The following is a 288,358-nucleotide window of genomic DNA, read 5'->3' as shown; positions in this document are numbered from 1 at the left end:
GCTGGTGCGTTCCATTGCTTCTTTTTATCTCCCTATGCATCCTCATTAGCTCCCTTCTAAATTGAGTTTCAGAGAGGTTGTCTAGTGCTTCATTACTATTGGGGTGTTCTGGGTTAGACTCTTCACAAAGTAAGCTTGGTAGGCTTCTGCATTGCTTTACCATTATGAATTGTATGGTTTAGACCTTCATCCACCCTTTTAAGTTTTCGGTTTGGGTGTAGTCTTAAGTGAGGTGGGGCTAATGACTTATTGGCTTAATGTGTTTCTGGTGCTTAAGCTGCCTTAGTGAAAGTTCCTCCTAAGAGGATAATTTATGGTTCTAACAGGATATAGAGGGGGAGAATAATTCGCTGCCGAATTAGTGCACGGAGCTCCAGTAAAGAACCCATCTGCCCGGGGGTACCTGGGTGGATGCGGAAAGAAGTTCCCCGGAACTTGGAGCTATAGATGCACATTCTGTTCCTTGGTTCCCATCCCCCACAGTTCCAGGTGAAAAACCGGCCGGGAGGGGCTGCTTGGACACACGCAACCACAGCTCTGGGGAAACTGACACTTTTTAAAATTCTATTACCTATGTTATAACTAACTTTAAAAAATTTGTTAGAAAAAAATGTTAGAAATGCCATAAAGTCTGCACATAGATCTTGTTTACAAGTATTGGCACTGTGCAAGCGTTGCCACAGAACAGTGTACTGGTCACTCACCCCAGGAGCTTTCTGTTGTCCCGGTAATTCCTCTTTCCCACCCTACCCAGCCTCCTACACGCTGCCAGACCATGCATTCAGGTTAGAAGCGTCAGATAGACATTGATTCATTGCTGAGGAGTGATCCACTGTATCAGCATATTGAATTTGTTTCTCCACACATGAATGTGCATCTGGAATTTGCTCAGTGCCTGGCTGTTATAAAGATATTTAGTCATACTCTGTAGATTTAGGAGAAGACAGGTTGATAGCATTATAAAAAAAATGATAGAATAAAGTTAGGAAGCAGCAAAAGAACAAATATCTCTCACTTCTCAGAGAACTGAAGTCATGGTGCCAAACACAAAGTAGAGATGGGAAAACTCAGACCCTCTTTTAATTTAACACTATAATGTCAAAGACTTCGGTGCTTTTTCCTCTGTCCCTCCAGGGTCAGTCTCAAAAGGTGAGACAGACTCTGTGTCATGTCCTGGTTGCAAGTTATCCTCAAAAGCCTTGACCAAGGAAATAGCCTGAAAGGTTTTTAATTGATTTTTTAAAAAATATGCGACAGCGAGGGGAGGTCAGAGGTGATGGGTCACTCCTGGTGGTGCTCAGGCCTTATTCCTGACTCTGTTCACAGAGATTCAGTCCTGTGGGGATCAAGGTTTGTGTGTTGGAGGGACAGAAATCATATCAGGTTGCAGAGGCCAAATGCAAGGCAAGGCCCTGCCCACTGTGCCATCTCTCTGGCCCCAGTTTGACCATTTATTGAACACAAAATCTGCTCCACTACCCAAGCACCTTAGCTCCAAACATACGAACCACTGTTTCCCTTAATATGTTTAAGAGTTAGATAGCTTAAGAGCAGGATTGGGATATTCATAAAGCTGTGGCCATAGGGTGATCACAAAATCAGCAATCACATTTAAAGCATGACACAGTGATGGTAATTTCCTACTCTATTCTTGTATGGAGCACAGCCCTGAGAGTTTTCTAATCTTGCCTGCCTTGAATCCCACTAGAGAGTCCCAGAATACTCAGGGGACCACCCCCAACTTTGGGCACATTATTAAGGGGACAGTGTCCACTGGACGCGTGGAGGTGTTGGAGTTCTCCTTGGCACAGCCCCTTGGCCACTAGAGGACATTGGACCTTAGAGAGTTTCCCAAACTGCATCTTCTCTGTTAATAGTCGATTGCCTCGAGTAGGCCCCAGTAACGTCTCTTTCATCCTAGCCCTAAGATTATATTCACGGCTCTTTAGGAGAATGAGACCCATCATTGTTACTGGTATTTGGCATATTTGGTACGCCACGGGGAGTTTGCCAGACTCTGCCCTGTGGGCAGGCTACATTCGATAGCCTGCAAGTTTGTCCAAAGTAGGAATGAGATAATAAGATGTCATAAAGAAAAGTTATGATAAGATGTCACGTGGCCGCATTCGCGGCCGCGTGGTTCCGGGATCTGGATTTTATAGTCTCTGAGTCTTGGCCGCTGATGGGATTACACGGCGCCAGGGGGCCAGGTGGTGGGTGTGACCCCCGCCTACTGGAATTTGGAGGATCTGGGTGGAAGATGCTCGACTCCAATTCGAGTAGGCTTGGAGGTCTCGGCCCCGGAACCCGCGTGGCTTTGTCCCTCTGCCAGTACCTTCATGTGTGCGGAGAGTGGTCTCAGCATGGTGGTGGCTGGTCCTGGAGGTCTTCGGCTGCCGGAGCCCTGGTCGGGGCGGGGAGGAAAGCTCAACCCGCTCCCCTCCAAGGGGTCCCGGCGAGGGACACCCAGGCGCGGGGCCAAGACTCAGAGACTATAAAATCCAGATCCCGGACGATAACAGTGCAGTCTTTTGCCCCCGCGCCTGAGTGTCCCTCGCCGGGACCCCATGGAGGGGAGCAGGTCGAGCTTTCCTCCCCGCCCCGACCGGGGCTCCGGCAGCCGAAGACCTCCAGAACCAGCCAACACCATGCTGAGACCACTCTCCACACACATGAAGGTACTGGCAGAGGGACAAAGCCACGCAGGTTCCGGGACCGAGACCTCCAAGCCTACTCGAATTGGAGTCGAGCATCTTCCACCCAGATCCTCCAAATTCCAGTAGGCGGGGGTCACACCCACCACCTGGCCCCCTGGCGCCGTGTAATCTTCTCTGACTTTTCTAATAATAATGTAGATAATGGAACTTGATTTTCTGATGACCAGTGGGAAAGAGACATCTCTAGTGTCAGCAATACTTCAACCTTGCCTCTGCCTTGTAGCATCAAGGCCAGTGCTCCAGCAGCTTCTTCAAGGCATAACAATCCCCTGTTTCTCTCTGCGACCTGCTTCTTAGTGCACACAGGCATTCTCCCTCAGCCTCTATGGACCCACTGATCTCCTAATAAACTGTCATATGACTAAGGGTCAATGACCCATGTGGGTGACTATGTCTCCGCCAAGCTGCACTCATAAACCTTTGAGCGTCTATTGCCTAAGACAGACGACCATCTCCTTGTTCCCAGAGTCCCTGTACTCATGAGATAACTACGTGCAGGGAGATGGGGATCCAAGCATTTGAGCAATGTCCTCTGCAAGGGGGACGTTTCCCTAGTCCCACGGAGAATCTCCTCACTTCATGATGAAACCTCATCAGGGAAGACAGGGCATGGATAGGACTATCTGGGATTTTTGAACTCACACCTTTGAGAGGAGAGGATTTTACTGAGACTCTAGAAAGGGCAGAAAACGTGCCCCCAGTGTCAGTCAAAACATTTCCTTTCTTCCTGTCATTTAGAATGTGACCTGAGTGTCCCCTTTAGAGATGTTGAACACAGGAGCCTGTGTGCCTTGAGCCTCCCCAAAACAGGAAACTGAAAGTCTCCTCCAGGGACTGAGTGAGGGGAACTGAGGTTCCTGTTTGTCCCAGGACACAGAAAGATGGTTAGACCTGAGTCAGGCTGGGAGACTCCCCCACACCTCTGCTCACCAAGGAGCACTTCCTGTCCCAGTGCCCTGTCTGTGTGCAGGTGGGAAAACCATTCTGAGCCCCTGGGACTTGGTGAAGGGCCTGAGAGATTGAAACAGGTTCAAGTCTTGGAATTCAGGGAATCAGATATTGTGATGATTCAGAGATCGAAGTCAGGTTTAAAGCTCTTTCCCCCAAAACTCAACTGTGTGGATCAGTTCTCCTGTTGCACTGTTCTTAGCCTTTGTTGCTACCTCACAGTGTATCCTTTAAGCCCATATTATGAGACAGATGATTCTTTATCTCTCCCTTTTCTGCTGACTGGTTCACTCAGCATGATATCCTCTAGTTTTTACTATGTTTCAGAAAGTTGAGTGATTTTCAACTCAGTAAGGAGGGTAAGGCCCACAGAGGGTAGACAGGATTAGGACTCTTTCCAGGTGTTCCTCATGTATGTAAAATTTATGAGTAAAATGTCTTCAGAGCAATGCCCCAGACTTTCTGGATTCAGTTGGAAGTGTGTAGCACTAGGAGAGTTGTAAAAAATCTCCGAGGGCGGCCCGGGAATTGCCCCGACGACTCTTCCCCGAGCCGCCCAGGATCCTGGGGGGCCCGGGACACTCTCCCAACCCCTGGCCATGGGAAAGACGGTGCATGAAGCGAGGGCCAAGCCGGATGATTTATCAGATGCTTTTTATTCCATTCTCATCCCCCTTCACTCCTGTCTCTCTCTCTCTCCTTCTCTCTAGGGCCCCAATCTGGAACTCCTGGTCCTTCTCACTCTGTCTCTGGTCCTTATCCCCCAGCCCACTCTTACAGTCTAGTTATATCCCAAAACCATGAGCGGCTGGGCTCACACATGGGTGTGGTCACACTAGATAGGGTTAAAATTGTCTCCCTCAAGGGATGCTTCTTCTAGGACAGAGTCTCTTTCCGCAGGAATCCCATAGGTGTGTTTCTCCTCTCCTTGTCCAACAAACATATAAGCAATCATAATATTATTCATTTTGTATAAACACAGAGATGCATTAAGCTTATAGAATTGCTCTCCTGGGGTCATGTCGATCATAGCCTACAGTGCTCAGGCCAGATTAGTCTTTCCTATCCCTAGCAGGGTCCTAGTATCATTGTTACTTTTGGATCATGGGAGCATTTGTTCGTGATCAAACTCTTAACTTATAGTTAAGAATTGTGGCACTTTGGCCAGGTCCATCTTGATGCCAGAGTAGCACATAACTTACCGTTTGCCTTTTTCCACCCATTCCCTCATTGGGACCCTGCTTTTGGGGGCACTAGGAAGTGAGGGTAACTGAGGCTTAAGTTGAGAAAGCCGATACCTGGGAATGAATAATATTCTAAGTCAATTAAATCCCATGTTACAAAAGCATAATATTAATTATCTTCTTGTGTCTATACCAAAGGACATTGCTTTAAAGTAATTTATCTAAGAGAAAATGATTTCTTACAGAGACAGAATTTCAAAAAATGTGGAGCAATGGGGTTCTGCCATGAGTAGACCTAACGTTCAGAAACCTCCAACGACCCCAGCTCAAACTTCCACATGGTTCTTCCTGTACCATCTGGGGTGCTCCACACAAAATCCTAGAAGAAAATATGAATAACACCGCGTGTTCTAGAGAGAGGCCATCTCCCTCCTGGCTATTGCTGAAAGACAGAGAGATCCTGAGCCTTTCCCTCAAATGAAGCCTGGCCCTGTGAACCCCATTCTGTGTCTCAGACCCTGACACTCTGAAGGGGAAGTCAGGAGGGTCAGCGTCCCTGTCATCCCCTCACCCGGCACAGCTGCCTCCCCTTCAGTTTTCTGACACATTCAGGATGTGGTTGTCACACTGTGTTTCTTGCACAGTAATACACGGCTGTGTCCTCGGTGCTCAGCCTGCTCAGTTCCATGTAGGCTGTGTCCTTGGACTTGTCTGCAGTGAGTGTGAGTCTGCCCTGGAACTTCGTTGCGTACTTTGTTTCACTATCTTCAGGGTCTATCCTTCCCATCCACTCAAGCCCTTGTCCTGGGGTCTGCCGCACCCAGTGCATATAGTAGCTGGTGAAGGTGTATCCGGACGCCTTGCAGGAGATCTTCACTGATGTCCCAGGTTTTCCAACCTCAGCCCCCGACTGCACCAGCTGCACTTGGGAGTTCACACCTGTGGACAGCAGACAGAATTGGGTGGACTCCACTTGACTGACCCCGTTCCTTCAGCCCAAGGCACGGGGACGCTTACCTGCAGCCACTGCCACCAGGAAGAGAATTCTCCAGGTCCAGTCCATGGTGGGGACCGTGCACTCAGGGGCTTCTGAAGGTGTGGGTGTGCCTGCTGTATGAGGTTGTCAGGACACAGACACATCTGTATTTAACTCAGTATCCCTTGCATAATTTGCATATTCATGAGGAGGGAGAACTCATAGCTGAAGGCCTGGTCCAACCTGTGAAGGGGCTGGTGGAAGTCACCGGGTCCATCTACAAGGGGAGTGAAGAGGTCCACATTCTGACCCTTGTTTGAGGAAATGAGTCCCTGTCCTGTCCCAGGACTCTGTGCACACAGAGCTCCCCCTCTGGAGCGCCAACCCTTTCAGGACCTTCCCGTCCGGGCCCTCCACATATCTGTGGCCTGGACACATCTTGACACACCGGGGCCCTAAGGTTATTTCTGAGATCCTGTAACTCCCCAAGGCATGCTACAATGAGATTACAAAACAATCCTAGTGCCCCAGAGGTTTCCACTGGGGATATTAAGAAGTCCAGAAACACCCCCTGCATAAAGATTTTACTGCCTTATCAATACGATAAATGTTCCTCCTAAAACAGTTAAGTTAGCACAATTTAACCTTCTGTGTCCTATACTTATTTTTGTTTTGGTTTTCTCAACAAAGCAAAATTTAGTTTTCTGGGTTTTTGAAAATGTTTTTATTTATTATTTTTATTAAATCTCTGCGAGATAGACCCTTAAAAAGCTGTTCGTGATTTGATTTCAGTCACAGAGTATTCCTGGTTTTGAAGAGAAATCCTTTACATCTCTGCACCCCTTCAGGCCTGCAACTCTGGTCTTGAGTCTTGGCGCCCCCTGCAGCCCGGTCCCCACCCTGCAGGGAGATTCTCTGCGCTCCCAGGGTCTTTAGCCTCTTGGTGTCTCTAACACAGGATTGAATCCTGGGACTTCAGTTCAGAAGGCTTGTTCACTAGTCATATTCTTTTCTGGGCATCTTGTTTTGGTTTTGAGCCACACCTGGCAGTTCTGAGGACTTACTCTTGGCTCTGTGCTCTGGAATTTCTAGGTAGATGCATCCTAAGAAAATATTTGCAAATCAAATAGTTATATATCTAACAATTGAAAGGTGACACCGAGTATTCTTTGCTGAAATTATGTAAAAGTAATACAATAAATACTTAATTCACTCAAATAAAAACCATCAAAATAAAAGGACTTAAGTCTTTAAGTAAAAACTTTAATATAAACAAATATATATTAAATTGGTTAAATTTAAGAAGACTGTTTCAAAACCCAGGCATGAGTCGAACACAGCTGCCAAAAAGTTTATTTTATAACTGTATTAATAGTATAAATATAAGTAAATTAATGAATAGCACTGTAGCAGTTTCCTCCCATTGTTTGCTGGAGTGGGCCCAGTAACGTCTGCATTGTGACACTTGTTGTGATTATATTTGGCATATCAAATGCGGCATGGGGAGCTTGCCAGGCTCTGCCATGCAGGCGGGATACTCTCGGTAGCTTGCTGGGCTCTCCAAGAGGGGTGCAGGAAATTGGATCGGCTGGTGAGCCTTGTGTAAGGCAAACGTCCAATCCCTGTGCTATCCCTCCAACCAACTCTCCTAACCACCCACTCACTTTTATCCGGTAATGCGCATGATCCAAGGTCTTGGGGCAAAACTATGTCAACCGATTTGCCCAAGTAAGAATGAAACTCATGGGAAAGCCACGCTTAGGGTCTGTAATCATAGCAGGGGTCATCATGGTGCAGCTTCCCCTCTGACTTCTCCAGTATTTACTCACTGGCCAGGCCACGCGTAGCAGTGCCCAGGTCAGACACCCACTGGGGGTCGGGCAGTATCTGCTGAGTATGGGACTAGAGTCCCCGGGTCTGATCTCTTGCTCTGGGTCCCAGCTTCTGGCGTCCTGTCCTCGGCCGTGGTGGGGCAGGTTGCACGCCTCAAGACACGTGGGTGGTCCCCATGCGCCCCCAGCTGGGGGGCTCCCTTCGGCTGGGTGAAGGGGGAGACTTGTCTGGCGCAGGCTGCTGCCCCCAGCCTTCGAGTTGGTCGTGGTGGCCTTGGCTCCCCAGGGACAGTGGGCCCAGCACGAGTCCCGGGCCTGGCCACCACAGCACTCATGGCGAGCTGAGTGCGGAAGGGCACGGGCAGGACACGCAGCATCCCACGTGCCCGATGTGCCCCAGGCACCCCTGGCCAGGCCGCTACCTGCTGTCGGCCAGCGCTGTGGCCACACTGCGGGTCATGCCCTTGTGACCCGGCGGATGGGAGGCCCACGCCCAGCCGCCGGCCACGCCAGCCTCCCTACCAGTCTTTGCCACTGCGCGTCTCCCCACCCTGCAGCAGTTCCAGCCCTGCTTGGCCCAGAGTTACCTGCGGATCATCCAGTCCCACCTCGTCCTTCCCACCCGCCCGCATCAAACGCCTGGGCCTGGGGCGTAGGAATGAATATGATAAAATAGTTAAGTTTTATTGGACACATGACTTGAACCCTGACATTTTGACTTAATCACTTAACTTCCCGTTAGTCGTCGATTTGCTCGAGCGGGCGCCAGTAACATCTCCATTTGTCCCTGTCGCATGCTAGTGTAGCCCAATGGCGTCTGTTTGCTCTGGGAACATGAAGGGCCTCAAACCTATCGTTCATGATCTTGATGAAGAAGTCTGACCATCTGGTAGGTGGGCGGCCACGTGGTCTTTTGACATCCCGTGGAATCCAGTCGGTAACAGCTCTAGTCCAGCGGTCGTCTTTAAATCTCATTACGTGACCAGCCCATCTGATTTTCGACACCTTGGCAAATGAGACAGCGTCCCTGATTCTTGATCGTCGATGGTTGTCAGAACTCCGGATTCTTTCTCTCATTTGAGTGAAACGTGATATTCCAAGCATAGCTCTTTCTATTCTTCTTTGGGAGACCTGAATAGTGTTCTCATCTTGTTTGCGTACGGCCCAGGTCTCTGAGGCATATGTTAATGCAGGAAGAACAGTGGAATCAAAGAGCTGTGCCCGGAGCCGGAGGTTCTTCGTCCTCTTAGCTATATCTTCGACGTTCTTGAAGGCGTTCCAAGCCGCTCTCTTCCTCCTGCACAGCTCGGGTGCCAGGTCATTTGTCATGTTGACCTCTCGACCTAGGTACACATAGCTGTTGCATTCGGAGATGGTCATTCCATTGAGAGCGAATGGGGCATCAGGAACAAGGCTGTTTCTCATAAACATTGTCTTCGTAAGATTCAGCTGTAGTCCTACCTTTCCACACTCAGGGTCAAAGTCGGCCAGCATTTGTGCCGCTTGGCTGATGTTTGGTGTTATTAAAACAATGTCATCAGCAAAGCGGAGGTGGTGTAGTTGCCGACCATCTATCTTCACTCCCATTCCTTCCCATTCCAGTCGTCGCATGATGTTCTTGAGGGTGGCACTGAAGAGTTTCGGTGAAATGGTTTCACCCTGCCGAACCCCTCTCTTGACATCAATGATTACTTCTTTGTAGAATGGTGAGATCCTGGTAGTGAATCCGCAATATAGCTCATGGAGGATCTTGATGTATTGGACTTGAATGCCCTGATTGGCTTGACTTCAATGACCGCTTCCGTCTCAACAGAATCAAAGGCCTTCTTTCAATCAATGAACGTTAAACAGAGCGGCATCTTGAACTCCCGAGAAACCTCAAAGAGCTTGGTTATCGTGTGAATATGGTGGATGGTGCTGAATTCTTTGCGGAACCTGGCTTGCTTGCATGGTTGTCCTTCATCTAGTGTTCTGCCAATCCTATTTAGGATGACTCGAGTGAACAACTTGTAGATGGCATACAATAGGCAGATCAGGCGATAGTTGCCAATGTTATGGATGTCTCCCTTCTTGAACAGTAGTACGGTCCTGCTGGTTTTCCACTGGAACCTTGCATTCAGACAGGTAGCATGTGAAAAGCCGAGCCAGTGTATTGATGAGTACTGACAGCAGGTTCTTCAGGTGTTCAGGTCTGACATTTTCTGGGCCGAGTGCTGTTCGTTTCTTTACTGATGAAATGGCGTGTCGGATTTCAGAAGGGAGAATGTTGGGAACGACATATCCATCCTGTGGAATTTGGTATGTCAGGAAGTGGACATGGCTATCGAAGAGATTTGAGTAGAAGTCATGGATAATCTTCTCCATTGCGGTTCTGGAGGATATGATGGATCCATCAGGATGTCGGAGGGCAGTCATCTTGTTCTTGTAGTTGGCGAAGGACAGACAGGCATTACGAATACTTTTCCCGGCTTCTGCTGCAACTACCAGCACTTCTGCTCTTCTCTCTTTGAGGTCTTCCTTGATCGCATCTCTGCACTGCTTTGCGAGCTCGGACATCAGCTTGCGGTTGCCTGAGGCATATGCCAAAACACGCTGGCGAATTAGCTCAGGAGTTTTCGAAGACAGGCATTTTTTAGTGGCTATCTCTCTCTTGGCCTTCCTCGCACATTCATGGATGTGCTGTACCAGTCGATCGTGTTCCTCATCACTGTTGTCAACAATGGCATCTTCCCATGTTGCCGCAATAGTGTCAAAAAGCTCCCAGTTGGTGGTCGTTCTGGGAGTTCTCTTTGTAAACTTTGCAGCCCTTTCTCCCCGCTGTGTCAAGTAGAATTTTTCACGAAGGAGACGGTGGTCCGATCCCATCCGGAATTTTGGAACAACAGCGTCATCGGTCAGGCAAAACCGTCGATTGAATATGATGTGGTCTATTTCATTGTGGAATCGTCCACCAGGAGACTCCCATGTCCAACGTCATTACAACTGGTCTCATTCACCTGACCCTGAAGGCTTCACCAACATGGCAGCACTGAGAAGGATGAGAAAGGAGAGGCTGACAAAGTCTCTAGGCTGCCACAACGAAGGAAAACAAAAATGATCGTCTGTACTTTCAATGCACGTATACTAGCATCAGATGCATCCATCAAGGACCTGATGGTACAAGCGCGAATGAACAAGTATGACATCATTGGTCTGACCGAGACAAGAAGGCACGAATCTCACCATGCCGTTTTCGACACTGGAGAAGAATTGTTCCTCGGAACATGCGACTAAAGAGGTGTCAGAGGCATCGGTGTCCTTGTCAACACAAACTTGGCCATGATCATTGATTCATTCGAATGCCTAACAACCCAAATCGGACGTCTACATTTGAATAGATGTGGCTCACTACCGGCAGTTTCTATCTTCTTTGTCTATGCACCAACATCTCATTATGATGAAAGAGAAATCGAGACGTTCTACATGGAGCTGGAGAAGTTCTATAAAGAAGACCACACCTTCTACAAGATCATTGTGGGTGATTTTAATGCCAAGATAGGATCCAGAAGATCAGCTGAAGACCTTCACATCGGGACCCATGGCTTAGAATGGAACGAACAGGGTGAGAGACTGTCTGAGTTCATCATGTCGACCAAGACCATCCATGGTAACTCACAGTTCCAGAAGGCAGAATCTAAACGTTGGACATTTTCAGTGATGCATAGTAATATTCTTTAAAGAGATTTACTTAGAGAAATGCAAGGAAAGAGAGTGAGAGAGAGAGAGAGAGAGAGAGAGAGAGAGAGAGGTGGTGGGAGGGTAGAAGGGCGGGAGCAGTCAGTACCTGACGCAGGAGTCTCTGCTCCTGCTACCGGCCTTCAGGAGCTATTTCCGGGTCAGGTGTAAAGGCCGGCCAGCCCCGTCTTGCCCTTCCAGCTCCTTTCGACTGACTCTCTGGGCCCCGGTGCTCCCTACAGCCCGAGTCCAGTGCGGCCGCTGGACGTGTCTGAGGGAGCCGTTGTCCTCTCGGACCTGTCCCGGGGCTCTCTGTGTCCATGCGGGGCTGTGGGGCTGCTTCGGCAGTGCTGCCAGTGGCCTCCTCCCTGTCCGGATGAGCAGGACTCAGAACCGCGTCTGGACCATGCTCATTCCCGAGGTGCTCCCAGGGGCCCTGACACTCTGAGTCCTTCTCCCTAATGGTCACCCGAGCCCGCGTCCTTCGAACCCGACGTAACTGTCTTCGGGGTTGTCCAGCGGTCACTTTCCCGCCTCCCACCAGGTGTCCCGTGCGTGGGGGTCTCCCTGTCCCATCCGAGACCCCAGACGCTCAGCTGAGACGTGTACAGTCAGGGGGACCCTGCCCGGCCACTGCTGTGCTAGCCGGGTCTCTGCCAACAAGGGAGTCTGTCCCGTCCCCAAGCCCGGTATGAGCTGAGTCCACACGCACACAGAGATGCTGGCGAAGGGACCAGGGTGCCTCAGAGACGCTCTCAGACGCCCAGAGTCCTCCTCAGCCCACAGGGCACCTGCTGCGCCTGGGGGTGCTCCCCTGTGAGGGGACACGGGGCTTGGGCATCCCCTAAAAGGCCTGGTCCTCTCAGCCAGGACAGGAGACCTTCAATGAGAGCCATTGTCAGTGGGAGACGATTATTATAGGCCTGTCCCAGGTGCAGGTTCATGTAGGAGGTTTGTGGGTAGGGTCTCTGGGTTAGGCAGGAGGGTCGTACTTTTGGAACCTGTTCTCAGGGAACACATTTGTCTGTATTAACTCAGTTTACCTTGGTTGATGCCGATATTCATGTGGAGGAATCAGAGCTGAAGACCTGTCCCAATCTGAGGGCGATCAGGTGGGTGATACAGGATCCAGTGCTCACTGAGTGAGGAGTGTTCAAATCCTTGACGGTGTTTATTTGTGAGCCTGGCCCCTGCCCTGTCCCTGAACTCTGAACATACAGAGCTCCTTCCCTGAGGGACAGTCCCACCAGGGCACTCCCCTCAGGTGACCCACCTCTGAGGAGCACAGTAACCACGAGTCCTGACCAAGGGTTTATATCAGAGTTTGGATACCTCTATGACCCATGTTTGAGAGTTAGATTTTTCCTAATAGGAATCATTTCTATCAATAAATTAATCACATCACCAAGCTCTGTAAGCTTGTAGAGCCCCAAGCAGTATTAGAAATTGTCTTTGAATTATTGTCATTATCTTGTTTGTTGTTGCTGTTTAATTCTCCCAATGAAATCAGTTATTTATGAACAGTTCAGCTGCCATTCACAAAGTCCTTCCCTGGTATAATTTCATTTGTTTTAATTGAATCAGGGAAAACCAACACCTGAGGTAACACCCACTCACCCCGCTGTGCCTGCTGCTGGACTGCAGGCTTTATGAGGACCTGAGCGCCCCCTGCTGCTCAGTCTCCTTCCGTTATTTCAGTGACCAATTTCCTTGGAATACTGAATTTATGGTGGCTCCTGAAGGGCTACCAGGAGATCACTGACTCCACCTCCATTCCTCTGTTGGTCCCGCAGCTCACCTCTGCTCTGATCACTCAGAAATCATGTCCATCGCTGCTCTGGGGCTGAACCCCTGTGTAGTCATTAGTTGGAGCGACCCCTCCTAGGGACTCTGGGAACTGTAGTGTTGCACACGCTCCCCACACTGCCTCCATCTGCCTCCATTGCGCTCTAACAGGAAATAGGGTCCCACTGTCCAGGGAGAATAATCCGGACGCGAATATAATGCACTGCCAGGACCAAGTCCAGGTCAGGTCCAGACACAGTCTGTCTTTAGGCTTGTACAAGTCGGGCTCCGCAGGAAATCGTTTCTGCCCAGTCCTCACTCACGATCCAGATAAGGGCTGTCCCAGAGGAAACTGCATCTAACACAGAATTTGCACACCCACAAGAATGACATCAGGAACCATGAATAGTTAGTGGGTTTCAAATGGTTTAATATGAAAGTAAACACCAAATAGTTCATCCATGAAAGAATTTCATCTGTTTTTTTTTTTTTAATGCTTCTACCGGGGCTAGAGGTATAGCACAGTGGTAGGGTGTTTGCCTTGCACGCAGCTGGCCCGGCTGAGCCAGGTTTTATTCCTCCGTCCCTCTCGGAGAACCCAGCAATCTACCGAGAGTATCTTGCCGGTATGGCCAAGCCTGGCAACCTACCCGTGACGTATTCAATATGCCAAACATAGTAACAACAAGTCTCACGTTGGAGATGTTACTGGGCCCACTCGAGCAAATCGATGAACAATGGGAGGACAGTGCTACAGTGCAGTGCTACTTGCATGGTAAAATTTTCCCTGTCATGTCCCATATGATTTTGAACCTGTAAAAATCCTGAATGTAGGTATCCAGCAGATACATTGGCTGATTGTACAAAAAACTATCATAATCTCTGACAAGGAAGTTTCTTTGATATATTATGCAGAGGAGAATTAACTTTGATCCATGACTTTGTGTAGTATTATCAACACTGTCATTGGAGTAATTAAGGTAGAATTGTCCATTGTTTGCTTGAGCGGGCCCAGTAACGTCTCCATTGGAGACTTTGTTGTTACTGTGTCTGGCATATCGAATACTCTCGGTAGCTTGCCAGGCTCTCCGAGAGGGGCGGAGGAATCGAACTTGGGTCGGCCATGTTGGCCGCTTGTAAGGCGAACGCCCTACCCGCTGTGCTATCGCTCCAGTTAGCAATGTGAAACCTGTATATCAGGACAATAATAATTCTTCAATATTTTCTCAACTTTACAGAGAAGTCTGCTAGCTGATGTCCGTGGCATAAGTATGAGAGAGATTTCATTCATGGTCATCACTACTCGGCATTCCTCTTTGTTATTGGCTGGAGGTGGGTTCTCACTATGCATAATTATGGAAATTTCCACCCTGTCGTTTAGTTGCTCTAGACCAGCATTACATAATTGACAAAATGCCTCCTAGGGAAATGTGTTCTGTGTTCAGGAATAAGTAAGAACTTTAGGATAATGAGGCAAGTGGTTATTGTGGTTGTTGAACTTGGGAATTCTCAGGTGACATATGAGATTAGCACGATGTAGAGAGGAATGATGGTAGAACTGAGGCACTGCACTTTGGTAAGCAGCAGCGTAATACCCAGGGACACACATAGGAGTCTGTTCTTGGACACAGACAAGAAAAATGCATCAGGCACTACCACAGAAGCTTCATTTCTGGACTTGACCCCCTGAGAATGTGCCTCTGGCTATCATAGATTTGTTTTGGCACATATGTTCTCGAAGCTGGCCCTCAGTTAGGATCTTTGCCTTCTCGATCCTCCTTGGCCTCTGTTGGAGAAGATTTGTGCCCATATTTGAAACAAAATTCCAATGGGGTTATCTAAGCATCAGTGGGGCTTTGAGTGGGCAATTTTCTCCCTTTGGGGAGGAAAACAAGGGTGATATTGGGTGGGCTCTGGGCACACTCCCTGATTCATAAATTCTTAATTCAACCCTACTAGTGTAATTTGGGGGTATTTTAAAGGAAAAATTGAGCCGTTGGGACTGCATAATAAGAAAAACTTAAACTACTTCTTCTACTTCCCCCAGATTATACTACTTCTTATACTACTTCTTCTACTGCCCCCCGGGAAGACTGTGGGTAAACACTATGTGGCAGGCATCCCATGGTCTCTATCATGTCTGCATGAAACCATCATGGACAGTAATGGGAGATGCGCTTAGTTCTCCAAGTACCAATTCTCTAGTTTTTAATTCATGGGTTTTGTTAAATTCTTTTTCTCTAGGATCTTAAAACTACACTCATTGTTAATGGTAAGTGTCCAAGTATTTCTCCCTTGGTGTTTGTCCTCTCTGCCTACAAATACCAAGTAGAGTTGTTTGGTTATCCCTTTTGCATCTCAAAAATACTTCCAAACCTGTCACAGTAAATGACATTTGTTTCCTAGGAATTTTATGGCAGATGAATTAAGGAGCCACACCCCTTCAGCTGGAGTGCTGAGTCATGGCATTGTCAACAGGACACCCTGAACCTTGCTCACGAACGCTGCTGCTGTCGTTTAGGGATCAGCCCCTCTGAACCCATTCACCTGGTGTCTCTGCAAACTCTGAGTGAAGAATCTCCTCGGCAAAGGCATGACGTCTCCAAGGTCAGGGAGCACAGAGACAGAGGGAGACGCACACTCAGTTCAATCTACTGCATCATGGTCACAGAGGAAAGTCACATCGAGGTTGGAACAGGACACGGACACACTCTCATTACCCAACACCACGTGATCCTGGACTTCTGACCTTGGCCACTATCCTAATGTCACCTTCTCCACTCCCAGTATCTAGTGGCGAGATTCCAGCTCAGGGGTACAGAGATGCAAATACGCACATGGGGCCTCACCCACAGCCTCTCAGAAAAGGTTTCCCAACACCTGGATTCCATCTTAGAGAAAAGATTTTCTGCTGGCCCATAGCAGATGAATATATGCATATTTAGATGCTCGGATTACTTCTATTTTACACATTAGTCCCAGGAATGTCCCTATCTTTTCAGGCACAAACCACAGAAAGGAGGTCAGGAAATGAGGGGTAGACAGGCACAGGTGCTGATGTACCTGGGTCACTCCTCTCCACAGCTGGTGTCTGTGTCCCATGTCCCACGGAGTGCCACGCCTGTGATGCTGAGATGTGGAAATGAAGTTCAACACAGAATTCTATTTAGATTTTCCAAATAACAATTTTTTTTGGTCCTAAAATGTAGAATGATCAAAGATTTTCCTGGAGCCGGATCCATGGTCCCAAATCTGCAGTGTTCCCAGCACACACTGACATGTGTTAACTACTGTGACAAGTGTGAAACACAAGGAGCTCAGCCACACATGAAATAGGAGTGAATGTTGCCGCAATCGTGCCAAAGAGCTCCCAAAACTTCACAGAACGACCACTAAGCCATCATGGGTGACCCCTAATACTCCTGAGGAAATGATAATCCCTCCTGAGAAACCCTTTCTCTGGGCTGTGGTGTAGACAAGGCTCAATGTGTGGTGGGGAGGACAGCACAGGACCACAAACAATTCCATGTCCAAGTTCCACCTGTGAAGCATGGGGTTGAGGTGAGAAGACTTGGTGCGCAGAGAAGGTCTTGTAAGTCTCTAATAACTGAGCAGACTACAAGGCTCAGACAAGACAGAGGACACAGGGACAAGGACTCCAGCCCAGGACATGAGAAACTCGGACTCTAGAGACAGGCATGGAGTCGGGAGGCTTGGGTCGGGAGCAGCATCCTCTCCAGGAGCTAGAGAAGCTCTTGCAGAGAGAGGGGAAGTCTGCTCGTGGCCACGAACTTCTTCACCACTCATAACTTGTCGCAAACATACAAAGACATCCTCATGTAGGCTTCTAACCACAGAGTGACACGCAAGAAACAGTTCCAAAATGCCAAGGACACAATGGTAAAGCAACACAGAAAACCACCAGGCTTATGAGTGAAGACACTAGGCCAGTTGCTCAACGAGCAATACTGAGCTGTGTAAACTCTCTGAGGAGGAATTTATAACAGAACTGTTAAGGATGCACGAGGAGCGCAAAGAAATGATGGAGATTCTCCCAGTGTCTGCAACTCCCTGTATCCCTGAGAGGCATCATGAAGCCCCCTCTGAGCACAGTTTACAGAGCACTGAGCAACCTGAGGTCAGAGCTCATGGACCTGCTTGGCTGTTGGAGACAGTCTCTCTCTCTTTCTCTTTCTCCCTCCCCCACCCCATCTCTCCAGGTTAAGGCTTCAATGATTATATACTGTTAATTGAGATCGGATGCCTTTCACATTACATCCCATCCAATGTCCAACCTGCTGTGCTACTCCTGTTTGATCGAGTTGTAGTGTCTGAGATGTCGCTCGACGAAATCCAGAATTTTTAATGGGCTAATTTAGCTGAAACGGCAAAGCCTGGCAAGCTACCCCTGACATATTCGATATGCCAAAAACAGTAACACAAAGTCTCACAATGGAGATGTTACTGGTGCCCACTCGAGCAAAACGATGAAGAACAGGAGGACAGTACAGTGCTACAATGCTAATATAGCTGAAGTTAAATCTTTAACTGGTAGCAGCTTCGAGGCATGTGCCTGACTGACAGGGCTTCCTGAAGTACAGAAAGATTGCAGGAATTTAAAGGAAATATAAATCAGAGGGACAATTAGAGATATCACGAGAAAGACCTATATCAGTAAAAGACTCAAAACAACAAGAGTTGGGATGTTGTCAAAAGCAAATCTGTTTCAGCATTAGCTTGCAATATTGTCTGATTTAATGTCTATGAAAAACAGTAGGAGATTTCTCCAAAAAGTGAAAATAGAGTTTCCATCTAACAAACTGATTTAAGCTAGATACTTTCACCTGAAGGGGAAAATATAAAATTAAGAAGTTATAAGAAAACATACACTGAAGCATTTGATATATTGGCTAGGAAATGAAAATGATCCTAATGCTTGAAGACAGTTTCATGGGCAAGAAGTTGTGGTGTGTATACACAATGGGATACTGTGCAGTTATAAGAAAAGACAAAATACTAGTGCTTTCTGCACTATGCATGGAACTAGAGAATATCAGATTAAGTGAAGTATGTCAGAGGGAGAAGGACAAATTCAGACAATCTCATTCGCCTGTGGTACTCAGAGAACAGAGAGTCAGGATGGACAGGATCCAATTATAATGGTCCCTGCATCCTAACCACACTCTGGGGTTCCCGAGAGGAGTCGGGTGGGGGATAAGATCACTGGGAAGAAGAGGCCAAGCACAGGGTCCACAGAAGAGTGTGGGGGTCTGTGGGGATTTGGTGCTGGGAAAAGCGCTGGGAGTTTGAGACCCACAAGAATCAACACTCAGATTACTGTTACCGTGTTCCCTCAGTGACAAAAAAAAGGTAACGGGAGAAATCTCTTCTTTCTGTGAAGAGGACTGATCTTTATTGGAAGAAACATCAACCTCACCTGACCTAGCAGGACAGACAGTCTCTAGTGGACTCTGAGACAGGAAGAGGAAAACACTAATTTGTACTAGAAGAGGAAGTAATAACTAAAATGCATGTACTTGTTTTTTTTTAAGTTGCTATACTGTATCACTGTTATCCTGTTGTTCATCGATTTGCTCGAGCGGGCACCAGTAAAGTCTCCATTGTGAGACTTGTTTTAACTGTGTTTGGCATATGGAATACGCCACTGGTATCTTGCCAGGCTCTGCCGTGTGGATGGTATCTCTCGGTAGCTTGCCGGGTTCTCCCACAGCAAGAATTAGATAACAAGAAGTCTCACAGCCACGAATCAAGTTGGCATAAATATTATAATACAGAGGAAAATGATACCGCCCAGAAGAAGAAAAATATGTGAAAACAATTGGAAAAAAAAAAAGAAAAGAAAGTGACTTCTAACAGGCCCTTCTTCCCCTGCCCCTGACACAGCCCTGGATCACCAGGAGCAGAGTGCCCTCTGGTGGTCACACGCACCCCTGCAGCTCCCGTGTCTCCCTCAGCAGGTTTGTGTCTGAGCTCACAGGGACTTGCCCTCACTGTGTATTTCTTGCACAATAATACACGGCTGTGTCCTCAGTTACCGAGTTGCTCAGTTTTAGGTAAACTTGGTTCTTGGAGGTGTCCCTGGTGATGCTGACTTGGGACTTAAGGTTTGGGTTATAGTATGTGCTTCCACCAGTCCATATAACACCAACCCAATCCAGACCCTTTCCAGGGGCCTGTCGGACCCAGTTCATATCATTGCTGGTTATAGAGAATCCAGAGACGGAGCAGGTGAGGGACAGCGTCTGCGAGGGCGTCACCAAGCTTGGTCCCAACTCCTGTAGCTGTATCTGGGACAGGACACCTGGGGACAGAGACCCAGAGTGAGTCATGGGCTCAGAGGTCCCATTCCCACCTTGGAGCCTCTGTCCAGGGAACACTCACATCTGGGAGCTGCAACCAGAAAGAGAAGGAACCAGCGCTGATGCACGTTCCTGCCCACGAGGTCCATCATCTCAGACACCGTGTCAGGGGAGAGGAAGCCCGAGTTGGGGTGAGTGTGAACGTGGTTTTAACCCTGGGTCCCGAGTGCAGATTTGCATGGGGGAGCCTCTGTAGAGAAAGGAGGGGACCCCAGGGAGGCTGGTGTGTGGGCTCCCTGGGAGGAAGTGCTGACTGTGGCTCAGAGCACTCAGGCCTGTCCCTAGGTCCCTGTCAGAGCTGGGCCTCTTCATCCAGCACAGGAAACATGCTGAGGAGCTCTCAAGAAACAGAATTTGAAAGGCAGCTATGATGTCCCTGCCACAGAGGCAGGGTGGGATGGGGGGGGTGTAGGAGGGATACTGGGATCTATAGTAGTGGGAAATGGGCACTGGTGGAGGGATGGTTATTTGATCATTGTATAATTGAAACCCAAGCACAAAAATTTGTAAGTCTACAACTGTACCTCATGGTATCTCACTAATAAAAATTTTAAAAAAAGAAAAGAAATAGAATTTGCTCAGTGGGAAACGGCAGCTGGGGAGGAGAGTCCCCGTGTCTCAGGTCCCTGATTACCAAACCTAGCCCCCAAGGGCGTCTACCCTGTGGACAGGCTCCTGCCCCTCCGTGTCCCTTGGTGGTGGCTTCTATTCTCCCACTGCACATGGAAAGCCTGGGACCAAATGGGCAGTGTAACTGTCACAGGAAATTCTGAGTTGGCTCCGTCCAATCCATGGTTAATCAATTTTCACTCCATTTACTCTCTCTCTCTCTCATCTTCCATGAACATTCCTTGTTTCCCAAAACCAACTTTGACCGTAGATTTTATAATATATTTAAAATTTACTTTCAGCATATTAAAAAAGATGCATTTTTATTTTTAATGCTTCTTAACACATTTTGTAGAGGTTTCACTCTTACAGAGGTATACTAAACATCCTTGTTTTTCATTTGGAATTTATTAGAAAGATGGTAAGAAGTTAATTAGAAATGAATGAAAGCCTAGATTATCATTTTTTGTTTTCTCATTGTTAGACAGTTCTGGATGAAAGAGGTAACTTTTAATTTTGTTCATAATAGCAATTTGGACAGGTTCAATGAAATGCTCTCCGCGTAAGTGTCCCAAGATCATTTTCCAGGACCACTAATTGATAACTGAGCACTACAGGGGGAACCAGGACACAGATAGGAAGTAAACACATAGTACTTCAGGTGTGTTCCCCAAGTCAAAGAAAAATAAAGATTGTCCATATTTGGATAATATCATTTTACATAATGACTAGATATCCATCATTTTTAAGAAAATTATACTTATATATTTTGAATTAAAGCACAGTGACATACACAATTACAAAGTTGTTTATGACTGGGTTTCCAACATATAATATTCCAACACCCATCCCTTCACCAGGGTACATTTACCACCACCAATGTGCCCAGTTACGCTCTTGCCCTTTCTCACCCCAGCTGCCTCTATGGCAGGCACTAGTCTTCTCTCCCCTCATATCTTTTCCTCTCTCTTTCTCTCTCTCTGTCTGTCTCTCTGTGTCTGGATATTTTTCATTGTGGAATTATGGTTTGCAAGAAAAATACTGAGAGGTTATCAGGTATATCCCTTTATCTACGTTCAATACTCAGTTCGTGCCCAAAGTGATCAATTTCAACTATTATTGTTCTACTGGTCCCTTCTCTATCCTAACTGCCCTTCGCCCCACACACACTTTTGGCTGGCTTCAAACCATGCACCAGTCCTTCTGGCTCCTGGTTTTAGGGCCTTGGATATTAGCTCGTACTATTTTTTTAATATTGCAAAAATGAATGCAGTCATTCTATATCTGTCCCTCTCCTTCTGAAACTTTCACACAGCAAGATATTTTCCATGTCCATCCATTTACAAGCAAATTTCCTCACGTCAGTTTTCCTAGTGGCTGCATAGTATTCCACTGTGTAAATGTACCATAGTTTCCAGAACCAGTCATCTGTTCTCGGCACTTGGGTTGTTTCCAGATTCTGGCTATTGTGAATAGTTATTCAATGAGCAAAGAAATGCAGATGGCATTTCTGCTCTGTGTTTTGGACCCCCATGGTGGTATTGCTGGATCATATCTAGTTTTCTGAGGAAAGTGCATATTTGTTTTCCAAAAAGACTCAACCAGATGGCATTCCCACAATGAATGAGAACCCTTTTCTCCCCTCTCCCCACATCTGAGCCATCACTGGTTGCTCTTGTTCTTTTGGGTGTGTTCCAGACTCTGGTGTGAGATTATATCTCCTTGTTGCTTGATTTGCCTCTCCCTGATGATTAGTTGTGTAGACTGCTATTTCATGTGCCATTTGGCCATTTGAGTTTCTTCTTGGAGAATGTTTTCTGCTCATCTTTTTGCTCCCCATTTTTAATCAGGTTGGATGTCTTTTGTTGTAGTGCCCTACAGTGCATTATATTCACTGTAGCACTGTAGCACTGTCTTCCCATTCATGGATTTGCTCGAGAGTGCACCAGTAACATCTCCGTTGTGAGACTTGTTGTTACTGTTTTTGGCATATCGAATACGACACGGGTAGCTTGCCAGGATCTGCTATGTGGGAGGGGGGGGTATTCTCGGTAGCTTCCTGGGCTCTCCAAGAGGGATGGCATAATCGAGCCCGGATCAGCCATGTGCAAGGCAAACACCCTACTCACTGTGCTATCACTTCAGCCCAGTGCATTGTATATCTTTGATATTAATCTGTTTTCAGATGGGTAAACCATAAATACTTTTCTAATTATGTGGTCTGTCTATGTAGCTTGGGCATAATTTCTTTTTATGTGCCAGAAACTTCTTAGTTTTTTTTTTTTTGCATTTACACTTTCTAAGTCTTTATTTTAGGCTCCGTGGTCTGCAATACGGCTGACGCTGGGTTTCCACACCCACCGGCAGAGGTCATCGCCCTCCACCATTGCCCCAGTGTCCGCTGCCCTGACCCAGAGTTAATTTTGATGGGAATTTCTCTTTATATTTTCACATGATATGATATGTATAGGGCTGGAGCGATAGCACAGCGGTACGGTGTTTGCCTTGCACGCAGCCAACACGGCCGACCCGAGTTCGATTCCTCCGACCCTCTCGGAGACCCTGGCAAGCTACCGAGAGTATCTCGCCCGCGTGACAGAGCCTGGCAAGCTCCCCGTGACGTATTCGATATGCCAGACACAGTAACAACAAAGTCTCCAATGGAGATGTTACTGGGCCCGCTCGAGCTATTCATGATATTTTTATTGTAATATAGTTTACAGGGCTGGAGAGATAGCACAGTGGGTAGGGCATTTGTCTTGCATGCAGCCAACCTGGCTGACCCGAGTTCGATTCCTCCACCCCTCTCGGAGAGCCCGGCAAGCCACCGAGAGTCTCTCGCCCACAAGGCAGAGCCTGGCAAGCTCCCCGTGACATACTCGACATGCCAGACACAGTAACAACAAAGTCTCCAATGGAGACGCTACTGGGCCCGCTCGAGCAAATTGACGATCAATGGGAGGACAGTCCTTGTGCTTCTGGGGCCATGGCCGTGCTGGAGAGCCGCTCGCGGGGGGCGACTGGTGACCTCGGTAGGGCGTGAAGGACGGACTGGAACGCCCCCCTTCCCATGAGGTTTTAGTCGCCCCCACACCCCCGGCTCATACCTGCTGTCCACAAGGCTCCCATGTGGCCGCCATCTTTCTTTCCAGAGGGAGGAGGGCGGAAGGGAGCAACACCCTTTCCCCTCTGGGCAGAAATGATTGCCTGGATCAACGCATAGACCTTTCACTTTGCTGCTCCAAGCTGCTGGGTTCTGCATTAAGCCCTTGTGCTTCTGGGGCTGTGGCCGTGCTGGAGAACCGCTCATGGGGGGCAACTGGTGACCTCGGTAGGGCGTGAAGGACGGACCGGAACGCCCCCATTCCCATGAGGTTTTAGTCGCCCCCCCACCCCCGGCTCATACCTGCTGTCCACAAGGCTCCCATGCGGCCGCCATCCTTCTTTCCAGAGAAGAGAGGGCGAATGGGGCAACACCCTTTCCCCTCTGGGCAGAGATGATGGCCTGGGTTAACTCATCGTCTGTTCGCTTTTCTGCTCTAAGCTGCTGGTTTCTGCATTAAGTCCTTGTGTTTCTGGGGCTGTGGCCGTGCTCGAAACTTAACTCTGACATTCAGGAAGAAAGATTGGGTGGTTTACTTCTCATTGATCACTTTGTATACAGAGAGATGTCGCGTGGCCGCGTAAGCGGCCGCGCGGTTTTGAGAAAAAGTTCTCGTTCCCGCCTACACGAGCTGTGTTTGTAGAGGCTTCTGGTCACCGGGGTTCCACCTGGGGGAGGCGGGATGCGGCGCCTACTCCATCTGGAACTTTCCGGTGCTCTCGGCTCTTTTTGGAACCTGTTTTTTCTTTTTTCTTTTCCTCCGGGATCCCGCACCCTCCATGTGTTCCTTCTCTTATGCTGAACGCTTCAAAGATGGCGCTGGGGGGCGGGCTGTGGGCGTGACTTCCAGAATCAGAGGTTACCTGGGAGGTGTAGTCCGGCAGATTTGAGAAAAAGTCCTCGTTCCCGCCTACTCGAGCTGTGTTTGTAGAGGCTTCTGGTCACCGGGGTTCCACCTGGGGGAGGCGGGATGCGGCGCCTACTCCATCTGGAACTTTCCGGTGCTCTCGGCTCTTTTTGGAACCTGTTTTTTCTTTTTTCTTTGCCTCCGGGATCCCGCACCCTCCATGTGTTCCTTCTCTTATGCTGAACGCTTCAAAGATGGCGCTGGGGGGCGGGCTGTGGGCGTGACTTCCAGAATCAGAGGTTACCTGGGAGGTGTAGTCCGGCAGATTTGAGAAAAAGTCCTCGTTCCCGCCTACTCGAGCTGTGTTTGTAGAGGCTTCTGGTCACCGGGGTTCCACCTGGGGGAGGCGGGATGCGGCGCCTACTCCATCTGGAACTTTCCGGTGCTCTCGGCTCTTTTTGGAACCTGTTTTTTCTTTTTTCTTTTCCTCCGGGATCCCGCACCCTCCATGTGTTCCTTCTCTTATGCTGAACGCTTCAAAGATGGCGCTGGGGGGCGGGCTGTGGGCGTGACTTCCGGAATCAGAGGTACCTGGGAGGTGTAGTCCGGCAGATTTGAGAAAAAGTCCTCGTTCACAACTACTCGAGCTGTGTTTGTAGAGGCTTCTGGTCACCGGGGTTCCATCTGGGGGAGGCGGGATGCGGCGCCTACTTCATCTGGAACTTGCCGGTGCTCACGGCTCTTTTTGGAACCTGTTTTTTCTTTTTTCTTTTCCTCCGGGATCCCGCACCCTCCATGTGTTCCTTCTCTTATGCTGAACGCTTCAAAGATGGCGCTGGGGGGCGGGCTGTGGGCGTGACTTCCGGAATCAGAGGTTACCTGGGAGGTGTAGTCCGGCAGATTTGAGAAAAAGTCCTCGTTCCCGCCTACTCGAGCTGTGTTTGTAGAGGCTTCTGGTCACCGGGGTTCCATCTGGGGGAGGCGGGATGCGGCGCCTACTCCATCTGGAACTTGCCGGTGCTCTCGGCTCTTTTTGGAACCTGTTTTTTCTTTTTTCTTTTCCTCCGGGATCCCGCACCCTCCATGTGTTCCTTCTCTTATGCTGAACGCTTCAAAGATGGCGCTGGGGGGGCGGGCTGTGGGCGTGACTTCCGGAATCAGAGGTTACCTGGGAGGTGTAGTCCGGCAGATTTGAGAAAAAGTCCTCGTTCCCGCCTACTCGAGCTGTGTTTGTAGAGGCTTCTGGTCACCGGGGTTCCATCTGGGGGAGGCGGGATGCGGCGCCTACTTCATCTGGAACTTGCCGGTGCTCTCGGCTCTTTTTGGAACCTGTTTTATCTTTTTTCTTTTCCTCCGGGATCCCGCACCCTCCATGTGTTCCTTCTCTTATGCTGAACGCTTCAAAGATGGCGCTGGGGGGCGGGCTGTGGGCGTGACTTCCGGAATCAGAGGTTACCTGGGAGGTGTAGTCCGGCAGATTTGAGAAAAAGTCCTCGTTCCCGCCTACTCGAGCTGTGTTTGTAGAGGCTTCTGGTCACCGGGGTTCCATCTGGGGGAGGCGGGATGAGGCGCCTACTACATCTGGAACTTGCCGGTAATCTCGGCTCTTTTTGGAACCTGTTTTTTCTTTTTTCTTTTCCTCCGGGATCCCGCACCCTCCATGTGTTCCTTCTCTTAAGCTGAACGCTTCAAAGATGGCGCTGGGGGGCGGGCAGTGGCGTGACTTCCGGAATCAGAGGTTACCTGGGAGGTGTAGTCCGGCAGATTTGAGAAAAAGTCCTCGTTCCCGCCTACTCGAGCTGTGTTTGTAGAGGCTTCAGGTCACCGGGGTTCCACCTGGGGGAGGCAGGATGCGGCGCCTACTCCATCTGGAACTTTCCGGTGCTCTCGGCTCTTTTTGGAACCTGTTTTTTCTTTTTTCTTTTCCTCCGGGATCCCGCACCCTCCATGTGTTCCTTCTCTTATGCTGAACGCTTCAAAGATGGCGCTGGGGGGCAGGCTGTGGGCGTGACTTCCGGAATCAGAGGTTAGCTGGGAGGTGTAGTCCGGCAGATTTGAGAAAAAGTCCTCGTTCCTGCCTACTCGAGCTGTGTTTGTAGAGGATTCTGGTCACCGGGGTTCCATCTGGGGAAGGCGGGATGCAGCGCCTACTACATCTGGAACTTGCCGGTGATCTCGACTCTTTTTGGAACCCGTTTTTTCTTTTTTCTTTTCCTCCGGGATCCCGCACCCTCCATGTGTTCCTTCTCTTATGCTGAACGCTTCAAAGATGGCGCTGGGGGGCAGGCTGTGGGCGTGACTTCCGGAATCAGAGGTTACCTGGGAGGTGTAGTCCGGCAGATTAGAGAAAAAGTCCTCGTTCCCGCCTACTCGAGCTGTGTGTGTGTAGAGGCTTCTGGTCACCGGTGTTCCATCTGGGGGAGGCGGGATGCGGCGCCTACTCCATCTGGAACTTGCCGGTGATCTCGGCTCTTTTTGGAACCTGTTTTTTCTTTTTTCTTTTCCTCCGGGATCCCGCACCCTGCATGTGTTCCTTCTCTTATGCTGAACGCTTCAATGATGGCGCGGGGGGGCGGGCTGTGGGCGTGACTTCCGGAATCAGAGGTTACCTGGGAGGTGTAGTCCGGCAGATTTGAGAAAAAGTCCTCGTTCCCGCCTACTCGAGCTGTGTTTGTAGAGGCTTCTGGTCACCGGGGTTCCATCTGGGGGAGGCGGGATGCGGCGCCTACTCCATCTGGAACCTCCCGGTGCTCTCGGCTCTTTTTGGAACCTGTTTTTTCTTTTTTCTTTTCCTCCGGGATCCCGCACCCTCCATGTGTTCCTTCTCTTATGCTGAACGCTTCAAAGATGGCGCTGGGGGGCGGGCTGTGGGCGTGACTTCCGGAATCAGAGGTTACCTGGGAGGTGTAGTCCGGCAGATTTGAGAAAAAGTCCTCGTTCCCGCCTACTCGAGCTGTGTGTGTAGAGGCTTCTGGTCACCGGTGTTCCATCTGGGGGAGGCGGGATGCGGCGCCTACTCCATCTGGAACTTGCCGGTGATCTCGGCTCTTTTTGGAACCTGTTTTTTCTTTTTTCTTTTCCTCCGGGATCCCGCTCCCTCCATGTGTTCCTTCTCTTATGCTGAACGCTTCAATGATGGCGCGGGGGGGCGGGCTGTGGGCGTGACTTCCGGAATCAGAGGTTACCTGGGAGGTGTAGTCCGGCAGATTTGAGAAAAAGTCCTCGTTCCCGCCTACTCGAGCTGTGTTTGTAGAGGCTTCTGGTCACCGGGGTTCCATCTGGGGGAGGCGGGATGCGGCGCCTACTCCATCTGGAACCTCCCGGTGCTCTCGGCTCTTTTTGGAACCTGTTTTTTCTTTTTTCTTTTCCTCCAGGATCCCGCACCCTCCATGTGTTCCTTGTCTTATGCTGAACGCTTCAAAGATTGCTCTGGGGGGCGGGCTGTGGGCGTGACTTCCGGAATCAGAGGTTACCTGGGAGGTGTAGTCCGGCAGATTTGAGAAAAAGTCCTCGTTCCCGCCTACTCGAGCTGTGTTTGTAGAGGCTTCTGGTCACCGGGGTTCCATCTGGGGGAGGCGGGATGCGGCGCCTACTCCATCTGGAACTTGCCGGTGCTCTCGGCTCTTTTTGGAACCTGTTTTTTCTTTTTTCTTTTCCTCCGTGATCCCGCACCCTCCATGTGTTCCTTCTCTTATGCTGAACGCTTCAGAAACTTCTTAGTTTAATGAAGTCCCATATGTTTATCTCTGCTTCCACTTGCTTAGTCTTTGTGTTTGAAGGTACCTTTAGCTTCAAGATCGTGTAGGCTTTTGCCTATGTTTTCTTCTATGTGACTTATGAATTCAAGCCTGAGGTTGAGGTCTTTAATTCACTTTGACCTGACTTTTGTGCATGGTGTTAGAGAAAGTTCTGAGTTCTTTTTTTTTAACACGTAGATGCCCAGTGTACCCAAACCACTTCTTTAAGCAGATTTCTTTGCTCCAGTTCATATTTCTTACTCCTTACTCAAAGATTAAATGATCGTATATGTCAGGGTCTCTGTCTGGATATTCATCTCTATATCTTGGATCTGGGGTTTGCCTTTTTTCAATATGATGCTCTTTTAATTCCTACCATTTTGTGCTACAGTGTGAAGTTGGGGAAGGTAATGCCTCACATCTTTTCCTCCAGAATTGCTGTAATTAGTCATGGGGGTGTATTGTTCCACATGAATTTCAGAAGTGTCAGACTTATTTCTTGGTTATGGGTTCAGCTCCCTGCTAGGTCCCAACTGTCCTTATAACCAATCGGACCTGGGGTAGCCCAGAATATTGACCTGGTTAACACCCATGTGTTACCTCAGAAACAATGGCAAAGCCACCTTACCCCAACCTGCACAACCAAAATGAATTTTAATTATATTTTAAATTATTTTTGTATTTATATTTAGTTTCATTTTTATAAATTTGTTCATAATAATTTATTACATTTAATATTCCACTACCATTACACCTTCCTACTACCATATTTTGAATGTTTCCATGCTGATCCCGAAAACCTGCCCCTAAAGGAGGACTTAAATCATTTATTTTGTATTGCTTGTTATGAATAATCCACTAAAAGTCATCCACAAAAGTTTTCCTAGAGAACATGTGTAAAGATTTTTGTATTTTCCCCTGTGCCATTATGCCCTTATATAAGAGGTATGAGAGATCCGTAACATGTTGTTTAAGGATAAGACTTGTCTACATGTGTGTGTGTGTGTGTACTTTTTCTCCACGAGAAAGATTACCTTCTCTTTGCACTCCATCCAATGTAGTGTACTACTCTTGGTACATCAGTGCTGTAGAGTATGATGTCTCACATAGCCATAAATGTGGCCTGTATATCCCGTGTGTCCTCCACGAGCACAATAAGGAAAATCATTATTTCATTAATAATCATCTTTTTCCCCTGTGTAACTTAGATCACTGCCCTGTTTACCAATATTAATCATCATTGCTACACGAACAATATCTCTGTTTATAGAATTTCCAATTTTTATTATATCCCTAGAATTTATTTTAATATCTAGGATGAGTGTTTGTTAACTGATCTGTTTTTAGCAGAGAAATTTAAGATGAAACTGAACGGACTGAGAGACGTGAGTGACGGCAATTCTGAAGAAGCCCAAAGACATGCTGGTGATGTTAATGGCAGATGTATTTGGAAGACCAGAGTAGACATCGTGGAGGGGTTAAAGGAGAGACGGAGGGAGAGAGGCAGAGTCACACTGAGGGATTGGCTAATTATATGTGAAGAGTGAGAGCGAGACAGATGGGGTGACCTCTGCTGTGTGTCAATAGGTAACACATGAAGACAGAGAGTGTGTGCTTTAGAACTGAGACTGTGGAACACCAGGGGATTAGTAGATCTCAAAATGAGTCATATGAATGGAGGAAAATGAGATGAGAAATTGTGGTTCATGAAAACCTTGCTGCTATGTTCAGTGTTCACTGTGGGAATGACTCTATTAGTATGTGAGCTATTCACTGTTTCACTGTCATCCCATTATTTGTCGATTTACTCGAGTGGGCGCCAGTAACATCTCTATTTGTCCCAGCCCTGAGATTATAGCAGCCTCTCCTTACTCGTCCTTCTTAACAATTTGAGGCTCTTTCGGGGTCAGGGGAATGAGATCTGTTATAGTTACTGGTTTTGGCATATTGAATACGCCACGGGGAGCTTGCCAGGCTTTGCCCGGATGGGCGGGGGGATATATATATATATACATATATATATATTTCTCTATGATTAGTTGCATACTGTCTAAACCCCATCAAACATGGTGTGGTAATTATGGAAAATGGGTAGGAAGTATATTATAAAAGCAGTCGGAATGCGACCTGAAGAGTGGCAGTGGTTAGTAGTTGAGGTCAACTGCCAGGGCTGAGTCCCCTGGGGCGAGGAGGCCCTCGCTGGCCCTCTCTGGGGTACACAGAGTGAAAACAGGCTGGCGTGGAGTCCCGTTAGTTATTCATTCACATCAAATGGTGGATATTTTAGCTTGCTACCTAGTACTTTTATTTTCTGTTTAATGCTGGTCTTTCTTCAAACCTGCGAAGTTAATGAAGGTAACTATGCACTTTTATGGTGACTCTTCCTTTCCCTGCATGCACACACATTCACACATAAGCATGTAGGAATTGAGATGCTGCTATTCCCAGCATGTGTCTGGGGTCTGCTAGCACCACAGTAGGAAGCTGAAACGCTCCATCAACATTGGCACGGGCAATGCCTGGTCCCCACCCAGGAACAGTGAGTTCAGATCCTGCTCCCCGGGGAATCTGGGGACCCTTTTCTGATATGAAATCTCAGGTCCAGGACTGAGGAGCTCCAGGGGCCCCTTATCAAGGATAAACCGCGTTCGTCTGAAATTAAGGACAAGGACTGTTACTTGTGATGGGTTGTGACCTAACTGGGTTTGATGCTCTTACTCAGGTCACTCAGGGAGAAACTGCTCCCTGTGCAAGGATGTCCCTGTGGGTCGCTTGTGTGCAGAAGAGAGTGTCAGTGGGAAAATTCATCATCATTGAAGACTGATAACTGGGTCCACACTCTAATGGAACGTCTCTCTCACACCCTGTGCATGCATGGGATACTATTGCCATGCATATCACATGACTGGGCATCACTCACCTGACCTATCTGTGGGATGGACCATGGGATCATCATCTGTTGTGATGTGAACTCTATCCACAGGAAGAACCTCTTTTGTGATTTCTGGTGGAAAATATTTCAGACAAAAGGAGGCTGCAGAGAAATCCTGTGGTGGGTACACAGTGCTGAAGTGATGAAGAGAAGTATGTGGATGAATATGGCGAATATGGCCCGGTGCTCTAACCATCATAAGTCTCATTTCTCAGCATAAAGAACAGGTGCCCCGAGCACCCTGGGGACATCATGTCTTAATCCATCTGTTGTCCTCTGGATCCCAGGTGACTGACTTATGGCTCATTGAAAGGATAAACATGTAAGCACATGTGATATAGAGAGAACCCATCCAGGAAAGCAAAAAAGCAAGGAATTAAAAAAATACTTAACAAACAGAATCTCCTGCCTCCGTGCCTGGCTGTCCTCACTGGGGCCCCTTGGATGGGGGCAGGTTGAGTTTGCCTCCCCGCCCCAAGCAGAGCCACGGCAGCTGAAGACCTCTAGAACCAGCCACAGCCATGCTTGGACCACTGTCCACATGTCCGGACAAGCCTCATGCATGAAGGAACCGGCAGAGGAACCCAGGCATGCGGGTCTGGGGGCTGAGATCTCCAAGCCTGCTCAGATCAGGACTGGGCCTTCTCCACCCAGATCCCCCATCTTCCAGTAGGTAGGCATTACACCCACCAGCTGCTGCCAGCGCCAGGTGGTCCCATCAATGGCTAAGACCCAGAGACTATAAAACCCAGCTCCCAGAAGCAAATGTGGCCACTCAACATCCTATTATCTCGTTTTTACTTTGGAGAACCCGGCAGGCTGCCGAAAGTATCCTGCCCGCATGGCAGAGTCTGACAACTTCCCGTGTCGTACTCAATATGCCAAATACCAGTAACAATGATAGGTTTCATTCTCCTAGCCCTGAAAGAGCATTGAATATGGCTCTTTTAAAACCTCAGGGCTAGGAAGACGGAGACGGTACTGGTGCCTGCTCGAGGCAATCGATGTACAACAGGATGATCGTGATCGTGACTTAACAAACATGTTTATCTAGTGATTCCTAAGTTACAAGCTTTCTTTGATATAGTCATGTCAAGTAAAAGTGCCTTGTCAAATTTGGAGACATCAGTGAAAGGTGTAGAGACAGGAACCTAAAAACCTTCCTTGGAGAGGCAGAAAACCAGTCACCCATCAGCTCCTGCTCCTCTGAGATGTCTCCTCTAGGTAGGAGCCATAGTGCCCGCTGCTGAGCATGGCCTCTTGCAGTCCACACTCTCCCAGCAGGGAGGTTTGTGTCTGGGCTCACTCTGACTTCCACTCACTGTGCCTCTCGCATAGTGAAGCACGGCTGTGTCCTGAGGGGTCACAGAGCTCAGCTGCAGGGAGAACTGGTTCTTGTTCGTGTCTCTGGTGATGGAGATGCGGCTCTTGAGGGAAGGGCTATAGTTGGTGACTCCATTCCTACATATACTCCCCAACAAGAGCAGGTCCTTCCCTGGGGGCTGGTGGATCCAGTTCCAGCAGTAACAGGAGGAGATGGAGGATCCGGAGACTGAGAAGGTAAGGGAGAGGGTCTGGGAGAGGGTCACCAGGTCTGGGCCCGATTCCTGAAGGGTCAGAGCAGACACAGCACCTGGGGACAAGGGGAATCAGTCACTGTCAGTCCCTGCAGTAACTCCCTCCCCTAGACCCTGTCAATTCTGGGACACTCACCCAGGGGGAGTGTCACCAGGCAGAAGAGAAGACCTCACAGAATCATCTTCTTCTTGACCACAGCTATGCCTTCCCTAGAGACTCAGCCCTGAGTGAGGAGACAGCTGTGTGATCCTCAACCTAGAGAGCATTTGACCCCAGAGTCTGAGAGGGATTTGCATTAGATGACCCAGCCTGTTACGAGGGGAAACTTTCTTACCTTGGACCTCCTTGTCCCATTGGGGCGTTGAATTCACACACCCTGTCTTGTGGATTGAGCAGTTGGCAATGAAGCACATTGAAACAGGTCATAGAAGGCTCCTCACTTATTTTAATAATCTGTATTAGACAAGTTAAAATTATCACAATTATTTTAATTTCAAGTTGCTAATGAAAATAGTTTTCATTATTTGTTTCAAAAATATTTTTAATATAACCACCATTTACAATGTTTATAATCATAATCGTACCTAACTGTGTTTCATATCTGTGTCTCTATAAAACCAAAAAAACTTCCCTTCCCAGTACTCATTACTTTCCATAAAGAAATTATGATTTAGTGGGGTATGGTGCCACCAGCAGGTCAATCTGTACCTGTGAGGCGAGTTTATAAGCAGCCTGATGGCACCTTCAGACTTCCAGATACCCCAAAATTGCTGCTGTGCCTTTGGCCAGACCTCAACAACCTGGAGCCAAGTTTAACAAGAAAGTAAACAGCCAAAAGTTAGGTATGTGGAAGACACACCCACAAATCACCTCTAGCTCAGTTATATAATTGGAGGCAAGGACTCTCTGGTTCCTAATAGAACTGCTTAACAGCCATGATCCCAGAGACTCAGAGACAAATCTCAGAACCCAGCAACTGTTGGCAGAGATGTGTCCAGTCCCGCAGTAGGTTACCAGTGCCAGGCCATCCCAGGTGTAAAAGGGTGCTGTCCCTCTCCTTGCTCCCCCATGGCATCTCAGTGGCCACCATCTTCCAGAGGCCATTGTACCGTCAGGTTTGGGCCCGCAGTGACAAGACGTGGGGCCTCACAGGATAGGGGTGGAATGGGCCCTTTATCCCTTCCCCAACGAGACCCCAGGTTGCTGCCCACAAGTAGCCTCTCTGGCTCCTGACCGAGCTGCTTAATGTCCATGATCCCAGAGATTCAGGAAAAAAATCTCAGAACCCAGCTGGTTTTGGAAGAAATCCCTCCAGATTTAATTGTTAAAATTTTGGAATTCCAAAATCACATAGCCACTACTGTGGCTGTGTGATCTCATATGTTTTTCATAATCAGCAATAGAAAACAAATTGTCTAATGTTGCCTTTTCGGCAGATCTGAGTGTTGGGGTAAAATCCCAAATAATAATGGTGGGTCTGGTGTACAAATATTGAATGTGATCAAAGTAGAGAGAGAGAGTTATGTGGAAATCATCTGCCACACAGGTAGGGGGAGGGTGTGGGATGGGGTGTATACTGGGGTTTTGGGTGGTGGAAAATGGGCACTAGTGAAGGGACGGGTGTTTCATCATTTTATGACCGAGACTTAAACCCGAAGCTTTGTAACTGCTCTCACGGTGATTCAATAAATACATTTATAAAAGAAAAAGAAAAGTAAGGTGAAGTTCATGCCCAATTCAATCAGCCTAATGGCTGGGCTGGAGCGATAGCACAGCGGGTAGGGCGTTTGCCTTACAAGTGGCCAACATGGCCGACCCGAGTTCGATTCCTCCCCCCCTCTCGGAGAGCCCGGCAAGCTACCGAGAGTATGTGGCCCGCACGGCAGAGCCTGGCAAGATACCCGTGATGAATTTGATATGCCAAACACAGTAACAACAAAGTCTCCAATGGAGATGTTACTGGGCCCGCTCGAGCAAATCGACGATCAACGGGAGGGCCTTTACCTTTATCATTTAATGAATGGCTGAATAAATAGAAATTCTCCTACATAAAAAAAAACCGAAATTATGATATGGTTGCATTTGATAACTGTTTATAAAATACATAGTTAATTCGAAAATTCCTGTTTGAGTTTTATTTTTGTATTTTTGTTTTAGGGCCACAGTCAGTAATGCTTGGTGGTAACTCCTAGCTTTGCACTCAAGAATTACTCCTGGCAACAGCTGTTTCATTCGGGACAACCCAGAGTGGGGTGGGTGAGGTCCCAACGGAGCCAGCCCAAGCAGCCGAAAACCTCTAGAATTCAACAGCTTTCATGCTCAAGGCCACTCCTCACTTCATGCTGAAACCTCTTCAGGGAAGACAGGGCATGGATCAGACTATCAGGGAATTTTAACTCAAATTTTAACTCTTTGAGAGGTGAGAGAGAAAGAGAGAAAGAATCAAATGAGAGAAAGAATCCAGAGTTCTGATATCCGTCGACGATCAAGAATCAGGGACGCTGTCTCATTTGCCAAGGTGTCGAAAATCAGATGGGCTGGTCACGTAATGAGATTTAAAGATGACCGCTGGACTAGAGCTGTTACCGACTGGATTCCATGGGATGTCAAAAGACCGCGTGGCCGCCCACCTACCAGATGGTCAGACTTCTTCCTCAAGATCATGAACGATCAGTTTGAGGCACTTCATGTTCCCGGAGCGAACAGATGCCATTGGGCTACACTAGCACGTGACAGGGACAAATGGAGACGTTACTGGCATCCGCTTGAGCAAATCGACTAACAGGAAGTTAAGTGATTAAGTGAGAGGTGAGAATTTTCCTGAGAAAATAGAAAGGGCAGAAAACATGCCCCCAGTGTCAGCCATAGCATTTCCTTTCTTAATTTCATTTTGAATGTGACCTGAGGGTCCCCTGAGGACATGTTGAACACAGGAAACTGTGAACCTTGAGCCTCCCCAGAACAGGAAACTGAAACTGAAAGTCTCCTTCAGGCACTGAGTGAGTGGAACTGAGGTTCCTGTTTGCCCCAGGACACAGGTGGATGTTTAGACCTGTGTCAGTGCTAGGAGACCCCCACACTTCTTCTCATAAAGGAGCAATTCCTGTCGCAGTGCCCTGTCTGTGTGCAGCTAAGACAAACATTCTGAGCCTCTGGCACTTGGTGTGGGGTGTGGGAGGTTGAAACAGGTTCAAGTCTTGAAGTTCGGGGAATAGGATGTTGTGAAGATTCTGAGACTGAAGTCAGGGTTAAAACTATTTCCCCAAAATACTCAATTATGAGGATCAGTTCTCCTATTTCGCTGCTCTTAGCCCTTGTTGCTACCTTGGTGTCTATCCTTTAAGCCCCATGTTATGAGACAGATCATTCTGTGTCTCTCCCTTTCCTGCTGATGGATTCACTCAGAATTACATCCTCTAGTTTTTTCGATATTGCAGAAAGTTGAGTGATTTTCAATTCAGGAAGCATAGTAAGGCCCACAGAGATTAGACAGGATTAGGGCACTTTCCAGGTGTTCCTCATGGATGTGAAATTTACGAGTAAAATGTCTTCAAGGCAATGCCCCAGACTTTCTGGATTCAGTTGGAAGTGTGTAGCACTAGGAGAGTGGTTGGTGATCTGAGAACGTGGCCTTCCCAGGTGTCACTTGGAGTTGTCACTATACAAGGAGGACAGTGGGGAGACTGAGAGCAGGCTGACACTCCATAACTGTAAGTAGCAGTTCAATCACCAAGGAGTCCCATCCAGATGCCTGCTCTGTGCAGAGGCAGGAAGGGTGCATTGAGAACAATCCTTGAGGTCTGATTTCTATACTGCCCTGTCTCAGGGAATCTGTCTAAACTTTTCTGCTCTTCCACATTGACAATCCAGGCTGGTCTTCAGGCCAGGCTCCCTTCTTCAGTGCTCTTTATTGACCTCGGTTGGAACTTTTCCCAATATTGTACTTATTGTTCCTTCAGGAATTGAAGGGTCATCCTCCAGGAATGTTCTCCTAGAGGAAGGAATGGAAATACTTTCACATCAGATATGGGCATTTTCCTTGTCATTGGGAAGAGTTTTGCTCACTTTTTGTAAATTGACATTTTTGATAAATTTGGTAACATTTTTGAAAGTGCAGGTATGAGTCTTGGATTCTGCATATGAAATAAAGGTTTTAGTCCAACTATGAAAGCACGTATATTCCCAGTAATACTGTGATCTGCATGACTGATAGCCAATCACAGAGTCATGCTGTCCGAGGCTTCCCAGTGGAATGAATAGGCGACATATATATGTATATGTATATATAACATATACACATATATGTTTATATATGTATATGTTGCTCTTTTCCACTCATCTAGTCTATGCATTTGCACATAGATATACATCCACGGATGTATGTCCTGGATATAAATTGAGAGAATGTGATTATGTTGAATATTTCCATATTGAATGGCTACACAAAATTAATGTCTCACTCCATACCATATATTTCCCAGGATTATCTATCAATTGGTGACATCAGACCCTATGTAAACTCAGCTCAAGTGCATGATTCCTGGGGCAGAGGGAGCTGCAACTGAGGCCTCGCTCTAGATCCTGCCTGCTGGTCCATGCTACTGCCAGCCCTCCTGGGCATATCCCAGACTGTGTGTCTGTGCTTGGGTAATAACCTTCCCCTGAGCTTGGCTGAGATGCCCCCAACATCAGAGGTTCACAGACAACTGATCCAACCATTTCCTTACCACCATGTGATCGTAGAAATGTGACCATCGTCCCTATCAAGTAGGGTCATCTTCTCCACTGTCTCTTCTCCAATGGCAGGATTCTAGCTCAGAAATAAAGAGATATGAAGATGTACAAAGGGGCAGGTTTCCACAGAAACTCAGGAAGGGAGTCTGGCCAACACCAGGATTTCTTCTAAGAGAAAAGGATTTCTTGCAGAGACAGAATTTCAAAGCAAATATGGAACATTGGGAGTCTGCCATGGGTAGACCTACAGTTCAGTAACCTGCAATGACACCAGCCCAAACTTCCAAGTGGTTCTTCCAGTGCCATGTAGGGCGCTGCACTACACAATCCTAGAAGAAAACATGAATAACACCAGGTGTTCCAGAGAGAAGATATCTTCTTCGCTGTTGCTGAAGGACAGAGAGATCCTGAGCCTTTCCCTCAAATGAATCCTGGCCCTGTGAGCCCCATTCTGTGTCTCAGACTGTAACTCTCTGAGGAGAAAGTCAGGAGGATCAGCATCCCTGTAATGTCCTCACTCGGTACAGCTGCCTCCCCATCAGTTTTCTGACACATTCAGGATGTGGTTGTCACACTGTGTTTCTTGCACAGTAATACACAGCCGTGTCCTCAGTGCTCAGCCTGCTCAGTTCCATGTAGGCTGTGTCCTTGGACTTGTCTACAGTGATTGTGAGTCTGCCCTGGAACTTCTGTGCGTATCTTGTATAACTATCACTTGGGTCTATCCATCCCATACACTCGAACCCTTGTCCAGGGGCCTGCCGCACCCAGCTCATCCATCTGCTGGTGAAGGTGTATCCGGACGCCTTGCAGGAAATCTTCACTGATGTCCCAGGTTTTCCCACCTCAGCCCCCGACTGCACCAGCTGTACCTGGGAGTTCACACCTGTGGACAGCAGACAGGAGTGGGTGGACTCCACTTGACTGGTCCCGTTTCCTCAGCCCAAAGCATGGGGAAGCTTACCTGCAGCCACTACCACCAGGAAGAGAATTCTCCAGGTCCAGTCCATGGTGGCGACCATACCCTCAGGAGCTTCTGAAGGTGTGGATGTGCCTGCTGTGTGAAGTTGTCAGGATGCAGACACATCTGGATTTAACTCAGTGTCCCTCATGTAATTTGTATATTCATGAGGAAGTAGAATTCATAGCTGAAGGCCTGGTCCAAGCTGAGAAGGGCCTGGTGGAAGCCATTGGGTCCATCCTCAAGGGGAGGGAAGAGTTCCATGTTCTGGCCCTTGTTTGAGGAGATGAGACCTTGCCCTGTCACATCCGGGGGGCCAAGACCTGTTAGGACATTCCCCTCAGTGCACCCACATTTGTATGGCCTGGACACATCTGGACACACGTGGGCTTTGAGGTTATTTCTGGGATCCTGGAACTCCCCAAGGGATACTACAATGAGACTACAGAACCATCCCAATGCTCCAGAGGTTTCCATTGGAGATATTAAGATTTCAGAAATACCACCTGCATACAGGTTTTTACTGCCTTATTAATATCATAAATGGTCCTCCCCAAACGATAAGTATGCACAATTTGACCTTCTGTCTCCTATACTTACTTTAGTTTTGGTATTTTTAAGAAAACAAACTTTAGTTTTATTGAAAAAGGAAATTCTGTTTCTGAGGAGATTCCTGCATCTCTGCACCCATTTCTGCCACCTTTGTACCCCTTCAAACTTGTAACTCTGTGTTCTTGGGATTTGGCGCCCCCTGCAGTCTGGTCTCCACCCTGCAGTTAGAGCCTTTGGATTTCTCAGAGGCATTAACCTCTTGGTGTCTCTTTTGTAGGATTGAATACTGGGACTTCATTTCAGAAGTCTTGTTCACATATCACATTCTCTTATGAGACTTTTCTTTTGGTTTTGAGTCACACTTGGCAGTTGTGAGGGCTTACTCCTGGCTCTGTGCTCAGGAATCCCTCAGGTAGATGGATCCTAATGAAATATTGGTAAATCAAATAGTTATATTTATATATATATGTATATATATGTTAAAATTGACAACGAGTGTTCTTTGCTGAAATCATGTAAAAGTGCCACTTTAAATAATTCACTCAAATAAAAATACTATAAACCATCAAAATAAAAGAGGATTTAATATTTAAGTAAAGACTTTAAACAAAAATTTTATATTAAATTTGCTAAGTTAACGAAGACTTCAAAAACCAGGCATGAGTGTAACATAGCTGCCAACAAGTTTATTACATAGCATTATTAGTGGAACAAATATAAGTAAACACAAAAATGGATACAATAAAATCAATTTTATGGCACATATGACTTCTACTCTGACCTTTTAGCGATACAGAATAGTATTATTTAATGAAATATACTTAGAGAAACGGAAAGGTAGAGAAAGAGAGAACCATGTTCATGAGAACACATGGGCTTCCTCAAAAGGGAAAAAATTCTCGAGTTCTGATTTCTGATCCAGAAATACCACCTGCATACAAGTTTTACTGCCTTATCAATATGATAAAAGGATAAGTATGCACAGTTTAGGCTTCTGTGTTCTATAGTTATATTCATTTTGGTTTTATTGAGAAAGCAAAATTTAGTTATATTGACGAATGAAATCCCGTTTCTGAGGAATTTCTGCATCTCTGCAACCATTTCTCCCATCTCTGCACCCCTTCTAACCGGCAACTCTGTGCTCTTGGGATTTGACGCCTCCTGCAGCCCAGTCCCCACCCAGGGGCTCTCAGTGGTTTCAACCTCTTGGGGTCTCTAACCAGGATGGAATCCTGAGACTTCACTTCAGAAGTCTTGTTCACGAGTCATATTCTGTTTTTTGTTTGTTTGTTTGCTTTTTGGGTCACACCCAGCGATACACAGGGATTACTCCTGGTTCTGCACTCAAGAATCACTTCTGGAAGTTCTCAGGGGACTATATGGGATGCTGGGAATCGAGCCCAGGTCAGCTGCAAGCATGGCTAACCCCCTACCCACTGTGCTATCACTCCAGTCCCAGTCATATTCTTTTAAGGGCCTTTTTGTTTGTGTTTTGAGCCACAACTGGAAATTCTGAGCCTGAGAGCTTATTCCTGGATCTGTTCTCAGGATTCGCTGAGGCCGATGCATCCTAGGAAAATATTGGCAAATCAAGTAGTGTTATATATATGGGGCTGGAGCGATAGCACAGCGGTAGGGCATTCGCCTTACAAGCGGCCAACATGGCCGACCAGAGTTCGATTCCTCCGCCCCTCTCGGAGAGCCCGGCAAGCTACCAAGAGTATTCGATATGCCAAACACAGTAACAACAAAGTCTCCAATGGAGACGTTACTGGGCCCGCTCGAGCAAATCGATGATCAACGGGAGGGCCTTTACCTTTACCATCGCTTAATCACTTAACTTCCCCTTAGTCGTCGATTTGCTCGAGCGGGCGCCAGTAACGTCTCCATTTGTCCCTGTCGCGTGCTAGTGTAGCCCAATGGCATCTCTTCGCTCCGGGAACATGGAGGGCCTCAAACCGATCGTTCATGACCTTGACAAAGAAGTCTGACCATCTGGTAGGTGGGCGGCCACGCGGTCTCTTGACATCCCATGGAATCCAATCAGTAACAGCTCTAGTCCAACGGTCGGCTTTAAATCTCATTACATGACCAGCCCATCTGATTTTCGACACCTTGGCAAATGAGACAGCGTCCCTGATCCTTGATCGTCGACGGATGTCAGAACTCTGGATTCGTTCTCTCATTTGAGTGAAACGTGATATTCCAAGCATAGCTCTTTCTATTCTTCTTTGGGAGACCTGAATGGCGTTCTCATCTTGTTTGCGTAGGGCCCAGGTCTCTGAGGCATATGTTAATGCAATATACCTTTACTATATATATATATATATGTATATATATATATATATATAATACATAACTTAAAACGTGACACAGTGTTCTTTGCTGAGATCATGTAAAAGTGATACAATAAATACTCAATTAACTCAAATAAAAATAGATAAAACCATCAAACTAAAAGAGGATTTAAGTCTTTAAGTAAAGACTTTAATATAAACACAAAATTATATTAAATTCGATGAATTAATGAAAAATATTTAAAAACCAGGCATGAGTCTAACACAGCTGTCAACAACTGTATTACGTAGCAGTATTTTTGGAACAAATATAAGTAAACAAACAAAACACTATTCTCCCATTGTTTATCGATTTGCTCGAGCGGGCCCAGTAACGTCTCCATTTTTTTTGAGACTTGTTGTTACTGTGTTTGGCATATTGAATATGACACAGGTAGCTTGCCAGGCTTTACCGTGTGGGTGAGATACTCTCGGTACCTTGCCGGGCTCTCCGAGAGGGGTGGAGGAATCGAACCTGGCTCGGCCAGGCTGGTTGCACTCAAGGCAAACACCCTACAGCTGTGCTATTGCTCCAGCCCAAATATAAGTAAATAAGGATAAAATTAATAAAGTTTTATGCACATATGACTTGAACTGACTTTTTCAGTGATATAGTATAGTATTATATAAAGAAATTTACGTAGAAAAAACGCAAAGGGAGAGAAAGAGAGAGCCATGTTCAGGAGAGCACATGGGCTTCTCCAAATGGGAAATTGAGTTCTGATTTCCGGTCAGACATGTTAGAAGTCTGGGAAACATCTTCCCACCCAGAACAAGTGAAAACGTGAACAAGTGAAACTCAGAGATTCCCTTTCTGTCTCTCTGTGAATAGTAGGAAAAGGGAGATGGAGAGAGAAGTAAAATAGTATTATCTAAAGAAATTTACTTAGATAAATGAAAGAAGAAAGAGAGAGAGGAAGAGAGAGAGAGAGGCCACAGGATAGACAAAGACAACACACACATGATTGTTGTCCTCATCATGTGAGCCATCCTCCTTTATTGATCCCTAGGATACTATACAGGCTCTCTCTCTCTCTCTCTCTCTCTCTGTCTCACTCTCTCTCATACACACACTCTCTGAGGTCTATTAATTCCAATACAGAAACTGAAAAATTATCATTCATATCTGCTTTCCTACTTTCAACACTCAGTTCTTGTTCAGAGTGGCCATATATAACTATTCCTTTTATACTGTTCCTTCTCTGTTCCTTCTCACCCCACTCTTTGGTAGCAAGCTTCCAACCATTGACCAGTTCTTCTGGTCCCTGTGTTTCTTGGCACAGAATATTAATCTCTATAAAAGTTTAAATCCCACAGAAAAGTCAATTATTCTATAACTGTCCCTTTCCTTTTGACTCATTTAACTCCGCCTGATACTTTCCATGTCCCTCCATTTATAAGTGGATTTCATGATTTCATTTTTCCTGGTGGCTGCATATTATTTCATCGTGTAGATGTTTCATCGAGTTGATATTCCCACCAGCAGAGAATGAGGGTTGCATTTCCCCTACATCTGTGCTAACACAGAATGTTTTGATTCTTTGAGATTTGTGTCCTTGTCCCTGGTATCAGGTGATATCTCATAATTGTTTTAATATGCATTTCTCTGGTAAGTGACAGGGAGAATTTATTAATACAGTTTTCTGCACCAAAGTCTACTTTAAGAATGTACTTGTTTAATACCGCCGTTTTACATGGGGTTTATTTTTTGTTGTTAAGTTCTACAAATGCTTTATATATGTTTATTAATCCTACATCAGATTAGGTGGGCAGATATTTTCCGAGGTTTTTGGTTGATTTTGATTCTGGTCATTATTTCATTGTCATTGATTTGGCCAGTTGAAACAGATAGATTGACAACTCAAAGCATGAAATGGGTGAAGACATTGGCTTCACATTGGTTCCCAAATAATTGGTTTATGGAGGGGGGGATTAAAACAAGAAGACAGAGAACCATGTGTTTGAACTCAGCCAAGAGTATCTGCTTGTTGGCAACAATAAACGTTTGAACCGGAATGACCACAATCACAAACACAAAGTCACCTTCAGTGTTGGGTGCACAAACAGCCTAGAGAGTTGGTGAGCCCCCCGGCGGAATAGTGATCAATGTGGGCAGGGTCAGAGTCAGGACACACCCCATGTGTCTTCACAGTGCAGGGCTTCACTCAGCCTCTGTGCACACATGGTCCTAGATGTGGTTCCTCCTTCCACAAGCACAAGGTGAAACAAAATTGACTCTGCACTCTCTCCCCACTGCCTTCTCAGAGAGTCACTAGGGCTCAGTACTTCCTCTTCAGACCAAGATGAGCCTTGGTTACTTTATGTGTCTCCTGGAAACCCAAAAGCATTAACTAGTGGAGATGATCATAGTCGTGTTCACACAGTACCAATTACAGTAGCCAAGATGCACACACAATACACAACTGCAGAATTCAGTTTTGAGTCTCTTCATTCAGCCATGGAGTCCATTCTCTCTCTCCTTCAGTTATGTTTCAAGGACAGCGACATTGTTTCCTTCCTCCTATCACTGAGATTCCTCAGTTTTGTTGTCAGTGTTTGACTCTGCCAGAGAGCACTGAAAGGATTGTTTCTCTCTGCACACCCACAGAGCATCGGATGTTCTGATGTTCTTACCTGGATTAAGTCCACTTTCATTGAAACAATAGAATTATGTTTTCATTGTTCCTGGTGCTCTATATGGGAGCGGAGCGTGTAAGTGCCCGGTGGTCTGGGCATGGATTGGGTGAAGTTTCTCACTCTATTCAGCTAAGGCTGTGACTCTAGTAACTTCTGGCAGCCACAAAGACTGTGGTGTTTTCTCAGTGGGCCTGGTAGGGCCAGAGCTTAGGTGCCAGGAATAACTGTGGGTTCTGGTGCTAATGGGGCCTCAGTGAGGACTGTAACATTCCTGGGAAACAATATAATGAAGTTATAGAAATTAAACCCATGAATTTCAGGAATATAAACTCTAAGTCCAAGTATATAGAATTGACAGCCCAGAATAAATCCTTAGATCTTTTATGGTGAAATTTCTCTTTACTGTCTTTTTTTTGTGCCACACCTAGTGATAAATATAATTTACTCATGGTGGTGCTCAGGAAACATATGGAATGCCAGGGACTGAACCTGTATTGGTGTGTGCAAGGTAAGTGTCCTACCCGCTAAACTATCTCTCAACCCTATACTGTGTTTTTATTTTTTTTTTAACTTTTTAAAAAAACTTTATTAGTGAAACACCATGAGGTACAGTTGTAGACTTACAAATTTTTGTGCTTGGGTCTCAGTTATACAATGATAAAGTACCGTCCCTTCACCAGTGCCCATTTTCCGCCACCACGGGTCCCAGTATCCCTCCCACCTCCCATCCCCCCCCCATTTCACCCTGCCTCTGTGGCAGGGAATTCCCTTTTCTTCTCTCTCTCCTTTTGGGTATTGTGGTTAGCAAAAGAGGCATTGAGTGGCAATCATGTTTGGTATATAGTTTATGGTGAAATTTTTGGAAAGGATTCCACCCCATGTTGTGAAGCAAGGAAAATCTATTCAACAAATGGTGCTGGGAAAACAACACCACATACAAAAACAACCATAGAAGACAGAATTGAATCCATCACTTACACCAGATACAGAATTTAATTGAAAGTGGATTTATGGTTCAGCTTTGACAGCAGAATGCTTAAAATACACAGAGGAAAACCTCAGAAGTTCTCTCCATGAAACCAATCTTAGAAGGCTCATTTCACTCTATTGCAAAGATAAAATCACTTATCACTTAACTTCCCGTTAGTCGTCGATTTGCTCGAGCGGGCGCCAGTAACGTCTCCATTTGTCCCTGTCGCGTGCTAGTGTAGCCCAATGGCATCTGTTCGCTCCAGGAACATGAAGGGCCTCAAACCAATCGTTCATGATCTTGACAAAGAAGTTTGACCATCTGGTAGGTGGGCGGCCACGCGGTCTTTTGACATCCCGTGGAATCCAATCGGTAACAGCTCTAGTCCAACGGTCGTCTTTATTTTTTTATTATTTTTTTTTTATTTCTTTATTGAATCACCGTGGGAAAGGTTACAAAGCTTTCAGGTTTAGGTCTCAGTCATGCAAATATCAAACACATTTCCCTTTACCAAAACTTATTTTTTACCATGAAGAACCCCAATAAAACCCCACACCCCGCCCCTCCCAGTCCCTGTGGGGCAGATGAATTCTAGTTAACACTCTATCTGCTTTGATTAGATTCATTGTTTCAATAAAAGATTCACCACTATTATTTAGAGTTTACCGCCCCCCCCCCCCCCAAATCAGACATGCTGAAAAAGTATTGTGAAGTGATTTGCTTTCTACAGCTGGGTTCAAGAATTAAATGTTGGTTTTGGAGTTCTGCTATTTTACTTATTGACCCTGGAAGTATTTCTACTGAAAGTCAGATAGTTAAGAAATTGGTTTCTGTGCACTGGAGACGTGGCCGTGCTGGAGAGCCGCTAGTGGGGGACAACTGGTGGCCTCGGTAGGGCGTGAAGGGTGGACCGAAATGCCCCCCTTCCCATGAGGTTTTAGTCGCCCCTACTCCCACGGCTCATACCTGCTATCCACAAGGCTCCCATGCGGCCGCCATCTTTCTTTCCAGAGAGAAGAAGGCGACTGGGGCAACACCCTTTCACCTCCAGACAGACCTGATGGCCTGGATCAATGCATAGTCCGTTCACTTTTCTGCTCAAAGCTGCCGGGTTCTGCATTAAGTCCTTGTGCTTCTGGGGCTGTGGCTGTGCTGGAGAGCCGCTCATGGGGGGGGGGGGGCAACTGGTGACCTCGGTAGGGCGTGAAGGGCGGAACGAAACGCCCCCCTTCCCATGAGGTTTTAGTCGCCCCCACACCCCCGCCTCATACCTGCTGTCCACAAGGCTCCCATGTGGCCGCCATCTTTCTTTCCAGAGGGAGGAGCAACGGTCGTCTTTAAATTTCATTACGTGACCAACCCATCTGATTTTCGACACCTTGGCAAATGAGACAGCGTCCCTGATCCTTGATCGTCGACGGAAGTCAGAACTCTGGATTTGTTCTCTCATTTGAGTGAAAAGTGATATTCCAAGCATAGCTCTTTCTATTCTTCTTTGGGAGACCTGAATAGCGTTCTCATCTTGTTTGCGTAGGGCTCAGGTCTCTGAGGCATATGTTAATGCAGGAAGAACAGTGGAATCAAAGAGATGTGCCCGGAGCCGGAGGTTCTTCGTCCTCTTAGCTATTTCTTCGACGTTCTTGAAGGTGTTCCAAGTCGCTCTCTTCCTCCTGCGCAGCTCGTGCGCCAGGTCATTTGTCATGTTGACCTCTCGACCGAGGTACACATAGCTGTTGCATTCGGAGATGGTTGTTCCATTGAGAGCAAATGGGGCGTCAGGAACAAGGCTGTTTCTCATAAACATTGTCTTCGTGATATTCAGCTGTAGTCCTACCTTTCCACACTCACGGTCAAAGTCGGCCAGCATTTGTGCCGCTTGGCTGATGTTTGGTGTTATTACAACAATGTCATCAGCAAAGCAGAGGTGGTGTAGTTGCCGACCATCTATTTTCACTCCCATTCCTTCCCATTCCAGTCATCGCATGATGTTCTCGAGGGTGGCACTGAAGAGTTTCGGTGAAATGGTATCACCCTGCCGCACCCTTCTCTTGACATCAACGATCATTTCTTTGTAGAATGGTGAGATCCTGGTAGTGAATCTGCAATACAGCTCAGGGAGGATCCTGATGTATTGGGCTTGAATGCCCTGATTGGCTAGGGCTTCAATGACCGCTTTCATCTCAACAGAATCAAAGGCCTTCTTTAAATCAATGAACGTTAAACAGAGCGGCATCTTGAACTCCCGAGAAACCTCAATGAGCTTGGTTATCGTGTGGATATGGTCGATGGTGCTGAATCCTTTGCGGAACCCTGCTTGCTCACATGGTTGTCCTTCATCTATTGTTCTGCCCATACTATTTAGGATGACTCGAGTGAACAACTTGTAGATGACAGACAATAGGCAGATCGGGCAATAGTTGCCAATGTCATGGATGTCTCCCATCTTGAACAGTAGTATGGTCCTGCTGGTTTTCCATTGGGACGGAACCTTGCATTCAGACAGGTAGCGAGTGAAGAGCCGAGCCAGTGTATTGATGAGTACTGAGTGAAGGTTCTTCAGGTGTTCAGGTCTGACCTTGTCTGGGCCGGGTGCTGTTTGTTTCTTTACCGACGAAATGGCGTGTCGGATTTTGGAAGGGAGAACGTTGCGAATGACATATCCATCCTGTGGAATTTGGTATGTCGGCAAGTGGACATGGCTATCGAAGAGATTTGAGTAGAATTCATAGATAATCTTCTCCATTGCCGTTCTGGAGGATGTGATGGATCCATCAGGACATCGGAGGGCAGTCATCTTGGTCTTGTAGATGGCGAAGGACAGGCGGGCGTTACGAATACTTTTCCCAGCTTCTGCCGCATCTACCAGTACTTCTGCTCTTCTCTCTTTGAGGTCTTCCTTGATCGCATCTCTGCACTGCTTTGCGAGCTCAGACGTTAGCTTGCGGTTGCCTGAGGCATGCGCCAAACCACGCTGGTGAATTAGCTCAAGAGTTTTCGAAGATAGGCGATTTTTTGTGGCTATCTCTCTCTTGGAGTTCCTCGCACATTCATGGAGGTGCTGAACAAGTTGATCGTATTCCTCATCAATGTTGTCAATAATGGCATCTTCCCATGGTGCCGCAATAGTACCAAAAAGTTCCCAGTTGGTGATCATTCTGGGAGTTCTCTTTTTGAACTTTGCAGCCCTTTCTCCCCGCTCTGTGAAGTAGAATTTTGCACGAAGGAGACAGTGGTCCAATCCCGTTCGAAATTTTGGGACAACAGCGACATCGGTCAGGCAAAACCGTCGATTGAATATGATATGGTCTATTTCGTTGTGAAATCGTCCACCGGGAGACTCCCATGTCCATCGTTTAGATTCTGCCTTCTGGAACTGTGAGTTATCATGAATGTTCTTGGTCGACATGATGAACTCTGACAGTCTCTCACCCTGTTCGTTCCATTCTAGGCCATGGGTCCCCATTTGAAGTTCTTCAGCTGATCTTCTAGGTCCTATCTTGGCATTAAAATCACCCACAATGATCTTGTAGAAGGTGTGGTCTTCTTTATAGAACTTCTCTAGCTCCATGTAGAACCTCTCAATTTCTCTTTCATCATAATGAGATGTTGGTGCGTAGACAACGAAGATAGAAACTGCAGGCAGTGAGCCACATCTATTCAAATGTAAACGTCCGATTCAGGTTGTTAGGCATTCGAATGAATCAATGCTCTTGGCCAAGTTTGTGTTGACAAGGACACCGACACCTCCAACACCTCTTTTATCGCATGTTCCAAGGAACAATTCTTCTCCAGTGTCGAAAACGGCATGGTGAGATTCGTGCCTTCTTGTCTCGGTCAGACCAATGATGTCATACTTGATCATTCGCGCTTGTACCATCAGGTCCCTGATGGATGCATCTGATGCTAGCGTACGTGCATTGAAAGTACAGACGATCATTTTTGTCTTCCTTCGTTGTGGCAGCCTAGGTCGGCCTTGAGATTTTGTCGGCCTCTCCTTTCTCATCCTTCTCAGTGCTGCCATGTCGGTGAAGCCTTCAGGGTCAGGTGAATGAGACCAGTTGTAGTTACTGGTTTTGGCTTATCGAATACACAACGGATAGCTTGCCAGGCTCTTCCGTGCGGGCGGAATACTTTCGGTAACTTGCCAGTCTTTCCGAGAGGGATAGAGGCTTTTGGGGTGACCTCTAATCACCCTTGTAGGTGTTACTATATTTGAACCCTATCAAATATGGTACGACAATTCCAGAAGATGGGTACTTCGTGCCTTATAATGTGTCGCGCGGCCGCAAGTGGACGCGCGGGTCCAGAGACCATCCTGGAGTGTGGCGACAGCTGGGTAGTGGAAGTAGTGTCGAGAGTGGAAGTCTGCCAGTGGGGTATTTATCTGGGTAGGGTGGGTCTCCTACATATGAAATTTATGAGTAAAATGTCTTCAGGCCAATGCCCCAGACTTTCTGGATTCAGTTGGAAGAGTGTAGCACTAGGAGAGTGCTTGATGATTTGAGAACTTGACCTTCCCAGTGTAACTTGGAGTTGTCCCTACACACAGAGGACAGTGGGGAGACTGAGAACAGTCTGACACTCCAGAACTGTAGGTAGCAGTTCAGTCACCAAGGAGCCCCATCTAGGCGCGTGCTCTGTGCAGAGGCAGAAAGGGTGCATTGAGAACAATCCTCGAGGTCTGATTCCTGGACTTCCCTGTCCCAGGTATCTGTCTGCGCCTTTCTGCTCTACCACAATGACAATCCAGGCAGGTTTTCAGATCGGGCCCCTGCTTCTGTGCTCTGCATTGACCTCGGTCGGAACTTTTGCCCATATTGTGCTTATTGTGCCTTCAGAAACTGAAGGGTCATCCTGATTCATGTATGTTAAATGTTCTCCTCGGGGAGGTATGAAATTACTTTCACATCTGATATGGGCATTTTCTCTGTCATTGGGAAGGGTTTTGTTCACTTTTTGTAAATTGATCATTTTGCAAAATTTGGTAACATTTTTCAAAATTCATGGAAGAATCTTGTAATCTGCCTAAGAAGTAAAGGTCATAGTCCAATTATGGAAGCACATATATTCCCAGTAATATTGTGGTTTGCATGACTGATAACCTATCACATACTCATGTTGTCTGAGCCTTCCCGGTGGACACAAAGAGGCTATATCACTTGTCACTTGTCATCACTTGTCATCTGTTGATCATCGATTTGCTCGTGTGGGTACTAGTAATGTCTCCATTTGTCCCTGTCGCGTACTAATGTAGCTCAATGGCATCCGCTCGCTCTAGGAAGAGCCTCGAACTGATTGTTCAGGGTTTCGACAAAGAAGTCTGATCATCTTGTAGGTGGGCGGCCACGCATCCTTTTGATGACCCGTGGAATCCAGTCAGTAATGGCTCTAGTTTACCTGTTGTCTCCAAATCACATTACATGTCTAGCTCGTCTGATTTCCAATGCCTTGGCAAACAAGACAGCGTCCCTAATTCTCGATCGTGGATGGAGGTCGGAACTCCAGATTCCTGCTCTGAAGAGCGAAACGTGATATTCCAAACATAGCCCTTTGGATTTCTCTTTGGGATAAAAGAAGGGGCAGGGTGGCGCCAGCTACTGCAGACAAGGGAGGAGTAGGAAGGAAGGAGGGGTAGGGCGCGGGTCAGCTACTGTAGATAAGTGGGGAGTAGGAAGGTCCACCAACCTCGATGGTTCACCGTCTCATCGCAGCAAGAGGGCAGCAATAGTGCCAACAGGAGAGGAGCGAACCAACACAGATCATTACAACTTGCCACCTGCACAGCAGAGCCTAGCAATCTACCCGTGGCGTATTCGGTATGTCAAAAACAGTAACAAAACATGGGCCTCATTCCCCTGACCCTGGAAGAGCCCCCAATACGGCAGCTTTGAGAAGGACGAACAAGGAGAGGCTGCTAAAATCTCAGGGCCAACTTAGGCTGCCCAAAAGAAGAAAGACTAAAATGACTATCTGCACTTTTTAAAAAAATTTTATTAGTGAAACACCATGAGGTAAAGTTGTAGATTTACAATTTTTTGTGCTTGGGTTTCGGTTATACAATGATCAAATACCCATCCCTCCACCAGTGCCCATTTTCCACCACCATGGATCCCAGTATCCCTCCCACACCCATCCCCTCATTCCACCCAGCCTCTGTGGCAGGGCATTCCCTTTTGTTCTCTCTCTCCTTTTGGGTGCTGTGGTCTGAAAAAGAGGCATTGAGTGGCAAACATGTTCAGTCCATAGTCTACATTCAACATGCATCTCCCCTCCTGGGAGGATCCTGAAACACCATTTATTTGGTGCTCCCTTCTCTGTCTGAGCTGCCCTTTCCCCTAGAATGCCCGGATGGCCTATAAGCTATGGAGTAATCCTCCTGGTGCTGATCTCAGCTATTCTTGGATATTAATCTCATATTTTGTTACTTTATATCCCACAGATGAATGCAATCTTTCTATGTCTATCCCTCTCTTTCCGACTCATTTCGCTTAGCATGATACTTTCCATGTTGTACCACTTGTATGTAAATTTCATGACTTCATCTTTTCTAACAGCTACATAATATTCCATTGTTGTAGATGAACCAAAGTTTCTTTAACCAGTCATCTGTTCTTGGGCACTCAGTTTTCTTCCAGTTTCTGGCTATTGTAAAGAGTGCTGCAATGAACAAACAAGTGCAGATGTCACTTCGACTATACATTTTTGCCTCTCTGGGATATATTCCCAGGAGTGGTATTGCTGGGTCAAATGGGAGCTCAATTTCTAATTTTTTGAGAATCGTCCATACTGTTTTCCAGAAGGGCTGAACCAGTCGGCATTCCCACCAACAGTGAAAGAGTGTCCCTTTCTCGCCACATCCGCGCCAGCATCTGTTGCTTTTGTTCTTTTGAATGTGGGCCAGTCTCTGAGGTAGGAAATGGTATCTCATTGTGGTTTTGATCTGCATCTCCCTGATGATTAATGATGTAGAGCATTTTCTCATGTGCTTTTTTGCCGTTCGGATTTCTTCTTTGAGAAAGTTTCTGTTCATTTCATTGCCCCATTTTTTGATGGGGTTGGAGTTCAACCAGTACTTTGTATATCCTTGATACCAACCTCTTGTCAGATGTGTATTCGGCTAATATCCTTTACCATTCTGTAAACTGTCTTTGTATTTTGGTCACTGTTTCTTTTGAGGTGCAGAAACTTCTTAGTTTAAGATAGTCCCATTTATCTATCTCTGTTTTCACTTGCTCGGTCATTGGCGTGGCATCTTTGAAGATACCATTAGCTTCAATGTCATGGCTATCTGCACTTTTTTTTAATTTTTTTTTTATTAGTGAAGCACCATGGGGTACAATTGTAGATTTACAAATCTTTGTGCTTGGGTATCGGTCATACAATGATCAAATACCCATCCCTCCACCAGTGCCCATTTTCCACCACCATGGATAATATCCTCCCCATCGCCCCCACCCCACCCTGCCTCTGTGGCAGGGCATTCCCTTTTGTTCTCTCTCTCATTTTGGGTGTTGTGGTCTGCAAAAGAGGCATTGAGTGGCAAACATGTTTAGTCCATAGTCTACTTTCTACCTGCATCTCCCCTCCTGGGAGGATCCTCCAAACACCCTTTATTTGGTGCTCCCTTCTCTATCTGAACTGCCCTTTCCCCTAGAATACCCGGTTGGTCTCTAAGCTATGGAGTAATCCTCCTGGTGTTGATCTCATCTATTCTTGGGTATCAATCTCATATTTTGTTACTTTATATCCCCCAGATGAATGCAATCTTTCTATGTCTATCCCTCTCTTTCTGACTCATTTCGCTTAGCATGATACTTTTCATATTGTACCACTTGTATGTAAATTTCATGACTTCATCTTGTCTAAGAGCTACATAGTACTCCATTGTGTAGATGTACCAAAGTTTCTTTAACAAGTCGTCTGTTCTTGGGCACTCAGGTTTCTTCCAGTTTCTGGCTATTGTAAAGAGTGCTGCAATGAACAAACAAGTGCAGATGTCGCTTCAACTACACATTTTTGCCTCTCTGGGATATAATCCAAGGAGTGGTATCGCTGGGTCAAATGGGAGCTCAATTTCTAATTTTTTCCCTTTATTTTATTTTATTTTTTTTAAAGTTGTAGATTTACAATTTTTTGTGCTTTGGTTTCAATCATACAATGATCAGATACCCATCTGCACTTTTAACACACTACGCTGGCATAGATATCAACTGAAAGTGATAAATATTTCCAGATAGTAAGGCATGCACAAAATTAATGTTTCACGCAGTAACATATATTTCTCAGGGATATCTGTCAATTGGTAAGATCAGACCCCAGGTAAACTCAGCTGGGATGCATGACCCTGGCATGGAGGGAGCAGCCCCTGAGGCCTCGCTCTAGATCCTGTCTGCTGGTCCATGCTACTGCCAGCCCTCCTGGGCATACCCCAGACAGTGTGTCTGTGATTGGGTCACAAACTTCCCCTGAGCTGGGCTGAGATGCCCAGGACTTCAGGACTTCACAGACCCTGACTCTGACCATTTCCTAACCACCATGTGATAGGAGAAATGTGACTATAACCCTTTCATGTAGGATCATGTCCTTAACTGTTCTTGACAAATTGTAGGATTACAGCTCAGTAATATGAAGATACAAGCCTGCACAGAGGGGCAGGGCTACACAGAAACTCCAGAGGGGGATCTGTCCAATACTAGGATTTCACCTGAGAGAATAGAATTTTTTTTGCTGAGACCACTCTCCGCACACATGAAGGTACTGGCAGAGGGACAAAGCCACGCGGGTTCCGGAGCCGAGACCTCCAAGCCTACTCGAATTGGAGTCGAGCATCTTCCACCCAGATCCTCCAAATTCCAGTAGGCGGGGGTCACACCCACCACCTGGCCCCCTGGCGCCGTGTAATCCCATCAGCGACCAAGACTCAGAGACTATAAAATCCAGATCCCGGAACCGCGCGGCCGCAAATGCGGCCGCGCGACATCTTATCATAACTTTTTTTTATGACATCTTATTGTCTCATTACTACTTTGGACAAACTTGCAGGCTATCGAATGTAGCCTGCCCACAGGGCAGAGTCTGGCAAACTCCCTGTGGCGTACCAAATATGCCAGATACCAGTAACCATGATGGGTCTCATTCTCCTAAAATAGCTTTGAATATAATCTCAGGGCTAGGATGAAAGAGACGTTACTGGGGCCTGCTCGAGGCAATCGACGAATAACAGGATGATGAAATGAATGAAATGAATGAAAGGAGACACAGAAATTAACATTAAATATGTGAAAGTGGAAGTCTGCCATTGGAAGATCTGCAGTCCAGGAACCTGCAGTGACACCAGCCCAAACTTCCATGTGGTTCTTCCTGTACCATCTGAGATGCTCCAATGTACAATCCCACAAGAAAATATGAGTGACACCAGGTGTTCTCGAGAAAAGCCATCTTTCTCTTGGCTGTTGCTGAAGGACAGAGACAGATCTTGAGCCTTTCCCTCAGATGAAGCCTGACTCTGTGAGCCCCATTCTGTGTCTGAGACCCTGACTCTCTGGGGAGGAACTCAGGTGGGTCAGCGTCCCTGTCATCCCCTTACCCAGCACAGCTGCCTACCTCTCGGTTTTCTGACACACTCAGGATGTGGTTGTCACACTGTGTCTCTTGCACAGTAATACATGGCCGTGTCCTCAGTGCTCAGCCTGCTCTGTTCCATGTAGGCTGTGTTCTTGGACTTGTCTGCAGTGATAGTGACTCTTCCCTGGAACTTTTGTGCGTAGCTTGTATCACCATCACCAGGGTATATCCTTCCCATCCACTCAAGCCCTTGTCTCGGTCGGGGCCTGCCGCACCCAGTACATCCAGTAGCTGGTGAAGGTGTATCCGGATGCCTTGCAGGAGATCTTCACTGATGTCCCAGGCTTTCCCACCTCAGCCCCTGACTGCACCAGCTGTATCTGGGAGTTCACACCTGTGGACAGCAGACAGGAGTGGGTGGACTCCACTTGACTGGCCCCTTTCCCTCAGCCCAAGGCATGGGGACACTTACCTGAAGCCACTGCCACCGGGAAGAGAATTCTCCAGGTCCAGTCCATGATGGGGACTGTGCACTCAGGGGCTTTTGAAGGTGTGGGTGTGCCTGCTGTGTGATGTTTTTGGGTCACAGACACATCTCTATTTAACTTAGTGTCCCTAGTGTAATTTGCATATGCATGAGGAGGGAGAACTCATAGCTGAAGCCTGGTCCAACCTGAGAAGGGGCTGGTGGAATCCACTGGGTCCATCCTCAATGGGAGTGAATAGGTCCACGTTCTGATCCTTGTTTGAGGAGATGAGACCCTGCCCTGTCCCAGGACTCTGCTCACACAGAGCTCCTCCTCCGGAGGGCCAAGCACTTCCAGGACCTTCCCCTCAGTGCCCCCCACATCTGTATGCCTGGACACATCTGGGCACACCTGGGCTTTGAGGTTATTTCTGGGATCCCGGAACTCCCCAAGGGATACTACAATGAGACTAGAAAACCATCCCAATGCTCAAGAGGTTTCCATTGGAGATATAAAGATTTCCAGAAGCACCCCCTGCATACATGTTTTACTGCCTTGTCAATATCATAAATGTTCCTCCCCAAACGATAAGTATTCACAATTTGACCTTCTGTCTCCTATACTTACTTTAGTTTTGCTATTTTTGTGAAAACAAACTTTAGTTTTATTGAAAAAGGAAATTCTGTTTCTGAGGAGATTCCTGCATCTCTGCACTCATTTCTGCCACCTTTGCAGCCCTCAAGCTTGTAACTCTGTGTTCTTGGGATTTGGTGCCCCCTGTAGTCTGGTCCCCACCTGCACTTAGAACCTTTGTGCTCTCAGAAGCATTAACAGTTTGGTGTCTCTTCTGTAGGATTGAATACTGGGACTTCATTTCAGAAGTCTTGTTCACATACCATATTCTCTTATGAGCCTTTTGTTTTGGTTTTGAGTCACACTTTGCAGGTTTGAGGGCTTACTCCTGGCTCTGTGCTCAGGAATCCCTCAGGTAGTTGGATCCTAGTAAAATAATGGTAAATCAAATAGTTATATATATACGGTAAAGGTAAAGGTAAAGGCCCTCCCGTTGATCGTCGATTTGCTCGAGCGGGCCCAGTAACGTCTCCATTGGAGACTTTGTTGTTACTCTGTTTGGCATATCAAATACTCTTGGTAGCTTGCCGGGCTCTCCGAGAGGGGCGGAGGAATCGAACTCGGGTCGGCCATGTTGGCCGCTTGTAAGGCAAACGCCCTTCCGCTGTGCTATCGCTCCAATAATAATAAATAATTTACTCAAATAAAAATAGATAAAACCATCAAACTAGAAGAGGATTTAAGTCTTTAAGTAAAGACTTTAATATAAATACAAAATTATATTAAATTTGCTAAATTAATGAAAAATATTTAAAAACCAGGCATGAGTCTAACACAGCTGCCAACAACTTTATTACATAGCAGTATCTTTGGCACAAATATAAGTAAATTAGGATAAAATTAATAAAGCTTTATGCACATATGACTTGAACTCTGACTTTTTCAGTGATATAGAATAGTATTATTTAAAGAAATTTACGTAGAGAAACGCACGGGGAGAGAAAGAGAGAGCCGAGTTCATGAGATCACATGGACTTGTCCAAATGCGAAAAATCCTTGAGTTCTTATTTCTGGTCAAACATGATAGAAGTCTGGAAAACATCTTTCCACCAAGCACACGTGAAAACCTGAACAAGAGAAAATCAGAGATTCACTTTCTGTCTCTCTGTGAATGCAAGGTAGAAAGAGATGGAGAGAGAAGTAAAATAGTATCATCTAAAGAAATTTACTTAGGGAACTTTAAGGAGGGTGAGAGAGAGAGAGGGAGGGAGGGAGGGAGGGAGGGAGGGAGAGACAGAGAGAGAGAGACAGAGAGAGAGAGAGAGAGAAAGAGAGAGCACAGGATTGTGACAGAAAGGACAGTCCAAACACAGAATCTGGTCATCATCACCTGAGCCATCTTTCTCCTTTGTTGATCCCTAGGATTCTATATCCCTCCATCTATGTGTTGCAATACAGACACTGAAAAGTTATCATGTATATCCTTTTTCATACTTTCAAAACTCAGTTCTTGTTCAGAGTGATCACATCTAACTATCACTGTCATACTCCCCCTCATACACTTGTAGCAAGCTTAAAATTATTGACCTGTCTTTCCAGCCCCTGTGTTTCCTGGCATTGAATATTAATCTCATACAAAAGTTTAAATCCCACAGAACGATGAAATTATTCTATATCTATCCCTCTCCTTCTGACACATTTCACTCACCCAGATACTCTCCATTTCCCTCCATTTATAAGAAAATTTCATGATATCATTTTTCCTGGTAGCTGAGTAGTATTCCACTGTGTAGATGTACTATATTCCATCCAGTCATCTATTCTCAGATACTCTGGTTGTGTAAGATTTGGGTATTGTGAATACAATATTGTGATACAGTAAACATGGACTTGTCTTGTCTTGTCCTCCCTTTGTTCATCAATTTGCTCGAGCAGGCCCAGTAATGTCTCCATTGTGAGACTTCTTCTTACTGTGTTTGGCATATTGAATACTCTCAGTAGCTTGCCAGGCTCTCCAAGAGGGTCGGAGGAAATGAACCCAGCTCAGCCAGGCTGGCTTATGTGCAAGGCAAATGCCCTACCGCTGTGCTATCACTCTAGCCCATAATTTACCAAAAAAAAAAAAAGCCATCTCTGAATCCTCAAGAATTTCCAGCATGGTACCACACAGTAGATACTGTAGGTATTTTAGTATCATTAGCAGCAGCACACAGTTGGCGCTTTATTACTGGGTCGGGGGGAGGCGCATGGCACTTGCACAGAGATGTGTGTATGCGTGTGAGATTTTGGGGTATATGCCTGGTAGTGCTCAGGGGGGGCTCACTCCTGGCTCAGCTTGGGGAACCATATGGGTGCCGGTGATCGAGGCTCCAGCTAAGCGGGTTTGTTTTACAGGGTTAGTGGGAGATGAGAGAAGCTACAGCAGTGATGGTGGGAAATATTTAGGCTTTGGCCTAGGAGCTGTGAACCACAGGGGTCGTCCTCCAAAGCAAGTGAAGAGATCTCCAAGGAACACATCCCGGGCGGGTGCCCAGGGGCACAGGAAACAAACCCGGTGGCGTTTCAGACTCCACCCCTCGACGTGGATGTGCGAATATATTTCTAAATTAGTGTTTTGGGTCCATTGGGGTCAAGAGTGAAAATTTTGTGTCATATGGAAGATCAGTTCTTAGTATATTGATTAGTACCCACGTTGCTTTGAAAGAGGTCAACCCTTTGATATTCCCAACTGCAGAGGATGAGGATTGCATTTCCTCTACATCTTTGCTAATATAGAATATTTTGGTTCTTTGTGATATTTGCCCTCCGACCTGGGTGAGGTGATATCTCATAATTGTTTTAATTTTCTTTTCTCTGACAAGTGATGAGGAGAATTTGTTCCTACAGTTCTCTGCCTCAAAGTCTCCTTTAAGGATGTATCTATTTCAAACCCCCATTTTAGGTGGGGTTTATTTTTTTGTTAATTAATATAAGTGCTTTGTATATGTTTTATTAATTCTACATCATATGAGAGGTGGACAAATATTTTCCCCAGTTTTTTACTTCTCTTTTGATTCTGTTCATCATTTCACTTGCATTGATTGTGTCATTTAAGACAAATAAATACTGGCAACTCAAAGCATGAAATGGGTGAAAACTTTGGCTCTACCTTGAACCCAGAATTATTAGTTTATGGGAGGGAAATTGAAAAAAGAAGGCAAAGAACTATGTATTTGAACATAGCTGAAAGTAACTGCTTGTTTGCAACACAAAAGTTTGTCATGGGCTGACCACAATCACAAACACAAAGTCAACTTCAATGTTGAGTGCAGAAATAGCCGAGAGAGTCAGTGAGTCCTCAGGTGGAATTATGATCAATGTGACTGAATCATTGCAGGTTCAGAGTCGGGACACACCTCACTTGTCTTCACAGCTCAGGGCCTCACTCAGCCTCTGTGCACACAGCAGGTCCTAGGATGTGGGTCCTCCTTCCACAAGCACCAGGTGAAACATAATCTACTCTGGACTCACTCCCCACTAACTACTCATTGAGACACCATGGTACAGAACTTCCTCCTCAGACTAAGATGAGCCTCAGGTACCTTATGTGTCTTCTGGAAACCCAAAATAATTAACGAATGGAGATGATCATAGTCGTGTTCACGGCAGCACCAAATACAGTAGCCAAAATACACACAAAAAACACAGCCAAAGCATTCAGTTCTGTCTGTGTCTCCTCATTCAGTCATTGATTCTGTTATTTCTCTCCTTCAGTTCTGTTTGGAGGACAGTAATCATTGTTCCCTTCCTTCTATCCCTGAGATTCCTGAGTCTCCCTGTCAGTGTTTTCCTCAGGTCAGAGAGCACTGAGAGGATTGTTGCTCTCGGCGCACCCACAGAGCAATCAGATGTTCTGATGCCCTTACCTGGATTCAGTCCACATCCCTTAAACAATCACTTGGTCACTTGACATCCTATTGCTCATCAATTTGCTAGAGTTGGTGCCAGTAATGTCTTCATTCGTACCTATCACGTGCTAGGGATGTCTGCTTGTTCTAGGAACACGAAGAGCCTCAAACCGATCTTTCAGGGTCTTGACAAGGAAATCTGACCATCTCATAGGTGAGTGGCCACGCGATCATTTGATATCCCGTGGAATCCAGTCGGTAACAGCTCTAGTCCAGTGGTCATCTCCAAATCTCATTACGTGTACAGCCCATCTGATTTTGGACACCTTGGCAAACGAGACAGTGTCCCTGATTCTTGACCGTCAATGGACATTGGAACTCAGGATTCTTTCTCTCATTTGAGTGAAGCGTGATACTCCAAGCATAGCTCTTTCGATTCCTCTTTGGGAGACCCGAATAGCATTCTCATTCTGTTTTAAATTTGTCTTTCTTTGTTTTGGCAGCCTAGTTTGGCCTTGAGATTTTATCAGCCTCTCCTTCCTCATCCTTCTTAATGCTGCCGTATTGGTGGCTCCAGGGTGAGGGGAATGAGACCCATTGTATTTCCTGGTTTTGGCATATTGAATATGCCACGGATAGCTTGCCAGGCTCTGCCGTGTGGGAGGGATACTCTCAGTAGCTTGCCATGCTCTCGGAGAAGAATAGAGGCTTTTAGGGCGGCCTCTAATCGCCCTTGTAAGTGTTCCCATGGTTCAAACCATATTTGAACCCTATCAAATATGGTGTGGAAATCCTGGAAGATGGGTATTAAGTGTCTTATGATGTGATTGTTATTCCAATAAAGAATAGAATCATATTTTCATTGTCCCGGTGCTCTGTGGGAGCTAAGGGTGTAAGTGCCTGGTGGTCTACGCATGGACTGGGTGAAGTTCCTCACTCTATTCAGCTAGCGCTGTGACTCTAATGACTTCTGGCAGCCACAAAGCCTGCGGTGTTTTCTTAGTGGGCCTGGGAGGGCAGAGGCCGGTTTGCAAGAATAACTGTGGGTTCTGGTACTGACGGGACCTCACTGAGAACTCTTGACATCCCCTGGAGAACAGACTTCCAATAATATCATGAAGCTATAGAAATGAACCCCGAGTTTCAGGAATATAAACTCTCAGTCCAGCTTCATAGAATTGAGAGCCCAGAATAAATCCTTAGATCTATTACAGTGAATCTTTTGGAAAAGATTCCATCCTATGGAGTGAAGCAAGGAAAATCTCTTCAACAAATGGTGTTGGGAAAACAACACCACATATTAAAACAATAATATAAGATAGAATTGAATTCATATCTCACACTAGATACAGAATTTAGTTAAAAGAGGACTTATTGTCCAGCTTTGACAGCAGAATCCTTAAAACACAGAGAGTAAAATAAAAACCTCTATGCTCTCTCTATGACACTGATCTTAGAGAGCTCATCTATAGTTTTACTTAAATAGCAGAGAGAAAAGAAACTAAAATAAATAACTGGGACTAAATCAATTAAAAGATTTTAAAGGCCATGTAAATGACATTAAAATTAAGGTACCCTACTGACTGGGAGTAACATGTACCCACCAAACATCAGAGCCAACCTAATACCTCAGATATTCATAGCACCAAGCTCAACATCCGAAAAAATCACCCCCCATAAAAGGGTTTGGAAAATAAACAAATACTTTCCAAAGCAACATTTCTATGCCCTGTAGGCATCTGAGAAAGTGTTGATGAACACTTAGTATCAGTGACATATTAATACAAAGGATAAAGAAGATCATCTCTTCTCAGTGAGAGTGGCTTATATCAAATATACTGGAAACAACCATTGTTGGAACATTGTCAAAGGGAATACTGTTTCTGTGTTTGTGAAAATTTATCGATGGAAAACACTATGAGATTTATCTAAAAAGTGAAAATAGAATTTTCACATTAAAAGTGATCCTATTTTTGATACCTTCACGCAAGCTTGAAAACATTAATTTGAGAAGATCTATGTCAACATATGTTCATTGCAACATTTAGTATAGTGGCCAGGGCAGGAAATAATCTTAATGCTTAATAAGAGTTTCATGGATAAAAAAGAGTTTTATGCATAAGAAGTTGTGGTGTATATACACAATGGGATACTGTGCAGTTATAATTAACGACAAAATATCATTGTTTTCTGCACAATGGATGGAAGTAGAGAATATCAGATTAAATTAAGTCAAAGTAAGAAGAACAAACTCAGAAAATCTTGTTTAATTATGGTACACAGAGAACAGAGTGTCAGGATGAACAGGATACAATGATAACATCTAATATTTAAGATGCATCCTAAACATCCTATGGGGTTCTTGAAAGGAAGCAGGTGGGGACTCAAATCACTGGGAAGAAGAGGCTGAGAACAAGGACCATGGCAAAGTGTGGGGGTCCGTGGGAATTTGGTGCTGGGAGAAGCTCAGGGAGTTTGGGACCCACCAGCATCAACGCTCAGACTATTTCCTCACTAAAAATAACAAAACTAAAAGGGGGAAAACACTCATTTGTTTAAAGGTATTTATTTAAGAAGGAAAATCAAACATACCTCATAAAAACACATGAGTCTCCAGTAGACAATGAGATAGAGAATAAACAATTTTGAACTAGAAGAGAAAGTAGTGAATAAAACTTATATATGTGGATAATGTATTTTTTTCTTTTGGGGGGGCTGGAGCAATAATACAGAGGTAGGGTGTTTGCCTTACACTTGGACAACATGGCGGACCTGAGTTCAATTCCTCCACCCCTCTCCGAGACCCCAGCAAGCTACCGAGAGTATCTCGCCCACATGGCAAAGCCTGGCAAGTTACCCGTGACTTATTCGATATGCAAAACACAGTAACAATAAGTCTCACAATGGAGACGTGACTGGGCATGCTCGAGCAAATTGATGAGCAACGGGAGTACAGTGCTACAGTGCTTTTTGGGTCACACTGTGTGATGCACCAAGGAATTACATCCGGAAGGGCTCAGGAGACCATTTGGGATGCTGGGTAGGGCGTTTGCTTTGCACAGAGGCGACCTGGGTTTGATTCCTCTGGCCCTCTCGAAGAGCATGGCAAGATACCAAGAGTATCTTGCCCGCACCACAAAGCCTGGCAAGCTACCCGCGATGTATTCAATATGCCAAAACAGTAACAACAAGTCTCACAATTTGTTGTGAGATGTTACTGGTGCCCGCTTGAGCAACACGATGAACAACAGGACGACAGTGTTACAGAGCTATTGTATTCTTTAAATATATTTCAATGAAAAAGAAAAAAAGTGACCCCTTAAAACCCCTCTCCTTCTGCCAGGAGTTCCGGGAGAGAGAGACTCCTGGTGGTCAAATGCACCCCTGCATATCCCTATCTCCCTCAGCAGGTTTGTGTCTGGGCTCACAGGGACTTGCCCTCACTGTATGTCTTGCATAATAAAACACGACTGTGTCCTCAGTTATTGAGTTTCTCACTTTCAGGAAAACTTGGTTCTTGGAGATGTCCCTGGAGATGCTGAGTCGGGACTGAAGACTTGGCTTATAGTATGTGTTTCCACTAGTCCATATAGCACTAATCCAATCCAGCCCCTTTCCAGGGGCCTGGCGAATCCAGCTTACATCATAGATAGTTAGAGAGAATCCAGAGACCAAGCATGTGAGGGACAATGCCTGCAAGGGCGTCACTAGCTTGGTCCTGACTCCTGCAGCTATACCTGGGAGAGGACACCTGGGAACAGAGACCTACAGTGAGTCACGGGCCCAGACGTCCCAGGCCCACCTTGGAGCCATTGTGCAGAGGATACTCACATCTGGGAGCTGCCACCAGAAAGAGGAGGAAAAGGCACTAATGTACGTTCCTGCCCATGAGGGCCATGATCTCAGACACTGTGTCTGGGGGAGAGAGAGCCCGAGTTAAGCTGAGTGTGAACGTGGTTTTAGTCTTGGGTCCCAAGTACAATTTGCATGCGAGAGCCTCTGCAGAGAAAGGGGGAACCGGGGAAGGCTGGCGTGTGAGCTCCCTGGTTGGAGGTGCTGACTGTGGCTCAGAGCACTCAGGCCTATCCCTGGGGCCGTGTGAGAGCCGGGCCTCTTCCTCCAGCACAGGAAACGTACTGAGGAGCTCTCAGGAAACAGAAATTGCTCAGGAGGAATGTGTAGCTGGGGAGGAGAGTTCCTGTGTCTCAGGTCCTTGATGACCAAACCCAGCTCCCCCAGGGACTCTACCCTGTAGACAGGTCACTGTCCCTCCAAATCCCTGTGAAGTGGCTCCTGTTCTACTGTATATGGAAGTCCTGGCATGTGTACACAGTATAATTGTCACAGTAAATTCTGACTTGTACTGTTCCAATTTATGATTAATTAATTTTCAGTCTACTTACTCTCTCAACTTGCATAAATATTTCTTCACGAGGGGCAGCTTCACTCATTATCTACAATGGTTTTTAGAGTGGATTCATTGGGACAATGATTCGTTGTATATGCATCAACATCCAATTATGATGAAGGAGAAATTGACAAGTTCTACATGGAGCTGGAGAAGTTCTATAAAGAAGATCGCACCTTCTATAAGATCATTGTCTTGTGCATAAAGATGATTTTAATGCTAAGATAAGACAGAGAAAATCAGTCGAAGAACTCCACATAGGGACCCATGGCCTAGAATGGAACGAACAGGGTGAGAAACTGTCTGCTTTCATCATGTCGACCAAGACCATCCATGGTAACTCACAATTCCAGAAGGCCGAATCTAAACGTTGGACATGGGAGTCTCCCAGTGGACGGTTCCACAACGAAATTGACCACATCATATTCAATCAACGGTTTTGCCTGACTGATGCCACTGTTGTCCCAAAATTCCAAAGTGGATCAGACCACCGTCTCCTTCATGCAAAATCAGAAATTTTTTATTTGCTCTTCACAGAGCGGGGAGAGAGGGATGCAAAGTTTAAAAAGAGAATGATCACCAACTGGGAGCTCTTTGGCACTATTGTGGCAACATGGGAAGATGCTATCCTAGACAACATTGATGAGGAATACAATCGACTGGTTCAGCACCTCAATGATTGTGCGAAGAACTCTGAGAAATAGATAGTCAGAAAAAGACGACTGTCTTTGAAAACTCTCGAGCTCATTCGCCAACGTGGTTTGGTGCAAGCCCCAGGCAATCGCAAGCGAACATCTGAGTTCGCAAAACAGTGCAGAGAAGCGATAATGAAAGACCTCAAAGAGAGAAGAGCAGCAGTGCTCGCAGATGTGGGAGAAGCCTGGAAAAGCATTCGCAACGCCCACCTGTCCTTTGCCAACTACAAGACCAAGATGACTGCCCTCCTACATCCTGATGGATCTATCACATCTTCCAGAAGGGCAAAGGAGAAGATTATTCATGACTTCTACTCAGATCTCTTCGATAGCCAAACACACGAACCACTGTTTCCCTTAATATGTTTAAGATTTAGATAGATTAAGAGCAGGATTGGGATATTCATACAGCTGTGGCCATAGGGTGATCACACAATCAGCAATCACATTTAAAGCATGACACAGTGATGGTAATTTCCTACTCTATTCTTGCATGGAGCACAGCCCTGAGATTTTTCTAATCTTGCCTGCCTTAGAATCCCTTTAGAGAGTCCCAGAATACTCAGGGGACCACCATCAACTTTGGGCTCATTATTAAGGGGACAGTGTCCACTGGATGTGTGGAGGTGTTGGAGTTCTCCTTGGCACAGCCCCTTGGCCACTAGAGGACATTGGACCTTAGAGAGTTTCTCAAACCTCATCTTCTTTGACATTTCTAATAATAATAATGTAGATTAATGGGTCTTGATTTGCTTATAAACCAGTGGGAAAGAGACATCTCTGGTGTCCGCAAAACTTCAAACTTGCCTCTGCCTTGGAGCATCAAGGCCAGTGCTCCAGAAGCTTCTTCAAGGCATAACAATCCCCTGCTTCTCTCTGCCACCTGCTTCTTAGTGCACACAGGCATTCTTCCTCAGCCTCTATGGACCCACAGCTCTCCTAATAATCTGTCATATGACTGAGGGTCAATGACCCATGTGGGCGACTATGTCTCAGCCAAGCTGCACTCATAAACCTTTGAGCATCTACTGATCAAGACAGACGGACCAACTCCTTGTTCCCAGATTCCGTGTACTTATGAGATAACTACGTGCAGGGAGATGGGGGTCCAAGCATTTGAGCAATGTCCTCTGCAAGGGGGATGTTTCCCCAGTCCCACGGAGACTTCAAACTTCATGATGAAACCTCATCAGGGAAGACAGGACATGGATCAGACTATCTGGGATTTTTGAACTCAACACCTTTAAGAGGAGAGGATTTTCCTGAGACTCTAGAAAGGGCAGAAAACGTGCCCACACTGTCAGCCAAAACATTTCCTTTCTTTCTGTCATTTCGCATGCTAGCTCAGGGTCCCCTGCCTAGATGTTGAACACAGGAGCCTGTGTGCCTTGGGCTTCCCCAAAACAGGAAACTGAATGTCTTCTCCAGGGACTGAGTGAGGGGAACTGGAGGTTCCTGTTTGTCCCAGGACACAGAAAGATGACTACACATTGGTCAGGCGAGGAGACTCCCCCACACCTCTGCTCACCAGGGAGCACTTCCTGTCCCAGTGCCCTGTCTGTGTGCAGGTTGGAAAACCATTCTGAGCCCCTGGCACTTGGTGCAGGGCCTGAGAGATTGAAACAAGTTCAAATCTTGGAGTTCAGGGAATAAGATGTTGTGAGGATTCAGAAATTGAAGTCAGGGTTAAAGCTCCTTCCCCCAAAACTCAACTGTGTGGATCAGTTCTCCTATTGTGCTGCTCTTAGCCATTGTTGCTACCTTGTTGTGTATCTTTTAAGCCCATATTATGAGACAGATGATTCTTTATCTCTCCCTTTCCTGCTGTCTGGTTCACTCAGTATGATATCCTCTAGTTTTTTCTATGTTTCAGAAAGTTGAGTGATTTTTCAACTTAGTAAGCACGGTAAGGCCCACAGAGGGTAGACAGGATTAGGACTCTTTCTAGGTGTTTCTCATGTATGTAAATTTATGAGTAAAATGTCTTCAGAGAAATGCCACAGACTTTCTGGATTCAGTTGGAGGTGTGTAATACTAGGAGAGTTGTAAAAAATCTCCGAGGGTGGCAAGGGGGGGGGCGACCATCTTCCCATGGCCGTCCAGGATTCTGGGGGGCCTTGGCCCCTCTCCCAGCCCAGGCCATGGGGCAGACCGTGGATGAAGCGAGGGCCAAGCTGATTGATTGATCAGATGTTGTGTATTCCATTCTCTTCCCCGTTCACTCCTGTCTCTCTCCATCTCTCCTGGGCCCCAATCTGGAACCCCCATTCCTTCTCGCTCTGCTCTGTCTCTGATCGCCCAGCCCACTCTTACAGTCTAGTTAAATCCCCAAACCATGCGGGGTTGGACTTCCACATAGGTGTGGTCACACTCAATAGGGTTAAAGTTCTCTCCCTCAGGGGATGCTGCTTCTAGGACAGGGTCTCTTTCAGCAGGAATCCCAAGGGTGTGTTTCTTCTCTCGATGGCAAACAAACATAGAAGCATTCATAATGTTAATCATTTTGTATGGACACAGTAAGAGATGCATTAAGCTTATAGAATTGCTCTCCTGGAGTCATCCCAATCTCAAACTACAGTGCTCAGACCAGATTAGTCTTTCAAATCCCTAGCAGGGTTCTAGATTCATCATTACTTTTGGATCATGACAGCATTTGTCCATGATTAAACTCTTAACTTATAGTTAAGAATTATGGCACTGGGGCTGGAGCAATAGCACAGCAGGTATGGCGTTTACCTTGCACACGGCTGACCCAGGTTTGATTCCCAGCATCCCATATGGTCCTCCGAGCACTGTCAGTAGTGATTCCTGAGTGCAGAGCCAGGAGTAACCCCTGAGCATCGACTGAGTATGACCCAAAAAGGAAAAAAAAAAGAATTATGGCACTTTGGCCAGGCCCATCTCGATGCCAGGTTAGCACATAGCTTACCACTTGTCCTGATTCCATCCAGTTCCTTGTTGGGACCCTGCTTTTGGGGGTGCTAGTAAGTGAGTGTAACTGAGGCCTAAGGTGAGAAAGCAGATGCTCGGGAATGAATGATATTCGAAGCCAATTAAATCCAATGTTAGAAAAGTGTCAAATTAATTGTCTTCTTCTGTCTATACAAAAGGAGATTGCTTTAAAGTAAACTATTCAAAAGACATAACGAGGGGAGAAAGGCATTATTAACTTAAAATACAGGTTCAGTGTCCTAGAAGGATCTGACCTTACAAATTAACAGAGTCTGATTAGTGGGAAAAGATGATTAACTGATTGGAGAAGAGAGCATAGAGAAATGATTACAGATAAACAAAGAAATGGGAGTGACTCTTGAGCATTATGATGGGTGTGTCCCAATAAACCTAAGCACCTTGTGGCAAGGGAGAAAGGGCAAAGCAATGTTATCATACAGAGAGTGGTTGATGATTGGAGAACGTGGCATTCCCAGTGTCACTTGGAGTTGTCACTACCCACAGAGGACAGTGGGGAGACTGAGTGTAGTCTGACACTCCAGAATTGTAGGTGGCAGTTCAGTCACCAAGAAGCCCCATCTAGGCACCTGCTCTGTTCAGAGGTCTGAAGGGTACATTGAGAACAATCCTGGAGGTCTGATTTCTGGACTGCCCTGTCCCCATAAACTGTCTGCAGCTTTCTGCTCTACCACACTGACAATCCAGGCTGACCCTCAGTTCGGGCCCCTGCTTCTGTGCTCTGCATTGACCTCGGTCGGAACTTTCGCCCATATTGTGCTCTTTGTGTCTTAAGGAATTGAAGGCCATCCTGATTTGTATGTGTTCAATGTTCTTCTACGGGAGGGAATAAAAATACTCTCATATCAGATATGAGCATTTTTTCTTGTCATTGGGAAGGGTTTGCTCATTTTTTGTATATTGACCATTTTGATAAATTTGTAAGTTTTTAAAGTACAGGTATGAATTTTGAATTCTGCATAAGAAGTAAAGGTCATAATCCAATTATGGAATTATGGAAGCACGTATATTTCCAGTAATACTATGGTCTACATGAATCATAGCCTCTCACATTGTCAAGTTTTCTGAGGCTTCCCTGTGGACACTGATAGGATATATATATATATATATATGCATATATACATATTTCTATTTTACACTCATATAGTCTATACATTTGTGCATGGATATATGATCATGTATATTATGTTCTCAATATCAAGTAAGAGAAAGTGATACATTGTATTACTTTTTCCCAGATTGCAAGGCATGCACAAAATTAATGCCTCAATCTATCACTGTCACGGTATCACTGGTATCCCATTGTTCATCTGTTTGCTCGAGCGGGGGCCAGTAACGTCTCCATTTGTTCCAGCCCTGAGATTTTAGCAGTATCTCCTTACGTGTCCTTCCCATATTGGAGGCTCTTTCAGGGTCAGGGGAATAAGACCCATTATTGTTACTGTTTTTGGCATATCGAATACACCACGGGGAGCTTGCCGGGATCTGCCATGCTATGTCTCACTCGATACCATATATTACCCAGGAATATTGGTCATTTGGTGAGGTTACACGCCAGGTAAGCTCAGCTGGGATGCATGACCCTGTGGTGGAGGGAGCAGCTCCTGAGGCCTCGCTCTAGATCCTGTCTGCTGGTCCATGCTACTGCCAGTTCTCCTGGACACACCCCAGACAGTGTGTCTGTGCTTGGGTCATGACCATCCCCTGAGCTGGACTGAGATGCACCCAACATCAGGCCTTCACAGACCCGGAAACTGACCATTTCCTTACCACCACGTGATAGAAGAAATGTGGCCCTGATCCCTTTCATAGAGGGTCATCTCCTCCACTGTCTCTTGTCCAATGGCAGGAGTGCAGCACAGGAGTATAGAGATATGAAGATGTACAAAGGGGCAGGGCTGCACAGAAACTCCAGAATGGGGTCTGGCCACCACAAGGAATTCATCTCAGAGAAAAGGATTTCTTGCAGAGAAAGAATTTCAAACAAAATGTGAAACATTGGGGTTCTGCCATGGATAAACCTAAAGTTCAGAAACCTGAACCCAGCCCAAAGTTCCATGTGGTACTTCATGTATCATCTGGGGTGCTCCACACAAAATCCTAGACAAAAATATGAATAACACCGGGTGTTCTAGAGAGAGGCCATCTTCCTCTTGGCTGTTGCTGAAAGACAGAGAGACCCTAAGCCTTTCCCTCAGATGAAACCTGGCCCTGTGAGCCCCATTCTGTGTCTCTGACCCTGACTCCATTGGGAGGAAGTCAGGAGGATCAGCGTCCCTGTCATCTCCTCACCCGGCACAGCTGCCTCCCCCTCAGTTTTCTGACACATTCAGGATGTGGTTGTCACACTGTGTCTCTCGCACAGTAATACACAGCCGTGTCCTCAGTGCTCAGCCTGCTCAGTTCCATGTAGGCTGTGTCCTTGGACTTGTCTGCAGTGAAGGTGAGTCTGCCCTGGAACTTCTGTGCATACTTTATATCACCATTACCAGGGTATATCCATCCCATCCACTCGAGCCCTTGTCCTGGGGTCTGCCGCACCCAGTGCATATAGTTGCTGGTGAAGGTGTATCCAGATGCCTTGCAGGAGATCTTCACTGATGTCCCAGGTTTTCCCACCTCAGCCCCAGACTGCAACAGCTGCACCTGGGAATTCACACCTGTGGACAGCAGACAGGAATGGGTGGACTGCACTTGACTGGCCCCATACCCTCAGCCCATGGCATGGGGACACTTACCTGAAGCCACTGCCACCAGGAAGAGAATTCTCCAGGTCCAGTCCATGGTGGGGACCGTGCACTCAGGGGCTTCTGAAGGTGTGGGTGTGCCTGCTGTGTGAGGTTGTCAGGACACAGACACATCTGTATTTAACTCATTGTCTCTCGCATAATTTGCATATTCATGATGAGGGAGAACTCATAGCTGAAGGCCTGGTCCAACTTGAGAAGGGGCTGGTGGAAGACACTCGTTCCATTCCCAAGGGGAGTGAAGAGGTCCACGTTCTGACCCTTGTTTGAGGAGATGAGACCCTGTCTAGTCCCAGGACTCTGCACACAGAGCTCCCCCTCTGGAGGGCCAAGCCCTTTCAGGACCTTCCTCTCAGGGGTCCACATATGTATGGCCAGGACACATCTGGGCACTCTGGGGCTCTGAGGTTATTTCTGGGATCCTGTAACTCCCCAAGGCATACTACAGTGAGACTACAAAACCATTTTAATGCCCCAGAGATTTCCATTGGGAATATTAAGAAGTCCAGAAATGCCCCCTGCATACAGGTTTTACTGCTGTTGGCCAGCGCTGTGGTCTTGCTGTGGGTACTGCTCTTGCGACCCTGCGGGCGGGCGGTCCAGGCCCAGTCCCGGCCACCCTCACCTCAGTCCTCTCCATGGCCTCTGCGCATCTCCCCGCCCGGAGGATGTTCCGGCCCTGCTTGACCCAGAGGTACCGGCGGCCCATTCAGCTCCGCCGCGTCCTTCCCACCCACCCGCACCAACCGCCTGGGCCTGGGGCTTACAAATGATGAATACGCTAAAATAGTTAAGTTTTATTGGACACATGACTTGAACTTTGACTTTTTCAGTGATGCATAAGAATATTCTTTAACGAGATTTACTTAGAGAAATGCAAGGGGGGGGAGAGAGAGAGAGAGAGGGAGGGAGAGAGAGAGAGAGAGAGAGAGAGAGAGAGAGAGAGATGTAGGGGAAAGAGTAGTAGCGGGGAGCAGCCAGTACCTGGCGCAGGAGCCCTGGACGGTTCTGGAACCACAGTTCCTGCTTCCTGCCCTCGGAGCTGTTTCCAGGTCAGGTGGCAAAGGTCGGGCAGCCCCCTCTGACCGATCCTGTCTGGGCCCTACGACCCCCGACAGCCTGAGTCAGGCGCAGCCGGGGGACGTGTCAGCAGGAGCCGGTGTCCTCTTGGGCCTGTCCCGGGGCTCCCTGTGTCCACCCCAGACTGCGGGGGCCGCGTGGGCAGCGCTGCTCATGGCCTCCCCCCTGCCGAGCTGGACCCAGATCCTCGTCTGATTCAGGCTCAACCCGAGGTGCTCCTCGGGGCCCCGACGCTCTGGGTCCTTCTCCCTGTCACCCCAATACTGTGTCCCTCCGACCCGATGGGAATGTCCTCAGGGGTGTCCGGAGGTCACTGTCCCACCTCCGCGCAGGTATCCCGCGCATGGGGGGTCCCCCTGGTCAGCCCCAAGACCCCAGACGCTCAGCGGCGCGTGGGCTGTGCTGAGATGTGTCCAGTCAGGGGGATGCTGCCCGGCCACTGCTGTGCTTCCTCATCAGGGTGGTCTGTCCTCTCCCCGAACTGGATCAGGGCTGAGTCCTCAAGTGCACAGAGACACCGGTGGAGGGGACTAGGATGCCTCAGAGACCCTCTCAGACGCCCAGAGTCCTCCTCAGCTCACAGGGCGCCTGCTGCGCCTGGGGATGCTTCCCTGTGAGGGGAAAAGGGGCGTGGGCTCCCCCTGAGAGCCCTGGTCCCCTCAGTCCGGGACAGGAGACCTTCACCGAGGGCCATTCTCAGTGGAAGACAAACATATAAGCCTGTACCAGTGTGGGTTCATGTAGGAGGTTTGTGGGGAGGGTCTTTGGGGTAGGTAGGAGGGTGGTAATTTTGTGACCTGTTCTCAGGGAACACATTTGTCTGTATTAACTCAGTGTACCTGTTTGATGTGGATATTCATGAGGAGGAATCAGAGCTGAAGACCTGTCCCAAGCTGAGGGAGATCAGGTGGGTGACGCAGGGTTCAGTGCTCACCGAGTGAGGAGTGTCCAAGTCCATGACGGTGCTTATTTGTGAGCCTGGCCCCTGCCTTGTCCCTGAACTCTGAGCAGACAGAGCTCCTCCCCTGAGGGACAGACCTGCCAGGCCACTCCCCTCAGGTGACCCACCTCTGAGGAGCAGAGAAACCACGAGTCCTGACCTAGGGGTTATATCAGAGTTTGGATACCGCCATGCCCCGTGTGTGAGAGTTAGAACTGCCCCAATAGGAATCATTTCTATCAGTAAATTAATCGTGTCACCAAGCTCTGTAAGCTTGTAGAGCCCCAAGCAGTACTTGAAATTGTCTTTGAATTATTGTCATAATTTTTGTTGTTGTTTTTGTTTCATTTTCCCAATATCAGGTATTTATGAAGACTTGAGCCTGCCATGCACAAAGTCCCTGGGATAATTTCATTTTTTTAAATTGAATCAGGGAAACCCAGGACCTGAGGTAACACCCACCCACCCTACTGTGCCTGCTGCTGGGCTGCAGCCTTTGTGGGGACCTGAGCATACCCTGCTGCTGTCTCCTTCCATTATTTCAGTGACGAATTGCCTTGGAATATCTGGATCTGGAGGCTCCTTGAAGGGACAGTGAACCAGGTCACTGTTTACACCTCATTCCTCTGTGGGTCCCTCAGCGCGCCTCTGCTCTTAGCACCCAGAAATCATATCCCTTCCTGCTCCTGGGGCTGAACGCGTGTGTAGTCCTCAATTGGGGCGACCCCTACTGGGGACTCTCTGGGACCTGTAGGACTGCACATATTCCCAACACTGCCTCCATCTGCCTCTATTGCGCCCTAAGAGGGAAACAGACTCCCACTGTCCATCAACTGTCCGTCAGGGAGCTTAGCTGGTCCAAGGTCTGAAACACAGTCACCATGATCTGGGAGAATGCTGCAGATGCAAATATGATGCACTGCCAGGATCGAGTCCAGGTCAGGCCCAGACACAGTCTGTCTAAGGCTTGAGCAAGTCAGGCTCCGCAGGAAACCGTTTCTGCCCAGTCTTCACTCACAATTGAGGACTGTCCCAGAGGAAACTATGCATCTCACACAGAATTTGCACATCCACAAGAAGAGGACATCAGAAATCCATGAATAGTTTGTGGGATTCAAATGATTTAATATGAAAGTAAACACCAAATAATTCATCCATGAAAGAATTTCATCTGTTTTTTAATGTTCCTACTGACATGATAAAATTTTCCCAGTCATGTCCCATATGATTTTGAACCTGAAAAAATCCTGACTGTAGGTATCCAACGGATATATTAGCTGATTATACACAAAAACTATCATAATCCCTGAAAAGAAGTTTCTTTGATATATTATGCAGAAGAGAATTAACTTTGATCCATGGCTTTGTTTACTATTATCAACATTGTCATTGAAATAATTAAGGTAGAATTATCCATTGTTAGCAATGGGAAACCTGTATACCAGGACAATAATAATTCTGCAATATTTTCCCAGCTTTGCAGAGACATTTGCTAGCTGATGTCTCTGGCATAAGTCACTTGATCCCTTGACTTCCCATTAATCATCTATTTGCTTGAGCGTGTGCCAGTAACATCTCCACTCGTCCCTGTCATGTGCTAGTGTAGCCCAATGGTGTATGTTAATTCTAGGAACACTAAGAGCCTCAAACCGATAGTTCAAGGTCTTGACAAAGTCTGACCATCTTGTTGGTGGGTGGTCACGTGGTCTTTTGACATCCCGTGGAATCCAGTTGGTAACAGCTCTAGTCCAGCGGTTGTCTCCAAATCTTATTACGTGTCCAGCCCATCTGATTTTCAACACCTTGGCAAACGAGACAGCATCCATGATTCTTGACCATCGACAGAGGTTGGAACTCCGGATTCTTTCTCTTATTTGAATGAAGCATGATACTCCAAGCATAGGTCTTTTGATTCCTCTTTGGGAGACCCGAATAGCATTCACAACCTGTTTTCCTAAGGCCCAGGTCTCTGAGGCATATGTTAATGCAGGTAGAAGAGTGGAATCGAAGAGATGTGCCCGGAGCTGGAGGTTCTTCATCCTATTAACTATTTCTTCGACGCTCTTGAAGGCGATCCAAGCTGCTCTCTTCCTCCTGCGCAACTCAGGTGTTAGGTCATTTGTCATGTTGACTTCTTGACCTAGGTACACATAACTGTTGCACTTGGAGATGGTCGTTCCATTGAGAGAGAATGGAACATCAGAAACGTTCCTGGCATAAGTAAGAGAGAGATTTTCTTCACAGTAGTCACCGCTCAGCATTCCTCTCTGCCAATGGCTGGAGGTGGGTTTCCACTATGTGTAATTAGGGAAATTTCCACCCTGTTGTTTAATTGCTCTAGACCAGCATTGTGTTATTGAAAAAATGCTTCCCAGGGAAATGTGTTCTGTGTTCAGGAATAAGTAAGAACTTTAGGATAACGAGGCCAGTGTTTGTTGCCTTGAAAACTTGGGAATTTTTGGGTGACATCTGAGAGTGGCACCATGTAGAAAGAAATGAGGGTAGAACTGAGACACTGCACTATGATAAGCAGCAGCGTAATACCCAGGGACCCACATACGAGTCTGTTCTTGGGCACAGACAAGAAAAATGCATCAGGCACTATCACAGAAGCTTCATTTCTGGACTTGAGCCCCCTGAGAATGTGCCTCTGCCCATCATAGATTCGTGTTGGCACACATGTTCTCGAAGCTGGCCCTCAGTTAGGGTCTTTGCCTTCTTTATCCTCCTTGGTCTCTGTTGGAGCAGATTTGTGCCCATATTTGGAACAAAATTCCTACGGGTTATCTAAGCATCAGTGGGGCTTTGGGCGGGCAATGTTCCCTTTGTTGAGGAAACCAAGGGTGACATAGTGTGGGTTCTGAGCTTACTCCCTGATTCATAAATTCTTAAGTCCTGCCCCCGCGCCTGGCTGTCATCTCTGGGGCCCCTTGGAGGGGGGCGGGTTGAGTTTCCCTCCCCGCCCCGAGCAGAGCCCCGGCAACCAAAGACCTCCAGAACCAGGCACAACCATGCTGAGACCATGCTCCACAAGCATGAAGGTACCAGCAGAGGAACAAAGGCATGCGGGTCCCTGGGCTGAGATCTCCAAGCCTGCTTGGATCGGGGCTGAGCATCCTCCACCCAGATTCTCCATCTTTCAGTAGGCAGGGTTCACACCCACCAACTGGCCCCTGGCGCTGCATAATCCCATCAACGGCCAAGACCCAGAGACTAAAAAACCCAGCTCCTGAAAGAGAATAGCGCAGAGTCTCCTGCCCCCGCACCTGGATGTTCTCGCCGGGGCTCCTTGGAGGGGGCGGGTTGAGTTTCCCTCTCCACCCCCAGCAGAGTTCCAGCAGCTGAAGACCTCCAGAACCAGCCACCACCATGCTGTGACAACTCTCCACACGCATGAAGGTACCAGCAGAGGAACAAAGGCATGCAGATCCTGGCACTGAGATCTCCAAGCCTGCTTGGATCGGGGCTGAGCATCCTCCACCCAGATCCTCCATCTTCCATTAGGCAGGGGTCACACCCACCAACTGGCCCCCCAGCTCCGTGTAATCCTATCAACTGCCAAAACCCAGAGACTATAATACTCATCTCCCAGAAGCATCTTATTATCTCATTCTTACTTTGCACATCCTGGCAGGCTACCGAATGTAACTTGCCCACACTGCAGAGTCTGGCAAATTGCCTGTGGTGTACTCAATATGTGAAATACCAGTAACAATGATAGGTCTCATTCTCCTAACCATTAAAGAGCCTTGAATATGGCACTTTTTAAAATCTCAGGGCTAGGGCGAAGGAGACGTTACTAGTGCCTGCTTGAGGCAATCGACGAACAACAGCTACTCTAATTTGCGGGTATTTTAAAGAAAAAATTGACTTGTTGGGACTGCATAATAAGAAAAACTTATACTACTTCTTCTACTGCCCCCAGATGTCAGGGAAGACTGTGGGCAAACACGCATGTGGCAGGCATCTCATGGCCTCTATTATGTCTGCATGGACACATCATGAACACTAATGGAAGATGTGTTTATTTCTCCAAGTAGCAATTCTCTAGTTTTTAATTCATGGGTTTTGTCAAACTCTTTTCTCTAGGTTCTTAAAACTACGCTCAATGTTAACTGTAAGTGTTCATGTGTTTCTCCCTGGGTGTCTGTCCTCTCTGCCTACAGATACCAAGTAGAGTTGTTTGGCTATTCCTTTTAAATCTCAAAATACTTCCAAAATGGTCTCAGTAAATGGCATTTATTTCCTAGGAATTTTATGGCAGGTGAATTAAGGTGCCACACCCTTTAAGTTGGAAGTGTTGAATTCTGGCATTGCCAACAGGATCCCCTGAACCTTGCTCAGGAACATCTGCTGCTGTCACTTAGGGATCAGCCCTTCCGCACACATCCCCCTGGTGCCCCTGCACTCTCCGAGTGAAGCATCTCCTCAGCATGACCATGACGCCTCCAAGGTCAGGGGTCAAAGGGGCAGAGGGAGAGGCATGCATGTTTCACTCTACTGCATAATGGTCACAGAGAAAAGTCACAGTGAAGTTGGGACAGGACACGGACACGCTCTCATTACCCAACACCACGTGATCCTGGGCTTCTGACTGTGACCACGACCATGATTTCACCTTCTACATTCCCCGTGTTTATAGTGGCGGGATTCTAGCTCAGGGATACAGAGATGCAAATACCCACATGGGGCAGGGCCCACAGCCTCTCAGAAGGGGTCTCCCAAGACCTGGATTCCATCTCAGAGAGAAGTATTTCCTGCTGGCCCACAACTGGTGAATATGCGAATATTTAGATGCTGAAGTGTTTTCTAGTTTTACACATTAGTCCCAGGAATGTCCATATCTTCACGGCATTTGCCTTGCACACGGACGACTCAGGTTCTATCCCTAATATTCCACGAGGACTCTTTGCACCTTAGGTAATTACTCTTAAGTAATTCTCAAATACAGAACTAGGATGAACCTCTGAGGATCACCGGGTCTGGCCCTAAAACTAAAACCAAATGAACAATAAACCCAAACCAGTAACATAATAAAATATGGGCTTGATAACTGTCAAGAACTTTTTCCCTGTAATAAGAATAAGATGTCTTTATTGTGTGCTTACCTGGAGTATGTTAGAGACTAGGGTGCATGAAGATGGATGGAGTGTGACTTCACATCAATTTTGGCTCTGTCTCTCCTTCTTACCATGTAAGCATTTGATTAGCAATAAAATTCATAACAGGCCATGACCTAAACAGAATACAAATTATAGATCAGTAATGTTTAATGAGCACTGAGATATATGTACACCCATACAGCGATCATCACACCCAAAACAGTGGTTGAACCCCTCACCTCAGTGCTTCCCCTTGGCCCATGCTATTCCTCCCCCCATGCCTCATCCCTTCCTCATGCTTTCTGCAGTACTTCCTATTTGTGTAAGTGTGTGTAGGGTGTGATGACGGAGACTCACTCTCAATAGCCTCCCACTATAGGGATATATAATGGCTTCTTCTCATGACTAAAGGCGTCTTGGATTACTATCAATCCTGGATCTTTAAAATAGGTCACACGTGCTTTCTAGAAGGAGGGAGAAAATGAGGAAAAGCTGTTCTCATCTTACATGAATATCAAAGAGAAAGCTATACAAATAATAACAAACAGGAAAGTACCGATTAATTCTCACCCTGCCAGTGGAGTATGGAGTCCTAGAAGCCTGGTGGGGTGAGTGTGGGGGGCAGGGAGGACATATCACAGGGAGGGGGTTGGGAGTGTGAGGATATCACTGAGAGTGGAGCTGCTCTGGGAGCGACGGGGAAAGGTCCTAGGAAAGACGCTGGAAGTGGGTATGAGCGGGAGTGGGGGGGTTGATGGGGACTGAGTGTCTTTGTGCTGTGACAGAATATTGGCCTGTGTGGGCTTCTAGCACATGGTGACCCTCTTTGCCCCTGGTGGGGCTGAGACCTTTTCCCAGGTGGCTCTCAAGTGCCCTCTGGTGGTCGGCAGCGCCCTTGCAGGCCCTTCCCCAAGGAGAAGGGAATCCTTCCTGCGTCCACGTGGGGGTCACTCTGCCTGAACCACATTACAGCTCACAGAGACCTTAGAGTAAGTCTGGGTTACAGAGAAAGGCCTGGATAGGGGGAGTCCTGCAAAGGGTCACGGTATAGAGGTGGAAATTCTAAGAAATAAATAACTTGTAAAAATCAATGTCACTGTCAGTAGTTTACATGGATGTTTGATTCATTGACCAGTAGAATTTCCAAGTCTCAATAAGGAGATTTGGAATATAAGCTGGGAATTTGACATCTTGTGAAAATTTGAATAACAAATATCTGTGATCAGAAATACTTCTTGTAGTGTCTTTGAATTCAGTGTTTTGAATATTATCTGAACATTTTTCTCAAGAAAATAGATTTTCTCTATAAAGTGTGACACCAACCAGGCCATTTAGGTTCCAATCGTCTAAAATCAGATGCAGGAGGAATAAGTGTTATTCCTGCCTCATTCTGGGCATCTCAACTTATCTGCCCCCTGTCTGGGGAAAACACTGAGGGGTCTGGATCTCAGGGTGTAGAATGAGAAGAAATTGATCACTTGATTTCCAGGTTTCCCACGTGCACAGGGCAAAAGATGTGAATAATTAATCATCATTGATGTCTCTTATTCAGACATACATATCATGGCAATCAATGAGCTTTCTAGCTACAGGATCAGTGTTTTACTTTTATCCAGTGCAGTTGTGATGCCCACAGCATTTTCCTGACCATAGTCACCAGTGAGTGACAGGGAACCTTCCTGAAAGCCCCTGCAGGCGAGTTCCCAGGAGTGAGCTGAGGGGTGTAGGCTGGAGCTTCACAACGAGTCTTCCTGCAGCCCCTCCCTTAGCCCCGCACAGAGGGACACAGCAGAGTGAGGAAGAAGAGGAGGCTCAGGGGTCACAGGTGGTTCTTCAGGTGACCAGGCACCCTGTCATGCGACTCAGCTGAACCCATCTCTGGGGCTCCCTGAGCACGGAAGTGAGACTCTCTGGGGAGCAGATAGGAGGGGAATGCGCGGGGTCACTGCAGGGAGAGTCAGAGACCATAAACTCCAAATGGCTGGGTGGAAACAGGGGCTGCAGGAAGTGTGAGATCCTGGAGGAAGTTGGTACAGAGATCCTTGCGGGAGATTTGAGAATGGGCCTGGCCTGAGAATGAATTATTGCAAGGCAGGCATCCCTGTGTGACCCCGTGGACACGCTGCGTCCAGTGTGGGTTAGTTTCTGTGCTGTTGGGATTCCCTTTGTGGGCCTGAACACTCCTGGTCCTTGTGCCCCTCTCTGTCCTGAGCGCCCTCTGGCGGCCCTGGAGAGTCCTGTAGCCCAGCCTGTCTCAGCAGGTTTGTGTCTGGGCTACCCCTGACTTCCCCTCACTGTGTATCTTGCACAATAATACATGGCTGTGTCCTCGGGGGTCACTGAGCTCAGTTGCAGGGAGAACTGGTTCTTGTTCGTGTCTCTGGCGATGGAGATGCGGCTCTTGAAGGACGGGCTGTAGTAGGTGTTTCCATCATAACATATTGCCCCCAACCAGAGCAGGTCCTTCCCTGGGGGCTGGCGGATCCAGTACCAGCAGTAACCACTGGTTGTGATGGAGAATCCAGAGACAGCGCAGGTGAGGGAGAGAGTCTGGGCGGGGGCCACCAGTGCTGGGCCTGACTCCTGCAAGGTCAGACCAGACACAGCACCTGGGGACAAGGAGATTCAGTCACTGTCAGTCCCTGCAGTCACTCCCTCCCCTACACCCTGCCACATATGGGACACTCATCCAGGGGGGCTGTCCCCAGGCAGAGGAGAAGACCCCACAGAATCATCGTCTTGACCACAGCTCTGCCTTCCACAGAGACTCAGTCCTGAGTGAGGAGACAGCTGTGAGCTCCACAGCCCAGAGGGCATTTGACCCTGGAGCCTGAGAGGGATTTGCATGAGGTTACTCAGTCTGTTATAAGGGGAAACTTACTTACCTTGGATCTCCTTGTCCCACTGGGTACTGAACTCATACACCCTGTCTGGTGGATTGAGCACTGGGGCACATTAAAACAGTCATTGGGGCACATTATAACAGTCATAGGGAGATCATGACTTCTCATCTTCATAATCAGAGAAGATGAAAGGATCAAAATTTCCTAATTAGTTCACCTTTTCTCTTTTCTATCTCTCAGCAACTCTAAAATTAAGCTTTGTTTCCCTTATTTAAACACCGAGGTTTTCAAGTTGTTCCTAACACAGATGTAATAAGTTTTTTATATTCCACTACCAATCCCACATTCTAGTGACCTTCTTTCCTCAGTGTCCCCATTTCCCCAACCAACACAACAAGCTTGACCTTTCAGCAGGCACATAATCATTTATTCTATGTTACTTATTACAATCAGAAGACTAAGGGAATGATCAAATTACTTCAGTAAAAGAATATTTGTGCAATTGTTCTATCTCACCTCAGGGTTGTGGAGCCTTTGTCTGAGAATTTACTAAGCTGTTGGTCACTGGTTGAGCCTTTTACATTACTGTTTTATTGTTAAGTTTAGTTGGCTTCTATGTTATTTTCTCATCTAGTTTAGTGGCTGCAACTGGAACTTCAGTTCTGAAGAATCAGGAGGTGTCACTGAGTCCAGAAAGTTTAGGATGTGTAGGACTGGGATGAGTCTGAGAAGACTCTCAGTGAAGCCCTGGAGTTAGACCTTGGGCAGTAGGTGTGGTGGGTCAGTGGGGGTGGGTGCGGCTAATGGGCCCTCCGCAGGGTGGGGACAGGGCCCGTGCCCTGTAGAGCGCCCTCTAGTGCTCAGTCGGGGTCGGTGTGTCCGGGAATTCCAGCTGCTGGGCGGCCCTTCCTGGGAGAGTTCTGGTGGGTGAGCGGGCATGAGGCAGTTGTGGGCGTGGGTGCGGCTGCCTAATATTTATATCTAAGATTTGATTAAAACTCTCTTTCTGTCTGAGATGCCAAGACAAACCCAAAGGACAGACGTGTTCCTCTCAGACCCCACTGCTTTCTAGGACAGTACTACAGTGGTTACTGACGAGCCACGAGACAGAGTGTATGGAGGGTTCGAACCCTGACTCTAGGATTGATGGTTTAGAGTTGGGGCCTGCTGGGCTATTCCCTGGAGCAGACAACTCTTATAGATTATATTTCAACAAATTCCAACACATATTTTAAAATTGTTCTTCAGTCTCTAGTTTTCTTTAATCTTCTTAATCACACAAAGAATGTCAGACCTCCCAACTTTGACTGGAAATCGGTATGTTTCTGTTCATTCTGTCTGTCGTGTTACCCTGAATTATCCGTGCCTGAGTTTCTTTCTGTGCTTACCTTGTTACCCTCCATAACGCCGCAGTCTATTGCTGTTCCTCCATCAACTGCCTCTGACAAAGTGTCAAATTCTTTGTGGCATCTGAGGGGTATTGAAGAAGTATCAAGTAGGAATTCTATGGCCTGTAATGGCCCCTGTCCCTACCCAAACCCAGAGTCAGAGCAAACCCTCCCCTGAGCGTGTCCATTTTCCTTAGGACAGTACTGCATTCCTCTAAATGGCTGATCCTCAGGCAGGACACAGGAACTGTGAGCTAGAAATCAGGGTGGGGGGACTCAGCGTACCCCCCTCATCCTGTGGGGACCCGAGTGGGAAGGGGGCAGTTCCCACAGCCCTGAGCTTTCCCCTAGGGTGAGAGGGGTCAGTCACTCTCAGGAAGCCCTAACCTTTGGCTTCTTGTAGGATAATATTGGTTTGTCATTTCTCCCTGGCCACAGGGAGCTTAGGGTTGTTGGGTTACACCATTCACAGTGCTCCCAAGGCACTCTCGTTCGTGTATGTTTATCTTTAACCTCTTTTATGTGCTTTCTTCCCCCAACCAATTAATCAACATTTTCTCCTAAGCAGTACCTGTGACTCATGAAGTCAAATTCCTCAGAAATCACTGATTTCTGATTTGCAAGTGAAATATTCAGTTATCCTTCTCTTATGTCCTTTTGCATAGTTTGTGTCAGAGCAATGTCCTTTTTGTATAGGCACAAGAAGTCAGTTAATGTTATGCTTTTGTAAATTGGTAGTTAATTGACTTTGAATGATATTCACTCCTGGGCATCTGTTCTCTCAACTTAAGCCTCAGTTCCCCCTTCTTTATAGCACCCCAAAAGCAGGGTCCAACAAGGAACTGGATGGACCCAGGGCAAGCTGTGAGACACCCTGGCATTGAAATGAGCCAGACCAAACGCCATACTTAAATGCTAATTAAGAGCAGGTCATGGACAAATTCTACCATGATCCAAAGAGTAACAAAGGATAAGCACCCTGCTTAGGGTTTAAAAAGACTAATCTGACCTGAGCCTCCGACCAGGGCTCCGGCAGCTGAAGACCTCCAGGACCAGCCACCACCATACTGAGACCACTCTCCGCACACATGAAGGTACTGGCAGAGGGACAAAGCCACGCGGGTTCCGGGCCGAGATCTCCAAGCCTACTCAGATCGGGGTTGAGCATCCTCCACCCAGATCCTCCAAATTCCAGTAGGTGGGGGTCACACCCACCAACTGGCCCCCTGGTGCCGTGTAATCGCATCAGCGGCCAAGATTCAAAGACTATAAAAACCAGCTCCCGGAAGAGAACAGTGCAGTCTCCTGCACCCGCACCTGACTGTCCTCGCCGGGGCCCCTTGGAGGGGAGCGGGTTGAGCTTTCCTCCCCTCCCCGACCAGGGCTCTGGCAGCTGAAGACCTCCAGGACCAGCCACCACCATGGTGAGACCACTCTCTGCACACACTTGTACTGGCAGAGGGACAAAGCCACACGGGTTCCGGGGCCGAGATCTCCAAGACTACTCGGATCGGGGCCGAGCATCCTACACCCAGATCCTCCAAATTCCAGTAGGCGGGGGTCACACCCACCAACTGGCCCCCTGGCACCGTGTAATCCCATCAGCGGCCAAGACTCAGAGACTATAAAAACCAGCTCCCAGAACCGCGCAGCCGCATTTGTGGCCACGTGACATCTTATTATGACATCTCATTATCTCATTCCTACTTTAGACAAATTGGCAGGCTACTGAATGTAGCCTGCCCACATGGCAGAGTCTGGCAAACTCCCCGTGGCGTACCAAATATGCCAAATACCAGTAACAATGATGGGTCTCATTCTCCTAAAGAGCCTTGAAAATAATCTCAGGGCTAGGATGAAGGAGACGTTACTGGGGCCTCTCGAGGCAATCAACGTATTACAGGATGATTTGTGATTTGTGATTGTGAATCTGGCCTGAGCACTGGAGTCTGAGATCTGTATGTCTTACAGTGTCCATAAAAATGACTAATATTAAGAAATAGATTTCAGATAAATGTTTCAATGGTTATTGGACTAAGGAAAGGAGAAACACACCCCTAGGTGGTATTCAGCCATTGAGCAGATCTCACTGCAGGAGATCAGGAAGGGCTTTCATATGGTGATTGTGCTACCTAGACCTAGGTATGGTTGCTTCCCCCAATGCTCCGAGGTTGGATGCTAGATCTGAGCTGCAATACAGGAATGAGGGGCAGCATGAGACTGGAATGTGGAGCTTGGTGAGACTGGAACAGGTGCGTGGGGAAAAGGGAATAAATGGGAAATGATCACCAACGGGCTTGGCCCTCTTTCCTCCCTTGTCCGCCCGTTGCTATTGGCCATCCCAGGAAGGGTAAGTAGGTAAGTGGGCGAGACCACCAAATGCAGGTGAGAGAGAGCCACGGGCTTAGTTTTTTTTTTTTTTGATTGCACAACTTCTGACCAGGTCAAGAGCCCCTAAATATTCTGCCTTTTAAACCCAAATAGGACCCACCCCCATATTCCAGGGGGCCAAGGAGAATGGTCAGAGAATCTTGGATCTAAATAGTCCCTGAGGAACTCTATACAAGAAGCCCTTTAACCTCCTTCTGCACCTGTTGCTGTGTTGACCCAGAGTGCAAAGTGAGGTAAGTCCCAGGAACCTGCATATCCACCCTCTGTCCCCCTGAGGAAGGCATATGTCTGGTATCCCACCCACTTCCCACCCTGGGTCCCACACACATAACTCTGTGTCCTTGTGACCGCTGGGCTCAGGGCACAGAGGACGGTGCCCTTGGCTGTGTCCCTGGGATGGGTCACCGTGGGGGTTGTGTGTAGTCTGAGCTTGAGCAGGACCAAAGGTACCATCCACTCCAGCCCTTCCCTGGAGGTTGGTGATCTGGCCATGCCACAAGCAGAGGGTTTGCTGGGAGCCCAGAGACAGGACAGTGAGGCTGAGTGTCTGTGTGGGCTTTTCTCTTCCTGATCCATCTCTTCCATAGCCGGGATCAGATTCTGAAGATTCCTGTGGTCAGGGGGAACAGTGGACACCCCTGTCAGACTGTCCCCCATGTGAAAACTTCCCAAAGATGCTCACAGGTGTAGCTGTCATCAAGAGAAGTTACAGAGAAATTCAGCGTCTGTGGGGCTGAGATTTGACTCTCAGAGACTCTCCCTGAGGGGCCCTGCCCTGAGAGCAGAGGGACTGCGTTTCCCAGGAGTCCAGGGGTGAGCAGCAGTGGACAAACTGTGCAGGGAGGGGCAGGAGTCCACGGCTGGTCCCTCCCCTCTGGGCTCTGCTGAGAGGAGGCACTGGGTGGGTCCTGGTGGACGTGAGATCTGAGTTTCCTCCCCAGGGGTCTTTCTTCTAGAGCAGGAGTGGCCGTGACAGGGCGTCCGAGGACACGGGGCTGTGGTCGTCAGCACAGAAAGACTCGTGCTCTCCAGGGCGCTCTGTGAGCACTCTGCAGACACGGATGCGAGCTCACCCTGCAGCGGGGCAGCCTCTCCCTCTCTCCTCCCGGCCCGAGTCCCAGCCCCTCCTGGGCCCCTGATCAGCTTTTCTCTCTCCCGTCAGCCCTGGGCACTCTGGGCTGAGCCCGGGCCTGCTGTTTCTCTTTGTCCTGGGATCAGAGTCCACCTCACTCACCAGAACTGACCAGTCCACCCGCAGGAGCTCTCCCACCCTCAGTCACGACTGTGCTCAGAATTCGAGCTCCCTGCATGGGAAATTGCCTTCTTCTGTAGATGGTTTCACTGTTCATGTATCAGTTGTCAAATTCCAACAGAATTTGCCGTGAATGTGTTTCTCAGCCTTTCAGTTCTTTCCAATGAACTTCCTCCTATTGTGTAATGGCATGAATGTGTGGATGAGGTTTCCCTTACAATTATGAAACCTACAATAATTTTTATCAACTACATTTAGTCTAGTATCAAGTACCATGCTGCTCGCAAGAACTCTAAGTTTCTGTATTTCTCTTATCCCACATTCAATAACCAAAAGGAAAATCCTATCCACAATATAAAGCACAGGTCAAATTAAAAATATTTAGTTTTACAAAAATTACACTTTTTGTTTACCAGGAGGAAGAAGAAGCTGACTACAAATGACACAGAAGGTGTGGATGGTCCTTGGCAATGAGTTGTTTGTAGAAAGCACGGTAACTCTGTAAACCACAGATGGACAGTAAGACAAATGTAACTACATGTATACCAATTACAAAAGACTGAGAATGGAAAAACAAAATTTATTTCTCTGAAGGGCTGGAGTGATAGCACAGCGAGTAAGTCGTTTGCCTTGCATGCAGTCGACATGGGTTTGATTCCTCCACCCATCTTGGAGAGCCCAGCAAGCTACCGAGTGTATCTCGCCCACACAACAAAACCTGGAAAGCTCCTCATGATGTATACGATATGACAAAAACAGTAACAACGAGTCTCACAATTTGTTGACACGTTTCTGGTACCCACTCGAGCAAATCGATGAACAACGGGAGAACAGTGCTATTCCTCTGTAAAGAATATCTGTTCAGAAACACAGCATACAACAGAGAGTATTTAGTAGTCTTGCAAAAAATGGCATTAAAATTTATACTAGAGGATAAAAGACATATTGATATATGCTTACTTAAGTTGATTAAATATCCTTTATATGTTTAAACTTTAAAATAAAAATGGAGTTCTTTACAACTTACCCCCAGAGCCCAGTCTTTGTAGATCGCGAGTAGACCGCCTCCTGGTGGTCACACGCACCCCTGCAGCTCCCCTGTCTCTCTCAGCAGGTTTGTGCCTGGGCTCACAGGGACTTGTCCTCGCTGTGTGTCTTTTGCACAATAATACACGGCTGTGTCCTCAGTTACTGAGTTGCTCAATTTTAGGTAAACTTGGTTCTTGGAGGTGTCCCGGGAGATGCTGACTCGGGACTTAAGACTTGGGTTATAATCTAAGCTTTCATCACGCCGTATAACACCAACCCAATCCAGCCCCTTTCCAGGGGCCTGGCAGACCCAGGTTATACCATAGCTAGTTACAGAGAATCCATAGACGGAGCAGGTAAGGGACAGAGTCTACGAGGGCATCACCAGGCTTGGGCCTGACTCTGCAGCTGTGCCTGGGACAAGATACCTGGGGACAGAGACCCACAGTGAGTCACGGGCTCAGAAGCCCCATTCCCACCTTTGAGTCTCTGTCCAGGGATATTCACATCCAGGAGCTGCCACCAGAAAGAGGAGGAACCAGCGCTGATGCACGTTCTTGCCCACAATGTCCATGATCTCAGTCACCATATCAGGGAGAGAGGGAGCCCGAGTTGGGATGAGTATGAATTTGGTTTTAACCCTGGGTCCCGAGTGAAGATTTGCATGGGGGGGGGCTCTGTAGAGAAAGGAGTAGCCCAGGGGAGGCTGGTGTGTGGGCTCCCTGGGAGGAGGTACTGACTGTGGCTCAGAGCACTCAGACATGTCCTTGGGAATTGTCAGATCCGGGCCTCTTCCTGCAGCACAGGAAACATGCTGAGGATCTCTCAGGAAAAAGGAATTGCTGAGGGGAAACAGCAGGTGGAGAGCAGAGTCCCCGAGTCTCAGGTTCCTGATGACCAAACCCAGCTGTCCTGTAAACAGGCCCCTTCCCCTTCGTGTCCCTCAGTGGTGGCTCCTGTTCTCTCTCTGTCTGTGAAATATTTGTGGTAAAAATATGGTTGTAGCCAGGTTTATTCTTACAGTGAATTCTGACAGAACTTGGTTCAATTCAACGTCAGTGAAATATTACAGTCATTTCTTCTCACACTTACCTTGGATGAAAATTCCTTTTCCTGGAGCATATTTACCCAGAATTATTTATTCAGTATCGTTGTTAGAATACTTATTCTCCCTGATGATGGGTGACTTGCCTGGTGTGGTTGGCCTGGTAATAGCACCTGATCCTGCTCTGTCTGTCTATAACTTATAGACCAGCATGAACCTCAGGAGCCTGTACTGGGTCATCACTGAGGAATCCTGACCCTGTCAGGAGCATAGAAAGATCTTGTGGAGGACCATCAGCACACAATCTATTGGACCTGGAAACTGGTCTTAATGCTGAGACTCACATATTATACAAGGGCACAAGTGTGCTAGCCCTGAGCAGCGCCAGGCATGACCCTCCACCCCTCCCAAATGCACAGAACCTAGACATAGGCTGTGTCACATACGTGGGCCCCCTAATTCTATGAAGGACCAGAAGGTTGAGTTCATTCTAAGGGGCCAGAAAATATGCTCTAAAATTTGATGTTTAAAAAAGTCAGCATTAAGAATCAGAAGCAGTCTACACACTCATTAGGGTCTACAAAATTCTGCCTAAGATAGACACACAGACACAAACCCCAACTCAGGCAACGTGAGGATTGAGATGGATGACTTCAAACCTCATGTACCAGTGGCCATAGGATTCATATCCACACTCGTGTATAAGCACGTGACTCATGGTGTCTGTCCCCAGGTGTCCTGTGTCAGAGCTCCTGCAAGGGCAAGACAGCGAATCCTCACAGACCTGACCCACCTGCGCTGTCTCTGTACCTCCACAGTCAGCAGTTTCCAGGGGAGCTGGGCCCTTAGACCTCAGCAATTACGCTGGGGTGCCTGGGGAATGTTGGAATTATTTCCTCAAGCTGTTGCACCAAAACCAACAGGACACTTTCTTAAAAACTGCTTAAAAATTTGTTAGAAATGCCATAAAGTCTGCACATAGACATTGTTTACAGTACTGGCTCTATGCAACCCTTGCCACAGAACAATGTACTGATCACTCACCCCAGGTGCTTTCTGTTGTCTCAGTAATTCCTCTTTCCCACCTTACCCAGCCTCTCACATTCTGCCAGACAATGCATACAGGTTAAACGGGTCATATAGAGACTGCTTCATTGCTGAGGAGTGATGCACTGTATCAACATATTGAGCTTGTTCATACACACATGAATGTGCACCTGGAATTTGCTCAGTGCCTGGCTGTTATAAAGACACTCAGTCTCTCTTTATCTTTATAGGAGAGGTGAAGACGTGTTGATAGCATTATGGAAAAAACATAACAGAAGAAAATTATGGAGCAGCTAAGGAACTGGTATCTCTCACTTATCAGAGAACTGAAGTAATGTTGCCAAATTCAATGTAGAAATGGGACAACTCAGATGCTGCTTTAATTTACTACTATAAAGCCAAAGACTTTGGTGACTTTGTCTTCTGTCCCTCGTGGTTAGTCTTAAAAGCTTAGACAGTCTCTGTAGCATGTCCTGTTTGCAAGTTATCCTCAACATCCTTGACCAAGGAAATAGCCTGTAAAGTTTTTTAATTGATGTTTTCAAAAACATATAGGGGGAGGAGGTGGAACACACTTGGTGGTAATCAGGGGTTCTTCTTGACTCTGTTCTCAGAGAATCACTGTTTTGGGGCTCAGAGTTTGTGTGTCTGGTGGGGAGAGTGAGGGGTGGCAAATGATATCAATACTGATCAGGTCAAATGCAAGGCAAGGCCCTGCCCACTGTAACATCTCTCTGTCCCCTGTTAGGCCATTTATTGAACACAAAATCTGCTACACTACCCCATTACCTTGGCTCCAGACACTTGGACCATTGTTTGTTTTAACAAGTGGAAGAGATTGATAGCTTAAGAGCAGGACTGGGATATTCACTTAGCTATGGCCTTAGGGTGATTACACATCCAGCGATTATATTTAAAGCATGACACTATGATGGTAATTTCCTACTCTATTCTTTCCTGGAGCACAGCCCTGAGAGTTTTCTAATCTTGCCTGATTTAGAATCCCTTTAGATAGTCCCAGAATACTCTAGGGACTATGCCAACAATAGAATTGTTATTAATGAGAAAGTGTCCCACCAGTTGCCTGGAGATTAGAAGTTCTCCTTGGTAGAGCCCCTTGGCCACTAGAGGACTCTACCTGTAGAGAGTTTCCCAGGCCCCAACTTCTCTGGCATTTCTAAATATAATGTAGATTATTTGGCCTTTATTTGTTGGTGCTCAATGGCTCGAGACTTGGGAAAGAGGAACTCTGGTGTCAGCAATAATTCAACTTTGCCTCTGCCTTACAGCATCAAGGCCAGCGCTCCAGTTTCTCCAGGCATAACAATCCCCTGCTCTCTCTGCCACCTGCTTTTTAGTGCACACAGGCATTCTCCATCAGCTCCTATGGATCCTAATAAAATGTATGACTAAGGGTCTAGTGCCCATGTGGGCGGCTATGTCTCAGCAATGCTGCACTCAAATCTTTGAGCATCTACTGCCCAAGACAGATGGACCATATCCTCGTTCCCAGAGTACCTGTAGTAAGGTGGTAACTGCATTCAGGACGGGGTCCAATTTTTTGATCAAGGGGGACGTTTCCTGTTCCCAGGGAGATGCTTCTCACTTCATGTTAAGGCCTCATCAGGGAAGACAGGGGATGGACGAATTATCTGGGATTTTTGAACTCAACACATTTGAGAGGAGAAGATTTTCCTGAGACTCTAGAGAGGAAATAAAACATGCCCCCAGTGTCAGCCAAAACATTTCCTTTCTTCCTCTCATTTAGAATGTGAGCTAAGTGTCCCTGGAGGAGATGTTGAAGACAGGAACCTGTGTGTTTTGGGCCTCCCCAGAACAGGAAACTGAAAGTCTCCTCCAGGGACTGAGTGAGGGGAACTAAGGTTCTTGTCTGTCCCAAGACACAGGTGGATGGTTAGACCTGGGTCAGGCTAGGAGACTCCCCCACACATTTGCTCACTAGGGAGCATTTCCTGTCCCAGTGCCTTGTCTGTGTACAGCTGGGATAACCATTCTGAGCCCCTGGCACTTGGTGCGGGACCAGGGAGATTGAAGCAGGTTGAAATCTTGGAGTTCAGCGAATAGGATGCTGTAAGGATTCAGAGATTGAAGTCAGGGTTAAAGCCCCTTCCCAAAAAACACTCATGTGTGGATCAGCTGCTCTTAGCCCTTGTTGCTACCTTGCTGTGGATCCTTTAAGCCCCATATTTCATGACAGCTCCCTCTGCTCATGAAAGCCAACAGATTCAACCCCAGGGAGGGATTTGGATGCAATTCTGCTGACTAAAAGGAGCCAGGTTTGGGGGGAGCTGGGGGGGCTCCCAAGAATTTCCGAGGCACCCGCTGCCTGTCCTTCTTGGCCAGCACGTCGAGGTTGTTCAGTGACCCGGCCCAGCCCCTAACCCAGGGCTCACACAGGCCACACAGAGCAGCCCAGGTTTTTTTGTTTGTTTGTTTTTTGCCTTTTGGTCATACCCGACGATGCTTAGGGTTACTCCTGGCTCTGCACTCAGGAATTACTCCTAGTGGTGCTCGGGGGACCATATGGAATGTGAGGAATCAAACCTGGGTCGACTACATGCAAGACAGCCACCCTACCAACTGTGCTATCGCTCCAGCTGGTAGGGTGTTTGACTTGCATGCGACCAACCCGGGTTCGATTCCTCTGTCACTCTCGGAGAGTCCAGCAAGCTATAGAGAGTATCCTGCCCACATGGAAGAGCTGGGCAAGCTACCCATGGTGTATTTGATATGCCAAAAACAGTAACAACAAGTTCATAATGGAGATGTTACCGGTGTCTGCTCTAGCAAATTGATGAACAACGGGATGACAGTGCTACAGTGCTACTATGAAACAGATCATTCTGTATCTCTCCCTTTCCTGATGATTGATTCATTCAGCATGATATCCTCTAATTTTTTTCCATACTGCAGAAAGTTGGATTTTCAACTCAGTAAGCATGGTTAGGCCTGTAGAGTGTAGACAGGATCAGGACTCTTTCCACTTGTTCCTCATGGATGTGAATTTTATGAGTAAAATGTCTTCAGGGCAATGTCCCAGACTTTCTTCATTCAGCTGGAAGTATGTACACTAGAGAGTGGTTGGTCATTTGAGAACGTGGCATTCCCAGTGTCACTTGGACTTGTCCCTACACACAGAGGACAGTGGGGAGACTGAGAATAGTCTGACACTTCAGAACTGTTGGTAGCAGTTCAGTCATGAAGGAGACCCATCCAGGTGCCTGCTCTGTGCAGAGGCAGGAAGGGTTCATTGACAACAATCCTCGAAGTCTGATTTCTGGACTTCCCTGTCCCAGGAATCTGTCTGTGCCTTTCTGCTCTATAACATAGACAATCCAGGCTGACCTTCAGGTCGGGCCCCTGCTTCTGTGCTCTGCACTGACCTCGGTAGGAAATTTCGCACATATTGTGCTCATTGTGCCTTCAGGAATTGAAGGGTTGTCCTGATTCATGTATGTTTAATGTTTTCCTAGGGGAGAGAATGAAAATATTCTCACATCAGATATGAGCATTCTCTCTGTCATTGTGAAGGAACGGTTTTTCTCATTATTTGTAAATTGGCCATTTTGAAAAATTTGGGAACATTTTTCAAAGTGCAGGTATGAATCTTGGTTTCAACGTAAGAAGCAAACCTCATAGTCCAACTACAGAAGCACGAATATTTCCAGTAATACTCTGGTCTGCATGACAGATAGCCCATCATGTAGTCATGCTGTCTGAGACTTCCCAGTGGACACTAATAGGAGACATATATATGTATATATATATATATATACACACACATATGCGCATATATACATACATTTCTGATTTACACTCACCTAGTCTTTGCATATGTGCATGGATATACATCTATATATATATATATATATATATATATATATATGTCCTCGATATCAATTGAGAGAAAGTGATAAATTGCAATTATTTTTCCCAGATTGCAAACCATGCACGAAATTAATGTTCACTCAATACCAAATATTTCCCAGGAATATTGATCAATTGGTGACGTCAGACCCCAGGTATACTCAGCTGGGATGCATGACCCTGGGGTGGAGGGAGCAGTCCCTGAGACCTCGCTCTAGATCCTCTCTGCTGGTCCATGCTACTGCCAGCCATCCTGGGTACACCCTAGACCTTGTGTCTCTCCTTTGATAATGAACTTCCCCTGAGCTATACTGAGACGCCCCCCACATCAGGACTTCACAGACCCTGACCCTGACCATTTCCTTACCACCACGTGATAGGAGAAATGTGACCTTGGTCTCTTTCATATGGGGTCATCTCCTCCACTGGCTCTTGTGCAATGGCAGGTTTCCAGCTCAGGAATAAAGAGATATAAAGATGTACAAAGGGGCAGGGCTGCACAAAAATTCCAGAAGGGGCTCTGACCAACATCAGGATTTCATCTCAGAGAAAAGGATTTCTTGCAGCTCACTTGATCATTTGACATCCTGTTACTCATCGATTTGCTCGAGCGGGCATAAGTAACGTCTCCATTCGTCCCTGTCACGTGCTAGTGTAGCCCAATGGCATCTGCCTGTTCTAGGAACACAAAGAGCCAAAAGCAATCATTCGGGGTCTTAACGAAGAAGTCTGACCATCTTATAGGTGGGCTGCCAAGCAGTCTTTTGATGTCCCAGAGAAACCAGTCAGTAATGGCTCTGGTTCAGCGGTCGTCTCCAAATCTCATTACATGTCCAGCCCATCTGATTTTCGATGCTTTCACAAACGAGACAGCATCCCTGATTCTTGACCATCAATGGAGATCAGAACTCCGGATTCTTTCTCTTATTTGAGTGAAACGTGATACTCCAAGCACAGATCTTTTGATTCCTCTTTGGGAGACCAGAATCGCATTCTCATCCTCTTTTTGTAGGGTCCAGGTCTCTGAGGTATATGTTAATGCAGGAAGAACAGTGGAATAGAAGAGATGTGCCCAGAGCCAGAGGTTCTTTGTCCTCTTAGCTATTTCATCGATGCTCTTGAAGGTGTTTCAAGCCTCTCTCTTCCTCCTGCGCAACTCAGGTTGCCAGGTCATTTGTCATGTTGACTTCTTGACCTAGGTACACATAACTGGTGCCTCCATTTGGAGAGGTCGTTTTGTTGATAGTAAATGGAACTTCAGGAACATGACTGTTTCTCATAAAAATTTGTCTTCATGAGATTCAGCTGTAATCCGATCATCCCACACTCATGGTCGAAGTTGGCTAGCATTTGTGCTGCTTGGCTAATGTTTGGTGTCATTAGAACGATGTCATCAGGGAAGTGGAGGTGGTGTAGTTGTCGACCGTCTATCTTCACTCCCATTCCTTCACATTTCAGTCATCGTATGACGTTCTCAAGGGTGGTACGAAAGAGTTTCGGTGAAATGATATCACCCTGCCAAACCCCTCTCGTGACATCGATGATCACTTCTTTGTAGAATGGTGAGATTCTGGAAGTGAATTCGTAATACAGCTGACGGAGGATCCTGATGAGTTTGAACACCCTGTTTGGCTAGGGCTTCAATTACTGCTTCTGTCTCAATAGAATCAAAGGCCTTCCTTAAATCAATGAACGTCAGACCGAGCGGCATCTTGAACTCCCGAGAAACCACAATGAGCTTGGTTATTGTGTGGTTATGGTCGATGGTGCTGAATCCTTTGCGGAACCCTGCTTGCTCGCATGGTTGTCCTTCACCTAGTGTTCTGCCAATCCTATTCAGGATGACTCGAGCGAACAGCTTGTAGATGACAGACAATAGGCAGATTGGGCGATAGTTACCAATGTCGTGGATGTCTCCCTTCTTGAACAGAAGTACACTCCTGCTGGTTTTCCAGGGGTACAAAACCTTGCATTCAGACAGGTAGCGTGTGAAGAGTCAAGCCAGTGTATAGATGAGTACTGAGTGAAGGTTCTTCAGGTGTTCAGGTCTGACCTTGACTGGGACAGGTGCTGTTCATTTCTTCACTGACGAAATAGCATGTCAGATTTTGGAAGGGAGAACATTAGGAAGGACATATTTATCCTGTGAAATTTGGTATGTGGGCAGGTGGATGTGGCTGTCAAAGAGATCTGAGAAGAAGTCATGGATAATATCCTTTGCTTTTCTGGAAGAAGTAATGGATCCATTAGGACGTCGGAGGGCAGTCATCTTGGTCTTGTAGTTGGAGAAGGACAGGCGGGCATTGTTTATGCTTTTCCCGGCTTGTGCTGCATCTACCAGCACTGCTGTTCTCTCTTTGAGGTCTTCCTTTATCGCTTCTCTCCACTGCTTTGCTAGCTCAGACATTTGCTTGTGGTTGCCTGAGGCATGCACCAAGCCACATTGGCGAATAAGCTCAAGAGTTTTCGAAAACAGGCATTTTTTGTGGTTATCTCACTCTTGGCATTCTTCGCAAAATCATGGAGGTGCTGAACCAGTCAATCATATTCCTTGTCAGTGTTGTCAACGACGGCATCTTCCCATGTTGCCGAAATAGTGGCAAAGAGCTCCCAGTTGGTGGTCGTTCTGGGAGTTCTCTTCTTAAACTTTGCAGCCCTTTCTCCCCGCTCTGTGAAGTTGAATTTTGCACGAAGGAGACGGTGGTCCGATCCCGTTTGGAATTTTGGGACAACAGCGACATTGGTCAGGCAAAAATCCATTGAATATAATGTGTTCAATTTCGTTTTGGAACAGTCCACCGGGAGACTCCCTTTGTCCAACATTTCGATTCGGCCTTTCTGAACTGTGAGTGACCACTTATGGTCTTGGTTGACATGATGAACTCAGACAGTCTCTCACCCTGTTTGTCCCATTGTAGACCATGGGTCCTGATGTGGCAGTCCTATCTTGGCATTAAATTCACCAACAATGATCTTTAGAAGGTGTGGTCTTCTTTATAGAACTTCTCCAGCTCCATGTAGAACTTCTCAATTTCTCCTTCATCATAATTGAATGTTGGTGTGTAGACAACAAAGATAGAAACTGCAGGCAGTGAGCCAAATCTATTCAAGTGTAATCGTCTGATTCAGGTTGTTAGGCATTTGAATGAAGCAATGCTTATGGCCAAGTTCGTGTTCACATTGACACTGATACCAATGATGCCTCTTTTATCTCATGTTCTGAGGAAAAGTTCTTCTCCAGTGTCGAAAACGGCATGATGTGATTGATGCCTTCTCATCTAGGTCAGACCAATGATCTAGTACTTGATCATTTGCGCTTGTAACATCAGGTTCTCGGTGGATGCATCTGATGTCACCGTACGTGCATTGAAGGTACAGACAGTTATTTTAGTCTTTCTTTGTTTTGGCATTCTAGTTCGGCCTTGAGATTTTATCAGCCTCTCCTTGCACATCCTTCTCAATGCTGCCGTATTAGTGGCTCGTTCAGGGTCAGGGGAATGAGACCCATTGTATTTACTGATCTTGGCATATAGAATACTCCACGGATAGCATGCCAGGCTCTGCCGTGCAGGCGGGATACTCTCAGCAGCTTGCCAGGCTCTCTGAGAGGGATAGAGGCTTTTGGGGTGGCCTCAATTCACCCTTGTAGGTGTTCCCATAGTTCCAACCATATTTGAATCCCATTGTATATGGTGTGGCAATACTGGGAGATGGGTATTAAGTGTCTTATGATGTGTCACGCGGCCACTTTGTGGCCTGGAGCGTGGAGGTGGCTGGGTAGTGGAGGTTGTGGAAGTCCTTGCAGATACAGAATTTAAAACAAAATGTGAAAAATTGGGAGTCTGCCATGTGTAGACCTACAGTTAAGGAACCTGCAATAACCCCAGCTCAAACTTCCATGTGGTTCTTCCTGTGCCATCTGGGGCGCTCCACACAAAATTCTAGACGAAAATATGAGTGACGCCAGGTGTTCTCGAGAGAAGGCATCTTCCTCTTGGCTGTTGCTGAAGGACAGAGACATAATCTGAGCCTTTCCCTCAGATGACGCCTGGCCCTGTGAGCCCCATTCTGTGTCTCAGACGCTGACTCTGAGGAGGAAGTCAGGAGGATCAGCGTTCCTTTCGTCTCCTCACCCGGTACAGCTGCCTTCCCATCAGGTTTCTGACACATTCAGGATGTGGTTGTCACACTGTGTCACTCACACAGTAATACATGGTCATGTCCTCAGTGATCAGCCTGCTCAGTTCCGTGTAGGCTATGTCCTTGAACATTTCTGCAGTGAGTGTGGGTCTGCCCTGGAACTTCGGTGCATAGCTTGTTCCACCATCGTAAGGGAGTATGTATCCCATCCACTCGAGCCCTTGTCCTGGGGCCTGCCACACCCAGTGAATATAGTCTTGGATGAAGGTGTATCCAGACGCCTTGCAGGAGATCTTCACTGATGTCCCAGGTTTTGCCACCTCAGCCCCTGACTGCTCCAGCTGTACCTGGGAGTTCACACCTGTGGACAGCAGACAGGAGTGGATGGACTCCACTTGACTGGCCCTGTTCCCTCAGCCCAAGGCATGGGGACACATACCTGGAGCCATTGCCACCAGGAAGAGAATTTTCCAGGTCCGGGCCATGGTTGGGACTGTGCACTCTGGGGCTTCTGAAGGTGTGGGTTTGCCTGCTGTGTGAGGTTGTTAGGCCACAGATACATCTCTATTTAACTCAGTGTCCTTCGTCTAATTTGCATATTCATGAGGATGTAGAATTCATAGCTGAAGACCTGGTCCAACCTGAGAATGGGTCTGGTAGAGGCCACCAGGTCCATCCTCAAGGATAGTGAAGAGGTCCACGTTCTGATCCTTGAGTGAGAAGATGAAACTTTGTCCTGTCACAGGACTCTGTGCAAACAGAGCTCCCCCTCAGGAGGGCCAAGCCCTGTCAGGACCTTCTCCTCAAGGTCCCCCACATCTTTATGACCTGGACACATCTGGCCAAACCTGGGCTCTGAGGTTATTTCTGGAATCCTGTAACTCCCCAAGGTATACTACAATGAGACTACAAAACCACCATAATCTCCAGTGGTTTCCATTGGAGATATTAAGAAGTCCAGACATACCACCTGCATACAGGTTTTACTGCCTTCACAAATCACAAATCATCCTGCTATTCGTCGATTGCCTCGAGCAGGCCCCAGTAACGTCTCTTTCATCCTAGCCCTGAGATTATATTCAAGGCTCTTTAGGAGAATGAGACCCATCATTGTTACTGGTATTTGGCATATTTGGTACGCCACGGGGAGTTTGCCAGACTCTGCTGTGTGGGCAGGCTACATTCGATAGCCTGCCAGTTTGTACGAAGTAGAAATGAGATAATAAGATGTCATAATAAGATGTCGCGTGGCCGCGAATGTGGCCGCGCAGTTTCGGGAGCTGGTTTTTATAGTCTCTGGGTCTTGGCCATTGATGGGATTACATGGGGCCAGGGGGCCAGTTGGTGGGTGTGACCCTCGCCTATTGGAATTTGGAGGATCTGGGTGTAGGATGCTCGGCCCCAATCTGAGTAGGCTTGGAGATCTTGGCCCCGGAACCCGTGTGGCTTTGTTCCTCTGCCAGTACCTTCATGTGTGCGGAGAGTGGTCTCAGCATGGTGGTGGCTGGTCCTGGAGGTCTTCAGCTGCCGAAGCCCTGATCGGGGTGGGGAGGAAAGCTCAACCCGCTCCCCTCCAAGGGGCCGTGGCGAGAACAGCCAGGCACGGGGCCAGGAGACTCGGATTGGGGCCGAGCATCCTTACTGCCTTATCAATATGATAAATGTTTCTCCCAAAATGGTTAAGTATGCACAATTTAACCTTCTGTGTCCTATACATATTTTTATTTTGGTTTTCTCAACAAAGCAAAATTTAGTTTCCTGGGTTTTTGAATTATTTTTAGTTATTTTTTTCTATTAAATCACTGAGTTAGACCCTTACAGAGCTATTCGTGATTTGATTTCAGTCACACAGTATGCCTGTTTCTGAAGAGAAACCTTTTCCATCTCTGTACCCACTTCAGGCCTACAACTGTGTGCTCTTGGGACTTGGAACCCCTGCAGTCTGGTCCCCATCCTGCAGGGAGAGTCTCTGGGCTCTCAGGGGCATTAACCTCTTGGCATCTCTAATATAGGACTGAATCCTGGGACTTCATTTCAGAAGCCTTGTTCACGAATCACATTCTTTTTGAGCATTTTATTTTGGTTTTGAGCCTCACCTGGAGGTTCTGAGGGCATATTCTGGCTCTGTGATCTGGAATTGCTCAGGCAGATGAATCCTAGGAAAATGTTGGCAAAAAAGTAGTTAACTTGATCATCGCGTTGCTCAAACGGGTGCCAGTAACTTCTCCATTCATTCCTGTTGCATGCTAGTGTAGCCCAATGCATCTGCTCGTTCTAGGAACACAAAGATCCTCAAACCAATCGTTCAGGGTCTTGACAAAGAAGTCTGCACATCTCGTAGGTGGGCGGCCATGCGGTCTTTTGACATCCTGTGGAATCCAGTTGGTAATGGCTCTAGTCCAGCGGTGGTCTCGGAATCTCATTAAGTGTCCAGCCCATCTGATTTTCGACACCTTGGCATCGAGACAGCGCCCCTGATTAAACAGTCAAGAATGAAGTAGTTGTATATCTAAAAATTAAAAGGTGACACTGAGTGTTCTTTGCTGAGATTATGTAAAAATAATTCAATAAACATTTAATTCATTCACTCACAATAGTAAAAACCATCAAAATAAAAGAGGATTTAAGTCTTTAAACAGTTTAATATAAACAAAAATATATTAAATTTGTTTAATTCTTGAAAACTTTTTTAAAAACCCAGGCATGAGTCGAACACAGCTGCAAACAAGTTTATTATATAACTGAATCAGTAAGACATATTTAAGTAATAAATGAATACTATAAAATTAATAAAGTTTTATTGATCATATGACTTGAATAGTGACTTTTTCAGTGATACACAATAGTATTCTTTAAAGAAATTTACTTAGAGGAATGCAAGGAGAGAGTGAGAGAGAGACATGGCACAGGATTGACAAAGACAACTCCCATACAGAGTGTTGTCATCATCATATGAGTCATCCTCCTCCTTTATTTATCCCTTGAATCATATACAGGTTCTCTCTCTTCCCCCCCTCCTTTCTCCCTCTCTCCTCTTTCTCTCACACTCTCTGGGGTCTATGGATTGCAATACGGAGCGATAGCACAGCAGGTAGGGTGTTCGCCTTACAAGCGGCCAACATGGCCGACCCGAGTTCGATTCCTCCGCCCCTCTCAGAGAGCCCGGCAAGCTACCGAGAGTATTTGATATGCCAGACACAGTAACAACAAAGTCTCCAATGGAGACGTTACTGGGCCCGCTCGAGCAAATTGCAATACAGATACTGAAATATTATCATGCATAGCCCTTTTTCTACTTTCAACACTCAATTCTTGTCCAGAGTGACCACATTTAACTTTTCTTGTCATACTGGTCCTTCTCTGTCCTTCGCCTCCCACACACTTGGAGCAAGCTTCCAACCATTGACTAGTCCTTCTGGCCCCTGTGTTTCCTGGCACAGAATATTAATCTCATACAAAAGTTTAAGTCCCACAGAAGAATACAATTATTCCATATCTGTGCCTCTCCTTCTGACTCATTTCACTCAGCCTGCTACTCTCCATGTCCATCCATTTATAAGTGAATTTCATGATTTAACTTTTTCTGGTAGCTGCATAGTATTCTATTCTGTAGATGTACTATATTTCATTGAGTTAACTATTCTCAGACATTCGGGTTGTTTCAGATTCGACTATTGTGTATACAATATTGTGATGCAATAAACATGGGCTTGAAAATATATTTCCAGATTATTGTCTTGGAGCCTTTGTGGTCAATGTCAAGAAGGAATTTCTGGGTCAAATGGAAGCTCAATTCTTAGTCTATTGAGCAGTATCCAAGTTTTTTCCAACCAGGTCAATTTCATTGCTATTCTCACGAGCAGAGTATGATGATTGTATTTTTACCATATCTATGCTAACACAGAACGTTTTGATTCTTTGAGATTTGTGCCCTTCTCCCTTGGTATGAGGTGATATTTCATAATTATTTTAATTTACATTTCTCTGAATAGTGTCAGGGAGAATTTATTTATACAGTTCTCTGAATCAAAGTCTACTTTAAGGATGTATTTCTTTAAAATCCCTATTTTAGAGGGAGTTTATTTTTTGGTGTAAGACCTACAAGTGCTTAATATATGTTTTATTTGTCTGCCATCCGAGATCAGACGAGATCGGGTATGGCCGTAGACGAGGTAAAGGCCCTCCCGTTGATTGTCGATTTGCTCGAGCGGGCCCAGTAACGTCTCCATTGGAGACTTTGTTGTTACTGTGTCTGGCATATCGAATACTCTCGGTAGCTTGCCGGGCTCTCCGAGAGGGGCGGAGGAATCGAACTCGGGTCGGCCATGTTGGCCGCTTGTAAGGCAAACGCCCTACCCACTGTGCTATCGCTCCAGCAGATGAGGTGAGCAGATATTTTCTGTGTTTTTTTGTTGTTGTCTTATGATTCTGGCCATATTTTCATTTACAATGATTGGGCCATTAAAAACAGAAAGACTAAAAACTAAAAGCATGAAATGGGTGAAAACTTTGACTTCACATTGATCCCCAAATAATTAGTTTACAGGAGGGAAATTGAATCAAGAAGACATAGACCATGTGTTTGAACTCAGCTGAGAGTAACTGTGTGTTGTTGACATGAAATATGTGTCACAGGATAACCACAATCACAAACACAAAGTCACCTTTAATGTTGGGTGCACCAACAGCCAAGAGAGTTGGTGAGTCCTCAGGTGGAATTGTGATCAATGTGGGTGGGTCATTGCAGGTTAAGAGTCGGGACACAATGTATTTGCACAGCTCAGGGCCTCACTTAGTCTCTGTGCACACAGCTAGGTACTAGGATGTGGACCTTCCTTCCACAAGCATAAGCTGAAACTCAATCGTCTCTGAACACACTCTCCACTGCCTTCTCAGAGTGTCACCAGGTCTCAGAACCTCCTCTTGAGACTAAGCTGAGCCTTGGGTACTTTATGTGTCTCCTGGAAACCCAAAAGCATTAACTAGTGGAGATTATCATAGTCATGTTCACGGCAGCACCAAGTACAGTAGCCAAGATGCACACAAAACACACAACCGCAGTGTTCAGTTCTGTCTGTGACTCATTCAGCCATAGAGTCCGTTCTTTCTCTCCTTCAGTTCTGTTTGAAGGAAAGTGATTTTTGTTCCCTTCCTTCTCTCACAGAGATTCCTGAGTCTCCTGTCAGTGTTTTCCTCAGATCAAAGAGCACTGAGAGAATTGTTGCTCTCCGCACACCCACAGAGCATCGGATATTCTGATGTTCTTATCTGGATTCCGTCTACGTTCATTAAAACAATAGAATTATGTTTTCATTGTTCCCAATGTTCTGTGGGAGCTGAGTGTATAAGTGCCCGGTGGTCTGGTCATGGGCTGGGTGAAGTTTCCTGCTCTATTCAGGTAGGGCTGTCACTCTAGTAACTTCTGGCAGCCATAAAGCATGTAGTGTTTTCTCAGTGGGACTGGGAGGGCCAGAGGTTGGGTGGTGCTGACGGGGCCTCACTGAGACTTGTGACATCTCCTGGGGAACAGGCTTTCAATAATATCATGAAGCTATAGAAATTAACCCCTAGTTTCAGGAATATAAACTCTCAGTCCAACTGTATAGAATTGAGAGCCCAGAATAAATTCTTAGAACTTTTACTGTGATTCTTTAGTAAAGAATTCCATCCCATGGAGTAAAGAAAGGAACTCTCTTCAAGAAATGACGTTGGGAAGACAAAACCACATATGAAAACAGCAGATACAGAATTTAATTAAAAAAAAACTTATGTTCCAGTTTTGACAGCAGAATCCTTAAAACACACAGAGTTTTGAAAGAGCTGGTCTCTCCATGACACTGATTTTAGAGGGTTCATCTATAGTTTTACTCCATTGGCAGAGCGAAAAGGAAATAAAATCAAACTAAATCAATTAAAAAGATGTCAATAACCATGTAAATGACATTTAAATTAAGGCATTCTACAGACTGGAAATAATGTGTACCCACCGAACATCAGAGCCAACCCAATATCTAAAGATATTCATAGTACTCACCAAGAACAACGTTGGAAAAAATCACCCCCATAAAAGGGTGTGGAAAATAAGCAGATATTTTCCTAAAACAACATTCCTATGGGCTGTAGGCATATGAAAAGGTGCTGATCAACATTTTGTATCACTTGATCACTTGACTTCCTGATAATCGTCGATTTGCTCGAGCGGGCGCCAGTAACATCTCCACTTGTCCCTGTCGTGTGGTAGTGTAGCACAATGGCGTCTGTTCACTCTAGGAACATGAAGAGCCTCAAACCGATCATTCATGATCTTGATGAAGAAGTCTGACCACCTGGTAGGTGGGCAGCCATGCGGTCTTTTGACATCCCGTGGAATCCAGTCGGTAACGGCTTAGTTCAGCGGTCGTCTTTAAATGTCATTACGTGACGAGACGATCTGAGTTTTGATGCCTTAACAAAGGAGACAGCGTCCCTGATTCTTGATCGTCGACGAATGTCGGAATTCCGGATTCTTTCTCTCATTTGAGTGAAACGTGATATTCCAAGCATAGCTCTTTCAATTCCTCTTTGGGAGACCAGAACAGCGTTCTCATCCTGTTTGCCCAGGTCTCTGAGGCATATGTTAATGCAGGAAGAACATTGGACTCAAAGAGATGTGCCCAGAGCCGAGGTTCTTCATCCTCTTACCTATTTCTATGACGCTTTTGAAGGTGTTCCAAGCCGCTCTCTTCCTCCTGCGCAACTCAGGTGCCAGGTCATTCATCATGTTGACTTCTCGACCTAGTTACATATAACTGTTGCATTCATAGATGGCCGTTCCATTGAGAGCGAATGGAGATTCCGGAACCAGGCTGTTTCTCATAAACATTGTTTTCATAAGATTCATCTGTAGTCCGACCTTTCCACACTCACGATCTAAGTCGACCAGCATTTGTACCATTGGCTAATGTTTGGTGTTATTAGAACAATGTCATCAGCAAAGTGGAGGTGGTATAATTGCTGACCATCTATCTTCACTCCCATTCTTTCCCATTCCAGTCATCCCATAATGTTCTCGAGGGTGGCACGAAAGAGTTTCGGTGAAATGGTATCACCCTGTAGAACCCCTCTTTTGACATCAATGATTACTTCTTTGTAGAATGGTGAGATCCTGGTAGTGAATCCGTAATACAGGCGGGTGTTACAAATACTTTTCCAGGCTTCTGCCGCATCTACCAGCACTTCTGCTCTTCTCTATTTGAGGTCTTCCTTGATCGCATCTCTGCACTGCTTTGTGAGCTCGGACGTTCGCTTGCAGTTGCTTGACTGTGAAATAGTAAGGGGAATAAATAAACTTGTACTAAAAAAGGAAATGATGACTGAAATTTATATACTTGATTTATTATTTTTTTAAATATTTTTCAACTAAAGAGAAAATAAAGCGCCCTCCTTACATGGAACCCGTCCCTGCAATGACAGAAGCAGCGTGCCCCCTGGTGGTCACACGCCTGTGTCCATGGGACACTCACATCCCATTCAGGTGCTGCCACCAGAAAGAGGAGTAAACAGCGCTGATGCAGGTTCCTGCCCACAAGGTCCATAATCTCAAGAACCATGTCAGGGGGAGAGGGAGACTGAGTGTGAATGTGGTTTTAATCCTGAGTTCTGAGTTTAGATTTGCATGGGAGAGCCTCTGTAGAGAAATGAGGGGACCCAGGGAGGCTGGTGTCTGGTCTCCTTGGGAGGAGATGCTGACTGTGGCTCAGAGCACTCAGGCCTTTCCCTGGGGCCCTGTCAGAGCCGCGCCTCTTCCTCCATCACAGGAAACGTGCTGAGGAGCTCTCAGTAAACAGTAATCGCTGAGGGGAAAATGGCAGGTGGGGAGGAGAGTTCCTGTGTCTCAGATCCCTGATGACCAAACCCAACACCCCTCCCCCCTGGGCCTCTTCCCTGCAGAGAGGCGCCTGCCTCTCCATGTCCCTGTGTGGTGGCTCCTGTTCTCCCACTGTGAATGCAAATCCTGGGACCCAACAGACAATGTTATTGTCCCTGTGAGTTCTGAGTTGGCTGAATCCAACCCATGTCAATCAGATTTCACAGTATTTTTTTCACTCATTTAACTTGGAATGAAAATTCCTTTTCCTTGAGAAGCTTCACTCTGAAATATTCAAGGCAGTTCTTAGGGTGGATCTGTTCTTTCTTACTGGTGCTGAGTCTATTTAAGGACAAGGAAGATGCCTCACCTAGTGACCATCCTTGTGTAGTTGGCCAGGCCAGGAGCACCTCAACCCACTCTGTTCTGTATATAACTCAGTATCCAGAAGTATCCAGAGTCTCCTGTCCCTGCGTCTGGCTGTCCTCACCTTGGAGGGGGGAGGGTTGAGTTTCTCTGCCCCCTTCCTGCCCCGAGCAGAGCCCCAGCAGCTGAGGACCTCCGGAGCCAGCCACGGCCATGTTGGGACCACTCTCCACACGTCCGGATGGGCCTCATGCATGAAAGAACTGGCAGAGGAACCCAGGCATGCGGGTTCCAGAGCTGAGGTCTACAAGCATACTTGGATTAGGACTAGGCCTCCTCCACCCAGACCCCCATCATCTTCCAGTAGGTAGGTGTCACACCCACCAGCTGCTACCAGCGCCAGGTTGGTTCCATCAACGGTCAAGATGCAGAGACTATAAAACTCAGCTCCCGGAAGCATGGCTGCATTCACGGCCGTGCGACATCTTATTTTTTCCTTTGGGGAACCTGGCAGGCACCAAAAGTATCCTGCCCTCACGGCAGAGTCTGGCAGACTTCCGTGTCATACTCAATATGCCAAATACAAGTAACAATCATGGGTCTCATTCTCCTAATCCTGAAAGAGCATTGAAATGGCTCTTTTAAAATCTCAGGGTTAGTAAGAAGGAGACGTTACTGGTGCCTGCTCGAGGAAATCAACGAACAACAGGATTATCGTGATCATGATCCAGAAGATGACCGTGAATCACAGGACCCTGGTATTGGGCTTATCACTGAGGAATTGAAGACCTATCAGGTGCCTGAAAAGAGCTCTTGAGAAGTCATCAGCCCACAAACTACTGAGCCTGGAATCTGGTCTTAGTGCTTAGACTCACACATTTTACAAGAGCACACGTGTGTTGGCCCTGAACAGTGCCAGGCATGGCCCTCCAGGTACCCCGTAATTCCATGGAGCATGCAAGGTTTGAATTCATTCGAAGGGGCCAGAAAATATGCTCTAAAATTTGATGTTTAAAAACTCAACATTAAGGATCAAAAGTAATATACACACCCAGCAGGGTCTACAAAATACTGCTAGGTTAGACACAGATACACCAAAACACCAACTCGGGTGACGTGAGGATTGAGATGAATGATATCACCCCACAGATGTCTACAGGATTCATAAACACTTTCGTGTATAACCAAGTGACTCACTGTGTCTGTCCCTAGGTGTCCTGTCCCAGAGCTCCTGCAGGCCAGGACAGTGAGTCGTCACAGAACTGACCCACATGCACTGTCTCTGTAGTCTCCACAGTCAGCAGTTTCCAGGGGAGCTGGACCCCCCAGACCTCAGGAAGGATGCTGGAGTGCCTGTGGAAGATTGGGAATATTTCCTAAAGCTGCTGCACCAAGACCAACAGGACACTTAATTAAATTAATCAAAACTTTTCACACACCAATACTATGAATATATCACACACCAAAATTATGAAATATTTACACACCATATTAACTCTAGATTAACAATTTTTGTTTCATTTTCACTTAATTAAATTAAACATATTTCTTTTCCCTAATGTTCTTGACTCATATTGTGGCTCTTTCACTCCTTCAGATGTAGAATAATTAAACTATTATCGTTTTTCGGGTTGTTGCGATGGCACAGTGGGTAGGGTGTTTGCCTTGCACGCGGCCAACCTGGGTTTGGTTCCCAGCATCCCAATGGTCCCCTAAGCACAGCCAGGAGTAATTCCTGAGTGCAGAGCCAGGAGTAACACCTATGCATCGCTGGGTGTGATCCCTCAAAAAAATTATGGTTTATAATTAATAATGTATTAGAAACAGTGAAAAGAAAAAAATTCGAAAGAAAACATACCTAGACTATTCATTTCATATTTTATCATTGTTAGACGTTCCTGGCATGAGAGAACTTTAAAATTTTATTTTAAAACTTGAACAGGATCAAGGAATTGGAGTATCTTTGCACAGGTTCATTTTCCTGCACCACTAGCTTGATCCCTGAGCACTCCAGGAGAGACCAGAACACAGACAAAAACTAAATGCAGAGCAGTCCTAGGGGTGGCCCCCAAACTAAAGAAACACATATTGTCCACATTTGAATAGTACAGTTTTTCACAATGATTATGTATCCATTAGTTTTATTCTCTGTTAGCCATTTGTAATCATGACTGATAGTGTAATTTCTAATAAGAAATATACCTTCAACATTAGTCTTTATTATTGATATTGAACCCTTAAAACTCTTCGAGTTCCTTAAGTGAAGAATAAATGGTGAACTTGTGATTTTAAAGAAGTGACTTTGGAAGGTCACTAGAACAGGAATGTTGTTTCAGGTGGTTGAACACGTGAGGGGAGAGACAAACATAGATTCTCTTCCCCAAGTTTCTCTGTCTTGGGAGCGTAGACCAGAAATTGAGTGGAAGCACAATGAGAAAATTATTGAGTCACATCTGTAATGGTCTCCATACGGAGCCACTGTGTGAGGAGAGTTCCTGGGCTCTGGGCTGTGGTATGTCTGGGGATACCAGGAGAGGGGGCTCAGGGAGAGCATTGATGCTCTGGGTCCTGGCCCTATCTCAAGGTGAAATGGTCAGCAAAGCTCGTGTCACAGGACCTGGTCTCTCCTCTACAATGGTTGAGGGGTGGAGAAGGATTGGGGGAATCTGAATGTCCACTTAGTGAGTGGATGGAGGACAGAGGTCAGCCAGTCGAGGAGAAGAGGACTCCCAGGTGTAGTGTGACCAGGTAGAGGAGGTCAGAGTGTAGAGGTCAGTGGGCACAGAGTGTGTCTGAGAGCAGAAGGAAAGAAACAGCACACAGCTGAGTGGACAACAGAATTTCTCTTTCTGACCAAATGACTCTTGCCAGGAGACAATGACAATCTCTACAGAGTCATTTTAATTTCTACGAGAGACTAATGTGCCCCTCATGCCCCAGAGAAGTTATGATACAGCCACTGGAAACTTTTCATCAGGAAAGAGAGTGTGATAAGTCGTTACTGCCCGCAGCGAGGATGGAGAACTCAGGGCCACAAACCACAAGACAAGGTGCCCATGGAGTCATCTGAGAGCTGAGGGGCAGATCAGGCCTGATATCCACAGAAACATGATTCATGTGGTCCTGAGCAACGCAATGTCTCCTCAGGGGAGAGTTCTCAGAGCCTCCTGGGGGCCTGCGCCACTGAAGCTCAGCCTGCTTCCTCCCGCAGGTGGTTTGTGTCTTGGACCACACAGCATTCTCCTCACTGTGTATTTCGCACAGTAGTACAGGGCCGTATCCTCCTCCTTCAGGCGGCTCATTTGCAGAGAGAGCGTGTTCTTGCTATTGTCTCTGGAGATGGTGAATCGGCCCTTCACAGAGTTGGCATAGTTTGTAAAACTACCATCATAACTAATGCTTGACACCCACTCTAGGCCCTTTCCTGGAGCCTGGCGGACCCAGCCCATTGCATAGCCACTAAAACTGAATCCAGAGGCTGCGCAGGAGAGTGTCAGGGACTTCCCGGACTGCACCAAGTCTCCCCCAGACTCCACCAGCTGCACCTCACACTGGACCCCTGCAAACACAAAGACACCCTGGTCAGGAAACTCTCCTCACACAGAGGATCTGCCTCTCCCATGCTCCGTGTCCCTGTCACTCATGAGTTACCTCCTAACACAGCCACTAGGAGAAGCCAGCTCAGCCTACACACCATGTTGGTTCTGTGTGACTCAGGATGGAGCCCCTAGGAACCCCTGAACTGACGCCTCTCCTGGAGCTGAGGCTGGGCTGGACTGTTTTAATCATAGAACGGAGAGACTCATTTGCATATCCTCCTCCTACATAAAACATTCTGTTTGTACCTAAAGAGTAAGTGAAGGACTCCAGAGCAAATGTCTGCTTCTGGAGGTGACTTGTGACCCGGAAAAGATTCTGTCATGCAATTGTTATATGACAACAAATTTAATTTGTGATATTTTGTCCTTATTTTTAATGACTCTCATGTAATATCTATAGTCATACTTCTGTTTCATGCATCATTTGTCACAGAAAAGCTTAAATATGTTATATAATATTCTCATAACACATTGTAAGAGTTGGCCCCATTATTGAGACAAAAGTAATACATTGAATTACACGGAGTTATAAATGTGTTAGGAACCCAGAATTGAAACAGAATCAGGAATAAGGCAGAAAGGCCAGACAGCATAGGCTGATATCTGGGAAATCTAAGGCAGGATCCTGTGTCTGCTCTGCCTCTGCTGTTTCTCCCAGAGGAAACATCCCCGAGGTTAACCATGTTTTTCCTTATATCAAAGGCCCTCGGATGTGTAAAAGCTTAGTTCATATAGACTGTTAGAAAACTGACCTAAGAATGGCATTCTTCTGATGATTTCTGGTTCTAAGTGAAAACTCTCACTGTGTTGGGCATTAGGAGCTCTCATTCTACGAGCAGGATAGTCTCTTGTCCTCCACCCCTTCTCTCTTAAATCTGTCTTTAAAATACTCACAGCATCCCATGGTTTGTCCCTGTCCACCAGGTTTGTTCCCCAGTAACAAGAAATGTAGAGACACCAGAGGGATAAGCTTCTTCCCTTGCATGCGGCAGATCAAGGTTCATTCCCTGCATTTCATATGGTTTCCTATGCCCCCACCAAAAGTGACCCCTAAGTAGAGATCCAGCATTATACCGAGAGTGGCACAACAACAAATCCAAACTAACAGAGACTGAAGGATAGCACAGTGGCGGGGCGCTTGCTTTGCACATGGCTAACTCAGGTTTGAACTCTAGTATCCCATATGCTTCCCCCAGCAATTTCAAGAGTAACTGCTGAGTGCAGAGTCAGGAGTAATCCATGAGCATCGCCAGGAATAGCCCCCATACCAGACAAATACTCACAAATAATGCCAAACAAAATATGGGCTAGCTGCTGTCAAGAACTTCTTCCCTTATGAGAACAAATTTTATTTATTCTGAATTTTGCCTTTACCTGGAGGATGTTGGAGACTGTGTGCATGGGGGTGCATGGGGTGTGACTCTTCACACCAGCTCGACCCCACATCTCTTTCTTACCATGTAAATATTTGATAAGCAGTTAAAACCACAGGAAGCCATGCCCTACACAGAATACTGACTTATAGATCATTAATGTTTCATGAGCGCTGGCATGTATGGACACCTGTGCAGTGATCATCACACTCAAAACAGTGGATGAGCCCCTCACCCCAGTGTTTCCCCTTGGCCCATGCTATTCTTCCCCCCACGCTTCACCCCTCCCTCATGCTCTCTGCAGTGCTTCCTGTTTGTGTAAGTGTATGTAGGGTGTGATGACGGAGATTCACTCTCAATAGCCTCTCACTCTAGGGATATATTATGGGTGTTTACCCATGACTAAAAGCTTTGGATAACTCTCAGTCCTGGACCTTTAAGATATGTCACACTAGTTTTCTAGAAGGAAGAGGTATAAGGAGGAAAAGCTGTTCTACATCTTACATGAATATCAAAGAGAAAGCTATAAAAGTAATAACAAACCAGGAAAGCACCAATTAATACTCACCCTGCCAGGCGTTGGAGTCCTGAGAGCCTGGTGGAGTGAGTGTGGGGGACAGGGAGGACAGATCACAAGAAGGCAGTTGGGAGTGTGAGTGTGTCACCGAAAGTGGAGCTGCTCTGGGAGCGACGGGGAAGGGTCCAATGAAAGACGCTGGAACTGGGCATGGATGGGCATGGGTGGGTGATGGGGTTGAATGTCTCTATGTTGTGACAGACACGTGTGGGCTTGTAGCACATGGTAACTCTCTTTGCCCATGGCAGGGCTGAGGCCTTTTCTCAGGTGTCTCCCGAGTGCCCTCTGGTGGTCAGCAGCGCCCCTGCAGCCGCTCCCGTGTCCCCCCAGGAGTTGGTGTCTGGGACCCCCTGACTGACCCACAGTCCCCTGCACAGTCACACCTCCGGGGTCAGCTGCTCTCAAGCTGCTCCCCTACAGGCAGGTCACAGGGTTCCTGGGTCTCTGAAGATAGTGAATCAGCCCCTCCCAGAGATTAAAGGGGTGATTGTCCTGCCCTTTCCCAGGGCCCAGTGACCAGGTCTTCCGGAGCTGCAGACCAGAGTCTGAACTGGAGAGATTCCATCTCTGTCTCTGTCTCTGTCTATGTTTCTCTCTCTCTCTCTCTCTCTCTCTCTCTCTCTCTCTCTCTCTCTCTCTCTCTCTTCCCTCCTCTCTTCTTCTTTCTCCCCTCCTCTCTCTCTTGGGGTAAGCCTTCAGTGATTATATCTTGTTAATTGAGGTCGGAGCCTTCCACATTACATCCTACCCAAAGTCCAATCAGCTGTGTTACTCCTGTATGATCTAGTTGTAGTGTTTGAGATGTCCTTCCAGGAAATCCAGAGTTTTTAAAGAGGTAATATAGCTAAAGTTAAAGCTTTAACTGGTGGCAGTTTCAGGGCATGTGCATGACTTCCTGGGCTTCACGAAGTACAGAAAGATGGCGGGAATATAAAGGAAATATAAATCAGAGGGACAATCAGAGATATCACGAGAAAGACCTATATCAGTAAAAGACTCAAAACAACAAGAGTTGGGATGTTGTCAAAAGCAAATCTATTTCCACATTAGCTCGGAATATTGTCTGATTTAATGTCTATGCAAAACAACAGGAGATTTTTCTAAAAGGTAAAAATAGAGTTTCCATATATAACGCACTGATTCAAACTAGATACCTTCACCCAAAGGTGAAAATACCAAACTAAGTTGTTATAAGAAAACATGCATTGAAGCATTTGATATACTGCCCAGACACGGAAATGATCCTAATGCCTAAAGACAGTTTCATGGGTAAGAAGTTGTGGTGTATATACAAAAAGGGATAATGTGCAGTTGTTAAAAAAAAAAGAGAAAATATCAGCATTTTCTGTCCCATAGATGGAACTAGAGAATATCACATTAAGTGAAGTTTGTCAGAGGGAGAAGGACAAATTCAGAGATTTTCATTCAATTGTGGTACATAGAAAACAGAGTGTCAGGATGTACAGGATCCATTGATAAAAACCCCTGCATCCTAACCACACACTGCGGTTCCCGAGAGGAGTCGGGTGAGGGCTGAGATCACTGGGAAGAAGAGGCCGAGCACAGGGGCCACAGCACAGTGTGGGGGTTTGTGGGGATTTGTTGTTGGGAGAAGCGCAGGGAGTTTGTGACCCATAAGCATCAACACTCAAACTATTGTCATCATTTTCCCTCAGTGACAATCAAGAAGGTAAAGGGAGAAATCTCTCATTTCTGTGAAGAGGAGTGATCTCTGTTGGAAGAAAAATCAATCACACCTGACCTAGCAGGACATAACAGACTTCATGACTCTGAGACTTAAAATCTTAATCAATTAACTTCCCTTTAGTCGTCGATTTGCTCGAGCGGGTGCCAGTAACGTCTCCATTTGTTCCTGTCACGTGCTAGTGTAGCCCAATGGCATCTGTTCGCTCTGGGAACATGAAGAGCCAAACCGGTCGTTCATGATCTTCACGAAGAAGTTTGAGCATCTTGTAGGTGGGCGGCCACGCAGTCTTTTGACATCACGTGGAATCCAGTCAGTAACAGCTCTAGACCAGCGGTCGTCTTTAAATCTCATTACGTGACCAGCCCATCTGATTTTTGACACCTTGGCAAATGAGACAGCGTCCCTGATTTTTGAACGTCAACGGATGTCGGAACTCCAGATTTATTCTCTCATTTGAGAGAAACGTGATATTCCAAGCATAGCTCTTTCTATTCTTCTTTCGGAGACCTGAATAGCATTCGCATCCTGTTTGCATAGCACCCAGGTCTCTGAGGCATATGTTAATGCAGGAAGAACAGTGGACTCAAAGAGATGTGCCCGGAGCCGGAGGTTCTTCGTCCTCTTAGCTATTTCTTCGACGTTCTTGAAGGCGTTCCAAGCTGCTCTCTTCCTCCTGCACAGCTCGGGTGCCAGGTCATTTGTCATGTTGACCTCTCGACCTAGGTACACATAGCTGTTGCATTCAGAGATGGTCATTCCGTTGCGAGCAAATGGGGCATCAGGAACGAGGCTGTTTCTCATAAACATTGTCTTCGTAAGATTCAGCTGTAGTCCTATCTTTCCACACTCACGGTCAAAGTCGGCCAGCATTTGTGCCGCTTGGCTGATGTTTGGTGTTATTAAAACAATGTCATCAGCAAAGCGGAGGTGGTATAGTTGCCAACCATCTATCTTCACTCCCGTTCCTTCCCATTCCATTCATCGCATGATGTTCTCGAGGGTGGCACTGAAGAGTTTCGGTGTAATGGTATCACCCTGCCGAACCCCTCTCTTGACATCAACGATCACTTCTTTGTAGAATGGTAAGATCCTGGTAGTGAATCCGCAATACAGCTCATGGAGGATCTTGATGTATTGGGCTTGAATGCCCTGATTGGCCAGGGCTTCAATGACCGCTTCTGTCTCAACAGAATCAAAGGCCTTCTTTAAATCAATGAACGTTAAGCAGAGCGGCATCTTGAACTCCCGAGAAACCTCAATGAGTTTGGTTATCATGTAGATATGGTAGATGGTGCTGAATCTTTTGCAGAACCCGGCTTGCTCGCAAGGTTGCCCTTCATCTAGTATTCTGCCAATCCCATTTAGGATGACTCGAGTGAACAACTTGTAGATGACAGACAATAGGCAGATGGGGTGATAGTTGCCAATGTCATGGATATCTCCCTTCTTGAACAGTAGTACGGTCCTGCTGGTTTTCCATTGGGATGGAACCTTGCATTCAGACAGGTAGCGAGTGAAGAGCCGAGCCAGTGTATTGATGAGTACTGATGGCAGGTTCTTCAGGTGTTCAGGTCTGACCTTGTCTGGGCCGGGTGCTGTTTGTTTCTTTACCGATGAAATGGCGTGTCGGATTTCAGAAGGGGGAACGTTGGGAACGACATATCCATCCTGTGGAATTTGGTATGTCAGCAAGTGGACATGGCTATCGAAGAGATTTGAGTAGAAGTCATGGATAATCTTCTCCATTGCCATTCTGGAGGATGTGATAGATCCATCAGGAAGTCGGAGGGCAGTCATCTTTGTCTTGTAGTTGGCGAAGGACAGGGGGGCATAACGAATACATTTCCAGTTTCTGCCGCATCTACCAGTACTTCTGCTCTTCTCTCTTTGAGGTCTTCTTTGATCGCATCTCTGCACTGCTTTGCGAGATCGGACGTTAGCTTGCGGTTGCCTGAGGCATGCGCCAAACCACGCTGGCGAATTAGCTCAAGAGTTTTCGAAGACAGGAGTTTTTTTGTGGCTAGCTCTCTCTTGGCATTCCTCGCACATTCATGGAGGTGCTGAACCAGTCGATCATATTCCTCGTCAATGTTGTCAACAATGGCATCTTCCCATGGTGCCGCAATAGTGCCAAAGAGTTCCCAGTTGGTGGTCATTCTGGGAGTTCTCTTTTTGAACTTTGCAGCCCTTTCTCCCCGCTCTGTGAAGTAGAATTTCGCACGAAGTAGACGGTGGTTCGATCCCATTCGAAATTTTGAGAAAACAGCGACATCGGTCAGGCAAAACCTTCGATTTAATATGGCCCTCCCGTTGATCATCGATTTGCTCGAGTGGGCCCAGTATCGTCTCCATTGGAGACTTTGTTGTTAATGTGTCTGGCATATCCAATACTCTCGGTAGCTTGCCGGGCTCTTCGAGAGGGGCAGAGGAATCGAACTCGGGTCGGCCATGTTGGCTGCGTGCAAGGCAGACGCCCTACCCACTGTGCTATCGCTCCAGCCCTTGCTATCGTATGATGTGGTCTATTTCATTGTGGAATCGTCCACCGGGAGACTCCCATGTCCAACGTTTAGTTTCTGCCTTCTGGAACTGTGAGTTACCATGGATGGTCTTGGTCGACATGATGAACTCAGACAGTCTCTCACCCTGTTCGTTCCATTCTACGCCATGGGTCCTGATCTGAAGTTCTTCAGCTGATCTTCTCGGTCCTATTTTGGCATTAAAATCACCCACATTGATCTTGTAGAAGGTGTGGTCGTCTTTATAGAACTTCTCCAGTTCCATGTAGAACTTCTCGATTTCTCTTTCATCAAAATGAGATGTTGGTGCGTAGACAACAAAGATAGAAACTGCAGGCAGTGAGCCACATCTATTCAAATGTAAACGTCTAATTTGGGTTGTTAAGAATTCGAATGAATCAATGCTCTTGGCCAAGTTTGTGTTGACAAGGACACCGACGCCTCCAACACCTCTTTTATCGCATGTTCCGAGGAACAGTTCTCCAGTGTCGAAAACGGCATGGTGAGATTCGTGCCTTCTTGTTTCGGTCAGACCAATGATGTCGTACTTGATCATTTGTGCTTGTACCATCAGGTCCTCGATAGATGTATCTGATGCTAGCCTATGTGCATTGAAAGTACAGACGATCATTTTTGTCTTCCTTCCTTGTGGCAGCCTAGTTCGGCCTTGAGATTTTGTCGGCCTTTCCTTTCTCATCCTTCTCAGTGCTGCCATGTCGGTGAAGCCTTCAGGGTCAGGTGAATGAGACCAGTTGTAGTTACTGGTTTTGGCATATCGAATACACAGCGGATAGCTCGCCAGGCTCTTCCGTGCGGGCGGAATACTCTCGGCAGCTTGCCAGTCTTTCCGAGAGGGATAGAGGCTTTTGGGGCGACCTCTAATCACCCTTGTATGTGTTACCATATTTGAACCCTATCAAATACGGTACGACAATTCCGGAAGATGGGCATTTAATGTCTTATGATGTGTCGCGCGGTTTCGTGGGTCCGGAAAGCGTCCTGGAATGTGGCGACGGCTGGGTAGTGGAGGTAGTGTAGATAGTGGAAGTCTGTCAGTGGGGTATTTATCTGGGTAGGGTGGGAACCCAACCTAGCGCAATCTGATCCCTGGGTGGTTGATGGAAGCAGACAGGGCAGGGTAGGGTGTGGCTCCTGATTAGAATCCCTTTGTCACCTGTGGTTGGTGGGAGCAAGCATAGAAACTCCGTCCCTGGGTCCACCGAGCTGGATTCCAAGGTCTCAGAGAGTTCCGCTTATCTTGTTCTGTCAGTCTTCAGTCGTGCGTGAGTCTTGGCCGGAGCTGCCACGCTGGTCCGGAAAGTGTCCTGGAGTGTGGCGACGGCTGAGTAGTGGAGGTAGTGTCGACTCTGAGACAGGAAGAGGAAAACTAATTTGTACTAGAAGAAGAAGTAGCACTGTAGCACTGTCCTCCCATTGTTCATCGATTTGCTGGAGCGTGTCCAGTAACTTCTCCATTGTGTGACTTGTTACTGTGTTTGGTCTATCTAATAGGTAACGGGAAGCTTGCCAGGCTTTGCCCTGCGGGCGAGAAACTCGGTAGCTTGCCAAGCTCTCCAAGAAGGGCGGAGGAATCGAACCCGGGTCGCCCGGGTCTGCTGTGCTGGCTGAGTGCAAGGGAAACTCCCTACCCACTGTGCTATCGCTGCAGTCACAAAATTTAAAAAAAAAAAGGATTGTAGGGCTAGAGAGATAGTACAGTGGCAGGGCGCTTGCCTTATGCATGGCTGATCTGGATTCATCCCTGGTATTTCATATGGTGCCCTGAGCCATGCCAGGAGTAATCCCTAAGCACTGACAAAACCAAGATTATGCCCTGAGCACCACCAGGTGTGTGTGTGGGGGGGAGCAAACAAAAAGAAAAGCGAAAACAAGGACAGAACAGACACTTCAATTTCATTTCAGCGGTTGAGAGAGTTGTTATTTGTAATGTATCTCAAGGCAATGATGCAGGATTGTTGGATGAAAATAAATTAGCTGAACATTTGAAAGAACATATTGGGAGAATTCTGAAAATCAGACAAATTACTTGCATATATATACATATATATATATATATATATATATATATAGTTGCCAGGTTTACCCAAATTAGGTTCTTTGTAAAAAGAAAAATAGAAACCAGACCTAAACATTTTCTAGCAAATTAAAATTATTGGGGGGGGGGGCATAGGGGCAGTGTATGCTACTGAAACACAGAAGTGACCAGAAACAATTCGTGATGAATGCATTCCTATGAAACTTAACCTTAATGCAGGGAAAATAGTCCAACGAGGGGGGAGGCAGGGAGGGAGGGGAAACGACGCGCAGAGTGATAGTGCAGTGAGTAAGGAGCTTTCCTTGAACGCGGCTGACCCGTCTTCAATCCCGGGGATCTCATAGGGTCCCCACAGCACTGCCAAGAGTAATTCCTGAGTGCAGAGTCAGGAGTAACCCCTGAGCATCGCTGGGTTTGACCCAAAAAAGCAAAAATAACAATAATCACTGTCACTGTCCTCCCGCTGTTCATCGATTTGCTGGAGCAGACAAAGACTTGTTACTGTGTTTGGCGTATCGAATACATCACGGGTAGCTTGCCAGGCTTTGCCGGGCGGGCGAGATACTCTCGGTAGCTTGCCAGGCTCTCTGAGAGGGTCAAAGGAATCGAATTTGGGTCGGCCAGGTCGGCTGCATGCAAGGCAAAAGCCCTATCTGCTTTGTTATCTCTCCAGCCCCAATAATAAGAATAAATAACAATAATAGTAATAATAATAATAATAATAATTAAATGGGCTGGGATGTATGCTTTACCTGCTGGAGGCCCAGATTCAATTCCTGTTACCACATGGTGCCATGAGCACTGCAAGAGCAACCTCTAGGAACGTATCACTGAGATGCTCACAAGCACCACTGGGTAAGGCCCAACCCCACCGCCCCACTACACAAAGAGTTCTTAAATCCCATCTACAAACAATCCGATTTTTAAAATGGATGAAAGATCTGCTATGACACCTGTGAAGATAAGCAGATAGCATATGAAAATGATGCTCAACGTTATGCACTGTTGGGAAACTGCAATTAAAACAACAAGCTGCTTGGGGGCCAGAAAGGTAGTATTGTAGGCAGGGCACTTGAGTCACACAAAGCAGGCCTGCCTGGGTTCAATCCCAGTACCATTTATAGTCCTCCTGAGCTCCGCCAGGAGTGAGGCCAGAACACTGCTAGGTGTGACTCCTCTCTCAACAACAACAACAAGAAAAAAGAAAGCTTCAATCTTGGGGCTGGAGTGATAGTACAGCGGGTCGGGTGTTTGCCTTGTACACGGCCGACCCAGATTCGATTACCAGCATCCCATCTGGTCCCGCGAGCACCACCAGGAGTAATTACTGAGTGCAGAGCCAGCAGTAACACCTGAGCACTGCGGGACGTGACCCAAAAAGAAAAACCAAAAGAGCTGCAATCTTTCAGAAGGGTTAAAATTCAGAATACCAGCACCACCAAATACTGGTAAAGATACATAGTAACAGAAGTTCTCATTCATTGCTGGTGGGAACACAGAATTGTGCAGTTGTTGACTTATTCCCACCAGAAGCAGGAGAGTCCCCATGGAGAGGAAGTGGTAACTAAAATGTATATACTTGTTTTTTTTTAAGTTGGTATAAATATTATAATACAGAGGAAAATTATCCTCCACCAGAAGAAGAAAAATATGTAAAAACAAGTGAAAAAGAAAAAAAGAAAGTGACATCTTACTGACCCTTCTCCATCTGCCACTGGCACAGCCCTGGATCATCTGGAGAAGAGGGCCTCCTGGTGGTCACAGGCATGCCTGCAGCTCCCCTGTCACCCTGACAGGTTTGTGTCTGGACTCACAGGGACTTGCCAACATTGTGTCTCTTGCACAATAATATACAGCTGTGTCCTCAGTTACTGAGTTTCTCAGTTTCAGGTAAACTTGTTTCTTGGAGGTGTCCCTGGAGATGCTGACTCGGGACTGAAGACTTGGGTTATAGTCTGTGCTTCCACTATACCATATAGCACCAATCCAATCCAGCCCCTTTCCAGGGGCCTGGCGGACCCAGTGTACACCATAGCTGGTTAGAGAGAATCCAGAGACCGAGCAGGTGAGGGACAGCGTCTGTGAGGGTGTCACCAGGCTTGGTCCCGACTCCTGCAGCTGTACCTGAGACAGGACACCTGGGGACAGAGACCCACAGTGAGTCAAGGCTCAGAGGCCCAATACCCACCTTAGAGTCTCTGTCCAGGGGATACTCACATACAGGAGCTGCCACCAGAAAGAGGAGGAACAAGCGCTGATGCATGTTCGTGTCCACGAGGTCCATGATCTCAGACACCGTGTCAGGGGGAGAGGGAGCTAAGTTGGGCTGAGTGTGAACGTGGTTTTAATCCTGGGTCCCGAGTGCAGATTTGCATGGGGGAGCCTCGGTAGAGAAAGGAGCGGACCCAGGGGAGGCTGGTGTGTGGGGTCCCTGGGAGGTGCTGACTGTGGCTCAGAGCACTCAGGCCTGTCCCTGGGGCCCTATCAGAGCCGGGCCTCTTCCTGCAGCACAGGAAACGTGCTGAAGAGCTCTCAGGAAACAGGAATTGCTGAGGGGGCAACGGCAGCAGGGGAGGAGAGTCCCCGTGTCTCAGGTCCCTGATGACCAAATCCAGCCCCTCCCAGGGTCTCTACCCAGTAGAAAGGCCCCTGCCCCTCCGTGTCCCTGTGTGGTGACTCCTGTTCTCCCACTGAGATGGAAAACCTCGGGCGTAACAGGCAGTGGAACTGTTACAGGCTCTATCCAATCCATGGTTGATCAATTTTCACTCTATTTGCTCTCATCTTTCATGAACATTCCTTCCCCTGAAGCAGAGTCACTCCCTAATTTCAAGGTAGTTTTTAAGGTACATTTTTTTTAATTTCACTGTTAATGGTATTGTATTGGGACAAGGAAGATGCTTCTGCCTAGGTGACCTTCCTGGTGGGGTTGGCCAACAGCACCTAAACCTGGCCAGTCCTGTGTACAACTCAGTGTCCAAAAGATAATCATGAACTTCAGGACACTATTCTTGGGGTTCATCACTGATGAATCCCTATCCATGTTTGATGCTTAGAAAGACCCAATAAAGGGTCCTCAACACACAATCTATTGGGCCAAAATTTTGGACTTTGTTCAAAGACTAACCCATGTTACAAATATAAAGTGTGCAAGTCCTGAGAAATGTCACATGGGGCCCTACCTTGCCCCCAAATGAAGGGACCTAGACATAGTCTGTGTCACCTAAGTGTACCCCTAATTCCATGTAGCACCAGAAGGTTGAATTAAATGTAAGGAACTCAAAACTGTGCTTTATAATTTGATGTTTTAAAAAGTCAGCATTTGGGTTTGGAGTAATAGCACAGCAGGTTGGGCATTTGCCTTGCACTCAGCTGTCCTGGGTTCAATTCCCAGAACCCGATATGGTCTCCCATGCAGGGCCAGAAGTAATTCCTGAGAGCATGAGTCAGGAATAACCCCGGTGCAGTGCCAGGTCTTACCTGAAAAGAAAAAAAAGTCAGCATTAAACATCAAAAGTTAACAAAACACCCAGCAAGTTCAACAAAATTCTACCAAAAATAAACCCAGAGATAAACAGCAACTCAGGCAACATGATTATTGAGATCGATGAGTATTCCACCTCATGTACATGATGTCTCTAAAAGGATTAATAAACATTCTCTATATAAAGCCCATGGCTCTCTTCGGCTCTGTCCCAGAGCACCTGCAAGCCCAGGACGGTGGATCCTCACAGATCTGACCCCACCTGGACTGTCTCTGTGAGCTCCATCCCTGGCAGCAGTTTCCAAGGGAGTTGGACTCCAGATCTCAGATAAAGTCTGGAGAGGATGAGGAGTTGCACAATGATGGGACTGTTTCCTAAAGATTGACACTATCTTTCCTAAAGATAGAACACTAGAAAATAGAGAACATTCTTTTTTTAAAATCTTTATTTATTAATATTTTAAATTTTATTGAATTGCCGTGAGATAGTTACAAGTTTTCATGTTTGGGTTACAATCACACAATGATCAAACACCCTTCCTTCCACCAGTGCACATTCTCCACGACCAATCTCCCCACTGTACTCCCCCTTCCCTGGCCTCCCCCTGCCTCCATGGCAGACGATATTTCCCATACTCTCTCTCTACTTTTGGACATTATGGTTTGCAATACAGGCACTGAGAGGTCATCATGCTTGGTCCAATATCTACTTTCAGCACACATCTCACAACCCTACTGATTCCTAAAGCCATCATTTTCTTAGTGATCTCTTCTCTATTCCATCTGCCTTCTCCTCTCCGCTCATGAGGTAGGCTTCCAGCTGTGGAGCAATCCTCCTGGCCCTTGTATATACTGTCCTTGGGTGTCAGTCTCATGTTATGTTATTATATACTCCAAAATGAGTGCAGTCATTCTGTCTGTCCCTCTCTTTCTGACTCATTTCACTTAACATGATAATCTCCATGTTTATCCATGTATATGCAAATTTTATGACTTCATCTCTCCTAACAGTTGCATAGTATTGCATTGTGTAGATGTACCTAAGTATCTTTAATTAGTCATCTGTTCTAGGGCACTTGTGTTGTTTGCAGATTTGGGCTATTGTGAACAGTGCTAAAATGAACATATAGGTACAGATGTCATTTCTACTTTCCTTTTTTTCATCCTCGGGATATATTCCTAGAAGTGGTATTGCAGGGACATATGGAAGCTCAATTTCTAGGGGTTTTTTTTTTTGGGAATTTTTTTTTCTTTTTGGGTCACACCCCACAATGGACAGGGGTTACTCCTGGCTTTGAACTCAGGAATTACTCCTGACGGTGCTCAGGGGACCATATGGGATGCTGGGAATCAAACCCAGGTAGGCTGCATGCAAGGCAAACACCTGCCCGCTGTTCTATCACTCCAGGCCCTCAGTTTCTAGTTTTTGAAGGACTGTCCATATTGTTACTGTGTCTGGCATATCGAATACTCTCGGTAGCTTGCCGGGCCATATTGTTTTCCAGAAAGGCTGGACCAGTCGGCATTCAACAGGGAATATTCTTGATTCTATAAAAACTTGTTTCCAACCACCAACTTTGACTGTAGATTTTATAAAATATTTTTAAAAATTATTTTCAGCATATTAAATAAGATGCATTTCTATTTTCAATGTTTCTTGACACATTTTGTAGGTGTTTCACTATTACAGATGTATACTAAAAATATCCCTGTTTATCATTTGGAATTTATTAGAAAGATGTTAAGAAATCAATTAGAAATGAATGAAAGCCCAGATCATCATTTTGTGTTTTCTCATTGTTAGACAGTCCTGGATGAAAGATCTAGCTTTTAATTTTGTTCATAATAGCAATTTGGATTGGTTCAATGAAATGCTCTCCAGGTAAGTGTCCCAAGATCATTGTCCAGGACCACTAATTGATACCTGAACACTACAGGGTGAACCAGGACACAGATAGGAAGTAAATACATAGTGTTTCAGGTGTGTTCCCCAAGTCAAAGAAAAATATAGATTGTCCATATTTGGATAATATCATTTTTAAATAATGACTAGATATCCATCATTTTAAGAAAATTAAACTTACTTATTTTGAATTGAACCTCAGTGAGATACACAATTACAAAGTTGTTCATGATTGGGTTTCAAACATATAATATTTCAACACCCATCGCTTCACCAGGGTACATTTACCACCACCAATGTACCTAGTTTCTCTCTTGCCCTTCCTCACCTTGCTGCCTCTATGGCAGGCATTATTCTTCTCTCCCTCCCTCCCTCTCTCTCTCTCTTTCTCTCTCTCTGCCTTCCTCTCTCTCTCTCTCTCTCTCTCTCTCTCTATGTCTCATTGTGGAATTATGGTTTGCAAGAAAGATACTGAAAGGTTATAGGTAAATTCCTTTACCTACTTTCAATACTCAGTTTGTGCCCAAAGTGATCAATACTAACTATTGTCCTACTGGTCCCTTCTCTATCCTAACTGCTCTTTGCCCCACACACTCTTTTGGATGGCTTCAAACCATGCACCAGTCCTTCTGGCTCCTGTTTTTTCTGGCCTTGGATATTAGCTCATACTATTTTTTTAATATTGCACAAATGAATGCAGTCATTCTATATCTATCCCTGTCCTTCTGACTCACACAGCAAGATACTGTTCATGTCCATCCATTTACAAGCCAATTTCCTCACGTCAGTTTTCCTAGTGGCTGCATAGTATTCCATTGTGTAATTGTACCATGGTTTCCTTAACCAGTCAATTGTTCTCGGACACTTGAGTTGTTTCCAGATTCTGGCCATTGGGAATAGTGCTGCAATGAACATAGAAATGCAGATGGCATTTCTGCTACGTGTTTTGGACGCCCAGGGTGGTATTCCTGGATCAAATCCAGTTTTTTGAGAAAATTCCATATTGTTTTCCAAAAAGGCTAAACCAGTCGACATTCCCACAATGAATGAGAACCCTTTTCTCCCCTCTCCCCACATCTATGCCAGCACTGGTTGCTCTGTTCCTTTGGATGTTCGCTAATCTCTGTGGTGTGAGATTATATCTCACTGTTGCCTGATTTGAGTCTACCAGATTATTCACTTAATCACTTAATCACTTAACTTCCCATTAGTCGTCGATTTGCTCGAGCGGGCGCCAGTAATATCTCCATTTGACCCTGTCGCGTGCTAGTGTAGCCCAATGGCATCTGTTCGCTCTGGGAACATAAAGAGCCTCAAACCGATCATTCATGATCTTGATGAAGAAGTCTGACCATCTGGTAGGTGGGCGGCCACGTGGTCTTTTGACATCCCTTGGAATCCAGTCGGTAATAGCTCTAGTCCAGCGATCCTCTTTAAATCTCATTACGTGACCAGCCCATCTGATTTTTGACACCTTGGCAAACGAGATGGTGTCCCTGATTCTTAATCGTCGACAGATGTCGGAACTCTGGATTCTGTCTCTCATTTGAGTGAAACGTGATATTCCAAGCATAGCTCTTTCAATTCCTCTTTGGGAGACCCGAATCGCGTTCTCATCCTGTTTCGGTACGGCCCAGGTCTCTGAGGCATATGTTAAGGCAGGAAGAACAGTGGAATCAAAGAGATGAGCCAGGAACCGGAGGTTCTTCGTCCTCTTAGCTATTTCTTCGACGTTCTTGAAGGCGTTCCAAGCCACTCTCTTCCTTCTGCGTAGCTCGGGCGCCAGGTCATTTGTCATGTTGAATTCTCGACCTAGGTACACATAGCTGTTGCATTCGGAGATGGTCGTTCCATTGAGAGCGAATGGAGCATCAGGAACGAGGCTGTTTCTCATAAACATTGTCTTCGTAAGATTCAGCTTTAGTCCTATCTGTCCACACTCATGGTCAAATTCGGCCAGCATTTGTGCCGCTTGGCTGATGTGTGGTTTTATTAAAACAATGTCATCACCAAAGCTGGGAGCTCTTTGGGCTTAATGCGGCAATATGGGAATATGCCATTTTTGACAACTTTGATGAGGAATATGATCGACTGGTACAGCACCTCCATGAATGTTCGAGGAACGCCAAGAGAGAGATAGCCACAAAAAGTCGCCTGTCTTCGAAAACTCTTGAGCTTATTCACCAGCATGGTTTGGCGCATGCCTCAGGCAACCGCAAGCTAACTTCCGAGCTCGGAAAGCAGTGCAGAGATGCGATCAAGGAAGACCTCAAAGAGCAGAAGTGCTGGTACATGCGGCAGAAGCCGGGAAAAGTATTCGTAACGCCTGCCTGTCCTTTGCCAACTACAAAACCAAGATGACTGCCCTCCGACACCTGATGGATCCACCGCATTCTCCAGAATGGCAATGGATAAGATTATCCATGACTTCTACTCAAATCTCTTCGATAGCCATTTCCACTTGCCCACATATCAAATCCCACAGGATGGATATGTCGTTCCCAACATTCTCCCTTCCGAAATCTGACACGCCATTTCATCGGTAAAGAAACGAACAGCACCCGGCCCAGACAAGGTCAGACCTGAACACCTGAAGAACCTACCGTCAGTACTCATCAATACACTGGCTCGGCTCTTCACTCGCTACCTGTCTGAATGCAAGGTTTCGTCCCAATGGAAAACCAGCAGGACAGTACTACTGTTCAAGAAGGGAGACATCCATGACATTGGCAACTATCACCTGATCTGCCTATTGTCTGTCATCTACAAGTTGTTCACTCGAGTCATCCTAAATAGGATTGGCAGAACACTAGATGAAGGACAACCATGCGAGCAAGCCAGGTTCCGGAAAGGATTCAGCACCATTGACCATATCCACACGATAACCAAGTACTACTTCCACTACCCAGCAGTTGCCACACTTCAGGATGCTTTCCGGACCGGCGCGGCTGCTTGAGGCTGCGCGACACATCATAAAACACTAAATACCCATCTTCTGGAATTGTCGTACCATATTTGATAGGGTTCAAATATGGTAACACCTACAAGGGTGATTAGAGGTCATCCCAAAAGCCTCTATCCCTCTCAGAAAGACTGGCAAGCTACCGAGAGTATTCTGCCTGCACGGAAGAGCCTAGCAAGCTATCCGCTGTGTATTCGATATGCCAAAACCAGTAACTACAACTGGTCTCATTCACCTGACCCTGAAGGCTTCACCGACATGGCAGCACTGAGAAGGATGAGAAAGGAGAGGCCGACAAAATTTCAAGGCCGACCTAGGCTGCTACAACGAAGGAAGACAAAAATGATCGTCTGTACTTTCAGTGCACCTACGCTAGCATCAGATGCATCCATCGAGGACCTGATGGTACAAGCGCGAATGATCAAGTACGACATCATTGTTCTGACCGAGACAAGAAGGCACGAATCTCGCCATGCCGTTTTCGACACTGGAGAAGAATTGTTCCTCGGAACATGCGATAAAAGAGGTGTTGGAGGCATCGGTGTCCTTGTCAACACAAACTTGGCCAAGAGCATTGATTCATTCGAATGCCTAACAACCCGAATCGGACGTTTACATTTGAATAGATGTGGCTCACTGCCTGCAGTTTCTATCTTCGTTGTCTACGTACCAACATCTCATTATGATGAAAGAGAAATCGAGAAGTTCTACATGGAGCTAGAGAAGTTCTATAAAGAAGACCACACCTTCTACAAGATCATTGTGGGTGATTTTAATGCCAAGATATGACCGAGAAGATCAGCTGAAGAACTTCACATCACCTAGAATGGAACGAACAGGGTGAGAGACAGTCTGAGTTCATCATGTCGACCAAGACCATTCATCGTAACTCACAGTTCCAGAAGGCAGAATATAAACGATGGACATGGGAGTCTCCCGGTGGACGATTCCACAACAAAATAGACCACATCATATTCAATCACGGTTTTGCCTGACTGATGTCGCTGTTGTCCCAAAATTTCGAACGGGATCAGACCACTGTCTCCTTCGTGCAAAATTCTACTTCACAGAGCGGGGAGAAAGGGCTGCAAAGTTCAAAAAGAGAACTCCCAGAATGACCACCAACTGGGAACTCTTTGGTACTATTGCGGCAACATGGGAAGATGCCATTGTTGACAACATTGACGAGGAATATAATCAACTGGTTCAGCACCTCCATGAATGTGCGAGGAACGCCAAGAGAGAGATAGCCACAAAAAGTCGCCTGTCTTCGAAAACTCTTGAGCTAATTCGCCAGCGTGGTTTGGCACATGCCTCAGGCAACCGCAAGCTAATGTCCGAGCTTGCAAAGCAGTGCAGAGATGCGATCAAGGAAGACCTCAAAGAGAGAAGAGCAGAAGTACTGGTAGATGCGGCAGAAGCCGGGAAAAGTATTCGTAACGCCCGCCTGTCCTTCGCCAACTATAAGACCAAGATGACTGCCCTCCGACGTCCTGATGGATCCATCACATCCTCCAGAACGGCAATGGAGAAGATTATCCATGACTTCTACTCAAATCTCTTCGATAGCCATGTCCACTTGCCGATATACCAAATTCCACAGGATGGGTATGTCGTTCCCAACGTTCTCCCTTCCGAAATCCGACACGCCATTTCGTCGGTAAAGAAACAAACAGCACCCGGCCCAGACAAGGTCAGACCTGAACACCTGAAGAACCTGCCGTCAGTACTCATCAATACACAGGCTCGGCTCTTCACTCGCTACCTGTCTGAATGCAAGGTTCCGTCCCAATTGAAAACCAGCAGGACCGTACTACTGTTCAAGAAGGGAGACATCCATGACATTGGCAACTATCGCCCGATCTGCCTATTGTCTGTCATCTACAAGTTGTTCACTCGAGTCATCCTGAATAGGATTGGCAGAACACTAGATGAAGGACAACCATGCGAGCAAGCAGGGTTCCACAAAGGATTCAGCACCATCGACCATATCCACACGATAACCAAGCTCATTGAGGTTTCTCGGGAGTTCAAGATGCCGCTCTGCTTAACGTTAATTGATTTAAAGAAGGCCTTTGATTCTGTTGAGACAGAAGCGGTCATTGAAGCCCTAGCCAATCAGGGCATTCAAGCCCAATACACCAGGATCCTCGTTGAGCTGTATTGCGGATTCACTACCAGGATCTCACCATTCTACAAAGAAGTGATCGTTGATGTCAAGAGAGGGGTGCGGCAGGGTGATACCATTTCACCGAAACTCTTCAGTGCCACCCTTGAGAACATCATGCGAGGACTAGAATGGGAAGGAATGGGAATGAAGATAGATGGTCGGCAACTACACCACCTCTGCTTTGCTGATGACATTGTTTTAATAACACCAAACATCAGCCAAGCGGCAGAAATGCTGGCCGTCTTTGACCATCAGAGTGGAAAGGTAGGACTACAGCTTAATCTTACGAAGACAATGTTTATGAGAAACAGCCTTGTTCCTGACGCCCCATTCGCTCTCAATGGAACGGCCATCTACGAATGCAACAGCTATGTGTACCTAGGTCGAGAGGTCAACATGACAAATGACCTGGCACCCGAGCTGAGCAGGAGGAAGAGAGCGGCTAGGAATGCCTTCAAGAACGTCGAAGAAATAGCTAAGAGGACGAAGAACCTCTGGCTCCGGTCACATCTCTTTGATTCCACTGTTCTTCCTGCTTTAACATATGCCTCAGAGACCTGGACCCTACGCAAACAAGATGAGAACGCTATTCAGGTCTCCCAAAGAAGAATAGAAAGAGCTATGCTTGGAATATCACGTTTCACTCAAATGAGAGAACGAATCCGGAGTTCTGACATCCGTTGACGATCAAGGATCAGGGAAGCTGTCTCATTTGCCAAGGTGTCAAAAATCAGATGGGCTGGTCACGTAATCAGATTTAAAGACAACCGTTGGACTAGAGCTGTTACTGATTGGATTCCACGGGATGTCAAGGGACCGCGTGGCCGCCCACCTACCAGATGGTCAGACTTCTTCGTCAAGATCATGAACGATCGCTTTGAGGCCCTTCATGTTCCCCGGAGCGAACAGATGCCATTGGGCTACACTAGCACGCGACAGGGACAAATGGAGACATTACTGGCACCCGCTCGAGCAAATTGACGACTAATGGGAAGTTAAGTGATTAAGTGATTAAGTGATCCAAGCTCATTGAGGTTTCTCGGGAGTTCAAGATGCCGCTCTGTTTAACGTTCATTGATTTAAAAAAGGCCTTTGATTCAGTTGAGACGGAAGCGGTCATTGAAGCCCTAGCCAATCAGGGCATTCAAGCCCAATACATCAAGATCCTCCATGAGCTGTATTGCGGATTCACTACCAGGATCTCACCATTCTACAAAGAAATAATCATTGATGTCAAGAGAGGGGTTCGACAGGGTGATACCATTTCACCGAAACTCTTCCATGCCACCCTCGAGAACATCATGTGACAACTGGAATGGGAAGGAATGGGAGTGAAGATAGATGGTCGGCAGGTACACCTGATGATTAGTGGTGTATACTGCTTTTTCATGTGCCATTTGGCCATTTGAGTTTCTTCTTTGAGAAAGTTTTCTGCTCATTATTTTCCTCTCCATTTTTGACCAGGTTGGATGTCTTTTCTTGTAATTCTCTACAGTTCATTATATGTACTATAGCACTGTTGTACCGTTGTTCATCGATTTGCTTGAGTGGGCACCAGTAATATCTCCATTGTGAGACTTGTTGTTACTGTTTTTGGCATATCAAATACTCCACGGGAAGCTTGCTATGCTCTATCATGTTGGCGGAATACTCTCGGTAGCTTCCTGAGCTCTCCTAGAGGGATGGAGGAATTGAACCCGGGTTGGACGTGTACAAGGCAAACACACTACCCGCTGTGCTATTGCTCCAGCGCAGTGCATTATATATCTTTGATATTAACCAGTTTTCAGATGGGTAATGCCTAAATATTTTTCTAATTCTGTGATCTGTCTCTGTATCTTGGGAACAATTTCTTTTTATGTGCAGAAACTTCTTAGTTAAATGAAGTTCCGTTTGTTTATCTCTGCTTCCACTTACTTGGTCTGTGGTGTTTTATGTTTGAAGGTGCCTTTTGCTACAAGATCATGGGGGCTTTTGCCTATGTTTTCCTATATATGCCTTATGAATTCAAGTCTGAGGTTGAGGTCTTTAATCCACTTTGATCTGACTTTTGTGCATGGTGTTAGAGAAAGGTCTGAGTTCATTTTTTTTTTTACATGTAGTTGGCCAGTTTACCCAGCACCACTTCTTGAAGCGGCTTTCCTTGATCCAGTTCCTATTTCTTACTCTTTATTCAAAGGTTAAATGATCACATATGTCAGGGTCTCTGTCCGGATATTCATCTCTATGTCATGGAACCTGGGGTTGCCTTTTCTTAATATCATGCTCTTTTAATTCCTACCATTTTATACTACAATTTGAAGTTTGGAAGGGTGATGCCTCACATCTTTTCCCCAAAAATTGCTGTAACTAGTTGTGGGGGTATATTGTTCCATATGAATTTCAGAAGTGTTGGACCTATTTCTTTGTTATGGATTCAGCTCCCTGCTAGGTCCCAACAGTCCTTACAACTGATCAAACCTGGGGTATCCCAGAATATTGGCCTTGTTACCACCCGTGTTTTAACTCAGAAACAATGGTGGAGCCTCCTTACCCCCACCAGCACAACGAAGAAATTTTTTTAAATCAATTTTTAAATTATTTTTTTATTTTTTAATTTAATTTTTATAAATATGCTCATAATATTTTATTACATTTACTATTCCAATTCCATTCCCACCACCATTACACCTTCCTATCACCATAATTTGAATGTTTCCTTGCTGTCCTCCAAAACCTGCCCCTAAAGCAGGACTTAAATAATTTATTTTCTGTTGATTGTTATGAATAATTCACTAAAAGTGATCCAAAAAAGTTTGAATAGAGAACATGTGTAAAGATTGTTGTATTTTCCCCTGTGCCATTACGAAGATTAGTTTCAGAATGTGGGTAGTTGCACTGGTGTAGGATAACATTGCCACAGGGAGCTTAGGTTTATCCGGTTACACCCATCACAGTGCTCCCGAGTCACGTCCATTCCTTGGTTTTTCTGTAAACTCTTCTCTGTGCTCGCTTCCCCAGCCAGTTAATCACCTTTTCTGCCTAATCTGATTCTGTTAGCTTGTAATATCATATCCTTCTAAGGACTTGTATTGTATTGTATTAAATTTGTATTATAAGTTATGTCTTTTTATAGTTTACCTTAAAGCAATGTCCTTTCTCTATGGACACAGGGAGACAGTTAATATTATGTGTTGTAACTTGGAAGTTGATTGACTCCGAATAATATTTACCCCTGGGCATCTGCTTTCTTGACTCAATTGTCCTAGTTCCTAGCACCCCAAAAGCAGGGTCCCACCGAGGAACTGAATGGACCCAGGGCAAACCGTGAGCTATCCTGGCATCAAAATGGGCCAGGCCAAAGTCCACGATACTCAACTATAAGTTGACGGCATGATCATGGACAAATGCTGTCATGATCCAAAAGTAAGTAACGATGAGACTAGGACCCTGCTGGGGCTTAGGAAGACTAACCTGGCCTGAGGACTGCCGAATATACAGTGAGATGTCCTCAGGAAGAACCAAACTGTAAATTTATATCTCTTACTGTGCTCACACAGAATGACATTGCTAGAAATATTGGAAGTAGATTTACTACAACTATTTAAGTAGATTACTAGCTGAGGAAAGAGCACACCCTTATTGGGATCCCAACCTTGAGCAGTCTCCTAGTAATCTGGAATAATCTCTTTAGATGATATTGAGTTAATCTCCTCATGGAATGGTCTTACCTCTCTTTGATGATTTGTTAATGTTCAACCCACCTTTGTGTCACTATATAAATTAAGACTGTAAGCTTGGAGGGACCTTGGGCTCGAGAGAGCAGAGAGAGAAGGTTCAGGCTGAGGAAGAGGCTGAGGCTCAGGCAGAGGCTCAGGCTGAGTTTCAGGCTGAGACGTGGGCTCGAGTTCCAGAGGGCAGAGTCAGAGGTGAGAGTGAAGATTGGAATAAACTACAATTGATACCGACCAGCCTGGCCCTCATTCATTCCTTTGCCTACCTCACCATTGACCTCCCCGGGGTGGGGGAAGCGACGTGAGACCACCGAACATGGGTGGCAGGAGAGACAGTGCCGGCGGACTTCTGAAAACACACACACTGGTGCTTCAATCTGTCAACAACATTTATCATTCATGAAAAATTACAGTTTGGATGTCAACCTGTTTAGTGGACTCACAGGGGGTAGGGTGTTTGCCTTGCGACATGGGTTCAATTCCTCCGTCCCTCTCAGGGAGCCCGGCAAGATACTGAGAGTATCTCGCCCGTATGGCAGAGCCTGGCAAGCTACCCGTGACATATTCAATATCCCAAAAACAGTAACAACAAGTATCTTGTGAAACGTTACTGGTGCCTGCTCAAGCAAATCAATGAAAAACCTGAGGACAGTGCTACAGTGCTACTATAAGAGATATAAGAGATTCCTAACATGTTGTTTAAGTATGATACTTGTGTACACATATATGTACATATATGTACTTTTTATATATGTAGTTTTCATTATATATACTTTTATATATCCTCACCAGGGCCCCTTGGAGGGGGGCGAGTTGAGTTTTCCTCCCCACCCCGAGCAGAGCCCCGGCAGCTGATGACCTCCAGAACCAGCCACAGCCATGCTGAGACCACTCTCCACATGCATGAAAGAAACGGCAGAGGAACACAGGCATGTGGGTCCCGGGGCTGAGATCTCTAAGCCTGCTTGGATTGGGACTGGGCCTCCTCCACCCAGATCCCCCACCTTCCAGTAGGTAGGTGTCACACCCACCAACTTCCCCAGATCCAGGTAATCCCATCAATGGCCAAGACCCAGAAACTTAAAAGCTAGCTACTTAAAAGCCAGCTGGATTTTATTATCTAGTTTTATTATCTAGGATATCCTATTATCTAATTCTTACTCTGGAGAACCCAGCAGGCTACCAAAAGCATCCTGCTCACACGGCAGAGTCTGGAAAATTCCCTGTGGCGTACTCAATATGCCAAAAAAAAAAGTAACAATGATGGTCTCATTCTCTGAAAGAGCCTGAAAGAGCCTTGAATATGGCACTTTCTAAAATCTCAAGGGCTAGGATGAAGGAGATGTTATTGGTGCCTGCTCGAAGAAATCGATGAACAGGATGATCCTGATAGTTATATATATATATATATATATATATATATATATATATATATATAGTACAGCTGCCTACCCTTCAGTTTTCTGACACTCTCAGGATGTGGTTGTCACACTGTGTCTCTCGCACAAAAATACACGGCCATGTCCTCAGTGCTCAACCTGCTCAGTTTCATGTAGGCTGTGTCCTTGGACTTGTCTGCAGTGAATGTGAGTCTGTCCTGGAACTTCTGTGCGTAGTTTGTATTACCATTACCAGGATATATGTTTCCCACCCACTCAAGCCCTTGTCCCGGGGCCTGCTGCACCCAGTACATCCAGTAGCTGGTGAAGGTGTATCCGGACGCCTTGCAGGAGATCTTCACTGATGTTTCAGGTTTTCCGATCTCAGGCCCTGACTGCACCAGCTGTACCTGGGAGTTCACACCTGTAGACAGCAGACAGGAGTGGGTGGATTCCACTTGACTGGCCCCGTAACCTCAGCCCAAGTCATGGGGACGCTTACCTGCAGCCAGTGCCACCAGGAAGAGAATTCTCCAGGTCCAGTTCATGGTGGGGACTGCGCACTCAAGGGCTTCTGAAGGTGTGGGTGTGCCTGCTGTGCGAGGTTGTCAGGACACAGACACATCTGTATTTAACTCAGTGTCCCTCGTGTAATTTGCATATTCATGAGGATGTATAATTCATAGCTGAAGGCCTGGTCCAACCTGAGAAGGGGCTGGTGGAAGCTACTGGGTCCATCCTCAAGGTGAGTGAAGAGATCCATGTTCTGATCCTTGTTTGAGGATATGAGACACTGCCCTGTCCCAAGACTCTGTGCATACAGAGCTTCCCCAACGGAGGGCCAAGCCCTTTCAGGACCTTCTCCTCAGGGACCCCACATCTGTATGACCTGGACACATCTGGACTCACCTGGGATTTGAGGATATTTCTGGGATCCTGTAACTCTCCAAGGGATGCCATAATGAGACTGCAAAACCATCCTAATGTCCAAGTGGTTTCCATTGGATATATTAAGTAGTCCAGAAACACCCCTTGCATTCAGGTTTTACTGCCTTATCAATATGGTAAATGTTCCTCCCACAGCGATAAGTATGCACAAATTTACCTTCTGTATTCTATACGTATTTTAATTACAGTTTTCTAAAGAAAGCAACATTTAGTTTTCTGGTTTTTAAATTTTTTATTACTATTATATGTTTTTTTCTTAAATCACTGTGAGATAGACTCTTACAAAGCTGTTCATTATTAGATTTCTCTCATATAAAATTCCTGATTCTGAAGAGAAACCCTTCTCACCTCTGTAACCCTTCTAGCCTGTGACTCAGTGCTCCTGGGACTTGGCGCCCCCTGCAGCCCGGTCTCCACCCTGCAGGTAGATCCTCTGGGCTCTCAGAGTTTAACCGTTTGGTGTCTCTAATACAGGAGAGAATCCTGGGCCTTTACTTCAGAAACCTTGTTCACTAGTCATACTCTTTTATGGACCTTTTGTTTTGGTGTTGAGCCACATCTGGCACTACTGAGGGCTTAATCCTGGCTCAAGATAATTAATTAATTAATTAATTCAGCTCCTGCTGAATCTCATGAAGACAATGTTTATGAGAAACAGTCTCCTTCCTGACGTTCAATTCACTCTCAACGGAACGACCATCTCTGAATACAACAGTTATGTGTACCTTAGTTGAGAAGTCAACATGATGAATGACCTGCCACCTGAGTTGCGCGGGAGGAAGAGAACGGCTTAGAACGCCTTCAAGAGCGTTGAAGAAATAGGTAAGAGAATGAAGAACCTCCAGCTCCGGGCATATCTCTTAGATTCCACTGTTCTTCCTGCTTTAACATACGCCTCAGAAACCTGGACCCTATGCAAACAGGATGAGAATGCTATTCGGGTCTCCCAAAGAGGAATTGAAAGAGCTATGCTTGGAGTATCATGTTTCACTCAAATGAGAGAAAGAATTCGGAGTTCCGACCTCAGTCGAAGGTCAAGAATCAGGGACACTGTCTCATTTGCCAAGGCGTTGAAAATCAGATGGGCTGGACACATAATGAGATTTGGACGACTGCTGGACTAGAGCCATTACCGACTGGATCCCACGGGAAGTTAAAAGACCACATGGCCGCCCACCTACGAGATGGTCAGAGTTCTTCGGCAAGGCCCTGAACAACCGGTTTGAGGTTTCTTCGTGTTCCTAGAATGAGCAGATGCCATTGGGCTACACTAGCATGTGACAGGGAAAATGGAGACCTTACTGGCACACGCTCAAGCAAATCTATGAGTAACGGGATGTCAAGTGATTAAATGATCAAGTGTTTAGGGACTGCTCTGGTAGATGCACTCTAAGAAAATATTGACAAATCAAATTCATTTATATATAGCCCGGCAAGCTGCAGAGAGTATCACGCCCACACGGAAGAGCCTGGCAAGCTACCCGTGATGTATTCGATATGCCAAACACAGTAACAACAAAGTCTCCAATGGAGACGTTACTGGGCTTGCTTGAGCAAAGCAATGAACAACGGGAAAACATATAAATTAGAAGGTGATATTGAGTGTTCTTTTTTGAGATTCTGTAAAATTGATGCAATAAATTATTCACTCAAGAAAAATAATGTAAATGATCAAACTAAAAGAATTTATTGAAGTAAATATTTTAAACAAAAAATGTATACTAAATTAGCTAAGTTAAAGAAGACTTCAAAAACCAGGCATAAGTCAGACACATCTGCCAACAAGTTTATTATATAGCAGTTTTAGTGGAAAAATATAAAGCAAACACAAAATAAATGAAATAAAATAAATAAATAGTTGTTTGAATATTCTTTCCATCGGGGGTGCAGAGATAGACCTCGAGAAGAATTCTAAAAATGTCTGGACGGTTGCTAGGTCGCTCGGCAGGACAGCTGCGAAGAAGCATCCCACAGTCTCTTTTATTTACTCTCCTAGGTACACACATCTAATGCACTCAGTACAAAGAAAGCATTAATGGAGAAATGGCGTTACAGGAGGGACATCAGGACATCAAGGCTACTTTGTTCTGTCATGTCTGCAAGCCCTTGGTCGCAGCCTCCAGAAAGGAATGCAAGGCCAAGCAGCCTGGCAACATGAGCTACAGCCGCTTGCACCTGGAGTGATGGGGGATGTGAGGGAATGTCTGTATTCCAAAGCTGAGCTGGGTTAGGGATCTGTGCGAAGGGGAGAATTGCTTCTATGTGATACTAAGAGCTAAAAGACCGCAAAGGAAGAGATGTTAGCCCTGTCCTGACCCGACCGTACTTAAAAATCATGGCTCACCCATTTTCATGGGGCCTGTATTCCTGCCCATTTGCAGATGAGTCTCCATGGGCTCATCCTAACAGTTCTAGTTGCGCACCAATATCTGCAGAGACAGAACACACAGTTCAACAGCATCTTATCTAGACTTCTTTAGTCCCATGTTGAAAACCTCAATTTCCAATTGTCTAAGAGCACTGTAATAGAAGTCTGGATACTAGAATGTAGGATTATATTGCTTTGTCCTTTCTCCCTTTCTCCACAAGGAGCTTAGGTTTATCAGGTTACACCCATCACAGTGGTCCTGAGGCACTTTCATGCCATTGTTTGTCTGTAAATTCTTCCCTATGCTCTCCTCCCCAACAAGTTAATCAGCTTTCCCCCTAATCAGACTCTGTTAACTTCTAAGGTTAGATTCCTCAGAAAACTATGATTTTATATGTATGAGTGAAATATTGCCTTTCTCCTCTCCTTATGTCTTTTGAACAGTTTACTTCAAAGCAATGTCCTTTTTGTATAGATACAAGAAGACCGTTAATATTATGCATTGTAACTTAGGATTTAATTGGCTTTGAATATTATTCATTCCTGGGCATCTTCTTTCTCGACTTAAGCCTCAGTTGCCCTGGATTCCTAGCACCCCAAAAGCAGGGTCTTGACGAGGGACTGAACGGACCCAGGGCAAGCGATGAGCTACCCTTGCATCGAAATGGGCCAGGCCAAAGTGCCAGGATTCTTAACTATAAATTAAAAGTTTGATCATAGACAAATTCTGTCATGATCCAAAAGTAACGATGAGAGTAGGACCCTGCTAGGGGTAGGAAAGACTATCTAGCCTGAGCACTGTAGTCTGAGATCGAGATGGCCCTCGGAGGGCAATCCTATAAGTTTAAGGTAGTTTTTACTGTATCCATACAAAATGATTTATATTATATGTTTTTATATGTTTGCTAGACAAGAAGAGGAGAAACACACCCAGGAGATTCCGCTCTAGGGTGAATTGATCTGATAATGAGGATCTGTCCTAGGAGCAGATGTCCCTGAGGGAAAGAATTCTACCCCTATTGATTGTGATCGCACCTATGTGTAATTGTTACCCCAACTCCTCATGCTTTGGGATTTAACTAGACTGTAAGAGTGGGCTGGGAGAGCAGAATCAGAATCCAGACTCCTGAGAAGGAGGATGAAGGGGGATGGAGAAGGAGAATGAAGTAGCATGGGGAGGAAGAAGCAGGAGGAGAGGCAGAGCAAAGAGACAGGAATGAATGGAGAGAATATTGGAATAAACTGCAACTAAGACCAACCAGCCTGGCCCTCGTTCCTTCTTTCGCTTGCCCATTGCCATCGACCTTCCGGGGTGGGGGAAGCAGCGCGAGGCTACTGAACGCTCGGGGAGAGATAGAGCCACCGCCGCTGCTGTGCCTTTTTTTGAGTTTACACACTAGAACAATTCTACAGATATAATTTAAAGGGTTTTTATAACAATATAGTTTTTGATCACAATTTTTTTCTTGAAACACCACCTCAAACGTATGCATTTCTTTATATTCATTCTGTCATGCCGGGAGCCAAAATGTCAGTAATCCTGACCTGCAATTTAAGAACAAATTTCTTCTTAGAAAAATGTTAAATACATTGTGTAAGGTTTTTAGCTATGCCCGGGATAAATGCCATGAGCCCACCGTCAGGGCTCACACCAAGATTTATTGAATATCTGCATGCTTCGTTAATTCCCCATTTTGCCCATTCCTCGTGTAATGAATTATAAAAGGCTAGCTTGGGAGAAAAAAAATTGGAACTTGATCAGAGTCTTGACTTGCTTCCATTCTTCTATCTCTCTCTTTTTTTCCCCACTCGCGCACCCTTTCCCGGTTATCCACGTTGACTAGTCCTGTGGATCAGGGCAAGGAGAGGCTGCTAAAATCTCAGGGCTGGGACGAATGGAGAAGTTACTGGTGACTGATCGAGCAAATCAATGAACAAAGGGATGATAGTGATTTATTTTATCATTATTAGACACTCCTGGCATTACAGAAACTTTAAAATTTTGTTTTTCGCATCAACTTGGGCAGGATCAATGGAATTGCAGCATCTTTGAACATGTTCATTTTCCTGCACCACTAGCCTGATTCCGGAGCACTACAGGGGAGACCAGGACACAGACAGAGTACTCCCAGGGGTGCCCAAAACTAAAAGAAATACCAGAATATCCATATTTGAATAGTACCGTTTTTCAGAATGACTGTGTATCTATTAGTTTAACTCCAAATTAGCGCATTGCAATCATCACTTGGAGTGTAATTTCTAATAGAAAATTTAAATTCAACATTAGTCTTTATTATTGATACTGAACCTTCAAAATTCTTCGAGTTCCCTAAGTGAAGAACTAATGGTGCACTTGTGATTTTAAAGAGGTGACTTTGGAAGGCCCCCAGAACAGGAGAGCTGCCCAGTGATGTCACCATGTTGAGGGTATGGAGAAGCGGAGATTCTAATCTCCAGGTTTTTCTGTCTTGGGAAGGCAGACAGGAAACTAAGGTTGATCTAAAATGAGAAAATCATTCAGAGTCACATCTGCAATGGTCTCAGTAAGGAGCATTAGTCTCTCGGGTATGGTGTATCTGGGGATTGAGGAAGAGTAGGGGCTCAGGGAGAGCATCGATGTTCTGGGTCCTTCCTCTGTCTCACTGTGAATGGCTCATTGCTGCACGTGTCACTGGACAGGGTTTCTCCTCTACAATGTCTGAGGGGCGGAGAGGGAATGGGGAAACATGAATGTCCATTTATTGAGTGGAAGAGGGACTGGAGGTCAGCCCATTCGAGAGAGCAAGACTTCCAGGTGTGGGGTGACCAGGTAGAGGCTATCTGGATGCAGGTCAGAGGGTAGGGGTCAGTGGGCATATACTGTGTGTCTGAGAGCAGAAGGAAGGAGCCAGCACACAGCTGAGTGGACGCCAGGATTTCTCTTTCTCATGAAGTGACTCCTACCAGGAAACCATGATAATCCCTACAGGGGGATTTTAATTTCTCAAGAAAATAATGAGCCCCTCAGGCCTCCGGGTAGTTATGGTCCCATCAGTAAAAACTACTATCCTGAGGCATAGAGTGAGACAACCTCCTTCCCGCCCACAGTGGGGATGGAGAACTCAGTACAAGGTGTCTATGGGGTTATCTGAGATCTGAGGGACAGATTAGGCCTAATCTCCACAAAAAAAGATGATTTATCTGGTCATGAGCAACTTTTCCTCAGGGGAGAGTCCTCAGAGCCTCCTGGGGGCCGGCACCCCTGATGCTCACCCTGCTTCCTCTTACAGGTGGTTTGAGTCTGGGCCCACATGGCCCTCCCCTCACTGTGTCTCTCTACAGTAGTACAATGCAGTGTCCTAGTCCCTCAGGCGGCTCATTTGCAGAGAAAGCGTGTTCTTGCTGTTGTCTTTGGAGACGGTGAATTGGTCCTTCAGAGTCAGTATAGTATGTGCTACCACCAGTACTAATGCTTGAGACCTATACTAGGCCCTTCCCTGGAGCCTGGCGGACCCAGTTCATCCAGATATTAATGAAGTTGAATCCAGAGGCTGCAAAGGAGAATGTCAGGGACCCCCCGGGCTGCACCAAGCCTCCCCCCAGACTCCACCAGCTGCACATCACATTGGACCCCTGAAAACACAAAGACATCCTGGTCAGGAAACTCTCCTCACACAGATGATCTGCCTCTCCCATCTCTCCCATGCTTCGTGTCTCTGTCGCCCAAGAGTTACCTCCTAACACAGCCACCAGAAGAAGCGAGCTCAGCCCACATGCCATGTTGGTTCTGTGTGAGTCAGGATGAAGCCCCTGGGAACCCCTGAACTGACTCCTCTCCTGGAGCTGAGGCTGGGCTGGTCTGTTTTCATCATGACAGGGAGAGGCTCATTTGCATATTCTGCTCCTACATAAAACGTTCTGTTTGAACCTATAGATTAAGTGAAGGAATCCAGAGCAAGTGTCAGGTTCTGTGGGTGACTTGTGACTCGAAAAAGATTCTGTCGTGCAATAAGTATATGAAAAAATTTAATTTGTGATATTTTGTCCTTATTTATTATATAAGGCGATCCCTTAACAAAATGTGACCTGGCCACAAACGAGTCACTTTTTTAGTCCCATCTTCGCTGCCAGCTCCAGGACGAGAACAGTGCAGTCTCCTGCCCCCGTGCCTGGCTGTTCCTCGCCAGGGCCCCTTGGAGGGGAGCGGGTTGAGCTTTCCTCCGCGCCCAGACCAGGACTCCGGCAGCCGAAGACCTCCAGGACCAGCCACCACCATGCTGAGACCACTCTCCGCACACATGAAGGTACTGGCAGAGGGACAAATCCACGCGGGTTCCGGGGCCGAGATCTCCAAGCCTACTCGGATTGGGGCCGAGCATCCTCCAACCAGATCCTCCAAATTCCAGTAGGCGGGGGTCACACCCACCACCTGGCCCCCTGGCGCCGTGTAATCCCATAAACGGCCAAGACTCAGAGACTATAAAATCCAGCTCCCGGATGAGAACAGTGTAGTCTCCTGCCCCCGCGCCTGGCTGTTCCTTGCCGGGGCCCCTTGGAGGGGAGCGGGTTGAGCTTTCCTCCCCGCCCCGACCAGGGCTTCAGCAGCCGAAGACCTCCAGGACATCTTATCAGGACATCTTTTTATGACATCTTATTATCTCATTCCTACTTTGGACAAACTTGCAGGCTATTGAATGTAGCCTGCCCACAGGGCAGAGTCTGGCAAACTCCCTGTGGCGTACCAAATATGCCAAATACCAGTAACAATGATGGGTCTCATTATCGTAAAGAGCCTTGAATATAATCTCAGGGCTAGGATGAAAGAGACGTTATTGGGGTCTGCTCGAGGCAATCGATGAATAACAGGATGATGAATGAATGAATGAATGAATGATCTACAGTCATACTTCTGTTTCATGCATCACTTGTCACAGAAAAGCTTGAATATGTTATATAATATCATAACACATTGTAAGAGTTATCCCCATTATTGAGACAAAAGTAATCCACTGAATGACACCAAGTTATGAATGAGTTAGGAACCAAGAGTTAAAACAGAATCAGGAGTATGGCAGAATGACCAGATAGCACAGCCCTGATATCTGGGAAACCTGAGGCAGGATCCTGTGTCTGCTCTGTCTCTGCTGTTTCTTCCAGAGGAAACATCTCTGAGAATAAAGATGTTTGTCCTGATATCAAAGGCCCTCAGATGTTTAAAAGCTTAGCTCATATAGACTGAGTTAGGCAGCTGACCTAAGAATGTCATTCTTCTGTTGATTCCTGCTTCTAAGTGAAAACTCACTGTGCTGGGCTCTCAGTCCACAAGCCTGTTCGTCCCCTGAACCACCCCCCCCCCCACACACACACCTTTTCTCTCTTAAGTCTGTCTTTAAAATGCTCATAGCATCCCATGACTTATCCTTGTTCACCAGGATCTTTCTCCAATAATAAGAGATGTAGAGGGATAAGCTTCTTCCTTTGCATTGGGTGATTAAGGTTCATTCCTTGCACTTTGTATGTTTTCCCATGCCCCACCAGGAGTGATTCCTGAGCACTAATCCAGCAGTTTAACCAGAATGGCACAACAACAAATCCAAACCAACAGAGACTAAAGTCTCTTGCCTTGCACATGGCTGACACAGGTTTGAACTCTAGTATCCCATATGCTTCTCCCAGCAATTTCAAGAGTAATTGCTGAGTGTAGAGTCAGGAGTAATCCCTGAGAAACGCCAGGTATAGACCCAAAACAAGACAAAAACTCACAAATAATACCAAAGAAAATATCGCTAGCATCTGTCAAGAACTTCCCTGTAATGAGAACCAATTGTATTTATTCTGAATTTTATCTTTACCTGGAGGATGTTGGAGAGTAGTGTGCATGGAGGTGCATGGGGTGTGACTCTTCACATCGGCCCAACCCTATGATCTCCTTCATAGTATGTCAATATTTGATTAACAGTAAAAACCAAAGGAGGCCATGCCCTACACAGAATACTGATTATAGATCATTAATGTTTCATGAGCGCTGGCATATATGGACACCTGTTCAGTGATCATGACACCCAAAACCGTGAATAAATCCCTCACCCAGTGTTTCCTCTTGGCCCATGGTATTCCTCCCCACACGCCTCACCCCTCCCTCATGCTCTCTGGAGTGCTTCCTCTTTGTGTAAGTGTATGTAGGTGTGATGATGGAGATTAACTATCAATAGCCTTCCACTCTTGGGATATATTATGGGTTTTTACTCATTACTAAAGGCGTCCTGGATTGCTCTCAGTCTTGGACCTTTAAAATCGGTCACAAGAACTTTCTAGAAGGAGAGAGAAAAATGATGAAAAGCTGTTCTACACCTTACATGAATATCAAAGAGAAAGCTATACAAAGAATAACAAACAGAAAAGTACCGATTAATACTCACCCTTTCAGGCGTTGGAGTCCTGGGGGCTTGGTGGGGTGAGTGTGGGGAACAGGGAGGAAAGACCACAGGGAGCGGGGTTAGGAGTGTGAGGGTATCACTGAGAGTGGAACTGCTCTGGGAGCGATAGGGGAGGGTCCTAGGAAAGACGCTGGAACTGGGCATGGATCGGAGTGAATGGGGGTGATGGGGCCTGAGTGTCTCTGTGTTGTGACAGAATATTGGCCCATGTAGGTTTCTAGCACATGGTGAGCCTCTTTGCCCCTGGTGGGGCTAAGGCCTTTCCCAAGTGGCTCCCGAGTGCCCTCTGGTGGTGCATAGCGCCCTTGCAGTCACTCCCATGTCCCCCCAGGAATTGGTGTCTGGTCTGGGCTCCCCTGACTGACCCACAGTCCCCTGCACAGTCACACCCCCGGGGTTGCCTGCTCTCAGGAAGCTCCCATGCAGGCAGTTCACAGGGTTCCTGGGTCTCTGGAGATGGTGCATCAGCCCCTCCCAGAGAGTCAGGGGGTGATTGTTCTGCCACAGTCCTGATCTTTCCCAGGTTCTGGTGACCAGGTCATCCAGGAGCTGCTGACCAGAGTCTGCACAGGAGAGACTCCACCTCTGTCTCTGTCTACGTTTCTGTCTCTCTCTCATTTCTCTCTCTGTCTCTGTCTCTGTCTCCGTCTCTCCCTCCAGGTTAAACCTTCAGTGATTATATCTTGTTAATTGAGATCAGAGTCTTCCACATTACATCCCACCCAATGTCCAATTTGCTGTGCTACTCCTGTTTGATCGAGTTGTAGTGTTTTTGATATGTCGCTCCAGGAAATCCAGAGATTTTAACAGGATAACATAGCTGAAGTTAAATCTTTAACTGGTGCTGGCTTCGGGGCATGTTCGTGACTTCTTGGGATCCAGAAGTACAGAAAGATGGAGCGAATCTCGTTGATTGCCAAGAGCAGGCCCCAGTAACATCTCCTTCATACTAGCCCTGAGATTTTTTAAAAGGTGCCATAATCAAGGCTCTTTCAGTGTTAGGAGAATGAGACCCATCATAGTTACTAATATTTGGCATATTGGGTACGCCACGGGGAGTTTTCCAGACTCTGCCGTGTGGCCAGGTTACATTTGGTAGCCTGCCAGTTTGTCCAGAGTAGGAATAAGATAATAAGATGTTGCGGGTCTGCGAAGTGGCAGCGCGTTTCCAGGAGCTGAGTTTTATAGTCTCTGAGTCTTGGCCGTTGATGCGATTACACGGCGCCAGGGGGCCAGGTGGTTGGTGTGACCCCTGCCTACTGGAATTTGGAGGATCTGGGTGGAGGTTGCTCAGCTCCGATCCAAGCAGGCATGGAGATCTCAGCCCCGGGACCCGCATGCCTTTGTTCCTCTGCCAGTACCTTCATGCGTGAGGAGAGTGGTCTCAGCATGGTGGAGACTGGCTCTGGAGGTCTTCGGCTGCCAGAGCCCTGGTCAGGGTGTGGAGGGAAATTCAACCAGCCCCTCTCCAAGGGGCGCCAGCGAGGACTGCCAGGTGCGGGGGCAGGAGACTCTGCACTGTTCTCTTCCGGAAGCTGGGTTTTATAGTTTCTGGGTCTTGGCCATTGATGGAATTACACGCTGCCAGGGGGCCAGTTGGTGGGTGTGACCCCTGTCACTGGAATTTGGAGGATCTGGGTGGAGGATGCTCAGCCCAATTCGAGCAGTCTTGGAGATCTCAGCCCCAGGACCCGCATGCCTTTGTTCCTCTGCCTGTACCTTCATGCGTGAGGAGAGTGGTCTCAGCATGGTCGTGGCTGGTTCTGGAGGTCATTGGCTGCCAGAGCCCTGGTCGGGGGGGAGGGAAACTCAACTTGCTCTCCTCCAAGGGGCCCCGGCGAGGACAACCAGGCGTGGGGGCAGGAATATAAAGGAAATATAAATCAGAGGAACAATGAGAGATATCACGGTTAAAGACCTATATCAGAAAAAGACTCGAAAGGAAAAAGAGTTGGAATGTTGTCAAAAGCAAATCTGTTTCCTCATTAGCTTGGAATTTTGTCTGATATAATGTCTATGAAAAACAGTAGGAGATTTCTCTAAAAAGTAAAAATAGAGTTTCCATATAAGAAACTGATTCAAGCTAGATACCTTCACCCAAAAGTGAAAATATCAAATTAAGAAGTTATAAGAAAACAGACAATGAAGCATTTGATATACTCTGCTAGGACACGGAAATGATCCTAATGCGTAATGGCAGATTCATGGGTAAGAAGTTGTGGGGTATATACAAAAAATTATACTGTGCATTTGTTAAAAAATGACAAAATAGCAGCATTTTCTGCACCATGGATGGAACTAGAGAATATCAGATTAAGTGAAGTTTGTCAGAGGGAGAATTACAAATTCAGACAATCTCATCCATCTGTGGTACACAGAGAACAGAGTGTCAGGATGAACAGGATGCAATGATAATGGCCCCTGCAGTCTAACCACACTCTTGGGGGTCTCGAGAGGAGTCGTGTGGGGGCTTAGATCACTGGGAAGAATAGGCCAAGCACAGGAGCCACAGCAGAGTGTGGGGGTCTGTGGGGGTTTGGTGCTGGGAGAAGCACAGGGAGTTTGTGACCCACAAGCATCTACACTCAGACTATTGTCATCGTGTTTCCTCAGTAACATGGTATTCCTCCCCACATGCCCCACCCCTCCCTCATGCTCTCTGCAGTGACTCCTGTTTGTGTAAGTATGTGTAGGGTGTGATGACGGAGACTCACTCTCAGTAGCCTTCCACTCTTGGGATATATTATGTGTTTTTACTCATTACTAAAGGCGTCTTGGATTACTCTCAGTCCTAAAGCATTAGAATAGGTCACACGAGCTTTCTAGGAGACTCTAAGGGGTCCCGGTGAGGACAGCCAGGCGTGGGGGCAGGAGATTCTGTGCTGTTCTCTTTGGGAGCCAGGTTTTATAGTCTCTGGGTCTTGGCCGTTGATGGGATTACCTGGTGCCGGGGCAGTTGGTGTGTGTAATGCCTACCTATTGGAAGATGGGGGATCTGGGTGGAGGAGGTAGAGTCCCGATCCGAGAAAGCTTGGAGATCTCAGCCCCGGGACCCGAGTGCCTGGGGTCCTCTGCTGGTTCCTTCATGCTTGAGGCTTGTCCGAATGTGTGGACAGTGGTCTCAGCATGACTGTGTCTGTTTCCTGAGATATCGGCTGCCAGGGCTCTGCTTGGGGCGGGGAGGAAAACTCTGCCCGAATGGCAGACTCTGGCAAACTCCTGGGGCGTACTAAAAATGCCAAAAATCAGTAACAATGATGGGTCTCATTCTCCTGACCCTGGAAGAGCCTTGAATATGGCACTTTCTAAAATCTCAGGGCTAGGATGGAGGATAGGTTACTGGTGCCTGCTCGAGGAAATCGATGAACAACACGATTACGTGATACCTTGATACAGTGTTCCTAGAATGAGCAGACGCCATTCGGCTACACTAGCACATGACAGGGATGAATGGAGATGTTACTGGCACCGCTCGAGCAAATAGATGAGTAACAGGATGTCAAGTGATCTAGTGATCAAGTGACCATGAATATCATGAGATGTTGGAATTCCAAAATTGTAAATGGTTGGTGTCCAGAGACATCCCTGCAGGGAGCCAATCCATTTTGAGATTCATCTGGGAGTCTCTGTATCAAGGCCACTGATGCGCTGAAATTGCTCCCAGAGGCAGATAATGAGTATGACAGCCAGGATCCAAAGCAGGCAGGGAGATGGGGAAGGACCCCCCTCCCAATATTAATAAGACAAACTAAGAACCATCCTCTATGACAGGACATGTAACGTCATGTGTGAAACCAGGCTGTCCATGCTGGACCTACAAGAAGAGAGAGGCCATGGGACAGCCCCACCAGGAGGAGTTCCTCTGCCAGGTACCTTCATGTGTGAGGAGAGTGGTCTCAGCATGGTTGTATCTGGTTCTGGAGTCCTTTGGCTGCTGGAGCTCTGGTCGGGGTGGAGAGGGCAACTCAACCCGCCCACCTCTAAGGGGCCCCAGCAAGGACAAAAAGGCATGGGGGCAGGATATTCTGCGCTGTTCTCTTCCAGGAGCTGGGTTTTAAAGTCTCTGGATCTTGGTTGTTGATGGTATAACACCGGCAGAGGAACAAAGGCATGAGGGTCCCGGGTCTGAGATCTCCAAGCCTGCTCAGATTGGGGCTGAGCATCCTCCACCCAGATCCTCCTTCTTCAAGTAGGCAGGGTCACACCATCCAACTGGCCCCCTGGCGCCCCTGTAATCCCATCAACGGCCAAGATCCAGAGACTATAAAACCCAGCTCCCGGAAGAGAACAGCACAGAGTCTCCTGTCCCCGCACCTGGCTGTCCTCACCGGGTCCCCGTGGAGGGGGACCGGTTGAGTTTCCCTTCCCACCCTGAACAGAGCTCCAGCAGTCGAAGACCTCCAGAACCAGTCACAACCATGCTGAGAACACTCTCCACACGCATGAAGGTACCTGCAGAGGAACAAAGGCATGCGGGTCCCGGGGCTGAAATCTTCAAGCCTACTCAGATTGGGGCTGAGCATTCTCCACCCAGATCCTCCTTCTTCCAGTAGGCAGGGGTCACACCCACTAACTGGCCCCCTGGCGCTGTGTAGAGAAGATTAAGTCGTGAAATTTACATAAAAGTGGAAAATATCATGCTAAGCGAAATGATTCAGAAAGAGAGGGACAGACATAGAAAGATTGCATTTATCTGTGGAACATAAAGTAACAAAATAGGAGGCTAACACCAAGAATAGCCGAGATAACTACCAAGATGTTCACTCCATAGCTTGGAGGCCAGCCGCACATCCTAGGGGAAAAGTCAGCTCAGATAGAGAAGGCAGCACCAATTAAAGGGTGTTGGGAGGATCCTCCCAGGATGGGAGATGTTTGCTTAGAGTACACTCTACACCGAACATGATTGCCACTCAATGCCTCTTTTGCAAACTACAGCACCCAAAAGGGCACCCAACTGGCCCCCTGGCGCCCCTGTAATCCCTGCCACAGAGGCAGGGTGGCATGGGGGGGTTGGGAGATATCCTGGGTTAATTGGTGGTGGAGAATGGGCACTGGTGGAGGGATGGGCATTTGATCATTGTATAACTGAAACCCAAATACAAAAATTTGTAAGTCTATAACTGTACCTCATGATGTTTTCCTAATCACTCGATCACTTGACTTCCCATTAACCATCGATTTGCTCGAGTGGGCGCCAGTAAGGTCTCCATTTGTCCGTGTCGCGTGATAGTGTAGCCCAACGGCATCTGTTCACTCTAGAAACACAAAGAGCCTCAAACCGATTGTTCATGATCTTGATGAAGAAGTCTGACCATCTGGTAGGTGGGCGGCCACGTGGTCTTTTGACATCCCGTGGAATCCAGTCCGTAACAGCTCTAGTCCAGCAGTCGTCTTTAAATCTCATTACGTGACCAGACAATATGATTTTTGACACCTTGACGAACTAGACAGCGTCCCTGATTCTTGATCGTCGATGGAGGTTGGAACTCCCGGATTCTTTCTCTCGTTTGAGTGAAACGTGATATTCCAAGCATAACTCTTTCAATTCCTCTTTGGGAGACCCGAATAGCGTTCTCATCCTGTTTGCATAGGGCCCAGGTCTCTGAGGCGTATGTAAATGCAGGAAGAACAGTGGAATCAAAGAGATGTGCCCAGAGCTGGAGGTTCTTCGTCCTCTTAGCTATTTCTTCGACGCTCTTGAAGGCGTTCTAAGCTGCTCTCTTCCTCCTGCAGAGCTCTGGTGCCAGGTCATTTGTCATGTTGACTTCTTGACCTAGGTACACATAGCTGTTGCATTCAGAGATGATCGTTCCGTTGAGAGCAAATGGGGCATCAGGAACAAGGCTGTTTCTCATAAACATTGTCTTCGTAAGATTCAGCCGTAGTCCGACCTTTCCACACTCACGGTCGAAGTCGGCCAGCATTTGTGCCACTTGGCTAATGTTTGGTGTTATTAAAACAATTTCATCAGCAAAGTGGAGGTGGTGTAGTTGCCGATCATCTATTTTCACTCCCATTGCTTCCCATTCCAGTCGTCGCATGATGTTCTCAAGGGTGGCACTGAAGAGTTTCGGTGAAATGGTATCACTCTGCCGAACCCCTCTCTTGACATCAATGATTATTCTTTGTAGAATGGTGAGATCCTGGTAGTGAATCCGTAATACAGTTCATGGAGGATCTTGATGTATTGAACTTGGATGCCCTGATTGGCTTGGGCTTCAATGACCGCTTCCGTCTTAACAAAATCAAAGGCCTTCTTTAAATCAATGAACGTTAGAGAGAGCGGCATCTTGAACTCCCGAGAAACCTCAATGAGCTTGGTTATTGTGTGGATATGGTCGATGGTTCTGAATCCTTTGTGGAACCCGGATTGACTGGGTCAGCACCTCCATGATTGTGCAAGGAATGCCAAGAGAGAAATAGCCACAAAAAAACGCCTGTCTTCGAAAACTCTTGAACTTATTTGCCAACAAGATTTGGCGCATGCCTCAGGCAACCGCAAGCGAATGTCCGAGCTCACAAAGCAGTGTAAAGATGCGATCAAGGAAGACCTCAAAGAGAGAAGAGAAATGCTGGTAGTTGCGGCAGAAGCCAGGAAAAGTATTTGCAACGCCTGCCTGTCCTTCGCCAACTACAAAACCAAGATGACTGCTCTCCGACGTCCTGATGGATCTATCACATCTTCCAGAAGGGCAATGGAGAAGATTATCCATGACTTCTACTCAAATCTATTCGATAGCCATGTCCACTTGCCGACACCAAATTCCACAGGATGGATATGTCGTTCCCAATGTTCTCCCTTCTGAAATCCAACACGCCTTTCCGTCAGTAAAGAAATGAACAGCACCTGGCCCAGACCAGGTTGGACCTGAACACCTGAAGAACCTGCCATCAGTACTTATCAATGCACTGGCTTGGCCCTTCACACACTACCTGTCTGAATGCAAGGTTCCGTCCCAATGGAAAACCAGCAGGACTGTACTACTGTACAAGAAGGGAGACATCCATGACACTGGCAACTAACGCCTGATCTGCCTATTGTCTGTCATCTACAAGTTGTTCACTCGAGTCATCCTAAATAGGATTGGCAGAACACTAGACGAAGGACAACCATGCAAGCAAGCCGGGTTCTGCAAAGGATTCAGCACCATCGACCATATCCACACGATAATCTGGTTCACTAATAAAAATTAAAAATAAAATAAAAATAAAATTACAGTGGGAAAAAAAATAAGTGCTGGTCTGAGTTTGCGTGGTGGACGGACAGTGTTGTTGGAGCATGTGGGTCAGCGAGGGACAGAGGCAGCTAGATGAACCAGCATTGGGAGGGTTTTATGTGGTTGAGTTTTGGAGCAAGAGGGACGGGAACTGTGATCTGAGAGTGTCACTGAATATGGAGCCGCTCTGGGAGCAATGGGGAAGGGTCCTGTACTGACACTGGATCCAGACCTGACTCTCATTAAGGCTGGGTGCTAACAGGTTGCAGGAAGTGTGAGAAGCTTGACCAAAGTTGGTACAACGATACTTGCAGAGGAGTTGCAAATGGACCTGCCCTACGACTTAGTGATGGCAAAGCAGGGGCCTGAGTTTCCTCCGACTACAGCACGGATCAGTTTTTATTGTGTTCTGATTCTCCTGATCGACCTTACCCCCTCCTCATCCCTGTGCCCCTTTCAGTCCTGAGCGCCCTCTGGTGGCCCTGGAGACCCCTGCAGCCCAGCCTGTCTCAGCAGGTTTGTGTTTGGGCTCACCCTGACTTCCCCTCACTGTGTGGGTCTAGCACAGTAATACATGGCTGTGTCCTCGGAGTTCACTGAGCTCAGTTGCAGGGAGAACTGGTTCTTGTTCGTGTCTCTGGTGATGGAGATGCGGCTCTTGAAGGATGGACTGGAGTTGGTGTTTCCATTATAACATATGACTCCCAACCAGAGCAGGCCCTTTCCTGGGGGCTGGCGGATCCAGTGCCAGCAGTAACCATTGGTTGTGATGGAGAATCCGGAGACAGAGCAGGTGAGGGAGAGGGTCTGGGAGGGGGCCACCACTCCTGGGCCCGACTCCTGCAGGGTCAGAGCAATCACAGCACCTGGGGACAAGGAGAATCAGTCACTGTTGGTCCCTGCAGTCACTCCCTCCCCTAGACCCTGTCACATCTGGGACACTCACCCAGGGGGGCTGTCCCCAGGCAGAGGAGAAGACCCCACAGAATCATCCTCTTCTCGACCAGAGCTCTGCCTTCCCCAGAGACTCAGCCCCGAGTGAGGAGACAGCTGTGATCGCCACAGCCCATACAGCATTTGACCCCAGAGCTTGAGAGGGATTTGCATGAGGCGACCAAGTCTGTTATAAGGGGAAAATTTTTTGCATTGAATCTCCTTGTCCCACTGGGGCACTGAACTCACACGCCCTGTGTGATGGATTGAGAATTCAGTCAATGGGGCACCTTGAAAGAGCTTTTATGAGGGTCCTGACTCAGTCTACATAATAATCAGTGTCAGCGACATTGACAATATTACAACTCCTTCCTTTTGACTGTCTTGAAATATAGAATGAAAGTTGTTTACATTTTCCCTTTTTAATAATCAGAGAAACTCTAATACTAAGCCTCTTTTACAATGCTGTAACTGATTTCATTTAAGCTACGATTCATTTGAAATAGTCTCCGTATTTCTGTCTATTTGTATGTATCTTTCTTTCATTGTATGAATCCGTTTTTTGCTTCCCAAAGTGTCTTGACCTTACATTAATCAAGGTTTTTGCAATGTTCTCTTCAAATAGATATTCACTTGAGAGTCTATGCTATGTTTTCATGATCCAGTTTTAGCAAGACACCTCAAACACATAAATGAAATTTCTCTCCCTGGACTTTTGGACAGCCTCTAGATCCGATTACACCCGTGGTGCCCTCCATTCTCCAAGCCGTGTCTGCTCATCTTCCCTGCAGCAAGAAGCCCAGAGTCAGCCCCTCATGATCACCTCAGCCTGGAGGCTCCTGTCCTCTGAGCCTACACATCCCTTCCTGGTTTTTAACCACAGATCACTGCACACACATGCAGTGTTTGTGGTTGATTCAGATTTTCAAGAATGCATAACTTTTACAGCAAGAAGTTTGTTCTTTTGCAATGTGACTGATGTTTGAAGCATTACTCTCAGTCTCCCAAGCAGGGGCACTGACGTTCCTGCCTCAATGGCCCCCATCTCTCACCTGACAGTCTCCTACTCTGACTCACAAAGCTCGGAAATGGGTGTGCTAGACAGTCCCTCTGCAATACACACGTGGACATTGAAAACAGGGGCATTGAGGATCCACAACATCAAGCGGGTCAAAAGTTCAGTCCAAATTGACCCCCAAACCCTTTTATTGCTTGAGAAAATCTGAATCAAGAGGGTAGAAATCCTGTGTCTCAACTCAGCCCGGAATATACTCTTGTTAGCAGCACAACATGCTGGGTACAATCACAAAGACAAAGTCACTTTCACTCTTGGGTGTAAATAAGTTCTAGAGAGTCTGTGAATTAACAGCTATGAAACTGAACAATGAGGCCCTTTGAACATCCCTCCAGGACACTCAAATCATGTCTGCACCGTGTATGCTGCACAACTCTCAGCCTCTCTATGCAAACACAGCCCTGTGACGTGGTTCTTCCTTTCACAAGTGTAGCAGCAAAACAGAACTGACCTGACTCAAGAATCCCACAGCCTTCCCAGAAAGTGCTCCATGTTTAATTATTTCAGGCTCAATTTTAAGATGAGCCTCAAGTACTGTATGTGTCTCCCAGAACCACAAAATACACGATCATGTAGCGATGTCTGTGTGATCCTGTCACTGTAGCACTAAGTGTTGTAGAAAGATGTGCACAAGTCCCAGTGTTGACTCTTTTTGCTTCTCTGTTCAGCCATGGAGTCCATTATTTACCTCCTCAATTTCTGTTTTAAGGAAATTTTTTATAATTATGTCCTTCAATCACTATAGATATTTGAAACTATCACTGTTGTTTTCAGTTCAGTGATCATTGAGTGGATTGGTGCTCAGAGGTGATTCTCAGAAAGCATCGAATATTCTGATGTACTTGAGATCTTTCCCAGACTTTTGTCCCTATTTATTAAAGCCATTATAGTTCTTTTCTCTTTCACTATTCTGGGTGCTTTGGCAACTCCTTGTGTAACTCTAAGTGGTATGTGTGGAGATTTGGTAATTGTGCTCACAATGGTAGGCTACTGCTGTTGTTGGGGTTGGGAGTCCCCTGGCCCTGGGAGGCACGGAGAGACCAGACAGACACAATTCCTGCAGGAGTACAAATGGGGTTTATTTAGACCAGCATGCTGGGGCTCCACAGCATACCCCAGAGTGGGCAGTGGCTGAGAGCTCCAAGCTTCTTCAAAGGGGGTCTTATATAGGCCTTCATCGACCATCATAACAAAGCTCGCGCATTCCATAGATTCAAAAGTCAGCAGTTACATACATCGATTGTCAGCACAAGCAAGGCTATAGCGGGAATCTTAAGCCTTAGGTAATCTCCCCCAACCACCCGCATCCTGAGTTATCCTTTACCCAAGTCTGCAGGTTGCTTTAGTGAGACAATACATTCCAGGAACAGTAAATACACCTGAATCCTGTCACACTTGGTTTAGCAAGAAGTTATGCCCTGTTCACATTCCAAGTCCCCCCCCCCCCAGGTGCAAAACAGCCAAGCAGTTTTACAGAAAGCAATGTTGCAAGTTAGCTGAAGCACTCAAAAATTTGATGCCCTAATATGGATTCTTTCACTGTGATAGAGTGATTTTTGAATGTCATTGTTTTTTAAATTTAATTTTATTTTTACAAAATTGTTCATAGTGATTTATTATATTCAATATTACAACACGAATCCCACCACTATTACAACTTCCCAACACCATCATTTCCTATTTTCCCAACCACCACAGAAGCCTCCCTGAAGAGCAAGACTGAAATGATATATTTTGTATATACTTGTTAAGATTAATTCACAAAAACTGATAAAGATTTTCTTAGAGGAAAGTGTGTGAAGATTGTTCTGTCCCATCCTGGAACTAATAAGCTCTCATATACAATATTACTAACCTGTGTTACAGGTTAAGCCTTGTGTTTTATTATTTTCTTCAGTGAGATGGGTTGCCTTTTACTTTACATCCCATCCAATGTGGCGTGCTAATCCTAGTATATCATGATGCAGAGTAGATGTCACACCAGGAATTTTAAAATGTTTGTGGGGTGATACAACTCAGGTTAAATTTTAAACTGGCTGGTGACTTTGGAGTTCAGAAACATCTCTACAGCTTGGTGATCCCTTCTGAGATTTCTTTATGTTAGATCATTTATTGTCCATTGCTCATTTTGAATACCTTGGGTGCACGGCCACACACTTCTGGAATCCTAGATTGTAAATGGTTGGGTTCCAGAGACATTTCTGTAGAGCACTAATCGATTTGGGAATTCAGTTGGGCGTTTCTGGACCAGGGTTGTTGTTGCACTAAGATGGCACTCGAAGGCACATTTTGGAGGCGAAAGCCAGGCTGACAATTGTCCAGGGAGCTGGGCAGAGACAGCCCAGTGCCTCTTCTGCCATGCAGCATGGAGATTTAGTCCTGGAACCCTCATACCTGGGCCTTGCTTGTGGAAGCTCTTCATCCCCGGGTTCGATCTGGAGTAGGCAGGGAGATTGCACCTGCTCCATCTGGAGTGTCCCACTGAAATGGACTCAAAATGGGGCCTGGAGATGTCTCTGGCTCTAGGGTGACTTTCAGGACTCACTGCTGTATCTCTGGGTTTTGATCTCTTTCAAGATTTATTTATGGGTCCCTGAAACAAAGTCAGTAATAGAGTTCACAGGGTGACGCTGGCGTTGCTTTGTGGGGTTGACTGTCAATGCTTCCAGGTGTATTGGGAAGTGGGTGGAGGTTGCCAAAGACAACTCTGTGAAAGCTTGGAGATTTCTGTCACAAAACCCGCATACCCGAATTTTCAGGACACGTAGTACCTTAGTGAGGTCCGTCCTGAGACAGTAGAGTCAGGCCGTGGATATGGCAGCGATTTTGGACTGTAGAAGTAAGCGGGTGCTGGGGGATCTGCCTGGGCAGGCACAGGTCGACCTGCCCCACTCTGATTTACCCCAGTGTGTTTAGCCATGTGCGAGTCCAAGATTAACTGTATCTTTTGATGTCTTTCCAGATTTATTTACGGTCCTCTAAAATAAGACCAATAAATGAGCTTCTATAGCTGAGCCAGAGGTCTTCTGTGGGTGTGATCCCACATACATGACTTTTAGCTGTTTAATTTCTTGGCAAACTTGGTCCCAAGTTTTTGTGGTCAGGCCAAAGGTACAGCTGCAATTTTGGGTTGTCAGGAAGCCTGAAGGGACCATCAGGCTGCTGATGCACTCACCCCACAGGTATAGGTTAACCTGATGGCGGTACCATACACTATGCAGTGCTTTCTGTTTGTAGAACTGTATGTAGGGTGCGATTGATGTAGGCAGGTAGGTAGGGAAAGGCCCTTTGCAATGAAACAAAGTTTCATGGAAGAAGAATTCTAGGAATGAACCACCTTGTGGATACAGAAAACAAAGGCCTGATAAGACCATCCAAGACCATTCGCAGATCCTGAGGATATAGGCCTCCTCCCCATAAAATTCCTCTTTTTGGACCTCCCTGGTAACCTCCTTAGCAACGTACTTTTACCTGGGAAGAAGCTTCACGTGGGTGCAGGCTGGAGAAACCCTACAAAGGCCACCTTGAACAAAGGAAGGGCGCGCATATGCTGCCCAAGCCCATGTGCTGCTTGCGCCCACGTGGCCGAACACATGTGGTGCCCGAGCACATGTGTTGCCAGCATCTCCCCTCTTGTGATGTGTACTTTCATGCTTTCGTGTCTAATGCTAGGATGTGTGTAGGGGCTCTCTCCACCCTTGGAGAAGCCCATGTTCTCTCTGGACGCGTTACTCTCTCTCTTACTCTCCATTCCCCCGCTTACCTGCTATCCCTTTCTCTCCCTCTCCAAAAGCCTCCAAATAAAATCTATTTATTTCACTGCTTGTATACTCCTGAAATTCCTTTCTGCAAGGCGAGACAAGAACCCAGTAACCCTGGATCCTGGGTGGCAGAGGCAGGTGGGGAGAAAGTGGCTGTCTTTCTCCTCCCCGCTTTACGTAAGTCACCCGTGGGGCCCACTGACATCACGATGACGGACACTCACTCTCAAAAACCTTCCACTCTAGGGATATATTATGGGTTTTTATTCAGGCCTAAAGGCATCTTGGTTTATTCGCAGTCCTGGACCTTTAAAATAGATCACACGCACTTTCTAGGAGGAAGGAGAAAAATGAGGAAAAGCTGTTCTATATCTTACATGAATAGCAAGGAGAAAACTATACAAATAATAAGTATAAAAAAACAGGAAAGTTCCGATTAATACTCACCTGCAAGGCATTGGAGTCCTGGGAGCCTGGTGGGGGTGAGTGTGAGGGACAGGGAGGACATATCACAGGGAGGGGCTTGGGAGTGTGAGGGTGTCACTGAAATTTGAGCTGCTCTGGGAGAGAAGGGGAAGTGTCCTAGGAAAGACGCTGGAACTGGGCATGGATGGGAGTGGGTGGGGGTGATCGGGGCTGAGCCTATGTGTTGTGACAGAATATTGGCTTGTGTGGCTTTCTAGTACATGGTGACCCTCTTTGCCCCCTGGTGGGGCTGAGGCATTTTCCGAGGTGGCCCCTGAGTGCCCTCTGGTGATGGGCAGCGCCTCTGCAGCCCCTCCCGTGTCCCTGCAGGAATTGGTGTCTGGGTGACATGACTGACCCACAGCCCCCTGCAGAGTCACACCCCCGGGGTCACCTGCTCTCAGGCTGCTCCCCTGCAGGCAGATCACAGAGTTCCTGGGTCTCTGGAGATGGTGAATCAGCCCCCCCCCCCCCAGAGAGTAAAGGGGTGATTGTCCTGCCACAGTCCTGCCCTTTCCCGGGTCATCCAGGTTTTCCAGGAGCTCATGAAAGGAGTCTGCACAGAGGAGTCTCTCTCTTATCCCCCTCCCCCTCCCTCTCTTCCTCTTTCTTTCCCTGCCTCTCTCTCCATTTATCCCTCTCTCTTCCTCCCTCTCTCTTTTCCTCCCTCCCTCCCTCTCCCTCTCCCCCCCCTTCCAGGTTAAGCCTTCAATGATTATATGTTGTTAACTGGGATTGGACACCTTCCACATTACATCTCATTCAATCTCCAATCTGGTGTAATAATCCTGTTTTATCAGAGTTGTAGTGTTTGATATGTTCCTCCAGGAAATCCAGAATTTTTAAAGGGGTAATATAGGCTGAAGTTAAATTTTTAACTGAGTGGCAGCTTTGAGGCCTGTGTGTGTCTGCCTGGGCTTCCTGAGGTACACAAAGATGGCGGGACTGTAAGGGAAATAGAAATCAGAAGGATAATGAGAGATATCAGTGAGAAAGACCTGTATAAAAAAAAGGCTTAAAGCAACAAGAGTTGGGATGTGGTCAAAAGAAAACCTGTTTCTTCATTAATTTGGTATGTTGTCTGATATTCGTCGATTGCCTCGAGCAGGCCCCATAACGTCTCTTTCATCCTAGCCCTGAGATTATATTCAAGGCTCTTTAGGAGAATGAGACCCATCATTGTTACTGGTATTTGGCATATTTGGTACGCCACGGGGAGTTTGCCAGACTCTGCCCTGTGGGCAGGCTACATTTGATAGCCTGCAAGTTTGTCCAAAGTAGGAATGAGATAATAAGATGTCATAAAAAGATGTCTTGATAAGATGTCGCGCGGCCGCGAATGCGGCCATGCGGTTCCGGGAGCTGGATTTTATAGTCTCTGAGTCTTGGCCGTTGATGGGATTACATGGCGCCAGGGGGCCAGGTGGTGGGTGTGACCCCCGCCTACTGGAATTTGGAGGATCTGGGTGGAGGATGCTCCACTCCAATCTGAGTAGGCCTGGAGATCTCGGCCCCGGAATCCGCTTGGATTTGTCCCTTTGCCAGTACCTTCATGTGTGCGGAGAGTGGTCTCAGCATGGTAGTGGCTGGTCCTGGAGTTGTCTGATATAATGTCTACAAAAAACACTAGGAGACTTCCCTAAATAGTGAAAATAGAGTTTCCATATAACCCAGTAATTCCATCTAGACACCGTCACCTAAATTTGAAAATAATAAATTAAGAAGTCATAAAGAAACAGACACTGACACATCTGATATAAAGACCAGGACATGGAAATAACACTAATGCTATATGAGAGTTTCATGGAGAAGAAAAACTCACCTGAGCCCCCTCACAAGTGACAGCCAGATGAGGATCAGCAGAATTAGTCTCCAAATAATGCCCAGGGCATCCTATATCCACACAGAAGTCAGTGGGTTTCAGCACTCTGCCAAGTTCCCTGCACCAAGTTCCATGGTCTCTGTATTTGTCTCCCCATCCCGCTTTCTATGGCCCTTGCTCTGCTACCCTCTTCCCGGATGGATGGACTGAGCTGAATGGGCGCTCCCACTTCAGACAGCAAGAGAGATGTTGGGTGCAGGGACGTGAATTGTATGCAGCCACTACGTGCTCTGGGCATGCTCAGACTCATCCTGCTGCTCCTCTACTGGTTCCCCATTGTAGGGGCTGGGAGTGTGCGCCTCAGTGGGGTACAAACCCATAGTGTCATGGGACTGCTACTGTCTGCCCCTGCACATGCGGGGCTCCATTCTCCCCCAAACTGGCCCAAAGTGGGACCCCATTGGTCTCAGAGATTGGGGTCATTCAGTGGATTTTCTCCATGTTATTGAGTGTGGATCATCTCTGTCGCACCTGCCAGGGACCAGGAGGCTTGGCTGCTGCTTCTGAGTTAACACAGGACTATAAATATTCTGAGGTATTCCAGGGCAGATCAGTTCTGGGGAAGAGTCTGGGTCCTAGCAGGGTGCTGAACATTTGGGCAACATCAGGGATGGAGGGTATGGAGCAGGATGCAGGGTCAGAGCTCCTCTCAAGCAGGCCCTTCAGCTTCCCTTATGCCATCTCTGTCACAAGTTCCCAGCAATATCCAGAACTCTTCCTCTTCTGCGTATCATGTCTGCATTTGAAATAAGAAAGCTTTGTGTAACAGAAATACTTAAGGAAGACATACATTGTGTGGGCTCTTTAAACACTGGCTTCAGATCACCTACTTATATCTCCCACATGGCAAAGCCTGGCAAGCTACCCATGACATATTCGATATGCCAAAAACAGTAACAATAACTCTCACAATTTGTTGTAAGACGTTACTGGTGCCCGCTTGAGAAAAACTATGAACAACGGGAGGACAGTAGACAGTGATACTCCCGGAAAGCTACTGAGAATATCCTGGCTACACTATACTGGCGAGCTCCTCGTGGCATATTCAATATGCCAAAACCAGTAACTATAACAGGTCTCATTCCCTGACCCTGAAAGAGTCTCCAATCATTGGGAAAGACGAGTAAGCAGAGACTACTAAAATCTCAGGGCTGGGACTAATAGAGACATTACTTGCGCCCGCTAGAGTAGATCGACCAACATTGGGATGACAGTGATATGGTGATAATAATATTTTGATTTCTGGACTTGACACCCTGTGAAGTTTGCTCTGCTGTAATAGATTTGTGTTGGTACACATGTTCTCGAAGCTGGCAGTCAGTTAGGGCCTTCACTTTCTTGTTTTTCCTTGGTTCTGTTGGACACTACTTCCACTACCCAGCCATCGCCACACTCCAGGATGCTTTCCGGACCCGCGCGGCAGCTCCGGCCGAGACCCACGCACAACTGAAGACCCACAGAACAAGATAAGCGGAACTCTCTGAGACCTTGGACTCCAAGTAGCCGCGCGACACATCATAAGACACTAAATATCCATCTTCCGGAATTGTTGTACCATATTTGATAGGGTTCAAATATGGTAACACTTCCAAGGGTAATTAGAGGTCACCCCAAAAGCCTCTATCCCTCTCGGAAAGACTGGCAAGCTCCCGAGAGAATTCCACCTGCAAGGAAGAGCCTGGCAAGCTATCCGCTGTGTATTCGATATGCCAAAACCAGTAACTACAACTGGTCTCATTCACCTGACCCTGAAGGCTTCAACGACATGGCAGCACTGAGAAGGATGAGAAAGGAGAGGCCGACAAAATCTCAAGGCCGACCTAGGCTGCCACAACGAAGGAAGACAAAAATGATCGTCTTTACTTTCAATGCACGTACGCTAGCATCAGATGAATCCATCGAGGACCTGATGGTACAAGCGCGAATGATCAAGTACGACATCATTGGTCTGACCGAGACAAGAAGGCGTGAATCTCACCATGCCGTTTTCGACACTGGAGAAGAATTGTTCCTCGGAACATGTGATAAAAGAGGTGTTGGAGGTGTCGGTGTCCTTGTCAACACAAACTTGGCCAAGAGCATTGATTCATTCGAATGCCTAACAACCCAAATCGGATGTTTACATTTGAATAGATGTGGCTCACTGCCTGCAGTTTCTATCTTCGTTGTCTACAAACCAACATCTCATTATGATGAAAGAGAAATTGAGAAGTTCTACATGGAGCTAGAGAAGTCCTATAAAGAAGACCACACCTTCTACAAGATCATTGTGGGTGATTTTAATGCCAAGATAGGACCTAGAAGATCAGCTGAAGAACTTCACATCGGGACCCATGGCCTAGAATGGAACGAACAGGGTGAGAGACTGTCTGAGTTCATCATGTCGACCAAGACCATTCATGGTAACTCAGAGTTCCAGAAGGCAGAATCTAAACGATGGACATGGGAGTCTCCCGGTGGACGATTCCACAAAGAAATAGACCACATCATATTCAATCGACGGTTTTGCCTGACTGATGTCGCTGTTGTCCCAAAATTTCGAACGGGATCGGACCACCGTCTCCTTCATGCAAAATTCTACTTCACCGAGCGGGGAGAAAGGGCTGCAAAGTTCAAAAAGAGAACTCCCAGAATGACCACCAGTTGGGAACTCTTTGGTACTATTGCGGCAACATGGGAAGATGCCATTGTTGACAACATTGACGAGGAATATGATCGACTGGTTCAGCACGTCCATGAATGTGGGAAGAACGCCAAGAGAGAGATAGCCACAAAAAATCACCTATCTTCGAAAACTCTTGAGCTAATTCGCCAGCGTGGTTTGGCGCATGCCTCAGGCAACCGCAAGCTAACGTCCGAGCTTGCAAAGCAGTGCAGAGATGCGATCAAGGAAGACCTCAAAGAGAGAAGAGCAGAAGTACTGGTAGATGCGGCAGAAGCCGGGAAAAGTATTCGTGAAGCCCGCCTGTCCTTCGCCAACTATAAGACCAAGATGACTGCCCTCCGACGTCCTGATGGATCCATCACATCCTCCAGAACGGCAATGGAGAAGATTATCCATGACTTCTACTCAAATCTCTTCGATAGCCATGTCCACTTGCCGACATACCAAATTCCACAGGATGGGTATGTCGTTCCCAACGTTCTCCCTTCCGAAATCCGACACGCCATTTCGTTGGTAAAGAAACACACAGCACCCGGCCCAGACAAGGTCAGACCTGAACACCTCAAGAACCTGCCGTCAGTACTCATCAATACATTGGCTCGGCTCTTCACTCGCTACCTGTCTGAATGCAAGGTTCCGTCCCAATGGAAAACCAGCAAGACCGTACTACTGTTCAAGAAGGGAGACATCCATGACATTGGCAACTATCGCCCGATCTGCCAATTGTCTGTCATCTACAAATTGATCACTCGAGTCATCCTGAATAGGATTGGCAGAACACTAGATGAAGGACAACCATGCGAGCAAGCAGGGTTCCGCAAAGGATTCAGCACCATCGACCATATCCACACGATAACCAAGCTCATTGAGGTTTCTCGGGAGTTCAAGATGCCGCTCTGCTTTACGTTCATTGATTTAAAGAAGGCCTTTGATTCTGTTGAGACGGAAGCGGTCATTGAAGCCCTAGCCAGTCAGGGCATTCAAGCCCAATACATCAGGATCCTCCATGAGCTGTATTGCGGATTCACTACCAGGATCTCACCATTCTACAAAGAAGTGATCATTGATGTCAAGACAGGGGTGCGGCAGGGTGATACCATTTCACCGAAACTCTTCAGTGCCACCCTCGAGAACATCATGTGACGACTGGAATGGGAAGGAATGGGAGTGAAGATAGATGGTTGGCAATTACACCACCTCCGCTTCGCTGATGACATTGTTTTAATAACACCAAACATCAGCCAAGCAGCAAAAATGCTGGCCGACTTTGACCGTGAGTGTGGAAAGGTCGGACTACAGCTGAATCTTACGAAGACAATGTTTATGAGAAACAGCCTTGTTCCTGACGCCCCATTCACTCTCAATGGAACGACCATCTCCGAATGCAACAGCTATGTGTACCTAGGTCGAGAGGTCAACATGACAAATGACCTGGCACCCGAGCTGCGCAGGAGGAAGAGAGCGGCTTGGAACGCCTTCAAGAACGTCGAAGAAATAGCTAAGAGGACGAAGAACCTCCTGTTCCGGGCACATCTCTTTGATTCCACTGTTCTTCCTGCATTAACATATGCCTCAGAGACCTGGGCCCTACGCAAACAAGATGAGAACGCCATTCAGGTCTCCCAAAGAAGAATAGAAAGAGCTATGCTTGGAATATCACGTTTCACTCAAATGAGAGAACGAATCTGGAGTTCTGACATCCGTCGACGATCAAGGATCAGGGACGCTGCTTCATTTGCCAAGGTGTCGAAAATCAGATGGACTGGCCACGTAATGAGATTTAAAGACGACCATTGGATTATAGCTGTTACTGATTGGATTCCATGGGATGTCAAGAGACCGCGTGGCCGGCCACCTACCAGATGGTCAGACTTCTTCGTCAAGATCATGAACGATCGGTTTGAGGCCCTTCCTGTTCCCGGAGCGAACAGATGCCATTGGGCTACACTAGCACGTGACAGGGACAAATGGAGACGTTACTCGCGCCCGCTCGAGCAAATCGATGACTAACGGGAAGTTAAGTGATTAAGTGATCTGTTGGAGCACGTTTGTTTCCATATTTGTATCAAAATTCCAACAGGGTCGTTTAAGTGTCAGTGGGCTGTGAGTGGGCAATATTCCCCTTGGGGAAGGAAACAAGGGTGTCATTGTCTGGGCTCTGAGCTCAGTCTCTGATTCATTAATTATTAATACACCAATATTGTTGTAATTTGGGGGTATTTTAAAGGGAAAAATGAGCTGTTGGGGCAGCGTAATAGGAAAAGTTCACACTGCATCTTTTGTTGACACCAGATTTCCAGAAAAACTGCAGGTAAACATGCATCCCGTGACCCCTATCATGTCTACGTGGACACTTCATGGACACTAATGGGAGATGTGGTTATCTCTCCAAGTACCAGTTCCCTAGTTTTCAATTTCTGTCAACATATTTTCTCTAGGTTAAAACTACGCTCATTTTTTTTTTGCTTTTTGGGTCACACCTGGCAATGCTCAGGTGTTACTCCTGGCTCTGAACTCAGGAATTACTCCTGGCGTGCTAGGGGGACCGTATGGGATGCTGGGAATCAAACTCGGGTTGGCCGCATGCAAGGCAAATGCCCCACCCCCTGTTCTATCTCTCCAGCCCTAAAACTAGGGTCATTGTAAATGGTAAGTGCCCATAAATTTCTCCCTGGGTGTCTGACCTCTCTGCCTACAGATACCTAGTAGAGTTGTTTGGTTATTCCTTTTACATCTCAAAATACTTCCAAATCTGTCTCAATAAATGACATTTATTTCTTAGGAATTTTACGGCAGGTGAATTAAGGTGCCACCTTCCTTCAGCTGGAAGCGCTGAGTTCTGGCATTGCCAACAGGGTGTCCTGAACCTTGCTCAGGATCCGCTGCTGCTGTTGCTCAGGGATTAGCCCCTCATCACACATCCCCCTGGTGTTTCTGCCCTCTCTGAGTGAAACATCTCCTCAGCACGGGCATGATGCCTCCAAGGTCACAGGGACAAAGGGAGAGGCATGCGGGGTTCACTCTACTGCATCATGGTCACTGAAGAAAGTCACATTGAGGTTGGGACAGGATATGGACACCACTCATTACCCAACACCTCGTGATCCTGGACTTTTGATCATGACCACTATCAGTGTGTCACTTTCTCCACTCCCCATGTCTAGTGGCGGGATTCCAGTTAAGGGACACTGGGATGCAAAAACGCACATGGGGTGGGGCTCACAGCCTCTCAGAAGGGGTCTCCCAACACCTGGATTCCATTTCAGAGAAAATGATTTCCTGTTGGCCCAAAGTAGGTGAATATGTGCATATTTAGATGCTAGGATGTTTTGTAGTTTTACACATTAGTCCCAGGAATGATCATGCCTGTCCTTTCAGGAACAAATCACAGAAAGGAGGTCAGGAAATCAGGGGTAGACAGGCACAGATGCTGATGCACCTAGGTCACTCCTCCACCACCGCTGGTGTCTGTGTCGCATGTCCTCCCCAGTGCCACATGTGTGATGCTGAGAAGAGGAAATGAAGCTCAGCTCCTATTTCTATTTACATTTAATAAAGAACATGGTCTATTTGCCAAAAACATTGTAGAATAATCAAGGATTTTTCTGGGGCTGGAGCTATTGTCCCAAACCTGCAGTGGTCCTAACGCACACTGACATGTGTTAGCTCCTGTGGTAAGTGTGAAACACAAGGATCTCAGCCATTCAGGAAATATGTGTGAATGATTATTCTAGAGGAAACAATCCAAGAAACTGCAAAGTCCCCCAAATACTTACAAGTGGTTTTTTTGCTAGCTTCGGAGAAGTGCAAAATCCAATCCAAGAATTAGATGAGTGACTGCAGGTGTTCTCGAGAGAAGCCATCTTCCTCTTGGCTGTCGCTGAAGGAAAGAAAGAGATCGTGAGCCTTTTCTTCGGATGAAGACTGGCCCTGTGAGCCCCATTCTGTGTCTCAGAGTCTGACTCTCTGAGGAGGAAGTCAGGAGGATCAGCGTCCCTATGTCTCCTCACCCGGCACAACTGCCTCCCACTCAGGTTTCTGACACAGTCAGGATGTGGTTGTCACACTGTGTCTCTCGCACAGTAATACACGGTCGTGTCCTCAGTGCTCAGCCTGCTCAGTTCCATGTAGGCTGTGTCCTTGGACTTGTCTGCAGTGAGTGTGAGTCTGCCCTGCAACTTTGGTGCGTAGTTTGTATTACCAATACCAAGATATATGCTTCCCATCCACTCGAGTCCTTGTCCCGGGGCCTGCCGCACCCAGTACATATAGTAGCTGGTGAAGGTGTATCCGGATGCCTTGCAGGAGATCTTCACTGATGTCCCAGGTTTTCCCACCTCAGCCCCTGACTGCACCAGCTGCACCTGGGAGTTCACACCTGTGGACAGCAGACAAGAGTGGGTGGACTCCACTTGACTGGCCCCATACCCTCAGCCCATGGCATGGGGACACTTACCTGCAGCCACTGCCACCAGGAAGAGAATTCTCTAGGTCCAGTCCATGGTGGGAACAGTGCACTCAGGGGCTTCTGAAGGTGTGGGAGTGCCGGCTGTGTGAGGTTGTCAGGACACAGACACATCTGTATTTAACTCAGTGTCTCTTGCATAATTTGCATATACATGAGGAGGGAGAATACATATCTGAAGGTCTGGTCCAACCTGAGAAGGGCCTTGTGGAAGGCAGCGGGTCCATACTCAAAGGGAGTGAAGAGGTCCACGTTCTGATTCTTGTTTGAGGAGATGAGACCCTGCCCTGTTCCAGGACTCTGTGCACACAGAGCTCCCCATCAGGGGTCAAGCCCTTTCAGGATCTTCCTCTCAGGGCCCCCACATCTGTATGGTCTGGAGACATCTGGGCACACCTGGGCTTTGAGGTTATTTCTGGGAACCTGCAAATCCCCTAAGGGATTGTAAAATGAGACAACAAAACCATCCTAATGCCCCAGTGGTTTCCATTGGAGAAATTAAGAAGTCCAGAAACATAACCTACATACAGGTTCTGCTGCCTTATGTTCCTCCCCAAACGGTAAGTTTGCACAATTTAACTTTCTGTGCCTTGTACGTATTTTAATTTTGGTTTTCTTGAGAAAGCAAAATTATTTTTATTGAAGAAAATCCATTCTGAGATTTCTGTGTCTCTGCACCAATTTCTCTCACCTCTGCATCCACTTCAGGCCTACAATTTGGTGCTCTTGAAAATGGCGCCCCCTGCAGCCCAATCCCCACACTGCAGGGAGAGCCTCTGGGCTCTTAGGGGCATTAACCTTTTGGCATCTCTAAAGCAGGATTGAATCCTGGGACTTCACTTCAGAAGCCTTCTTCAGGAGTCATATTCCTTAATGGGCCTTTTGATTACGTTTTGAGTCACACCCAGTAGTTCTGAGGGCTTACTCCTGACTCTGTGCTCAGGGATCCCTCAGGTAGAAGCAAACAAACACTGTCCTCCCATTGTTCATCGATTTGCTTGAGCAAGCCCAGTAACGTCTCCGTTTTGAGACTTGTTGTTACTGTCTTTGGCATATTAAATACGTCATGGGCAGCTTGCCAGGTTTTGCCATACAGGCAAGATACTCTCAGTAGCTTGCCGGGTGTAAAATTTTATCACGCCAAAGGTTCTGTGTTCACGGGCTCACTGGACGGCACTGTCTCAACACCTGCGTTCGGTGCTCTTGAGCCTCTGTGTGTGGCCTGGATCGGAACGACTGTTGACCAAGGGCAGACGGAAGAAGAAACGGGGGCCAGGCCGGTCTATATCAATAGTAGTTTATTCCAATCCTCTTCACTCCTGTCTTTCTCTGCCTCCTTCTCTCCTGGGCCCCAGTCTTGGAAGCTCTCTCCTTCTAGCTCTGACTCTGTATCTCTGGAGCCCGAGCTCTCTCACTTCTGACTCCCTTTCTGAGCTTACGTCTTAATTTATATAGCAGTCACATAAGGCGGTGACATAAAGGTGGGTTGAATACTGACGAGTCAACAAAGAGAGGTAAGACCACTCCTCCAGGAGATTAACTCAAGTATAAAATCTCATCTACAGAGATTACTTCAGATTACTAGGAGATCCACCCAAGGGTGGGATCCCAACAAGGGTGTGTTCTTCCCTCAGTTAGTAATCTACTTAAATAGTTGTAATAAATCTACTTCTAATATTTCTAGCAATGTCATTCTGTATGAGCACAGTAAGAGATATAAATTTAGTTTGGTTCTTCCTGAGAACATCTCACTATACATTTCGCAGTCCTCAGGCCAGGTTAATCTTCCTAGCTCCAGCAGGGTCCTAGTCTCGTCGTTACTTACTTTTGGATCATGACAGCATTTGTCCGTGATCATGCCCTGAACTTATAGTTGAGTATCGTGGCTCTTTGGCCTGGCCCATTTCAATGCCAGGGTAGCTCACTGCTTGCCCTGGGTCCATTCAGTCCCTCGTCGGGACCCTGCTTTTGGGGTGCTAGGAACTAAGGGCAACTGAATCAAGAAATCAGATGCCCAGGAATAAATATTATTCGGAGTCAATCAACTCCCAAGTTACAAAGCATAATATAAACTGTCTTCCTGTGTCCACACATAAAGGACATTGCTTACAATACAAGTTCAGTGTCCTTAGATGGGTGTGAGCTGACAAACCTAAGCTACCTGAGGAAGGACAAGAGTATTATCCTAGAGCCGGGCTCTCTGAGAGGGGTGGAAGAATTGAACCCAGCCCAGCCGGACTTGCTGCGCGCAAGGCAAACGCTGTACCGCTGTGCACCCTGTTTCGGCCATACCACCCTGAACGCGCCTGATCTTGTCTGATCTTGGAAGCTAAGGAGGGTCGGTCCTGGTAGTACTTGGATGGGAGACCGCCTGGGAATACTGGGTGCTGTAGATAGAAGCATCCTAGGAAAATATTGGCAAATCAAGTGGTTGTATGTATAAAAATTAAAAGATGACCCTGTTGGCTCTTTGCTGAGATTATGTAAAAATAATACAATAAATAATTCACTCAAATAAAAATAGTAAAAACCATCAAACTAAAATAGGATTTAAGTCTTTAAGTAAAGAGTTTAATAGTACTGTCCTTCGGTCGTTCATCGATTTTCTCGAGTGGTCACCAGTAATGTCTCCATTGCAAGACTTGTTGTTACTGTGTTTGGCATATCGAATACAACACGGGGAGCTTGCCTTGTGGGCAGAATACTCTTGGAAGCTTGCCAAGATCTACAAGAGGGGCGGAGGAATCGAACCCAGGTCTGCCGCGTGCAAGGCAAACACCCTACCTGCTATGCTATCGCTCTGGCCCAAAGACTTTAATGGAAACAAAAATATATTACATTTGTTAATTTAATAAAGAGTTTTTCAAAAACCAGACATGAGTCTAACACAGCTGCTAGCAAGTTTATTCTATAACTGTATTAGTAGGACAAATATAAGTAAATAACAAATGAATATGATGAAATTAATAAAGTTTTATGGAATATATGACTTGAACTCTAACTTTTTCAGTGACTCAGAATAGCTTTATTTAAAACTTTTTTCTTAGAGAAATTCAAAGGGAGAGAAAGTGAGAGCCGTGTTCAAGAGACCACATGGGTTTCTCCAAATGGGAAAACTTGAGTTCTGATTTCAGGTCACACACGTTAGGAATTTGGAAAACATCTTTCCACCCAGCACAATTGAATATCTGAACAAGTGAAACTCAGAGATTCGCTTTCTGTCTCTGTGTGAATAGTAAGAAAGGAGAGATAGACAGAGAAGTAAAATAGGATTATCTAAAGAAATTTACTTAGAGAAATGCAAGGAGAGAGAGGGGAGGGGAGGCAAAGAATTGTAACAGGAAGAACAAAGACAGCCCAAGTACAGAATCTGGTCATCATCACGTGAGCCATTCTTCTCCTTTATTGATCCCTAGGGTCCTATATGGGGTCTCTGTCTGTCTGTCTGTCTGTCTGTCTCTCTCTCTCTCAGGTCTATTGATCTCAATATAGACACTGAAATGTTGTTGTGCATATCCCTTTTCCAATTTTCAACATTTAGTTCTAGTCCAATGATCATATCTTGCTATTCCTGTCATACTATTTCTTCTCTGTCCTTCACAAACCACCATACAAACCACACAAGCTTTCAACCATTGACCCGTCCTGCTGTCCCCTGTGTTTCCTGACACTGAATATTAATCTCATAGCAAAGTTTATATCCCTCAGAAGAGTGCATTTATTCTACATCTGTCCCTTTCCTTCTGACTCATTTCACTCAGCCTGATACTCTCCATTTCCCTGCTTTTATAAGTGAATGTTATGATTTCATATTTTCCTGGTGACTGTATAGTTTTCCATTGTGTAGTTGTGCTATATTTCATCCATATATAAATATCTGAGCCCCCCATTCTAGTCTCACAGTGCCCCTCATTCCTGTTTCCTACTGTCTCTCCCGCTCATCTCTTTGTGCTGCATCTCACAGCCTAGGATTTTTTTCTCCATACAACTGCTCCTGTGTTCTTCTTCTACATTCTTCTCCCTCTGTTCCCCATGCTAGTCTTTCTGCGCTCCATCTTGCTGTCCTGCTGTCTCTCTCTCTCCAACTGTCTCACTTCTCCAGTTCCCCAGCACTGGGGGTAGCCACCACACCCTGTCAGTAGCAAGATCAACATAAGAAAACCCTTCCTGATGGTCCATCAGGCTCAAAGGCTGACACACCACCTAGGGGTGTCCCCTTCTCCTTAGTCCAGTAACTCAATTAACATCTTAATCTTATTTCTTGATCACTTCATCACTTGACTTCCTGTTAATCATCGATTTGCTCGAGCAGGCGCCAGTAACGTCTCCATTAGTCTCTGTCGTTTGCTAGTGTAGCCCAATGGCGTCTGTTTGCTCTAGGAACACGAAGAGCCTCAAACCAACCGTTCATGATCTTGATGAACAAGTCTGACCATCTTGTAGGAGGGCGGCCACGCGGTCTTTTGAAATTCCGTGGAATCCAGCCGGTAACAGCTCTAGTCCAGTGGTCATCTTTAAATCTCATTACGTGACCATTCCATCTGATTTTTGACATCTTAGCAAACGATACAGCGTCCCTGATTCTTGATTGTCAACGGAGGTCGGAACTCTGGATTCTTTCTCTCATTAGAGTGAAACCGTGATATTCCAAGCATATTATTATTGATATTTATTTATTTATTAATATTAGTTATTTTGTATGGACGCAGTAAGAGATACAATGAGCTTGCAGGTGGCTCTCCGGGAACATCTCACCACGGACTCAGACTATAGTGCTCAGGCCGGATTAATCATTTCTAACCCTAGCAGGGTCAGAATCTAGTTATTACTCTTTGGATCATGATAGAATTTGTCCATGACCATGCTCCTAATTTATAGTAAAGTATTATGACACTTTGGCCAGGCCCATTTTGATGCCAGGGTAACACATAGCTCACAGCTTGTCCAGGGCCCATCTAGTCCCTCATCAGGACTCTGATTTTTGGTGCTAGGATGTAAGGGCAACTGAGGCTTAAGTGGAGAGAACAGATAACCAGGAAGTAAAAATCATTCAGAGTCAATTAACTCCCAAGTTACTAAAGCATAGCATTAACTGTCTTCTTGTGTCCGTACAAAAGGACGTTGCTCTAAATTTACTATGCAAAGGACTTACAGAGAAGAGAAAAACAGTATTTTCAAGTCAACAGACCACAAAGAAAGAAATTACAAATAAAATCAGGGGAATGGGAGCACTGTGATGGGAACAACCTAGTAAACTTAAGCTCTCTGCGGCAAAGCAGAAAGTATAAAGCAATGTTATCCTATACTCTACAATAAATGGTGTAATGGGAAAATAATGCTACACACAAAAACAACAATAGAAGATAGACTGAATCCATATCTCACAGCAGATGCAGAATTTAATTAAAAGTGGACTTATGGTCCAGCTTTGACAGACAGCTGAATCCTTAAAATACACAGAGGAAAACCTCGACCAGTCTCTCCATGACGCTAATCTTAGAGGGCCATCTACAGTTTCATTCCATTGGCAAATAACAGAGAAACCAAAATAAATAATGAAACTAAATCAATTACAAGATTTTAATGAGAACGTAAATGATATTAAAATTGAAGTAAACGAGATCCAGCCCCTAGAAAGCCGGTTTTCAACCCCTGAGCCGTGAGGGACGGGCACAGAGGCCCAGCTCTGGGCAAAAAAGCTGAACGGCTCCAATTCCAAACAGGTACAGTCCGCCCCCAAGGGCCTGGGACCCTTTCTGGGCATGCGTACCTAAATCCAGCCCCTAGAAAGCCGGTTTTCAACCCCTGAGCTGCGCGGGACGGGCACGGAGGCCCAGCTCTGGGCAACAAAGCTGAACGGCTCCAATTCCAAACTGGAGATGTTCCCAACTTCTTGCCCAGTGCCAGGGACCCTTTCCGGAGCCGTGACCGCGTAGATTTTCCCACTACGTATGCCATAGGAACCATAAGCTACCTTCTTAGATGGAAACTTCTCTATTTTATCTCAGCCACTAGAAACACAGTAGCCAATAACTCATAAGCCTATCTTAACTCACACTGCATATCAAGCAGAATAGTAACAGTGAACGTGAAGGACTAAACCACACCTCTCACAATGGTAAAGCAACGTAAAAGCTCACCAAACTTTCATATTGAAGAGTCTAGCCCAGATGACACCAACAGTACTGTAGTGTTAGACAACCTCTCTGACAAGGAATTCAGGAGGGAGCTTCTTAGGATGCTTAGGGAATTAAAAGAAACAATGGAATGCAATGCCAATAGAAGACAAGAGGATCTGAAGGCAGAAAGGAGGAAAATGCAATAAAAAATATCAGACCTGAAAAATCTCATACGCGAATTGAAAAGCTCAGTGGAAGGCCTCAGCAGCAGAGTAACAGCTGCTGAGAACAGAATCAGTGAACTCGAAGATGAAGTTCAGAGACTCTCCAGAAAAGAGCAGAAAATGGAAAAGAGACTCACAATTCGGGAACAGAAATCAAGAGAAGATCGTGATGAAGCCAAGAGGGGTAACATAAGAATTATTGGAGTCCCAGAGGTACAGGAAGAAAACCTTGATGAAGAAGAAACTGTCAAAGACATCATTGCTACAACGTTTCCAAAGCTGAAGAAAACTTGTGACCACATTCAGGGGGCCCGAAAGGTACCAGCTAGAAGAAATCCGAATAAAAATACCCCAAGACACATTCTGTTCAAAATGACCAAAACCATCGACAGAGACAAAATTCTGAAAGCAGCAAGATCGAAGAAAGAAATCTCTTACAAAGGAGCATCCTTAAAATTCACAGCTGATTTTTCTGATGAAACCCTCATGGCCCGAAAACAGTGGTGGGACATAGTGAAAAAACTCAATGAAATAAATGCCTCTCCAAAAATATTTTACCCAGCGAGACTCTCATTCATAATAGAAGGAACAACACACAGTTTCACAGACAAACAACAGCTCAGGAACTTCATAGACTCAAAACCATGGTTAAAAGAACAACTAAATGGGCTACTTTAAGGCAAGAAAGGCCCCTCAAATACACCAAATTTTAACAGAACAATGGGACAAAATCCCATAACAATAATCTCTCTCAATGCCAATGGGCTAAACGCACCAATTAAAAGACATAGAGTGGCAGGATGGATTAGAAAATTGAACCCAACATTCTGCTGCCTGCAAGAAACGCATCTCAATAGTCAAAGCAAACACAGGCTCAGAGTCAAAGGCTGGAAAACAATCCTACAGGCAAACAGCTCCCATAAAAAAGCTGGGGTAGCCATCCTAATATCAGACCACATCGATTTCAGAGTGAGACAAGGTCATAAGAGACAGTGAAGGCCATTTCTTATTGATCAAAGGATCTGTACAACAGGAAGAACTTACAATAATAAATGTATATGCACCTAATGAGAGACCAGCAAAGTACTTAAAACAACTACTCATAGATTTGGAAAAAAACATCAATAGCAACACAATACTAGTGGGAGACTTCAACACTGCTTTGTCACCTCTTGATAGATCAACCAGACTCAAGCTTAGCAATGACATACTTCATTTGAGGGAAACAATGGAAGAAAGGGACTTAGTAGATATATATAGGACACTTCATCCACAAAAAGCTGAATACACATTCTTCTCAAGCGTACATGGAACATTCTCCAAGATAGACCACATGCTGAGCCACAAAACATGCCTCCATAAAATTAAGAAGATAGAGATTGTATCAATAATCTTCTCAGACGATAATGCGCTGAAATTAGAAGTAAATCACACACAAAAACAGAAAACTAAATCAAACACCTGGAAATTAAACAGTGCACTATTGAACAACGAGTGGATTAGACAGGAAATCAAAGAGGAAATCAAAAGATTCCTAGAAACGAATGAAAATGAGAACACGAGTTACCAAAACTTATGGAACACAGAAAAGGCTGTGTTAAGAGGAAAGTTTATAGTTCCACAAGCATTCCTCAGGAAGGAGCAGCGAGCACACATAAGTAACCTAACCTCACAGCTTAAGAGCTTGGAGAAGGACCAAAAAAAGGAGCACAACCCGAACAGGAGAAAGGAAATAATAAAACTCAGAGCAGAGATTAACGAGATGTAAACCCAAAAAACAATCTGAAAGATCAATGAAACAAAAAGCTGGTTCTTTGAGAAAATTAACAAGATCGATAAGCCTCTATCAAAACTCACAAAGAAAGGGAGAGAGAAAACTCTAATAAACCGAATCAGAAATGAAAAGCGGGTCATTACAACAGAAACCACAGAAATTCAGAGGATCCTTGGGGAGTACTTTGAGAAGCTTTATGCCACGGAACATCAAAACCTCGAGGAAATGGATAAATTCCTAGACTCCTACAGACTCCCAAGGCTGAACCAAGAAGAACTGGAATACCAGAACAGACCTATCACCATGAAGGAAATTGAAATGGTAATAAAAAGTCTCCCCAAGCACAAAAGTCCTGGCCCGGATGGATTCACTAGTGAATAGTTCCAAATCTTTAAAGAGGACTTACTCCCAATGCTCTTTATGCTTTTCCACGAAATTGAAATATCAAAAACACTTCCGAACAGTTTCTATGAAGCAAATATCACACTGATACCAAAAGCAGACAGAGATACCACAAAGAAAGAAAATTACAGGCCGATATCCCTGATGAACACAGATGCAAAGATCCTCAATAAACTACTAGCAAATAGAATCCAACTACTCATCAAAAAGATCATACACCATGACCAAATAGGATTCATCCCAGGGATGCAAGGATGGTTTAACATTCGAAAATCAATCAACATAATCCATCGTATCAACAAAAGAAAAGATAAAAAGCATATGATTATATCAATAGATGCAGAGAAAGCATTTGACAAGATCCAGCACCCCTTTATGATGAAAACCCTAGCCAAAATGGGTATAGAGGGGACCTTCCTCAACATAATTAAAGCCATCTACCACAAGCCTACAGCAAGCATCATCCTCAATGGGGAAAAACTGAGAGCCTTCCCTCTAAGATCAGGGACGAGACAGGGATGCCCACTCTCTCCACTTCTGTTCAATATAGTACTGGAAGTACTTGCAATAGCGATTAGGCAAGAAAACCATATTAAGGGCATTCAGGTAGGAAAGGAAGAAATCAAGCTCTCACTATTCGCAGATGATATGATACTCTACTTAGAGAACCCAATAACCTCCACCAAAAAACTCCTAGAAACAATAGACTCATATAGTAAATTTGCAGGTTATAAAATCAATACCCAAAAGTCCATGGCTTTCCTATACGCAAACAGTGAGAGAGAAGAAAGCAACATGAAAAAACAATCCCGTTCACAATTGTGCCCCAGAAAATCAAGTACTTAGGAATGAGCTTAACTAAGGAAGTAAAGGACCTGTACAAAGAAAACTACAAAACGCTACTTCAGGAAATAAAAGAGGACATGAGGAAATGGAAAGATATCCCCTGCTCATGGGTCGGGAGACTTAACATTGTCAAAATGGCAATACTACCGAAAGCATTGTATAAATTCAATGCAATCCCTATAAGGATACCCATGACATTCTTCAAAGAATTGGAGCAAACACTCCTGAAATTTATATGGAACAATAAGCCCCCACGAATAGCTAAAGCAATTCTTGGGAAAAAGAAAATGGGAGGAATCAACCTCCCGAACTTCAAACTGTACTACAAAGCAGTAATAATTAAAACAGCATGGTACTGGAACAAAGGCAGAACTGCAGACCAATGGAACAGGGTTGAATACACTGACATCTCCCCTCAATCATATGATCATCTAATCTTTGATAAAGGTGCAAGTAATGTGAAGTGGAGTAAGGAAAGCCTCTTTAATAAATTGTGTTGGCATCATTGGACAGCTACATGCAAAAAAATAGGCTCAGAACTCTGCCTAACACCATGTACAAAAGTAAGATCAAAATGGATTAAAGACCTCAACATCAGACCAGAAACCATAAGGTACATTGAAGATAAAGTTGGCAAAACCCTCCATGATATTGAAGCTAATGGTATCTTCAAAGATGCCACGCCACTGGCCAAGCAAGTGAAAACAGAGATAGATAAATGGGACTATCTTAAACTAAGAAGCTTCTGCACCTCCAAAGAAACAGTGACCAAAATACAAAGACAGTCTACAGAATGGGAAAGGATATTCGCCGAATACACATCTGACAAGGGGTTGATATCCAGGATATACAAAATACTGGTTAAACTCCACAAGAAGAAAACATCCAACCCCATCCAAAAATGGGGCAATGAAATGAACAGAAACTTTCTCAAAGAAGAAATCCGAATGGCAAAAAAGCACATGAGAAAATGCTCTACATCCTTAATCATCAGGGAGATGCAGATCAAAACCACAATGAGATACCATCTCACACCTCAGAGACTGGCCCACATCCAAAAGAACAAAAGCAGCCGATGCTGGCATGGATGTGGCGAGAAAAGGACACTCCTTCATTGCTGGTGGGAATGTCCACTGGTTCAGCCCTTCTGGACAACAGTATGGACGATTCTCAAAAAATTAGAAATTGAGCTCCCATTTGACCCAGCAATACCACTCCTGGGAATATATCCCAGAGAGGCAAAAATGTATAGTCGAAGTGACATCTGCACTTGTTTGTTCATTGCAGCACTCTTTACAATAGCCAGAAACTGGAAGAAACCTGAATGCCCAAGAACAGATGACTGGTTAAAGAAACTTTGGTACATCTACACAATGGAGTACTATGTAGCTGTTAGAAAAGATGAAGTTATGAAATTTACATACAAGTGGTACAATATGGAAAGTATCATGCTAAGCGAAATGAGTCAGAAAGAGAGGGATAGGCATAGAAAGATTGCATTCATCTGGGGGATATAAAGTAACAAAGTATGAGATTAATACCCAAGAATAGCTGAGATCAGCACCAGGATGATTACTCCACAACTTAGAGGCCAGCCGGGTATCCTAGAGGAAAGGGCAGTTCAGATAGAGAAGGGAGCACCAAATAAAGGATGTTTGGAGGATCCTCCCAGAAGGGGAGATGCATGTCGAAAGTAGACTATGGACTGAACATGTTTGCCACTCAATGCCTCTTTTGCAGACCACAACACCCAAACGGAGAGAGAGAACACAGGGGATTGCCCTGCCACAGAGGCAGGGGGGGATGGGGGGATGGGGGTGGGAGGGATATTATCCATGGTGGTGAAAAACGGGCACTGTTGGAGGGATGGGTATCTGATCATTGTATAATTGAAACCCAAGCACAAAAAATTGTAAATCTACAATTGTAAAAAAAATAAATTAAAAAAAAATTTGAAGTAACCAACTGACTGGAAGAAAATGTGTACCCACCAAACATCAGATATTCATAGCACTCACCCAGCTCAACATCAGAACAAATAGCACCGTAGCACTGTAGCACTGTACTCCCGTTGTTCATCGATTTGCACGAGGGGCACCAGTAACGTCTCCCAACAAATTGTGAAACTTGTTGTTACTGTTTTTGGCATTGAATACATCACGGGTAACTTGCCAGGCTTTGCCATGTGGGCGAGAAACTCTCGGTAACATGCCGGGCTCTCTGAGAGGGGCAGAGGAATTGAACCCATGTTGGCCGTGTGCGAGGCAAACACCCTACCATCTATGCATCACTCCAGCCCATTACAACAAATAACACACGATAAAATGGTGTGGAAATAAACAGATTATTTACCAAAGCAACATTTCTGTGGGCTGTAGACATATGAAAAGGTGTTTATCAACATTATAAAGGAAATGTTAATACAAAGGACAATGAAACCATCTCTCTCCAGTGAGAATAGCTTATATGAAAAATACTGGAAACAAACAGTTTTGGAAGGTTGCCAAAGAAAACAACGTTTCTATGTTTGTGTGAACTTATCTAAGGAAAACACTATAAGATTTATCTAACAAGTGAAAATAGAATCTCCAAGTTACAACTGATTTTATTTTTGGTAGCTTCACCCTCGCTTGAAAATAGTCATTTGAGAAAATACATGTAGACATTTGTTTATTGCAGCGTTTAGAATAGTTGCAAAGGCATGGAAACAATCCTAATGCTTAATGACAACTTTATGGATAAGGAGTTGTGGTATATATACACAATTGGATACTGTGCAGTTATAAGCAAAGACAAAATAGCAGCGTTTTTTGCACCATGGAAAACTAGGTACCTAATACTTGATACCTAATATCAAATTAGGTGAAGTTAGTCAGAGGGAGAAGAACAAATTCAGACAATCTTATTCACGTGTGGTGCACAAAGAACAGAGCGTCAGGATGGACAGGATCCAATGATAACGCCCCCTACATCCTAACCACACTCTGGGGTTCCCGAGAGGAGTCAGGCGGGGGCTCAGATCCCTGGGAAGGAGAGGCTGAGCCCAGGGGCCGCAGCAGAGTGTGGGAGTCTTGAGGATTTATTGCTGGGAGAAGCGCAGGGAGTTTGTGACCCACCAGCATCAACACTCAGGCTATTGTCATCGTGTACCCTCAGTGAAAGTAAGAAGGGAAGGAGAGAAATCTCTCCATTCTGTGAAAAGAAATGATCTTGATTAAAGAAAAATCAACCACACCTGACCTAGCAGGACATAACATTCTCTAATGGACTCTGAGAAAGGACGAGAAATAAGCAAATTTGAAATAGAAGAGAAAGCAATTATTAAAATGTGTTAAAATGTATATCACTTAATCACTTAACTTTCCGTTAGTCGTCGATTTGTTTGAGCGGGTGCCAGTAACGTCTCCATTTGTCCCTGTCGCGTGCTAGTGTAGCCCAATGGCATCTGTTCGCTCCGGGAACATGAAGGGCCTCAAACCGATCGTTCATGATCTTGATGAAGAAGTCTGACCATCTGGTAGGTGGGCGGCCACGCGGTCTTTTGACATCCCGTGGAATCCAGTTGGTAACAGCTCTAGTCCAGCGGTCATCTTTAAATCTCATTACGTGACCAGCCCATCTGATTTTATTCATATATTTTATATATATATTTTATTCATATAATTTTATTCATATATTTCAATTAAAGAGTAAAGAGGACTCCCCCCCCCCCAAGCCTTTCTCCCCTTTCTCCCCTTGCCTCTGGAGCACAGCCCTGGAATCTCTGAATCACAGCACCTCCTGGTGGTCACAAACACCCCTGCAACTCCCTTGTCTCCCTCAGCAGGTTTGTGTCTGGGCTCACAGGGACTTGCCCTCACTGTGTGTGTATTTTGCACAATAATACACAGCTGTGTCCTCAGTTACTGAATTACTCAGTTTTAGATAAAATTGGTTCATGTAGGTGTCCCTGGAGATGCTGACTTGAGACTGAAGACTCGGTTTATAGTATGTACTTCCATCACTCCATATACCACCAATCCAATTCAGTCCCTTTCCAGGGGTCTATCCAGCCTATTGTACATCATAGCTGGTTAGAGAGAATCCGGAGACAGAGCAGGTGAGGGACAGCATTTGCCAGGGCATCAACAGGCTTAGTCCTGACTCATGCAGCTCAACCTGGGACAGGACAACTGGGGACAGAGACCCATAGTTGAGTCACGGGCTTAGAAGCCCCATGCCCTGCCCAACTTAGAGCCTCTGTCCAGGAGACACTCACAGCTTCCACCAAAAAGAGGAGGAACCAGCGCTGATGCATGTTCCTACCCACGAGGTCCATGATCTCAGGCACCATGTAGTGGGAGAGGGAGTCCGTTTTGGGGTGAGTGTGAACGTGGTTTTAATCTTGAGTCCTGAGTGAAGATTTGCATAGGGGAGCCTCTGTAGACAAAGAAAGACAAAGAAGGGGGCCCGGGAGCGGCTGTTGTGTGGGATCCCTGGGAAGAGGTGCTGAGTGTGGCTCAGAGCACTCAGGTTTGCCCCTGGGGCCCTGTCACAGCCGGGTCTCTTCCTCCAGCAAAGGAAACATGCTGAGGAGCTCTCAGGAAACAAGAGTTGCTCAGGGGAAAACGGCAGGTGGGGAGGAGAGACCCCTTGTCTTGGGTCCCTGATGACCAAACCCAGCCCCCCAGGGCCTTTACCCTTTAGACAGACCGCTGCCCCTCTGTGTCCCTGTGGTGGCTCCTGTTCTACCACTGAATATGGAAAACCTGGGGCCGTACAGGCAGTGGAATTGTCCCTGTGAATTATGACTTGGCCTGTTCTAATCTACGTCAATAAAATTTCACATTTTTTAAAATTCAGCCCTCAGGTGCTCCATATGAGCTGAGTTTATTCCACATATTTATTTATTCATGTACGTTGGATAAAAATCCATTTTCCTTGAGCAGCTAAACTCTGAAATATTCAAGGCAGTTATTAGGGTGAATCTGTTCTTTCGCACTGGTGCTGAGCCTATTTAAAGACAAGGAAGATGCCTCGCCTATTGTCTGTCATCTGCAAGCTGTTCACTGGAGTAATCCTGAATAGGATTGACAGAACTCTAGATGAAGGACAACCATGTGAGCAAGCTGGGTTCTGCAAAGGATTCAGAACGATCGACCATATCCACACGATAACCAAGCCCATTGAGGTTTCTTGGGCGTTCAAGATGCCTCTCTGTCTAACGTTCATTGATTTAAAGAAAACCTTTGATTCTGTTGAGATGGAAGTGGTCATCAAAGCCCTAGCCAATCAAGGCATTCAAACTCAGTACATCAGATCCTCTGTGAGCTGTATTATGGATTTACTACCAGGATCTCACCATTCTACAAAGAAGTGATCATCAATATCAAGGGAGGGGTTTGGCCGGGTAATACCATTTCTCTAAAACTCTTTAGTGCCACACTCGAGAACATCATGCAACAACTGGAATGGTAAGGAATGGTAGTGAAGATAGATGGTCCGCAACGACACCACCTCCGCTTTGCTGATGACATTGCTCTAATAACACCAAATATTAGCCAAGCAGCACAAATACTCACCAATTTCGACCATGAGTGTGGAACTGTCCAACTCCAGCTGAATCTCATGAAGACAATGTTTATGAGAAACAGTCTCGTTCCTGATGTTTCATTCACTCTCAACGGAACGACAATCTCTGAATGCAACAGTTATGTGTACCTAGGTCGAGAAGTCAACATTATGAATGACCTGGCACCTGAGTTGCCCAGAGGAAGAGAGTCGCTTGAAATCTCTTCGATTCCACTGTTCTTCCTGCATTAACATATGCCTCAGAGACCTGGGCCCTATGAAAGCAAGATGAGAACACTATTCGGGTCTCCCAAAGTGGAATCGAAAGAGCTATGCTTGGAGTATCACATTTCACTCAAATGAGAGAAAGAATCCGGAGTTCCAACCTCCGTCGACATTCAAGAACCAGGGGTGCTGTCTCGTTTGCAAAAGTATCAAAAATCAGAAGGGCTGGACACGTAATGAGATTTGGAGATGACCATTCGACTAGAGCCATTACTGAGAGGATTCCACAGGACATCAAAAGACTGCATGGCCGCCCACGTACGAGATGGTCACACTTCTTCGTCCAGACCCTGAATGATCAGTTTGAGCCTCTTCGTGTTCCTAGAATGAATGGATGCCATTGGGCTACACTAGCACGCGACAGGGACAAATGGAGATGTTACTGGCTCCCGCTCAAGCAAATCGATGAGTAACTGTATGTCAAGTGATCAAGTGATCAAGTGACCCGAGGACTGAGTTTAATTGAAGGGGCCAGAAAATATGCTATAAAATTTGATATTTAAAAAAGTCAGCATTAAAGATCAAAAGTAATCTACACACCTAGCAGGTTCTACAAAATTCTGCTAAGATAGATACAGAGACACGAAAACAACAATGCAGGCAACGTGAGTATTTAGATGGATGATATTACATCTCAGGGACCCGGTGGCTATAGGATTCATAACCACTCTCGTGTATAAGCACGTGACTCACTGTGTCTGTCCCCAGATGTCTGTCCCAGGGCTCCTGCAGGTTCAAGACAGTGAATCCTCACAGATCTGACCCACCGGCATTGTCTCTGTATCTCCAAAGTCATCAGTTTCCAGGAAAGATGGGTTCCTAGACCTCAGGAAGGACGCTGGGGTGCCTGGGGAATGTTGGAATATTACCTAAAGTTGCTCCACCAAGACCAACAGGACACTTTCTTAAACTTAGGAAAGCTTGTTTTCAAACACCAATATTAAGTGTAGATTAACAATATTTGTTTTAATTTTCATCTTATTAAATTAGACGTATTTCTTTTCCCTTTCTTGCCTCACATTGTAGCTGTTTCACTCTTTCAGATATAGAATAAATAAAACACTCTGGTTTATAATTAGTAATGTATAAAAATAGTGCAAGAACAAAATTAGAAATGAAAGATATTTAGAATATTCTTTTCAGATTTTAGCATTGTTAGACACTCCTGGCATGACAGAAACTTTAAATTTTTTTTTTCACAGCAAGCTCCCGGAAGAGAAGAAGGCAGAGTTTCTTGCCCCCCGTGCCTGGCTGTCCTCACCAGGCCCCTTGGAGGAGGGTGGATTGATTTTCTCTCTCTGCCCTGAGCAGAGACCAGGCAACTGAAGACCTCCAGTACCCAGCCAAAGCCATAATGAGACCACTCTCCCCATGCTTGGACAAGGAACCGGCAGAGGAACCCAGGTGTGCAGGACCCGGGGCTGAGATATCCAAGCCTGCTCGGTTCAGGACTGGGCCTCCTCCATCCAGCTCCCCCACCTTCCAGCAACTATACAGTTACACCCACCAATGCTGTGTAACCCCATCAATGGCCAGGATCCAGAGACTCTAAAACCAAGCTCCCAGTAGCGCCTGGCTGCGACCTCTTATTTTCTAGTTCTCATTCTCAGAGAACCCGGCAGGCTACTTAGACTATGATGCCCACCTATATGCCTGACTAGGAACACCTGTAAATATGATTAGAGGCAGCCCTAAAAGCTTCCATCCCTCTCAGAGAGCCCGGCAAGCTACCGAGAGCATCCCGCCTGCACGGCAGAGCCTGACAAGCTAACCGTAGTGTACTCGATATGTCAAAAACAGTAACAATGAATGGTCCTCATTACCCTGATCCTGAAGGAGCCCCCAATATGTCATCGGGCCACACTAGCACGCAACAGGGATGAAAGGAGATGTTACTGGGCCCGCTCGAGTGAATCAGTGAACAATAGGGTGATAGTGATAGTTATTTTCACAGCAACTTGAGCAGGATCAATGGAATTGGAGCATCTTTGCACATGTTCATTTTCCTGCTCCACTAGCCTGATCACTGAGCACTATATGGGATACCAGGACACAGACAGAGTACTCCCAGGGGTGGCTCCACAACTAAAAAACACAGAAAATCCATCTTTGAATAATACAGTTTTTCATAATGATTATGCAATCATTAGTTTAATTCAAAATTAGCCAGTTGCAATCATCATGAGAGTTTAATTTTTAATAGGAAATTTACCTTCAACATTAGTCTTTATTATTGACATTGATCCTTTAATATTGTTTGAGTTCCCTAAGTGAAGAATTAATGGTGCACTTGTGATTTTAAATAGGTGACTTTGGAAGATCCCCAGAACAGGAGAGCTGCGCAGTGATGTCACTGTGTGAGGGGAGGGAGGAATGTAGATTCTAATCTCCAGGATACTCTGTCTTGGGAGGGCAGACAGGAAACTAAGGTTGATCTACAATGAGGAATTCATTAAGAGTCACATCTGCAATGGTCTCAATATGGAGCCTCAGTGTAAGGAAGACCCATAGGCTCTGGGGTATGGTGTTTCTGTCAGTGCCAGAGAGTGGGGGCTCAGGGAAAGCATCGATGTTCTGGGTCCTTCCTCTGTCTCACTGTGAAGGGGTCAGCGCTGCAGGTGTCACTGGACAGATTTTCTGGTCTACAATGGCTGAGGAGTGAAGAAGGAATGGGGATCCTTGGATGCCCTTTTAGTGAGTGGATGAGGGACTAGAGGTCAGTCCATCTGACAGGTGTGGGGTGACCAGGTAGAGGCTACCTAGGTGCAGATCAGAGGGTAGAGGTCATTCGGTACAGAGTGTGTGTCTGAGAGCAGAAGGAAGGAGCCAGCACACAGCTGAGTGGACACCAGAATTTCTCTTTCTGATGAAGTGACTCCTGAGCATTGCCAGGTGTGACCCAAAAATAAAAAAAAATGACCTGGGGGCGAAGGAAAGTGGATAGAGCCTTGCAGCAAACACCCTCCCCTCTGTGCTATCACTGCAGCCTCGGTCATTCATTCTCGAGTCCCTCTTTGTGTCCCAGACAGGTCGTGACGGTGCTTCCCCTCTTGCCTTTGCTCTGTCTCAGCGAAGAAAGTGCCGTGAGGGTAAGTTTTGTTTCTCTGTGGGGTTGATGAAAATTGAGTGTTTTAGTAAAGCCAGATGCAGTGCGGAGAGGAGGCGGGAGGACCTCACTCTCTGCCCCGCTCCTCTGTGGGGGATGGTGCCTCACTCCTCTAACCAGGTCTGAGTCTCAATGGCCCTCTGGTTCCTATCATCTCTGCTGTCTGCCTTCGCCCCCCACTACCACACATTTTCAGCGTGGCCATGGGTCACGGCACCCAGGCCTGCTCACCTGAAGGTCCGTTGGCCCCTTCGGTTCTGGGGCGCCTGCTGATAATGCCTCTTTCCCTTTCCCAGCTCGTGTTTGGGAGTGCTACTTTTCTGTTTCTCGGGGAGCCAGTCCAGGCTTGCTCGGGGGATACTCCAGGACATGTGTCAGGGTCGGACCCGGGCCTCCTGGCCTACCACCCTGAGCTCTGGCTGTGGAGCTCTATGGCCTCTGTGGTTTGGGGAAGCTGTTCTCGAGCAATCGCTGACCAAACCTTGCTAGGAGGAGCGGTCGGCGTGGGTAAATGGGTGGAGGCAAGCGGCTGGTGCTTGCACAATGCGTCTGGCACTTCCCACGGAGTCCTGAGGGATGACTGTCTTGCTCCTGACTCCCAGACCTGGCAGCCTCCAAGACCCCCTGCTCAGGACTCTGTGGTCTGTGTGTGTGTGTTCCGGCTCTCCTGGGCCCTGGGCCAGGCCCCTTTCTCTGGAATCTGGATTCCTGATGCAGTGGGGAAAAAGAAAAATCTTGGGATGTTGTTTTTGTTCTGTTCAGTTGCTTGATTTGGGTTTGGGGGCCACACTCAGGGTCCTCAGGGGCTACTTCTGGCTTGGTTATGTGGAGTCGCTCTTCGCAGTGATGGGGAGGTGATGGCATATGCTGGAAACCGGCGCTGGGCTTCCTGTGTGCGAAGCCTGTGTGGTGGTCCTTTGAGCTGTCTCCCTGGCAGTGCGACCCTTTTTCTTCTGGCTACAGCCAGCTGTGTGCAGGACTGATTTTTGGCTCTACCCTCTTTGCTGTTGTTGTTGTTCTGGGGGGAAGGGGGACACAACTGGGTGTAGCACTGTCCTCCTGTTGTTCACCGATTTGCTCAAGTGAGCCCAATAACGTCTCCATTTTGAGACTTGTTGTTACTGTATTTGGCATATTGAATATGTCACGGATAGCTTGCCACGCTTTCCTGTGCTGTCGAGATACTCTCGGTAGCTTGCCGGGCTCTCCGAGAGGGGGGCAGGAATCAAACCCAGCTCAGCCAGGCTGGCCGCATGCAAGGCAAATGCCCAACCACTGTGCTATCATTCCAGCCTGGGATTGCTCAAGAGTTATTCCTGGCTCTGCACTCAGAAATTACTCCTGGTGGTGTTCAGGGGAAGCCAGGGATTAAACTCCGGGTCAGCCGCATGCAAGGCAAATGTCCTACCCACTATATCTCTCTGGCACCTTGGGTCACTCTTGGAGGTGCTGGGGGACTGGAGGTGGTGCCGGGGATCCAATCTGGTCCAGCTGCATGCAAGACAAGTGCCTTCCCCACTGTACACTCTTCCTGATCCTAGATCCATTTTATTATTATTATTAATAATAATAATATTATTATAATGAGATCCATTTATTACTGGATATACAAGAAAGGAGACATCCACGACATTGGCAACTATCGCCCAATCTGCCTATTGTCTGTCATCTACAAACTATTCACTCGAGTCATCCTGAATAGGATTAGCAGAACACTAGATGAAGGACAACCATGTGAACAAGCTGGATTCCGAAAAGGATTCAGTACCATTGACCATATCCACACAATAACCAAGCTCATTGAGGTATCTCGGGAGTTCAAGATGCCGCTCTGTCTAACGTTCATTGATTTAAAGAAGGCCTTTGATTCTGTTGAGACGGAAGCGGTCATGGAAGCCCTAGCCAATCAGGGCGTACAAACTCAATAAATCAGGATCCTTCGTGAGCTCTATTGCGGATTCACTACCAAGATCTCACCATTCTACAAAGAAGTAATCATCCATATCAAGAGAGGGGTTCGGCAGGGTGATACCATTTCACCAAAACTCTTCAGTGCCACCCTCGAGAACATCATGTGACGACTAGAATGGGAAAACATGGGAGTGAAGATAGATGGTCGGCAACTACACCACCTCCGCTTTGCTGATGACATCGTTCTAATAACAACAAACATCAGCCAAGCGGCACAAATGCTTGCAGACTTTGACCGTGAGTGTGGAAAGGTCGGACTACAGCTGAATCTTACGAAGACAATGTTTATGAGAAACAGCCTTGTTCCTGACGCTCCATTCGCTCTCAACGGAACCACCATCTCCGAATGCAACAGTTATATATACTTAGGTCGAGAAATCAACATGATGAATGACCTGGCACCTGAGTTACGCAGGAGGAAGAGAGCGGCTTGGAATGCCTTCAAGAGCATTGAAGAAATAACTAAAAGGACAAAGAACCTCCAGCTACGAGCACATCTCTTTGATTCCACTATTCTTCCTGTATTAACATATGCCTCAGAGACCTGGACCCTACGAAAACAGGATGAGAACACTATTCGGGTCTCTCAAAGAGGAATCGAAAGAACTATGCTTGGAATATCACGATTCACTCAAATGAGAGATAGAATCCGGAGTTCTGATCTTCGTCAACGCTCAAGAATCAGGGACGCTGTCTCATTTGCCAAGACATCAAAAATCAGATGGGCTGGATATGTAATGAGGTTTACAGACAACCGCTGGACTAGAGCCATTACTGATTGGATTCCACGAGACATCAAAAGATCACGTGGACGCCCACCTATAAGATGGTCAGACTTCTTCGTCAAGACCCTAAATGATCGGTTTGAGGCTCTACATGTTCCTAAAACGAACAGATACCATTGGGCTACGCTAGCACGCAACCGGGATGAATGGAGACGTTACTGGCACCCGCTCGAATAAATCGATGAATAACGGGGATTAAGTGATAAGTGATTAATATTATTATCGCTGGAGCGATAGCACAGCGGGTAGGGCGTTCGCCTTACAAGCGGCCAACATGGCCGACCCGAGTTCGATTCCTCCGCCCCTCTTGGAGAGCCCGGCAAGCTACCGAGAGTATTCGATATGCCAGACACAGTAACAACAAAGTCTCCAATGGAGACGTTACTGGGCCCGCTCGAGCAAATTATTATTAATAATTAATTATTATTATTATTGATACTACTACTATTATTATTACTACTACTCGATTCCTCTGCCCATCTCAGAGAGCCTGGCAAGCTACCAAGAATATCTCACCTGCACGGCAAAGCCTGGCAAGCTCCCTGGGACGTTTTCGGTATGCCAAACAACAGTAACAACAAGTCTCACAATGGAGACATTACTGGTGCCCACTTGAGAAAATCGATGAACAATGGGAGGACAGTGCTACATGTCATATTTACTAAAGTCGAATCCAGAGGCTGCACAGGAGAGTGCCAGGGACCCCCGGGCCGCACCAAGTCTCTCCCAGACTCCACCAGCTGCACCTCACACTGGACCCCTGCAAACACAAAGATATCCTGGTCAGGAAACTCTCCTCACACAGAGGATCTTGCTCTCCAATCTTTCCCATGCTCCATGTCTCTGTCGCCCATGAATTACCTCCTAACACAGCCACCAGGAGAAGCCAGCTCAGCTTACAAGCCATGTTGGTTCTGTGTAAGTCAGGATGGAGCCCCTGGGTACCCTTGAACTGACTCCTCTCCTGTAGCTGAGGCTGGGCTGGGCCGTTTTAATCATAGTAGGGAGAGGCTCATTTGCATATCCTCCTCCAATATATAAAACAGTCTATTGGTACCTAAAGAGTAAGTGTAGGACTCCAGAGCAAGTGTCAGGTTCTGGGGGTGATTTGTGATCCAGAAAACATTCTGACATGGAATTATTATATGACAACAAATTTAATTTGTGATATTTTGTCCTTGGGCTGGAGTGATAGCACAGCAGGTAGGGCGTTTGCTTTGCACTCAGCCAACATGGCCGACCCGAGTTCGATTCCTCCACCCCTCTCGGTGAGCCCAGCAAGCTACCAAGAGTATCTCCCCCTCACGGCAAAGCCTGACAAGCTACCAGTGATGTATTTGATATGCCAAACACAGTAACAAGTCTCACAATGTTACTGGGCTCGCTCAAGCAAACTGATGAACAATGGGAGTACAGTGACAGTGATAGTGATATTTTATCCTTATTTTTTATGTCTATCATGTAATATCTACAGTCATACTTCTGTTTCATGCACCATTTGTCACATAAAAGCTTAAATACTTTATACAATATTTTCATAACACACTGTAACAGTTGAATCCATTATTGAGACAAAAGTAATCCACTGAATGACACTGAGTTATGAATGAGTTGAGAACAAAGAACTAAAACAGATTCAGGAGTAAGGCAGAATGGCTGACAGCACAGACCTGATATCTGGGAAATCTGAGGCAGGATCCTGTGTCTTCTCTGGTCTCTGCCGTTTCTCCCAGAGGGAAACACAAGCAACGAGTATCACCTCACATCTGTGTGAATGACATGTATCTCCCAAAACTGAAATCAACACATGCTAGTGTGAGTGTGGCATGTAGTTATACTCAGTGGATTTCTATGAAACCAAATGGAAAATAAAGTCATGCTGTTCATTACAACTTGAATGAGGATGAAGGGCATGATGATGAGCTAAATAAGTCTGTGGAGAAAAGGACAAATAGAAGATAATTTCACTTGTTTATGTAAAGAAACAAATCAGCAGAGCAGAAGAGGGTTTGGCATTTGTCTTGTTCTTGGCTGATACGGGTTGGATTCCCAGCACCACAAATGGTTCCCTGATCTCTCAGCCTAGAGAGCAGGAGGAAGCCTTGAGAACTGTTGTGTGTGGCCCTGAAACCAAGACACAAATATATAAATAAATAATGAAAGAAACAAATGAAAGCAATGAACACTATCAATTGTTAATGCACCTTCATAAGGAGATACAGTACTGAGAGTGCAGGTTTGGGGTGAGGGGAGCAAAGATGTTGAAGATGATCTGGATTACAGAGGCGCTGCTAAGGGAGGTGACAGTGTGCACAGAAACTGCAGCTGCCAATCAGGGTCGAATTAGGGGATGGAGGGAGGGAAGAGAGTGCAGGTAGCAGATCAAATAGGGTTGGGCTTGTGGGGTATGGGCACTTGAAAACCGTGGTGTGCAGTAACTGTACACTGATACCGTAAACTGACATTTTTTAAAAATTCTATCCCCTATGTTACAACTCACAAATTTTTTTGTTAGAAATGCCATAAAGTCTGCACAGAGATCTTGTTTACAGCACTGGCAGTGTGCACCCATTTCCACAGAGCAGGAGTGATCGACTGTATCAGCATATTGAGCTTGTTTCTCCAGGCATGGATGTGCATCTGGAATTTGTTCAGTGCTTGACTGTTATAAGGATACTCAGTATCACTTTGTAGATTTATAAGAAGACAAGTTGATAGCATTATGAAAAAAATAACAGAATAATGTTAAGAAACATATAAGAAACAAGTATCTTCTCATAGAACTGAAGTGCCAAACTCAAAATAAAGGTGTGAAAATTCAGATGCTCTTTTTAACTTACCACTAGAGAGCCAAAGACCATTGTGCCTTTGTCCTCTGTCCTTCAGGATGAGTCTTGAAAGGTAAGACAGACTGTGTGGTACGTCCTGGTTGCAAGTTATTCTCAAAAGCCTTTACCAAGGCAACAGCCTGAAAGATTTTAATTCATTTTTTAAAAATATGTGGTGGCGAGAGGGGACAGAGTTGGTGGGCCACAACTGATGGTGCTCAGGGTTTATTCCTGTCTCTGCCCAGAGAATCACTCTTTTGGGTCACAGGGTTTGCGTGTTGCAGGAGACAGAAATCAACTCCAGTTTGATCCGTCCAAATGTACGGGTAGGCCCTGCCCACTGTAACATATCTCTTGTCCCAGATTGGCCATTATTGAACACAAAATCTGCTCCACTAACCAAGTACCTTACTCCAGACACATTAACCATCACACGAATCACGAATCACGACCATCCTGTTATTCGTCGATTGCCTGGAGCAGGCCCCATTAATGTCTCCTTCATCCTAGCCCTGCGATTTTTAAGAAAGTGCTATATTCAAGGCTCTTTAGGAGAATGAGACCCATCATTGCTACTGGTATTTGGCATATTGGGTACACCACGGGGAGTTTGCCAGACTCTGCCATGTGGGCAGGTTACATTCGGTAGCCTGCCAGGTTGTCCAAAGTAGGAATGAGATAATAAGATGTCATAATAAGATGTCGCGCGACTGGCCACACAGTTCCGGGAACTGGTTTTTATATTCTCTGAGTCTTGGCCGTTGACGGAATTACACGGCGAAGGTGGGGGGGGGGCAGTTGGTGGATGTGAACCCCGCCTACTGGAATTCGGAGGATCTGGGTGGAGGGTGCTCAGCCCCGATCCTATTAGGCTTGGAGATCTCAGCCCCGGGACCCACTTGCCTTTGTTCCTCTGCTGGTACCTTCAGGTGTGTGGAGAGTGGTCTCAGCATGGTGGTGGCTGGTCCTGGAGGTCTTCGGCTTTAACCATTAACATTAACCATCATTTGCCTTAATATGTGGAAGCATTAGATAACTTAAAAGCAGGACTGGGATATTCACACAGCTGTGGCCATAGGGTGATCAGACAACCAGCAATTACACTTAAAGCATGACACAGTGATGGTAATTTTCTATTTATTCTTGCCTGGAGCACAGCCCTGAGAGTTTTCTAATCTTGCCTGCTTTAGAAACCCTTTAGATAGTCTCAGAACACTCAATGGATCACCCTGACTTCGGGCTTATTATTAAGGGGACAGTATCCCACTGGAAGCCTGGAGGTGTGGAATTCTCCCTGGCACAGCCCCTTGACCACTAGAAGACATTGGACCCGTAGAGAGTTCCCCAAGTCCCATCTTCTCAGACACTTCTAAGAATAATGTAGGTTAATTGGCCATGATTTTCTGGTGTCCAATGGCTCCAGACTTGGGAGAGAGATATATCTGGTGTCAGCAATACTTCAACCTTGCCTGTGCCACAGAGCATCAAAGCCAATCCTCCAGCAGCTTCTTCCAGTCATAACAATCCCCTGCTTCTCTCTGCCACCTGATACTTAGTGCACACAGGCATCCTCCCTCAGACTCTATGGACCACTGCTCTCCTAATAAACTGCCATATGACGAAGGGTCTATGGCCCATTTCATTTCATTTTCATTTCATCATCCTGTTATTCATCGATTGCCTTGAGCAGGCCCCAGTAACGTCTCATTCATCCTAGCCCTGAGATTATATTCAAGGCTGTTTACGATAATGAGACCCATCATTGTTACTGGTATTTGGCATATTTGGTACGCCACGGGGAGTTTGCCAGACTCTGCCCTGTGGGCAGGCTACATTTTATAGCCTGCAAGTTTGTCCAAAGTAGGAATGAGATAATAAGATGTCATAAAAAGATGTCCTGATAAGATGTCGCGCGGCCGCTATGGCCCATATGGGCGGCTATGTTTCATCCATGCTGCACTCATAAACCTCTGAGTACCTACTTCCCAAGACAGACGGACCATATCCTTGTTCTCAGAGTCCCTGTGGTTACGAGATAACTACATGCAGGGACAGGGGAGTCCAGGCATTTGGTCAATAGCTTCTGCAAGGTGGACGTTTCCCCAGTCCCACGGAGAAGCTCCTCACTTCATGAAGAAACCTCATCAGGGAAGATAGGGCATGGATCGGACTATCTGGGATTTTTGAACGCAACACCTTTGAGAGGAGAAGATTTTCCTGAGACTCTAGAAGGGCAGAAAAAATGCCCCCAGTCTCAGCCAAAACATTTCCTTTTTCCTGTCATTTAGAATGTGACCTAAGGGTCCCCTGCCTAGATGTTGAACACAGGAGCCTGTGTGCCTTGGGCCTCCCCAAAACAGGAAACTGAAAGTATCCTCCAGGGACTGAGTGAGGGGAACTGAAGTTCCTGTTTGTCCCAGGGCACAGAAACATGGTTAGATATTGGTCAGGCTAGGAGACTCCCCCACACTTCTGCTCACCAGATAAATTCCTATGCCAGTGTCCTGTCTGTGTGCATCTGGGACAATCATTCTGAGATCCTGGAACTTGATGCAGGGCCTGAGATATTGAAACAGGTTTAAGTCTTGGAGTTCACAGAATTGGATGTTGTGAGGATTTAGAGATTGAAGGTAAAAGGTAAAGCCCTCCCGTTGATCGTCGATTTGCTCGAGCGGTCCCAGTAACGTCTCCATTGGAGACTTTGTTGTTACTGTGTCTGGCATATCGAATACTCTCGGTAGCTGCCGGGCTCTCCGAGAGGGGCGGAGGAATCGAACTCGGGTCGGCCATGTTGGCCGCTTGTAAGGCGAACGCCCTACCCGCTGTGCTATCGCTCCAGCCCATTAGAGATTGAAATCAGGGTTAAAGCCCCTTCCCCCAAAACTCAACTGTGTGGATCAGTTCTCCTATTGCGCTGCTCTTAGTCTTTGTTGTTACATTGTTGTGTATACTTTAAGCCCCATATTATGAGACAGATCATCTGTATCTCTCCCTTTTTTGCAGACTGGTTCACTCAGCATGATATCCTCTAGTTTTTACTATGTTTCAGAAAGTTGAGTGATTTTCAACTTAGTAAGTATGGTAAGGCTCACAGAGAGTATACAGGATTAGGACTCTTTCCAGGTCTTCCTCATGTATGTAAAATTCATGAGTAAAATGTCTTCACAGCAATGCCCCAGACTTTCTGGATTCAGTTGGAAGTGTGTAGTGCTAGGAGAGTTGTAAAAAATCTCCGAGGGCGGCCAGGGGGTTTCACCAACGGCTCTTTCCCTGGCTGCCCAGGATTCTGGGGGACCCAGGCCACTCTCCCAGCCGGGGCGGCCCGGGCCATGGAGCAGATGGTGGATGAAGCGAGAGCCAAGCCGGTTGATTGATTAGATGCTTTTTATTCCATTCTCATCCCCGTTCACTCCTGTCTCTCTTTCTCCTTCTCTCCCAGGCCCCAATCTGAAATCCCTGGTCCTTCTCGCTCTGGCTCTGGCTCTGATCCCCAGCCCACTCTTACAGTCTAGTTAAATCCCAAAACCATGTGGGACTGGACTTACACATAGGTGTAATCACACTCGATTGGGTTAAAGTTCTCTCCCTCAGGGGATGCTGCTCCTAGGACAGATTCTCTTTCAGCAGGAATCCCATGGGTATGTTTGCCCTCTCCTTGTCCAACAAACATATTACCATTCATAATATTAATAATTTGTATGGACTCAGTAAAAGATACTTTAAGCTTATAGAATTGCTCTCCTGGGGTCATCCTGATCTAAGACTACAGTGCTCAGGTCAGATTAGTCTTTCCTATTTCTAGCAGGGTCCTAGTCTTGTCATTAATTTTGGATCATTACATCATTTTTCCATGATCAAACTCTTAACTTATAGTTAAGAATTGTGTTACTTTCCCCCCTTTCCCAAGGGTGGCAGAGATTAGTACCAGGAATTTTGCTCCATGGCTTGGAGGCAGGCCACACATGCTAGGGGTAAAGGGAGATCAGATAGAGAAGGGAGCACCGAATAATGGGTGTTGAGAGGATACTCCTAGGATGGGAGAAGCATGCTGAAAGTAGACTATAGACCAAATGTAATTGCCACTCAATGCCTCTTTTGCAAACCAAAACACCCAAAAGGAGAGAGAGAACAAAAGGGAATGCCCTGCCACAGAGGCAGGGTGGCATGGGGGGGATGAGGGAGTGGGAGGGATACTGGGACCCGTGGTGATAGAAAATGGGCACTAGTGGAGGGATGTAAATGTCCGATTCGGGTTGTTAGGCATTCGAATGAATCAATGCTCTTGGCCAAGTTTGTGTTGACAAGGACACCGACGCCTCCAACACCTCTTTTATCGCATGTTCCGAGGAACAATTCTTCTCCAGTGTCGAAAACGGCATGGTGAGATTCGTGCCTTCTTGTCTCGGTCATACCAATGATGTCGTACTTGATCATTCGCGCTTGTACCATCAGGTCCTCGATGGATGCATCTGATGCTAGCGTACGTGCATTGAAAGTACAGACGATCATTTTTGTCTTCCTTCGTTGTGGCAGCCTAGGTCGGCCTTGAGAATTTGTCGGCCTCTCCTTTCTCATCCTTCTCAGTCCTGCCATGTCGGTGAAGCCTTCAGGGTCAGGTGAATGAGACCAGTTGTAGTTACTGGTTTTGGCATATCGAATACACAGCGGATAGCTTGCCAGGCGCTTCCGTGCGGGCGGAATACTCTCGGTAGCTTGCCAGTCTTTCCGAGAGGTATAGAGGCTTTTGGGGTGACCTCTAATCACCCTTGTAGGTGTTACCATATTTGAACACTATCAAATATGGTACGACAATTCCAGAAGATGGGTATTTAGTGTCTTATGATGTGTCGCGCAGCCTCAAGCAGCCGCGCCGGTCCGGAAAGCATCCTGAAGTGGTGGGGCTCCTGATTAGAATCCCTTTGTCACCTGTGGTGGTGGGAGCAAGCAGAGAAGCTCTGTCCCTGGGTCCGCCGAGCCTGGAGTCCAAGGTCTCAGAGAGTTCCGCTTATCTTGTTCTGTGGGTCTTCAGTTGTGCGTGGGTCTCGGCCGGAGCTGCCGCGCGGGTCCGGAAGCGTCCCGGAGTGTGGCGACGGCTGGGTCGTGGAAGTAGTGTCGAGAGTGGAAGTCTGCCAGTGGGGTATTTATCTGGGTAGGGTGGGTCTCCTGTGCACAATTCGATCCCTGGGTGGTTGATGGAAGCAGACAGGGCAGGGTAGGGTGGGGCTCCTGATTAGAATCCCTTTGTCACCTGTGGTGGTGGGAGCAAGCAGAGAAGCTCTGTCCCTGGGTCCGCCGAGCCTGGAGTCCAAGGTCTCAGAGAGTTCCGCTTATCTTGTTCTGTGGGTCTTCAGTTGTGCGTGGGTCTCGGCCGGAGCTGCCGCGCGGGTCCGGAAAGCGTCCCGGAGTGTGGTGACGGGTGGGTCGTGGAAGTAGTGTCGAGAGTGGAAGTCTGCCAGTGGGGTATTTATCTGGGTAGGGTGGGTCTCCTGTGCACAATTCGATCCCTGGGTGGTTGATGGAAGCAGACAGGGCAGGGTAGGGTGGGGCTCCTGATTAGAATCCCTTTGTCACCTGTGGTGGTGGGAGCAAGCAGAGAAGCTCTGTCCCTGGGTCCGCCGAGCCTGGAGTCCAAGGTCTCAGAGAGTTCCGCTTATCTTGTTCTGTGGGTCTTCAGTTGTGCGTGGGTCTTGGCCGGAGGTGCCGCGCGGGTCCGGAAAGCGTCCCGGAGTGTGGCGACGGCTGGGTCGTGGAAGTAGTGTCGAGAGTGGAAGTCTGCCAGTGGGGTATTTATCTGGGTAGGGTGGGTCTCCTGTGCACAATTCGATCCCTGGGTGGTTGATGGAAGCAGACAGGGCAGGGTAGGGTGGGGCTCCTGATTAGAATCCCTTTGTCACCTGTGGTGGTGGGAGCAAGCAGAGAAGCTCTGTCCCTGGGTCCGCCGAGCCTGGAGTCCAAGGTCTCAGAGAGTTCCGCTTATCTTGTTCTGTGGGTCTTCAGTTGTGCGTGGGTCTCGGCCGGAGCTGCCGCGCGGGTCCGGAAAGCGTCCCGGAGTGTGGCGACGGCTGGGTCGTGGAAGTAGTGTCGAGAGTGGAAGTCTGCCAGTGGGGTATTTATCTGGGTAGGGTGGGTCTCCTGTGCACAATTCGATCCCTGGGTGGTTGATGGAAGCAGACAGGGCAGGGTAGGGTGGGGCTCCTGATTAGAATCCCTTTGTCACCTGTGGTGGTGGGAGCAAGCAGAGAAGCTCTGTCCCTGGGTCCGCCGAGCCTGGAGTCCAAGGTCTCAGAGGGTTCCGCTTATCTTGTTCTGTGGGTGTTCAGTTGTGCGTGGGTCTCGGCCGGAGCTGCCGCGCGGGTCCGGAAAGCGTCCCGGAGTGTGGCGACGGCTGGGTCGTGGAAGTAGTGTCGAGAGTGGAAGTCTGCCAGTGGGGTATTTATCTGGGTAGGGTGGGTCTCCTGTGCACAATTCGATCCCTGGGTGGTTGATGGAAGCAGACAGGGCAGGGTAGGGTGGGGCTCCTGATTAGAATCCCTTTGTCACCTGTGGTGGTGGGAGCAAGCAGAGAAGCTCTGTCCCTGGGTCCGCCGAGCCTGGAGTCCAAGGTCTCAGAGAGTTCCGCTTATCTTGTTCTGTGGGTGTTCAGTTGTGCGTGGGTCTCGGCCGGAGCTGCCGCGCGGGTCCGGAAAGCGTCCCGGAGTGTGGCGACGGCTGGGTCGTGGAAGTAGTGTCGAGAGTGGAAGTCTGCCAGTGGGGTATTTATCTGGGTAGGGTGGGTCTCCTGTGCACAATTCGATCCCTGGGTGGTTGATGGAAGCAGACAGGGCAGGGTAGGGTGGGGCTCCTGATTAGAATCCCTTTGTCACCTGTGGTGGTGGGAGCAAGCAGAGAAGCTCTGTTCCTGGGTCCGCCGAGCCTGGAGTCCAAGGTCTCAGAGAGTTCCGCTTATCTTGTTCTGTGGGTGTTCAGTTGTGCGTGGGTCTCGGCCGGAGCTGCCGCGCGGGTCCGGAAAGCGTCCCGGAGTGTGGCGACGGCTGGGTCGTGGAAGTAGTGTCGAGAGTGGAAGTCTGCCAGTGGGGTATTTATCTGGGTAGGGTGGGTCTCCTGTGCACAATTCGATCCCTGGGTGGTTGATGGAAGCAGACAGGGCAGGGTAGGGTGGGGCTCCTGATTAGAATCCCTTTGTCACCTGTGGTGGTGGGAGCAAGCAGAGAAGCTCTGTCCCTGGGTCCGCCGAGCCTGGAGTCCAAGGTCTCAGAGAGTTCCGCTTATCTTGTTCTGTGGGTGTTCAGTTGTGCGTGGGTCTCGGCCGGAGCTGCCGCGCGGGTCCGGAAAGCGTCCCGGAGTGTGGCGACGGCTGGGTCGTGGAAGTAGTGTCGAGAGTGGAAGTCTGCCAGTGGGGTATTTATCTGGGTAGGGTGGGTCTCCTGTGCACAATTCGATCCCTGGGTGGTTGATGGAAGCAGACAGGGCAGGGTAGGGTGGGGCTCCTGATTAGAATCCCTTTGTCACCTGTGGTGGTGGGAGCAAGCAGAGAAGCTCTGTCCCTGGGTCCGCCGAGCCTGGAGTCCAAGGTCTCAGAGAGTTCCGCTTATCTTGTTCTGTGGGTCTTCAGTTGTGCGTGGGTCTCGGCCGGAGCTGCCGCGCGGGTCCGGAAAGCGTCCTGGAGTATGGCGACGGCTGGATCGTGGAAGTAGTGTCGAGAGTGGAAGTCTGCCAGTGGGGTATTTATCTGGGTAGGGTGGGTCTCCTGTGCACAATTCGATCCCTGGGTGGTTGATGGAAGCAGACAGGGCAGGGTAGGGTGGGGCTCCTGATTAGAATCCCTTTGTCACCTGTGGTGGTGGGAGCAAGCAGAGAAGCTCTGTCCCTGGGTCCGCCGAGCCTGGAGTCCAAGGTCTCAGAGGGTTCCGCTTATCTTGTTCTGTGGGTTTTCAGTTGTGCGTGGGTCTCGGCCGGAGCTGCCGCGCGGGTCCGGAAAGCGTCCCGGAGTGTGGCGACGGCTGGGTCGTGGAAGTAGTGTCGAGAGTGGAAGTCTGCCAGTGGGGTATTTTTCTGGGTAGGGTGGGTCTCCTGTGCACAATTCGATCCCTGGGTGGTTGATGGAAACAGACAGGGCAGGGTAGGGTGGGGCTCCTGATTAGAATCCCTTTGTCACCTGTGGTGGTGGGAGCAAGCAGAGAAGCTCTGTCCCTGGGTCCGCCAAGCCTGGAGTCCAAGGTCTCAGAGGGTTCCGCTTATCTTGTTCTGTGGGTGTTCAGTTGTGCGTGGGTCTCGGCCGGAGCTGCCGCGCGGGTCCGGAAAGCGTCCCGGAGTGTGGCGACGGCTGGGTCGTGGAAGTAGTGTCGAGAGTGGAAGTCTGCCAGTGGGGTATTTATCTGGGTAGGGTGGGTCTCCTGTGCACAATTCGATCCCTGGGTGGTTGATGGAAGCAGACAGGGCAGGGTAGGGTGGGGCTCCTGATTAGAATCCCTTTGTCACCTGTGGTGGTGGGAGCAAGCAGAGAAGCTCTGTCCCTGGGTCCGCCGAGCCTGGAGTCCAAGGTCTCAGAGAGTTCCGCTTATCTTGTTCTGTGGGTGTTCAGTTGTGCGTGGGTCTCGGCCGGAGCTGCCGCGCGGGTCCGGAAAGCGTCCCGGAGTGTGGCGACGGCTGGGTCGTGGAAGTAGTGTCGAGAGTGGAAGTCTGCCAGTGGGGTATTTATCTGGGTAGGGTGGGTCTCCTGTGCACAATTCGATCCCTGGGTGGTTGATGGAAGCAGACAGGGAAGGGTAGGGTGGGGCTCCTGATTAGAATCCCTTTGTCACCTGTGGTGGTGGGAGCAAGCAGAGAAGCTCTGTCCCTGGGTCCGCCGAGCCTGGAGTCCAAGGTCTCAGAGAGTTCCGCTTATCTTGTTCTGTGGGTCTTCAGTTGTGCGTGGGTCTCGGCCGGAGCTGCCGCGCGGGTCCGGAAAGCGTCCCGGAGTGTGGCGACGGCTGGGTCGTGGAAGTAGTGTCGAGAGTGGAAGTCTGCCAGTGGGGTATTTATCTGGGTAGGGTGGGTCTCCTGTGCACAATTCGATCCCTGGGTGGTTGATGGAAGCAGACAGGGCAGGGTAGGGTGGGGCTCCTGATTAGAATCCCTTTGTCACCTGTGGTGGTGGGAGCAAGCAGAGAAGCTCTGTCCCTGGGTCCGCCGAGCCTGGAGTCCAAGGTCTCAGAGGGTTCCGCTTATCTTGTTCTGTGGGTGTTCAGTTGTGCGTGGGTCTCGGCCGGAGCTGCCGCGCGGGTCCGGAAAGCGTCCCGGAGTGTGGCGACGGCTGGGTCGTGGAAGTAGTGTCGAGAGTGGAAGTCTGCCAGTGGGGTATTTATCTGGGTAGGGTGGGTCTCCTGTGCACAATTCGATCCCTGGGTGGTTGATGGAAGCAGACAGGGCAGGGTAGGGTGGGGCTCCTGATTAGAATCCCTTTGTCACCTGTGGTGGTGGGAGCAAGCAGAGAAGCTCTGTCCCTGGGTCCGCCGAGCCTGGAGTCCAAGGTCTCAGAGAGTTCCGCTTATCTTGTTCTGTGGGTCTTCAGTTGTGCGTGGGTCTCGGCCGGAGCTGCCGCGCGGGTCCGGAAAGCGTCCCGGAGTGTGGCGAAGGCTGGGTCGTGGAAGTAGTGTCGAGAGTGGAAGTCTGCCAGTGGGGTATTTATCTGGGTAGGGTGGGTCTCCTGTGCACAATTCGATCCCTGGGTGGTTGATGGAAGCAGACAGGGCAGGGTAGGGTGGGGCTCCTGATTAGAATCCCTTTGTCACCTGTGGTGGTGGGAGCAAGCAGAGAAGCTCTGTCCCTGGGTCCGCCGAGCCTGGAGTCCAAGGTCTCAGAGAGTTCCGCTTATCTTGTTCTGTGGGTGTTCAGTTGTGCGTGGGTCTCGGCCGGAGCTGCCGCGCGGGTCCGGAAAGCGTCCCGGAGTGTGGCGACGGCTGGGTCGTGGAAGTAGTGTCGAGAGTGGAAGTCTGCCAGTGGGTTATTTATCTGGGTAGGGTGGGTCTCCTGTGCACAATTCGATCCCTGGGTGGTTGATGGAAGCAGACAGGGCAGGGTAGGGTGGGGCTCCTGATTAGAATCCCTTTGTCACCTGTGGTGGTGGGAGCAAGCAGAGAAGCTCTGTCCCTGGGTCCGCCGAGCCTGGAGTCCAAGGTCTCAGAGAGTTCCGCTTATCTTGTTCTGTGGGTGTTCAGTTGTGCGTGGGTCTCGGCCGGAGCTGCCGCGCGGGTCCGGAAAGCGTCCCGGAGTGTGGCGACGGCTGGGTCGTGGAAGTAGTGTCGAGAGTGGAAGTCTGCCAGGGGGTATTTATCTGGGTAGGGTGGGTCTCCTGTGCACAATTCGATCCCTGGGTGGTTGATGGAAGCAGACAGGGCAGGGTAGGGTGGGGCTCCTGATTAGAATCCCTTTGTCACCTGTGGTGGTGGGAGCAAGCAGAGAAGCTCTGTCCCTGGGTCCGCCGAGCCTGGAGTCCAAGGTCTCAGAGAGTTCCGCTTATCTTGTTCTGTGGGTCTTCAGTTGTGCGTGGGTCTCGGCCGGAGCTGCCGCGCGGGTCCGGAAAGCGTCCCGGAGTGTGGCGACGGCTGGGTCGTGGAAGTAGTGTCGAGAGTGGAAGTCTGCCAGTGGGGTATTTATCTGGGTAGGGTGGGTCTCCTGTGCACAATTCGATCCCTGGGTGGTTGATGGAAGCAGACAGGGCAGGGTAGGGTGGGGCTCCTGATTAGAATCCCTTTGTCACCTGTGGTGGTGGGAGCAAGCAGAGAAGCTCTGTCCCTGGGTCCGCCGAGCCTGGAGTCCAAGGTCTCAGAGAGTTCCGCTTATCTTGTTCTGTGGGTCTTCAGTTGTGCGTGGGTCTCGGCCGGAGCTGCCGCGCGGGTCCGGAAAGCGTCCCGGAGTGTGGCGACGGCTGGGTCGTGGAAGTAGTGTCGAGAGTGGAAGTCTGCCAGTGGGGTATTTATCTGGGTAGGGTGGGTCTCCTGTGCACAATTCGATCCCTGGGTGGTTGATGGAAGCAGACAGGGCAGGGTAGGGTGGGGCTCCTGATTAGAATCCCTTTGTCACCTGTGGTGGTGGGAGCAAGCAGAGAAGCTCTGTCCCTGGGTCCGCCGAGCCTGGAGTCCAAGGTCTCAGAGAGTTCCGCTTATCTTGTTCTGTGGGTCTTCAGTTGTGCGTGGGTCTCGGCCGGAGCTGCCGCGCGGGTCCGGATAGCGTCCTGGAGTGTGGCGACGGCTGGGTCGTGGAAGTAGTGTCGAGAGTGGAAGTCTGCCAGTGGGGTATTTATCTGGGTAGGGTGGGTCTCCTGTGCACAATTCGATCCCTGGGTGGTTGATGGAAGCAGACAGGGCAGGGTAGGGTGGTGCTCCTGATTAGAATCCCTTTGTCACCTGTGGTGGTGGGAGCAAGCAGAGAAGCTCTGTCCCTGGGTCCGCCGAGCCTGGAGTCCAAGGTCTCAGAGAGTTCCGCTTATCTTGTTCTGTGGGTCTTCAGTTGTGCGTGGGTCTCGGCCGGAGCTGCCTCGCGGGTCCGGAAAGCGTCCCGGAGTGTGGCGACGGCTGGGTAGTGGAAGTAATGTCCACATTTGAATAGATGTGGCTCACTGCCTGCAGTTTCTATCTTCGTTGTCTACGCACCAACATCTCATTATGATGAAAGAGAAATCGAGAAGTTCTACATGTAGCTAGAGAAGTTCTATAAAGAAGACCACACCTTCTACAAGATTATTGTGGGTGATTTTAATGCCAAGATAGGACCGAGAAGATCAGCTGAAGAACTTCACATCGGGACCCATGGCCTAGAATGGAACGAACCGGGTGAGAGACTGTCTGAGTTCATCATGTCGTCCAAGACCATTCATGGTAACTCACAGTTCCAGAAGGCAGAATCTAAACGATGGACATGGGAGTCTCCCGGTGGACGATTCCGCAAAGAAATAGACCAAATCATATTCAATCAACGGTTTTGCCTGACTGATGTCGCTGTTGTCCCAAAATTTCGAACGTGATCGGACCACTGTCTCCTTTGTGCGAAATTCTACTTCACAGAGCGGGGAGAAAGGGCTGCAAAGTTCAAAATGAGAACTCCCAGAACGACCACCAACTGGGAACTCTTTGGTACTATTGCGGCAACATGGGAAGATGCCATTGTTGACAACATTGACGAGGAATACGATCGACTGGTTCAGCACCTCCATGAATGTGCGAGGAACGCCAAGAGAGAGATAGCCACAAAAAGTCGCCTATCTTCGAAAACTCTTGAGCTAATTCGCCAGCGTGGTTTGGCGCATGCCTCAGGCAACCGCAAGCTAACGTCCGAGCTTGCAAAGCAGTGCAGAGATGCGATCAAGGAAGACCTCAAAGAGAAAAGAGCGGAAGTACTGGTAGATGCGGCAGAAGCCGGGAAAAGTATTCGTGAAGCCCGCCTGTCCTTCGCCAACTATAAGACCAAGATGACTGCCCTCCGACGTCCTGATGGATCCATCACATCCTCCAGAACGGCAATGGAGAAGATTATCCATGACTTCTACTCAAATCTCTTCGATAGCCATGTCCACTTGCCGACATACAAAATTCCACAGGATGGGTATGTCGTTCCCAACGTTCTCCCTTCCGAAATCCGACACGCCATTTCGTCAGTAAAGAAGCAAACAGCACCCGGCCCAGACAAGGTCAGACCTGAACACCTGAAGAACCTGCCATCAGTACTCATCAATACACTGGCTCGGCTCTTCACTCGCTACCTGTCTGAATACAAAGTTCCATCTCAATGGAAAACCAGCAGGACCGTACTACTGTTCAAGAAGGGAGACATCCATGACATTGGCAACTATCGCCCGATCTGCCTATTGTCTGTCATCTACAAGTTGTTCACTCGAGTCATCCTGAATAGGATTGGCAGAACACTAGATGAAGGACAACCATGTGAGCAAGCAGGGTTCCGCAAAGGATTCAGCACCATCGACCATACCCACACGATAACCAAGCTCATTGAGGTTTCTCGGGAGTTCAAGATGCTGCTCTGCTTAACGTTCATTGATTTAAAGAAGGCCTTTGATTCTGTTGAGACGGAAGCGGTCATTGAAGCCCTAGCCAATCAGGGCATTCAAGCCCAATACATCAGGATCCTCCGTGAGCTCTATTGCAGATTCACTACCAGGATCTCACCATTCTACAAAGAAGTGATCGTTGATGTCAAGAGAGGGGTGCGGCAGGGTGATACCATTTCACCAAAACTCTTAATTGCCACCCTCGAGAACATCATGCGACAACTGGAATGGGAAGGAATTGGAGTGAAGATAGATGGTCGGCAACTACACCACCTCCGCTTGGCTGATGACATTGTTTTAATAACACCAAACATCAGCCAAGCGGCACAAATGCTGGCCGACTTTGACCGTGAGTGTGGAAAGGTAGGACTACAGCTGAATCTTACGAAGACAATGTTTATGAGAAACAGCCTTGTTCCTGACGCCCCATTCGCTCTCAATGGAACGACCATCTCCGAATGCAACAGCTATGTGTACCTAGGTCGAGAGGTCAACACGACAAATGACCTTGCACCCGAGCTGCGCAGGAGGAAGAGAGCGGCTTGGAACGCCTTCAAGAACGTCAAAGAAATAGCTAAGAGGACGAAGAACCTCCGGCTCCGGGCACATCTCTTTGATTCCACTGTTCTTCCTGCATTAACATATGCCTCAGAGACCTGGGCCCTACGCAAACAAGATGAGAACGCTATTCGGGTCTCCCAAAGAGGAATTGAAAGAGCTATGCTTGGAATATCACTTTTCACTCAAATGAGAGAACGAATCCGGAGTTCTGACATCCGTCGACGATCAAGGATCAGGGACGCTGTCTCATTTGCCAAGGTGTCGAAAATCAGATGGGCTGGTCACGTAATGAGATTTAAAGACGACCGTTGGACTAGAGCTGTTACTGATTGGATTCCCCGGGATGTCAAGAGACCGCGTGGCCGCCCTCCTACTAGATGGTCAGACTTCTTTGTCAAGATCATGAACGATCGGTTTGAGGCCCTCCATGTTCCCGGAGCGAAGAGATGCCATTGGGCTACACTAGCACGTGACAGGGACAAATGGAGACGTTACTGGAGCCCGCTCGAGCAAATCGACGACTAACGGGAAGTTAAGTGATTAAGTGATAAGTGGAGGGATGGGTACTTGATCATTGTATAACTGAAACCCAAGCACAGAAATTTGTAAGTCTACAACTGTACCTCATGGTGTCTCACTAATATAAATTAAAAATATAAAGTTACATAACAATTAAAAAAAAAGAATTGTGGTACTTTGTCCAGGCTCATATCAATGCCAGGATAGCACATAGATTACCACTTGCCCTGGTTCCATCCAGTCCCTCACTGGGACCCTGGTGCTAGGAAGTGAGGATAACTGAGGCTTAAATTGGGAAAGCAGATACCCAGGAATAAGTAATATTCAAAGCCAATTAAATCCCATGTTACAAAATCATAATATTAATTGTCTTCTTTTGTCTATGCAAAAGGACATTGCTTTAAAGTAAATTATTCAAAAGACATAAGGAGAGGAGAAAGGCAATATTAACTTACAAGTTCAGTGTCCTAGAAAGATCTGACCTTACAAATTAACAGAAACTTGTTAGGGGGATAAGCTGATTAACTGGTTGGGGAAGAGAGCATAGAGAAGTGGTTGCAGATAAACAAAAGAATGGGAGTGACTCGGGAGCACTGTAATGGTTATGGCCCGATAAACCTAAGAACCTTGTGGCAAGGGAGAAAGAACAAAGAAATGCTATTCTACAGAGAGTGATTGGTCATTTGAGAACGTGGCAATTCCAGGTGCCACTTGGACTTGTCACTACACAGAGAGAACAGTGGGAGACTGAGAGCAGTCTGACACACCAGAACGTAGGTAGCAGTTCAGTCACCAAGGAGCCCCATCTAGGCGCCTTTTCTGTGCAGAGGCTGGAAGGGTGCATTGAGAACAATCCTCGAGGTCTGATATCTGAACTGCTCTGTCTCTGCGCTTTCCACTCTTCCACATTGACAATCCAGGCTGGCCTGCAGGTCGGACCCCTGCCTCTGTGCTCTGAATTGACCTCAGTTGGAACTTGCCCCAATATTGTGCTATTGTGCCTTCAGGAATTGAAGGGTTGTCCTTATCACGTATGTTCAATGTTCTCTTAGAGGAGGGAATCAAAATACTTTCACATCAGATATGGGTATTTTCCCTGTCATTGGGAAGAGTAGAAAAAAAAGTACAAAAGCTCACTTTTTGTAAATTGACAATTTTGATAAATTTGGTAACATTATTGAAAGTGCTGGGAACTCTTTAGTACTATTGCGGCAACATGGGAAGATGCCATTGTTGACAACATTGACGAGGAATACGATCGACTGGTTCAGCACCTCCATGAATGTGCGAGGAACGCCAAGAGAGAGATAGCCACAAAAAGTCGCCTATCTTCGAAAACTCTTGAGCTAATTCGCCAGCGTGGTTTGGCGCATGCCTCAGGCAACCGCAAGCTAACGTCCGAGCTTGCAAAGCAGTGCAGAGATGCGATCAAGGAAGACCTCAAAGAGAAAAGAGCGGAAGTACTGGTAGATGCGGCAGAAGCCGGGAAAAGTATTCGTGAAGCCCGCCTGTCCTTCGCCAACTATAAGACCAAGATGACTGCCCTCCGACGTCCTGATGGATCCATCACATCCTCCAGAACGGCAATGGAGAAGATTATCCATGACTTCTACTCAAATCTCTTCGATAGCCATGTCCACTTGCCGACATACAAAATTCCACAGGATGGGTATGTCGTTCCCAACGTTCTCCCTTCCGAAATCCGACACGCCATTTCATCGGTAAAGAAACAAACAGCACCCGGCACAGACAAGGTCAGACCTGAACACCTGAAGAACCTGCCGTCAGTACTCATCAATACACTGGCTCGGCTCTTCACTCGCTACCTGTCTGAATGCAAGGTTCCGTCCCAATGGAAAACCAGCAAGACCGTACTACTGTTCAAGAAGGGAGACATCCATGACATTGGCAACTATCGCCCGATCTGCCTATTGTCTGTCATCTACAAGTTGTTCACTCGAGTCATCCTGAATAGGATTGGCAGAACATTAGATGAAGGACAACCATGCGAGCAAGCAGGGTTCCGCAAAGGATTCAGCACCATCGACCATATCCACACAATAACCAAGCTCATTGAGGTTTCTCGGGAGTTCAAGATGCCGCTCTGCTTTACGTTCATTGATTTAAAGAAGACCTTTGATTCTGTTGAGACGGAAGCGGTCATTGAAGCCCTAGCCAATCAGGGCATTCAAGCCCAATACATCAGGATCCTCCGTGAGCTCTATTGCGGATTCACTACCAGGATCTCACCATTCTACAAAGAAGTGATCGTTGATGTCAAGAGAGGGGTGCGGCAGGGTGATACCATTTCACCGAAACTCTTCAGTGCCACCCTCGAGAACATCATGCGACGACTGGAATGGGAAGGAATGGGAGTGAAGATAGATGGTCGGCAATTACACCACCTCCGCTTTGCTGATGATATTGTTTTAATAACACCAAACATCAGCCAAGCGGCACAAATGCTGGCCGACTTTGACCGTGAGTGTGGAAAGATAGGACTACAGCTGAATCTTACGAAGACAATGTTTATGAGAAACAGCCTCGTTCCTGACGCCCCATTCGTTCTCAATGGAACGACCATCTCCGAATGCAACAGCTATGTCTACCTAGGTCGAGAGGTCAACATGACAAATGACCTGGCACCCGAGCTGCGCAGGAGGAAGAGAGCAGCTTGGAATGCCTTCAAGAACGTCGAAGAGATAGCTAAGAGGACGAAGAACCTCCGGCTCCGGGCACATCTCTTTGATTCCACTGTTCTTCCTGCATTAACATATGCCTCAGAGACCTGGGCCCTACGCAAACAAGATGAGAACGCCATTCAGGTCGCCCAAAGAAGAATAGAAAGAGCTATGCTTGGAATATCATGCTTCACTCAAATGAGAGAACGAATCCGGAGTTCTGACATCCATCGACGATCAAGGATCAGGGACGCTGTCTCATTTGCCAAGTTGTCGAAAATCAGATGGGCTGGTCACGTAATGAGATTTAAAGACGACCGTTGGACTAGAGCTGTTACTGATTGGATTCCGCGGGATGTCAAGAGACCGCGTGGCCGCCCACCTACCAGATGGTCAGACTTCTTCGTCAAGATCATGAACGATCTGTTTGAGGCCCTTCATGTTCCCGGAGCGAACAGATGCCATTGGGCTACACTAGCACGCGACAGGAACAAATGGAGACGTTACTGGCGCCTGCTCGAGCAAATCGACGACTAACGGGAAGTTAAGTGATTAAGTGATTAAGTGATTATTGAAAGTGCACATATGAGTCTTGGATTCTGCATAAGAAATAAAGGTCATAATCCAACTACAGAAGTACGTATATTCCCAGTAATACTGTGGTCTGCATGACTACAGAGTCATGCTGTCTGAAGCTTCCCAATGGACACGAATAGGCGACATATATATGTATATGTATATACATAATATATACATATATGTTTGTATATGTATAAGTTGCTCTTTTCTACTCATCGAGTCTATGGATTTGTGCATAGATATACATCCATGGATATGTCCTGGATATCAATTGAAAGAAAGTGATTCATTTTGATTATTTATTCCCATATTGAATGGCTGCAGAAAACTAATGTCTCACTCCATACCATATATTTCCCAAAATTATCTGTCAGTTGGTGACATCACACCTGACGTAAACTCAGCTCAGGTGCATGAGTCCTGGGGCAGATGGAGCTGCAACTGAGGCCTCGCTCTAGATCCTGTCTGCTGGTCCATGTTACTGCCAGCCCTCCTGGGCACATCCCAGACTGTGTGTCTGTGCTTGGGAAGGTGTGTGTCTCACCTTCCCCAGAGCTGGGCTGAGATGCCCCCAACATCAGGGTTTCACAGACAACTGACCCCAAACATTTCCTTATCAGCATGTGATTGTAGAAATGTGACCATGATCCCTTCCATGTAGAGTCATATCCTCCACTGTCTCTTATCCAATGTCAGGATTCCAGCTCAGAAATACAGAGATATGAAGATGTACAAAGGGGCAGGTTTCCAAAGAAACTCAGGAAGGGAGTCTGGCCAACACCAGGATTTCTTCTCAAAGAAAAGAGTTTCTTGCAGAGACAGAATTTCAAAGAAAATGTATAACATTGGGAGTCTGCCATGGGTAGACCTATAGTTCAGGATCCTGCAATGACACCAGCCCAAACTTCCCTGCCGTTCTTCCAGTACCATCCGGGGTGCTCCGCTACATAATCGTAGAAGAAAATATGAATAACACCAGGTGTACTAGAGAGAAGCCAATTTCCTCTTGTCTGATTATGGCAGACAAAGAAAGACTCTAAGCCGTTTCCTCAAATGAAGCCTGGCCCTGTGAGCCCCATGCTGTGTCTCAGACCCTGACTCTCTGAGGAGGAAGTCAGGAGGATCAGCGTCCCTGTCATCTCCTCACCCGCCACAGCTGCCTCACCCTCAGGTTTCTGACAGACTTACGTTGTGGTTGTCACACTGTGTCTCTCGCACAGTAATACACAGCCGTGTCCTCAGTGCTCAGCCTGCTCAGCTCCATGTAAGCTGTGTTCTTGGACTTGTCTGCAGTGAGTGTGAGTCTGCCCTGGAACTTCGGTGCATAGTTTGGCTATCATAGTAAGGATTTATCCATCCCATCCACTCGAGTCCTTGTCCCGGGGCCTGCCGCACCCAGTTCATCACATGTTCGGTGAAGGTGTATCCGGACGCCTTGCAGGAGATCTTTACTGATGTCCCAGGTTTTCCCACCTCAGCCCCCGACTGCACCAGCTGCACCTGGGAGTTAACACCTGTGGACAGCAGACAGGAGTGGGTGGACTCCGCTTGACTGGTCCCGTTCCCTCAGCCCAGGGCATGGGTACACTTACCTGCAGCCACTGCCACCAGGAAGACAATTCTCCAGGTCCAGTCCATGGTGGGTAACGTACACTCAGGAGCTTCTGAAGGTGTGATTGTTTTTGCTGTGTGAGGTTGTCCAGTTACAGACACATCTGTATTTAATTTAGTGTCTCTCATGTAATTTGCATATTCATGAGGAGGTAAAATTCATAGCTGAAGGCCTAGTTCAATCTGAGAAGGGGATGGTGGAAGCCACTGGGTCCATCTTCAGGGGGAGTGAAGAGGTCCACGTTCTGAGCCTTGTTTGAGGAGATGAGACCTGCCCTGTCCCAGGACTCTGTGCACACAGAGTTCCCCCTCCTGAGGGCCAAGCCCTTTCAGGATCTTCCCCTCAAGGTCCCCCCCCCACATCTGTATGTCATGGACACGTCTCGACACACCAGGGCTCTGCGATTATTTCTGGGATCCTGTAGCTCCCCAATGCATACTACAATGAGACTACAAAACCATCATAATGCCCCAGAGGTTTCCATTGGCGATATTAAGAAGTTCAGAAACACCCCCTGCATACAGGTTTTACTGCCTTATCAGTATGATAAATGTTCCTCTCAAAACGGTTAAGTATGCACAATTTAACATTCTGTGTCCTATACTTTTTTTTGTTTTGGTTTTCTCAATAAAGCAAAATTTAGTTTTCTGGGTTTGTTTAAATGCTTTTTATTATTAAATCTCTGTGAGATAGACCCTTACAAAGCTGTTTGTGATTTGACTTCAGTCACATGGTATTCCTGTTTTTGAAGAGACACCCTTTTCATCTCTGCACCTCTTCTTGCCTGCAACTCGGTCCTTTTGGGACTTGGCACTCCCTGCAGTCCAGTCCCCACCCTGCAGAGTCTCTACGCTCTCAGGGGCGTTAGCCTCTTGGTGTCTCTAACACAGGATTGAATCCTGGGACTTCAATTCAAAAGACTTGTTCACGAGTCATATTCTTTTGTGGGCATTTTATTTTGGATTTGAGCCACACCTGGCAGTTCTGAGGGCATACATTTGGCTTTGTGCTCTGGAATTGTTCAGGTAGATGCATCCTAGGAAAATACTGGCAAATCAAGTAGTTATATATCTAACAATTGAAAGGTGACACTGAGTGTTCTTTGCTGAGATTATGTAAAAGTAATAAAATAATCACTTAATTCACTCAAATAAAATAGTAAAAACTATCAAAATTAAAGAGGATTTAAGTAAAGACTTTAATATAAACAAAGATATATATATATATTTTTTTTATTTTAAAAGTTTTCTGCAAGTTTATTCCCCAGATTCTATGTACATTCACAGATGAATAGTAGCTGAGATTGTACTCAATGGAATATTAAAAGTGTAATATCCCAAAACAAAGATATATTAAATTGGTTAAATTTATGAAGACTTTTTCAAAACCCAGGCTTAAGTCGAACACAGCTGCCAACAAGTTTATTTTATAACTGCATTAATAGGAAAAATATAAGTAAATAAATAAATAGCACTGTGGCACTGTCTTCCCGTTGTTCATCAATTTGCTCAAGCAGGCCCAGTAATGTCCCATTGTGAGACTTGTTTTCACTGTTTTTGGCATATCAAATATGACACGGGGAGCTTGCCAGGCTTTGCCATGCGGGCAAGATACTCTAGGTAGCTTGCCGGGCTCTCTGAGAGGGACAGAAGAATCGAACCAGGGTCAGCCAGTGGGCCACGTGCAAGGCAAATGCCCTACCGATGTGCTATCTCTCCAGCCAACTCTCGCCCCAACAACCACGCAGTTTTATCCAGTAAAGCACATGATCCGAGGTCTTGGGGCGAAACGATGTCAACCTATTAGCCCAAGTAAGAATGAAACTCATTGTCGATATATATTGGGTAAATAGCCGAGATAAGTACCAGGAGGTTTACTCCATAGCTTGGAGGCCAGCCGCACATGCTAGGGGAAAAGGCAGCTCAGATAGAGAAGGGAGCACAAAATAAGGGGTGTTGGGAGGATCCTCCTAGGATGGGAGATATGTGCTGAGAGTAGACTCTAGACCAAACAAAACTGCCACTCAATACCTCTTTTTCAAACCACAGGACCCAAAAAGAGAGAGAGAACAAAGGTGAATGCCCTGCCACAGAGGCAGGGTGGGATGGGGATGGGGGGTGGGAGGGATACTGGGATTGGTGGGGGTATAGAATGGGCACTGGTGGAGGGATGGGTACTCTATCATTGTATAACTGAAACCCAAGCACAAATAAGTCTACAACTGTACCTCATGGTGTTTCACTAATAAAAATTAAAAAAAAAAAACAACAACAACAAAAGAACGAAACTCATCGCAAAGCCACACTTAGGACCTGAAATCTTAGGGTAGGGTCAGCATGGCCGCAGCTTCCCCCTCACTGGCGGGAGTGTGGTATTTACTCACTAGCGGGAGTGCAGTAGTGCCCAGGGCTGATGCCCACCAGGCTCAGGCGGTATCTGCTGGGTGCTGGCGAGCGTTCTCCAGGCTGATCTCTAGCCCTGGGCCCCGGGTTCCGTGGTCGAGTCCTCTGGCTGTGGTGGGGCAGATGCACAGGCAGTGAGGCCCCGCAGGTGGTTCCCCCTGCAACCTTAGACTAGGGGGCTCCCTCGGGCTGTGTGAAGAGGGGAGACTGGCCTGGAGTGGGCCGCTGCCCTTTCTTCTGCGGTGGTCATGGTTGCTCTGACTCCCCAGGGACAGTGGGTCCCGCACGAGCACCAAGACTGGCCCTCTGGCGAGCCAAGTGCGGAAGGGTGTAGGCAGGACACGTGGTGCCCCACGTGCCCAATGCAGCCCATGGTCCTGTAGCCTGGCCGTGGCCTGCTAACAGCCAGCGCTGTGGCCGCATTGCGGGTCCTGCCAATGTGACCCCATGGGCAGGAGACCCAGGCCCAGCTGCCAGCATTCAGACAGGTGGCGAGTGAAGAGCCGAGCCACTGTATTGATGAGTTCTGATGGCAGGTTCTTCAGGTGTTCAGGTCTGACCTTGTCTGGGCCAGGTGCTGTTTCTTTACCGATGAAATGGCGTGTCGGATTTCGGAAGGGAGAACGTTGGGAACGATATATCCGTCCTGTGGAATTTGGTATGTCGGCAAGTGGACATGGCTATCGTACCATATTTGATAGGGTTCAAATATGGTAACACCTACAAGGGTGATTAGAGGTCGCCCCAAAAGCCTCTATCCCTCTCGGAAAGACTGGCAAGCTACCGAGAGTATTCCGACCGCACGGAAGAGCCTGGCAAGCTCTGTATTCGATATGCCAAAACCAGTAACTACAACTGGTCTCATTCACCTGACCCTGAAGGCTTCACCGACATGGCAGCACTGAGAAGGATGAGAAAGGAGAGGCCGACAAAATCTCAAGGCCGATCTAGGCTGCCACAACGAAGGAAGACAAAAATAATCGTCTGTACTTTCAATGCATGTACGTTAGCATCAGATGCATCCATCGAGGACCTGATGGTACAAGTGCGAATGATCAAGTACGACATCATTGGTCTGACTGAGACAAGAAGGCACGAATCTCACCATGCCATTTTCGACACTGGAGAAGAATTGTTTCTCGGAACATGCAATAAAAGAGGTGTTGGAGGCGTCGGTGTCCTTGTCAACACAAACTTGGCCAAGAGCATTGATTCATTCGAATGACTAACAACCTGAATCGGATGTTTACATTTGAATAGATGTGACTCACTGCCTGCAGTTTCTATCTTCGTTGTCTATGCACCAACATCTCATTATGATGAAAGAGAAATCGAGAAGTTCTACATGGAGCTGGAGAAGTTTTATAAAGAAGACCACACCTTCTACAAGATCATTGTGGGTGATTTTAATGCCAAGATAGGACCTAGAAGATCAGCTGAAGAACTTCACATCGGGACCCATGGCCTAGAATGGAACGAACAGGGTGAGAGACTGTCTGAGTTCATCATGTCAACCAAGACCATTCATGTTAACTCACAGTTCCAGAAGGCAGAATCTAAACGATGGACATGGGAGTCTCCCGGTGGACGATTCCACAACAAAATAGACCACATCATATTCAGTCGACGGTTTTGCCTGACTGATGTCGCTGTTGTCCCAAAATTTCGAATGGGATCGGACCACCGTCTCCTTCGTGTAAAATTCTACTTCACAGAGCGGGGAGAAAGGGCTGCAAAGTTCAAAAAGAGAACTCCCAGAATGACCACCAACTGGGAACTCTTTGGTACTATTGCGGCAACATGGGAAGATGCCGTCATTGACAACATTGACGAGGAATACGATCAACTGGTTCAGCACCTCCATGAATGTGCGTGGAACGCCAAGAGAGAGATAGCCACAAAAAAGTCGCCTAACTTTGAAAACTCTTTTTTTTTATAATTTATTTATTTATTGAATCACTGTGGGAAAAGTTACAGAGCTTTCGGTTTAGGTCTCAGTCATGTAGATACCGAACACATTTCCCTTTACCAATACTCGTTTTTAACCCCGAACCCCAATAGACCCCCACCTCCCACCCCTCCCAATTCTTGCGAGGCAGATGAGTTCTAGTTAATACCCTATCTACTTTGACTAGATAGATTATTTCGATATAAGATGCACAATTATTGTTTAGAGTTTACGACCCACCCCCCACAATCAGACATGCTGAAACAGCGTTGTGAAATGATTTGCTTTCTACAACTTGGTTTAAGAAGAAAATTATGTCACGGGGCCGCTATCGCGGCCGCGCGGTTTTGAATTTCTGCTATTTTACTTATTGACCCTGGAAGAATTTCTATTAAAAGTTAGCTAGTTAAGAGATTTGTTTCTGTGACCTGACCTGGAGTCGTGGCCGTGCCGGAGAGCTGCTCGTGGGGGGCAGCTGGCGACCTCGGTGGGGTGTGGGGGACGGCCCACAAAGCCCCCCTTCCCATGAGGTCCCCGCCGCTCCCCCAAGCCTGGCTCAAACCTGCTTTCCACAAGGCTCCCGTGCGGCCGCCATCTTTCTTTCCAGAGAGGAGCGGCTCTTCGAAAACTCTTGAGCTAATTCGCCAGCGTGGTTTGGCGCATGCCTCAGGCAACCGCAAGCTAACGTCTGAGCTCGCAAAGCAGTGCAGAGATGCGATCAAGGAAGACCTCAAAGAGAGAAGAGCAGAAGTAGTGGTAGATGCAGCATAAGCCGGGAAAAGTATTCGTAACAACCGCCTGTCCTTCGCCAACTATAAGACCAAGATGACTGCCCTCCGACGTCCTGTTGGATCCATCACATCCTCCAGAAGGCAATGGAAAAGATTATCCATGACTTTTACTCAAATAAAAATAATAACAAACGTAAAAGTACCGATTAATATTTACCCTGCTAGACGTTGGAGTCCTGGGGACCTGGTGGGGTGAGTGTGGGGGACAGGGAGGACAGATCTCAGGGAGGGGGTTGCGAGTGTGAGGGTGTCACTGAGAGTGGAGCTGCTCTGGGAGCGACAGGGAAGGGTCCTAGGAATGTTGCTGGAACTGGGCATGGAGGGGAGTGTATGGGGGTGAGAGGGGTGAGCATCTATGTATTGTGACAGAAGATTGGCCCCTGTGGGCTTCTAGCACATGGTGATCCTCTTTCTCCCCTGGTGGGACTGAGGTCTTTTCCCAGGTGGCTCCCTATTGCCCTCTAGTGGTAGTCAGCGCCCCTGCAGCCGCTCCGTGTCCCCTCAGGACTTGGTGTCTGGGCTCTTTTGACTGACCCACAGTCCCCTGCACAGTCACACCCCAGGTTTACCGTATCTCAGGCTGCTCCCCTGCAGGTGGTCACAAGTCTTTTTGGTCTCAGGAGATGGTGCATCAGTCCCTCCCAGAGAGTCAGGGGGTGATTGTTCTAACAAAGGCCTGCCCTTTCCCTGGGCCTGGTGACCTGGTCATCCAGGAGTTGCTGACCAGAATCTGCACAGGAGAGACTCCATCTCTGTCTCTTTCTGTCTCTCTCTCCCTCCCCCCTCCAGGTTAAGCCTTCAGTGATTATATGTTTTAATTGAGATTGGAGCTGGAACTCCACATTACATTCCACCGTATCTCCAATCTGCTGTGCTACTCCTGTTTGATCGAGTTGTAGTGTTTGAGGTGTCGCTCCAGGAAATCCAGAGTTTTTAAAGAGGTAAAATAGCTGAAGTTAAATCTTTAACTGGGGGAGGCTTTGGGGCATGTGCGTGACTTCCTGGGCTTCCAGAACTACAGAAAGATGGCGGGAATGTAAAGGAAATATCAGAGGGACAATGAGAGATGTCACGGAGAAAGACCTTTATCAGAAAAAGACTCAAAAGAACAAGAGTTGGGATGTTGTCAAAAGCAAATCTGTTTCCTCATTACCTTGGAATGTCTGATTTGATGTCTATGAAAAACAGCAGGAGATTTCTCTAAAAGGTGAAATTAGAGTTTCCATATAATGCACTGATTCGAGCTAGATACATTCACCCGAAGGTGAAAATATCAAATTAAGTTACAAGAAAACATACACTGAAGTATTTGATACACTGACTAGGACACAGAAATGACCCTAATACTTAATGACAGTTTCATGAGTAAGAAGTTGTGGTATATATACATAAAGGGATACTGTGCAGTTGCTAAGAAAAAAAAGACAAAATATCAGTATTTTCTGCTCCATGGATGGAACTAGAGAATATCAGATTAAGTGAAGTTTGTCAGAGGGAGAAGGAAAATTCTAACAATCTCATTCAACTGTGACACACAGAGAACAGAGCATCAGGATGGACAGGATCCATTGATTAAAAATCCCTGCATCCTAACCACACGCTCGGGTTCCCAAGAGGAGTTGGGTGAGGGCTTAGATCACTGGGAAGAATAGGCCAAGCACAGGGGCCACGGGATTGTTTGGGGGTCTGTGAGTTTTGGTGCTGGGAGAAGCGCAGGGAGTTTGGGGCCCACAAGCATCAACACTCAGACTATTGTCATCATGTTCCCTCAGTGACAATCAAGAAGGGAAGGGAAGAAATCTCTCATTACTGTGAAGAGGAGTGATCTCTACTGGAAGAAAAATCAATCACACCTGACCTAGCAGGAAATAACAGTCTCTGGTGGACTCTGAGACAGGAAGAGGAAAACTAATTTGTACTAGAAGAGGAAGTAGCACTGTAGCACTGTCCTCCCATTGTTCATCGATTTGCTTGAGTGTGCCCAGTAACGTCTCCATTGCGTGACTTGTTGATACTGTGTTTTGCCTATCGAATAGGTCACGGGAAGCTTGCCAGGCTTTGCTGTGCGGGCGAGATACTCTCGGTAGCTTGCCAGGCTCTCCAAAAAGGGCGGAGGAATCGAACCCGGGTTGCCGGATCTGCCGTGCCGGCTGAGTGTAAGGGAAACTCCCTACCCACTTTGCTATCGCTGCAGCCACAAAACTTTAAAAGAAAAAAACGAATTGTAGGGCTAGAAAGATAGTACAGCGGCAGGGCGCTTGCCTTACGCATGGCTGATCTGGGTTCATCCCTGGCATTTCATATGGTGCCCTGAGCCATGCCAGGAGTAATCCCTAAGCACAGACAAAACCAGGAGTATGCCCTGAGCACCACAATGTGGGGAGGGGGGGGAGGGGGAACAAACAAAAAGAAAAGCGAAAACAAGAACAGAACAGACACTTCAATTTCATTTCAGGGGTTGAGAGAGTCGTTATTTGTAATGTATCTCAAGGCAATGATGCAGGATTGTTGGAGGAAAATAAATTAGCTGAAAATTTGAAAGAAGATATTGGGAGAATTCTGAAAATCAGACAAATTACATATATATATATATATATATATATATAGTTGCCAGGTGTACCCAAATTAGGTTATTTTTAAAAAGAAAAATAGAAACCAGACATAAACATTTTCTAGCAAATTAAAATTATTGTGTGGGAACATAGGGGGAGTGTCTGCTACTGAAACACAAAAGTGACCAGAAACAATTCCCGATGAATGCAATCCTATGAAACTTAACCTATAAATGCAGGGGAAATAGTTCAACCCCCGGGGGGTACGTGGTGGGGGGGGGGGGAGAAAGGGGAAACGATGTGTGGAGCAACAGTACTGTGGGAAGGGTGTTTGCCTTGAATGCGGCTGACCTGGGTTCAATTCCGGGTATCTCATAGGGTCCCCTGAGCACCACCAGGAGTAATTCCTGAGTACAGAGTCAGGAGTAACCCCTGAGCATCCCTGGGTGTGACCCAAAAAGCAAAAATAATAACAATAATCACTGTCACTGTCCTCCCGCTGTTCGTCGATTTGCTTGAGCAGCCCAGTAACATTGTGAGACTTATTACTGTGTTTGGCATATTGAATATGTCACAGGTAGCTTGCCAGGCTCTGCCGTGCAGGCGAGATACTCTTGGTAGCTTGTCAGGCTCTCTGAGAAGGGCAGAGGAATCAAACTCGGGTCGGCCAAGTCGGCTGCATACAAGGCAAAAGCCTTACCCGCTGTGCTATCTCTCTGGCCCCAATAATAAATAATAATAATAATAATAATAATAATAATAAATAATTCAATGGGCTGGAGTTTATCCTTTGCAGGCTGGAGGTCCAGGTTCAATTCCTGGTACCACATAGTGCCCTGAGCCCTGCAAGAGGTAGGAACGGGTCACTGAGATGCTCACAAGCACCGCTGGGTTAGGCCCAACCCCACAACACAAAGAGATCTTAAAGCCCATCTACAAATAATCCAATTTTTAAAATGGATTAAAGATCTGAACTCACACCTGTGGAGAGAAGCAGATAGCAATAGGCTCATGCAAATGATGCTCAATGTTATGCGCTGTTGGGAAACTGCAATGAAAACAACAAGCTACTTGGGGGCCAGAGAGGTAGTATAGTGGGCAGGGCACTTGAGTCACACAAAGCAATCCTGGGTTCAATCCCAGTACCAGATAGAGTCCCCCTGAGCTCTTCCAGGAGTGAGGCCAGAGCACTGCTAGGTGTAACTCCTCCCTCAAAAGCAACAATAACAACAACAAGAAACAACAACAACAAAGAAAGCTTCAACCTTGGAGCTGGAGTGATAGTACAGCAGGTAGGGCGTTTGCCTTGCACACGTCCGACCCAGGTTCGATTCCCAGCATCCCATCTGGTCTCCCAAGACCCACCAGGAGTAATTCCTGAGTACAGAGCCAGCAGAAACCCTTGAGCTCTGCGGGGTGTGACCCAAAAAGAAAAACACAAAGAGCTGCAACCTTTAAGAAGGGTTAAAATTCAGAATACCAGCACCACCAAATGCTGGTAAAGATACATAGTAACAGACGTTCTCATTCATTGCTGGTGGGAACACAGAATTGTGCAGTTGTTGACTTATTCCCACCAGAAGCAGTAGAATCCCCATGGAGAGGAAGTGGTGACTGAAGTGTATATACTTATTTTTTTAAGTTGGTATAAATATTCTAATACAGAGGAAAATGATCCCCCCACCCAGAAGAAGAAAAAAAAAGAAAGTGACTTACTGGCCCTTCTCCCCCTGCCCCGGCACAGCCTGGGATAACTTGGAGCAGAGCGCCCCCTGGTGGCCACAGTAACCCCTGCCGCTGCCCTGTGTCCCTCAGCAGGTTTGTGTCTGGGCTCACAGGGACTTGCCCTCACTGTGTATCTTGCACAGTAATACACGGCGGTGTCCTCAGTTACCGAGTTGCTCAGTTTTAGGTAAACTTGGTTCTTGGAGGTGTCCCTGGAGATGCTGACTCGGGACTGAAGACTTGGATTATACTTTGTGGTTCCACCAGCCCATATAGCACCAATCCAATCCAGCCCCTTTCCAGGGGCCTGGCGGACCCAGCTTACATCATTGCTGGTTAGAGAGAATCCAGAGACCGAGCAGGTGAGGGACAGCGTCTGCGATCCCGACTCCTGCAGCTGGATCTGGGACAGGACGCCTGGGAACAGAGACTCACAGTGAGTCATGGGCTCAGAGGCCCCATGCCCACCTTTGAGCCTCTGTCCAGGGGATACTCACATCCAGGAGCTGCCACCAGAAAGAGGAGGAACCAGCGCTGATGCACGTTCCTGCCCACGAGGTCCATGATCTCAGACACTGTGTCAGGGGGAGAGGGAGCCTGAGTTGGGGTGAGTGTGAACGAGGTTTTAATCCTGGGTCCCGAGTGCAGATTTGCATGGGGGAGCCTCTGGAGAGAAAGGAGGGAACCCGGGGGAGGATGGTGTGTGGGCTCCCTGGGAGGAGGTGCTGACTGTGGCTCAGAGCACTCAGGCCTGTCCCTGGGGCCCTTTCAGAGCTGGGCCTCTTCCTCCAGCACAGGAAACGTGCTGAGGAGCTCTCAGGAAACAGAAATTGCTGAGGGGGAAATGGCAGCTGGGGAGGAGAGTCCCTGTGTCTCAGGTCCCTGATGACAAATCCCAGCACTCTCATGGCCTCTACCCTGCAGACAGACCCCTGCCCCTCCATGTCACTCTGTGGTGGCTCCTTTTCTACTGTATATACAAAATCTGAGACGAAACACACAATGTAATTGTCACAGTGAATTCTGACTTGGTTTGGTCGAATCCCAGGTCAATCAAATTTCACAGAGTTTATTCAGACACTTAGCAAGGATGAACATTCCTTCACCTGTAGCAGCATTATTCGTAAGTATACAGGTATTTATAGATATACATTCTGTCTGATGATTCATTTGTATCAGGATAAGGAAGATACTTCTGCCTAGATGAATTTCGTGGCATGGTTGACCTGATCAGCAGTAACAAAACTTGCTCAGTCCTGTGTATAGCTCAGTGTCCAAAAGATGACTGTGTTCTTGGTGGTCATCACTGAGAAATCACAACCTTGTGAGTGCTTAGAAAGACCCAGTAAACAGTCCTCAGCACATAATCTATTGGGCCAGAGTTTTGGTCTTTGTGCAAAGATCAAATGTACAGTGTGAAAGCCCTGAGTAGTGACATGTGAGGCTCTACCCTGCCCCCAAATACATGGAACCTAGACTCAGCCTGTGTCACCTAAGTGTACCCCTGATTCTATGGAGCATCAGGAGTTTGAGTTCAATATAAGGGACAAGAAAATATGCTCTTAATTTTCATGTTCTAAATGTCAGCATTAAGGGTCAAAGTAATTGAAACAACTAGCACGTTCAACATAATTCTATTAAAATAAACACAGAAAGATATATAAAGAACTCAGACAAGATGCGGATTGAACAGATCAATATTACACCTCACATACAGATAGCGCTAATAGGATTAATAAACCTTCTCTTATGTAAAGCATGTGAGTCGCTATGGCTCTCTGTGCCCAGGTGTCCTGTGCCTGAGCTGCAGGCCCAGAACGGTGAATCCTCCGAGTTCTGACCCACCTGCACTGTCTCTGTGAGCTCCACCATTAACAGCAGTTTTCAGGGTAACTTGATACCCGGACTTCAAATATAATCTGGATGGACGGGGAGATGCAAAATGATGGGACTGTTTCCTAAAGCTACTTCACCAGAGCAAAGGGCAATTTCTTAAATCTATGAAAAGTGGTTTCCAACCACCAACATTAAAAAGTAAAAGTAAAGGCCCTCCGTTGATCGTCGATTTGCTCGAGCGGGCCCAGTAACGTCTCCATTGGAGACTTTGTTGTTACTGTGTCTGGCATATCCAATACTCTCGGTAGCTTGCCGGGCTCTCCGAGAGGGGCGGAGGAATCGAACTCGGGTCGGCCATGTTGGCTGCGTGCAAGGCAAACGCCCTACCCGCTGTGCTATCGCTCCAGCCCGCCACCAACATTAATTGATAATTTTATAAACTTTTAAAAAATTTGTTTTAAGGATATTAAATAAGATGGATTTCTTTGTTAAAAGGTTCTTGATTCATTTGTGGCTGTTTCATTCACACAGATGTTGACTAATAAAATATCATGGGTTATCACTACTAGTTTATTAGAAACGATAAAAGAAACCAATCAGAGATTAATTGAAAGCCTCAATCATTCATTTTGTGTTTTCTCATTGTGACACACTCCTGGCACCATCTCTCTGTTCTCCCGGGAACCTGGCAGTCATGCACAGGAACTGCCTCTGTGCCATGAAAACTTATTAATGATCACGATTTGGAGATTACAAATAAATCTTGGAGAGTAGCAACAAACTGCAGAGATACATCTGGACCCCAAAGTCACCATCAGTTAAAAATTTAACTCCAGTTATATCACTGTCACTGTCACTGTCCTCCCGTTGTGAATTGATTTGCTTGAGCGGGCCCAGTAACCTCTCTATTGTGACAATTGTTACTGTGTTTAATCACTAAATCACAAAACTTCCCGTTAGTCGTCAATTTGCTCGAGCGGGCGACAGTAACGTCTCCATTTGTCCCTGTCGCGTGCTAGTGTAGCCCAATGGCATCTGTTCGTTCCGGGAACATGAAGGGCCTCAAACCGAACGTTCATGATCTTGACGAAGAAGTCTGACCATCTGGTAGGTGGGCGGCCACGCGGTCTTTTGACATCCCATGGAATCCAGTCAGTAACAGCTCTAATCCAGCAGTCGTCTTAAAATCTCATTACATGACCAGCCCATCTGATTTTAGACACCTTGGCAAATGAGACAGCGTTCCTGATTCTTGATTGTCGACGGATGTCAGAACTCCGGATTCTTTCTCTCATTTGAGTGAAACGTGATATTCCAAGCATAGCTCTTTCTATTCTTCTTTGGGAGACCTGAATAGCGTTCTCATCTTCTGTGCGTAGGGCCCAGGTTTCTGAGGCATATGTTAATGCAGGAAGAACAGTGGAATCAAAGAGATGTGCCCGGAGGCGGAGGTTCGTCGTCCTCTTAGCTATTTCTTCGACGTTCTTGAAGGCGTTCCAAGGTGCTCTCTTCCTCCTGCGCAGCTCGGGTGCCAGGTCATTTGTCATGTTGACCTTTCGACTTAAGTACGCATAGCTATTGCATAGGGAGTTGGTCGTTCCGTTGAGAGCGAATGGGGCGTCAGGAACAAGGCTGTTTCTCATAAACATTGTCTTCATAAGATTCAGCTGTAGTCCTACCTTTCCACACTCACGGTCAAAGTCGGCCAGCATCTGTGCCATTTGGCTGATGTTTGGTGTTATTAAAACAATGTCATCAGCAAAGCGGAGGTGGTGTAGTTGCCAACCATCTATCTTCACTCCCATTCCTTCCCATTCTAGTCGTCGCATGATGTTCTCGAGGGTGACACTGAAGAGTTTCGGTGAAATGGTATCACCCTGCCGCACCCCTCTCTTGACATCAACGATCACTTCTTTGTAGAATGGTGAGATCCTGGTAGTGAATCCGCAATACAACTCATGGAGGATCCTGATGTATTGGGCTTGAATGCCCTGATTGGCTAGGACTTCAATGACCGCTTCCATCTCAACAGAATCAATCACTTAATCACTTAATCACTTAACTTCCCGTTAGTCGTCGATTTGCTCGAGCGGGCGCCAGTAACGTCTCCATTTGTCCCTGTCTCGTGCTAGTGTAGCCCAACGGCATCTGTTTGCTCCGGGAACATGAAGGGCCTCAAACCGATCGTTCATGATCTTGACGAAGAAGTCTGACCATCTGGTAGGTGGGTGGCCACGCGGTCTCTTGACATCCCGTGGAATCCAATCAGTAACAGCTCTAGTCCAACAGTCGTCTTTAAATCTCATTACGTGACCAGCCCATCTGATTTTCGACACCTTGGCAAATGAGACAGCGTCCCTGATCCTTGATCGTTGATGGATGTCAGAACTCTGGATTCGTTCTCTCATTGGAGTGAAACGTGATATTCCAAGAATAGCTCTTTCTATTCTTCTTTGGGAGAACTGAATGGCGTTCTCATCTTGTTTGCGTAGGGCCCAGGTCTCTGAGGCATATGTTAATGCAGGAAGAACAGTGGAATCAAAGAGATTTGCCCGGAGCCGGAGGTTCTTTGTCCTCTTAGCAGTGTCGAAAATGGCATGGTGAGATTCGTGCCTTCTTGTCTCGGTCAGACCAATGATGTCGTACTTGATCATTCGCGCTTGTACCATCAGGTCCTCGACGGATGCATCTGATGCTAGCGTACGTGCATTGAAAGTACAGACGATCATGTTTGTCTTCCTTCGTTGTGGCAGCCTAGGTCGGCCTTGAGATTTTGTCGGCCTCTCCTTTCTCATCCTTCTCAGTGCTGTCATGTCGGTGAAGCCTTCAGGGTCAGGTGAATGAGACCAGTTGTAGTTACTGGTTTTGGCATATCGAATACACAGCGGATAGCTTGCCAAGCTCTTCCATGCGGGCGGAATACTCTCGGTAGCTTGCCAGTCTTTCCGAGAGGGATAGAGGCTTTTGGGGTGACCTCTAATCACCCTTGTAGGTGTTACCATATTTGAACCCTATCAAATATGGTACGACAATTCCAGAAGATGGGTATTTAGTGTCTTATGATGTGTCGCGCGGCCGCAAGCGGCCGCACGGGTCTGGAAAGCATCCAGGAGTGTGGCGACGGCTGGGTAGTGGAAGTAGTGTCGGGAGTGGAAGTCTGCCAGTGGGGTATTTATCTGGGTAGGGTGGGTCTCCTGTGCACAATTCGATCCCTGGATGGTTGATGGAAGCACACAAGGCAGGGTAGGGTGGGGCTCCTGATTAGAATCCCTTTGTCACCTGTGGTGGTGGGAGCAAGCAGAGAAGCTCTGTCCTTGGGTCCGCCGAGCCTGGAGAATCAAAGGCCTTCTTTAAATCAATGAACGTTAAACAGAGCGGCATCTTGAACTCCCGAGAAACCTCAATGAGCTTGGTTATCGTGTGGATATGGTCGATGGTGCTGAATCCTTTGCGGAACCTGGCTTGCTCGCATGGTTGTCCTTCATCTAATGTTCTGCCAATCCTATTCAGGATGACTCGAGTGAACAACTTGTAGATGATAGACAATAGGCAGATCGGGCGATAGTTGCCAATGTCATGGATGTCTCCCTTCTTGAACAGTAGTACGGTCCTGCTGGTTTTCCATTGGGATGGAACCTTGCATTCAGACAGGTAGCGAGTGAAGAGCCGAGCCAGTGTATTGATGAGTACTGACGGCAGGTTCTTCAGGTGTTCAGGTCTGACGTTGTCTGGGCCGGGTGCTGTTTGTTTCTTTACCGATGAAATGGCGTGTCGGATTTCAGAAGGGAGAACGTTGGGAACAACATATCCATCCTGTGGAATTTGGTATGTCTGCAAGTGGACATGGCTATCGATTAGATTTGAGTAGAAGTCATGGATAATCTTCTCCATTGCTGTTCTGGAGGATGTGATGGATCCATCAGGACATCGGAGAGCAGTCATCTTGGTCTTGTAGTTGGTGAAGGACAGGCCGGCGTTACGAATACTTTTCGTGGCTTCTGCCGCATCTACTAGTACTTCTGCTCTTCTCTCTTTGAGGTCTTCCTTGATCGCATCTCTGCACTGCTTTGCGAGCTCGGACGTTAGCGTGCGGTTGCCTGAGGCATGCGCCAAACCACGCTGGCGAATTAGCTCAAGAGTTTTCGAAGATAGGCCATTTTTTTGGCTATTTCTCTCTTGGCGTTCCTCGCACATTCATGGAGGTGCTGAACCAGTCGATCGTATTCCTCGGCAATGTTGTCAAAAATGGCATCTTCCCATGTTGCCGCAATAGTACCAAAGAGTTCCCAGTTGGTGGTCATTCTGGGAGTTCTCTTTTTGAACTTTGCAGCCCTTTCTCCCTGCTCTGTGAAGTAGAATTTTGCACGAAGGAGACGGTGGTCCGATCCCGTTCGAAATTTTGGGACAACAGCGACATCACTTAATCACTTAATCACTTAACTTCCCGTTAGTCGTCGATTTGCTCGAGCGGGCGCCAGTAACGTCTCCATTTGTCCCTGTCGCGTGCTAGTGTAGCCCAATGGCATCTCTTCGCTCCGGGAACATGGAGGGCCTCAAACCGATCGTTCATGACCTTGACAAAGAAGTCTGACCATCTGGTAGGTGGGCGGCCACGCGGTCTCTTGACATCCCGTGGAATCCAATCAGTAACAGCTCTAGTCCAACGGTCGTCTTTAAATCTCATTACGTGACCAGCCCATCTGATTTTAGACACCTTGGCAAATGAGACAGCGTCCCTGATCCTTGATCGTCGACGGATGTCAGAACTCCGGATTCGTTCTCTCATTTGAGTGAAACGTGATATTCCAAGCATAGCTCTTTCTATTCTTCTTTGGGAGACCTGAATGGCGTTCTCATCTTGTTTGCGTAGGGCACAGGTCTCTGAGGCATATGTTAATGCAGGAAGAACAGTGGAATCAAAGAGATGTGCCCGGAGCCGGAGGTTCTTCGTCCTCTTAGCTATTTCTTCGACGTTCTTGAAGGCGTTCCAAGCCGCTCTCTTCCTCCTGCGCAGCTCGGGTGCCAGGTCATTTGTCATGTTGACCTCTCGACCTAGGTACACATAGCCGTTGCATTCGGAGATGGTCGTTCCATTGAGAGCGAATGGGGCGTCAGGAACAAGGCTGTTTCTCATAAACATTGTCTTCGTAAGATTCAGCTGTAGTCCTACCTTTCCACACTCACGGTCAAAGTCGGCCAGCATTTGTGCCGCTTGGCTGATGTTTGGTGTTATTAAAACAATGTCATCAGCAAAGCGGAGGTGGTGTAGTTGCCGACCATCTATCTTCACTCCCATTCCTTCCCATTCCAGTCGTCGCATGATATTCTCGAGGGTGGCACTGAAGAGTTTCGGTGAAATGGTATCACCCTGCCGCACCCCTCTCTTGACATCAACGATCACTTCTTTGTAGAATGGTGAGATCCTGGTAGTGAATCCGCAATAGAGCTCACGGAGGATCCTGATGTATTGGGCTTGAATGTCCTGATTGGCTAGGGCTTCAATGACCGCTTCCGTCTCAACAGAATCAAAGGCCTTCTTTAAATCAATGAATGTTAAGCAGAGCGGCATCTTGAACTCCCGAGAAACCTCAATGAGTTTGGTTATCGTGTGGATATGGTCGATGGTGCTGAATCCTTTGCGGAACCCTGCTTGCTCACGTGGTTGTCCTTCATCTAGTGTTCTGCCAATCCTATTCAGGATGACTCGAGTGAACAACTTGTAGATGACAGACAATAGGCAGATCGGGCGATAGTTGCCAATGTCATGGATGTCTCCCTTCTTGAACAGTATTATGGTCCTGCTGGTTTTCCATTGAGATGGAACCTTGCATTCAGACAGGTAGCGAGTGAAGAGCCGAGCCAGTGTATTGATGAGTACTGACGGCAGGTTCTTCAGGTGTTCAGGTCTAACCTTGTCTGGGCCGGGTGCTGTTTGCTTCTTTACTGACGAAATGGCGTGTCGGATTTCGGAAGGGAGAACATTGGGAACGACATACCCATCCTGTGGAATTTGGTATGTCGGCAAGTGGACATGGCTATCGAAGAGATTTGAGTAGAAGTCATGGATAATCTTCTCCATTGCCGTTCTGGAGGATGTGATGGATCCATCAGGACGTCGGAGGGCAGTCATCTTGGTCTTATAGTTGGCGAAGGACAGGCGGTCGTTACGAATACTTTTCCCGGCTTCTGCCGCATCTACCAGTACTTCTGCTCTTCTCTCTTTGAGGTCTTCCTTGATCGCATCTCTGCACTGCTTTGCAAGCTCGGACGTTAGCTTGCGGTTGCCTGAGGCATGCGCCAAACCACGCTGTCGAATTAGCTCAAGAGTTTTCGAAGATAGGCGACTTTTTGTGGCTATCTCTCTCTTGGCGTTCCTCGCACATTCATGGAGGTGCTGAACCAGTCGATCGTATTCCTCGTCAATGTTGTCAACAATGGCATCTTCCCATGTTGCCGCAATAGTACCAAAGAGTTCCCAGTTGGTGGTCGTTCTGGGAGTTTTCTTTTTGAACTTTGCAGCCCTTTCTCCCCGCTCTGTGAAGTAGAATTTTGCACGAAGGAGACGGTGGTCCGATCCCGTTCGAAATTTTGGGACAACAGCGACATCAGTCAGGCAAAACCGTCGATTGAATATGATTTGGTCTATTTCGTTGTGGAATCGTCCACCGGGAGACTCCCATGTCCATCGTTTAGATTCTGCCTTCTGGAACTATGAGTTACCATGAATGGTCTTGGTCGACATGATGAACTCAGACAGTCTCTCACCCTGTTCGTTCCATTCTAGGCCATGGGTTCCGATGTGAAGTTCTTCAGCTGATCTTCTCGGTCCTATCTTGGCATTAAAATCACCCACAATGATCTTGTAGAAGGTGTGGTCTTCTTTATAGAACTTCTCTAGCTCCATGTAGAACTTCTTGATTTCTCTTTCATCATAATGAGATGTTGGTGCGTAGACAACGAAGATAGAAACTGCAGGCAGTAAGTCACATCTATTCAAATGTAAACGTCCGATTCGGGTTGTTAGGCATTCGAATGAATCAATGCTCTTGGCCAAGTTTGTGTTGATAAGGACACCGACGCCTCCAACAAGAAGATTCGTGTCTTCTTGTCTCGGTCAGACCAATGATGTCGTACTTGATCATTCGCGCTTGTACCATCAGGTCCTCGATGGATGCATCTGATGCTAGCGTACGTGCATTGAAAGTACAGACGATCATTTTTGTCTTCCTTCGTTGTGGCAGCCTAGGTCGGCCTTGAGATTTTGTCGGCCTCTCCTTTCTCATCCTTCTCAGTGCTGCCATGTCGGTGAAGCCTTCAGGGTCAGGTGAATGAGACCAGTTGTAGTTACTGGTTTTGGCATATCGAATACACAGCGGATAGCTTGCCAGGCTCTTCCGTGCGGGCGGAATACTCTCGGTAGCTTGCCAGTCTTTCCGAGAGGTATAGAGGCTTTTGGGGTGACCTCTAATCACCCTTGTAGGTGTTACCATATTTGAACCCTATCAAATATGGTACGACAATTCCAGAAGACGGGTATTTAGTGTCTTATGATGGCGCAAGCGGCCGCGCGGGTCCGGAAAGCGTCCTGGAGTGTGGCGACGGCTGGGTAGTGGAAGTAGTGTCGAACAGCGACATCAGTCAGGCAAAACCGTCGATTGAATATGATGTGGTCTATTTCGTTGTGGAATCGTCTACCGGGAGACTCCCATGTCCATCGTTTAGATTCTGCCTTCTGGAAATGTGAGTTACCATGAATGATCTTGTTTGACATGATGAACTCAGACAGCCTCTCACTCTCTTTGTTCCATTCTACACTACTCCCACTACCCAGCCGTCGCCACACTCCAGGACGCTTTCCGGACCCGCGCAGCCACAAAGTGGCTGCGCGACACATCATAAGACATTAAATGCCCATCTTCTGGAATTGTCGTACCGTATTTGATAGGGTTCAAATATGGTAACACCTACAAGGGTAATTAGAGGTCGCCCCAAAAGCCTCTATCCCTCTCGGAAAGACTGGCAAGCTACCGAGAGTATTCCGCCCGCACGGAAGAGCCTGGCAAGCTATCTGTTGTGTATTCGATATGCCAAAACCAGTAAATACAACTGGTCTCATTCACCTGACCCTGAAGGCTTCACCGACATGGCAGCACTGAGATGGATGAGAAAGAGAGGCCGACAAAATCTCAAGGCCGACCTAGGCTGCCACAATGAAGGAAGACAAAAATGATCGTCTGTACTTTCAATGCACGTACGCTAGCATCAGATGCATCCATCGACGAACTGATGGTACAAGCGCGAATGATCAATTACGACATCATTGGTCTGACTGAGACAAGAAGGCACAAATCTCACCATGCCGTTTTCGACACTGGAGAAGAATCGTTCCTCGGAACATGCAGTAAAAGAGGTGTTGGAGGTGTCGGTGTCCTTGTCAACACAAACTTAGCCAAGAGCATTGATTCATTCGAATGCCTAACAACCTGAGTTGGATGTTACTGTGTTTGGCATATAGAAAAATGCCACGGGTAGCTTACCAGGCTTTGCTGTGCGGGTGAGATGCTCTCAGTAGCTTGCTGGGATCTCTGAGAGGGGCAGAGGCATCCAACTCAGCTCTGCTGGTCTGGCCGCATGCAAGGCAAATGCCCTACCACTGCACTGTGCTATCTCTCCTGCCCAACCTGTAACAATATGTTAGTAATCTCTTATACAAACGCTCAAAGGCTCCAGGTTGAGATAAAACAATCTTCACACTTTCCTCTAAGGGAATATTTTGGGATCATTTTTTTTGCGAATTATTTCATAGGAAGCAATATAAAATAAATAATTTAGGACCTGCTTTGGGGGTAGGTTTGGGTGCTGGTGGAAAAATTCAAAATAATGGTGGTGGAAATGTGTAATGATGATGGAATTGGTGTTGGAACAGTTAATGCAATACATTATTGTGAACAACTTAAAAATTAAATTAAGACTATAAAAAACTTTTTAATTGATCCTTAATAGCGGTTTCTTCAGGGTCAATGAAATGCTTTGTATGTGAGTGTCCCAAGTATATTTTGCAGGACCAGTAATTGATACCTGAGCACTACAATTGAACCAGTACATCAACAGGAAGTGAATGGATTACCTCTAGCTGTGTTCCCCAAATCAAAGAAAACCACATATCGTCCATATTTGAATAATGTAATTTTAACGTAAAGATTAGATATCCATCCACATTTTAATTTTTTAAATTTTATAAAATAGTTCACAATATTTGATTACATTTAATATTCAAACACCAAAGCCACCATCATTACACGTTCCTACAACCATATTTCAGATGTTTTCATCCTGAGCCCAAATTCCTGCCCCAAAGCAGAACTGAGGTAATATATTTTGTATTGTTTGTTATGAGAAACCACTTAAAATGCTACAAAATAGTAGCCTTAGTGATATTCATCCATTTTATTCTAATTTATTCATTTTCTTTCTTGGTTGATGTGTGATTTCTAATAAGAAACACATTTCTATCTTTGTGTTTTATTGATATTGAACTTTCATAGTCTTTCAGTTTCCTAAGTGAAAACAACTTGGTGATTTCCCATGTTTAACATGTGGCTTCTAGCAGCCAGAAGCCAGAAGCCAGAAGCCTTGGGCTGGAGCGATAGCACAGCGGGTAGGGCGTTCGCCTTATAAGCGGCCAACATGGCCGACCCAAGTTCAATTCCTCCGCCCCTCTCGGAGAGCCCGGCAAGCTACCGAGAGTATTCGATATGCCAGACACAGTAACAACGAAGTCTCCAATGGAGACGTTACTGGGCCCGCTCGAGCAAATCGACGATCAACGGGAGGGTCTTTACCTTACCTTACCTTAACATGTGGCTTGGGAAGGTCACCCAAAGAGGAGTGCTGCTTCAGTGGGGTCACCATATGCCGGGAGGGAGTTATTCAGACTCTAATCCCCGAATTTCAGCGTCTCAGGAGGGGAGACTGGAGAATGAGTTTGATCCACAGACAAATATAGTAAGAGTCGTACCTGCAACTGGCTCTGAGAATTCAGGATATGAGGTTCGGTGGGCTCTGGTTTGTGATTTTCAGGAGATCTGGGAGGGATGAAAGCTGATATCTGGCCCCTCTGAAGCAGAAATGGAGGTGTGTCTGTGTGTGTGCATTAGAGAGTGTGTGTGTGTTTGTGTGTGTGTATTCATGTGTGTCTGAGTGTGTGTGACTGTATGTGTGTGACTATGTGTGCTTGAGTGTATGTGTTTGTATGTGAGTATGTGTATGTATGCATGTGTGCGTATATCTGTGTGTAGGTTGTGGGCCCTGGCAAAAGTTCTTGAGGAATCATAAAGCCACGATGGGACTTCCAGAAGTGACTCTGTCACTAGCACTCAAGCGTCTCCAAGCATTTGTGTCAAACCCATTTTCTGGACACAGGACCTGAAGCCTAATGAGACTCTGAGGCCACAGGGGCCTGAGGGAAGCCTGGAACCCCGCAGGAGAAGAGAAACTCCAACAGAAGCAAAAGGCTGTGGGGAGGATGTGAAAACCCATAAACAGCCAAAGCTCTTCCCCGTGACTACACCCTGTCCAACCCTTGGGTGCCCAGAATCTCCTGTTCGAGGCTCTCTGGGAATGAAGCACATGTAACTCAGACTGAAAAGTCGCTCAAGGCTGCTGCCAACCTCTGGAGATGCCCACGGTCTCCTTTGAGCGTGTTACCCATCTTCTCTCTTTCCTTCCCTCTTTTAACCTCTGATCAAACCACTTCACTCACCCTTTATCCCCTCCTGCAGGCCAGCTTCCTGCTGCCCCTGGGGCTGGGAAGAGCGAGGTCTGTTCCTGCAGGGGCTTCTGGACCACTTTCCCAGAGGGGGATTTCCTCGGGCACATTACAGTGACCCAGGATGGGAGAGAGGGAGTGATCCAGGCTTCAGCCCTCCCTGTCCCCACTGGGGTCCCTGATGCACTCCCACTTCCCTTCCCTGAGCCTCTCATTCAGCTCTTCCCTCCTTCTGCACTTGGAAAATGTTAGGATTTATGAATGAAAAAAACTGCTTTGAATAAAATGTATTGCAATTCTGGCGATCACAGTACACTCATGAAAAAAATTTTAATACCAAATCCATCACCAGTGTACCCACCTCATTCTTCTGAGAACCAGTGTCCTTCCCACTTATTGTTCTCCCACCAACAACTGAAATGCATGGATTAGTTCTCTTGCTATGTTACAGAAAAACATTTTCTAAGATCTGAGAGTGAGTCGATCATAGTAACCTGACTGAGACACCTGCTCAGTGGGTGTTGGTCAGAAGCACAGGGGAATCCTGTGGGAACTTCCCGCACTGAGATGGAAACTGTGAAAGATGGAACCTGATGCTGTCTCCAGGGTGACGTTCTGAACCAAGGAGAATTGTACGGTACCAGGCGAGCGTCTGAGTATTCCATGGCAGAGTGGGGATAAGCTCAGGGCTAGAATCAGTGCCCCTGGTGATTATACCCTTGTATGTGGCTTATATGTCAGACCTGTTGGCACAGAGTACCAGGTGTGATGGAGAAGAAATATCAAGTCAGAAGGGCCTGACTTGGGTGAGGCACTTGCCTTGATTGCGGCCAACCTGGGTTTGATCTTTGGCATCCTTTACAGTCCCCAATGCACCACTAGGTGTAATTCCTGAGCACTGAGCCAGGACAACACCCTCTGCAATGCCGGCTGTGGCCCCAAAACAAAAGGGAATATGAAGTAAGGTAATACTTAGACCCAGAAAGTAATATCACTGAGAAATATATTTGCCTTCACGATGGACCGGAAGTGAACTACGAAATATCTACCTTGTGAGTGTGGATGAAACAGAGATGTCCAGGGTTAAATGCCCACCTCTCCATGCTCAAAAGTCGTCATGCGTGACCCCAGCTACTCCTGAGGAAGTGATAATCCCTCCTGAGAAACCCTTTCTCCAGGCTGTGGTGTGGACAAGAGTCAATGTGTGGCGGGGAGGACAGCACAGGACCACAAACAATTCCATGGTCAAGTTTCACCTGTGAAGCGTGGGGTTGAGGTGAGAAGGCTTGGGGTGCAGAGAAGGTCTTGTAAGGCTCTGACACCTGAGCAGGTCTACAAGGCCTAAACAAGACAGAGGACCCAGGGACAAGGACCTCAGCCCAGGACATGAGAACCTTGGACTGTAGAGACAGGCATGAATTTGGGAGGCTTAGACCGGGAGCAGCATCCTTCTATCCAGGAACCAGAGAAGTGCCTTCAGAGAGAGGGGGAGTCTGCTCTCGGCCACGAACTTCTGCACCACTCCATAACTTCTCGTAAATATACAAAGACATCCTAACGTAGGCGACTAACCACACAGAATTGTTCAAGAAAAAACTCCAAACTGCCAAGATCACAGTAATAAAGCAATCCAGACAACCAACAGGCCGATGAGTGAAGACTCTAGCCCAGTTGCCCCAACCAATAATACTGAGCTCTATAAAGTCTCTGAGAAGGAATTCAACATAACTGTTAAGGATGCACGAGGAGCTCAAAGAAATGATGGAGATTCTCCCAGTGTCTGCGACTCCTTGTGACCCTGAGAGGCACCATAAAGCCTCCTCTGAGCACAGTCTACAGAGCACTGAGCAGCCTGAGGTCAGAGCTCATGGCCCTGCATGACTGTTGAAGACACAGCATGAGTGACCCAGTCTGGAGAGAGTCAGACTCCCTGAGGAGAGGCAGCTGGTCTCATAGTTCAGGGCATCTCCCTGTGAGCACTGGAAACTCGTGTCAGCACTCATCAAGGGCTGTTGTGGTGACCCCCAAGACTCTATGAGGAGCTGAATGGGGTCACAGGGGACTTTGTGCTTGTCTCATTGTGAAGAGGTCAGTTCTGCCCATATCACAGGACCTGGTTTCTTCACGACAATGGCTAAGGACTTCAGAGAAAACGGGAAACCTTGAATGTCCATTTTGAGAGTGAATGGGGGAACAAAGAACCCATCCTAGAGACCAGGACTCCCAGGTGTAGTGTGAGCAGGAAGAGATTACCTGGGTGCAGGAAAGAGAGGACAGACTCTGTGTGTGTGTGTGTGTGTGTGTGTGAGAGAGAGAGAGAGAGAGAGAGAGAGAGATGAGAGAGAACATAAAAAGGAACCCAGCACACAACTGAGTGGACAACAGGATTTCTCTTTCTGATGAAGAAACTTCCACCAAGAGACTATAATAATTCCTACAAGGTCACCTTAATTCCTACAAGAGGATAAGGGTCCTCAGGCTATTCCCATTACTGGAAATTTCCATTAGAAAGCAGAGAGTCTGACAAATTCTTTCCTGCCCAGAGTGGGGATGGAGAACTCAGAGCCATAACCCACAGACAAGGTGTCCATGGGGCCATCTGAGAGCTGAGAGGCAGGTAAGTCCTGATCTCCACAGCAACATGATTCATCTGGTCATGAACAACGTCTCCTCACAGGAGAGTCCTCAGAGCCTCCTGGGGACCTTCACCCCTTAAGCTCACCTTGCTTCCTCTGTCAGGTTGTTTCTGTCTGGGTTCACAGGGCCTTCCCCTCACTGTGCCTCACACAGTAGTACAGGGCCTTGTCCTCCTCCCTCAGGTGGCTCAATTGCAGAGAGAGCGTGTTCTTGCCGTTGTCTATGGAGATGGTGAATTGGCCCTTCACAGAGTCGCCATTATATATTCGATCATCTTTAGTAACGATCGAGACCCACTCAGGACCCTTCCCTGGAGTCTAGCTAACACAGCTCATGTGATTTTTGCTAAATATGAATCCAGAAGCTTCACAGGGGGGTGTCAGGGACCCCCAGGGCTGCACCAAGTCTCCCACAGACTTCACCAGCTGTTCCTCACACTGGACTCCTGCAAACACAAAAGACATCCTGGTCAGGAAAGTCTCCTCACACAGAGGATCTACCTCTCCCATCTCTCCCAAGTCACTGTCACCCATGAGTTACCTCTTAACACAGCCACCAGGAGAAGTCAGCTCAGCCCACATGCCATGTTGGTTCTATGTGAGTCAAGATGCATCCCATGGGAATCCCTGAACTGACTCCTCTCCTCTCCCAGAGCTGAGGCTGGGCTGGGGTGTTTTCATCACTGTGGAGAGAGCCTTATTTGCATGTCCTCCTTCTCTATAAAAAGTCATCTTTGAACTGGTAGAGAGAAGGGAGGACTCCAGAGCAAGTGAGGGGTTCTGGGGGTGCCCATGGCCATGAAAAGTTTTGGAAACTCTGCTATTCCAGCATGCAATTATTACATGACAACCAATTTAATTTATATTCTTTAATGTTTCTTTTTATATAAATAGTTATGTGTGGAGTGTTACTTATAGTTAATGCCATAATATGAAACATAACAGATTATATGGTTTTTACAATGAACAAAAATACACTTTAAATGTTGGTCCCATTATCTAGACAAAAGAAATCCATTGTCACTCACAGCTGTCAATGTTTTGGGAGCCAAGTGTTAAGCTAGAATCAGGAGGAAGGAAGAATGGCCAGAAAACAGGGCCCTGATGTCTGAGAACCCACTGGAGCAAGTTCATGTATCTGCTGTTTTTGTACTTTGCCTCAGAGGAAACAACTCTGGGTTTTTTCATCATCCCCCATGCACTCACATAGTAGGGAGTTAGTCCCCTGAGCAACACCCATTCTCTCTTCAGTCTGTCTGTTCATACTCACAGCATCCCACGGTTGGTCCCTGTTCACCAGGATCATCCCTGTAACTAGAGTTGCAGAGGCAGGAGGTGGGGAATTTTCCTCCCCTGCATGTGGTTCATCAAGTTGATCCCCTGCACTTCACATGATTTCTCATGACCCTAGCGAGAGTGACCTCTGAGCACAGAACCAGGAGTAAACCAAACTGGCACAAACAACATGACCAAAGCAAGAGGGGCTGAGGGATAGTAGAGTGGTAAGGCACTTATGTTGCACATGGTCAACCCAGATTCCTGGAGGTGTGGCATTCTCCCTGGATGTCCCCTTGGTCACTAGAGGACATTAGACCTGTAGAGAGTTCCCCAAGCCCCAACTTCTCTGACATTTCTATGAATAGCGTAGATTAAATGACCTTGATTTGCTGGTGTCCAATGGCTCAAGAGTTGGGAGAGAGACATCTCTGGTGTTAGCAATACTTCAATCATGCCTCTGTCTTAGAGTACCAAGGCCAGTGATCCAGCAACTTCTTCCAGGCATAACCATCCCCTGCTTCTCTCTGCCACTTGCTCCTTCGTGCAGACAGGCATTTCCCCTCAGCCTCTATGGGCCATTGCTCTCCTAATAAACTCTTGTCATATGACTAAGGATCAAGGGCCTATGTGAGCTGCTATGTCTCAGCCACACTGCACTTATAAATCTTTGAACATCTACTGCCCAAGACAGATGGACCAGCTCCTTGTTCCCAGAGTCCCTGTAGTTATGAGATAACTACATGCAGGAAGACAGGGGCCTACGCATTTGATCAATGGCCTCTGCAAGAGGTATGCTTCTTCAGACCCATGGAGATGCTCCTCACTTCCTGCTGAAATCTCAGCAGGAAAGACAGGGCACGGATCGAACTATTGGGGATTTTTGAACTCAACACCTTTGAGATGAGTGGATTTTCCTGAAAATCTTGAAAGGGTAAAAAAAATGCCCCCAGTGTCAGCTATAACATTTCCTTTCTTTCTGTTATTTCAAATGTAAGCTGAGGGTTCCCTGTGGAAATATTGAACACAGGAGTCTGTGAGCCTTGGGCCTCCCCAGAACAGGAAACTGAAAGTCTCCTCCAGGCACCGAGTTAGGGGAATTGAGATTCATGTCTGTTCCAGGACACAAGTGGATGGTTAGATCTGGGTCAGGGCTAGGACACTCCCCCACACCTCTGCTCCTCAGGGAGCCCTTTTTGTCCCAGTGCCCTGTCTGTATGCAGCTGGGAAAACAATTCTGTGCTCTGGCACTTGGTGCAGGGCCTGGGAGATTGAAACAGGTTCAAGTCTTGGAGTTCAGGGAATAGGATGTTGTGAGAATTCAGAGATTGGTCAGGGTTAAAGCCTCTGCCCCAAAAATTCTCAAATGTACAGATCAGTTCTCCTATTGCACTGCTCTTAACCCTTGTTGCTACCTTGCTGTGGATCCTTTAAGCCCCATATTATGAGACAGATCATTCTGTATCTCTCCCTTTTCTGATGACTGATTCAATCAGCATGATATCCTCTTGTTTTATCTATATTGCAGAAAGTCGAGTGATTTTTAACTCAGTAAGTATGGTAAGGCCCAGAGGGTAGGCAGGATTAGGACTCTTTCCAGGTGTTCCTCATACATGTGAAATTTATGAGTAAAATATCTTCAGGGCAATGCACCAGATTTTCTGGAATCAGCTGGAAGTGTGTAGCACTAGGGGACATGCTGGTGATTTGAGATTCCCAGTGTCACTTGGAGTTGTCACTACACACAGAGGACAGTGGGAGACTGAGAACAGGCTGACATTCCTGAACTGTAGGTAGCAGTTCAGTCACCAAGAAGGCCCATCTAGATAGCTGCTCTGTGTGGAGGCAGGAGGATGAATTGAGAACAATTCTCGAGGTTTGATTTCTAGTCTGCCTTATCCCAGAAATCTGCGTCTTTCTGCTCTACCACATTTACAATTCAGGCTGGCCTTCAGGTCGGACCCCTTCTTCTGTGCTCTGCATTGACCTCGGTCGGAACTATCCCCAATATTGTGCTCTTTGTGCCTTCAAGACTTAAATGGTCGTCCTGATTCATATATATTCAATGTTCTTCTAGGAGAAGGAATGAAAATATTCTCACATCAGATATGAGCATTTTCCCTGTCATTGGGAAGAGTTTTGTTCCCTTTTTAAATTGACCATTTTGATAAATATGGTAACAGTTTCCAAAGTACAGGTATGAATCTGGTTTCAGCCTAAGAAGTAAATCTCATAGTCCAACTACAGAAGCACGAATATTCCCAGTAATACTGTGGTCTGCATGACTGATAGTCTACCATTTAGTCAAGCTGTCTGAGGCTTCCCAGTGGACACTAATAGGGTAAATATATATAAAAAGGCCCTCCCGTTGATCGTCGATTTGCTCGAGCGGGCCCAGTAACGTCTCCATTGGAGACTTTGTTGTTACTGTGTCTGGCATATCAAATACTCTCGGTAGCTTGCCGGGCTCTCCGAGAGTATTGGATATGCCAGACACAGTAACAACAAAGTCTCCAATGGAGACGTTACTGGGCCCGCTCGAGCAAATATATATATATATATATATATATATATATATATATATATATATTTCTGTTTTCCACTCACCTAGTGTATACATTTGTGCACGGATATATTTCCATGAATACATGTACTCCGTATCAATTGAAAGAAAGTTATGAATTGTGATTAGTTATTCCCAGGTTTCAAGGCATGCATAAAATTAATGTCTCACTCAATACCATTTATTTCCCAGGACTATTGGTCAGTTGGTGCGGTCAGACCCAGGTAAACTCATCTGGGATGCATGACCCTGGAGTGGAGGGAACAGCCCCTGAGGCCTTGCTCTAGATCCTGTTGCTGGTCCATACTACTGCTAGCCCCCCTGGGCACACCCCAGACTGTGTGTCTGTGCTTGGGTCATGACTTTCCCCAGAGCTGGGCTGAGATGCCGCCAACATCAGGATTTCACAGAACCTGACCCTGACCATTTACTTAACACTACGTGATAGGAGAAATGTGACCTTGGTCCCTTTCATATAGGTACATATCCTCCACTGTCCCTTGTCCAGTGGCAGGATTCCAGGTCAGGAATATAGAGATATGAAGATGTACAAAGAGACAGGTCTGCACAGAAACTCTGGCCACCACAAAGAATTCACCTCAGAGAAAAGGATTTCTTGCAGAGACAGAATTTCAAGCTTAATGTGTAACATTGAGAGTCTGAAATGGGTAGACCTACATACAGTTCAGGAAACTGCAATGACACCAGCCCAAACTTCCATGTGGTTCTTCCTGTACCATCTGGTCACTTCACAGAAAATCCTGGAAGAAAATATGAGGGAAACCAGGTGTTCTCCAGAGAAGCCATCTTCCTCTGGGCTGTTGCTGAAGGACAGAGAGAGATCCTGAACCTTTTTCTCAAATGAAGCCTAACCCTGTGAGTCCCATTCTGTGTCTCAGACCCTGACTCTCTGAGGAGGAAATCAGGAGGATCAGGCCTTTCCCTGGGGTCCTGTCAGAGATGGGACTCTTTCTCCAGCACAAAAAAAACTGCTGAGGAGCTCTCTGGAAACAGGAATTGCTCGGGGGCAACAGCAGCTGTGGAGGAGTGTCCCCATGTCGCAAGTCCCTGATGACAAAACCTGGCCCCCCCAAGGCATGTAGACAGACCCCTGCCCCTCCGTGTCCGTCTGTGTTTGCTCCTGTTCTACAACTCTTTCCAACTTTTGGTTTCACACAGTCAGATTTATTATTACTGTGAATTCAGACAAAGTTTGTTTCAACCCAAAGTCAATCAAAGTTTGCATTAGTTTTTTCACACACTTAGAAGAAAATACCCTCGAGTGAAGTACAGCCAAGGTGGTTGTTAGAATGATCATTGTCGGAAGAAAGGGACTTAGTAGATATATACAGGACACTTCATCCACAAAAAGCTGAATACACATTCTTCTCAAGCGTACATGGAACATTTTCCAAGATAGACCACATGCTGAGCCACAAAGCATGCCTCCATAAAATTAAAAAGATAGAGATTATATCAACAATCTCAGACCATAATGCACTGAAATTAGAAGTAAATCACACACAAAAACAGAAAACTAAATCAAACACCTGGAAATTAAACTGCACTATTGAACAACGAGTGGCTTAGATAGGAAATTAAAGAGGAAATCAAAAGATTCCTAGAAACGAATGAAAATGAGGACACGAGTTACCAAAACTTATGGGACACAGCAAAAGCTGTCTTAAGAGGTAAGTTTATAGCACTACAAGCATTCCTCAGAAAGGAGGAGCGAGCCCAAATAAATAAACTAACCTCACAGCTTAAGAACTTGGAGAAGGACCAAAAAAAGGAGCACAACCCTAAAACTCAGAGCAGAGATTAACGAGATGCAAAACCCAAAAAACAATCCGAAAGATCAATGCAATCAAGAGCTGGTTCTTCGAGAAAATTAACAAATTGATAAGCCACTAGCAAAACTCACAAAGAAAGGGAGAGAGAAAACCCTAATAAACCGAATCAGAAATGAAAAGGGAGTCATTACAACAGAAACTACAGAAATTCAAAGGATCCTCAGGGAATACTTTGAGAAGCTTTATGCCACGGAATATCAAAACCTCGAGGAAATGGATAAATTGCTAGACTCCTACAGACTCCCAAGGCTGAACCAAGAAGACCTGGAATACCTGAACAGACCTATCACCATCAAGGAAATTGAAATGGTAATAAAAAGTCTCCCGAAGCACAAAAGCCCTGGCCCGGATGGATTCACCAGTGAATTCTTCCAAATATTTAAAGAGGACTTACTCCCAATCCTCTTTAAGCTTTTCCACGAAATTGAACTATCAAATACACTTCCGAACAGTTTCTATGAAGCAAATATCACACTGATGCCAAAAGCAGACAGAGATAACACAAAGAAAGAGAACTATGGGTCGATATCCCTGATGAATACAGATGGAAAGATACTTAACAAACTACTAGCAAATAGAATCGAACTACTCATCAAAAAGATCATACACCATGACCAAATAGGATTCATCCCAGGGATGCAAGGATGGTTTAACATTCGGAAATCAATCAACATAATCCATCATATCAACAAAAGAAAAGATAAAAAGCATATGATCATATCAATATATGCAGAGAAAGCATTTGACAAGATCCAGCACCCCTTTATGATAAAACCCTAGCCAAAATGGGTATAGAGGGGACCTTCCTCAACATAATTAAAGCCATCTACCACAAGCCTACAGAAAGCATCATCCTCAATGGGGAAAAACTGAGAGCCTTCCCTCTAAGATCAGGGACGAGACAGGGATGCCCACTCTCTCCACTTCTGTTCAATATAGTACTGGAAGTACTTGCAATAGCGATTAGGCAAGAAAAAGATATTAAGGGAATTCAGGTAGGAAAGGAAGAAATCAAGCTCTGACTATTCGCAGATGATATGATACTCTACTTAGAGAACCCAATAACCTCCACCAAAAAACTCCTAGAAACAATAGACTCGTATAGTAAAGTTGCAGGTTATAAAATCAATACCCAAAAGTCCATGGCTTTCCTATACGCAAACAGTGAGAGAGAAGAAAGCAACATGAAAAAAACAATCCCGTTCACAATTGTGCCCCAGAAAATCAAGTACCTAGGAATCAGCTTAACTAAGGAAGTAAAGGACCTGTACAAAGAAAACTACAAAACGCTACTTCAGGAAATAAAAGAGGACATGAGGAAATGGAAAGATATCCCCTGCTCATGGGTCGGGAGACTTAACATTGTCAAAATGGCAATACTACCGAAAGCATTGTATAAATTCAATGCAATCCCTATAAGGATACCCATGACATTCTTCAAAGAAATGGAGCAAACACTCCTGAAATTTATATGGAACAATAAGCCCCCACGAATAGCTAAAGGAATTCTTGGGAAAAAGAAAAAGGGGGGAATCAACCTCCCTAACTTCAAACTGTACTACAAAGCAGTAATAATTAAAACAGCATGGTACTGGAACAAAGGCAGAACTGCAGACCAATGGAATAGGGTTGAATACACTGACATCTCCCCTCAATCATATGCTCATCTAATCTTTGATCAAGGTGCAAGTAATGTGAAGTGGAGTAAGGAAAGCCTCTTTAATAAATTATGTTGGCATCATTGGACGGCTACATGCAAAAAAATAGGCTCAGAACTCTGCCTAACACCATGTACAAAAGTAAGATTAAAATGGATTAAAGACCTCAACATCAGACCAGAAGCCATAAGGTACATTGCAAATAAAGTTGGCAAAACCCTCCATGATATTGAAGCTAATGGTATCTTCAAAGATGCCACGCCACTGGCCAAGCAAGTGAAAACAGAGATAGATAAATGGGACTATCTTAAACTAAGAAGCTTCTGCACCTCCAAAGAAACAGTGACCAAAATACAAAGACAGTCTACAGAATGGGAAAGGATATTCGCCGAATACACATCTGACAAGGGGTTGATATCCAGGATATACAAAATACTGGTTAAACTCCACAAGAAGAAAACATCCAATCCCATCCAAAAATGGGGCAATGAAATGAACAGAAACTTTCTCAAAGAAGAAATCCGAATGGCAAAAAAGCACATGAGAAAATGCTCTACATCATTAATCATCAGAGAGATGCAGATCAAAACCACAATGAGATACCATCTCACACCTCAGAGACTGGCCCACATTCAAAAGAACAAAAGCAACCAATGCTGGCGTGGATGTGGCGAGAAAGGGACACTCCTTCACTGTTGGTGGGAATGTCCACTGGTTCAGTCCTTCTGGACAACAGTATGGATGATTCTCAAAAAATTAGAAATTGAGCTCCCATTTGACCCAGCAATACCACTCCTGGGAATATATCCCAGAGAAGCAAAAATGTATAGTCGAAGTGACATCTGCACTTGTTTGTTCATTACAGCACTCTTTACAATAGCCAGAAACTGGAAGAAACCTGAATGCCCAAGAACAGATGACTGGTTAAAGAAACTTTGGTACATCTACACAATGGAGTACTATGTAGCTGTTAGAAAAGATGAAGTCATGAAATTTACATACAAGTGGTACAATATGGAAAGTATCATGCTAAGAGAAATGAGTCAGAAAGAGAGGGATAGGCATAGAAAGATTGCATTCATCTGGGGGATATAAAGTAACAAAGTATGAGATTAATACCCAAGAATAGCTGAGATCAGCACCAGGAGGATTACTCCATAACTTAGAGGCCAGCCGGGTATCCTAGAGGAAAGGGCAGTTCAGATAGAGAAGGGAGCACCAAATAAAGGATGTTTGGAGGATCCTCCCAGGAGGGGAGATGCATGTCGAAAGTAGACTATGGATTGAACATGTTTGCCACTCAATGCCTCTTTTGCAGACCACAACACCCAAACGGAGAGAGAGAACACAGGGGATTGTCCTGCCACAGAGGCAGGGGGAATGGGGGGATGGGGGTGGGAGGGATATTATCCATGGTGGTGAAAAATGGGCACTGGTGGAGGGATGGGTATCTGATCATTGTATAATTGAAACCCAAGCACAAAAAAAATTGTAAATCTACAACTGTAAAAAAATAAAAAATAAATAAATAGAAAAAACAAAAAAAATGGAGCAAACACGCCTGAAATTTATATGGAACAATAAGCCCCCACGAATAGCTAAAGCAATTCTTGGGAAAAAGAAAATGGGAGGAATCAACCTCCCTAACTTCAAACTTTACTACAAAGCGGTAATAATCAATACAGCATGGTACTGGAACAAAGGCAGAACTGCAGACCAATGGAATAGAGTTGAATACACTGACATCTTCCCTCAATCATGTGATCATCTAATCTTTGATAATGGTGCAAGAAATGTGAAGTGGAGTAAGGAAAGCCTCTTTAGCAAATTGTGCTGTCATCACTGGACTGCTACATGCAAAAAAATGGGCTCAGAACTCTGCCTAACACCGTGTACAAAAGTAAGATCAAAATGGATTAAAGACCTCAACATCAGACCAGAAAATATAAGGTACATTGAAGACAATGTTGGCAAAACCCTCCATGACATTGAGGCTAATGGTATTTTCAAAGATGCCACGACACTGGCCGAGCAAGTGAAAACAGAGATAGATAAATGGGACTATCTTAAACTAAGAAGCTTCTGCACCTCCTAAGAAACAGTGACCAAAATACAAAGACAGTACACAGAATGGGAAAGAATATTCGCCAAATACACATCTGACAAGGGGTTGATATCAAGGATATACAAAATACTGATTGAACTCCACAAGAAGAAAACATCCAACCCCATCCAAAAATGGGGCAATGAAATGAACAGAAACTTTCTCAAAGAAGAAATCCGAATGGCAAAAAAAGCACATGAGAAAATGCTCTACATCATTAATCATCAGGGAGATGCAGATCAAAACCACAATGAGATACCATCTCACACCTCAGAGACTGGCCCACATTCAAAAGAACAAAAGCAACCGATGCTGGCGCGGATGTGGCGAGAAAGGGACACTCCTTTACTGTTGATGGGAATGCCGACTGGTTCAGCCCTTTTGGAAAACAGTATGGATGATGCTTAGAAAATTAGAAATTGAGCTCCCATTTGACCCAGCAATACCACTCCTGGGAATATATCCCAGAGAGGCAAAAATGTGTAGTCGAAGAGACATCTGCACTTGTTTTTTCATTGCAGCACTCTTTACAATAGCCAGAAACTGGAAGAAACCTGAGTGCCCAAGAACAGATGACTGGTTAAAGAAACTTTGGTACATCTACACAATGGAGTACTATGTAGCTCTTAGAAAAGATGAAGTCGACCTCCTAGAAAGCCGGTTTCACCCCTGGTCTGCGCGGGACGGGCACGGAGGCCCAGCTCTGGGCAACCAAGCGAACGGCTCCTATTCCAACCAGGTACAGCCCACCCCCAATTGCCTGGAACCCTCTCTGTGCATGCATAGCTAGCTCCATCGACGTTCCCAACTCCTCGCTCAGTGCCAGAGACTCTTTCCAGAGACTCGGCCACTAACGAGGCCGCGAAAGATTTTCCCACTACATGTCCCATAGGAACCATAAACTACCTTCTTAGATGGAAACTTCTCTAGTTTAACTCAGTCACTAGAAACACAGTAGCTAATAACTCATAAGCCTATCTTAACTCACACTGCATATCAAACAGAATAGTAACAGTGAACGTGAAGGACTAAACCACAGTTTTCACAATGGTAAAGCAACGCAAAAGCCCACCAAACTTTCTTATTGAAGAGTCTAGCCCAGATGACACCAACAGTACTGCAGTGTTAGACAACCTCTCTGACAAGGAATTCCGCAGGGAGCTTCTTAGGATGCTTAGAGAACTAAAAGAAACAATGGAAAGCAATGCCAATAGAAGACAAGAGGATTTGAAGGCAGAAATGAAGAAAAATGCAATCAGAAATGTCAGACCTGAAAAATCTCATAGGCGAATTGAAAAACTCAGTGGAAGGCCTCAGCACCAGAGTAACAGCTGCTGAGAACAGAATCAGTGAGCTCGAAGATGAAGTTCAGAGACTCTCCAGAAAACAGCAGAAAATGGAAAAGAGACTCACAATTCGGGAACAAATGGCAAGAGAAGATCATGATGAAGCCAAGAGGGGTAACATAAGAATTATTGGAGTCCCAGATGTACAGGAAGAAAACCTTGATGAAGAAGAAACTGTCAAAGACATCATTGCTACAAAGTTTCCAGAGCTGAAGAAAACTTGTGACCATATTCAGGAGGCCCGAAGGGTACCAGCTAGAAGAATTCTGAATAAGAATACCCCAAGACACATTCTGATCAAAATGACCAAAAGCTTAGACAGAGACAAAATTCTGAAAGCAGCAAGATCGAAGAAAGAAATCTCTTACAAAGGAGCATCCTTAAAATTCACAGCTGATTTTTCTGATGAAACCCTCATGGCCCGAAAACAGTGGTGGGACATAGTGAAAAAACTCAATGAAATAAATGCCTCCCCAAAAATACTTTACCCAGCGAGACTCTCATTCATAATAGAAAGAACAACACACAGTTTCACAGACAAACAACAGCTCAGGAACTTCATAGACTCGAAACCGTGATTACAAGAACAACTAAATGGGCTACTTTAAGGCAAGAAAGGCCCCTCAAATACACCAAATTTCAACAGAACAATGGGGCAAATTCCAAGAACAATAATCTCTCTCAATGTCAATGGGCTAAACGCACCAATAAAAAGACATAGAGTGGCAGGATGGATTAGAAAATTGAACCCAACATTCTGCTGCCTGCAAGAAACACATCTCAATAGTCAAAGCAAACACAGGCTCAGAGTCAAAGGCTGGAAAACAATCCTACAGGCAAACAGCTCCCATAAAAAAGCTGGGGTAGCCATCCTAATATCAGACCACATCGATTTCAGAGTGAGGAAGGTCATAAGAGACATTGAAGGTCATTTCTTATTGATCAAAGGATCTGTACAACAGGAAGAACTTACAATAATAAATGTATATGCACCTAATGAGACACCAGCAAAGTACTTAAAACAACTACTCATAGATTTGGAAAAAGACATCAACAGCAACACAATACTAGTGGGAGACTTCAACACTGCTTTGTTACCTCTTGATAGATCAACCAGACTCAAGCTTAGCAACGACATACTTCATCTGAGGGAAGCAATGGAAGAAAGGGACTTAGTAGATATATACAGGACACTTCATCCACAAAAAGCTGAATACACATTCTTCTCAAGCGTCCATGGAACATTCTCCAAGATAGACCACATGCTGAACCACAAAACATGCCTCCAAAAAATTAAGAAGATAGAGATTGTATCGACAATCTTCTCAGACTATAATGCGCTGAACTTAGAAGTAAATCACATAAAAAAAAAAACAGAAAACTAAATCAAGCACCTGGAAATTAAACAGTGCTCTACTGAACAACGAGTGGCTTAGACAGGAAATCAAAGAGTAAATCAAAAGATTCCTAGAAACAAATGAAAATGAGAACACGAGTTACCAAAACTTATGGGACACAGCAAAAGCTGTGTTAAGAGGAAAGTTTATAGCTATACAAGCATTCCTCAGGAAGGAGGAGCGAGCACACATAAGTAACCTAACCTCACAGCTTAAGAGCTTGGAGAAGGACCCAAAAAAGGAGCACAACCCGAACAGGAGAAAGGAAATAATAAAACTCAGAGCAGAGATTAATGAGATGGAAACCCAAAAAACAATCCGAAAGATCAATGAAACCAAGAGCTGGTTCTTCGAGAAAATTAACAAGATTGATAAGCCTCTAGCAAAACTCACAAAGAAAGGGAGAGAGAAAACCCTAATAAACCGAATCAGAAATGGAAGGGGGTCATTACAACAGAAACTACAGAAATTCAAAGGATCCTCAGGGAGTACTTTGAGAAACTTTATGCCACGGAACATCAAAACCTCGAGGAAATGGATAAATTCCTAGACTTCTACAAACTCCCAAGGATGAACCAAGAAGACCTGGAATACCAGAACAGACCTATCACCATCAAGGAAATTGAAATGGTAATAAAAAGTCTCCCGAAGCACAAAAGTCCTGGTCCGGATGGATTCACTAGTGAATTCTTCCAAATCTTTAAAGAGGACTTACTCCCAATACTCTTTAAAATTTTCCACGAAACTGAAATATAAAAAACACTTCCAAACAGTTTCTACGAAGCAAATATCACACTGATACCAAAAGCAGACAGAGATACCACAAAGAAAGAGAATTACAGACCGATATCCCTGATGAACACAGATGCAAAGATCCTCAACAAACTACTAGCAAATAGAATCCAACTACTCATCAAAAAGATCATACACCATGACCAAGTAGGATTCATCCCAGGGATGCAAGGATGGTTCAACATTCGGAAATCAATAAACATAATCCATCATATCAACAAAATAAAAGATAAAAGGCATATGATTATATCAATAGATGCAGAGAAAGCATTTGACAAGATCCAGTAGCGCTTTATGATGAAAACCCTAGCCAAAATGGGTATAGAGGGGACCTTCCTCAACATAATTAAAGCCATCTACCACAAGTCTACAGCAAGCATCATCCTCAATGGGGAAAAACTGAGAGCCTTCCCTCTAAGATCAGGGACGAGACAAGGATGCCCACTCTCTCCATTGCTGTTCAATATAGTACTGGAAGAACTTGCAATAGCGATTAGGCAAGAAAAAGATATTAAGGGCATTCAGGTAGGACAGGAAGAAATCAAGCTCTCACTATTCGCAGATGATATGATACTCTACTTAGAGAACCCAATAACCTCCACCAAAAAACTCCTAGAAACAATAGACTCGTATAGAAAAGTTGCAGGCTATAAAATCAATACCCAAAAGTCCATGTCTTTCCTGTATGCAAACAGTGAGAGAGAAAAAAGGAACATGAACAAAACAATCCCGTTCACAATTGTGCCCCAGAAAATCAAGTGAAGTAGAATTTTGCACGAAGGAGACGGTGGTCCGATCCCGTTCGAAATTTTGGGACAACAGCGACATCAGTCAGGCAAAACCGTCGATTGAATATGATGTGGTCTATTTCGTTGTGGAATCGTCCACTGGGAGACTCCCATGTCCATCGTTTAGATTCTGCCTTCTGGAACTGTGAGTTACCATGGATGGTCTTGGTCGACATGATGAACTCTGACAGTCTCTCACCTTGTTCGTTCCATTCTAGGCCATGGGTCCCGATGTGAAGTTCTTCAGCTGATCTTCTCGGTCCTATCTTGGCATTAAAATCACCCACAATGATCTTGTAGAAGGTGTGGTCTTCTTTATAGAACTTCTCTAGCTCCATGTAGAACTTCGCGATTTCTCTTTCATCATAATGAGATGTTGGTGCATAGACAACGAAGATAGAAACTGCAGGCAGTGAGCCACATCTATTCAAATGTAAACGTCCGATTCGGGTTGTTAGGCATTCGAATGAATCAATGCTCTTGGCCAAGTTTGTGTTGACAAGGACACCGATGCCTCCAACACCTCTTTTATCGCATGTTCCGAGGAACAATTCTTCTCCAGTGTCGAAAACGGCATGGTGAGATTCGTGCCTTCTTGTCTCGGTCAGAGCAAAGATGTCGTACTTGATCATTCGCGCTTGTACCATCAGGTCCTCGATGGATGCATCTGATGCTAGCGTACGTGCATTGAAAGTACAGACGATCATTTTTGTCTTCCTTCGTTGTGGCAGACTAGGTCGGCCTTGAGATTTTGTCGGCCTCTCCTTTCTCATCCTTCTCAGTGCTGCCATGTCGGTGAAGCCTTCAGGGTCAGGTGAACGAGACCAGTTGTAGTTACTGGTTTTGGCATATCGAATACACAGCGAATAGCTTGCCAGGCACTTCCGTGCGGGCGGAATACTACTTCACAAAATTCTACTTCACAGAGCGGGGAGAAAGGGCTGCAAAGTTCAAAAAGTGAACTCCCAGAATGAACACCAACTGGGAACTCTTTGGTACTATTGCGGCAACATGGGAAGATGCCATTGTTGACAACATTGACTAGGAATACGATCGACTGGTTCAGCACCTCCATGAATGTGCGAGGAACGCCAAGAGAGAGATAGCCACAAAAAGTCGCCTATCTTCGAAAACTCTTGAGCTAACTCGCCAGCGTGGTTTGGCGCATGCCTCAGGCAAACGCAAGCTAACGTCCGAGCTTGCAAAGCAGTGCAGAGATGCGATCAAGGAAGACCTCAATGAGAGAAGAGCAGAAGTGCTGGTAGATGCGGCAGAAGCCGGGAAAAGTATTCGTAAGGCCCGCCTGTCCTTCGCCAACTATAAGAGCAAGATGACTGCCCTCCGACGTCCTGATGGATCCATCACATCCTCCAGAACGGCAATGGAGAAGATTATCCATGACTTCTACTCAAATCTCTTCGATAGCCATGTCCACTTGCCAACATACCAAATTCCACAGGATGGGTATGTTGTTCCCAACGTTCTCCCTTCCGAAATCTGACACGCCATTTCGTTGGTAAAGAAACAAACAGCACCCGGCCCAGACAAGGTCAGACCTGAACACCTGAAGAACCTGCCATCAGTACTCATCAATACACTGGCTCGGCTCTTCACTCGCTACCTGTCTGAATGCAAGGTTCCGTCCCAATGGAAAATCAGCAGGACCGTACTACTGTTCAAGAAGGGAAACATCCATGATATTGGCAACTATCGCCCGATCTTCCTATTGTCTGTCATCTACAAGTTGTTCACTCGAGTCATCCTGAATAGGATTGGAAGAACACTAGATGAAGGACAACCATGCGAGCAAGCAGGGTTCCGCAAAGGATTCAGCACCATCTACCATATCCACACGATAACCAAGCTCATTGAGGTTTCTCGGGAGTTTAAGATGCCGCTCTGCTTAACGTTCATTGATTTAAAGAAGGCCTTTGATTCTGTTGAGACGGAAGCGGTCATTGAAGCCCTAGCCAATAAGGGCATTCAAGCCCAATACATCAGGATCCTCCGTGAGCTCTATTGCGGATTCACTACCAGGATCTCACCATTCTACAAAGAAGTGATCGTTGATGTCAAGAAAGGGGTGCGGCAGGGTGATACCATTTCACCGAAACTCTTCAGTGCCACCCCCGAGAACATCATGCGATGACTGGAATGGGAAGGAATGGGAGTGAAGATAGATGGTCGGCAATTACACCACCTCTGCTTTTCTGATGACATTGTTTTAATAACACCAAACATCAGCCAAGCGGCACAAATGCTGGCCGACTTTGACCGTGAGTGTGGAAAGGTAGGACTACAGCTGAATCTTACGAAGACAATGTTTATGAGAAACAGCCTTGTTCCTGACGCCCCACTCGCTCTCAATGGAACGACCATCTCCGAATGCAACAGCTATGTCTACCTAGGTCGAGAGGTCAACATGACAAATGACCTGGCACCCGAGCTGCGCAGGAGGAAGAGAGCGGCTTGGAACGCCTTCAAGAACGTCGAAGAAATAGCTAAGAGGACGAAGAACCTCCAGCTCTGGGCACATCTCTTTGATTCCACTGTTCTTCCTGCATTAACATATGCCTCAGAGACCTGGGCCCTACGCCAACAAGATGAGAACGCTATTCAGGTCTCCCAAAGAAGAATAGAAAGAGCTCTGCTTGGAATATCACGTTTCACTCAAATGAGAGAACGAATCCGGAGTTCTGACATCCGTCGACGATCAAGGATCAGGGACGCTGTCTCATTTGCCAAGGTGTCGAAAATCAGATGGGCTGGTCACGTAATGTGATTTAAAGATGACCGTTGGACTAGAGCTGTTACTGATTGGATTCCACGGGATGTCAAAAGACCGCGTGGCCGCCCACCTACCAGATGGTCAGACTTCTTCGTCAAGATCATGAACGATCGGTTTGAGGCCCTTCATGTTCCCGGAGCGAACAGATGCCATTGGGCTACACTAGCACGCAACAGGGACAAATGGAGACGTTACTGGCGCCCGCTCGAGCAAATCGATGACTAACGGGAAGTTACGTGATTATTAAGTGAAAATCAAGTACTTAGGAATCAGCTTAACTAAGGAAATAAAGGACCTGTACAAAGAAAACTACAAAACGCTACTTCAGGAAATAAAAAAGGACATGAGGAAATGGAAAGATATCCCCTGCTCATGGGTCGGGAGACTTAACATTGTCAAAATGGCAATACTACCGAAAGCATTGTATAAATTCAATGCAATCCCTATAAGGATACCCACGACATTCTTCAAAGAAATGGAGCAAACACTCCTGAAATTTATATGGAACACTAAGCCCCCACGAATAGCTAAAGGAATTCTTGGGAAAAAGAAAATGGGAGGAATCAACCTCCCGAACTTCAAACTGTACTACAAAGCAGTAATAATTAAAACAGCATGGTACTGGAACAAAGGCAGAACTGCAGACCAATGGAACAGGGTCGAATACACTGACATCTCCCCTCAATCATATGATCATCTAATCTTTGATAAAGGTGCAAGTAATGTGAAGTGGAGTAAGGAAAGCCTCTTTAACAAATTGTGCTGGCATCACTGGACAGCTACGTGCAAAAAAATGGGCTCAGAACTCTGCCTAACACCGTGTACAAAAGTAAGATCAAAATGGATTAAAGACCTCAACATCAGACCAGAAACCATAGGTACTTTGAAGACAATGTTGGCAAAACCCTCCATGACATTGAAGCTAATGGTATTTTCAAAGATGCCACGCCACTGACTGAGTAAGTGAAAACAGAGATAGATAAATGGGACTATCTTAAACTATGAAGCTTCTGCACCTCCAAAGAAACAGTGACCAAAATACAAAGACAGTCTACAGAATGGGAAAGAATATTCGCCGAATACACATCTGACGAGGGGTTGATATCCAGGATATACAAAATACTGATTGAACTCCTCAAGAAGAAAACATCCAACCCCATCCAAAAATGGGGCAATGAAATGAACAGAAACTTTCTCAAAGAAGAAATCCGAATGGCAAAAAAGCACATGAGAAAATGCTCTACATCATTAATCATCAGGGAGATGCAGATCAAAACCACAATGAGATACCATCTCACACCTCAGAGACTGGCCCACATTCAAAAGAACAAAAGCAACCGATGCTGGAGCGGATGGGGCGAGAAAGGGACACTCCTTCACTGTTGGTGGGAATGTCGACTGGTTCAGCCCTTCTGGAAAACAGTATGGATGATTCTCAAAAAATTAGAAATTGAGCTCCCATTTGACCCAGCAATACCACTCCTGGGAATATATCCCAGAGAGGCAAAAGTGTATAGTCGAAGTGACATCTGCACTTGTTTGTTCATTGCAGCACTCTTTACAATAGCCAGAAACTGGAAGAAACCTGAATGCCCAAGAACAGATGACTGGTTAAAGAAACTTTGGTACATCTACACAATGGAGTACTATGTAGCTGTTAGAAAAGATGAAGTCATGAAATTTACATACAATTGGTATAACATGGAAAGTATCATGCTAAGCGAAATGAGTCAGAAACAGAGAGATAGACATAGAAAGATTGCATTCATCTAGGGGATATAAAGTAACAAAATATGAGATTAATACCCAAGAATAGCTGAGAACAGCACCAGGAGGATTACTCCATAGCTTAGTGGCAAGTCGGGCATTCTAGAGGAAAGGGCAGCTCAGACGGAGAAGGGAACACCAAATAAAGGGTGTTTGGAGGACCCTCCCAGGAGGGGAGATGCATGTCGAAAGTAGACTATGGACTGAACATGTTTGCCACTCAATGCCTCTTTTGCAGACCACAACACCCAAAAGGAGAGAGAGAACACAGGGGATTGCCCTGCCACAGAGGTAGGGGGGCATGGGGGGATGGGGGTGGGGGGGATATTATCCATGATGGTGGAAAATGGGCACTTGTGGAGGGATGGGTATCTGATCATTGTATAATCAAACCCAAGCACAAAACATTGTAAATCTACAACTGTACCTCATGGTGTATCACTAATAAAAAAATATATATATAAAATAAAAAAAAAGATGAAGTCATGAAATTTACATACAAGTGGTACAATATGGAAAGTATCATGCTAAGCGAAATGAGTCAGAAAGAGAGGGATAGACATATAAATATTGCATTTTCTGGGGGATATAAAATAACAAAATATGAGTATAATACCCAAGAATAGCTGAGATCAACACCAGGAGGATTACTCCATAGCTTAGAGGCCAGGCGGGTATTCTAGGGAAAAGGACAGTTCAGATAGAGAAGGGAGCACCAAATGGAGGGTGTTTGGAGGATCCTCCCAGGAGGGGAGATGCAGGTTGAAAGTAGACTGGACTGAACATGTTTGCCACTCAATGCCTCTTTTGCTGATCACAACACCCAAAAGGAGAGAGAAAACAAAAGGGAATGCCCTGCCACAGTGGCAGGGGGGATGGGGGTGGGGGGGATATTATCCATGGTGGTGGAAAATGGGCACTGGTGGAGAGATGGGTATTTGATCATGGTATGACTGAAATCCAAGCACAAAAATTTGTAAATCTACAACTGTACCTCATGGTGTATCACTAATAAAAAATAAATAAAAATAAAAAAAAGAATGATCATTGTCACTGTTGTCGGGTTTATATATGGACAATGAAGAGCCTCTCTTCGGTGACCTGACTGGTCTGGTTGTCCTGGTAACAGCGCCTGACCCCACTCTGCCTGTCTATAACTAAGTGTCCATAGACCATCATGAACCTACGGACCATGTACTGGGGTCATCACTGAGGAAGCCTGACCTTGTCAGGAGCATAGAAACAGCTTATGGAGACCCTCAGCCACAATCTATTGGGCAGGAAGCCTGGTCTTAGTACTCAAACTCACACAGCAACAAGGGTACAAGTACACAAGCCCCGATCACTGCCAGATATGACCCACCCCAAACCCCAGATGAATAGATCCTAACAGGCTGTGTCACATATTGTACCTCCTATTCCTGTGCAGTGCAGGAGTTGAGATAAATCCAAGAAGCCAGAAAATATGATTTAAAAAATAATTCAGCATGAAGAGTCAAAAGTGAAAATGTGAATGACAAATGTGTGTGAACAGAAATACTCCTTTTGCAGTGTCTTTCAATTCAGGTCAGGTTATTTTTGAAACTTTGGGTTTTTTTTTTTTTTGCCTTCCCCACTATTATCTCTTGGGGCCCTTAAAGTCAGAGGACCCTGAGACAATGGTGGAGAGAAATGAGCACTTACGTAGCAGATGTGATGCTGAAACATTATCGTTGATGGTCCTGTAAAATTGTGAATTATGGTGAATAAAATATAACACAAGATGAATAATAAAATAAGTTTTATTGAAGAATAATATCCACAGTGGGGTAGAGCGATAGCACAGAGGCAGGGCATTTGCCTTGCAAGCGGCCAACATGGCTGACCCGAGTATGATTCCTCCATCCCTCTCAGAGAGTCAGGCAAGCTACCGAGAGTGTCTCCCCGGCATGGCAAAGCCTGGCAAGCTACCCGTGATGTATTCTATATGCCAAACACAGTACCAATTGTCACAATGGAGACATTACTGGGCCAGATCAAGCAAATCAATGAACAATGGGAGGCCAGTGACAGTGACAGTCACAGTTTTTAAGAAAACAGTTTTTCTCTACCAAAGAGTGACAGCAGCCAGGCTATTCAGGTTCCAAACAGACAAAAATCAGATGCAGGAGGAATGAACATTTTCCCTTCCTTCTTCTGGCACCTCAGCTCATTTTCCCCCTGTCTGGGGGACATATCCTGGGGGCTCTGGGTCTCAGGGTGCAGAATGAGGAGAAACTGATCCCCTGATTTCCTGGTTCCCGGCATACACAGGGAACAGACCGTGAATAATTATTATTGATGCATGTTTTTCAGATGATATTTTTGTTAGCAATCATGAGCATTCTAGCTACAGGATCAGTGTTTTTATTTCCCCAATATGTAATTTCTTTTTATTTATTTATTTTAAAATTTTATTTATTTATTTTCAAATTTTATTTATTTTTAAATTTTATTTATTTATTTATTTATTATTTTATTACAGGATCGATGTTTTAATTTGATACTGTTCAATTGTGAAGCCCGCAGCATCTTCCTGACCTTAGACACTAGTAAGTGACAGGGACCCTTCCTGAAGACCCTGCAGGCGAGTGCCCAGGAGTGAGTTGAGGGATGAGGGCTGGAGCTTCCCCCTGAGTCCTCCAGCAGCCCCTCCCTTAGCCCTGCACAGAGGGACACAGCAGAGTGAGGAAGAAGAGGAAGCTCAGGGGTCACAGGTAGTTCTTCAGGTGACCAACCATCCTCAGACAGGAGACTCGGCTGAGCCCATCTCTGGGTGTCGCTGAGCACGGGAATCGAGACTCTCCAGGAGCAGACAGGAGAGGAGTGTCCGGGGTCACTGCGGGGAGGGTCAGAGACCTTCATCCCCATATGGCTGGGCGGAAACAGGGGGTGGTGCAGGAAGTGTGAGACTCTGGAGGAAGTTGGTACAGACATTGGCGGGAGATTTGAGAATGGACCTGTCCTTGGAGTGAGTGATGGCAGGGCAGGTACCCCTGTGTGACCCCGCGGTCACTCTGAGTACAGTTTGGGTTAGTTACTGTGCTGTTAGGATTCCCTTTGTGGGCCTGAACCCTCCTGGTCCTTGTGCCCCTTTAAGTCTTGAGCGCCCTCTGGTGGCCCTGGAGAGCCCTGCAGCCCAGCCTGTCTCAGCAGGTTTGTGTCTGGGCTCCCCCTGACTTCCCCTCACTGTGTCTCTAGCACAGTAATACACGGCTGTGTCCTCGGGGGTCACTGAGCTCAGCTGCAGGGAGAACTGGTTTTTGTTCGTGTCTCTGGCGATGGAGACACGGCTCTTGAAGGACGGGCTGTAGTAGGTGTTTCCGCTAGCACATATTTGCCCCAACCAGAGTAAGCCTTTCCCTGGGGGCTGGCGGATCCAGTTCCAGCAGTAATTGCTGGTTGTGATGGAGAATCCGGAGACAGCGCAGGTGAGGGATAGGGTCTGGGAGGGGGCAACCAGTCCTGGACCCGACTCTTGCAGGGTCAGAGCATTCACAGCACCTGGGGACACGGAGAATCAGTCACTGTCAGTCCCTGCAGTCACTCCCTCCCATAGACCCTGTCACATCTGAGACACTTACCCTGAGGGACTGTCACCAGGCAGAGGAGAAGACCCCACGGAATCATCTTCTTGACCACAGCTCTGCCTTCCCCAGAGACTCAGCCCTGAGTGAGGAGACAGCTGTGAGCTCCACAGCCCAGAGAGCATTTGATCCCAAGGCCTGAGAAGGATTTGCATGAGGTGACCAAGTCTGTTATAAGGGGAAACTTTCTTACCTTGAACCCCCTTGTCCCACTGGGTACTGAACTCACACACCCTGTCTGGTGGATTGAGCACTGCTCAATGGGGCACATTAAAACAGGTCATGGGGGATCATGACTTACTCATCTCATAATCAGAGAAGATGAAAGGATCAAAATTCCCTAATTAGCTCACATTTTCTTTTTTCTATCTCTCAGCAACTCTAAAATTAAACTTTGTTTCCCTTAATTAAACACCGAAGTTTTCAAGTTGTTCCTAACACAGATGTAATAAGTTTTTAACATTCCCACACCAATCCCACCTCCTAATGACCTTCTTTCCTCAGTGTCCCCATTTTCCCAACCAGCACCACGAGCCTACCCTTTCATCAGGCACATAATACTTTATTTTACGTTACTTATTACAATAAAAATATTAAAGGAATTATCAAATCACTTCAGTAAAAGAACATTTGTGCAATTGTTCTATCTCACCTCAGGGTTGTGGAGCCTTTGTCTGAGAATTTACTAAGCTGTTGGTAACTGGTTGAGCCTTCTATATTACTGTTTTATTGTTGAGTTTAGTTGGCTTCTATGTTTCTTTCTTCCCCTAAGCAGTACCTGTGATACATGAAGTCAAATTCCTCAGAAATTTCTGATTTCGTATTTGCACCCTGCTTAGGGTTCGAAAAGACTAATCTGGCCTGAGCACTGGAGTCTGAGATCTATAGCTTTTGTATCTCTTACTGTGTCCATACAAAATGACCAATATTAAGAAGTAGAACTCAAATGAATGGTTCAATGGTTATTGGACTAAGGAAAGGAGAAACACACCCCTAGGTGGTATTCAGCCCTTGAGCAGATCTCCTGACTGCAGGAGATCAGGAAGGGCTTTCATATGTTGATTGTGCTACCTGGACCTAGGTGTCATTGCTACCCACAATGCTCAGAGGTTGGATGCTAGACCTGGGCTGCAAGACAGGAATGAGAGGCAGCCTACACTGGAAAGGGGAGCTTGGTGATACTGGAACAGGTGCGTGGGGAAAAGGGAATAAATGGGAACTGATCACCAATGGTCTTGACCCTCTTTCCTCCTTTGTCCGCCCATTGCCATTGACCATCCCAGGAGGGGTAAGCGGGCGAGACCACCAAATACAGGTGAGAGAGCTGTGGGCTTCGTTTTTTTAATTACACTTCTGACCAGTTTAAAAGCCCCTAAAGATTCTGCCTTTGAAACCCAAATAGGAAGCACCCCCATTTTCCAGGCGGCCAGGGAGCATGATCAGAGAATCTTAGATTTAAATAGTCCCTGAGGAACTCTAGACAAGGAGCCCCTTAACCTCCTTCTGCATCTGCTTCTGTGCTGACCCAGAGTGCAGGGTGAGATAAGGCCCGGGAACCTGCAGACCAGCCCTCTGTCCCCCTGAGGAAAGCATGTGTCTGGGATCCCACCCACTCCCACCCGGGGTCCCACACACACAGCCCTGTGTCCTTGTGACCGCTGGGATCAGGGCACAGAGGATGGTGCCCTTGGCTGTGTCCCTGGGATGGGTCACCGTGGGGGTTGTGTGTAGTCTGAGTTTGAGCAGGACCAAAGATAACGTCCGCTCCAGCCCTTCCCTGGAGGTTGGTGATCCGGCCATGCCACAAGCAGAGGGTTTGCTGAGAACCCAGAGACAGGACAGTGAGGCTGAGGGTCTGCATGGGCTTTTCTCCTCCTGATCCATGTCTTCCATAGCCGGGGTCAAATTCTGAAGATTCCCGTGCTCAGGGAGAACAGTGGATACCCCTGTCAGACTCTCCCCCATGTGAAAACTTCCCAAAGATACTCACAGCTGTAGCTGTCATCAAAAGAAATTACAGAGAAATTCAGCGTCTGTGGGGCTGAGCTTTGACTCTCAGAGACTGTCCCGGAGGGGGGCCTGCCCTGAGAGTAGAGGGTCTGCGTTTCCCAGGAGCTCAGGGGTGAGCAGCAGTGGACACACTGTGCAGGGAGGGGGAGGAGTCCATGGCTGGTCCCTCCCCTCTGGGCTCTGCAGAGAGGAGGCACTGGGTGGATCCTGGTGGACGTGAGATCTGAGTTTCCTCCCCACAGGTCTTTCTTCTAAGGCAGGAGAGGCCGTGACAGGGCGTCCGAGGACACGGGGCTGTAGCCGTCAGCACAGAAGGACTCGTGCTCTCCAGGGCGCTCTGTGAGCACTCTGCAGACACGGGTGCGAGTTCACCCTGCAGCGGGGCAGCCTCTCCTTCTCCCCTCCCAGTCCGAGTCCCAGCCCCTCCTGGGCCCCTGCTCAGCTTTTCTCTCTCCCGTCAGCCCTGGGCACTCTGGGCTGAGCCCGGGTCTGCTATTTCTCTTTGTACCGCATCAGAGTCCACCTCACTCAGCAGGACTGACCAGAGGGCGGGAAGCCCAGTCCACCCACAGGAGCTCTCCCACGCTCAGTCACGACTGTGCTCAGGATTCGAGCGCCCTGCATGGGGAATTGTCTTCTGCTGTAGATGGTTTCACTGTTCATGTATCAGTTGTAAAATTCCAACAGAAATTGCTGTGAATGTGTTCCTCAGCCTTTCAGTTCTTTCCAATGAACTTCCTCCTATCGTGTAATGGCATGAATGTGTGGATGAGGTTTCCCTTACAATTATGAAAACTCCATTACTTTGTATGTACTATATTTAGTCTAGCATCAAGTACCATGCTGCTCACAAGAACTTGAAGTTTCTATATTTCTCTTATCCCACATTCAATAACTGAAAGGAAACTCCTATCCACAATATAAGGTACAGGTCAAATTAAAAATATTTGGTTTTACAAAAATTATATTTTGTGTTTACCAGGAAGAAGAAGAAGCCGACTACAAATGGCACAGCATGTGTGGATGCTCCTTGGCAATGAGTTGCTCTTAGAAAGCGCAGTAACTCTGTAAACCACAGATGGACAGTAAGACAAATGCATCTATATGTACACCAATTACAAAAGACTGAGAATGGAAAAACAAGACTTATTCCTCTGAAGGGCTGGAGCGATAGCACAGCGGGTAATGTGTTTGCCTTGCATGCGGTCGACATGGGTTTGATTCCTCTGCCCCTATTGGAGAGCCCGGTTAGCTACAGAGAGTATCTTGCCCACCCAGCAAAGCCTGGAAAGCTCCGCATGACATATACATTATGCCAAAACCAGTAACAACAAGTTTCACAATTTGTTGACACGTTTCTGGTGCCCACTTGAGCAAATCGATGAACAACGGGAGAACAGTGCTATTCCTCTGAAAAGAATATCTGTTCAGGAGCACAGCGTACAACAGAGAGTATTTAGTAGTCTTCCAAAAAATGGCATTAAAATTTATACTAGAGGATTAAAGAACATATTGATATATGCCTACTTAAGTTGATTAAATATCCTTTATATGTTTAAACTTTAAAATAAAAATGGAATCCTTTACAACCTTCTTTGTCAAGGTCATGAACGATCGGTTTGAGGCCCTCCATGTTCCCGGAGCGAAGAGATGCCATTGGGCTACACTAGCACGCGACAGGGACAAATGGAGACGTTACTGGCGCCCGCTCGAGCAAATCGACGACTAACGGGAAGTTAAGTGATTAAGTGATTAAGTGATTACAACCTACCCGCAGAGCCCAGCCTTTCTAGATCACGAGTAGACAGCCCCCTGGTGGTCCCACGCATCCCTGCAGCTTCCCTGTCTCCCTCAGCAGGTTTGTGCCTGGGCTCTCAGGGACATGCCCTCACTATGTCTCTTTTGCACAATAATACTCGGCTGTGTCCTCAGTTACTGAGTCGCTCAATTTTAGGTAAACTTGGTTCTAGGAGGTGTCCCGGGAGATGCTGACTCGGAACTTAAGACTTGGGTTATAATCTGTGCTTTCATCAAGCCGTATAACACCACCCAATCCAGTCCCTTTCCAGGGGCCTGGTGGACCCAGGTTACACCATAGCTAGTCACAGAGAATCCAGACACAGAGCAGGTGAGGGACAGCGTCTGCGAGGGTGTCACCAGGCTTGGTCCTGACTCTGCAGCTGTGCCTGGGACAAGAGACCTGGGGACAGAGACCCACAGTGAGTCACGGGCTCAGAAGCCCCATGCCCACCTTTGAGCCTCTGTCCAGGGATACTCATATCCAGGAGCTGCCACCAGAAAGAGGAGGAACCAGCGCTGATGCACGTTCTTGCCCACAATGTCCATGATCTCAGTCACCATGTCAGGGGGAGAGGGAGCCCGAGTTGGAATGAGTATGAATGTGGTTTTAACCCTAGGTCCCGAGTGAAGATTTGCATTGGGGGGCTCTGTAGAGAAAGGAGGGGACCAGGGGAGGTTATTGTGTGGGCTCCCTGGGAGGAGGTGCTGACTGTGACTTAGAGCACTCAGTGCTGTCCCTGGGGCACTGTGAGAGCCAGGTCTCTTCCTCCAGCACAGGAAACTTGCTGAGGAGCTCTCAGGAAACAGGAATTGCTGAGGGGAAACAGCAGGTGGGGAGCAGAGTCCCCGAGTCTCCGGTCCCTGATGACCAAACCCAGCTGTCCTGTAAACAGGCCCCTTCCCCTTCATGTTCCTCAGTGGTGGCTCTTGTTCTCTCTCTGTCTGTGAAATATTTGTGGTAGAAATATGGTTGTAGCCAGGTTTATTCTTACAGTGAATTCTGACAGAACTTTGTTCAATCCAATGTCAGTGAAATATTACAGTAATTTCTTCTCACACTTACCTTGGATGAAAATTTCTTTTCCTGGATCAGATTTACCCAAAAGTAGTTATTCAGTGTCATTGTTAGAACGCATATGCTCCCTGATGATGGGTGACTTGCCTGGTGTGGTTGGCCTGGTAATAGCACCTGATCCTGTTCTGTCTTTCTATAACTCATAGACCAGCAGAATCTCATGAGCCTGTACTGAGTCATCACTGAGGAATCCTGACCCTGTCAGGAGCATAGAAAGATCTTGTAGAGGACCCTCAGCACACAATCTATTGGGCCTGGAACCTGGTCTTAATGCTGAGACTCACACATTCTACAAGGACACAAGTGTGCTGGTCCTGAGCAGCGCCAGGTATGACCCTCCACCCCTCCCAAATGCACAGAACCTAGACATAGGCTGTGTCACATACATGGGACCCCTAATTCCATGAAATACCAGAAGGTTGAGTTCAATCTAAGGATCCAGAACATATGCTCTAAAATTTGATGTTTGAAAAAGTCAGCATTAAGGATCAGAAGAAGTCTACACTCTCATTAGGGTCTACAAAATTCTGCCTAAGATAGACACAAAGACACACAAACACCAACTCAGGCAATGTGAGGATTGAGATGGATGACTTCAAACCTTATGTACCAGTGGCTATAGGATTCATATCCACACTCGTGTATAAGCACGTGACTCATGGTGTCTGTCCTCAGGTGTCCTGTCCCAGAGCTCCTGCAAGGGCAAGACAGCGAATACTCACAGATCTGACCCACATGCGCTGTTTCTGAATCACCACAGTCAGCAGTTTCCAGGGAAGCTGGGGACCCAGACCTCAGCAATGACGCTGGGGTGCCTGAGGAATGTTGGGATTATTTCCTCAAGCTGCTGCACCAAAACCAACAGGACACATTCTTAAAACTGCTTAAAAATTTATTAGAAATGCCATAACGTCTGCACACAGACCTTGTTTACAGTACTGGCTCTATGCAACCCTTGCCACAGAACAATGTACTGATCACTCATCCCAATGATTTCTGTTGTCCCAGTAATTCCTCTTTCCCACCCTACCCAGCTTCCCACATGCTGCCAGACCATGCATGCAGGTTAGAAGTGTCAGATAGACACTGATTCATTGCTAAGGAGTTAACCACTGTATCAATATATTGAGCTTGTTTCTCCACACATCGATGTGCACCTGGAATTTGCTCAGTGCCTCGCTGTTATAAAGACACTCAGTCTCACTCTGTAGATTTGAAAAGGTGAAGACATGTTGATAGCATTATGGGAAAAAACACAACAGAAGAAAATTAGAGAGCAGCTAAGGAACAAGTATCTCTCACTTATCAGAGAATTGAAGTAATGTTGCCAAATTCAAAGTAGAAATGGGACAACTCAGATGCTGATTTAATTTACTACTATAATGCCAAAACTTTGGAGACTTTGCCCTCTGTCCATTATGGTTAGTCTTAAAAGGTTAGACAGTCTCTGTAGCATGTCCTTTTTGCAAGTTATGTTCAACATTCTTGACCAAGGAAATAGCCTGGAAAGTTTTTAATTGATTTTTTCAAAAACATGTAGGGGGAGGAGGTGGACCACACTTGGTGGTAATGAGGGTTTCTTCCTGACTCTGTCCTCAGAGAATCACTGTTGTGGGGCTCAGGGTTTGTGTATGTGGGGGGAAGTGAGGGGTGGTAAATGATATCCATATTCACTTAATCACTTAACTTCCCGTTAGTCGTCGATTTGTTCGAGCGGGTGCCAGTAACTTCTCCATTTGTCCCTGTCGCGCACTAGTGTAGCCCAGTGGCATCTGTTCGCTCTGGGAACATGAAGAGCCTCAAACCGATCGTTCATGATCTTGACAAAGAAGTCTGACCATCTGGTAGGTGGGCAGCCACGCGGTCTTTTGACATCACGTGGAATCCAGTCAGTAACAGCTCTAGTCCAGCGGTCATCTTTAAATCTCATTACGTGACCAGCCCACCTGATTTTTGACACCTTGGCAAATGAGACAGCGTCCCTGATTCTTAATCGTCGATGGATGTCGGAACTCCGGATTCTTTCTCTCATTTGAGTGAAACGTGATATACTAAGCATAGCTCTTTCTATTCTTCTTTGGGAGACCTGAATAGCATTCTAATCCTGTTTGCGTAGGGCCCAGGTTTCTGAGACATATGTTAATGCAGGAAGAACAGTGGAATCAAAGAGATGTGCCCGGAGTCGGAGGTTCTTCATCCTCTTAGCTATTTCTTTGACGTTCTTAAAGGCGTTCCAAGCTGCTCTCTTCCTCCTGTGCAGCTCAGGTGCCAGGTCATTTGTCATGTTGATTTCTCGACCTAGGTACACATAGCTGTTGCACTCGGAGATGTTCGTTCCATTGAGAGCGAATGGGGCATCAGGAGCGAGGCTGTTTCTCATAAACATTGTCTTCGTAAGATTGAGCTATAGTCCTACCTTTCCACACTCACAGTCAAAGTCGGCCAGAATTTGTGACACTTGGCTGATGTTTGGTGTTATTAAAACAATGTCATCAGCAAAGCGGAGGTGGTGTAGTTGCCGACCATCTATTTTCACTCTTGTTCCTTCCCATTCAGTCATCGCATGATGTTCTCGAGGGTGGCACTGAAGAGTTTCAGTGAAATGGCATCACCCTGCCGAACCCCTCTCTTGACATCAATGATTACTTCTTTGTAGAATGGAGAGATCCTGGTAGTGAATCCGCAATACAGCTCACGGAGGATCTTGTTGTATTGGGCTTGAACGCCCAGATTGACTAGGGCTTCAATGACCGCTTCCATCTCAAGAGAATCAAAGTCTTTCTTTAAATCAATGAACGTTAAACAGAGCGGCATTTGAACTCCCGAGAAACCGCAATGAGTTTGGTTATTGTGTGGATATGGTCGATGGTGCTGAATCCTTTTTGGAACCCGGCTTGCTCGCATGGTTGTCCTTCATCTAGTGTTCTGCCAATCCTATTTAAGATGACTCGAGTGAACAACTTGTAGATGACAGACAATAGGCAGATCGGGTGATAGTTGCCAATGTCTTGGATGTCTCTGTTCTTGAACAGTAGTACGGTCCTGCTGGTTTTCCGTTGGGACGGAACCTTGCATTCAGACAGGTAGAGAGTGAAGAGTCGAGCCAGTGTATTGATGAGTACTGATGGCAGGTTCTTCAGGTGTTCAGGTCTGACCTCGTCTGGGCCGGGTGCTGTTAGTTTCTTTAGCGTTGAAATGGCGTGTCGGATTTCGGAAGGGAGAACGTTGGGAATGACATATCCATCCTGTGGAATTTGGCATGTCCGCAATTGGACATGGCTATCGAAGAGATTTGAGTAGAAGTCATGGATAATCTTCTCCATTGCTGTTCTGGAGGATGTGATGGATCCATCAGGACGTCGGAGGGCAGTCATCTTGGTCTTGTAGTTGGCGAAAGACAGGGGAGCATAACGAATACTTTTCCCAGCTTCTGCCGCATCTACCAGGACTTCTGCTCTTCTCTCTTTGAGGTCTTCCTTGACGCATCTCTGCACTGCTTAGTGAGCTCGGACGTTAGCTTCTGGTTGCCTGAGGCATGCGCCCAACCACGCTGGCGAATTAGCTCAAGAGTTTTCCAAGACAGGCATTTTTTTGTGGCTATCTCTCTCTTGGCGTTCCTTGCACTTTCATGGAGGTGCTGAACCAGTCGATCGTATTCCTCGTCAATGTTGTCAACAATGGCATCTTCCCATGTTGCAGCAATAGTGCCAAAGAGTTCCCAGTTGGTGGTCATTCTGGGAGTTCTCTTTTTGAACTTTGCAGCCCTTTCTCCCTGCATTGTGAAGTAGAATTTTGCACGAAGGCGACGGTGATCCTATCCCATTAGGAATTTTGGCATAACAGCGACATCAGTCAGGCAAAACTGTCGATTGAATATGATGTGGTCTATTTTGTTGTGGAATCGTCCACCAGGAGACTCCCATGTCCAATGTTTAGATTTTGCCTTCTGAAACTGTGAGTTACCATGAATGGTCTTGGTCGACATGATGAACTCAGACAGTCTCTCACCCTGTTCGTTCCATTCTCGGCCATGGGTCCCGATGTGAAGTTCTTCAGCTGATCTTCTCAGTTCTATCTTGGCATTAAAATCACCCACAATGATCTTGTAGAAGGTGTGGTCTTCTTTATAAAACTTCTCCAGCTCCATGTAGAACTTCTCGATTTCTCTTTCATCATAATGAGATGTTGGTGCGTAGACAACGAAGATAGAAACTGCAGGCAGTAAGTCACATCTATTCAAATGTAAACGTCCGATTCGGGTTGTTAGGCATTCGAATGAATCAATGCTCTTGGCCAAGTTTGTGTTGACAAGGACACCGACGCCTCCGACACCTCTTTTATCGCATGTTTCAAGGAACAATTCTTCTCCAGTGTCGAAAACGGCATGGTGAGATTCGTGCCTTCTTGTCTCGGTCAGACCAATGATGTTGTACTTGATCATTCGCGCTTGTACCATCAGGTCCTCGACGGATGCATCTGATGCTAGTGTACGTGCATTGAAAGTACAGACGATCATTTTTGTCTTCCTTCGTTGTGGCAGCCTAGGTCGGCCTTGAGATTTTTTCGGCCTCTCCTTTCTCATCCTTCTCAGTGCTGCCATGTCGTTGAAGCCTTCGGGGTCAGGTGAATGAGACCAGTTGTAGTTACTGGTTTTGGCATATCGAATACACAACGGATAGCTTTCCAGGCTCTTCCGTGCGGGCGGAATACTCTCGGTAGCTTGCCAGTCTTTCTGAGAGGGATAGAGACTTTTGTGGCGACCTCTAATCACCCTTGTAGGTGTTACCATATTTGAACCCTACCAAATATGGTACGACAATTCCGGAAGATGGGTATTTAGTGTCTTATGATGTCTTATGATGATGTCCACACATCATAAGGTATCCATATTGATCAGGCCAAATGCAAAGCAAGACCCTGCCCACTGTACCATCTCTCTGTCCCCAGTTAGGCCATTTATTGAACACAAAATCTGCTACACTACTCCTGGCACCTTGGCTCCAGACATTTGGACCATTGTTTCCTTTAATAAGTGGAAGAGATCAATAGCTTAAGAGCAGGACTGGGATATTCACACAGCTGTGACCTTAGGGTTATTACACTTTCAGCGATTATATTTAAAGCATGACACTCTGATGGTAATTTCCTACTCTATTCTTTCCTGGAACACAGCCCTGAGAGTTTTCTAATATTGCCTTCTTTGGAATCCCTTTAGATAGTCCCAGAATACTCAGGGGACTATGCCAACAATATGATTGTTATTAATGGGAAAGTGCCCCACCAGTAGCCTGGAGGTTAGAAGTTCTCCCTGGCACAGCCCCTTGGCCACTACCTATAAAGAGTTCCCCAGACCCCAACTTCTCTGACATTTCTAAGTATAATGTAGATTATTTGGCCTTGATTTGTTGGTGCCCAATGGCTTGAGACTTGGGAAAGAGGAGCTCTGGTGTGAGCAATACTTGAACCTTGCCTCTCCCTTAGAGCATCAAGGCCAGCACTCTAGCTTCTCCAATCATAACAATCCCCTGCTTCTCTCTGCCACCTGCTCCTTAGTGCACAAGGCATCCTCCCTCAGCCCCTATGGACCATTGCTCCCCTAATAAACTGTCATATGACTAAGGGTCTAGGGCCCGTGTGGGCGGCTGTATCTTGGCCATGCTGCACTCATAAATCTTTGAGCATCTACTGCGCAAGACAGATGGACCATATCCTCGTCTCCATTCGTCCCTGTCACGTGCTAGTGTAGCCCAATGGCATCTGCCAATTCTAGCAACATGAAGAGCCAAAAACCGACTGTTCAGAGTCGTAAGGAAGAAGTCTGACCATCTCATAGGTGGGTGGCCAAGCGGTCTTTTGATGTCCCAGAGAAACCAGTCGGTAATGGCTCTGGTTCAGCGGTCATATCCACATCTCATTATATGTTCAACCCAACTGATTTTCAATGCATTCGCAAACGAGACAGCAACCCTGATTCTTGACCATCAATGGAGATCTGAACTCCGGATTCTTTCTCTCATTTGAGTGAAATGTGATACTCCAAGCATAGCTCTTTCGATTCCTCTTTGGGAGAACCGAATCACATTCTCATCCTGTTTTTGTAGGGCCCAGGTCTCTGAGGCATAAGTTAATGCAGGAAGAACAGTAGAATCGAAGAGATGTGCCCGGAGTCAGAGGATCTTTGTCCTCTTAGCTATTTCTTCGAAGCTCTTGTAGGTGTTCCAAGCCTCTCTCTTCCTCCTGCGCAATTCAGGTTCCAGATCATTGATCATGTCGACTTCTCGACCTAGGTACACAAAACTGTTGCCTTCATTCGAAGAGGTCGTTTTATTTATAGCAAATGAAACGTCAGGAATGAGACTGTTTCTCATAAACATTGTCTTCATGAGATTCAGTTGTAATCCGACCTTCCCACACTCATGGTCGAAGTTGGCTTGCATTTGTGCTGCTTGGCTAATGTTTGTTGTTATTAGAACGAGGTCACAGTGAAGTGGAAGTGGTGTAGTTGTTGACCATCTATCTTCACTCCCATTCATTCCCATTCCAGTCATCACATGATGTTCTCAAGGGGGGCACTGAAGAGTTTTGGTGAAATGGTATCACGCTGCTGAACCCCTCTATTGACATCAATGATTACGTCTTTGTAGAATGGTGAGATCCTGGTAGTGAATCCGTAATCCAGCTCATGGAGGATCCTGATGAGTTTGAATGCCCTGTTTGGCTAGAGCTTTGATGACCACTTCTGTCTCAATAGAATCAAAGGTCTTCTTTAAATCAATGAATGTTAGACAAAGTGGCATCTTGAACTCCCAAGAAACTGAATGAGCTTCATCTAGTGTTCTGCCAATCCTATTCAGGATGACTCAAGTAAACAGCTTGTAGATGACAGACAATGGGCAAATCGAACGATAGTTGCCAATGTCGTGGATGTCACCCTTCTTGAACAGTAGTACACTCCTGCTGGTTTTCCACGGGGACAAAACCTTGCATTCAGCCAGGTAGCATGTGAAGAGCCAAGCCAGTGTATTGATGAGTACTGACTGAAGGTTCTTCAGGTGTTCAGGTCTGACCTTGTCTGGGACAGGTGCTGTTCATTTCTTCACTGAAGAAATAGCGTGTCGGATTTTGGAAGGAAGAACATTAGGAAGGACATATTTATCCTATGAAATTTGGTATGCGGGCAGGTGTACGTGGCTATCAAAGAGACCTGAGTAGAAGTCATGGATAATCTTCTCCATTGCTATTCTTGAAGATGTAATAGATCCATTAGGACGTCGGAGGGCAGTCATCTTGGTCTTGTAGTTGGAGAAGGACAGCGGGCATTGCAAATGCTTTTCCCGGCTTCTGCAACATCTACCAGCACTGCTGTTTTTCTCTCTTTGAGGTCTTCCTTTATCGCTTCTTTCCACTCCTTTGCGAGCTTGGACATTCGCTCGTGGTTGTATGAGGCAGGCGCCAGGCCACATTGGCAAATAAACTCAAGAATTTTCGAAAACAGGCTTTTTTTTTTGCGGCTTTCTCACTCTTGGCGTTCTTTGCACAATCATGGAGGTGCTGAACCAGTAGATCATATTCCTTGTCAATGTTGTCAATGACGGCATCTTCCCATGTTGCAGCAATAGTTCCAAAGAACTCCCAGTTGGTGGTCGTTCCGGGAGTTCTCTTCTTAAACTTTGCAGCCCTTTTTCCCTGCTCTGTGAAGTAGAATTTTGAACGAAGGAGATGGTGGTCCGATCCCATTTGGAATTTTGGAACAACAGCGATATGGGTCAGGCAAAACAGTCCATTGAATATGATGTGGTCAATTTCGTTGTGGAACAGTCCACCAGGAGACTCCCATGTCCAACGTTTAGATTCATCCTTTCTGAACTGTGTGTGACCACGCATGGTTGTTGGAGTACGGGACGCCAGTTGTGTAAACACACAAAAAATAAAAAGCCGGCAGTCAGGCCGCTTCCCCACTCCAGGGAGGTCGATGGCGATGGTCAGGCGAAGGAAGGAAACGAGGCCGAGCTGGTTGGTCTTAGCAGCCATTTATTACATGGAAGAGATGTATGTCATGGAGGCCTCAGGAATCCTCAAGCACGTGCGTCTTTGTTCTCTCCGCTTCTGTCCTCAGCCCCATCGTCCCAGGTTCTCTGATGCACGTGTCCCCCCAGAGAGCCCTGAAATCTCCCTTATATAGATCATAGTACCTCTAAAGGGCGCAATATAATAATGTCATCAAAAGGAGTTACAGAAAGAACATTGAGGCAGCAAACATACATTGTTTCCTTACATCCTCAGGCCAGTAATCCTGGCCTCACCTTTTCACAAGCTACAAGCACTTAGATTAGCACAACAAAGACAAGTCTGCTAGAGCTTGGAATCTACATCTCCAAAAAAGCAGTCTCATCCAAGCTAGTCAGGACACACAGGAAATTGCTTCTAAGACATGTTTCTCCTCTCCTTGTCCAACCAACATATAAGCATACATAATATTAATCATTTCGTATGAACACAGTAAGAAATACTTTGAGCTTACAGAATTGCTCTCCTAGGGCCATCTCAATCTCAGACTGCAGTGCTCAGGCCAGGTATCTTTCCTATTCCTAGCAGCAGGGTCCTAGTCTCGTTGTTACTTTTGGATCATGACAGCATTTGCCTATGATCAAACTCTTAACTTATAGTTAAGAATCGTGGCACCTTGGCCTGGCCCATCGCGATGCCAGGGTAGCACATAACTTACCGGCTTGCCCTGGTTCCATCCAGTCCCACGTCAGGACCCTGCCCTTGGGGTGCTAGGAAGTGAGGGCAACTGAGGCTTAAGTTGAGAAGGCAGTTGCCCAGGAGTGAATAATATACTAAGCCAATCAATTCCTAAGTTACCGAGCATATTAATTAATTGTCTTCCTGTATCTATACAAAAGGACATTGCATTAAAGTAAACTGCTCAAAAGACATAAGGAGAGGAGAAAGACAATATTAACTTACAGTACAGCTTCAGTGTCTAAGCAGGATGAGACCTTACAAATTGGTTGGGGAAGAGAGCATAGAAGAGGTTACAGACAGACAAAGTAATGGGAGTGACTTGGGAGTACTGTGATGGGTACAATCTGATAAACCTATGCTCCGTGTACTCCAACATATGGTCTTGATTGACATGATGAACTCAGACAGTCTCTCACCCTGTTCGTTCCATTGTAGACCATGGGTCCTGATGTGGAGTTCTTCGGCTGATCTTCTCAGTCCTATCTTGGCATTAAAATCTTCAACATTGATCTTGTAGAAGGTGTGGTCTTCTTTATAGAACTTTCCAGCTCCATGTAGAACTCCTCAATTTCTCCTTCATCATAATTGGATGTTGGTGCGTAGACAACGAAGATAGAAACTGCAGACAGTGAGCCACATCTATTCAAGTGTAGTCGTCTGATTCTGGTTGTTAGGCATTGGAATGAATCAATGCTCTTGGCCAAGTTTGTGTTCACAAGGACACCGATACCAATGATATCTCTTTTATCGCATGTTCTGAGGAACAGTTCTTCTCCAGTGTCGAAAACAGCATGATGTGATTGATGCCTTCTCTTCTCGGTCAGACTAATTATCTCGTACTTGATCATTCGTGCTTGTACTATCAGGTCCTCGATGGATACATCTGATGTCACTGTACATGCATTGAAGGTACAGTAGTCATTTTAGTCTTTCTTCTTTTTGGCATATAGCTCACGGAGGATCCTGATGTATTGAGTTTGAATGCCCTGATTGGTTAGGGCTTCAATGACCGCTTCCATCACAACAGAATCAAAAGTCTTCTTTAAATCAATAAACTCCCGAGAAACCTCAGTGAGCTTGGTTGTCGTATGGATATGGTCGATGGTGCTGAATCTTTTGTGGAACCCGGCTTGCTCGCATGGCTGTCATTCATCTAGTGTTCTTTCAATCCTAGTCAGGATGACTCGAGGGAACAGCTTGCAGATGACAGACAATAGGCAGATTGGGCTATAGTTGCCAATGTCGTGGATGCCTACCTTTTTGTACAGTAGTACAGTCCTGCTGGTTTTCCACTGGGACGGAACCTTGCATTCAGACAGGTAGTGTGTAAAGAGCCGAGCCAGCATATTGATTAGTACTGACGGCAGGTTCTTCTGGTGTTCAAGTCTGACCTAGACTGGGCCGGGTGCTGTTCGTTTCTTTACCGACAAAATGGCTTGTCAGATTTTGGAAGGGAGAACATTGGGAAAGACAAATCCATCCTGTGGAATTTGGTATGTGGGCAGGTGGACATGGCTATCAGAGAGACCTGAGTAGAAGTCATGGATTTATCTTCTCCATTGGCCTTCTGGAAGATGTGATAGATCCATCAGGATGTCGGAGGGCAGTCATCTTGGTCTTGTAGCTAGCGAAGGAGAGGAGAGCGTTACAAATGCTTTTCCCGGCTTCTGCCGCATCTACCAGCACTTCTGCTCTTCTCTCTTTGAGATCTTCCTTGATCACACATCTGCACTGCTTTGCAAGCTCGGACATTCGCTTGCGGTTGCTTGACTGTGAGATAGGAAGGGGAATAAATAAACTTGTGCTAAAAGAGGAAATGATGACTGAAATTTATATAATTGGTTTATTAATTTTTAAATATTTTTCAACTAAAGAGTAAAGAAAGTGCCACCCTTACATGGAACCCAGCCCTGCTGTAACAGAAGCAGCGCGCCCTCTGGTGGTCACACTCCTCTGTCCAGAGTACACTCACATCCCATTCAGGTGCTGCCACCAAAAAGAGGAGGAACCAGCGCTGATGCAGGTTCCTGCCCACAAGGTTCATGATCTCAAGAACCGTGTCAGGGGGAGAGGGAGACTGAGTTTTAGTGAGTGTGAACGGGGTTTTAATCCTGGGTCTCGAGTTTAGATTTGTATGGGGGAGCCTCTGTAGAGAAAGGAGGGAACCTGGGGGAGGCTGGTGTCTCGGCTCCCTGGGAGGAGGTGCTGACTGTGGCTCAGAGCACTCAGACCTGTCCCTGGGGCTCTGTCAGAGCCGGGCATCTTCCTCCAGCACAGGAAACGTGCTGAGGAGCTCTAAGGGAGCAGGAATAGCTGAGGGGGAAATGGTAGGTGGGGAGAAGAGTTTCTGTGTCTCAGGTCCCTGATGACCAAACCCAGCCCCCCAGGGCCTTTACCCTGTAGAGAGGTGCCTGACCTTCCATGTCCCTGTGTGGTGGCTCCTGTTCTCCTACTGTGAATGCAAATCCTGGGACCCAACTGACAATGTTATTGTCCCTGTGAGTTCTGAATTGGCTGAATCCAATCCATGTCAATCAGATTTCACAGTATTTTTTTTTTGCTCATTTACCTTGAATGAAAATTCCATTTCTTTGAGAAGCTTCGCTCTGAAAGATTCAAGGAAGTTCTTAGGGTGGATTTGTTCTTTCTTACTGGTGCTGTGTCTATTTCGGGACAAGGAAGATGCCTTGCCTAGTGACCGTCCTTGTGTGCTTGACCAGGCCAGGAGCACCTAAACCTGCTCTGCCCTGTATATAATTCAGTATCCAGAAGATGACCATGAATCTCAGGACCCTGTTATTGGGGTTATCACTGAGGAATTGAAGACCAATCAGGTGCCTGAAAAGAGCTCTCGGGGAGTCATCAACTGACAAACTATTGTGCCTGGAACCTGGTCTTAGTGCTCAGACTCACACATTTTACAAGGGCACACGTGTATTGGCCCTGAACAGTGCCAGGCATGGCCCTGCACCCCCTCCCAAATTCATGGAACCTATACACAGGTTAGTAACATACAGGTACCCCGTAATTCCATGGAGCATGCAAGGTTTGAATTCAATCGAAGGGGCCAGAAAATATTCTCTAAAATTTGATGTTTAAAAAGTCAACATTAAGGATCAAAAGTAATCTACACACCCAGCAGAGTCTACAAAATTCTGCTAGGTTAGACACAGATACAACAAAACACCAACTTGGGCGACGTGAGGATTGATATGGATGATATCACGCCACAGATGTCTACAGGATTCATAAACACTTTCGTGTATAACCAAGGGACTCACTGTGTCTGTCCCCAGGTGTCCTGTCCCAGAGCTCCTGCAGACCAGGACAGTGAATCTTCAAAGATCTGACCCACATGTGCTGTCTCTATACTCTCCACAGTCAGCAGTTTCCAGGGGAGCTGGACCCCCACGCCTCAGGAAGGACGCTGGAGTGCCCGTGGAACATTGGGAATATTTCCTAAAGCTGCTGCACCAAGACCAATAGGACACTTAATTAAATTAATGAAAAAATTTCACATACCAATACTATGAATATATCACACACCAAAATTATGAAATATTTACACACCAGTATTAACTCTAGGTTGACAATTTTTTTTCATTTTCACTTAATTAAATTAAACATATTTCATTTCCCTAACGTTCTTGACTCATGTTGTGGCTCTTTCACTCCTTCAGATGTAGAATAATTAAAATATTATGGTTTTCGGGGCTGGAGCGATGGCACAGTAGGTAGGGCATTTGCCTTGCATGCGGCCAACCTGGGTTCGGTTCCCAGCATCCCATATGGTCACCCGAGCACCGTTAGGATTATTTCCTGAGTGCAGAGCCAGGAGAAACACCTGTGCATCGCCAGGTGTGAACCCCCCAAATTATTATGGGTTATAATTAGCAATGTATTAGAAACAGTGAAAAGAAAACAAATTCGAAAAAACATACCTATAACATTCATTTCCTATTTTATCATTGTTAGATACTCCTGGCATGACAGAAACTTTAAAATTTTATTTTTCACAGTAACTTTAATAGGATCAAAGGAATTGGAGCATCTTTGCACAGTTTCTTTTTCCTGCACCACTAGCTTGATCCCTGAGCACTACAGGAGAGATCAGAACACAGACAAAAACTAAACGCAGAGCAGTCCTAGGGGTGGCTCCAAAAATAAAGAAACACAGATTTTCCACATTTGAATAGTACAGATTTTCACAATGATTATGTATCCATTAGTTTTATTCTAAATTCTCCATTTGTAACCATGATTGATAGTGTCATTTCTAATAAGAAATATCACTGTCACTGTCTTCCCGTTGTTCATCGATTTGCTCGAGCGGGCCCAGTAATGTCTCCATTGTGACAATTGTTACTGGTTTGATATATTGAATACGTCACGTTTAGCTTGCCAGGCTTTTCCTTTTGGTCGAGATACTCTCGGTAGCTTGCCGGGGTCTCTGATAGAGGCGGAGGAATCGAACTCGGGTAAGCCATGTTGGCTGCTTGCAAGGCAAACGTCCTACCTGCTGTGCTGTCGCTCCAGCCCACCTTCAACATTAGTTTTTATTATTTATATTGAACCTTTAAAACTCTTGGAGTTCTCTAAGTGAAGAATTAATGGTGCACTTGTACTTTTAAAGAGGTGACTTTGGAAGGTCTCCAGAACAGGAATGTCGCTTAAGTGGGGTGAGAATGTGAGGGGAGAGACGAATGTAGATTCTAATTCCCAAGTTTCTCTGTCTTGGGAGGGTAGACCGGAAATTGAGTGGAAGTGCAATGAGAAAATCATTGAATCACATCTTCCATGGTCTCCGTATGGAGCCTCACTTAATCACTTAAGTCACTTAACTTCCCATTAGTCGTCGATTTGCTCGAGCGGGCATCAGTAACGTCTCCATTTGTCCCTGTCGCATGCTAGTGTAGCCCAATGGCATCTGTTCGCTCCGGGAACAGGAAGGGCCTCAAACCGATCGATCATGATCTTGACAAAGAAGTCTGACCATCTGGTAGGTGGGCGGCCACGCGGTCTTTTGACATCCCGTGGAATCCAGTCGGTAACAGCTCTAGTCCAGTGGTCATCTTTAAATATCATTACATGACCAGCCCATCTGATTTTTGACACCTTGGCAAATGAGACAAATGAGACATGGAGCCTCAGTGGAAGGAAAGTCCCTGGGCTCTGGGCTGTGGTGTATCTGGGGGTGCTGGTAGAGGGGGTTCAGGGAGAGCATCGATGCTCTGGGTCCAGCCTCTTGTCTCACTGTGAAGGGTCACCACTGCCCGTGTCAGAGGACCTGGTCTCTCCTCTACAAGGGGTGAGGGGTGGAGAAGGATTGGGGAAATCTGAATGTCCACTTAGTGAGTGGATGGAGGACGAGAGGTCAGGCATTCCAGGAGAACAGGACTCCCAGATGTAAGGTGACCAGGTAGAGGTTGTCTGGCAGCAGGTCAGTGGGCACAGAGTGTGTCTGAGAACAGAAGGAAGGAGCCAGCACACAGCTGAGTGGACACCAGAATTTCTCTTCCTGATCAAGTGATTCTTACCAGAAGACAATGATATTTCTACAGGGTCATTTTAATTTCTACAAGAGAATAATGTGTCCTTCAGGCCCCAGAAAAGTCATGATCCTGTCACTGGAAACTTTTCATCAGGAAAGAGAGAGTGTGATAAATCGTTACTGCCCACAGCAGCGATGGAGGACTCAGGGCCACAACCCACAGGACAAGGTGCCCTTGGGGTCATCTGAGAGTTTAGGGCAGGTCAGTCCTAATCTCCACAGAAACATGATTAATTTGGTCATGAGCAACGTTTCCTCAGGGGAGAGACCTCAGAGCCTCCTGGGGGCCTATGCCCCTGAAGCTCACCCTGCTTCCTCCTGCAGGTGGTTTGTGTCTGGGCCCACACAGCCTTCCCCTCACTGTGTGTCTCGCGCAGTAGTACAGGGCCGTGTCCTCCTCCCCCAGGCGGCTCATTTGCAGAGAGAGCGTGTTCTTGCTGTTGTCTCTGGAGATGGTGAATCGGCCCTTCACAGAGTCCGCATAGCTTGTTAAACTACTATCAGACCTAATGTATGAAATCCAATCCAGGCCCTTTCCTGGAGCCTGGCGAACCCAATACATCCCATATTTGCTAAAGTCGAATCCAGAGACTGCACAGGAGAGTGTCAAGGATCCCCCGGGCTGCACCAAGTCTCCCCCAGACTTCACCAGCTGCACCTCACACTGAACGCCTGCAAACACAAAGGCATCCTGGTCAGGAAACTCTCATCACACAGAGGATCTGCCTCTCCCATCTGTCCCATGTTCCGTGTCTGTCTCCCATGAGTTACCTCCTAACACAGCCACCAGGAGAAGCCAGCTCAGACCACGCGCCATGTTGGTTCTGTGTGAGTCAGGATGGAGCCCCTGGGAACCACTGAACTGACTCCTCTCCTGGAACTGAGGCTGGACTGGGCTGTTTTCATCATTGCAGGGTGAGACTCATTTGCATATTCTGCTCCTACATAAGTTCTGTTTGAACCTAAAGAGTAAGTGAAAGACTCCAGAGCAAGTGTCAGGTTCTGGGGATGACTTGTTACCCGGAAAACATTCTGTAATGCAATTTTTATATGACAACAAATTTAATTTGTAGTATTTTGTCCTTATTCTTGATGACTATCATGTAATATCTACAGTCGTACTTCTCTTTCATTCATCATTTGTCACAGAAAAGCTTAAATACTTTATACAATGTTCTCATAACACATTCTAAGAGTTGGTGCCATTATTGAGACAAAAGTAATCCACTGAATCACATCGAATTATAAATAAGTTGGGACCCAAGAATTAAAACAGAATCAGGAATAAGGCAGAGTGACCGGATAGTACAGCCCTGATATCTGGGAAACCTGAGGCAGGATCCTGTGTCTGCTCTGTCTCTGCTATTTCTCGCAGAGGAAACATCCCCGAGGTTAAAGATGTTTGTCATGAGATGTGTCAAAGCTTAGCTCAGATAGACTGTCAGGCAGCTGACCTAAGAATGCCGTTCTTCTGATGATTCTTGGTTCTAAGTGAAAACTCTCACTGTGTTGGGCATTAGAACCTCTCGGTTCACGAGCCTGTTTGTCCCCTGATCCCCCACCACTTCTCTCTTAAGTCTATCTTTAAAATACTCACAGCATCCCATGGTTTGTCCCTGTCCACCAGGTTTGTTCCCCAGTAACAAGAGATGTAGGGACAGCAGAGGGATAAGTTTCTTCCCTTGCATGTGGCAGATCAAGGTTCATTCCCTGCACTTCATATGGTTTCCCATGCCCCCATTAAGAGTGACCCCTGAGTACAGAGCTAGCAGTATACCCAGAATGGCACAATAACAAATCTAAAACAACTGGGGCTGAAGGACAGCACAGTGGCGGGGCGCTTGCCTTGCACACGGATGACCCAGGTTTGAACTCTAGTTTCCCATATGCTTCCCCCAGCAATTTTAAGACTAACTGCTGAGTGCAGAGTCAGGAGCATTGCCAGGTTATACAAAATCAGACAAAAATTCACAAATAATGCCAAACAAAATGTGGGTTAGCTGCTGTCAAGAACTTCTTCCCTGTAATGAGAACCAATAGTATTTATGCTGAATTTTGCCTTATTGGAGACTAGTGTGCATAGAGGTGCATGGGGTGTGACTCTTCACATCAGGCTAACCCCACGTATCCTGCTTACCATGTCAATATTTGTTTAGCAGCAAAAACCACAGGAGGCCATGCCCTACACAGAATACTGATTGTAGATCATTAGTGTTTTATTTATCACTGGCATATATGGACACTTGTGCAGTGATCATCACACTCAAAAGAGTGGATGTACCCCTCACCCCAGTGTTTCCCCTTGGCCCATGGTATTTCTTCCCCCACGCCTCACCCCTCCCTCATGCTCTCTGCAGTGCTTCCTGTTTGTGTAAGTGTATGTAGGGTGTGATGACGGAGACTCACTCTCAATAGCCTTCCACTATAGGTATATCTTATGGGTTTTTATTCATGGCTAAAGGCGTCTTGGATTACTCTCAGGAGGGAGAAAAATGAGGAAAACCTGTTCTACATCTTACGTGAGTATCAAAGGGAAAGCTATAAAAATAAAAAACAGGAAAGTACCGATTAATACTCACCGTGTTAGACGTTGGAGTCCTGGGGGCTTGGTGGGGTGAATATGGGGGACAGGGAGAACAGATCACAAAGAGGGGTTGGGAGTGTGAGGGTGTCACTGAGAGTGGAGCTGCTCTGGGAGGGACAAGGAGGGGTTCCAGGAACGACGCTGGAACTGGGCATGGATAGGAGTGGTAGAAGTGATGGAGGGTGAGTGTCTCTGTGTTGTGACAAAATATTGGCCCGTGTGGAATTCTAGCACATGGTGACCCTCTTTGCCCCTGGTGGCGCTGAGGCCTTTTCCCAGGTGGCTCCCGAGTGCCCTCTGGTGGTTGGCATCACCCTGCAACCGCTCCCGTGTCTCAGCAGGAGTGGGTGTCTGGGCTCCCCTGACTGACCCAGAGTCCCATACACAGTCACACTCCCGAGGTCACCTGCTCTCAGGCTGCTCCTCTGCAGGCAGGTCACAGGGTTCCTGGATCTCTGGAGATGGTGAATCAGCCGCTCCCAGAGAGTTCAGGTATTAATTGTCCTGCCACAGTCCTGCCCTTTCCCGGGACCTGGTGACCAGGTCATCCAGGAGTTGCTGACCAGAGTCTGCACAGGAGAGATGCTCTCTCTATCTTTCTCTCCCTCCTGCCTCTCTTCTTCTCTCTCTCTCTCCCCATTTATCCCTCTATCCCTTCCTCCTTCTGCCCTTCCTCCTTCCACCCTTTCTAACTCCATGTCTCTCTCTCTCTCTGTCTCTCTCTCTGTCTCTCTGTCTCTCTCTCCAGATTAAGCCTTCAGTGATCTTGTTAATTGAGATCAGACGCCTTCCACATGACATCCTATCCAATCTCCAACCTGTGAGCTACTCCTGTTTTATCAGAGTTGAACTGTTTGAGATGTCACACCAGGAAATCCAGAATTTTTAAAGGGGTAATATAGCTGAAGTTAAATTTTTCACTGGTGGCGACTTTGGGGTCTGTGCATGACTGAATGGGCTTCCAAAACTACAGGAAGATGACAGAAATGTAAGGGAAATATAAATCAGGAGAATGAGAGATGTCAATAAAAAAGACCTATATCAAAAAAAGACTCAAAACAAAAAGACTTGAATATTGTCAGAAGAAAACCTGTTTCATCATTAATATGTTATATTGTCTGATTGAATGTCTGAAATCTCTAGGAGATTTCTCTAAGAGGTGAAAATAGAATTATAATATAACCCATGGATTCAATCTAGATACCTTCACCCAAAAGTAAAAATATCAAATTAAGAAGTTATTAAAAAACATACAGTGAAGCATTAGATATAATATACTGGCCAGCACACACAAAAAAAACTAATGCTTGATGACAGTTCCATGAATAAGAAGTCGTGGGGTTATACACAATGGGATATTAGTCAGTTAAAAGAAAAGACAAAATACCAGTGTTTTCTGTACCATGGATGGAACTAAGAAATAACAGATTAAGAGAAGTTTGTAGAGGAAGAAGGACAAATTCAAACAATCTCATTCATCCGTGGTACACAGAGAACAAAGTATCAGCATTGACGAATCCAATGATAACGGCCGCTGCATCCTAACCACACTCTGGGGTTCCCGAGAGGAGTCGGGTGGGGGCTCAGACCACTGGGAAGAAGAGGCTGAGTACAGGGGTCACAGCAGAGTGTGGGTGTCTGTGGGGATTTGGTGCTGGGAGAAGCGCAGGGAGTTTGTGACCCACAAGCAACAACACTCAGACTATCGTCATCGTGTTCCCTAGTGACAATAAACAAAGTAACGGGAGAAATCTCTCCTTTCTGTGAAAAGAAATAATCTTGATTGAGGAAAAATCGACCTCCTGACCTAGCAGGACATCACAGTCTCTACTGGACTCTGAGAGAGGAAGAGGAATGAGCAAATATTTAATAGGAGAGAAAGTAACGACTAAAATGTATAAACATGAAATATTAATTTTTTCATATATTTCAATAAATCAGTAAAGTTGGGAACCCATTCAAAGCTCGTGACCGTGCCCACCTGCCCCAGGGCACAGCCCTGGAGTCCTGGGAGAAGAGTGGCCCCTGGTGGTCGGATGAAAACCCTGCAGCTCCCCTGACTCCCTCAGCTGGTTTGTGTCTGGGCTCACAGGCACTTGCCCTCACTGTGTAACTTGCACAATAATACACGGCTGTGTCCTCAGTTAGTGAGTTGCTCAGTTTTAAGTAAACTTGGTTCTTGGCGGTGTCCCTGGTAATTCTGACTCGAGACTGAAGACTTGGGTTATAGTATGGGCTTCCAATATTATTTATACCAGCAATCCAATCCAGCCCCTTTCCAGGGGCCTGCCGGACCCAGTGTACACCATAGTTGGTTACAGAGAATCCAGAGACCGAGCAGGTGAGGGACAGTGTCTGCAAAGGCGTCACCAGTCTTGGTCCCGACTCCTGCAGCTGTACTTGGGATAGGACACCTGGGGACAGAGACCCACAGTGAGTCATGGGCTCAGAGGACCCATGCCCACCTTGCAGTCTCTATCCAGGGGATACTCACATCCAGGAACTGCCACCAGAAAGAGGAGGAACCATCGCTGATGCACGTTCCTGCCCACGAGGTCCATGATCTCAGACACCATGTCAGGGAAAGGAAGCATGAGTTGGGGTGATTGTGAACATGGTTTTAATCCTGGGCCCAGGTGAAGATTTGCATGGGGGAGCCTCTGCAGAGGAAGGAGGGGACCTAGGGGAGGCTGGTGTGTGGGGTACCTGGGAGGAGGTGCTGACTGTGGCTCAGAGCACTCAAGCCTGTCCCTGAGGCCCTGTCAGAGCTGGGCCTCTTCCTCTATCACAGAAAACGTGCTGAGGAGTTCTCAGGAAACAGAAATTGCTCAGTGGGAAAAGAAACTAGGGAGGAGAGTCCCTGTGTCTCAGGTTCCTAATGGACAAACCAGTCCTAACAGGGCCTCTACCTTGTAGACAGGCCCCTGCCCCTCCGTGTCCCTGTGTAGTCGCTACTGTTCTCCCACTGTCAGTGCAAATCCTGGGGCCTAACAGATGGTGTCATTGTCCCTGTGAATTCTGACTTGGCTCCGTCCAATCCATGTCAATCAAATTTCACAGTGTTTTTTCATTCATTTATCTTGAATAAAAATCCCTTTTCCTTGAGCAGGTTCACTCTGAAATATTCAAGGCACTATTAGGATGGATTTATTCTTTCCCACTGATCTATTTAGGAACACGGAAGATACCCTTCGCCTAGTGACCTTGCTGGTGTGGCTAGCCTGGTCAGGAGCATCTCAACCCACTCTATCCTGTATATAACTCAGCACCCAGAAGATGACCGTGAACCTTAGGACCCTGTTATTGGGGATCATCATTGCGGAATTCCAGCCCCATCAGTTGCCTGAAAACAGCTTGTTTAGAGTCCTCAGCACACAAACTATTGGGCCTGGAATCTGCTCTTAGTGCTCAGACTCACACATTTTTCAAGGGTACTAGTGTGCTAGCCCTGAACTATGCCAGGCATGGCTCTTCACCCCCTCCCAAATGCTTGGACCCTAGACACAGGCTGTGTCACATACATGTACCCCTTAATTCCATGGAGCACCATAGGATTGAGTTTGATCTACGGGGCCAGAAATTTGATGTTAAAAAGTCAGCATTAAGGATCAAAAATAATCTACATAATCAGCAGGTTCTACAAAATTCTGCTAAGATAGACACAGAGACACACAAACACCAACTCAGGCAACATGAGGATTGAGATGGATGATGTCATACCTCAGGGACCAGGTGACTATAGGATTCACACACACTCTCGTATATAAGCACGTGACTCTCTGAGTCTGTCCCCAGGTGTCCTGTCCTAGAGTTACTGCAGGGCCGGAACAGTGAATACTTAGAGACCTGACCCACATACACTGTCTCTGCACTCTCCACAGTCAGCAGTTTCCAGGGGATCTGAACCCCCAGACCTCAGAAAGGACACCTGACTGCCTGGGGAATGTTGGGAATATTTTCTGAGGCTGCTGCAACAAGACCAATCGGACACTTACTTAAACATAGGAAAGCTTATTTTCACAAACTAATATGAACTGTAGATTAACAAGTTTTGTTTAATTTTCATCATATTATATTAGACATAATTCATTTCCTTAACCTTCTTGACTCATGTTGTTTCTGTTTCACTCCTTCAGATGTAGAATAAATAAATTATTCTAGTTGCATAATTGGTAATGTATTAGAAACAGTGAAAGAAATAAAGTAGAAAGGAAAGAAACCAGGAACATTCATTTTTATTTTATCATTGTTAGACAAGCCTCACGTGACAGAAAATTTAAAATTTTGTTTTTCACAGAAATTTGGGCAGGATAAAATGAATTGGAGCGTTTTTGCACACGTTAGTTTTCCCGCGCCACTAGCTTGATACCTGAGCACTACAGGGGAGACCAGGACACAGAGAGGAAGTCAACACAGAGGACTCCCAGGTATGAGCCCAAAATTAAAGAAAACACAGATTGCCCATATTTGAATAGTACAGTTTTTCATAATGATTATGTATCCATTAGTTTTATTCTAAACTAGCCATTTGTAATCATGACTGATATTGTTATTTCTAATCAGAAATATACCTTCAACATTACTCTTTATTATTGATATTGAACCTTTAAAACTCAGTTCCCTAAGTGAAGAATTATTGGTGCATTTGTGATTTTAAAGAAGTGACTTTGTAAGTTTCCCAGAACAAGAATGTTGCTTCAGGGGGTTCAGCATGCGAGGGGAGAGAGGAAAGTAGATTCTAATCCCCTAGTTTCTCTGTCTAGGGAGGACAGACCACAAACTGAGGTTGATGCACAATGAGAAATTCAGTAAGAGTCACATCTGCAATGGTCTCCACATGGGTCCTCAGCGTAAGGAGGGTCCCTGGGATCTGGGGTGTGGTATATCTGGGGGTGCTGAGTGAGTGGGGGCTCAGGGAGAGCATCAATGCTCTGGGTCCTGCCTCTTGTCTCACTCTGAAGGGGTCAGAGCTGCCCGTGTCACAGCACCTGGTCTCTCCTCTACAAGGGCCGAGGGGTGGAGAGGGAATGGAAAAACCTGAATTTCCATTTGAGTGGATGAGGCATGGGAGGCCAGCCCATCCCAGATGGGTGACAAAGTAGAGACTACCTGGGTGAAGGTCAGAGGGCACAGAGTGTGTGTGTGAGAGCAGAAGAAAGTTGCCAGAACACAGCTGAGTTGACACCAGGATTTCACTTTCTGACCCTTACATGAGACCACGATGATCTCTGTAGGGTCAGAGGTTAATTTTGAAAAGAGAATCATGTGCCCCGCAAGACCCAGAGAAGTCCTGGTTCCACTAGTGAAAACTTAGATGAGAAAGAGTGAGGCAAACTTCTTCCCACCCACAGAGGGGATGGAGAACTCAGAGCCAAAACCCACAGAACAAGGTGCCCTTGGAGTCATCTGAGAGCTGAGTGGCAGGTTAGACCTGATCTCCACAGAAACATGATTCATCTGGTCATGAGTAACGTTTCCTCAAGGGAGAGTGCTCAGAGCCTCCTGGGGGACTGCAGCCCTGAAGCTCACCATGCTTCCTCCTGCAGGTGGTTTGTGTCTCGGCCCCCATGGCCTTCCCCTCACTGTGTCTGTTGCACAGTAGTACAGGGCCGTGTCCTCCTCCCTCAGGCAGCTCATTTGCAGACAGAGTGTGTTCTTGCTGTTGTCTCTGGAGATGGTGAATCGGCCCTTCACAGAGTCCGCATAGTATGTACTATCACCAATAGTAATGCGTGAGACCCACTCTAGGCCCTTCCCTGGAGCCTGGCAGACCCAGCTCATATAATAGCTGCCAACATTGAATCCAGAGACTGCAGAGGAGAGTGTCAAGGACCCCCCGGGCTGCACCAAGTCTCCCTCAGACTCCACCAGCTGCATCTCACTCTGGACCCCTGCAAACACAAAGGCATCCTGGTCAAGAAACTCTCCTCACACAGAGGATCTGCCATTCACATCTCTCCCGTGCTCCATGTCTCTGTCACCCATGAGTTACCTCCTAACACAGCCACCAGGAGAAGCCATCTCAATCCACACACCATGTTGGTTCTTTGTGAGTCAGGATGGGGCCCTTGGGAACCCCTGAAATGACTCCTCTCCTGGAGCTGAGGCTGGGCTGGACTGTTTTCATCATAGCAAGGAGAGGCTCATTTGCACATCCTCGTCCTACATAAAATATTCTGTTTGAACCTAAAGAATAAGAGAAGGACTCCAGAGTAAGTGTCATGTTCTGGGGGGTAACTTGTGACCTGGAAAGTTTCTGTCATGCAATTATTATATGGCAACAATTTAATTTGAGATATTTTGTCCTTATTTTTGATGACTATCATGTAATATCTACAGTCATACTTCAGTATAACCAAAGTGACACAAAAACAAATCCAAATCAACAGAGACTGAAGGATTGCACAGTGGTGGGGCACTTGCCTTGCACACGGATGACCCAGGTTTGAACTCTAGTTTCCCATATGCTTCTCCCTGCAATTTTAAGAGTAATTGCTGAGTGTAGAGTCCTAAGTAATCCCGAGGAACGCCAGGTATAATCCCAAAAACAGAGTATAACTCCAAATATGGGCTACTGCTGTCAAAAACTTCTTCCTGTAATGAGAACAAGTTGTAGCTATTCAAAATTTCGTCTTTACCTGAAGGATGCTGGAGACTAGTGTGCATGGAGGTGCATGTGGTGTGACTCTTGATATCACCCCGACCCCACATGTTCTTCTTAATCACTTAATCACTTAACTTCCCGTTAGGCGTTGATTTGCTAGAGGGGGGGGGACAGTAACGTCTCCATTTGTCCCTGTCACATTCTAGTGTAGCCAAATGGCATCTGTTCGCTCTGGGAACATGAAGAGCCTCAAACTGATAGTTCATGATCTTGATGAAGAAGTCTGACCATCTGGTAGGTGGGCGGCCCCGCGGTTTTTTGACATCCCGTGGAATCCAGTTGGTAGCAGCTCTAGTCCAGCGGTCGTCTTTAAATCTCATTACGTGACCAGCCCATTTGATTTTTGACACCTTAGCAAATGAGACAGCATCCCTGATTCTTGATCGTCGACGGATGTCAGAACTCTGGATTCTTTCTCTCATTTGAGTGAAACGTGATATTCCAAGCATAGCTCTTTCAATTCTTCTTTGGGAGACCTGAATGGAGTTCTCATCCTGTTTGCATAGGGCCCAGGTCTCTGAGGCATATGTTAATGCAGGAAGAATAGTGGAATCAAAGAGATGTGCCTGGAACCAGAGGTTCTTCATTCTCTTAGCTATTTCTTTGACGCTCTTGAGGCGTTCCAAGCTGCTCTCTTCCTCCTACGTAGCTTGGGTGCCAGGTCATTTGTCATGTTGACTTCTCGACCTAGGTACACATAGCTTTTGCATTCGGAGATGGTTGTTCATTTGAGAGTGAATGGGGCGTCAGGAACGAGGATGACTCGAGTGAACAACTTGTAGATGACAGACAATAGGCAGATCGGGCGATAGTTGCCAATGTATGGATGTCTCCCTTCTTGAATAGTAGTACGATCCTGCTTGTTTTACATTGGGACAGAACCTTGCATTCAGACAGGTAGCGAGTGAAGAGCCGAGCCAGTGTATTGATTTGTACTGACAGCAGGTTCTTCGGGTGTTCAGGTCTGACCTTGTCTGGGCCGGGTGCTGTTCGTTTATTTACTGACGAAATGGCGTGTCGGACTTCGGAAGGGAGAACGTTGGGAACGACATATCAATCCTGTGGAATTTGGTATGTCAGCAAGTGGAAATGGCTATCGAAGAGATTTGAGTAGAAGTCATGGATAATCTTCTCTGTTGCTCTTCTGGAGGATGTGATGGATCCATCAGGACGTCGGAGGGCAGTCATCTTGGTCTTGTAGTTAGCGAAGGACAGGCCGGCATTATGAATACTTTTTCCGGTTTCTGCCGCATCTACCAGCACTTCTGCTCTTCTCTCTTTGAGGTCTTCCTTGATCGCATCTCTGCACTGCTTTGCAAGCTCAGACATTAGCTTGTGGTTGCCTGAGGCATGCGCCAAACCACGCTGGCGAATTAGCTCAAGAGTTCTCGAAGACAGGCGTTTTTTTTTTTTTTTTTTTTGTGGCTATCTCTCTGTCGGCGTTCCTCGCACAATCATGGAGGTGCTGAACCAGTCGATCATATTCCTCGTCAATGTTGTCAACACTGGCATCTTCCCATGTTGCCACAATAGTGCCAAAGAGGTCCCAGTTGGTGGTCGTTCTGGGAGTTCTCTTTTTAAACTTTGCAGCCCTTTCTCCCCGATCTGTGAAGTAGAATTTTGCACGAAGGAGACGGTGGTCCGATCCAGTTCGGAATTTTGGGACAACAGCGACATCTGTCAGGCAAAACCGTCGATTGAATATGATGTGTTTTATTTCGTTGTGGAATCATCCACCGGGAGACTCCCATGTCCAACGTTTGGATTTTGCCTTTTGAAACTGTGAGTTACCATGGATGGTCTTGGTCGAAATGATGAACTCAGATAGTCTCTCACCTTTTTTGTTCCATTCTAGTTCATGGGTCCGATGTGAAGTTCTTCAGCTGATCCTCTCGGTCCTATCTTGGCATTAAAATCACCCACTATGATCTTGTAGAAAGTGTGGTCTTATTTATAGAACTTCTCCAGCTCCATGTAGAACTTCTCGATTTCTCTTTTATCATGAGATGTTATGATAATGAGATAATGAGATCTCCTTCTTACCATTTCAATATTTGATTAACAGTAAAAACCACAGGAGGCCAAGCCCTACACAGAATACTGATTATAGATCATTAATGTTTCATGAGCTCTGGTATATATGGACACCTGTGCAGTGATCATGACACCGAAAACAGTGGATGAATCCCTCATCCAGTGTTTCCCGCGACCCATGTTATTCCTCCCCCCATGCCTCACCCCTTCCTCATGCTCTTCGCAGGGCTTCCTCTTTGTGTAAGTGTATGTAGGGTGTGATGATGGAGATTTACTCTCAATAGTCTTCCACTCTTGTGATCTATTATGAGATTTTACTCACTATCAAGGCGTCGTGGATTGCTTTCAATAGTGGCCCTTTAAATAGGTCACATGAGCTTTCAAAAAGGAGAAAGAAAAATGAGAAAAAGCTGTTCTACATCTTACATGAATATCAAAGAGAAAGCTATACAAATAATAACAAACAGGAAAGTACCGATTAATACTCACCCTGTCAGGCGTTGGAGTCGTGGGGGCTTGGTGGGGTGAGTGTGAGTTGGGAGAGTGAGGGTTTTACTGAGAGTGGAGCTGCTCTGGGAGCGATCGGGAGGGGTCCCAGGAAAGACGCTGGAACTGGGCATGGATAGGAGTGGTGGAAGTTATGGAGGCTGAGTGTCTCTGTATTTTGACAGAATATTGGCCCATGTGGGTTTCTAGCACATGGTGACCCTCTGCCCCTGGTGGGGCAGAGGCCTTTCCCAGGTGGCTCCTGAGTGCCCTCTGGTGCTGCGCAGCGCCTCTGCAGCTGCTCCCGTGTCCCCTGCAGGAGTTGGTGTCTGGGCTCCCCTGACATACCCACAGTTCCCTACAGGTTCACACCTCCAGGTTCACCTGCTCTCAGGCTGCTCCCCTGCAGGCAGATCACCCGGTTCCTGGGTCTCTGGAGATGGTGAATCAGCCCCCCGCAGAGAGTCAAGGGTTGATTGTCCTGCCACAGTCTTGCCCTTTCCCAGGGTCTGGTGATCAGGTCATCCAGGAGCTGCTGACTAGAGTCTGCATTGGAAAGACTTCGTCTCTGTCTCTGACTATGTTTCTGCCTCTCTCTCTCTCTCCTTCCTCTCTCTCTCTCTCTTCTCTCTCTCTCTCCAGATTAGGCCTTCAGTGATTATACCTTCTTAATTGAGATCGGAGCCTTCCACATTACTTCCCACCCAATGTCCAATTTTCTGTGCTAATCCTGTTTGATTGAGTTGTAGAGTTTTTGATAATCGCTCCAGGAAATCCACAGTTTTTAATGGGGAAATATAGCTGAAGTTAAATCTTTAACTGGTGGCAGCTTTGGGGATGTGCGTGAGTGCCTGGGCTTCCAGAAGTACAGAAAGATGGCGGAAATGTAACGTAAATATAAATCAGAGGGACAATGAGAGATATCATGGCGAAAGACCTGTATCAGGAAAAGACTCAAAAGAACAAGAGTTGGGATGTTGTCAAAAGCAAATCTGTTTCCTCATTAGCTTGGAATGTTGTCTGATTTGATGTCTATGAAAAACAGTAGGAAATTTCTCTACAAAGTGAAAATAGAATTTTTATATAACAAACTGATTCAAACTAGATATCTTCACCTAAAGGTGAAAATAGCAAATTAAGAAGTTATAAGAAAACATAAACTGTAGCATTTGATATACTGGCTAGGACACGGAAATGATCCTAATGTTTAATGTCAGGTTCATGGGTAAGAATTTGTGGAGTATATACAAAAAGGGATACTAAGCAGTAGATAAAAAAATAAAAGACAAAATAGCAGCATTTTCTGCACCATGAATGGAACTAGAGAATATTACATTAAGTAAATTTTGTCAGAGGGAGAAGGACAAATTCAAAAATATCATTCAACTGTGATACACAGAGAACAGAGCATCAGCATGGACAGTATGCAATGTTAATGGCCCCTGAACCCTAACCACAGTCTGGGGTTCCTTAGAGGAGTATAGTGGGGGCTTAGATCACTGGGAAGAAGAGGCTGAGCACAGGGGCCACAGCAGAATGTGGGGGTCTGTGGGAATTTGGTGCTACGAATAGTGCAGGGAGCTTGTGACCCACAAGCATCAACACCTGGACTATTGTCATCGTGTTTCCTCAGTGACAATAAAGAATAGAGTGGGAGAAGTCTCTTCTTTCTATATACAGGAATGATCTTTATTGGAAGAAAAATCAACCTCACCTGACCTAGCAGGACAGACAGTCTCTAGTGGACTCTGAGACAGGAAGAAGAAAACACTAATCTGTATTAGAAGAGAAAGAGCTAAAATGTATATAATTTTTTTAAGTTTGTAAAAATATAATAAAGAGGAAAATGATTCCTCCAAAAGAAGAAATATATGTAAAAACAAATGAAAAAGAAAAAAAAAGTGACTTTTTTTTTCCCTTTATTTTATTTTTTTTTAAAGTTGTAGATTTACAATTTTTTGTGCTTTGGTTTCAATTATACAATGATCAGATACCCATCCCTCCACCAGTGCCCATTTTCCACCACCATGGATAATATCCCTCCCACCCCCATCCCCCCATCCCCCCGTCTCTGTGGCAGGGCAATCCCCTGTGTTCTCTCTCTCCTTTTGGGTGTTTTGGTCTGCAAAAGAGGCATTGAGTGGCAAACATGTTCAGCCCATAGTCTACTTTCGACATGCATCTCCCCTCCTGGGAGGATCCTCCAAATATCCTTTATTTGGTGCTCCCTTCTCTATCTGAATAGCCCTTTCCTCTAGGATACCCGGCTGGCCTCTAAGTTATGGAGTAATCCTCCTGGTGCTGATCTCAGCTATTCTTGGGTATTAATCTCATACTTTGTTACTTTATATCCCCCAGATGAATGCAATCTTTCTATGTCTATCCCTCTCTTTCTGACTCATTTCGCTTAGCATGATACTTTCCATATTGTACCACTTGTATGTAAATTTCATGACTTCATCTGGAACAAAGGCAGAACTGCAGACCAATGGAACAGGGTTGAATACACTGACATCTCTCCTCAATCATATGCTAATCTAATCTTTGATAAAGGTGCAAGTAATGTGAAGTGGAGTAAGGAAAGCCTCTTTAATAAATTGTGTTGGCATCACTGGACGGCTACATTCAAAAAAATAGGCTCAGAACTCTGCCTAACACCATGTACAAAAGTAAGATCACAATGGATTAAAGACCTCAACATCAGACCAGAAACCATAAGGTACATTGAAGATAAAGTTGGCAAAACCCTCCATGACATTGAAGCTAATGGTATCTTCAAAGATGCCACGCCACTGGCCGAGCAAGTGAAAACAGAGATAGATAAATGGGACTATCTTAAACTAAGAAGCTTCTGCACCTCCAAAGAAACAGTGACCAAAATACAAAGACAGTCTACAGAATGGGAAAGGATATTCACCGAATACACATCTGACAAGGGGTTGATATCCAGGATATACAAAATACTGGTTAAACTCCACAAGAAGAAAACATCCAACCCCATCCAAAAATGGGGCAATGAAATGAACAGAAACTTTCTCAAAGAAGAAATCCGAATGGCAAAAAAGCACATGAGAAAATGCTCTACATCATTAATCATCAGGGAGATGCAGATCAAAACCACAATGAGATACCATCTCACACCCCAGAGACTGGCCCACATCAAAAAGAACAAAAGCAACCGATGCTGGCGTGGATGTGGCGAGAAAGGGACACTCCTTCACTGTTGGTGGGAATGTCCACTGGTTCAGCCCTTCTGGAAAACAGTATGGACGATTCTCAAAAAATTAGAAATTGAGCTCCCATTTGACCCAGCAATACCACTCCTGGGAATATATCCCAGAGAGGCAAAAATGTATAGTCGAAGTGACATCTGCACTTGTTTGTTCATTGCAGCACTCTTTACAATAGCCAGAAACTGGAAGAAACCTGAATGCCCAAGAACAGATGACTGGTTAAAGAAACTTTGGTACATCTACACAATGGAGTACTATGTAGCTCTTAGAAAAAAAGTGACTTCTTACTGGCCCTTCTCCCCCTGCCCCTGGCACAGCCCTGGATCACCTGGAGCAGAGCGCCCCCTGGTGGCCACTTTCACCCCTGCAGCTCCCCCGTCTCCCTCAACAGGTTTGTGTCTGGGCTCACAGAGCTTGCCCTCACTGTGTGTTTTCTGGCACAATAATACACGGCTGTGTCCTCAGTTACTGACTTGCTCAGTATTAGATAAACCTGGTTCTTGGAGGTGTTCCTAGAGCTGCTGAGTCAGGACTGATGACTTGGCTTATAGTATGTTCTTCCATCATACCCTAGCACCAACCCAATCCAGAACCTTTCCAGGGGTCTGGCGACTCATAGTCGGTTAGAGAGAATCCAGAGACAGACCTAGCAGGTGAGGGACAGCGTCTGCGAGGGCGTCACCAGGCTTGGTCCCAACTCCTGCAGCTGTACCTGGAACAGAACAGCAGCTGTACCTGGAACAGGACACCTGGGGACAGAGACCCACAGTGAGTCACGGGCTCAGAGGTCCCATGCCCACCTTGGAGCCTCTGTCCATGGGATACTCACATCTGGGAGCTGCTACCAGAAAGAGGAG

The 288,358-nt window shown here is 46.6% G+C and overlaps 1 pseudogene and 2 gene segments (V, D, J or C); 1 reads left to right on the top strand and 2 right to left on the bottom strand.

The window, feature by feature from the left end:
• Positions 1–29,976: 29,976 nt before the first annotated feature.
• On the bottom strand, positions 29,977–32,755 carry LOC130016779 (immunoglobulin heavy variable 4-38-2-like). The segment is given in 3 exon segments: positions 29,977–30,041; positions 32,071–32,316; positions 32,677–32,755. Coding segments are annotated over 3 exon segments (390 nt in total).
• A 53,890-nt stretch (positions 32,756–86,645) lies between these two features.
• On the bottom strand, positions 86,646–216,677 carry LOC130016778 (immunoglobulin heavy variable 4-30-4-like; the record flags this gene model as incomplete). The annotated part of the segment is given in 3 exon segments: positions 86,646–86,663; positions 216,280–216,557; positions 216,638–216,677. Coding segments are annotated over 3 exon segments (336 nt in total), but the record flags the coding sequence as incomplete, so codon positions are not given.
• LOC130016781 (uncharacterized) lies at positions 166,117–166,234 on the top strand (annotated as a pseudogene).
• Positions 216,678–288,358: the final 71,681 nt, after the last annotated feature.

Source organism: Sorex fumeus, unplaced genomic scaffold (genome assembly GCF_029834395.1).
Source record: "Sorex fumeus unplaced genomic scaffold, SorFum_2.1 ptg000167l, whole genome shotgun sequence".
In the NCBI taxonomy this organism is placed as follows: Eukaryota; Metazoa; Chordata; class Mammalia; order Eulipotyphla; family Soricidae; genus Sorex; species Sorex fumeus.
The sequence above is the reverse complement of the archived record's forward strand: the minus strand, read 5'-3'. Positions and strand labels throughout refer to the sequence as shown.